We start from the raw sequence: 288,358 nt of genomic DNA, 5'->3' as shown, positions 1-288,358 counted from the left end.
TATGGTTTTCTCCGGGTATATGCCCAGTAGTGGGATTGCTGGGTCATATGGTAGTTCTATTTTTAGTTTTTATGGAACCTCCATACTGTTCTCCATAGTGGCTGTATCAGTTTACATTCCCCCAACAGTGCAGGAGGGTTCCCTTTTCTCCACACCCTCTCCAGCCTTTATACATTGTTGTATTAATTTCTGCTGGGCAGCAAAGTGATTCAGTTTTATATATATATATATTCTTTTCCATATGGTTTATCACAGGATATTGAATATAGTTCCCTCTGCTATTCAGTAGGTCTTTGTGGTTTGTCCATCCTATGTAGAATAGTTTGATTCTGCTATTCTAAAACTCCCTATCTTTCCTTCACTCTCTCCTTGGCAACCACAACTCTGTTCTCTATATCTGTGTGTTTGTGTCTGTTTCGCTGACATGTTCATTTGTGTCCTGTTTTCGATTCCACATATAAGTGATATTATATGGTATTTGTCTTTCTCTTTCTGACTTACTTCACTTAGTATCATCATCTCTAGGTCCATCCATGTTGCTGCAAATGGCATTATTCTTTTTTATGTCTGAGTAATATCTATTGTATAACACACCTTCTTTATACATTCATTTTTCAATGAACATTTAGGTTGTTTCCATGTCTTGGCTATTATAAATAGTGCTGCTATGAACATAGGGTTGCATGTATCTTTTTGAATTATAGTTTTTTCTAGAAATATGTCCACAAGTGGGATTGCTAGATCATATGGCAACTCCCTTTATAGTTTTTTTGAAGAACCTCCATACTGTTTTCCATAGTGGCTGCACCAACTTACATGGCCACCAACAGTGTAGAAGGGTTCCCTTTTCTCCATACCCCCTCCAGCATTTGTTAATTGTAGATTTTTTAAATGATGGCCATTCTGATCAGTGTGAAGTGGTACCTCATTGTAATTTGGATTTTGCATTTCTCTAATAATTAGTGATGATGAGCATCTTTTCATGTGCCTATTGGCTATCTGTATGTCTTCTTTGGAGAAGTGTTTATTTAGGTCTTCTACCCATATTTCCATTGAGTTATTTGTTATTTTGTTATTGAGTTGTATGAGCTGTTTGTAAAGTTTGGAAATTAAGCCCTTGTCAGTCTCATCATTTGCTAATATTTTCTCCCAGTCCATAGGTTGTATTTTCATTTTGATTATGGTTTCCTTTGCTGTGCAAAAGCTTATAAGTTTGATTAGTTCCTGTTTCTTTTTTGCTTTTACAGTAAGTCCCCTACATATGAACAAGTTCTGTTCCAAGAGTGCGTTTGTAAGTCCAATTTGTTTGTAAGTCCAACAAAGTTAGCCTAGGTACCCAACTTACACAGTCGGCTATATGGTATTGTACCGTAATAGGTTTATAATGCTTTTCACACAAACAGTACATAAAATACAAAAACAAATAAAACATTTTTACTCTTACAGTACAGTAACTTGAAAAGTACAGTAGTGCAGTACAACAGCTGAGATACTCAGGCTGGCATCGAGTGAACAGGCAAGAAGAGTTACTGATTGGAGGAGGGAGAGGAGGTGGGAGATGGTAGAGGTGAAGGATTATCAGCAGTAGGAGACAGAGGGCAAGCTGCAATTTCACTCATACCTGACATTGATGGCACAGGTTCTGGTTCCTTGCTGGATTTAATTCTATCTACCCTCTTGAAAAAATGATCTATTGATGTCTGGGTAGTAGCTCTTTTCTTCTCATCATAGATGACAAGGTAGCCCTGGATTGCATTCTGTATGGCTGCTGCTGCCACCTTTGGGTACTCTTCTAGGTTTGGGTCCTGTGCCTCAAAATCTAACAGTGCTTCCTCAAATAAAGGAGATCCCCTTGCCATTTTCTGTGTGATGAATCTCTTCAGTTCTTCAGTTACTTCTTCCTCCTGCCCCTCTTCATCCTTTCTCTGGGCCTCCAATTCCATCAGGTCTTCGTTAGTAAGCTCCTCATGTTGCACAGCAAGGAGTTCAGTGAAATCGTCCTCTTGCAGACCTAGCTCCAGCTTCTCGCTGAGGGTCACTACATTGCTGAAGACCTCTTTGCACTTCTGATCTACCTTCTCAAATCCACAAAAGTCATGAACAAACTGTGGGCAAATGTTCTTCCAAACCCCATTCATGGTGACCACCATACACTCACACCATGAAAAGTCAATGTTTTTTAAGGTCTTGTAGATGTTATAGTCCTTCCAAAATTGTCCCTAGGTTGTTCCTGATTTGTCACTTACCTTTACTGCCTGACAAAAAGTGTGACATACATAATATTTCTTGAAAGTCGCTATAACTCCCTGGTCTATAGGTTGGATGAGCAATGTAGTATTTGGTGACAGATGCACTACTTTGACGTTGGGATGAAAGTCATCCATGAATGGGGGGTGGCCCAGAACATCGTCGAGCAGCAAAAGAATGTTTTGCTGGGACGTCATTCTCCAAGCAATATTTCTCTACATCTGGGATAAAGTGGTGGCAAAACCAGCCCTAGAAAGTGGCCTGTGTAATCCAGGCTTTGGGGTTACGCTTGTTTACATTCCCTTTCTGATACTTCATTGTTAGTGTAAAGAAATGCAACCAGGGACTTCCCTGGTGGCTTCATGGTTGAGAATTCGCCTGCCAATACAGGGGACATGGGTTTGAGCCCTGGTGCAGGAAGATCTCACATGCCATGGAGCAACTAAACCTGTGCTCCACAACTACTTAGCCTGTACTCTAGAGCCCGTCAGCCAGAACTACTGAGCCCGTGTGCCACAACTATTTAAGCCCGCATGCCTAGAGCCTGTGCTCCGCAACAAGAGAAGCCACTGCAATGAGAACCCTGCGCACCACAACGAAGGCTAACCCCCACTGGCCACAACTAGAGAAAGCCCGGGCACAGCAATGAAGACCTAATGCAGCCAAAATAAATTAAAAAAAGAAAAACAAAGAAATACAACCAATTTATGAATGTTAATCTTGTATCCTGCTACTTTGTTGAATGTATCAGTTATAGTAGTTTTTCTGTGGAATTTTTAGGGTTTCCTTTATATATATTATCATGTTATCTGCATATAATGACAACTTTACCTCTTTTCAATTTGGTTAGATTTTATTTCTTTTTCTTGTCTGATTGTTGTGGCTAGGACTTCCAATACTATGTTGAAGAGAAAAGGTGAGAGTGGGCATCCTTGTCTTGTTCCAGATTTTAGCGGGAAGGCTTTCAGCTTGTGAACATTGAGTATTATATTGGCTGTGGGTTTTTCATAAATAGCTTTTATTATGTTGAGATATGTTTCCTCTATACCCGCTTTGGTAAGTGTTTTTATCATGAATGGATGTTGAAGTTTTTCAAATGCTTTTTCAGCATCTATTGAGATGATCATTTGTTTTGTGTTTTTCCTTTGTTGATGGGGTGTATCATGTTGATTGATTTGCATATGTTGAAACAACTTTGTGACACTGGGGTGAATCAAATTTCATCATGGTGTATGATCCTCTTATGTGTTGTCAGATTCGGTTTTCTAATATTCAGTTGAGAATTTTTGCATCTATATTTAGATATTGCAAAGATATTGGCCTGCAATTTTCCTTTTTGGTAGTGTCTTTCTCCGTGTGTGTGTGTTTTTTAAGTCTTTATTGAATTTGTTACAATATTGCTTCTGTTTTATGTTTTGGTTTCTTGTTTGTGAGGCATGTGGGATCTTAGCTCCACGACCAGGGATCGAACCCACACCCTCTGCCCTGGAAGGCGAAATCTTAACTACAGGACCACCAGAAAAGTCCCCTTCTGTTTTTTTTTTTTTGTTTGTTTTTGTTTTTTTTTTTTTTTAGTAAATTTATTTCCTTCTTTATTTTTGGATGCATTGGGTCTTCGTTGCTGTGCACGGGCTCTTTCTTGTTGTGGTGAGTGGGGGTTACTCTTCGTTGTGGTGTGCAGGCTGTTCATTGCGGTGGCTTCTATTGTTGCAGAGCATGGGCTCTAGGTGCCCAGGCTTCAGTAGTTGTGGTTCGTGGGCTGTAGAGCGCAGGCTCAGTAGTTGTGGCACACAGGCTTAGTTGCTCCGTGGCATGTGGGATCTTCCCGAACGAGGGCTCGAACCTATGTCCCCTGAATTGGCAGATGGATTCTTAACCACTGTGCCACCAGGGAAGTCCCCCCCACAGCATCTGGTTTTGATATCAGGGTGATGGTGGCTTCATAGAATGTCTTTGGAAGTATTCCTTACTCTTCAGTCTTTTCGAAGAGTTTGAGAAGAATCAGTGTAAGTTTTGCTTTGTATATTTGGAAGAATTTGCCTGTGAAACCATTTGATATTGGACTTTTGTTGGTAGGCAGTTTTTTTTAATTACAGATTCTATTTTGCTTTTAGTGATCAGTATGTTCAAGTTATCTGTTTCTTCTTGATTCAGTTTTTGTTGGCTGTAAGAAAACAACATACATTTTTAGATTATGTTAGCACCTAAATACTTGCCATGTATTAGACCACAAGAAAGCAAAGAAAAAAGTATTAAAATATTTTTTCAAATAGAAAAAGTATTGAAATACTTTTAAGAAATTGGGATAATAATACTAATTACAATAATGACAGATTGTTCTGAACTTAAAGACTACTTTATCTAAGATGCATATTATATGGATATTGTTTTATTGTTTTTCAATACATGGAATGTTTTCTCCTTTCTAATGTAATTCTTTTATGTGTATATTGTGAAAAAAATTTAGTTGCACATAATATAAAAAATTACACTTTAATGGGAGATATTAATTCATTTACATTTACTATAGTACTGAAAATACTTAGGTTTAGAGTTACCATGTTATTGAGTGCTCTTTTTTATTTATTTTTAAAAAAGATTTAATTTGGGGGGGGGCATAAATTATTTATTTATTTATTTATTTTTAACATCTTTATTGGACTATAATTGCTTTACAATGGTGTGTTAGTTTCTGCTTTATAACAAAGTGAATCAGCTATACATATACATATATCCCCATATCTCCTCCCTCTTGTGTCTCCCTGCCACCCCTCTAAGTGATCACAAAGCACTGAGCTGATCTCCCTGTGCTATGCAGCTGTTTCCTACTAGCTAACTATTTTACATTTGGTAGTATATATAAGTCCATGCCACTCTCTCACTTCATCCCAGCTTACCCTTCCCCCTCCGCATGTCCTCAAGTCCATTCTCTCTGTCTGCGTCTTTATTCCTGTCCTGCCCCTAGGTTCTTCCCAACCATTTTTTTTCTTTTTTTTAGATTCCATGTATATGTGTTATCATACAGTATTTGTTTTTCTCTCTCTGACTTACTTCACTCTGTATGACAGACTCTAGGTCCATCCACCTCACTACAAATAACTCAATTTCATTTCTTTTTATGGCTGAGTAATATTCCATTGTATACTGAAGATGTGCAACTTCCTCTTTATCCATTCATCTGTTGATTGACACTTAGGTTGCTTCCATGTCCTGGCTATTGCAAATAGAGCTGCAATGAACATTGTGGAATATGACTCTTTTTGAATTATGGTTTTCTCCAGGTATATGCCCAGTAGTGGGATTGCCGTGTCTTATGGTAGTTCTATTTTTAGTTTTTTAAGGAACCTCCATACTGTTCTCCATAGTGGCCGTATCAATGTATATTCCCACCAACCGTTCCAGAGGGTTCCCTTTTCTCCACAGCTCTGCAGAATTTATTGTTTGTAGATTTTTTGGATGATGGCCATTCTTACCTGTGTGTGGTGATACCTCATTGTAATTTTGATTTGCATTTCTCTAATGATCAGTGATGTTGAGAATTCTTTCATGTGTTTGTTGGCAATCTGTATGTCTTCTTTGGAGAAATGTCTATTTAGGTCTTCTGTCCATTTATGGATTGGGTTGTTTGTGTTTTTTTGATATTGAGCTGCTTGGGCTGCTTGTAAAGTTTGGAGATTAATCCTTTGTAAGTTGCTTCATTGGCAAATATGTCTTCCATTCTGGGGGTTGTCTTTTTGTCTTGTTTACATTTTCCTTTGCTGTGCCAAAGCTTTTAAGTCACATTAGGTCCCATTTGTTTATTTTTCTTTTTATTTCCATTTTCTAGGAGGTGGGTCCAAAAGGATCTTGCTGTGATTGATGTCATAGAGTGTTCTGCCTATGTTTTCCTCTAAGAGTTTTATAGTGTCTGGCCTTACATTTAGGTCTTTAATCCATTTTGAGTTTATTTTTGTGTATGGTGTTAGGAAGTCTTCTAATTTCATTCTTTTACCTGTACCTGTCCAGTTTTCCCAGCACCACTTATTGAAGAGGCTGTCTTTTCTCCATTGTATATTCTTGCCTCCCTTATTAAAAAATAAGGTGACCATATGTGTATGGGTTTATCTCTGGGCTTTCTGTCCTGTTACATTGATCTATATTTCTGTTTTTTTGTGCCGGTACCATACTGTTTTGATTACTGTAGCTTTGTAGTATAGTCTGAAGTCAGGGAGCCTGATTCCTCCAGCTCTGTTTTTCTTCTCAAGATTGCTTTGGCTGTTTGGGGTTTTTTGTTTCCATACAAATTGTGAAATTTTTTTGTTCTAGTTCTCTGAAAAATGCCATTGGTAGTTTGATAGGGATTGCATTGAATCTGTAGATTGCTTGGGGTAGTATAGTCATTTTCACAATGTTGATCCTTCCAACCCAAGAACATGGTATATCTCTCTATCTGTTTGTGTCATCTTTGATTTCTTTCATCAGTGTCTTATAATTTTTTGAGTAAACGTCTTTTGTCTCCGTAGGTAGGTTTATTCCTAGGTATTTTATTCTTTTTGTTGCAGTGGTAAATGGGAGTGTTTCCCTAATTTCTGTTTCAGATTTTTCATCTTTAGTATATAGGAATGAAAGAGATACCTGTACATTAATTTTGTATCCTGCAACCTTACCAACTTCATTGATTAACTCTGGTAGGTTTTTGGTAGCATCTTTAGGATTCTCTATGTATTGTATCATGTCATCTGCAAACAGTGACAGCTTAACTTCTTCTTTTCCGATTTGGATTCCTTTTATTTCTTTTTCTTCTCTGATTGCTGTAGCTAAAACTTCCAAAAGTGTGTTGAATAATAGTGGTGAGAGTGGACAACCTTGTATTGTTCCTGATCTTGGTGGAAATGTTTTCACTTTTTCACCATTGAGAGCAATGTTGGCTCTGGGTTTGTCATATATGGCCTTTATTATGTTGAGGAAAGTTCCCTCTGTGCCTACTTCCTGGAGGGTTTTTGTCATAAATGGGTGTTTAATATTGTTGAAAGAATTTTCTGCATCTATTGAGATGATCATATGGTTTTTATCCTTCAGTTTTTTAATATGGTGTATCACATTGATTTGCATGTATTGAAGAATCCTTGCATCCCTGAGATAAACCCCACTTGATCATGGTGTATGATCCTTTTAATGTGCTGTTGGATTCTGTTTGCTAGTATTTTGTTGAAGATTTTTGCATCTATGTTCATCAGTGATATTGGCCTGTAGTTTTCTTTCTTTGTGACATCTTTGTCTGGTTTTGGTATCAAGGAGATGGTGGTCTCATAGAGTAAGTTTGGGAGAGTTCTTCCCTCTGCTATATTTTGGAAGAGTTTGAGAAGGATAGGTGTTAGCTCTTCTCTAAATGTTTGATAGAATTTGCCTGTGAAACCATCTGGTCCTGGGCTTTTGTTTATTGGAAGATTTAAAATCACAGTCTCAATTTCAGTGCTTGTGATTGGTCTGTTTATAGTTTCTATTCCTTCCTGGTTCAGTCTTGGAAGGTTGTGCTTTTCTAAGAATTTGTCCATTTCTTCCAGGTTGTCCATTTTATTGGCATAGAGTTGCTTGCAGTAATCTCTCATGATCCTTTGTTTTTCTGCGTGTCAGTTGTTACTGCTCCTTTTTCATTTCTAATTCTATTGATTTGAGTCTTCTGCCTTTTTTTCTTGATGAGTTTGGCTAATGGTTTATCTATTTTGTTTCTCTTCTTAAAGAACCAGCTTTTTGTTTTTTTGATCTTTGCTGTTGTTTCCTTCATTTCTTTTTCATTTATTTCTGATCTGATCTTTACGATTTCTTTCCTCTGCTGACTTTGGTTTTTTTTTTTCTTTCTCTAATTGCTTTAGGTGTAAGTTCAGGTTGTTTATTTGAGATGTTTCTTGTATCTTGAGGTAGGATTGTATTTCTATAAACTTCGCTCTTAGAACTGCTTTTGCTGCGTCCCATAGGTATTGGTTCGTCATGTTTTCATTGTCAGTTGTTTCTAGGTATTTTTTAATTTTTTCTTTGATTTCTTCATTGATCTCTTGGTTATTAAGTAGTGTATTGTTTAGCATCCATGTGTTTGTATTTTTTTATAGATTTTTTCCTGTAATTGATATCTAGTCTGATAGCATTGTGGTTGGAAAAGATACTTGATATGATTTCAATTTTCTTAAATTTACAAAGGCTTGATTTGTGACCCAAGATATGATGTATCCTGGAGAATGTTCCACGAGCACTTGAGAAAAAGTGTATTGTGTTGTTTTTGGATGGAATGTCCTATAAATATCAATTAAGTCCATCTTGTTTAATGTATCATTTAAAGCTTGTGTTTCCTTATTTATTTTCATTTTGGATGATCTGTTAATTGGTGAAAGAGAGGTGCTAAAGTCCCCTACTATGATTCTGTTACTGTTGATTTCCCCTTTTATGGCTGTAAGCATTTGCCTTATGTATTGAGGTGCTTCTATGTTGGGTGCATATCTTCTTCTTGGGTTGATCCCTTGATCATTATGTAGTGACCTTCTTTGTCTTCTGCAGTAGTCTTTATTTTAAAATCTTTTTTGTCTGATATGAGAATGCTAATCTAGCTTTCTTTTGATTTCCATTTGCATGGAGTATCTTATTCCATCCCCTCACTTTCAGTCCGTATGTGTCCCTAGGTCTGAAGTGGGTCTCTTGTAGACCCCATATATACCAGTTGTGTTTTTGGATCTATCCAGCCAGTCTATGTCTTTTGGTTGGAGCATTTAATCCATTTACATTTAAGCTAATTATTGATATGTATGTTCTTATTACCATTTTCTTAATTGTTTTGGGTTTGTTATTGTAGGTCTTTTCCTTCTCTTGTGTTTCCTGCCTAGAGAAGTTCCTTTAGCATTTGTTGTAAAGCTGGTTTGGTGGTGCTGAATTCTCTTAGCTTTTGCTTGTCTGAAAAGGTTTTAACTTTTCTGTCGAATCTAAATGAGATCCTTGCTGGGTCGATTAATCTTGGTTGTAGCTTTTTCCCTTTCATCACTTTAAATATGTCCTGCTAGTCCCTTCTGCCTTGCAGAGTTTCTGCTGAAAGGTCAGCTGCAACCTCATGGCAATTCCCTTGTGTGTTATTTGTCCCTTGCTGCTTTTAATATTTTTTCTTTGTATTTAATTTTTGATAGTTTGATTAATATATGTTTTGGCGTGTTTCTCCTTGGGTTTATCTGGTATGGGATTCTGTGCTTCCTGGACTTGATTAACGATTTCATTTCCCATATTAGGGAAGTTTTCAATTATAATCTCTTCAAATATCTTCTCAGTCTCTTTCTTTTTCTCTTCTACTTCTGGGACCCCTGTATTCGAATGTTGGTGTGGTTAATGTTGTCCCAGAGGTGTCTCAGATTGTCCTCAATTCTATTCATTCCTTTTCTTTTTATTCTGCTCTGCAGTAGTTATTTCCACTATTTTGTCTTCCAGGTCATTCATCCATTCTTCTGCCTCAGTTATTCTGCTATTGTTTCCTTCTAGAGAATTTTTAATTCCATTTATTGTGTTACTCATCATTGTTTGTTTGCGCTTTAGTTCTTCTAGGTCCTTGTTAAATGTTTCTTGTATATTCTCCATTCCAGTTCCAGGATTTGGGATCATCTTTGCTATCATTACTCTGAATTCTTTTTCAGGTAGACTGCCTATTTCCTCTACATTTGTTTGTTCTGGTGGGATCTTACCTTGCTCCTTCATCTGTTGTGTGTTTCTCTGTCTTATTTGGCTTTCGGGACTGTGTTTGGGGTCTCCTTTTCACAGGCTGCAGATTCGTAGTTCCCATTGTTTTTGCTGTCTGCCCCCAATGGCTAAGGTTGGTTCAGTGGGTTGTGTAGGCTTTCTGGTGGAGGGCACTGGTGCCTGTGTTCTGGTGGGTGTGTCTGGATCTTGTCTTTCTGTTGGGCAGGTCCGCATCCGGTGGTGTGTTTTGGGATGTGTGTGACCTTATTATGATTTTATGCAGCCTCTCTGCTAATGGGTGGGCCTGCATTCCTGTCTTGCTAGTTGTTTGGCATGCGATGTCCAGCACTGGATCTTGCTTGTCTTTGAGTGGAGCTTGGTCTTAGTGTTGAGACAAATATCTATGGGATAGCTTTTGCCGTTTGATATTACAAGGTTCCGGAGGTCTCTGGTAGACCAATGTCCTGAACTCAGCTCTCCCACCTCAGTGGCACAGGCTTGACACCCGGCCGGAGCACCAAGACCCTGTCAGCCACATGGCTGGGGGTGAGAGCAAGAGGTAGCTTTGCTACATCTCAGAGACCACCAATGGGATTCACTGACCATTTTGTCTCCAGAAGTGAAGAAAACAAAAGTCGGTCTTTGGCAAGTCAGCCAGTTTGGTAGCCAGCCTCCAAGATGGCCCTAATCCTCCCCTAATTATCTCCCAATCTTCATGCACCTATGTGGCTCCTCACACTTGAAAAGGGCTGACTGTTTAACTAATAAGACATTGCAGAAATGACAAAGTGCAGCTTCCAAAGGTATAAAAGTCATTGCAGCTTCTGCTTTGGTTTTTGCTAGATCACTCATCCTGGGGTAAGCCAGCTGCCATATCATGAGGACACTCAAGCAGCCCTAAGGAGAGATCCATGTGGCAAGGAACTGAGACCTCTTACCTACAGCCACGTGAGTGAGTCATCTCAGAAGTCAAAAGATTTAATTTTATTTGTTTTTGGTTGTGTTGGGTCTTTGTTGCTGCACAGGTTTTCTCTAGTTGTGTCAAGCAGGGGTTACTCATCGTTGTGGTGCATGGGCTTCTCCTTGCCGTCATTTCTCTTGTTGTGGAGTATGGGCTCTAGGTGCATGGCCTTCAGTAGTTGTGTCATGCAGGCTCAATAGTTGTTGCTTGCAGGCTGTAGAGCGCAGGCTCAGTAGTTGTGGTACACGTGCTTAGTTGCTCTGTGGAATGTGGGCTCTTTCCAGACCAGGGATTGAACCCCTGTCCCCTGCATTGGCAGGCAAATTCTTACCCACTGTGCCACCAGGGAAGTCCAGTGTGCTCTTTTTTAAATCTAGTCTGTTTTCATTATTTTCTATCTTAACGATTCTGTATTAAATAAAAAAAAATTCTCCTTTCTACCCCTCCTCTTTGAGGATTATATATGAAGAAGTATGTCTTATTTATTAATCTCAAATTTTCACCTTTTAAGAACTAATCACAATGTCAAGTATTTAATACCTTTCACTTCCACCTTGAAAAGCATGGATATTAAAGTGCTACTATAATTACCTTCCTAGTCTATCTTTTTTACTTTTTGTCATGTATAAAAAACTAAAAACATGCATGGTTTGTAAGGAAATGACAAATTTCAGAAAATTCAGAATCTGAATACACTCCATACAGAGCTTATAGATAAAGACACAGAAAATTGCCAGATACTCAGAAGCCCCCTGGTCCCATTCTAGTGACTCCCCTTAAGGTTTAATATTGTTCTGGTAAATAACAAAAAGATCACTTTACCTGTATTTTATATTTTGTATAAATGTAATGGCATAGTAAAATCACTTTTGGATTGGGCTTTTTTATTTTATGTTGTTTGTGAATATGCCTATATGGTTGCCTGTTGTTGTGATCATGCATTGCCACTGTTGCATAGGATTCCATAGTGTAAATGTTTAACTATTAATTAATTTATTCCAATGTGTATTACAATATGAGTGATTTTCAGTTTGTGTCTATTGAGAATAGCACTGGTATATCAGTTCTAGAACTTGAGCTTTGGTGGGGTGTGTATAAATCATTGTTCAGTATACATGTAGTAGTAAAATTTTTGAGTCATAGCTTTCATGTGTTTATCTTTTTAGATATTTCTAACTATTTTCAAAACATTTGTATGATTTTTCATCCTCAGCAGCAGTGAATGAGATTCAAGGATTATACACATTCTTGTCAAACTTGATAATACCTGTCATTTTCATTTGAACTTTCTGGTTGGTGAGTGATAAAGGTATCACTTTTTTGCATTTAATTGACTACTAAGAAGCTAAACATCTTTTGATATGTTTACTTAACATTCTGTACTCTCTTTTTTGAAATATCTTCTGGTATATTTTCCCTATTTTTGCTATTACATTATCTTCTTATTGGAGACTTCTTTTTTTTAACATCTGAAGACTTCTTATTTATGAGTTTTTTATATATGCTTGATATGAGTTCTTCTCTCTTTCTGTCTCTCCTTCTCTTTCTTTAGATGAGTGTCAGTTTTTAATGTTAATAACATCTAATTTGTTATTTTCCTCTTTATTTAGTCTTATTTCTATTTACTTATGTAGTCTTCTTATCTGTAGCAGAACACATTATTTATTATAAACCACAAAAATGTTTTTGTTTCTTCAATAAATCTAATTATTAAGCTTTAAAGTTAAGTTAACTTTCTAAACTAAATATGTTGTATCATAGTGAGTATTAATTTTTCTATGACAGCTGAAAGGTTACATTCATTCAGAAGATGTTGTATTCAGCTTTCTTTTCATTTGCTCCTACTTCTCATTGATTCAGAGAGGTAAATATCACTTCATCCATGGATCTGACTTTTCTCTGATTTCTCATGGTCATTCCCACTAATTCTTCTTGCCTCCTGAAATCTTTAACAATCCCATTATTCCACAAAAGCAAAAACCTTCCTTGGGCCTTTTTCCTCAGAAGATTGATTATTCCCACATTTTAAATGGGAGATTGAAATAAGTTAGGAGAAAATACCACAAGGGTCTCTCTCTTTTTTTTTTTCCACATCCTGTATCAGCCTCTGCTTGCACTCTGTGTTCAAAGATTTTTGTACAACACATTGATGGAAGATGCCAGTTTCTCTCATTGGGGCAAAAGACAGATTAATTATCTGACAAATAAAGACAGTGTCTTGCTCTGTTCAAATGTTGGACAGGATTGTTTGCATCCTAATTTAAAAGTTTCAGGTGACTGAAGCCTAAGATTCCTAAATTTAATCCATACTTACACATGCACAGCACCCAACAGGACTGCTTTACATAACCCTATGAGACTTTTGTGTGCAAGTGGAACAGATAATATAAAACTACTGCTGTCCTTTTGTGTCATAAAAATGACTTTTTGTCTCATTTAAAATATTTTTTTCTAAAATCCAAAAACGTGTCATGCTAAAATACTGGAATTTCAAATATGGTAAAATCCAAGACCCTTCAAATTTCTTTCCAGTTTTGGTGATGATGGGATGCCATCAGAGATATGACTTCATTAAACACAGTAGCTAAGATTCATTCTCAGGCCTGATTGGGGAATATGAAAATAATCCCTGGAAAAATCTGGACATTCTCTAGTTCTCCAGTATTTGTTAAGATGGTAGTAAGGGCCCTTCATTGTCCTCTATGTGAATGCAGATCAATTGTGAGAGGTGGGGATAAAACAAGCAGCCTAAATATCCTTTATGTTTGTTTGTCGTACTACTAGTAGAAAGAGGAAGGCTCAACATGTCACCATGGTTGATATAGCAAATAAGCTGCTTGAAACTACACAGAAACGTACCTGCTTGTATTTTCTGTGCAGTTACCCTCTCTTTTGGTGTGCCCTGATACCTCCCTCAAGTTATGTACCAACACCAGCAGCATTAAGCAGAAATCCAAATAAATCTATTCTTTGGAAATATGAGGAAGGGAAGACTCGAAAATTTTATAGCATGCTTTATACAAGTATACACACCACCATCCTTATCTATGTGATGCCATGCATGGAGGGTCAGTAGGTTCAGGGGATTCTGGAAGCACCAAGGTCTGTGGCGTTAATCACAGCTGCATTCATGGGCGGTAAAGGAGAAGGGCCTTATCTTGGTCACTTTCTCAATGCTAGTAGCTACAGAAAGAAGAGGACAGGACATCTTAGGGAGAAGAGCCAACATTAAATGAAATGTCCTAATTACTCTAGGCAACGTCTCATGATAGCCTCCCATAGCTCCTCAAATCCCTACATCCTTGCACAACGGGGATAGTGTAATATTACTGGAGCATGTGACTCCAGATTAACATTATTGTTGTTGAAAAAATAAAAACAGGTTCAAGTGATAGGGTTTGAAAAGTGTTCCCAGTGCAAAGGAAACTACTGTAACAATGTGGACAGAACCCTTTGGATGGATTCATCATGTTTTTGTGGGTTTTTTTTTTTTTCTGCTGCTTCAGAATCTGTAGTAGAGATTGGTGTGTTCCATGATGCATTCCCGCTTCTTATAAGTTTTAGATGGAATACCCCATTAGGAAGAAGTGTACGTAAGGAAGATTAGTGAGTCAAACTCCTCTGCCCTCTGTCAGCAGTGGGTGCAAAGGGATTTAGACCAAGTGCTTTCATCCTTTGACATGCAAAGTTTTCACTATATAAATGATGTTTTGTTTGTTTGCAGGTCAGGAGCCTTGGTCTCAATATCCCTGTTTAAAAAGTGTTATCACATGTCTGCCAGAAAGAATTGCTGATGATACTGGAAAAAATTGAGAGTTATCCTGAACAATTAATGGGTTTTGTAGCAACATGGATGGACCTAGAGATTGTTGTACTGAGTGAAGCACGTCAGACACAGAAAGACAGATATCATTTGATATTGCTTATATGAGGAATCTAAAAAAACAAAAAGGTACAAATGAACTTATTTACACAACAGAAATAGAGTCATGGATATAGAAAACAAGCTTATGGTTACCAGGGGATAAGTGGGGAAGGGATAAATTGGGATAGTGGGACTGACATATACACACTACTATATATATAAAATAGATAAGTATTGATAAGGACCTGCTTTATAGCACAGGGAACTCTACTCAGTGGTCTGTACTGGCCTATACGGGAAAAGAATCTTAAAAAAAAACACAAGTGTTTGGGGATTATATAATAAATATAAATGTGCAAACCTTTAACATGAAAGGAAAAATCAATTAACTCTGTGGTCCCTGTCATGGTGTAAACATTTTGTACCTCTAATTTTAAAATTTTGAAATCCAGCTCCCATGTTGATGGTATTAGGAGGTGGGGCTTTTGGGAGGTGATTAGGGCATGAGGCCAGAGACCTCAAACATGGGATTAGTGACCTAATAAATGTACCACACAGAAGATCTTATGCCCATTACATGACTTCATTGCCGCGCCAGAAGACCCACATTATGAACCAGAAATTTGTCCCTCACCAGACACTAAGTCAGCTGGCAACTTGTTCTTTTTTTAAAATTAATTAACTTTTTGGCTGCGTTGGGTTTTTGTTGCAGTGCGCAGGCTTCTCATTGGGTGGCTTCTCTTGTTGCGGAGCATGGGCTCTAGGCATGTGGGTTTCAGTAGTTGTGGCACATGGGCTCAGTAGTTGTGGACTGTGGGCTCTAGAGCACAGGCTCAGTATTTGTGGTGCACGGGCTTAGTTGTTCCATGGCATGAGGGATCTTCCCGGACCAGGGCTCGAACCCGTGTCCCCTGCATTGGTAGGCGGAATCTTAACCACTGCGCCACCAGGGAAGCCCCTGGTAACTTGTTCTTGAACTTTTCAGCCTCAGCAATTATGAGAAAACAAAAATATTCTGTTGTTTGTAAAATACCAAGTCTCTCGTATTTTGTTTTAGCAGTCAAAGAGCTGGCTGAGGAGAAATATCTGTGAGCTTGAAGACATATCAAGAGAATCCTTTAAATCTCAAAAGAAAAGAGAAAATGGGCAGGAAAGAAATCAACATAACAGAGTAATCAATAATTGTGGAACAATGAAAAATGCTGTGACCTATATGTAATGGGTATAGCAGGAGGAGAATAAAGATAACAAAGAACAGAATGTTTTTTTTTTTTTTTTGCAGTACACGGGCCTCTCACTGTTGTGGCCTCTCCTGTTGTGGAGCACAGGCTCCGGACACGCAGGCTCAGCGGCCATGGCTCACGGGCCCAGCCGCTCCGCGGCATGTGGGATCTTCCCAGACCGGGGCACAAACCCGTGTCCCCTGCATCGGCAGGCAGACTCTCAACCACTGCGCCACCAGGGAAGCCCAGAAAATATTTTTTAAAAATGACTGAGAATTTCCCCAAATGAATGTCTGACACTAAAACCACACATCCAAACTTAGAGGAACATATGAATAGTAAAGAAAACTGACCAGTATCTCTCAGGAACATCAATGCAAAAATCCTCAACAAAATATTAACTAATTGAATCCAACAATATTTTGAGAGAATTTTATATCATGAATGAGAGGGAATAATCCCAGGTATGCAAGGCTGGTTCAACATTCTAAAATCAAATAATTATATCCATCATATCAACACCCTAAAGACAATCATTAGCATATCAATAGATTCAGAAGACCCTTGAAAAAAATCTAACACCCATTCTTCATAAAAACTCTCAGTTAAAGAAATAGACTGGAGCATTCTCAAGTTGATAACAAAGATCTACAGGAAACGTTTATCTTACATCATGATTAATGGTCAAAAACATGAAGCTTTTCCACTAAGTTCAGGTAAAAGCAAGGTTGTCCCCTTTCATGACTCCTTTTCCATATTTTACTCCAAGTCCTTGCTAATGCAACAAGGCACGAAAATAAATAAAACAAATACAGATTGGGTAGAAAAAAATGAAAGCAGCCTAAATAAAATGTGGACCAATATACTTTATGGATACCTCACCAAAGAAAATAGACAGTATGCATATAAGTATACAGAAGAATAATCCAGATTACATGCTGCCATGAAAAAGCAAATTAAAAATACAATTACATACCACTATGTAACACTTAGAATGGCTAAAATGTGAACAATGACAAGAACAAATTCTGTAGGGGATGTGGAACAATAGGAAATGTCATTTGTTATTGGTGGAAATGAAAAATAATATAGCTACTTTGGTTGTCTGATTGACACTTGCTATAATATTGAACATTCCCTTACTGTACAATCCAGCAAGTGTTCTCATGGATATTTACTGAAAGTGGTTTAAAACATACGTCCAGATGAAAACCTGCATATGGATATTTATAGCACCTAATTCAATATTGCCAAAATGTGAATGAAACTAAGGTGTCCTCCAATAGGTGAATGAAATTGTATAGTGTTAATATATTCTGGGAATGGGATAATATTGAGCACTACAAAAGTAAGCTATCAAGCCATAAAAATTTGTGGGAATTCCTTCTTTCTTTTGAAATATAGGTGATTTTATTTTGTAATTTAAAGTTTCTTGGAGTATAGTTGATTTACAATGTTGTGTTCATTTCAGCTCCACAGAAAGTGATTCAGTTACACATATGCATATATTCATTCTTTTTCAGATTCTTTTTTGATAAAGGTATTCCCAGAATATTGAGTAGAGTTCCCTGTGCTATACAGTAGGTCCTTGTTGCTTATCTATGTTATGTAGAGTAGTATTCATATGTTTACCCCAAGTTCCTGATTTATCCCTACCCCCCACCTTTCCCCTTTGGTAACCATAAGTTTGTTTTCCAAATCTGTGAGTCAGCCTCTGTTTTGTAAATTAGTTCATTTGTATCAATTTTTAGGTTCCACCTAGAAGTGATATCATACAATATTTGTCTTACTGTGTCTGACTTACTTCACTTAGTACAATCATCTCTAGGTCCATCCATGTTACTGCAATTGGCATTATTTTCTTCTATTTTATGGCTGAGTCATATTCCATTATATATATATACCACATATTCTTTACCTATATTCATATGTTGATGGACATTTTGGTTGCTTCCATGTCTTCGCTATTGTAAATAGTGTTGCAGTGAACATTGGGGAAGATGTGTCTTTTCGATCTATGCTTTCCTCCCGATATGCGCACAGGAGTGAACTTGCTGGATCATCTGGTAGCTCTATTTTATTTTATTTCATTTCATTTCAATTTTTATGGAGTATAGTTGATTTATGATGTTGTGTTACTTTCTGCTGTACAGCAGAGTGAAGCAGTTATACATATATCCAATCCTTTTTGGATTCCTTTCCCATACAGGTCATTACAGAGTACTGAGTAGAGTTCCCTGTGCTATACCGTAGGCCCTTATTTGTTATCTCTTTTATATATAGTGGTGTGTATATGTCAATCCCAATTTCCAGTTTATCCCTCCCGCCTCCCCTTACTCTGGTAACCTCCATTCTGTGCTCCATAGTGGCTGTTACCAATTGGCATTGCCACCAATAGCATAGTATTGGTGGCACAGTGGTTAAGAATCCGCCTGCCAGTGCAGGGGACACAGGTTCGAGCCCTGGCCCGGGAAGATCCCACACGCCACAGAGCAACTAAGCCCATGTGCCACAACTACTGAGTTTGCGCTCTAGAGCCCACGAGCCACAACTACTGAAGCCTGTGTACCTAGAGCCTGTGCTCCATAATAAGAGAAGCCACCGCAAAGAGAAGGCTGCGTACCACAACGATGAGTAGCCCCCGCTTGCTACAACTATAGAAAAGCCGCACGCAGCAACGAAGACCCAATGCAGATTTAAAAAAATAATAAGAAGTAGTAGGTTTCTCTTTTTTCCACACCATCTGAAGTATTTCGTGCTGTAGACATTGTGATGATGGCTATTCTGAGTGGTTCCAGGTGATACTTCTTTGTACATCTGATTTGCATTTGTCTAACATAAAGCAATGGTGAGCATCTTCATATGTACTTTTTTTTTTTGAACAGTGTGAGTAAAATTTACCCCTTGAAAAAGGGTTATTGAAAGTTTGCCTTGTTTTAAAGTCTATTTCGATTACCTACCCCAAGACATTTTTTGAGGGCTGTTGTCATTTATAGCTCCCCAGGCATTGTGAATATGAAGTGCCTATAAGGTCCAGTTTTAGAGTTGTTGTTATGGGAAACAGAAGGTGGCAGGATTTCTACTGTCCCTCTCTGGTTACTGACACAACCTTAGATGTAGGGAAAGTCTTGTTCCTGGGTTTTAAATTAGAGTGGAACGTGCCTGACCAAACATGTAAGGGCTTCTGTCCCGTTCCTTCTTCCCCTTACCCTTCATCCCCCGAACAAGTATAAACCCCTGCAAAATCACCTGTTGAGGGTGCTGTCTTGCAGAGTGGGATGACCCTAATGAAGGAGTCTGGAGGTCAGAACCCAAACACCAGGATATGTTGAGACCAGGTGATTTTCCAAATGTCATCCAGCCCAGAGAGTCCACCCTCCTTTGGGTGTCAGAGGATTGAATTAGTAGTATAAGGGCACACTTAGATCTGGAGATTGTGATCCCATGCAGAGGGGACCAGGTACTACATGTTCAGGGGGGGCGAAGTAGCTGGCATATCCTCCCAGGGTCCTCAGTCTCACAACAATCCAGCCTTGGGACCAAATGGGATATGTGTCCAGGGATGTGACACCAGCACGTTCACCATGACTAAACGAATTTAGTGATCATTTTTCTTTTCTATAATTTAATTTTAAATTTATAATGGAATATAGTTGATTCACCATGTTGTGTTCATTTTTGCTATACACCAACATGATTCATTTATACAGAGATAACTATATATTCTTTTTAGAATTATTTTCCCATTGAGGTTACTACAGGGTGTTGAGTAGAGTTCCAAGTGCTCTACAGCGGGTCCATGTTGATTACAGGTTTTCCCTCTGTAAATATGTGTATACCAACTCCAACCTCATGATTTATGCCTCCAACACACCTTTCCAGTTTGGTAACCATAAGTTTGTGTTCTAAGTCTGGAACTCTATGTCTGTGTTGTAAGATAGTACCTTTTTTTTTTTGCGGTACGCGGGCCTCTCACTGTTGTAGCCTCTCCCGTTGCGGAGCACAGGCTCCGGACGCACAGGCCCAGTGGCCATGGCTCACGGGCCCAGCCTCTCTGCAGCATGTGGGATCTTCCCGGCCTGGGGCACGAACCCGCATCCCCTGCATTGGCAGGCAGACTCTCAACCACTGCGCCACCAGGGAAGCCCAGATAGTACCTTTGTATCAATTTTTAGATTCCACCCGATAAGTAATACTGTATGATATTTATCATTGTCTGATTTATGACACTTAGTATGAATGTATCTAGGTCCTTCCGAGGGGCTGCAAATGGCCTTATTTCATTCATTTCATGGCTGAGTAATATTCCATTGTACATATGCACCATAATTTCTTTATCCATTCTTCCTTCCAAGGACTTTTAGGTAGCTTCCAAGTAGAGGCTCTTGTAAACAGGGCTGCATAAAGGTTGGAGTGCCTGGGTCCTGTCAATTTATGTTTTTTCCAAGATACAGGCCCAGGAGTGGAAGCGCCATATGCTCTGAAGCTCTGTTTTTTAGATTTTTAAGGAATCACCATCACTTCTCCAGAGTGGCTGTTAGCAATTTATATTCCCACCATCAGCTTGTCAGGTTCCCTTTTCTCCACGCCCTGTCCTGCATTTCAGGTCTTACACTTGGTGAGGTTGGCCATTCTGACTGGTGAAAAGTGATACCTCCTTGTAGTATTGATATGCATTGCCCGCCTGTGTTGTTGGCCAAAAAGGCAGTAAGGGTTTTTCCTGAATATATTAAGGAATAACGCATATGGCCTTTTTGGCAAACTGCAGCATTGGCGATGTTCAGCACCTTGCATGTGCTTTAATGGCGAGTGCAAACTACCTCTTGAAATCCCTTTCCTGCAATTCTGCCTTGCTTACAAGGCCTTTAGGAATACTTGGCTCAAGAAATGACTCCATTAGAGGTGTCAGTCACAACCCTGCATGTCTGTGAATTGCAGTGCCCCTGAGCACCAGTTTTCAACTTGTTGTTTAGAGAAGCAGCCACAAAGGGGCAGGATTTCTACAGACCCATTCCGGTTACTGGGGCACCTGAAGGATCGGGAAATTCTTCTTCCAGATTAGGAAGCTAGAGTGGCATATGCCTGTCCAAACATCTAGGGCTCGTGTCTCATTCCATCCCCCCATTCCCCTTCTTCACACGGAAAATTCCAAGCTGTGCAAAACCGGCTGCTGAGTGTGCTGCCTTCCCAAAGTGGGGAGACTCTAAGCAAAGGAGCTGGGGAACCCGAATACCAGGAGTAGTGGAGATGAGGTGACTTTCCCAAACTCTTCCCAAACACACGGTGTACCATCCTCTGGATGTCCCATGCATATTTTAGCTGTAGGAAGGGTCCCCTGCACCGGGAGATATGGGGCCCATGGAATGGGTACCACGCAGTATTACTCTAAAAGGGCTACATTTGCTGTCCCATCCTCACCAAGCCTCTCAGACCCACGAGTGTAGAGCCTTAGGTCCCATCCAGCTGTGTGTCTACATGTGGTCAGTCCAGGTTGCATCACAGCCCCTGAACAAATTTTGTAAGAATTTCTCTCTCTCACACTGTTTTTTTTTGTTCTTGTTATTTAATTTTATAATGGGGTATAGCTGATTTTCAATACTGTGTTTCTTGCTGCTCTACATCTATCCACTTGACTCACTTAAAGAGACATCAATAAATTCTTTTACAGATTCTTACCAGTCTTATATATTCTTTTCCGGTGACAACAGTGTACTGAGTCCAGTTCTTTGAGCTATACAGTAGGTCCTGTCAATTACCTATTTTGCATATGGAACCGTATCTATGCTAATTTCAACCTCCTGGTTTATGCATCACCCCACCCCACCTTTCTCCTTTGGCAGCCATAAGTGTGTTTTCTAAATGTGTGACTCTGTTTCTGTTTTGTAATTGAGTTCATGTGTAGCCATTTTTAGATACCATCTATAAGTGATACCTTATGATAAGTCTCTTTTTATGTCTGACTTATGTCACTTAGAATGATCATACCTAAGTCTCCATGAGTTGCTGCAACGGGCCTTATTTCATTGATTTAATGGCTGAGTAATATTCCATTGTACATAAGTACCACATCTTCTTAATCCATTTTTTCCTTCCAGGGACATGTAAGTTGTACCCAAGTTGAGGCATTTCTAAACAGAGCAATGCTAAACGTAGGGGTGCCTGTGTCCTGTCGATTTTTGGTTTTCCCAAGATATAAGCCCATGAGTGGAAGTACCCTATGCTCTGTAGCTCTGTTTTTTAGTTGTTTTAGGAAACACAAAACACTTCTCCAGAGTAGCCGTTTGTAATTTACATTCCCCCCAACAGCATAACAGAGCTCACTTTTCTCCATGCACTCTCCTGCATGTGGTTTTTACACTTTTTGAGGATGGCCCTTCTGACACATGTGAATGGATAACTCTGAGGTGTTGGTTAGAAGTGTCTGCTTCTTTGGCTGGGAAAAAAGGGCGTATGCTTTTTTCCTGAATATATTCAGGAAAAATGCATATGCCCTTTTTGGCCAAATTCATCATTGGCGAAGTTCAGCTGCTTTTCATGTGATTTAATGCCGAGTCCAATCTACTTCTTGAAATCCCTTTCCTGCAATTCTGCCTTGCTTTTAAGTCCTTTTCGATGATTTACCTCAAGACATTTTTTGACGATAGGTATTATTAACAACCCTGCCACTTTGTGAATTGCCGTGCCCCTGAGCTCCATTATTCAACTTGCTTTCTTGAGAGCTGGCCACAAAACAGCAGGATTTCTTCAAGCCCTATTCCGATTCCGGGGTGAAGATGAGGTTTTGGTCAATTCGTCTTCCTGATTAGAAATTAGAGTGATATGTGCCTGTCCAAACACCTAGGGCTTATCTCTCATTGGTTCTACCCGTTCCTCTTCATCCTCTGGACAATTTCCACACTGTCCGAAAAAGGATGTTGAAGGTGATGATTCCCCAAGTGGGGAGATTTTTAGGAAAGAGGCTGATGGAGGGAACCTGAGCACCAGGAGATGAGGAGATGAGGTGCCTTCTCCAAACTCTTCCCGATCACATTCTGTACCATCCTCTGGGTGTCCCATGCATGTTTTAGCTGTAGGAAGGTTCCTCTGCACATGGAGATTCTAGTCCCATGGAATGGAGACCAGGGAGTATTACTCTATGGGGGCTGCATATGCTGACCCATCCTCACTAATCCTCTCAGCCCCACGAGTGACCAGCCTTAGGTGTCATCCATCCTGGGTCTAGATGTGGTGAATCCAGGTTGCATCAGAGCCCCTGAAGGAATTTTGTAAGAATTGCACTATCTTGGTTTTTTTTTTTTGTAATTTATTTTTATAATGCGGTTTAGCTGATATTCAATGCTGTGTTTATGCCGCTTTACACCCACTTGACTCACTTACAGAGAGATATCAATAAATACTTTTTATGATTCTTACTAGTCAGATATATTGTTCTGCGATGAATAGGGTGCGTTGACTCCAGTTCATTGAGGAATAAGTAGGTCTTGTCTATTACATATTTGGTTTATGGAACGGTATGTGTGCTAATGTCAGACTTGTTTTATGCATCATCCCACCTCACCTTTCCCCTTAAGCAGCCATGTGTGATCTTCCCGGACCAGGGCACGAACCCGTGTCACCTGCATCGGCAAGCGGACTCTTAACCACTGCGCCACCAGGGAAGCCCTCTGTTCTGTTTTATAATTCAGTTCATGTGTAGCGATTTTTACATTCCCCCTATAAGTGATATCTTATGACAAGTTTCTCTTTCTGTCTGACGTATTTCACTTAGAATCATCGTACCTAAATCCACTCATTATGCTGCTACTAGCCTTATGACATTGATTTCATGGCTGAGTGTTATCCCATTGTACATAAGTACCACAACTTCTTTATCCATTTTTCTCTTTCCCGGGATATTTAAGGTATACCGAAGTCGAGGTTCCTGTAAACAGAGAAACCTTAAACGTTGGGGTGCCCATGTCATTTCGATTTTTGGTTTTCCCAATGTAACCGCCCATGAGTGGAAGTGCCCTATGCTCTGTAGCCCTGTTTTTTAGATGTTTTAGGAAACAACATACACTTCTCCCGAGTGGCCTTTGGCCATTTACATCCCGCCCATCAGCGTAACAAGGCTCCCTTTTCTCCATGGCCTGTCCTGCATTTCTGGATTTTACACTTTTTCAGGATGGCCCTTTTGACCGATGCGAAGTGAGACTTCTTTGTAGTGCTGATTTGCATTGCCTGCTTGTTTGGTTGGCCAAAAAGGGCGTATGGGTTTTTTCATGAATATACTCAGGAATAAACACCTAGGCCCTTTTTGGCCAACTGCATCATTGTTGAAGTTCTGCCACTTTTCCTGTGCTTTAAAGGCAACTCCAATCTACCTCTTGAAAAGTGTTTCCTGCAATTCTGCCTTGCTTTGAAATCCTCTTCGTTGCCTAACCTCAGTATATTTTTGGACGATAGTTATCATTTATAACCGTGCAGGTTTGTGAATTGCAGTGCCCCTGAGCTCCATTTTTCATGTCGCTTTTTTGTGAGCTGGCCGCAAAACCGCAGGATTGCTGCAGGCCCTATTCTGGTTGCGGGGGTCGGGCTGAGCCTTATGTTAATTCTTCTTCCTGATTGGAAATTAGAGTGACACGTGCTTGTCCAAACACCTAGAGCTAGTCTCTCATTGATTCCCCCTCTTCCCGTTCACGCTCAGGACAAATTGCAAACTGTACGAAACAGGAGGTTAAAGGTGCTGATTCTCCAAGTGGGCAGATTGTTAGCGAAGCAGCTGGAATGGCGAACCCGAGCACCAGGAGATGAAAAATGAGGCGCGTTTTAGAAACCTTTCCCGGTCACAGGAATACCATCCTCTGGTTTCCCATGCATGTTTTAACTGTAGGAGGATTCCCTTGAATCTGGAGATTCGGGACCCATGGAATGGGTACCACGCAGTATTACTTTAAAGGGTCTGCATTTTCTCACCCACCCTCACCTATCCTCTCAGCCCCAAGTGTCCAGCCTTATGTCTCATCCAGCTGTGGGTGTAGATGTGGTCAATCCATGTTGCATCTAAGCCCCTGAACGAATTCTGTAAGAATTTCTCCCTTTTCACAGTCTTTGTTTTGTTTTGTTTTGTAATTTATTTTTATAATGGGGTTTAGCTGATTTTCACTGCTGTGTTTATGCCGCATTACACCCACTTGATTCACTTATGGAGAGATATGAGTAAACAGTTTTTAATATTCTTACTAGTCAGATGAAGTCTTCTGCGGTGAATAGGGTGTTTTGAGTCCAGTTCACTGAGCAATGAGTAGGTCTTGTCTATTACATATTTGGTTTATGGAACGGTATCTGTGCTAATTTCAAACTCTTTTTTGATGCATCACCCCAACTCACCTTTCCCCTTAACTAGCCATAAGTGTTTTTTCTAAATGTGTGTCTCTGTTCTCTTTTGTAATTCAGTTCATGTGTAGCAATTTTTACATTCCCTCTGTAAGTGATATCTTATGATGTTTCTTTTTCTGTGTGACTTATTTCACTTAGAATTATCGTACCTAAATCCGCTCATTATGCTTCTAGGAGCCTTATGACATTGACTTGTGGCTGAGTGATATTCCATTGTACACAAGTACCACAACTTCTTCATCCATTTTTCCCTTTCCTGGGATATTTAATGTGTACTGAAGTTGAGGTTCTTGTAAACAGAGAGCCCTAAACTTTGGGTGCCTGTTTCCTGTCAATTTTTGGTGTTCCCGAGATATATGCCCATGAGTGGAAGTGCCCTATGGTCTACAGCTCTGTTTTTTAGATGTTTGAGGAAATACCATACACTTCTGCAGAGTGGCGGTTGGCCATTTACATCCCGCCCATCAGCGTAACAAGGCTCCCTTTTCTCCATGGCCTGTCCTGCATTTCACACGTTTCCAGGATGGCCCTTTTGACCGATGCGAAGTGAGACTTCTTTGTAGTGCTGATTTGCATTGCCTGCTGGTTTGGTTGGCCAGAAAGGGCGTAGGCGTTTTTTCCTGAATATAATCGGGAAAGAACGCCTACGCCCTTTCTGGCCAACTGCATCATTGTCGAAGTTCTGCCGCTTTTCATGTGCTTTAAAGGTGACTCCAATCTACCTCTAGAAAACTGTTTCCTGCAATTCAGCCTTGCTTTCAAATCCTCTTCGGTGCCTTACCTCAATATACTTTTTGACGATAGTTACCATTTATAACCCTGCAGCTTTGTGAATTGCAGTGCCCCTGAGCTCCATTTTTCAGCTCGCCTTTTTGGGAGCTGGCCGCAAAACCGCAGGATTACTTCAGGCCCTGTTTCTGGTTCCGGGGCGCAGGCTGAGCCTTTGGTTAATTCTTCTCCCTGATTGGAAATTAGAGTGACACGTGCCTGACCAAACACGGAAATCTGGTCTCTCATTGGTCCCCCCTCTTCCCGTTCACCCTCCGGACGAATCGCACACTATACGAAAGAGGAGGTTAAAGGTGTTGATTCTCCAATTGGGGAGATTGTTAGCGAAGCAGCTGGAATGGCGAGCCCGAGCACCAGGAGATGAAAAATGAGGTGCGTTTTAGAAACCTTTCCCGATCACACGGTGTACCATCCTCTGGGTTTCCCATGCATGTTTTAGCTGTAAGAAGATTCCCTGTAACCTGGAGATTGGGGACCCATGGAATGGGTAGCACGCAGTAGTACTTTAAAGGGTCTGCATTTGTTCACCCAACCTCACCAATCCTCTCGGCCCCAAAAGTGTCCAGCCTTATTTCTCTTCCAGCTGTGGGTCTAAATGTGGTCAATCCAGGTTGCATCACAGCCCCTGAACGAATTTTGTAAGAATTTCTCTCTTTTTCACTATCTGGTTTTTTTTTTTGTAATTTATTTTTATAATGGAGTTTAGCTGATTGTCAATGCTGTGTTTATGCCGCTTTACACCCACTTGATTCACTTACAGAGAGATCTCATAAATATTTTTTAAGATTCTTCCTACTCGGATATATTCTTCTGTGGTGAGCAAGGAGTGTTGAGCCCAGGTCATTGAGCAATGAGTAGGTCTTGTGTATTACATATTTGGGTTATGGAATGTTACCTGTGCTAATTTCAAACTCTTGCTTTTTGCATCACCCCACCTCACCTTTCCCCTTAAACAGCCATAAGTGTATTTTCTAAATGTGTGCCTCTGTTCTGTTCTGTAATTTAGTTCATGTGTAGCGATTTTTACATTCCCTCTATAAGTGATACCTTATGATAAGTTTCTTTTTCTGTGTGACTTATTTCACTTAGAATCATCGTACCTGAATCCACTCATTATGCTGCTAATAGGCTATGACATTGATTTCATGGCTGAGTGATATTCTGTTGTACATAAGTTCCACAACTTCTTTATCCATTTTTCTCTTTCCTGGGATATATAAGGTGTACTGAAGTCAAGGTTCCTGTAAACAGAGCAGCCCTTAACATTGGGGTGCCTATGTCATTTCGATTTTTGGTTTTCCCAATGTAACCACCCATGAGTGGAAGTGCCCTATGCTCTGTAGCCCTGTTTTTTAGATGTTTTAGGAAACAACATACACTTCTCCCGAGCGGCCTTTGGCCATTTACATCCCGCCCATCAGCGTAACAAGGCTCCCTTTTCTCCATGGCCTGTCCTGCATTTCTGGATTTTACACTTTTTCAGGATGGCCCTTTTGACCGATGCGAAGTGAGACTTCTTTGTAGTGCGGATTTGCATTGCCCGCTTGTTTGGTTGGCCAAAAAGGGCATATGGGTTTTTTCATGAATATATTCAGGAAAAATATTTGGCCAACTGCATCATTGTTGAAGTTCTGCCGCTTTTCTTGTGCTTTAAAGGCAACTCCAATCTACCTCTTGAAAAGTGTTTCCTGCAATTCTGCCTTGCTTTAAAATCCTCTTCGTTGCCTAACCTCAATATATTTTTGGACGATGGTTATCATTTATAACCCTACAGCTCTGTGAATTGCAGTGCCCCTGATCTCCATTTTTCATGTCGCTTTTTTGTGAGCTGGCCACAAAACCGCAGGATTGCTTCAGGCCCTATTCTGGTTCCGGGGAGCAGGCTGAGCCATTGGTTAATTGCTCTTCCTGAGAAGAAATTAGAGTAACATCTGCCTGTCCAGACACTTAGAATTAGTCTCTCTTTGTTTTTATTTATTTTTTATTATTATTATTTTTTTGCAGTACGCGGTCCTCTCACTGTTGTTGCCTCTCACGTTGCAGAGCATGGGCTCCGGACGCGCAGGCTCAGCGGCCATGGGTCAAAGGCTCAGCCGTTCTGCGGCATGTGGGATCCTCCTGCACCAGGGCACGAACCCGTGTCCCCTGCATCGGCAGGCGGACTCTCAACCACTGAGCCACAAGGGAAGCCCGATTCTATTGACTTTTAAGGGTCCAGGAAAGAGATGCCCAGAGACGCTAGGGTGGCCGCTTTTACCCCGGCCCCACATTTGTTCGGCTACCTTAGGCTGACGGTTTCTGCCAGCCAAGACGCTCTGACTAGTAGTCTGCACTTTCTTCAATTAGGCCACTGAATTAACTTAAAAACAGCACCAGGTGTCAGAGCCGTGCCTGGTCAACTCCCAGAGAGTCCAGGGCCAGTGGTGATCCAGGACCATGACAGCCACTGACTCAACGGACATTTGAAGTAGCCAGGAGTCCAGTCCAGATGGCGGTCTCATTGGCCGCCATCACCACCGTGCGTGTTGGGTTTTCTATGGTGACAGCGTTATATACACTTCCCCCGCCAAGCTTATTAGCTCCCCTCTGGGTGCAGTAATTCCTGCAAGCAGTAGTGTGCTCTTTTGGGGCACACTTGTTGTTTTCTGAGAGAAGCTCCAGGTTAAGTGATGGTCACACGAGTCGTCATGGGGGCCCGTTGCCCCAGGTTGTCTCACTGGAGGTTGGAGCTTGAGGGCCTCCTCACTCGAGGTCAGTGTGTCCACGGAGTGATCCCTGCAACTTCTGGGCAAGGTGGGTGGTTAGGATCACCAAGTGAGGTCCTTTTCCCTTAGGAGGCAGCTGGCCTTGCAGGCTGCTGATTTATAGGTTTTTAGATACCCCAGTATCCTGGCAGTATGGGGCGACGGGCCCACCCCTTGGTTACCGTAATTTCTCCTACCTGGAGGGCATTCTTGAGTTGCTCCATTTCAAGTAGTCCCAGTTTTTGCACTAATACTCCAAGGGCGATTCACCTTCTACTGGGAAGGTAAGGGTCAAAGGGTTTAGCTAAATTTGGGAGGTCCAGGGCAAGGGCCTGAATTAACTGCTCTTTCAATCCTTGAAAGGCCGCTTCCGGATTCTATTCAAAAGAATCATCTTTTCCTTTCAATGTTTCATATAGAGGCCCAGCTATTAGACTGTAGTTAGGGATCCAGTTGCATCAAACCCCGGCCTCCCTCAGGAACCCTTACGTTGTCTTCTTGTTTTAGGAAGGGTAAGGCTGCAAACGGCTTCTTCCCTTTCCTGGGATGCGCTTCTCCGACCTTCTGTGAGAATGAAGGCCAGGCAGGTCACCTTAGTCTGTGATATTTGAGCCTTTTTCTTGGACACTTTCTATCCTTTATTGCCTGGGTAGTTCAGAGACCTCCTTAGTAGGGCTGGTGATCAGAATGTCGTCTGCATATTGAAGGACGGTTCACTTCTCCAGAGGTAGATCTTTTAGGTGTTTAGCTAATGTTTCCCCAAAGACGGTGGGGGAATTTTTGAACCCTTGTGGTAGGACGGCCCAGCAGTATTCTTTTTGTTGTATGTTGAGTCCTGCCAGTGAAAAGCTAAACTTTCTTGTGCCTCTGGGACTAATGGAATACAGAAGAAGGCATCTTTTAAGTCTAATACAGAATACCAGGTGCGGGTGGAGAGTAGAATGACGAGCAGTGTGTAGGAATTAGGAAGTACTGGATGTATATCCTCGGTGGCTTCACTGACAGACCTGACGTCCTTTACCAGGTACCCAGCAGCCCACGGGGCTCTCGTGGTCAGACCCCCCCCAGATATAGAGCTCACCTGTACAAGTACCCAGCAGCCCACGGGGCTCTCGTGGTCAGGCCCCTCCCAGGATATGGAGCTCACCTGGGCTGGCACCCAGCAGCCCACGGGGCTCTTATGGGCAGGGCCCTCCCAGTATACGGAGCTCCCATGGGCAGGTACCCCGGCAGCCTGGGCCCACAGGAACCGTGCATGTAGCCCTCATCGCAGAGCACCCCCAGCTCACCTGTTGGTCAGAGCTGACCCAGAGCACCTCAGAGCAGGACTTGAGCTAAGAAACAGCAGCTCCGACAGGTCTGTGACCCTGGGCTTCACTCTGTGCGGCCTCCCTCCGCCTGGTCTTCCAGAGGCTTCCACTGCAGCCGGGGCACCAGGCCTCTGTCTCCACCCACCACCCCTCCTCTCCCTGACTCCTGGGTTCCTCTCATTAGGAGAGGGTCTTCTTGAAGTTGTCTCCCACTCACGGACCAGATAAAATGATTAGAAAACAAGCCAGAGCTGCAGCCCCTTGTCTGTCCTGACCCTCAGGACGCCACACCTGTTCCTTGGACCTGGCCCGTGCAGCCGGCCCCATTTTCTGCAACTCTGCGCCCCTGATGGGCAAGGATTGGCTGACCTGCGCAGTCTGACTCAGCTGGCCAGCCCTCCCCAGGTGTACCCCTCCAGGCAGCAAGAGTGCCTGCAGCTGTGCCTGACGCCTTATTCTCTGCCCCGTTAGCAGACTCGGGGCTGGGCTGGTGGGAGGGAGTGAGGGTCCACGGCTTTGTGGGTGGCCTGGTGTGAGTGGGGCTCTGCTGGCCTTTCTGCAGGTGTTGCCAGCCTGCCACCTGCTAAAGAAGAGGATGTGTCACCAATACCTGCCATTGGACTTTCTCCCCGGGAAGAGGTGAGGAAGGAAAAAAGCAGTGGAGACCAGGACAGGAGCGGTAACTCAGGTAGGGAAATGGAAAGCTTCCAGAAGAGGGCCCGGGGCTACGACCATCCTGGTTGGCCTGTAGGCACCAAGTCGGCCTGCATGCTGTCGCTGGTGTGGCTCCACGGCCCTTCCTCTAGGCTTTCAAGTCCTTGCACATATTCGGGTGTTTTACCTGGGGAGGGTGGAAAAAGTTCAGCAGCAGCTGTCCTGGGGTTCAGCTCACGTTTACTCAGAGACGCCTCGGCACCGTCCACCAGCTTTGCGATGAGGACGCTCCATGCGGGGGCGCTGCTGGCTGCATGGGAGAGGTTCTCCACCTCTGACCAACGAGAATTGTTTACCACTGGAGCAAGTGTCCTGAGAGGGTTTTCATCTTTATAACTGCTGGGTTCTGGTTTTTTTCTCCTTTGTTTTTTTTTTTTTTGGTTCAAGGTAGTTTTATTCCTTTATTTTGTATGTATAGATGTAAGCATAGAAATAATTCATTCATATAAATACGTATATGGAAAGGGAAGAACTTTTTCTTTCTGTTTTATTGTTTTTTAACTTTTGAATTTTATTTTATTTTTTTATACAGCAGTTTCTTATTAGTTATCTTTTATACATATTAGTGTATATATGTCAATCCCAGTCTCCCAGTTCATCCCACACCCCAAGCCACTTTCACCCCTTGGTGTCCATATTTTTGTTCTCTTCATATGTGTCTCTATTTCTGCCCTGCAAACTGGTTCATCTATACCATTTTTTCTCGGTTCCACGTATATGCGTTAATATATGATATTTGTTTTTCTCTTCCTGAATTACTTCACTCTGTATGACAGTCTCTAGATACATACACATCTCTAGAAAAGACCCAGTTTTGCTCCTTTGGATGGCTGAGTAATATTCCATTTGTATATATGTACCACAAGTTCTTTATCCAGTTTTCTCTTTCCTGAGATATTTATGGTGTACTGAAGTCGAGGTTCTTGTAAACAGAGCAGCCCTAAACTTTGGTGTTCCTGTTCCCTGTCGATCTTTGGTTTTCCCAAGATATACGCCCATGTGTGGAGGTGCCCTATTCTCTGTAGCTCTGTTTTCCAGATGTTTCGGGAAACACCATACACTTCTGAAGAGTGGCCGTTGGCTATTTACATCCCACCCGTCAGCGTAACAAGGCTCCCTTTTCTCCATGGCCTGTGCTGCATTTCTTGTTTTTACACATTTTCAGGATGGCCCCTTTGACCGATGCGAAGTGAGACTTCTTCGTAGTGCGGATTTGCATTGCCCGCTTGTTTTGTTGGCCAGAAAGGGCGTAGGGGTTTTTTCCTGAGTAGATTCAAGAAGAAACGCCTATGCCGTTTTTGGCCAACTGCATCATTGTCGAAATTCTGTCGCTTTTCATGTGCTTTCAAGGTGTCTCCAATCTACCTCTTGAAAACTGTTTCCCGAAATTTTGTGTTGCTTTCAAATCCTCTTCGGTGCCTTACCTCAATATATTTTTGGACGATAGTTACCATTTATAACCCTGCAGCTTTGTGAATTGCAGTGCCCCTGAGCTCCATTTTTCAGCTCGCCTCTTCGGGAGTTTGCCGCAAAACCGCAGGATTGCTTCAGGCCCTGTTCTGGTTTCAGGGGGCAGGCTGAGCCTTTGGTTAATTCTTCTTCCTGATTGGAAATTAGAGTGACATATGCATGTCCAAATCCTGAAATCTGGTCTCTCATTGGTCCCGCCTCTTCCCGTTCACCCTCGGGACAAATTGCAAACTGTAGGAAACAAGAGGTTAAAGGTGCTGATTCTCCAAGTGGGGAGATTGTTAGTTAAGTGGCTGGAATGGCGAACCCGAGCACCAGGAAATGAAAAATGAGGTGCGTTTTAGAAACCTTTCCCGATCACACGGTGTACCATCCTCTGGGTTTCTCATGCATGTTTTAGCTGTAAGAAGATTCCCTGTAACCTGGAGATGTGGGACGCATGGAATGGGTAAAACGCAGTAGTACTTTAAAGGGTCTGCATTTGCTCACCCAAGCTCACCAATCCTCTCGGCCCCAAGAGCGTCCAGCCTTATGTCTCTTCCAGCTGTGGGTCTAGATGCAGTCAATCCAGGTTGCATCACAGCCCCTGAATGAATTTTGTAAGAATTTCTCTCTCTTTACCTATCTTTTTTTGTGTGTAATTTATATTTATACTGGGGTTTAGCTGATTTTCAATGCTCTGTTTATGCCACTTTACACCCACTAGATTCACTTACAGAGAGATATCAATAAATATCTACTTAAGATTTTTACTACACAGATATATTCTTTTGGCTTGAATAGGGTGTGTTGATTCCAGTTCATTGAGCAACGAGTAGGTCTTGTCTATCACATATATGGTTGCTGGAATGGTATCTGTGCTAATTTCAAACTCTTGTCTTATGGATCACCCCACCTCACCTTTCCTCTCGAGCAGCCATAAGGGTGTTTTCTAAACGTGTGATTCTGTTTTGTTTTGTAATTCAGTTCATGTGTAGTGATTCTTACATTCCTTGTATAAGTGATATCTTATGATAAGTTTCTTTATCTGTGTGACTTATTTCTTTTAGAATCACAGTACCTAAATCACTCATTATGCTGCTCTGGCCTTATGACGTTGCTTTCATGGCTGAGAGAATTCCATTGTACATAAGTACCACAACTTGTTTACCCATTTATCTCTTTCGTGGCATATTTAAGGTGTACCCGAGTCGAGGTTCTTGTAAACAGAGGAGCCCTAGACTTTGGGGTGCCTGTGTCCTGTCGATTTTTGTTTTTTCCAAGATATACGCCCATGATTGTAAGTGCCCTGTGCTCTGTAGCTCTGTATTTTATATTTTTTAGGAAATACCATACACTTCTGCAGAGTGGCCGTTGGCCATTGACATCCCGCCCATCAGCGTTAACAAGGCTCCGTTTTCTCCATGGCCTGTCCTGCATTTCTGGATTTTACACTTTTCCAGGATGGCCCTCTTGACTGATGCGAAGTGAGACTTCTCTGTAGTGCTGATTTGCATTGCCTGCTTGTTTGGTTGGCCAAAAAGGGCGTAGGCGTTTTTTCCTGAATATATTCAGGAAAAAACGCCTACGCCCTTTTTGGCCAACTGCATCATTGTCAAAGTTCTGCCGCTTTTCATGTGCTTTAAAGGTGACTCCCATCTACCTGCTGAAAAGTGTTTCCTGCAATCTGCCTTGCTTTCAAATTCTCTTCGTGGCCTTACCTCAATATATTTTTGGATGATGGTTATCATTAATAACCCTGCAGCTTTGTGAATTGCAGTGCCCCTGAGCTCCATTTTTCAACTCGCTTTTTTGGGAGCTGGCCACAAAACCACAGGATTGCTTCAGGCCCTGTTTCTGGTTCCGGGAGTCAGGCTGATCCATTGGTTAATTCTTCTTCCTGATTAGAAATTAGAGTAACATCTGCCTGTTCAAACACCTAGAGCTAGTCTCTCTTTGGTTCCCCCTCTTCCCGTTTGTCCTCCGGACAAATTTGCCAACTGTATGAAATAGGTTAAAGGTGGTGATCTCCAAGTCGTGTACCTGTGAGTATAGTGGCTGGAAGGCTGAACCCGAGCACCGGGAGATGTAGAGTTGACGTTTCTTTTCCTAACTCTTCTCGTTGAAACTGTGTACCGTTTTCTGGGTGTCACAGGCATGTTTGAGCTGTAGGAAGAGTCCCCTGCATATAAGGGAACACCAGGGATTTGTCTAAATCAGTGTCTCTCTGAACCCTAAACTGGAAAAGTTTTAAGCTACGTGTACATGTTCGTTCGTTAAGGGCCTTGGGCAGTAGGCAGAGTCCGAGCAGTAGATGATTGAATTCTTCAGGGTCAGAAGCACTCACCATCGCTCTCCTTTAGGTTACATTTTATCTGTTGTTGATTGATGAGGTAGATATAGATATGTATTCTTTTTCAGACTATTTCCCCTTATATGTTATGACAAAATATTGAGTGTAGTTCCCTGTGCTATACAGTAGTTCTCTGTTGATGATCTGTTTTATACATAGCAGTGCGTATGTGTTAACCCCAAACTTTTAATTTATCCCTCCTCTCGTGTTTCCCCTTTGGTAATAATAAGTTATAAGATTTTATACTTCTCAGAATTGGGGGAGCTGAAAGAGAGGTATCATTTTCAGTGGAAAAGCATTCAAAACAAGATTGACGCTTCAGGCAAGATTATTAGATGTACATCCTTGGAAAGAAATCCCTTCATTTCTCTAATGTTGACCTGAAAAATAAGACAGACCCCTCCACTGAACTGCTTATAATAAAATGATGGAAATATCCAATGGAAGTGTTAGACACATCTTATTTTACAAAAGCCTTATACACTGCTCTATGTTAATAACAGTTTGGCTCACACACCTGTTCATTGAAGTTACAATGTTCTCAAATTCTGTTACTGATCCTCCAGACTGGGCCCCAACAAGGGTCCCCCTGCCCAGTGTCACTGGAGCCAAGAGAACGAGACTAAGTTTGGTTGAGAAGCAAAGGAATACTTTATAATTTGATCAGAGAATGGAGAGGTGAAAGCCTGCGCTCCCCCGCGGGCTGTGGGCCGGGCGCTGTGTAGGGATCCCGTCAGCTTCAGCGGGAGGGAGTGGGCGGAGCTCTCCAGGGGCCGATTGGCTGGAGCTCTGGCTGTTTGTCAGGGAGTCTGCACTGGGCCCCGCGAGCTGAGGTGTCGGCCCAGCCATTTTGCACTAGGAAATCAGGTCTGAAGTGCCGGGTGTGAGGCCTCTGCCTGCGGAACCCTTCGAGCAAGTGAAATTACACAAAGCAGGAAGGAAAAAAAGGTTAAACTTTATTTTTTTGCCCAGATTCTGTTTATCTCCCAGGAATTTTTAATGGGCTTTACGGGTGACAAAGCTCTCCTGTGTCTTTTTATCGTTACTCATTCTTGGGGGGCTGAGGGTGCAGACCCCTCTTCTGTAACTGCTTCGTGCTGAGTTGGGAGTCCTCGTACCCGGGGGAGGGGCAGAACTTCTCCCCAGCAGCCTCCAGGTGAGTTTCATTGTCCCCAGGGCTCCTCCCTCACTGCTCGTGTGCTTGAGCACCAACATTTGAAGTTCTATAGATTCTGTTGACTTTTAAGGGTCCAGGAAAGAGATGCCCAGAGACGCTAGGGTGGCCGCTTTTACCCCGGCCCCACATTTGTTCGGCTACCTTAGGCTGACGGTTTCTGCCAGCCAAGACGCTCTGACTAGTAGTCTGCGCTTTCTTCAATTAGGCCACTGAATTAACTTAAAAACAGCACCAGGTGTCAGAGCCGTGCCTCGTCAACTCCCAGAGAGTCCAGGGCCAGTGGTGATCCAGGAACATGACGGCCACTGAGTCAACGGCCTTTTGAAGTAGCCAGGAGTCCAGCTGGTCTCACTGGCCGCCGTCACCGCCGTGCGTTTTGGGTTTTCTATGGTGAGAGCGTTATATACACTTCCCCCGCCAAGCTTATTAGCTCCCCTCTGGGTGCAGTAATTCCTGCAAGCAGTAGTGTGCTCTTTTGGGGCACACTTGTTTTCTGAGAGAAGCTCCAGGTTAAGTGATGGTCACACGAGTCGTCATGGGGGCCCGTTGCCCCAGGTTGTCTCACTGGAGGTTGGAGCTTGAGGGCCTCCTCACTCGAGGTCAGTGTGTCCACGGAGTGATCCCTGCAACTTCTGGGCAAGGTGGGTGGTTAGGATCACCAAGTGAGGTCCTTTTCCCTTAGGAGGCAGCTGGCCTTGCAGGCTGCTGATTTATTGGTTTTTAGATACCCCAGTATCCTGGCAGTATGGGGCGACGGGCCCACCCCTTGGTTACCGTAATTTCTCCTACCTGGAGGGCATTCTTGAGTTGCTCCATTTCAAGTGGTCCCAGTTTTTGCACCAATACTCCAAGGGCGATTCACCTTCTACTGGGAAGGTAAGGGTCAAAGGGTTTAGCTAAATTAGGGAGGTCCAGGGCAAAGGCCTGAATTAACTGCTCTTTCAATCCTTGAAAGGCCGCTTCCGGATTCTATTCAAAAGAATCATCTTTTCCTTTCAATGTTTCATATAGAGGCCCAGCTATTAGACTGTAGTTAGGGATCAAGTTGCATCAAACCCTGGCCTCCCTCAGGAACCCTTACGTTGTCTTCTTGTTTTAGGAAGGGTATGGCTGCAAACGGCTTCTTCCCTTTCCTGGGATGTGCTTCTCCAACCTTCTGTGAGAATGAAGGTCACCTTAGTCTGTGATATTTGAGCCTTTTTCTTGGACACTTTCTATCCTTTATTGCCTGGGTAGTTCAGAGACCTCCTTAGTAGGGCTGGTGATCAGAATGTCGTCTGCATATTGAAGGACGGTTCACTTCTCCAGAGGTAGATCTTTTAGGTGTTTAGCTAATGTTTCCCCAAAGATGGTGGGGGAATTTTTGAACCCTTGTGGTAGGACGGCCCAGCAGTATTCTTTTTGTTGTATGTTGAGTCCTGCCAGTGAAAAGCTAAACTTTCTTGTGCCTCTGGGACTAATGGAATACAGAAGAAGGCATCTTTTAAGTCTAATACAGAATACCAGGTGCTGCTGGAGAGTAGAATGACGAGCAGTGTGTAGGAATTAGGAAGTACTGGATGTATATCCTCGGTGGCTTCACTGACTGACCTGACGTCCTTTACCAGGTACCCAGCAGCCCACGGGGCTCTCGTGGTCAGACCCCCCCCCCACCAGATATAGAGCTAACCTGTACAAGTACCCAGCAGCCCACGGGGCTCTCGTGGTCAGGCCCCTCCCAGGATATGGAGCTCACCTGGGCTGGCACCCAGCAGCCCACGGGGCTCTTATGGGCAGGGCCCTCCCAGTATACGGAGCTCCCATGGGCAGGTACCCCGGCAGCCTGGGTCCACCGGAACTGTGCATGTAGCCCTCATCGCAGAGCACCCCCAGATCACCTGTTGGTCAGAGCTGACCCAGAGCACCTCAGAGCAGGACTTGAGCTAAGAAACAGCAGCTCCGACAGGTCTGTGACCCTGGGCTTCACTCTGTGTGGCCTCCCTCCACCTGGTCTTCCAGAGGCTTCCAGTGCAGCCGGGGCACCAGGCCTCTGTCTCCACCCACCACCCCTCCTCTCCCTGACTCCTGGGTTCCTCTCATTAGGAGAGGGTCTTCTTGAAGTTGTCTCCCACTCACGGACCAGAAAAAATGATTAGAAAAAAAGCCAGAGCTGCAGCCCCTTGTCTATCCTGACCCTGGGGACGCCACACCTGTTCCTTGGACCTGGCCCGTGCGGCAGGCCCCATTTTCTGCAACTCTGCGCCCCTGATGGGCAAGGATTGGCTGACCTGCGCAGCCTGGCTCAGCCGGCCAGCCCTCCCCAGGTGTACCCCTTCAGGCAGCAAGAGTGCCTGCAGCTGTGCCTGATGCCATATTCTCTGCCCCGTCAGCAGACTCGGGGCAGGGCTGGTGGGAGGGAGTGAGGGGCCACGGCTTTGTGGGTGGCCTGGTGTGAGTGGGGCTCTGCTGGCCTTTCTGTTGGTGTTGCCAGCCTGCCACCTGCTAAAGAAGAGGATGTGTCACCAATACCTGCCATTGGACTTTCTCCCCGGGAAGAGGTGAGGAAGGAAAAAAGCAGTGGAGACCAGGACAGGAGCAGTAACTCAGGTAGGGAAATGGAGATATTCCAGAAGAGCACCCGGGGTTACGACCATCCTGGTTGGCCTGTAGGCACCAACTCGGGCCTGTGTGCTGTCGCTGGTGTGGCTCCAGGCCCCTTCCTCTATGCGTTAAAGTCTTTGCACATATTCAGGTGTTTTCCCTCGGGAGGGTGGAAAAAGTTCAGCAGCAGCTGTCCTGGGGTTCAACTCACGTTTACTCAGAGACGCCTGAGCACTGTCCATCAGCTTTGCAATGAGGACGCTCCATGCGGGGGCCCTGCTGGCTGAATGGGAGACGATTCCCCACCTCTGACCAACTTCAGAATTGTTTACCACTGGAGCAAGTGTCCTGAGAGGGTTTTCATCTTTATAACTGCTGGGTTCTGGTTTTTTTCCCCTTTTTTTTTCTTTTTTTGGTTCAAGGTAGTTTTATTCCTTTATTTTGTATGTATAGATATAAGCATAGAAATAATTCATTCATATAAATACGTCTATGGGAAGGGAAAAACTTTTTCTTTCTGTTTTATTGTTCTTTAACTTTTTAACTTTATTTTTTTATACAGCAGGTTCTTATTATCTATTTTATACACTGTCAATCCCAGTCTCCCAATTCATCCCACACCCCTAGCCATTTTCCCCCCTTGGTGTCCATACGTTTATTCTCTACATATGTGTCTCTATTTCTGCCCTGCAAACTGGTTCATCTATACCATTTTTTTCTCGGTTCTACATATATGCGTTAATATACGATATTTGTTTTTCTCTTCCTGAATTACTTCACTCTGTATGACAGTCTCTAGATACATACACGTCTCTAGAAATGACCCAATTTTGTTCCTTTGGATGGCTGAGTAATATTCCATTTGTATATATGTACCACATCTTTATGTACAATATCTTTATTCATCTGTCGATGGGCATTTAGGTTGCTTCCATGACCTGGCTGTTGTGAATAGCGCTGCAGTAAATACTGTGGTCCGTGTGTCTTTCTGAATTATGGTGTTCTTTGGTTATATGTGGGATTGCTGGGTCATATCGTAACTCTATTTTTAGTTTTTTAAGGACCCTCCATACTGTTCTCCATAGTTACTGTATCAATTTACATTCCCACCAACAGTGCAAGAGGGTTCCCTTTTCCCCACACCCTCTCCAGCATTTGTTGTTTGTAGATTTTCTGATGATGCGTATTCTAACTGGTGTGAGGGGACACCTCATTGTAGTTTTGATTTGCGTTTTCTAATAATTAGTGATGTTGAGCAGCTTTTCATGTGCTTCTTTGCCATCTGTGTGTCTTCTTTGGACAAATGTCTATTAAGGTCTTCTGCCCATTTTTGGATGGGGTTTTTCATTTTTTAATATTGAGCTGCATGAGCTGTTTATATATTTTGGAGATTAATCCTTTGTCCATTGATTCATTTGCAAATATTTTCTCCCGTTCTGAGGGTTGCCTTTTCGTCTTTTTAAACTTTTCCTTTGCTGTGCGAAAGCTTTGACATTTCATTAGGTCCCATTTGTTTATTTTTGTTTTTATTTCCATTACTCTAGGAGGTGGATCAAAAAAGATCTTGCTGTGATTTATGTCAAAGAGTGTTCTTCGTATGTTTTCCTCTAACAGTTTTATAGTCTCCAGTGTTACATTTAGGTTTCTAATCCATTTTGAGTTTATTTTTGTGTATGGTATTAGGGAGTGTTCTAATTTCATCCTTTAACATGTAGCTGTCCAGTTTTACCAGCACCACTTATTGGAGAGACTGTCATTTCTCCATTGTATATCCTTGCCTCTTTTGTCATAGATTAGCTGACCATAGGTGCATGGGTTTATATCTGGGCTTTCTATCTTGTTCCATTGATCTTCTGTTTTTCTGCCAGTACCATATTGTCTTGATTACTATAGCTTTGTAGTATACTCTGAAGTCAGGGAGTCTGATTCCTCCAGCTCAGCTTTTTTCCCCCAAGACTGCTTTGGCTATTCAGGGTCTTTTGTGTCTCCATACAAATTTTAAGATTTTTTGTTCTAGTTCTGTAAAAAATGCCATTGTTAATTTGATACGGATTACACTGAATCTGTAGATTGCTTTGGGTAATACAGTCATTTTCACAATATTTATTCTTCCAATCCAAGAACATGGTATATCTCTCCACCTGTTGGTATCATTTTTAATTTCTTTCATCAGTGTCTTATAGTTTTCTGCATACAGGTCTTTTGTCTCCCTAGGTAGGTTTATTCCTAGGTATTTTATTCTTTTTGTTGCAATGGTAAATGGGAGTGTTTCCTTATTTTCTCTTTCAGATTTTTCATCCTTAGTATATAGGAATGCAATATATTTCTGTACATTAATTTTGTATCCTTCAACTTTCCCAGATTCATTGATTACCTCTAGTAGTTTTCTGGTAGCATCTTTAGGATTCTCTATGTATAGCATCAGTTATCCGCAAACAGTGATAGTTTTACTTCTTCTTTTCCAGTTTGTATTCCTTTTATTTCTTTTTATTCTCTGATTGCTTCGGCTAGAACTTCCAAAACTATCTTGAATATAGAGGTAAGAGTGGACATCCTTGTCTTGTTCCTGATCTTAGAGGAAATGCTTTCAGTTTCTCACCACTGAGAATGTTGTTTGCTGTGGATTTGTAGTATATGGCCTTTATGATGTTGAGGTAGGTTCCCTCTGTGCTCACTTTCTGGAGAGTTTTTATCATAAATGGGTGTTGAATTTTGTCAAAAGCTTTTTCTGCATCTATTGATATGATCATATGGTTTTTCTTCTTCAATTTGTTAATATGGTGTATCACATTGTTTGATTTGCATATATTGAGGAATCCTTGCATCCCTGGGATAAATCCCACTTGATCATGGTGTATGATCCTTTTAATGTGTTGTTGGATTCTGTTTGCTAGTATTTTGTTGAGAATTTTTGCATCTATATTCATCAGTGATATTGGTCTGTAATTTTCTTTTTATGTTTTTCTGGTTTTCGTATCAGGGTGATTGTGGCCTCTTAGAATGAGTTTGGGAGTGTTCCTTCCTCTGCAATTTTTTGGAAGAGTTTGAGAAGGATGGGTGTTAGCTCTTCTCTAAATGTTTGATAGAATTCACCTGTGAAGCTGTCTGGTCGTGGACTCTTGTTTGTTGGAAAATTTTTAATCACAGTTTCCATTTCATTACTTGTGATTGGTCTGTTCATATTTTCTATTTCTTTCTGGTTCACTCTTGGAAGGTTATACCTTTCTAGGAATTTGTCCATTTCTTCCAGGTTGTCCATTTCATTGGCATAGAGTTGCTTTTAGTAGTCTCTTAGGATGCTTTGTATTTTTGCAGTGCCTGTTTTAACCTCTCCTTTTTCATTTTTAACTTTATTGATTTGTATCCTCTCTCTCTTTTCCTTGATGAGTCTGAGTAATGGTTTATCAATATTGTTTATCTTCTCAAAGAAGCAGCTTTTAGTTTTATTGACCTTTGCTATTGTTTTCTTTGTTTCTATTTCATTTATTTTTGCTCTGATTTTCATGATTTCTTTCCTTTTGCTAACTCTGGGGGTTTTCTGGTTCTTTTTTCTCTAGTTCCTTTAGGTGTTAGGTTAGATTGTTTATTTGAGAGTTTAATTTTTCCTTGAGGTAGGCTTCTAGAGCTATAAACTTCCCTCTTTAGAACTGCTTTTGCTGCACCCCATAGGTTTTGGATCATCGTGTTTTCATTGTCATTTGTCTCTAGTTATTTTTTGATTTCGTCTTTGATTTCTTCAGTGACCTCTTGGTTATTTAGCAGCGTATTGTTTAGCCTCCATGTGTTTGTGTTTTTTACATTTTTTTCCCTGTAATTAATTTCTAATCTCTTAGCGTTGTGGTCAGAAAAGATGCTTGATATGATGTCAACTTTCTTAAATTTACTGAGGCTTGATTTTTGAGCCAAGATGTGGTCTATACTGTAGAATGTTCCATGCGCACTTGAGAAGAAATGTAATCTGCTGGTTTTGCATAGAATGTCCTATAAATACCAATTAACTCTATCTGGTCTATTGTGTCTTTTAAAGCTTCTATTTCCTTATTTATTTTTCATTTTGAATGATCCATCCATTGGTGTAAGTGAGGTGTTAAATTCCCCCTCTTATTGTGTTACTGTCGATTTCTTCATTTATTGATGTTAGCAGTTGCCTTATGTATTGAGGGGCTCCTATGTTGGGTGCATATATATTTATAATTGTTATATCTTCTTCTTGGATTGATCCCTTGATCATTATTTAGTGTCCTTCCTTGTCTATTGTAACATTCTTTATTTTAAAGTCTATTTAAATCTATTAAAATCTATTTAAATCTAAGTCTATTTTTTAAAAATAATTTATTTATTTTTGGCTACGTTGGGTCTTCACTGGTGCACGCAGGCCTTCCCTAGTTGTGGAGAGTGTGGGCTACTCTTCGTTGCAGTGTGCATGCTTATTGCGGTGGCTTCTCTTGTTGCGGAGCACGGGCTCTAGGCTCACGGGCTTCAGCAGTTGTGGCATGTGGGCTCAGAAGTTGTGGCACACGGGCTTAGTTGCTCCGCGTCATGTGGGATCTTCTTGGACCAGGGCTCGAACCTGTGTCTCCTGTATTGGCAGGCAGATTCTTAACCACTGCATCACCAGGGGTTAAGATCTGATGAATATTGCTACACCAGCTTTCTTTTGATTTCCATTTGCATAGAATATCTTTTCCCATCCCCTCACTTTCCGTCTGTATGTGTCCCTTCGTCTGAAGTGGGTCTCTTATAGATAGCATATACATGGGTCTTGTTTTTGTATCCATTCAGCAAGCCTGTGTCTTTTGGTTGGAGCATGTAATCCATTCACGTTTAAGGTAATATCAATATGTATGTTCCTATTACCATTTTCTTAATTGTTATGGGTTTGTTTTTTTATGTCCTTTTCCTCTCTTGTGCTTCCCACTTGGAGAAGTTCTTTTAGCATTTGTTGTAGAGCTGGTTTGGTGGTGCTGAACTCTCTTAGCTTTTGCTTGTCTGTAAAGCTTTTGATTTCTCCATCGAATCTGAATCAGATCCTTGCCAGGTAGAGTACTCTTGGTGTAGTTACTTGCCTTTCGTCACTTTAAATATATCGTGCCAGTCCCTTCTGGCCTGTAGAGTTTTTGCTGAGAAACCAGCTGTTCCCTTGTCTTTTACTTGTCATTTTTCCCTTGTTGCTTTCAATAATTTTTCATTGTCTTTATTTTTTGTCAATTTGATTACTATGTGTCTTGGCGTGTTTCTCCTTGGGTTTATCCTGTATGGGACTCGCTGCACTTCCTGGACTTGGGTGGCTATTTCCTTTCCCATTTAGAGAACTTTTCGACTGTAATCTCTTCAAATGTTTTCTCTGGTCCTTTCTCTCTCTCTTCTCCTGGGACCCCTATAATGCAAATGTTATTGTGTTTAACGTTGTCCCAGAGGTCTCTTAGGCTGTCTTCATTTCTTTTAATTCTGTTTTCTTTTTTCTGTTCCGTGGGAGTGAATTCCACCATTCTGTCTCCAGGTCACTTATCCGTTCTTCTGCCTCAGTTATTCTGCTATTGATTCCATCTAGTGTATATTTCATTTCAGTTATTGTATTTTTCATCACTGTTTGTTTGTTGTTTAAATCTTCTAGGTGTTTCTTTTTTAATTCTTCGAGGTGTTTGTTAAGCATTTCTTGTATCTTCTCGATCTTTGCCCTCATTCTTTTTCCAGGGCCCTGGATCATTGTCAGTATCGTTGTTCTGAATTCTGAAAGGTTTCCCTCTTTTGAATTTTTTGGTTGACTTTCGACCTCTGGATTTTTTTTGAGGCAGGTGTCATTTAGGGGTCTGCAATTATTGTTAATATTAAGTGACCATTAGAACTGGGTTTAAAGCTGCTGTTGTGGGAAACGGCCACAAGGTGGCAGCGTTTCTCCATTCCCAAATCTGGTTACTACAGCAGTAGATCTTTCCTGGAAGTCGTGTTTTAGGTTGTAAATTAGAATGGAATGTGTCAGGAAAAACCCCCATAAGCTTATGTCTCAGTACTTCTTGTTCGTTGTTTTAATGTATTTTTTCTAATCAGGGTAATAATTAGAATATTACTTGTTCTAAGTGTACACAGTCTGGTTTATTTGTACATTATATATATCTTCATGTAAAAATCCTCTTCTAATGTAAATTAATACAGAGTGTTCCATAGACCTCCCTTGGTATACGGTCGGTCTCTTTGACATATGTATTTAATATGTATTGGTATAGGCATGGTAACCCTAATCTTAATTTATCCATTCCTCCCACCTTTCCTTTTAGATAACTGGAGTTTCATTTCTAAGTCTGTGAGTGTCTTCTCTGTGGAAATAAGTTCATTTGTGTCAGTTGTTAGATAAGACCTATAAGTGATATGATAAGATATGTGTCTTTTGCTTTCTGACTTACCTCATGTTCTGGGCATATCTCTAGGCCCATGTATGGTGCTGCAAAGAGCAGTGTTTCACTGTTTTCAGTGGTTAATATTGAATTGTGTACATGGATCACTTCTTGTGCATTCATCTGTTGTGGGACATTTTGGTTGCTTCCATTCCTTGGCTATTGTGAATATGGCTGCAGTGCAGCTTTGCTAGCCTGTGTCTTGTCAATTCTGGTGTTCTCAGATTATAGGCCCAGCAATGGGCCTGATGGATCGAATGGTAGTTCAATTTTTACTTTGAAACGCAGCTCCTTTTTATTCTCATTTTGGCTCTTACCACTTTACATCTCACCAGCAGCTAGAAGGTACATGGTTCTCTAAAACCTCTTCAGCATATTTTTTATAGACTTTTTGCTGATGTTCATTCGACTGGTGTGTGTTGAAACCTTTTTCTAGATAAGATTTTCATGAGTCTAATAATTCCTGATATTGAGCTTTTAGCCATTTTCCTTTTTTTTTTTGCTTTTTTTTTTGCGGTACGCGGGCCTCTCACCACTGTGGCCTCTCTTGTTGCAGAGCACAGGCTCCGGACGTGCAGGCTCAGTGGCCATGGCTCATGGGCCCAGCCGCTCTGTGGCATGTGGGATCCTCCCAGACCGGGGCACTAACCCATGTCCCCTGCGTCGGCACGAAGACTCTCAACCACAGTGCCACCAGGGAAGCCCCGTTTTCCATTTTTTTAATTTAAAAATAGTAAAACTTAATTTTTCATATGATTTTCTTGAAAATTTTGCACTGTTTTCAGTTTTTTTGGCCATTCCCTCCCTCAGGACATTTTTTGAAGGCAAGTGTCCTTTACAGCCCTGTGTCCTTGTGAATATTAAGTAACCCTTAGCTGTGGGTTTAAAGCCGCTCTTGCGGGAAACGGCCACAACGTGGCAGCATTTCTACATTTACGACTCTGGGCACATGGGTAACAGAGCCTTCCTGGAAATCGTGTTAGTAGGCTGCAAATTAGAATGGAATGTGCCGAGTCAAACCCCAACAGCTTATATCTCCTTGCTTCTTGTTTGTTTCTTTAATTTAATTTTTATTTTTTATCAGAGCAAATTTGATAAAATGTTGTGTTATTTCTGGGTGTACAGAATCTGCTTCGTTATATCTATGTATCTATTCATCTTTGGATCCTTTCCCATGTAGGTTATTATAGAGTGTTGAGTAGACCTCTCTTGCTATTCCATAGGTCTTTGGTGATTATATGTTTCATATGTATTAGTATACGTCTGTCAACCACCATATCCTAATTTATCCATTCCTCACACCTTTCTATTTGGTTAAACTTAATTTTGTTTTCTTAATCTACGAGTATCCTTCTCTAGGACATAAGTTCATGGGTATCAATTTTTAGGTAACACCTATAAGTGATATCATAGGATATCTTTCTTTCAGTTTCTTTCTTACATCAAGTTGTGTGATTATTTCTAGGTCCTTCTATGGTGGTGCAAACAGCACTGTGTCATGCTTTAAGTTAACATGGCTAATATTCCATTGTGCGCATGGACCAGTTCTTCTCGGTGCATTCATTTCTTGATGCACATTTTGGTTGTTTCCAAGTCTTGGCTATGGTAAATATTACTGCAATGTAAGATTGTCGGCCTGTGTCTTTTTGATTCAGGTCTTCTCAGGTGATAGGCCCAGAGGTGGGCCTACCAGGTAATATGGCAGCTCAATTTTTAGCTGGAAACGCACGGTCATTCTGTTCTCACTACTGGCTGTTACCAGTTTACATCTCACCAGAAGCTAGAGGGTCCAAGTTCTCTAAAACCCCTTCAGCACGTATTGTTTGAGGACTGTTTTGCTGATGATCATTCTGAGAGTTGTGAGGTGAACATTTCTATAGATTGGATTTGCATGTTTTTATTCATTTCTGATGTTGAGAATTTTTCCATGCCCTTTTTTTGGTTAAAAATAAGAGAAACAAAAGAAAAAATGTGTGGAAAATACGCCTCTTGAAATTGGCTTCTTGAAAGTTTGTCCTTTTTTAAATTTTTTGGTCGCTTTTCAACGCCAGAATTATTTTTGAGTGCAGATGTCAGTTCCAGGGCTGCAATTGAGGTGAATTTTAACTGACCATTACCACTGGGATTAAAACTGTTGTTGAAGGAAGGTCAAAATGCTACAGGATTTCTCCATTCTCTAATCTGGTTACTAGGTCAACAAAGCCTTTCAGGAAGCCTTGTAAATTAGAATGGAATGAGCCAGGAAGAACTCCCATAATTTTATGCCTCATTACTTCTTGTTCGTTTCTTTAATTTAATTTTTATTTTTGATCACAATAAATTTGTTTACAATGTTTTTTTTGTTCTAGCTGTGCAAGATGTGTTTGTTTTACACCTATACATATATATATTCATCTTGGGATCCAATTGCCAGGTAGGTTATGACAGAGTGTTGAGTAGTCTTCTCTTGTAATTCCGTAGGCCTTTGGTGATTATATATTTCACATGTGGTTGTATATCTCTGTTAACCCCAATATCTTCATATATCCAATCTTCACAACTTTCCAGTTGGTTAACCATAAGTCTGTTTAATCTGTGATTGCCTTTCTCTGTTGAAATACCTTCATTGGTATCAATTTTTACATAACACGTATAATTGATATCATAAGATATGTGTCCTTTGCTTTCTGACTTACTTCAAGTTGTGTGATTACCTCCAGAGTCATCTATGGTTCTGCAAACTGCATTGTTGCATTTTTTTTTCCATGGCTAGTATTCCATCTCTACACGTACCAGTTCTTCTTTGTCCATTCGTCTCTTGATCGACTTGTTGGTTGTTTCCATGTCTTGGCTATTGTAATACTGATGCAGTGCAGTTTTGCCTCCTTGTGTGTTTCCATTTCTGTCTTCCTAGGTTACAGGCCAAGGAGTGGGCCTGCGGGATCATATGGTATCTCAATGTTTACCTTTAAAAGGCAGCTCCATTCTGTTTTCATTAGTGACACTAGTTTAGGAGCCACTTAAAGTTGAGGGTATGCATTTCTTCACAACCTCTTCAGCATTTATTGTTTGTATTTTTTTGCTGATGGTCAATCTGACCGGTGTGAGCTGATACCTTTTTGTGGTTGGATTTGAATATGTCTTATAATTCCTTATATTGAGCTTATAGCCATGTTCTTTTTTTTTTGTTTTTTAAAGAGTGAGTACAGCTTACCTATTAAAATGGTTTCTTGGAGTATGTGCTATATTTTGAATTTTCTTGACCATTACGTCCCTCAACACATTTTGTTGGCAGGCGTCATAAATAGCCCTGAAGTCCTTGTGAATAAGAAGTGTCCTTTAGCACAGATTTTAAAACTGCTGTTGTGGCAATCAGTCATAGGGATGTAGCATTTCTACTTTCCCCACTCTGGTTACTAGGGAAACAGTACCTACCTGGAAGTAGTGTTCTTTGATTGTAAATTAGAGGGGATTGTGCGTGGATACACCCCCAAAGCTTATGTCTCCTTACTTATGTTTGTTTTTTATATTTATTTTTTTTATCGAAGTAATATCCCTTTGTGTACATGGACCACTTGCTCTCTTAGGATTAATCTGTTGATGGACAATTTGGTTGTTTCAAATATTGCCTATGGGAAATAGTGCTGCAGAGCAGGAATGTCAGCCTGTGTCTTTTTGATTCTGGGCTTCTCAGGTGATAGGGGCAATATTGGTCCTACCAGATCATACGGTAGCTCAATTTTTACCTTTAAACACACCTCCTTTCTGTTCTCACTACTGGCTGTTACCATTTGACATCAGACCAGCAGCTAGAGGGTACAGAGTTCTGTAAAACCGGTTGAGCATTTATTGTTTAGAGATTTTTTGCTTATGATCATTCTGACTGTTGTCAGGTAACGGTTTTTGTAGATTGCATTTGCGAGTCTTTATTCCTGATGTTGAGCTTTTTCCATGACCGTTTTTATTAAACAAAAAGAAAGGAAGAAAAAAAAAAGTAAGCTAGATACGCCTCTTGAAATTGTCTTCTTTAAAGATTGCCCACATTTGATTTTTTTCTTTGGCATTCGAACCCCGGATTTTTCTTGAGGGCAGGTGTCATTTATGGAGTGGGAATTCTTGTAAATATTAAGTGAGCCTTAGCACTGTGTTTAGAGCTGCTATTGCAGTAAATGGTCACAAGTCTGCGGCATTTCTCCATTCCCACATCTGGTTACTCGGGTAAAAGAGCCTTCCTGGGTGTAATGTTCCAACTTGTAAATTAGAATGGTATGTGGCAGGAAAAGCCCCCATAAGATTATGTCTCATTACTTCATGGTTTTCTTAATTTAATTTTTATTTGTTATCACAGCAAATTTGATTACAAAGTTTTGTTCTCGGTGTGTAAGATATGGTTCTTTTACACATATACATATGTCTATTCATCTTTGGATCCATTTCCCATGTAGGTTGTGACACAATGTTGAGTAGTCTTCTCTTTAGGTCTTTGGTGCTTATATATTTCACATGTGTTGGTATATCTCTGTTTACCCCAATATCCTAATTTATCCAATCCTCACGCCATTGCGTTTGGTTAACCGTACGGTTGTTGATTGAACCTTTGCCTTCCTCTGTGGAAAAATGTTCATTGGTATCCATTTTTAGGTAACACCAATAAGTGATATCATAGGATATGTGTCCTTTGCTCTCTGTCTTACTTCAAATTGTGATTACCTCTAGACTAATGTATGGTTCTGCAAATGGCATGGTTCCATTTTTTTCCTCAGCTAATATTCCACCTGAACATGTACCAGTTCTTCTTTTCCATTCATCTGTTGATGGACTTTTTGGTAGCTTCCCTGTCTTGGCTGTTGTAAAGGTGCTGCAGTGCAGTTTTGCCTGCCTGTGTCTTTCTAATTCTGTCCTCTTAGGTCATAGTCCCAGGAGCGGGCCTGCTGAATCGCATGGTAGCTCAATGTGTCCCTTTTAAAAGAACCTCCATTCTGTATTCATGAGTGGCTCTTAGCAGTTTAGTCCCACTCAGAGCTGAGGGTAGGCGTTTCTCCACAGCCCCTTCAGCATTTATTCTTTGAAGAAGTTTTGCTGATGATCAGTCTCACGGGTGAGAGCTGATACATTTTTGTAGATTGGATTTGCATGTCTTTAATAATTCCTGATGATGAGCATTTTTCCACGCCTTTTTGTTGTTGTTTAAAAAAACAAGTGCGAGTAAAATATACCTGTTGAAATTGTCTTCTTAAAACCTTGCCCTCTTTTGAATTGTTTGGTCGATTTTCGACCCCAGGACTTTTTTTGAGGGCGCCTGTCCCTTACAGGCTTGCGATTCTTGTTAATATCTTGTTAAGAATTAGCACTGGGTTGAAAGCTGCTGTTGTGGGAAACGGCCACACGGCGGCAGCGTTTCTCCATTCCCAAGTCTGGTTACTAGGGCAGCAGAGCCTTCCTGGAAGTCGTGTTCCTGGGCTGTCAATTAGAATGGAGTGTGCCAGGAAAACCCCCATCAGTTTATATCTCAGTACATCTTCTTCGTTGTTTGAATTTAATTATTTTAATCAGGGTAATGATTAGAATACTATTCGTTCTAGGTGTACACAATCTGGTTCATTTGTACATTATATATGTGTATTCATGTACAGATCCTCTTCCCATGTAAATTAATACAGAGTGTTCCGTAGACCTCCCTTGGTATACGGTCGGTCTCTTTGATATACGTATTTAATATGTATTGGTATACGTACGGTAAGCCTAATCTTTAATTATCCATTTCTCCCACCTTTCCTTTTAGATAACCATAGTTTGTTTTCTACGTCTGTGGGTGTCTTTCTCTGTGGAAATAAGTTGATTTGAGTCGGTTGTTAGGTAACACACCTATAAGTGATATTGTAAGACATCTGTCTTTTGCTTTCCGACTAACCTTATGTTCTCTGATAATCTCTAGGATCACCTATGCTGCTGCAAAGGGCAGTGTTTCATTGTTCTCCATGGCTAATATTCCACTGTGTACATGGACCACCTCTTCATTGTCCATTCATCTGTTGATGGACATCTTGGTTGCTTCCATGTCTTGGCTTTTGTGAATATTGCTGCAGTGCCCCTTTGCCAGCCTGTGTCTTCTCGACCCTGGCCTTCTCAGGTGAAAGGCCCAGCCGTGGGCCTGACGGATTGAATGGTACCTCAGTTTTTACTTTGAAACGCAGTTCTTTTCTGCCCGCATTATTGGCTCTTACCGCTTGACATCTCACCAGCACCTAGAGGGTACACAGTTCTCTAAAACCTCTTCAGCATTTATTGTTTGTAGACTTTTTGCTGATGGTCATGCGACTGGTGTGTGTTGAAACCTTTTTGTAGATTAGATTTCCATGAGTCTAATAATTCCTCATGTTGACCTGTTATCCATTTTCCCTGTTTTTTAAAAGAGTGTGTAAAACTTACCTCTCATATGATCTTCTTGAAAAATGTGCTCTCATTTGAGGTTTTTTGGCCACTCCATACCTCAGAACATTTTTTGAGGGCAGGTGTCCGTTGCAGCCGTGAGTCCTTGTGAATATTAAGTGACCGTTAGCCGTGGTTTAAAGCCGCTCTTGCGGGAAACGGCTACAAGGCGGCAACATTTCTACATTTACAACGCAGGGTACTTGGGCAACAGAGCCTTCCTGGAAATCGTGTTAGTAGGCTGTAAGTTAGAGTGGCATGTGCCAGGGCAAACCCCCAACGGCTTATATCTCCTTACTTCTTCTTTGTTTTTCAATTGAATTTTTATTTTTTATCAGAGCAAATTTGGTTAAAATGTTGTGTATCTTCTAGTTGTACAGAATCTGGCTCATTCTATCTACGTATCTATTTATTCATCTTTGGATCCTTTCCCATGTACGTTATTACAGAGTGTTGAATAGACCTCTCTTGGTATTCCATAGGTCTTTGGTGATTATATGCTTCATACGTACTAGTATAGGTCTGTCACCCCCATATCCTAATTTATCCATTCCTCACACCTTTCCATTTGGTTAAACGTAATTTTGGTTTCGTAATCCATGAGTGGCCTTTTCTTGGAAATAAGTCCATGGGTATCATTTTTCAGGTAACACCTATAAGTGATATCATAGGATATATTTCTTTCGGTTTCTTTGTTACTTCAAGTTGTGTGATTATATGTGGATCCTTCTGTGGTGGTGCAAAGAGCACTGTGTCATGCATTTCCGTGGCTAATACTCCATTGTGTAGATGGACCAGTTCTTCTTGGTGCATTCCTCGGGTGATGGACCCTTTGGTTGCTTCCAGGTGTTGGTTGTGGTAAATATTACTGCAGTGTAGGAGTGCCAGCCTGTGTCTTGTTCATTCTGGTCTTCTCAGGTGATAGGGCCAGTAGTGGGCCCACCAGATCATACGGTAGCTCAATTTTTACCTTGAAACGCACTTCCTCTCTGTTCTCACTACTGGCTGTTACCAGTTGACATCCCACCAGCAGCTAGAGGGTCCACAGTTCTCTAAAACCCCTTCAGCTTGTATAGTCTGTGGACTGTTTTGCTGATGATCATTCTGACTGTTTTGAGGTGAACCATTATTATAGATTGGATTTGCATGTCTTTATTAATTTGTGATGAGCATTTATCCATGGACTTTTTAAAAAAAAGAAAGAAAAGAGAAAGTGTGTATAAAATATGCCTCTTGAAATTGTCTTCTTGAAAGATTGCCCTCTTTTTAATTTTTTGGTCACTTTTCGACCCCCAAAATTTTTTTGAGTGTAGGTGTCATTTACAAGCCCGCAATGGAGGTGAATTTTAACTGACCATTAGCCCTGGGTTTAAAATTGCTCTTGCAGGAGGGCCAAAATGCTACAGGATATCTCCATTGTCAAATGTGGCTACTAGCTCAACTGAGCCTTCCTAGAAGCTGTGTTCCAAGCTTGTAAGTTAGAATGGAATGAGCCAGAAAGAACCCCCATAATTTTATGCCTCATTAATTCTTGTTCGTTTTTTGAATATAATTTTAATTTTTTATGACAACAAATTTGATTATAATGTTTTGCTTGTTCTAGGTGTGCAAGATGCGTTTCTTTTACACCTATACATGTATGTATTCATCTTTGGATCCATTTGCCATGTAGGTCATGGCACAGTGTTGAATAGTCTTTTCTTGGAATTCCATAGGTCTTTGGTGGTTACATATTTCACCTGTGTTTCTATATCTGTGTTTAACCGCAATATCCTAATGTATCCAATCTTCACAACTTTCCAATTGGCTAACCATCAGTTTGTTTATTAAATCTGTGACTGCCTCTCTCTGTGGAAATATCTTCATTGGTTTCAATTTGTAGGTAACCCCTGTAATTGATACCATCGGATACGTGTCTTTCGCTTTCTGACTTCATGTTGCGTGATTACCTCCAGAGTCATCTATGGTTCTGCAAAGTGCATTGTTTCATTTTTTTTTCCGTGGCTAGTATTCCATCTGGATACGTACCAGTTATTCTTTGTCCATTCGTCTCTCGATGGACTTTTCGGCTGCTTCCTTGTCTTGGGTATTGTACTACTGCTGCAGTGCAGTTTTGCCTGCCTGTGTGTTTCCATTTCTGTCTTCCTAGGTTACAGGCCAAGGAGTGGGCCTGCGGGATCGTATGGTATCTCAATGTTTACCTTTTAAAGGGAGCTCCATTGTGTTTTTCTTAGTGGCACTTACCAGTTTGGGGGCCACTTAAAGTTGAGGGTGTCCATTTCTTCACAACATCTTCAGCATTTATTGTGTCTATTTTTTTGCTGATGGGCATTGTGACCGCTGTGATCAGATACCTTTTTGTGGTTGGATTTGCATATGTCTCATAATTCTTTATATTGAGCTTATAGCCATGTACTTTTTTTTTGTTAAGAGTACAGCTTGCATATTAAAATGGTTTTTTGGAGTATGTGCCATAGTTTGAATGTTGTTCACCATTACCTCCCTCAACATATTTTGTTGGCAGGTGTCATTTATAGCCCTTCAGTCCTTGTGAATATGAAGTGAGGACCTTAGCACAGGTTTTAAAGCTGCTGTTTCGGCAAACGGCCACATGGCGGCAGCATTTCTACATTCCCCACTCAGGTTACAAGGGAAACCTTACCTTCCTGGAAGTAGTGTTCCTTGCTTGTAAATTAGAGGGGATTGTGCAGGGATACACCCCCGAAGTATATGTCTCCTTAGTTTTGTGTGTTTTTCATATTTAATTTATTTTTTATCGGAGTAATATTCCTTTGTGTCCATGGACAACTTCTTTTCGAATTCATCCGTTGATGGACATTTTGGTGGTTGATGGACATTTTGGTGGTTCCAGGTCTTGGCTTGGGTAAATGTTGCTGCAGTGTAGGACTGTCGGCCTGTTTCTTTTTGATTCTGATCTTCTCAGGTGATAGGTCCCGTAGTGGGCCCACCAGATCATACGGTAGCTCAATTTTTACCTTTAAACGCACTTCATCTCTGTTCTCACTACTGGCTCTTACTAGTTGACATCCCACCAGCCGCTAGAGGGTCCACAGTTCTCTAAAACCCCTTCAGCATGTATTGTTTGTGGACTGTTTTGCTGAGGATCATTCTGACTGTTGTGAGGTGAACATTGTTATACTTTGGATTTGCATCTGTTTATTAATTTCTGATGTAGAGCAATTTTCCATGCCCTTTTTTTGGTTAAAGAAAAAAGAGAACAGGAGAAACGTGAGTGAAATATGCCTTTTGAAATTGTCTTCTTGAAAGGTTGCCCTCGTTTAAATTTTTTGGTCATTTGTCGAGCCCAGAAGTTTTTTTCAGGGCAGATGTCATATACAGGCTTGCAGTTAAGGTGAATTTAAACTGACCATTATCACTAGGTTTAAAAATGTTGTGGCAGGAAGCCTAAAATGCTGCAGTATTTCTCCTTCTCCAACCCGGTTACTAGGTCAGCAGAGCCTTCCTGGAATAAGTTCAAATGGAATGATCCAGGAAGAACCCCCAATTTTTATACCTCATTACTTCTTGTTCGTTTCTTTAATTTTTTATCACTGCAAATTTGATTATAATGGTTTTTTCATTTTAGGTGTGCAAGATGTGTTTGTTTTACACCTGTACATATATCTATTCATCTTGGGATCCATTTGCCATGTAGGTTATGACTGACTGTTGTCAGGTAAAAGTTTTTGTAGATTGGATTTGCATGTCTTTATTAATTCCTGATGTTGAGCTTTTTCCATGCCCTTTGTTGTTAAACCAAAGAAAGAAAGAAAGAAAGAAAGAAAATGTAAGTTAAACAGGCCTCTTCACATTGTCTTCTTGCAAGGTTGCTCTCTTTAGAATTTTTTCATTGATATCTGAACCCAGGGGTGTTCAGACGTCACTTACTCTGCTGCAGTTCTTGTGAATATTAAGTGAGCCTTAGCAGTGTGCTTAAAGCTGCTTTTGCAGGAAACAGTCACAAGGCTGTGGCATTTCTCCATTCCCACATCTGGCTATTAGGGCAAAAGAGGCTTCCTGGGCATAATGTTCCAACTTGTAAATTAGAATGGAATATGCCAGGAAAACCTCCCATATGTTTATGTCTCATTACTTCTTGTTGGTTTTATTAATTTAATTTTTATTTGTTATCACAGCAAATTTGATTGCAATGTTTTGTTTGTTCTAGGTGTGCAAGACACATATACATATATCTTTTACACATATACATATGTCTATTCATCTTTGGATCCATTTCCCATGTAGGTTGTGACACAATGTTGAGTAGTCTTCTCTTGGTATTCTTTAGGTCTTTGGTGCTTATATATTTCACATGTGTTGGTATATCTCTGTTTACCCCAATATCCTAATTTATCCAGTCCTCACGCCATTGCGTTTGGCTAACCGTACGGTTGTTGATTGAACCTTTGCCTTTCTCTGTGGAAAAATGTTCATTGGTATCCATTTTTAGGTAACACCAATAAGTGATATCATAGGATATGTGTCCTTTGCTTTCTGTCTTACTTCAAGTGGTGATTACCTCTAGACTCATCTATGGTTCTGCAAACGGCATGGTTCCATTTTTTTCCTCAGCTAATATTCCACCTGAACATGTACCAGTTCTTCTTTTCCATTCATCTGTTGATGGACTTTTTGGTAGCTTCCCTGTCTTGGCTATTGTAAAGGTGCTGCAGTGCAGTTTTGCCTGCCTGTGTCTTTCTAATTCTGTCCTCTTAGGTCATAGTCCCAGGAGTGGGCCTACTGAATCGCATGGTAGCTCAATGTGTCCCTTTTAAAAGAACCTCCATTCTGTATTCATGAGTGACTCTTACCAGTACAGTCCCACTCAGAGCTGAGGGTAGGCGTTTCTCCACAGCCCCTTCAGCATTTATTCTTTGAAGAAGTTTTGCTGATGATCATTCTCACGGGTGAGAGCTGATACATTTTTGTAGATTGGATTTGCATGTCTTTAATAATTCCTGATGATGAGCATTTTTCCACGCCTTTTTGTTGTTGTTTAAAAAAACAAGTGCGAGTAAAATATACCTGTTGAAATTGTCTTCTTAAAGCCTTGCCCTCTTTTGAATTGTTTGGTCGATTTTCGACCCCAGGACTTCTTTTGAGGGCGCCTGTCCCTTACAGGCTTGCGATTCTTGTTAATATCTTGTTAAGAATTAGCACTGGGTTGGAAGCTGCTGTTGTGGGAAACGGCCACACGGCGGCAGCGTTTCTCCATTCCCAAGTCTGGTTACTAGGGCAGCAGAGCCTTCCTGGAAGTCGTGTTCCTGGGCTGTCAATTAGAATGGAGTGTGCCAGGAAAACCCCCATCAGTTTATATCTCAGTCCATCTTCTTCGTTGTTTGAATTTAATTATTTTAATCAGGGTAATGATTAGAATACTATTCGTTCTAGGTGTACACAATCTGGTTCATTTGTACATTATATATATGTATTCATGTACAGATCCTCTTCCCATGTAAATTAATAGAGTGTTCCGTAGACCTCCCTTGGTATACGGTCGGTCTCTTTAATATATGTATTTAATATGTATTGGTATACGTATGGTAAGCCTAATCTTAAATTATCCATTTCTCCCACCTTTCCTTTTAGATAACCATAGTTTGTTTTCTACGTCTGTGGGTGTCTTTCTCTGTGGAAATAAGTTGATTTGAGTCAGTTGTTAGGTAACACACCTATAAGTGATATCGTAAGACATCGGTCATTTGCTTTCCGACTAACCTTATGTTCTCTGATAATCTCTAGGATCACCTATGCTGCTGCAAAGGGCAGCGTTTCATTGTTCTCCACGGCTAATATTCCACTGTGTACATGGACCACCTCTTCATTGTCCATTCATCTGTTGATGGACATCTTGGTTGCTTCCATGTCTTGGCTTTTGTGAATATTGCTGCAGTGCCCCTTTGCCAGCCTGTGTCTTCTCGACCCTGGCCTTCTCAGGTGAAAGGCCCAGCCGTGGGCCTGACGGATTGAATGGTACCTCAGTTTTTACTTTGAAACTCAGTTCCTTTCTGCCCGCATTATTGGCTCTTACCGATTGACATCTCACCAGCAGCTAGAGGGTACACAGTTCTCTAAAACCTCTTCAGCATTTATTGTTTGTAGACTGCTTGCTGATGGTCATGCGACTGGTGTGTGTTGAAACCTTTTTGTAGATTAGATTTCCATGAGTCTAATAATTCCTCATTTTGACCTGTTATCCATTTTCCCTGTTTTTTAAAAGAGTGTGTAAAACTTACCTCTCATATGATCTTCTTGAAAAATGTGCTCTCATTTGAGGTTTTTTGGCCACTCCATACCTCAGAACATTTTTTTGAGGGCAGGTGTCCGTTGCAGCCGTGAGTCCTTGTGAATATTAAGTGACCGTTAGCCGTGGTTTAAAGCCGCTCTTGCGGGAAACGGCTACAAGGCGGCAACATTTCTACATTTACAACGCAGGGTACGTGGGCAACAGAGCCTTCCTGGAAATCGTGTTAGTAGGCTGTAAGTTAGAGTGGCATGTGCCAGGGCAAACCCCCAACAGTTTATATCTCCTTACTTCTTCTTTGTTTTTCAATTGAATTTTTATTTTTTATCAGAGCAAATTTGGTTAAAATGTTGTGTATCTTCTAGTTGTACAGAATCTGGCTCATTCTATCTACGTATCTATTTATTCATCTTTGGATCCTTTCCCATGTACGTTATTACAGAGTGTTGAATAGACCTCTCTTGGTATTCCATAGGTCTTTGGTGATTATATGCTTCATTCGTACTAGTATAGGTCTGTCACCCCCATATCCTAATTTATCCATTCCTCACACCTTTCCATTTGGTTAAACGTAATTTTGGTTTCGTAATCCATGAGTGGCCTTTTCTTGGAAATAAGTCCATGGGTATCATTTTTCAGGTAACACCTATAAGTGATATCATAGGATATATTTCTGTCGGTTTCTTTGTTACTTCAAGTTGTGTGATTATATGTGGATCCTTCTGTGGTGGTGCAAAGAGCACTGTGTCATGCATTTCCGTGGCTAATACTCCATTGTGTAGATGGACCAGTTCTTCTTGGTGCATTCCCCGGGTGATGGACTTTTGGTTGCTTCCAGGTGTTGGCTGTGGTAGATATTACTGCAGTGCAGGAGTGCCAGCCTGTGTCTTTTGATTCTGGTCTTCTCAGGTGATAGGCCCAGAGGTGGGCCTACCAGATCTTTTGGAAGCTCAAGTTTTACCTTTAAACGCACTTCCTCTCTGTTCTCACTACTGGCTGTTACCAGTTGACATCCCACCAGCAGCTAGAGGGTCCACAGTTCTCTAAAACCCCTTCAGCTTGTATAGTCTGTGGACTCTTTTGCTGATGATCATTCTGACTGTTGTGAGGTGAACCATTATTATAGATTGGATTTGCATGTCTTTATTAATTTGTGATGTTGAGCATTTATCCATGAACTTTTTAGCTTAAAGAAAAAGACAAAAAGAAAGAAAAGAGAAAGTGTGTATAAAATATGCCTCTTGAAATTGTCGTCTTGAAAGATTCCCCTCTTTTTAATTTTTTGGTCACTTTTCGACCCCCAAAATGTTTTTGAGGGTAGGTGTCATTTACAAGCCCGCAATGGAGGTGAATTTTAACTGACCATTAGCCCTGGGTTTAAAATTGCTGTTGCAGGAAGGCCAAAATGCTACAGGATTTCTCCATTCTCAAATGTGGTTACTAGCTCAACTGAGCCTTCCTAGAAGCTGTGTTCCAAGCTTGTAAGTTAGAATGGAATGAGCCAGGAAGAACCCCCATAATTTTATGCCTCATTACTTCCTGTTTAATTTTTAATTTTAATTTTTTATGACAACAAATTTGATTATAACGTTTTGGTTGTTCTAGGTGTGCAAGATGTGTTTCTTTTACACCTATACATGTATGTATTCATCTTTGGATCCATTTGCCATGTAGGTTATGGCACAGTGTTGAGTAGTCTTCTCTTGGAATTCCATAGGTCTTTGGTGGTTACATATTTCACCTGTGTTTATGTATCTGTGTTTAACCGCAATATCCTAATGTATCCAGTCTTCACAACTTTCCGATTGGCTAACCATCAGTTTGTTTAATAAATCTGTGACTGCCTCTCTCTGTGGAAATATCTTCATTGGTTTCAATTTGTAGGTAACCCCTGTAATTGATACCATAGGATACGAGTCTTTCGCTTTCTTACTTACTTCATGTTGCGTGATTACCTCCAGAGTCATCTATGGTTCTGCAAAGTGCATTGTTTCATTTCTTTTTCCATATCTAGTATTCCGTCTGGACATGTCCCAGTTATTCTTTGTCCATTTGTCTCTCGATGGCCTTTTTAGCTGCTTCCTTGTCTTGGGTATTGTACTACTGCTGCAGTGCAGTTTTGCCTGCCTGTGTGTTTCCATTTCTGTCTTCCTAGGTTACAGGCCAAGGAGTGGGCCTGCGGGATTGTATGGTATCTCAATGTTTACCTTTTAAAGGGAGCTCCATTGTGTTTTTATTAGTGGCACTTACCAGTTTAGGAGCCACTTAAAGTTGAGGGTGTCCATTTCTTCACAACATCTTCAGCATTTATTGTTTCTATTTTTTTGCTGATGGTCATTGTGACCACTGTGAGCTGATACCTTTTTGTGGTTGGATTTGCATGTGTCTCATAATTCCTTATACTGAGCTTATAGCCATGTAATTTCTTTGTTATTTTACGAGTACAGCTTACCTGTTAAAATGGTTTCTTGGAGTATGTCCCATATTTTGAATGTTTTTCACCGTTACCTCCCTCAACACATTTTGTTGGCAGGTGTCCTTTATAGCCCTTCAGTCCTTGTGAATATGAAGTGAGGACCTTAGCACAGGTTTTAAAGCTGCTGTTTCGGCAAATGGCCCCAGGGCGGCAGCATTTCTACATTCCCCACTCAGGTTACAAGGGAAACATTACCTACCTGGAAGTAGTGTTCCTTGGTTGTAAACTAGAGGGGATTGTGCACGGATACACCCCCAAAGTATATATCTCCTTACATTTGTCTGTTTTTCATATTTAATTTATATTTTTCATCGGAGTACTATTCCTTTGTGTGCATGGACAAGTTCTTGTTTTCGGACTCATCCGTTGATGGACATTTTGGTGGTTCCAGGTCTTGGCTAGGGTAAATGTTGCTGCGGTGTAGGACTGTCAGCCTGTGTCTTGTTCATTCTGGTCTTCTCAGGTGATAGGGCCAGTAGTGGGCCCACCAGATCATACGGTACCTCAATTTTTACCTTTAAACGCACTTCATCTCTGTTCTCACTACTGGCTCTTACCAGTTGACATCCCACCAGCAGCTAGAGGGTCCACCGATCTCTAAAACCCCTTCAGCATGTATTGTTTGTGGACTGTTTTGCTGAGGATCATTCTGACTGTTGTGAGGTGAACCATTATTATAGATTGGATTTGCATGTCTTTATTAATTTGTGATGTTGAGCATTTTCCATCACCTGTTTAAAGAAAAAGACAAAAAGAAAGAAAAGAGAAAGTGTGTATAAAATATGCCTCTTGAAATTGTATTCTTGAAAGATTCCCCTCTTTTTAATTTTTTGGTCACTTTTCGACTCCGAGAATATTTTTGAGGGTAGCTGTCATTCACAAGCCTGCAATGGAGGTGAATTTTAACTGACCATTAGCCCTGGGTTTAAAATTGCTCTTGCAGGAAGGCCAAAATGCTACAGGATTTCTCCATTCTCAAATGTGGTTACTAGCTCAACTGAGCCTTCCTAGAAGCTGTGTTCCAAGCTTGTAAGTTAGAATGGAATGAGCCAGGAAGAACCCCCATAATTTTATGCCTCATTACTTCCTGTTTAATTTTTAATTTTAATTTTTTATGACAACAAATTTGATTATAACGTTTTGCTTGTTCTAGGTGTGCAAGATGTGTTTCTTTTACACCTATACATATATGTATTCATCTTTGGATCCATTTGCCATGTAGGTTATGGCACAGTGTTGAGTACTCTTCTCTTGGAATTCCATAGGTCTTTGTTGGTTACATATTTCACCTGTGTTTATGTATCTGTGTTTAACCGCAATATCCTAATGTATCCAATCTTCACAACTTTCCGATTGGCTAACCATCAGTTTGTTTAATAAATCTGTGACTGCCTCTCTCTGTGGAAATAACTTCATTGGTTTCAATTTGTAGGTAACCCCTGTAATTGATACCATAGGATACGAGTCTTTCGCTTTCTTACTTACTTCATGTTGCGTGATTACCTCCAGAGTCATCTATGGTTCTGCAAAGTGCATTGTTTCATTTCTTTTTCCATATCTAGTATTCCGTCTGGACATGTCCCAGTTCTTCTTTGTCCATTCGTCTCTTGATGGCCTTTTTAGCTGCTTCCTTGTCTTGGGTATTGTACTACTGCTGCAGTGCAGTTTTGCCTGCCTGTGTGTTTCCATTTCTGTCTTCCTAGGTTACAGGCCAAGGACTGGGCCTGCGGGATCGTATGGTATCTCAATGTTTACCTTTTAAAGGGAGCTCCATTGTGTTTTTCTTAGTGGTACTAACCAGTTTAGGAGCCACTTAAAGTTGAGGGTGTCCATTTCTAAACAACATCTTCAGCATTTGTTGTTTCTATATTTTTGCTGATGGGCATTGTGACCGCTGTGAGCGGATACCTTTTTGTCGTTGGATTTGCATGTGTCTCATAATTCTTTATATTGAGCTTATAGCCATGTACTTTTTTTTTGTTGAGAGTACAGCTTGCATATTAAAATGGTTTTTTGGAGTATGTGCCATAGTTTGAATGTTTTTCACCATTACCTCCCTCAACACATTTTGTTGGCAGGTGTCCTTTATAGCCCTTCAGTCCTTGTGAATATGAAGTGAGGACCTTAGCACAGGTTTTAAAGCTGCTGTTTCGGCAAACGGCCACATGGCGGCAGCATTTCTACATTCCCCACTCAGGTTACGAGGGAAACCTTACCTTCCTGGAAGTAGTGTTCCTTGCTTGTAAATTAGAGGGGATTGTGCGCGGATACACCCCCGAAGTATATGTCTCCTTAGTTTTGTGTGTTTTTCATATTTATTTTTTTATCAGAGTAATATTCCTTTGTGTCCATGGACAACTTCTTGTTTTCGGACTCATCCGTTGATGGACATTTTGGTGGTTCCAGGTCTTGGCTAGGGTAAATGTGGCTGCAGTGTAGGACTGTCAGCCTGTGTCTTTTTGATTCTGATCTTCTCAGGTGATAGGGCCCGTAGTGGGCCCACCAGATCATACGGTAGCTCAATTTTTACCTTTAAACGCACTTCATCTCTGCTGTCACTACTGACTCTTACCAGTTGACATCCCACCAGCAGCTAGAGGGTCCACAGTTCTCTAAAACCCCTTCAGCATGTATTGTTTGTGGACTGTTTTGTTGAGGATCTTTCTGACTGTTGTGAGGTGAACATTTTTATACTTTGGATTTGCATGTCTTTATTAATTTCTGATGTAGAGCAATTTTCCATGCCCTTTTTTTGGTTAAAGAAAAAAGAGAACAGGAGAAACGTGAGTGAAATATGCCTTTTGAAATTGTCTTCTTGAAAGGTTGCCCTCGTTTAAATTTTTTGGTCATTTGTTGAGCCCAGAATTTTTTTTCAGGGCAGGTGTCATATACAGGCTTGCAGTTAAGGTGAATTTAAACTGACCATTATCACTAGGTTTAAAAATGTTGTGGCAGGAAGCCTAAAATGCTGCAGTATTTCTCCTTCTCCAACCCGGTTACTAGGTCAGCAGAGTCTTCCTGGAATAAGTTCAAATGAATGAGCCAGGAAGAACCCGCATATTTTTATACCTCATTACTTCTTGTTCGTTTCTCCAATTTTTATTTTTTATCACTGCAAATTTGATTATAATGGTTTTTTCGTTTTAGGTGTGCAAGATGTGTTTGTTTTACACCTGGACATATATCTATTCATCTTGGGATCCATTTGCCATGTAGGTTATGACTGACTGTTGTCAGGTAAAAGTTTTTGTAGATTGGATTTGCATGTCTTTATTAATTCCTGATGTTGAGCTTTTTCCATGCCCTTTATTGTTAAACCAAAGAAAGAAAGAAAATGTAAGTTAAACAGGCCTCTTCACATTGTCTTCTTGCAAGGTTGCTCTCTTTAGAATTTTTTCATTGATATCTGAACCCAGGGGAGTTCAGACGTCACTTACTGTGCTGCAGTTCTTGTGAATATTAAGTGAGCCTTAGCAGTGTGCTTAAAGCTGCTTTTGCAGGAAACAGGCACAAGGCTGTGGCATTTCTCCATTCCCACATCTGGCTATTAGGGCAAAAGAGGCTTCCTGGGCATAATGTTCCAACTTGTAAATTAGAATGGAATATGCCAGGAAAACCTCCCATATGTTTATGTCTCATTACTTCTTGTTGGTTTTATTAATTTAATTTTTATTTGTTATCACAGCAAATTTGATTGCAATGTTTTGTTTGTTCTAGGTGTGCAAGACACATATACATATATCTTTTACACATATACATATGTCTATTCATCTTTGGATCCATTTCCCATGTAGGTTGTGACACAATGTTGAGTAGTCTTCTCTTGGTATTCTTTAGGTCTTTGGTGCTTATATGTTTCACATGTGTTGGTATATCTCTGTTTACCCCAATATCCTAATTTATCCAATCCTCACGCCATTGCGTTTGGTTAACCGTACGGTTGTTGATTGAACCTTTGCCTTCCTCTGTGGAAAAATGTTCATTGGTATCCATTTTTAGGTAACACCAATAAGTGATATCATAGGATATGTGTCCTTTGCTTTCTGTCTTACTTCAAGTTGTGATTACCTCTAGACTCATGTATGGTTCTGCAAACGGCATGGTTCCATTTTTTTCCTCAGCTAATATTCCACCTGAACATGTACCAGTTCTTCTTTTCCATTCATCTGTTGATGGACTTTTTGGTAGCTTCCCTGTCTTGGCTGTTGTAAAGGTGCTGCAGTGCAGTTTTGCCTGCCTGTGTCTTTCTAATTCTGTCCTCTTAGGTCATAGTCCCAGGAGCGGGCCTGCTGAATCGCATGGTAGCTCAATGTGTCCCTTTTAAAAGCACCTCCATTCTGTATTCATGAGTGGCTCTTAGCAGTTTAGTCCCACTCAGAGCTGAGGGTAGGCGTTTCTCCACAGCCCCTTCAGCATTTATTCTTTGAAGAAGTTTTGCTGATGATCATTCTCACGGGTGAGAGCTGATACATTTTTGTAGGTTGGATTTGCATGTCTTTAATAATTCCTGATGATGAGCATTTTTCCACGCCTTTTTGTTGTTGTTTAAAAAAACAAGTGCGAGTAAATTAGACCTGTTGAAATTGTCTTCTTAAAACCTTGCCCTCTTTTGAATTGTTTGGTCGATTTTCGACCCCAGGACTTTTTTTTGAGGGCGCCTGTCCCTTACAGGCTTGCGATTCTTGTTAATATCTTGCTAAGAATTAGCACTGGGTTGAAAGCTGCTGTTGTGGGAAACGGCCACACGGCGGCAGCGTTTCTCCATTCCCAAGTCTGGTTACTAGGGCAGCAGAGCCTTCCTGGAAGTCATGTTCCTGGGCTGTCAATTAGAATGGAGTGTGCCAGGAAAACCCCCATCAGTTTATATCTCAGTACATCTTCTTCGTTGTTTGAATTTAATTATTTTAATCAGGGTAATGATTAGAATACTATTCGTTCTAGGTGTACACAATCTGGTTCATTTGTACATTATATATATGTATTCATGTACAGATCCTCTTCCCATGTAAATTAATACAGAGTGTTCCGTAGACCTCCCTTGGTATACGGTCGGTCTCTTTGATATACGTATTTAATATGTATTGGTATACGTACGGTAAGCCTAGTCTTAAATGATCCATTTCTCCCACCTTTCCTTTTAGATAACCATAGTTTGTTTTCTACGTCTGTGGGTGTCTTTCTCTGTGGAAATAAGTTGATTTGAGTCAGTTGTTAGGTAACACACCTATAAGTGATATCGTAAGACATCTGTCTTTTGCTTTCCGACTAACCTTATGTTCCCTGATAATCTCTAGGATCACCTATGGTGCTGCAAAGGGCCGTGTTTCATTGTTCTCCACGGCTAATATTCCACTGTGTACATGGACCACCTCTTCATTGTCCATTCATCTGTTGATGGACATCTTGGTTGCTTCCATGTCTTGGATTTTGTGAATATTGCTGCAGTGCCCCTTTGCCAGCCCGTGTCTTCTCGACCCTGGTCTTCTCAGGTGAAAGTCCCAGCCGTGGGCCTGACGGATTGAATGGTACCTCAGTTTTTACTTTGAAACGCAGTTCCTTTCTGCCCGCATTATTGGCTCTTACCGCTTGACATCTCACCAGCAGCTAGAGGGTACACAGTTCTCTAAAACCTCTTCAGCATTTATTGTTTGTAGACTTTTTGCTGATGGTCATGCGACTGGTGTGTGTTGAAACCTTTTCGTAGATTAGATTTCCATGAGTCTAATAATTCCTCATGTTGACCTGTTATCCATTTTTCCCTGTTTTTTAAAAGAGTGTATAAAACTTACCTCTCATATGATCTTCTTGAAAAATGTGCTCTCATTTGAGGTTTTTTGGCCACTCCATACCTCAGAACATTTTTTTGAGGGCAGGTGTCCGTTGCAGCCGTGCGTCCTTGTGAATATTAAGTGACCGTTAGCCGTGGTTTAAAGCGGCTCTTGCGGGAAACGGCTACAAGGCGGCAACATTTCTACATTTACAACGCAGGGCACTTGGGCAACAGAGCCTTCCTGGAAATCGTGTTAGTAGGCTGTAAGTTAGAGTGGCATGTGCCAGGGCAAACCCCCAACAGCTTATATCTCCTTACTTCTTCTTTGTTTTTCAATTGAATTTTTATGTTTTATCAGAGCAAATTTGGTTAAAATGTTGTGTATCTTCTAGTTGTACAGAATCTGGCTCATTCTATCTACGTACCTATTTATTCATCTTTGGATCCTTTCCCATGTACGTTATTACAGAGTGTTGAATAGACCTCTCTTGGTATTCCATAGGTCTTTGGTGATTATATGCTTCATACGTACTAGTATAGGTCTGTCACCCCCATATCCTAATTTATCCATTCCTCGCACCTTTCCATTTGGTTAAACGTAATTTTGGTTTCGTAATCCATGAGTGGCCTTTTCTTGGAAATAAGTCCATGGGTATCATTTTTCAGGTAACACCTATAAGTGATATCATAGGATATATTTCTTTCGGTTTCTTTGTTACTTCGAGTTGTGTGATTATATGTGGATCCTTCTGTGGTGGTGCAAAGAGCACTGTGTCATGCATTTCCGTGGCTAATACTCCATTGTGTAGATGGACCAGTTCTTCTTGGTGCATTCCCCGGGTGATGGACCTTTTGGTTGCTTCCAGGTGTTGGCTGTGGTAGATATTACTGCAGTGCAGGAGTGCCAGCCTGTGTCTTTTGATTCTGGTCTTCTCAGGTGATAGGCCCAGAGGTGGGCCTACCAGATCATATGGAAGCTCAAGTTTTACCTTTAAACGCACTTCCTCTCTGTTGTCACTACTGGCTGTTACCAGTTGACATCCCACCAGCAGCTAGAGGGTCCACAGTTCTCTAAAACCCCTTCAGCATGTATAGTCTGTGGACTGTTTTGCTGATGATCATTCTGACTGTTGTGAGGTGAACCATTATTATGGATTGGATTTGCATGTCTTTATTAATTTGTGATGTTGAGCATTTATCCATGAACTTTTTAGCTTAAAGAAAAAGACAAAAAGAAAGAAAAGAGAAAGTATGTATAGAATATGCCTCTTGAAATTGTCTTCCTGAAAGATTGCCCTCTTTTTAATTTTTGGGTCACTTTTCGACCCCCAAAATGTTTTTGAGGGTTGGTGTCATTTACAAGCCCGCAATGGAGTTGAATTTTAACTGACCATTCGCACTGGGTTTAAAATTGCTGTTGCAGGAAGGCCAAAATGCTACAGGATTTCTCCATTCTCAAATGCGGTTACTAGCTCAACTGAGCCTTCGTGGAAGCTGTGTTCCAAGCTTGTAAGTTAGAATGGAATGAGCCATCAAGACCCCCCATAATTTTATGCCTCATTAATTCTTGTTCATTTTTTTAATATAATTTTAATATTTTATGACAACAAATTTGATTATAACGTTTTGCTTGTTCTAGGTGTGCAAGATGTGTTTCTTTTACACCTATACTTATATGTATTCATCTTTGGATCCATTTGCCATGTAGGTTATGGCACAGTGTTGAGTAGTCTTCTCTTGGAATTCCATAGGTCTTTGGTGGTTACATATTTCACCTGTGTTTCTGTATCTGTGTTTAACCGCAATATCCTAATGTATCCAATCTTCACAACTTTCGAATTGGCTAACCATCAGTTTGTTTAATAAATCTGTGACTGCCTCTCTCTGTGGAAATAACTTCATTGGTTTCAATTTGTAGGTAACCCCTGTAATTGATACCATAGGATACGAGTCTTTCGCTTTCTTACTTACTTCATGTTGCGTGATTACCTCCAGAGTCATCTATGGTTCTGCAAAGTGCATTGTTTCATTTCTTTTTCCATATCTAGTATTCCGTCTGGACATGTCCCAGTTATTCTTTGTCCATTTGTCTCTCGATGGCCTTTTTAGCTGCTTCCTTGTCTTGGGTATTGCACTACTGCTGCAGTGCAGTTTTGCCTGCCTGTGTGTTTCCATTTCTGTCTTCCTAGGTTACAGGCCAAGGAGTGGGCCTGCGGGATCGTATGGTATCTCAATGTTTACCTTTTAAAGGGAGCTGCATTGTGTTTTTATTAGTGGCACTTACCAGTTTAGGAGCCACTTAAAGTTGAGGGTGTCCATTTCTTCACAACATCTTCAGCATTTATTTTTTGTATTTTTTTGCTGATGGTCATTGTGACCCCTGTGAGCTGATACCTTTTTGTGGTTGGATTTGCATGTGTCTCATAATTCCTTATACTGAGCTTATAGCCATGTAATTTTTTTGTTATTTTACGAGTACAGCTTACCTGTTAAAATGGTTTCTTGGAGTATGTCCCATATTTTGAATGTTTTTCACCATTACCTCCCTCAACACATTTTGTTGGCGGGTGTCCTTTATAGCCCTTCAGTCCTTGTGAATATGAAGTGACGACCTTAGCACAGGTTTTAAAGCTGCTGTTTCGGCAAACGGCCACATGGCGGCAGCATTTCTACATTCCCCACTCAGGTTACAAGGGAAACATTACCTACCTGGAAGTAGTGTTCCTTGGTTGTAAATTAGAGGGGATTGTTCGCGGATACACCCCCAAAGTATATGTCTCCTGAATTTTGTGTGTTTTTCATATTTAATTTATTTTTTTATCGGAGTAATATTTCTTTGTGTACATGGACAACTCCTTTTCGGACTCATCCGTTGATGGACATTTTGGTGGTTGATGGACATTTTGGTGGTTCCAGGTCTTCGCTAGGGTAAATGTTGCTGCAGTGTAGGACTGTCAGCCAGTGTCTTTTTGATTCTGGTCTTCTCAGGTGATAGGGCCCGTAGTGGGCCCACCAGATCATACGGTAGCTCAATTTTTACCTTTAAACGCACTTCATCTCTGCTGTCACTACTGACTCTTACCAGTTGACATCCCACCAGCAGCTAGAGGGTCCACAGTTCTCTAAAACCCCTTCAGCATGTATTGTTTGTGGACTGTTTTGCTGAGGATCATTCTGACTGTTGTGAGGTGAACATTTTTATACTTTGGATTTGCATGTCTTTATTAATTTCTGATGTAGAGCAATTTTCCATGCCCTTTTTTTGGTTAAAGAAAAAAGAGAACAGGAGAAACGTGAGTTAAATATGCCTTTTGAAATTGTCTTCTTGAAAGGTTGCCCTCGTTTAAATTTTTTGGTCATTTGTCGAGCCCAGAATTTTTTTTCAGGGCAGGTGTCATATACAGGCTTGCAGTTAAGGTGAATTTAAACTGACCATTATCACTAGGTTTAAAAATGTTGTGGCAAGAAGCCTGAAATGCTGCAGTATTTCTCCTTCTCCAACCCGGTTACTAGGTCAGCAGAGCCTTCCTGGAATAAGTTCGAATGGAATGAGCCAGGAAGAACCCCCGTATTTTTATACCTCATTACTTCTTGTTCGTTTCTTTAATTTTTATTTTTTATCACTGCAAACTTGATTATAATGGTTTTTTCGTTTTAGGTGTGCAAGATGTGTTTGTTTTACACCTGGACATATATCTATTCATCTTGGGATCTATTTGCCATGTAGGTTATGACTGACTGTTGTCAGGTAAAAGTTTTTGTAGATTGGATTTGCATGTCTTTATTAATTCCTGATGTTGAGCTTTTTCCATGCCCTTTATTGTTAAACCAAAGAAAGAAAGAAAGAAAGAAAATGTAAGTTAAACAGGCCTCTTCACATTGTCTTCTTGCAAGGTTGCTCTCTTTAGAATTTTTTCATTGATATCTGAACCCAGGGGTGTTCAGACGTCACTTACTGTGCTGCAGTTCTTGTGAATATTAAGTGAGCCTTAGCAGTGTGCTTAAAGCTGCTTTTGCAGGAAACAGTCACAAGGCTGTGGCATTTCTCCATTCCCACATCTGGCTATTAGGGCAAAAGAGGCTTCCTGGGCATAATGTTCCAACTTGTAAATTAGAATGGAATATGCCAGGAAAACCTCCCATATGTTTACGTCTCATTACTTCTTGTTGGTTTTATTAATTTAATTTTTATTTGTCATCACAGCAAATTTGATTGCAATGTTTTGTTTGTTCTAGGTGTGCAAGATGTGGTTCTTTTACACATATACATGTATCTATTCATCTTTGGATCCATTTCCCATGTAGGTTGTGACACAATGTTGAGTAGTCTTCTCCTGGTATTCTTTAGGTCTTTGGTGCTTATATATTTCACATGTGTTGGTATTTCTCTGTTTACCCCAATATCCTAATTTATCCAATCCTCACGCCATTGCGTTTGGTTAACCGTACGGTTGTTGATTGAACCTTTGCCTTTCTCTGTGGAAAAATGTTCATTGGTATCCATTTTTAGGTAACACCAATAAGTGATATCATAGCATATGTGTCCTTTGCTTTCTGTCTTACTTCAAGTTGTGATTACCTCTAGACTCACGTATGGTTCTGCAAACGGCATGGTTCCATTTTTTTCCTCGGCTAATATTCCACCTGAACATGTACCAGTTCTTCTTTTCCATTCATCTGTTGATGGACTTTTTGGTAGCTTCCCTGTCTTGGCTATTGTAAGGGTGCTGCAGTGCAGTTTTGCCTGCCTGTGTGTCTTTCTAATTCTGTCCTCTTAGGTCATAGTCCAGGAGCGGGCCTGCTGAATCGCATGGTAGCTCAATGTGTCCCTTTTAAAAGCACCTCCATTCTGTATTCATGAGTGGCTCTTAGCAGTTTAGTCCCACTCAGAGCTGAGGGTAGGCGTTTCTCCACAGCCCCTTCAGCATTTATTCTTTGAAGAAGTTTTGCTGATGATCATTCTCACGGGTGAGAGCTGATACATTTTTGTAGCTTGGATTTGCATGTCTCTAATAATTCCTGATGATGAGCATTTTTCCACGCCTTTTTGTTGTTGTTTAAAAAAACAAGTGCGAGTAAAATATGCCTGTTGAAATTGTCTTCTTAAAACCTTGCCCTCTTTTGAATTGTTTGGTCGATTTTCGACCCCAGGACATTTTCTTGAGGGCGCCTGTCCCTTACAGGCTTGCAATTCTTGTTAATATCTTGTTAAGAATTAGCACTGGGTTGGAAGCTGCTGTTGTGGGAAACGGCCACACGGCGGCAGCGTTTCTCCATTCCCAAGTCTGGTTACTAGGGCAGCAGAGCCTTCCTGGAAGTCGTGTTCCTATAGGTTGTCAATTAGAATGGAGTGTGCCAGGAAAAAACCCCGTAAGTTTATGTCTGAGTCCATGTTCTTCGTTGTTTGAATTTAATTTTCTTAATCAGGTTAATGATTAGAATACTATTCGTTCTAGGTGTACACAATCTGGTTCATTTGTACATTATATATATGTATTCATGTACAGATCCTCTTCCCATGTAAATTAATACAGTGTTCAGTAGACCTCCCTTGGTATATGGTAGGTCTTTTTCTTTTTTTTTCGGTACGCGGGCCTCTCACTGCTGTGGCCTCTCCCACCGCGAAGCACAGGCTCAGCGGCCATGGCTCATGGGCCTAGCCGCTCCGCGGCATGTGGGATCCTCCTGGACCAGGGAACAAACCCGCGTTCCCTGCATCAGCAGGCGGACTCTCAACCACCCCACCACCAGGGAAGCCCTAGTGTTTTTGATATATGTATTTAATATGCATTGGTATACGTATGGCAACCCTAATCTTAATTTGTCTATTGTTCCCACCTTTCGTTTTAGATAACCGTAGTTGTTTTCTGAGTCTGGGAGTGTCTTTCTCTGTGGAAATAAATTCATTTGTGTCAGTTGTTAGATAACACCTAGAAGTGATATAAGATATCTGTCTTTTGCTTTCGGACTTACCTTATGTTCTGTGATTATCTCTAGGATCATCGATGGTGCTGCAAAGGGCAGTGTTTCATTGTTTTCCATGGCTAATATTCCATTGTGTACATGGACCATTTCTTCTTTGTCCATTCGTCTCTTGATGGACTTTTTGGCTGCTTCCTTGTCTTGGGTATTGTAATACTGCTGCAATGCACATTTGCCTGCCTGTGTCTTTCCATTTCTGTCTTCCTAGGTTATAGGCCAAGGAGTGGGCCTGCAGGATCATATGGTATCTCAGTGTTTTCCTTTTAAAGGCAGGTCCATTCTGTCTTCCTTCATGGCACTTACCAGTTTAGGAGCCACTTAAAGTTGAGGGTATCCATTTCTTCACAACCTCTTCAGCATTTATTGTTTGTATTTTTTTGCTGATGGTCATTCTGACCGGTGTGAGCTGATACCTTTTTGTGGTTGGATTTGCATATGTCTTATAGTTCCTTATATTGAGCTTATAGCCATGTACTTCTTTTTTGTTTTTTAAAGAGTGCTGGTCATTCTCCATTTCCAGAAAGTTTTGATTGGAATTAGCATATTTGGCAAATTTTGTAAGTCCATTACTGGGGTCATGGCCCTTCCCAGAATGAAATCTAATTCCACAGGCTAAGTGGAAGCTTCTAAAACTGCCTCTGCCAACGATCATTGCAGTAAATCAAAAGCTAATATCACATCTTGGGGAGAGGGATAGTGGATATTAGTATTACCTTTAAAGATTTCAAGTATGCAAGGATGGTGGTTCCCATTTATCCTATCTGGTCCTACGAAAACCAGAGAGAATTTGGGGTGACTATAGATATCCAAAACCTCAACGAAGTAATAGCTCCAGTCAAAGCCATTTACCCTAAATGACTCATTGGGAGCCCTTAGTTTATGCTTCTGTTTTCTGAAACTCCTGGCAAATCACAGCATGGAAGGGTCCTGGGGCCCAAAGCACTAACACTTTCACAGAAGACATACCAAGCATCCCATCAAATTGTAAATTGGCTCATGGACACTTGGGCCTCTCCCTGTATCCAGGGACTAGCAAGAAAGAAGAGAGTCACAATCATGACAGAGAAAACTGACCTTGATCATCATCAGGAGGTAGGACTACTTTTACACAATGCGACCCTCTTGGGCACTAAGGATTCTGTTACCCAACTTTGACAATGAATGGACAGATACTACAACCCTAGCCTGAGAAGAGTATGGTAACCATGGGCTCAGACAATTCAGAGGTAAATCTATGAATAATTTAATACTTAATAATAGCCATGTCAGACTTAAATCAATGTCTGTGATATTGATATGATTACTATATATTCTATAACCTAGACCATAATATTGTATTGAGTTCGTTTTGCTAAATTTTAATTTTATTTCCCATGAAGTTAGTTGTAAAAGTATAAACACGAATTTATTTGTAAATTTTTATGACTTTTCACATCACAGCACCTCAGTTAAAGGTAGCCCAGAGGGTTTTATTGTTCAGAAATATTGTCTCTCTTAAGTAGGAGGTACGACAAAAATGAGCTTGTGTTCTCACCTATTTTGTCTCTTCTCTTTGAAGGTCACTATAGATACAATCGGAAACTCATACTGTGACATCTGTATAAACACTGACCGGCTGTTTATCTTCTCTCTAGGGTCAGAAGATGGGGGAGGACACAGAATGAGGGAGAAGGGGCATTAGATACACATCATACTTTCAGCTGAGGTCCCCTAGTGGCTGGGGAAATGTTAGCCAAGTTCTTTTTTATTATTATTTATTTATTTAGGCTTCGTTGCTGAGCACGGGCTTTCTTTAGTTGCGGCGAGCAGGAGCTATTCTTCGTTGTGGTGCGCGGGCTTCTCATTGCTGTGGCTTCTCTTGTTGCAGAGCACAGGCTCTAGGCATGCGGGCTTCAGCAGTTGTGGCTCACGGGCTCTAGAGTTCAGGCTCAGGAGTTGTGGCACACCGGCTTAGTTGCTCCGTGGCACATGGGATCTTCCCAGACCAGGGCTTGAACCCGTGTACCCTGCATTGGCAGGTGGATTCTCAACCACTACACCACCAGGGAAGCCCTTGCCAAGATCTTCTACAGCCCAATTTCTCCAAATTTTATTAGAAGTTTGGTGGAGATGCAGCTGTCTCCACTTCATATTTCATTTCATGGATCCTCTCACCATTTGCTTTCATTGCAGTACAAATCTTCTGCACATTCTTGGGGCATCTTGAAACTTCCATCTCAGACCTACTGATTATTTACAGACTAGGGTCATCTCCCCTCCTTACCAGAAATACACAAGTAGTGCTCTCTCTAGGGTTATTTTCCCTGGCCCTTTCTATAGGTTTAATAGTTAAGAATATACACATTTACTGTTACTTCAAAGTCATCTCCTGACCAAGCTTTCATTTCCTTGAAAATGGATTTTCAACTTCTTTTCCTTGGCTTCTATCTATCTTTGGTGTACTGCTTTTGACTTTAATAGCTTTCTGTTTCAAACAAGAATTCAGCACAACCCATGGTTCGTGTTGAATGGAGTTTGCTTGCACAATACTGCAAAACTATTGATTGCTGTACCTTCAAATGATAACATATTCAAACAATGAGCACTTCTTGTGCAAATGACCTATCTTCAAAACTTCACCAACTTCTGCTTAAGAGAAAACTTCAAGGGAGAAAGTAATTTCCAAGATACTGATCCTTAAGAACTTCCTGTATTCTAATCAAACCAAAGATATAGTCTAAAACATCAAAGATGCACATCCTTTGAATACCAGCATGATTAAAGACTCATTCATTGTTACTGATTTCTGTACCTTGCCGTGACAGAAAGAGCTTTAGAAGGGACATGTGGCAAGCAGTAATCAGCAGTAAGGATACCCTGACAGTGTTACCATGGCAACCTGGGGACCAGATAAGATGGAAATGGAAGAGATTCAACACTGATAAGAGGTCAGCTATTACTCCTACAATTCCTGCTTGATCAATAAACCAGTAACCTCACATCTTTACCAAATTTTCAGCTTACTGGCTAGTACGGGTGAATGTTAGTTATGATCCTTCTAAGTAGCTTTTAACCAGCTAAGAGCAATACTACAACAGTTCAAAGTTAGATGTTTGTGAGAATGAAGGAATAAAATTTCAACGTGGTGTTACTTAGTTAGAACAGGTTCAGCTGTGCAGATACTGTAGGTTCACTGAGAATTCATATTTTTCTCTTACTGTAAAGAACCACCTGACAAGTTTTTAATGCCCTTTCCCCACCATTCAAAGCTGGATCCTTATTGTTGTATCTGTGTAAGTGGTTAATAGCAGAAAAAGAGAACTCATTTATTATATTCATAATTCGTTAATGAGTCAGAATCATTCTGAGCATCAGCAGATGCTCCTTCCTGCGCTGTAGGTATTTATCCAGTCAACATTCAAATGTTGTAAACTCTCAGTACCTATCACAGTTCGGCTCAAACCTTCCCAACCCACCATAGCCCCTGGGGACTCATGCCTCCCCTAAACTATCAGTTAAATTGCCAGGACAGAGTGGCTGGTACAGCTGAGGTTCCTTGTGAATCCTAGCATCTGGCCAACAAAAAGCATCAAATGTTTGAGCGAAGTTTAGCACTTGATGATGTCTTTCCACTCACAGAATCATGTAATGTTAAACTTGAGTGGACCTGAGTTCATCTAATCTACTTACCCTCTTTGCATAAAAGCTTATTTACACATAAAGTGAATGACTTCCCTTAGGTCAAAAGATCATTGCATAGCAAACATATACTAAAAACATAGACTCAGTCCTGAGACAGGTGGCAAGTACTTTGTCATTTCTGAATCAGATCTTCTGAAATCCTCCAAGAAGTAGTCCTCTATTACCTGATGATGATTTTTGTAATCCATGACTGTATCAACATGCTACAGACCTGCAAAACAAATTTGCTTTGACTCTATACACTATTTGTGGCACAAAAACTATTCACCTGCTTCTTCCAGCCCAGGCTGTAGTGCCAGATTTATGGCGCTTTTAGCTTCTGCCTGCTCATCCCTTGCTACTCTGCTTTTCCAAATCAAATTTAGTTAGACTTATCTTTCCCTGTCTGAATGTGTCCCTTGATTGAGTGATGTTAGTTCAAGAAAAAACACTCAAATCAATTTAATGCAAATTCCCATTCACAGCCTGGTTGACCCATCAGGATACTGACAATAATAGATTGGAGTACTTAATTCCTAAGGCATGTGACTCATCGAAGGCTTAGTAATCCATTTCTATTGCAGTGGCTGCATAATTCATCTTCGGCGCTCTTAAGCTCTGGAATACCAAGTGCTTGTTCATTTCTTTTAAGGCTTACACATTCTTTTCCAAAGAGCGAAGCCCTTTCCATGTCTCTGCAATCATTCCCTTATCTAAATTTCCATATGCTGCCCTGGCAAAGTGTCCCACCTATGAAGGCTTTAGATCAATAAAAAATAATTGGCATGTTTTGCTTTCAGTTGCACATGCCTGGAATAGATTACAAGCTACTCTGGCAGACAATGGAAAGGTGAAATGGAGGCTGGCCTCTATCCACGTAGCCATTAACTGTATATAGGACAGCCAGTAGGGGTTCTTATAGCCTGAACCCCATTTCCCAAAGGTCCCCAATCTGTTTTGTAAAGGGAAGCACGTACAAATAGGCAACTAGCAGATGTCCTTTCCATTTTAAGAAAAGCATGCTATGTTTCATCCAGACTGCATTTGTCACTTTTTGTGTCTATCTCTCTGACAAAAACAATATGTTGAGAGCTGATTATACCCTGAGAGTTCTCTCTGGCAACCAAGTAAGTTTTTGCCTCAATTCTTGAATCTACAAGTAAGAAAATCCATAAGAAATTAGGTCAAATAAATCTGTAGAAGAGAAGGAATTTTTGTACTGACTTTTTTTCTATAGGAGCCAAGTTCTTACCCATAACTTTGTTTTTGCTGAAGTAGGAGAGAAAAGCAGGCATATTTCCTCTACGCCCTGGTGTTCTCCAAGTCCAGAAAACAATATGCACTGTCAAGTCATCCATGGGATCCGCAATGGATATTGCACTCAGGGTATTTCTGTCCTTTTCTAAATAACCAATGCAAATAACCTCTGAGAACATGTTTCTCTCACACCCTTGGCCCTATCTCTTCTGATATGAATCTATATCCTCTCATTTTATCAGTGAGGAAATTTTGCCTAGAAGAAGAATTAGAGTAAGACAAGGATGTTAGTGAATCTTTAAGATTCTTCTCTACTGAGTCAGTAGGGAAAACATGAGAAGTTTGAAGAAAGCACTTGTGGACGTATAAGGAATAAACATGCTTCTCAAACTTCAGAGGATTCCATTAATGGGAAACATTCTTGTAGTCACCCACAGTTAACTTAAATTTATGTATTGAAATATGTACATATACACATTTTATATGCTAAATGTATGCATCATATATATAACATCCTAAGAATTTAGCTAAGAATAAATCCCTTCCTCATAAAACTTACTGTCTTAGTTCAGGCTGCTATAAGAGAACACCATAGACTGACTAGCTTACTAACAAAACAGTTATTTGTTTCTCAACGTTTTGGAGGCTGGAAAGTCCAAGATCAAGGAAGTGGCAGATTCAGAGTCTGGTAAGGACTCACGTCCTGGCATAAATGACTGTCTTCTTGCTATGTCCTCACATGCAGAAGGGGTCAGACACTTCTGTGGGGTCTTTTTATTGGGGGCACTAATTCCATTTATGACCTAATCACCTCCCAAAGTCCCCACCTCCAAATACTCTCTCATTTGGGGATTGGGCTTCAATATATGAATTTTGGGAGGATACATTCAGTCTATAGCACTTACAATATAGTGAATATAAGCTTAAAGAGATTTCTGTGCTATATATTTGGTATTTAGTGATACCAAAGCAGTGTCCTACACATTATAGAAATTTAGCAAATATTGGAATCAAGACTTCTTATGTAATTGTAAAACTAAAGCAGATTTACAAATTGATTTTAAAACCTACTAAATAATAACATGCTAATTAACAATATTAATGTAATGTGATTTGGGCTTAAAAGTTGTTCTGTCATTAACCACATTGAAGATTTTTCACTTGCCAAGTTGAATCTTTGGAATTTGAGCATAATGGACCATTATTTTTCATTGTTAGGGAAAATTAACTAATAGTAAATTTATTTTAATTCTTAGGTATGGGGTACATTATAAACTCAATGCTTTTGAACATCTCAAGTTTGTACATGCTTGTTGAGATATGAGTGTGGTATTGACTGTATACACAGATTCATTCTTTAGTTTTTATACATCAAAATTGATATGCCATCCTTGAAGATGCTAGTTCTAATATCAGCAAGAGAAAAAAATGAGCATAGTCAGCTACCCTAAAAGCACACAAAATACAGAAGATCTACACAAAGTTACATCACTAAACAACACAGATGTTTAGTTACAATCACTAAACACCACAGAGAGTAAGATCCTAAAATTTTCCAGAGGGGAGAATAAGTTACAAAAAAGGAATGAGAATCATAGTGTCTTCAGAACTTTCAACAGCAACACTAGATGCCTGAAGGCAATAGAACAATGCCCTTAAAATTCTGAGGAAAAATCAATGATTGTTCTACCCTCACACTTGATGGGTGGTTTGTATAGGCAGAGAAATACAGGTTGAAAAAGACATTTTCAGATCTAAAACTAAAATATACCTTTCCTCTACCTTTTCTCAGATGCTACTGGAGGATGGATTCCATCAATCAAGGTTATAAACAATGATGGCAACAACAACAAAAACGGTAAGATATATGATTTAGGAAATGGGAGCTCAAACACTGGAGAGCAGGAAAGGAAAGTCGCAGATGAGTCACAAGTCATGCTCAGAGAATAATCAATCCCGGTTGGTGCCAGAGCACGCAGGCTGCAAGAGGAAGTTATCTAGGAAATAAAGGGAACGGATGGATTTGTATTTTGGCACTTAAAAAACTCTGTCGGTATTTGACAGCTCACTTGAACTCTTTAAAAAACAGATACATAGAAAACTAAACATTTTATGGGAAGAGAGTATGGTACACTACCTGGCTCAGCAGAGAACAATATTTTTATAGTTATATTGTAAATGCTGTCTTGATCTGACTGATAATTTTGTTGAGAAAATCATGGGAATGGGCAGACTGAGGCCAGGGGTAGGAGGTTGAACTAAATAACCAACATCCATAATAAGATACAATATCCCAACTGATAAAGAAATAGAAGGAAATCATCAATGCATAGGTAAATTCCAGATAAAACAGCTAAGAGTTAACAGTGGTTCCCTCTAGAGAACACTAGTGGAATAGGAGGTATGGGGTAGAGAAAGGGATCATTGTTTTTAAGTCTTTTAGCACTATCTGACTTTTTTTAATTCCATAAATGCATTACTTCAAATAATGCTTTATAAATTAAAGACATTCTGATTGAAAGGATCCCCCACGTACTGAGTAGGATGAACAAAATATGACTCATACCTAAACACCACACAGAACTTCATCATCCTTGGAATTTCTAAATTATACCAGCTTTCAGAAAGAAATGCCTTTGTAAGTAACAGTTCTACAGATATTTTAGTGACAATAATGTTGTTCTGTTTTGCATCAAAGTTCTGAGTGAAAATTTTGGATTTACACCTTCACACATGAGTAATAGATTGACTGTGACTAGACTTAAAAGGATCCTAATAAGAAGAAGCTGACCCACCCAATCAGGGTAGAATACACCCAACTCTATTAAGAGTTCCTCAGAGTATGGACAGGGTACAGAGAGACCAAAAAAAAAAAGATATGCAATATTTCCTGGGTCTAGCAACAGAAGGAGACATTCCAACACTAGGTCTGAGGGAGAGAATAGTTGTAAGAACCCAGAAAAGTTAGATAAAAGGAAATTAATGGATCTATTAGACCTTAACACATGGAAAAGTCTCCTAAAAACAGCAATGTTCAATAATCTAGGACTGTCTACTTCAGAAAGAATCCATTCATAATAATTTGTTTTAAAAGAACATTTACATAATACGGTAAATGCCATTCATTATCTATGGGTGGAATCTATAAACCAGAGCATGGAACACTTAGTTATAATTTATTTTTAAATCAAGCTTTGACATTTACAATCTTTTATGTGACTATAATTAACAGATTTGGTAGAAGAGACAAGAGGTTGGGTAAATTTAGTAAGTTCATCTTTCCCAGCAGAGACAATAAGTCCTGTCTAACCAGGAAGGAACCCAGTGGACAATGTAGGAGGCCAGGAAGAAAAGATGGGTGACTGACCTTCATAAGGAAGCAACATAGTACCGTGATGCACTGAATGAGAAAAAACCTGATAAACATGACCAGGTTCCCTCTTATCATATAAGCCCCAACAAGCCTGTGAAGCCAGCACAGGGAATAGCCTCATCATTTAAATGATGTATATGTAAGTCTTCACATATACCTCATGAATACAAGGTCCTTTGAGAGCTGAGTAGTAAAAATAGTGTAGATGCCTACCGCTGTGGATTGAAGTGTGCCCCCCTCCAAACACATGTGTTGAAGCCCTAACCTCCAATGTGATGGTATTTGGAGATGAGACCTTTGGGAGATAATTATGTTTAGATGAGGTCATAGCAGTGGGGTCCTCATGGAGGGATTAGTGCCCTTAAGAAAAAGAAGTGCTACCAAAGCTCTCTCTGTGACGTATGAGGCGCAAGAAGGTGGCCATCTGTAAGCCAGGAAGAGCACACGACCACACTGACACACTGATTTCAGACTTCCAGCCTTCAGAAACGTGAGAAAATAAATCTCTGTTGTTTAAGCCACACAGTCTATGATAATTTACAACGGCAGCCTGAGCTGACTAATATGACGATTTAGACAAAGTTTGACTGCTGTCTAATGATACCCAGCCACGGTGGAAAACACTAGTTCTAAAAAAAATACTGTTCTGGCCACGGAGAATAAGATGTGGCCTGAGAATGCTAATGCCTGTCAGCTACTGTATTACCTAGGAATGTTCCCTGCTACAAGAAAACCCAGCTTAGAGGTACTTTAAAAAGGTTTATTCTTCTCACATAGTAAGAATTGTAAACTCAATATTGATGTCATGGGCCCAGACTCTTTATTCCTCCATCTTTAAAATGTTGGATTTTTGTCCACAAGCTTTTCAATTTGTGATAGTAAGATAACCTCCATGCATCTCATTTGACTTCTAGGCAGAAATGATGAGGAAGGAGCAAAAGCCTGTCCCTCCCAAGGCTTTGTTGAGCCTTTCTGAATAAAAATGGAAATGTTCCCCTTAGTTCATTTGCTAAAACTGAGTCATGTTCCCTGCCCTTCCTCATACTTATATCAGTCTGAGAAAATAGATATCCATGAGTGGTTTAGACAAATCATGATCTGTCAGTGGGGATAAGAGCCTAACCTCCATGAGATCATAGATAGAACCCTAGCTGCTCCCTGAAAATTAGGTGTTCTTTAGGAGGCAAAAAGACATGGGTAGGAAAGCAATATATCTTGCAAACCCACCTTCTCTGCCTGATGTACTTGGAATAACTTGAGAGAGGAACAAATAGCTCATATACTATCAAAGTATTTAGCTTAAATTTCTATGTAGGATTTTCCCCCATTCAGTTGCCTTACAAGTAGGGCTCCCACATCAATTTCTAGATAACTTATATTAAGTTATCTATTAAAACAGAGTGACATTTGAGAAGGGCAGTAGTGTAGATGACAGCTCACTGGGGGTGCTGTAGGCTCCCAGGCTGAGCTGGGAGGGTTGTTAGTAGTACGGGAAGTAAGTAGAGTCAACATAGGTGAATGCTAGTGAAACTTCTTCACTTCGTCCTGAAAAGGAGTAGGCAGCTATTAAACCCAATCAATATTGACTTATAACCTCTACAGGAAGGAGGGGTAACAGTTACACCTACTGTGCAAAGTACTTGGAACTAATATTGCTTCAGCAAAGTTATACAAGATTTTTTTTTAAAAAAAGCAAAATATGGCTATTGATATAACTGCCCAGTATATCGAGATCTAGACCAGTAGCATTTGCTGACAGTGAATCTCTTTCAAACTCTAATAGCCACCTGCTGTAACTTTATATGCGAAGTCAGTGAGCTTCAGGATTTGAGTTGTGAGCTTTCAGAAACCCCGTATGTAATATTTTCCATTAGACAGAGCTGCATGCAGAGAGATACAGAGATTTTTATAGTGCTGGGTAAGTTCAGTCTTGCTTTTTGATGGAGTTTCAGCAATAGAACTACTTAATTACACCCTCGAGCCACATCCCTATCTGATATGGTACAGTAATGAGATTCTTAATACTTATTAACCTCCTGAATTTTGCAAACTGATAAAATTGAAAGAAGGAACATCTATTGCATCACTGAGACTTTATTCAGTGACTCTGTGTCTAATATGTTAAGAATATTACCGTTGCCTCCTTTCTAAAGCTTAAAGGATAATTTTGATATATTCCTCTTTTTTTTTTTTAAACACAAATCCTTCTGACCATAAAGTATCATCCTTTGTATCCAACTTGGATACAAGTCTTAAAACAAAGCCTGATTTAAGTTCAAGCTAGAAATATACCTCCCTTTTTCCATTACTAATAAATTCTTGTTGTGAACATCAAAATAATGTTTTTAAAAGTATTTTGTATAAAATATTAATTTGATCTCCTTCCCAATATCCCAATAAAACCTTTTTTACAATTAAGGATGCAAAACTTAGATTAAATGATACCCAACATTACGTACTTATGTGCCAAACACAGTGCTAGGTGATTTATTAAACCAATGCTCACTGCATCCCTAAGGACCCTAAGGCAGGTATTTTTAACTCCTAAGCCTCAGTTTCAGTATCTGTAAAATGGAGATATGACATCAGATAATAAGTGAAAGAGCCATGGATTTGTACCTTATCTAAAGGTTCAGCTTTCCCAAACTCACAAGACACTTTGCACTCATGCTATAGAGACAAGACCCTTCACTCCATCTGCTTATTCCTGCAGATTTAGAAATGGACTCTGCTTCTTAGGTTTCAGATTTACAGACAGAAAACCAAAAAAAAAAAAAATGAACTGTGTAAGCAACAGAAACAGACATTGATTAACTTGTGCTGGGAGAACCAAGAAAAGATTCACAGAGTGTGCCATACAACAAGCCTTAAAAATGAATAAATGAGTAAAAGTTGGTGAAATATTGAAAAATTCTCCACACTGTATACTGTTGTAAGCCTGGCTATGAGAACTGTCTATACTTTTTGTTCTGGCAAGTCTGAATTATATAGATCAGTGCTATTCTATAGAGTTTTCTAATAATGATGGATAACGGAAATCCTCTCTATCTGTGCTGTCAAATACGGTAGCCACTAGCCACAGCTGGATACTGAACACTGGAAATATGGCTACTGTGACTGAGGCAGTTTTAACTTAATTTTAATTAATTTAAATGTAAATAGCCATTTTTGACTAGTGGTTCCCATGTTGGGTGGCACATATCTAGAGACTTTTAAAATACAGCCTGTTTGCATGCCTTGGATCTTTAGATGAAAGTTGAAATAGATAGAGGAACAGCTGGGTGGAAAGTAAGGGGCTTGGAGGAAAAGGCCTAAACACGAAGATTTTCTACCCTTGCTAACAAATCAGAATTTTTACCCTGAAGGTACTAATAGATAATAAAGAGTATTTAACATTATTTCTTTTGACATTCTTTTAGAAATCTTCTGATATACATATGTGTGTGTCCGATATATATAAGTATATATACATATATTACACACACACACACCACAGAGAGAGAATTTGGTTTAAGCAAGATGTGGAACAGATGTTTCATTTATTCAACTGCTTTTTATTAGAAAAGGGCACCTCTTTATTCCTGTCAAGCGTTAAAGGCAAAAATTATTCTGATACTTAAAATGGTAAGGAAGACTTTATTCAGGACTCTTGCAACAGGTGTCAGGACTGTTGCCATGGGAGAGAGAGATGGGACACAATTCAGAATACTGTAAAGATAACTGGGGATTTATGGCCATGGGGGCTGGGGTGCAGGGTACAATGGATGGAAACTTACCAAGAGGAGAAATCAAGGGTAGGGGATTCTTGCTAAACTGACCTAACAGGATTCTTGCTGAAGGCAGGCCAGGTGATCAGATATCACCTGGGGGATGGTAGGGGATGAGGAATTTGATCAGGTATGAGGGTGACCAGATATCGAGGGTGACAGGATTCTCTCTCAACTGACTTAGTGGAATTCTTGCTACAATCAGGCTGGGAAGGCAAAGAGCTAGTCAAAAAGATTGCTCAGAGGAACCTGACTAAATTTTGATCAAGGGGAGAGTCTTTGTCATAAGAAACCACAAAAGAAGATTAGTGCTAAGACCTTCGCTGGAATAGTAGATGACAGGTGAATGAGTAGCTCTCAGAGACCCTTATTTTCCCTAAATAATGTGAATCTGTTGTAATCTGAAATTCCTTTCCTCTAGTCACTCTTCTTATCCCTCCCCAGAAGAAGCAGTAGGCTTAACATTTACTTAAGAAGAGACAGTCCTGAGAAAAAGGTAATCAGGAAAAACCTAAAAGGGTGGTATATATGTTCTGTTGTGAAGGGATGTCCACCATTACTTAATCCTGAGGACCAGAATTCCTGTCTGCTGCCAGGGTGCTTGCCCTCCCCACTACTTTCTTTACCACAATGCTTTGATTCTTTTCTGGTTACAATAGATTCGTTTGCCTCTGACTTGCAAATTTGGGGTATGACTTCTTTTCAAAAGAAAGAAAAAGGAATTGAGGGTTCTCACAGTGAGCAGGAAAGGAGTTGACAAGACCATGATGAACCCGGCCCAGGAGTCAGGTAGAAAATGTACTTTCATGATTCCTCCTCCAAGAACTCAACCAAATGAGCACTACAGCTGTTGTGGCTGCCTTGACATTCCAATCTCTTAGTCCTGCCGTTTTTCCTGGGGCCTTGTCTTCCTGAAGCATCCTACTTCTCCCTCAAGGACTTGTAGCACGCTCACTACGGTATCATTAGCGCACTTATCACGTCGTGCTAACGAAAGCTATGAGTAGTGAAAAACTTATTGACAGAAAAAGTTGAAAGAAAGGAGCCATGATTCTCCACTCCATGCAGCTTTGGTATACCTGCCTCTTAGGGTTGCCTTGTGCATAAAAAGCGCTTAAGACGACTAACAGAGACCTGCCTTCTCTTTCCCCAGCCTCTGAGAAAACCTGTCATTCCCAATGCCTCCCCCATCACTAGCTCAGCAGCTTTTAGCTGCAAAAGTGACTACTCTTCCCACCTGCTTTGCCACCTGTAATACTAAGCTCCTAAGAGCTTCCTGAGGACTAGTACTGGTTCATTTTAAAGAAGGAGACAGGCTACTTTTGTTTTACCTTCCCTTGCAGAATGAGCCTGACTGCACAAGGTTAGAGATTAAGGGATGGTACATTCATTTCCTGTAGCAGATATTAGATAGGCAGTTTACACTGAAGCCAAGCTGGTGAAAATAAATAAAATATTTGAGGCTGCATTGAAACCTAAAATCTTTAGAGGGTGATACATAAACTTACAGTGGATAAAATATTTTAGTTTAATTGTTAATAATGACTTGGTAGCATTGTAATTTGGGATAAGGGTGAAAGAGGTTGTAGTTTAGAACCAGACCGCAAATGAAATATATTCGTACGCTTGTTCTGTTCAAACATGAAAGCAGGCGGTCAGAAAAAAACGCAGAAGCCCTGAGCAGATAATGGGATTTCTCTTAATTTGCTGTGGAGAATGCTGGCCTATTTATTAATACACCCATGTGGAGCTGTTGTTTATACTTTGGTTTCTAATTAGCATAGTCATTCTGAAGCCTCTAGCTGACTTCCCCTTCCATATAAATCTAATAAAGGGAAATGTCTGCCAAACAGCAGGCAGGCTCAGTGCATCTGGGGCAGGCGTCGAGGCTGGCAACTGGGCTGGTGTGCGGAGCTGCAGAAGGGACAACAAATCAACCACCAGCCTCCCTCCAACCCTCCCCAGGCCCACCCCGCCCCGGCCTGAGTTGCCTGGCCAAGGCAACTGCATGAAAAAGAAAAAAAAAAAAAGATGATATTGAGGGGATGTGAAAGTATAGAGAAAAGATTTAAAATTGATTTTGAAAGTTTCTCAACTAGGCCCTAGAATGGATGGTCTCTATTGAAGTAAATGCTTAGTCTCCCTCCTAAAACTCCTTGTAAAGAGTGACATTTCAACTTTCCCCGGCTTTGGGGAGCTTGATTTTTTTTTTTTTTAAACAGCTCTGTACCTCAGTCTTTGAGGAGCACCTTCTAGCAGTGATGATAAATTATACTGAGTGGGAATATGGACAACATTGATAAAGGAGCACTAATCCTTATTCTGTGTGAAAAATAGTCTGAAGGCAGATTCTATCCCAAAGGGGAAGAAAGAAGAATGCTAAACATGACTAGCAGTGACCTGTTTTTTCACCAGGTGATTGGAGCTCAAGTACGTTTTGACTAAAATGTTTTTCGTGGGGAAGAGCAAGGGACGTAAACTCTTTGTAAAGGGAATTCTGTGGTAACTCTAAAGAAGAGAGATAACAAGGTTCTTTTGAGGAGATTTAGGGACTCTACTAACGTAGATCTGGTGGGTCCCTTATAGGGTTTACATTCATGGTTAGCAGTTTGTCTTGACGAGGTCCTATGTCCCTTATAAAGTTGGTAGAAGCAGCTTTCAATGGCTCAGCGAGCCTTATTCTTAAGGGTCTGTGGGAGCTCTGATGAGCATAACTTATTGCAAAACTTGCTCCTAACGGTGAGGAGAAGAATGCTAATGATCTGAATCTATTCTTTATCCAGAACAGTGAGAATTACAGCTCCCCTTAGAACATACTGAAACGTCTGTAGGATTAAACTTCTAAAAGTGCACTTTTGTCACATTCTGCATATTCTATTTAAATGCATGTCCATCAACCATTTATTGTACATTGACAGTGTTAAGAGTTGCAGGCACACAAATATACATCCCTATCTAAGAAAAGGAGACATCAGAGACAGAGACGGAGGGAGGGAGGGAGAATGAATTTAAAAATTAAAAGAGCCTAATAACTCATAGTAATTTTTTAATGTCACAAGGATAGGGAGGGGAGGTTTCTGAAAAAGATAAACGGAAGTACCTTTTCTAGATACTTCTAAATGGAGGTGGACATAGATTTCACATGGAAGAAGCTAGGGACATATCCAAGACCCTTTGTCCAAGGAGGTAGTGGTAATAAGATCTAAGCACTCTGCTAAAAGTTCAAAAACCTCTTATTTTGGCTTATTTACTTTCTACCCTACCCCAATCCAGAAAGACTGCTTAATCTCACTGCCCAACTACCCATGAGGTCAGGCAAGTTGCCTCCCTGCTCTTGGCATCTGTTTCTTCATCTGTCAAAACCTGACCAGAGTGAATCTCCAAGGAGAGGAGAGTCATCTTCTGGGGATTTTTCTTTTCCACCTGATTTCTGTTACAAGTTGGAATGTCTCAGGGGTCAGTCCCAGGCTCTCATGTGTTTACTTCTCACCTTCTCCTTAGAAGATCTTTTCCACAAGTTCAAACACCATGTCCAGGCTACAGGCTAAGCTTTGAGCTGCCTATAAATAGGTGAGTAGAAATGTTAACGAAGTGATTACATAAATGGGTCTGGCTGTGAGAAGAATTCTGGTATAAAGACAATGTATCTATCAATAAAATAGAATTCATGGTCTGCTCTCCCAGCCCCTAGTGTCAATGCCCATAAACCTACTCTGTCTCAAGATCCCAGGCTCAGCAAGAGCCAGCCTATCACCCTTGTTCCCTTAGAGGAAGTCTTGATAGTTTTCCCAAATGTCTCCTACCTTGTCCACCGTCCCTCTGCCTCTATACCCCCACGCCCACATTATGATCTAAGACACATCACCTTCCATCCAGATCACTGTAATGGGCTGCTGCAAACTTGTCATTTCCCAAACACTCTCAACATACCATCAACAATGGTCTTTGTAGTATGGACATGTATCATCAGTCCCCCATTTAAAACTTTCAGTGGCTACCTGTTTCTCTTAGGATTTGGGCCCTCATCCTAATCTGCCCTCTGTAGCCCACCTGATTTGGTCCTGACTGCCCCTCCTTTTCCTTTGCCATTTGCCCTTGGCTCAGTGCTCTCCCTTCACAGCGGCCTTTCAACTCCTTCAGCAAGTGAAGTTCCTTTCCACATTGTACGACTGCCTGTACAGTATCATCCCAGTCACCCCTATCCTACCACTCCCTTTCATCATGCAACAAAGTGAAAGTTTATCAGATGGTGCCCAATTCTATCGAAGAAAATAAGACAAGGTAAGAGGGGCAGGGAATGACTGAGGGAAAGGAGGAAGTTGTCATTTTTTACTGAATGACCAAGGGAAGACCTTCTAAAAAGGTCACAAATGACAGAGACATGAAATGCATGAGTGAGCCAATCAGCTGTCTTGGTAACAGCGTTCCAGGCAAAAAAAAAAAAAAAGCCCAACAAAATCAAACCTCTCAGTGGCTATTGAGCTACAGCAAGGAGGCCAGTGTGGCTGAAGCAGAGTGAGGGGGGGCAGAGGGCAGTAGGCGACAGGGTCAGAAAGGTGGCTTATTGACCATCAGCCACCATAAAGCATTCTGGATTTTACTCCAGCTGGGAAATCATAGGAGTTGTTGGAGAGATGACTGACATGATCTGAATCATAGTTTTAAAGAATATTCTTACCACAACAGCCAGAGTTAGAGTGTAAGGGGACAAGGATGGAAGAGACAGGAGCACATTAAAATAGTCCAGGTGCTGAGGTGGTGGTATTGGAACGGCCATCACAGTATTAGCAATACAGGCAATGAAATAACTGGATTAAAGCTATTGTTTGAAGGAGAGCTCACAGGATTTACTGATGGATGGGATGAGGGCTGTGAGCTTCCTACTCATTCTTCAGAAACAGAGTTTGTGTCAATTCCTCAGATGCCTTTCTGACTGTCTTTCTCCCCCAGCCAACTCAGGTTATATGTAACCCCCCACCCCAACTTGTGCTTCTCCTCATAGCATTCATCACCATTGTAATTAAACAGAAATTATTCTAATGATGAACCTACTTCCCAGGTTAAGTCATATGCTTACAGGGAAGGCAATGTCTGTGCTATTCCCCATTCTACTGTGAACACAGAAGCACAGGAGACACTCATTAGATAAGCTGGGTTAAACTGCAGTTGGCTTCACTACGTTGGAGTCCACCTGGCCAGTCATACAAAGGTACACACACCTTTTATAATCATTTTCTTATATTGCTATTAAAATAGAAGTGGAGACTTAACTCCGACAAGAGTCATGATAATTATAGAAGAGTACATCCTCGTTGGCAGCTCTTAGAATGTGAACAATAGTGAAATGCATGGCTATTAGGCAATCTGGAGTAATCAGACCTTTTCAGACATTGAGCCATATATGTATACCCACCAAGCTGTGTCTACATTTTATTGTAATCCAATAGAATTCATTATATAAGCACTTAAAAGTATGTATTAATATTATTAAGAGGCTAAAAATTTCTAACATGAAGATTTCAGAGGCACAGTTTATGAAAGCACCAGACCTTCTGGTTCAACCAATTAAACCCAACACTAATTCCAAATTACCTGCTGTCAATAGTGCTGAAATCTGGCTACAAGCACTGGCATAAACATGGCACATTCATACAAGGCCACAAAATTAATTTTTACATGTTGTATTAGTTTTCTAGGGCTACTGTAACAAAGTGCCACACACTTAAAACAAGAGAAATTAACTCTTGCCATTCTGGAGGCTAGAAATCTGGTATCAAGGTGTTGGCAGGGCCACGCTCCTTCTAAAACTTCTTTCCTGGTCCAGCTACTGGGAGCCTCAGGTGTTCCTTGGCTTGCAGCAGCATAACTCTAATCTCTGCCTCTGTCTTCATATGGCTATCTTCCCTCTGTGTTTATGTCTAACTTTCCTTCTTCTTATAAGGATACCGGTCATGTGGTTAAGGATCCACCCTGTATTAGTATGATCTCATCTTAAGTAATCACATCTTCAATGACTCTATTCCCAAATAAGGTCACATGCATAGGTACAGGGAGTTAGGAATTCAAATTTTGAGGGGACACAATTCATCACATAACAGATGTGGTGAAAAGTGGAGCTGGGAGCAATTTTATCCAGTGTAGAGAAATGGGCTAGAAATCAGGAAAACCCTGATCTAAGGTTCAGTTCATTAAAGGCAAAAATAGGTTGCTTTAACAAGTTAACCTCATTTCTTCTTTCCCACTCTTTAAAATGAGGGTGTTAGAAGAGATGACCTCAGGTCGCTCAGGTAATTCAGATCAGATCAAGATGAAACTAAGTTAAGCATTGAGCCTGCTCAGATCATATAGAATCAACCATATGGTGAACATTGCTGGTCCTTCCATTGTTTCCTTAAAGGTTTAATAAACCATTTTTATTCCTTAAATGCCACAGGAAGTGGTAAGACATTACATCTGACATCACTTCTAGTTGAGTCATATCAGTGTCATAGGCTCAGACTTGTAACTGGTTACTAGTTGTATCTCCTGTACTCAATAAATCCTGTAGCCATAGCACAGAGGGTATTTCAAAACACTTTTGCAGAATTGAAATCACAATCTAAGTACTCAATTCCCTCAAAAATTGCCTTTGTTGATAGACCCTTTACTGCACAAAACTTCAGTATTCTCTTGTATGGATGGGTAGTTTATTCTTCCATTATGCTTTGTCAGACTGATGCTAACTTGAGACTGTAAATATCGATGTCTTTCAGTTATCTCTCTATGTTTCATTAAGAAACAATTAAATTGCTGTATCACAGTTTAAAGAGGAGATGGTTTATCTCTGGGGATAGAAAGCCCAGAGATAAACCCACGCACATATGGTCACCTTATCTTTGATAAAGGAGGCAGGAATGTACAGTGGAGAAAGGACAGCCTCTTTGGTAAGTGGTGCTGGGAAAACTGGACAGGTACATGTAAAAATATGAGATTAGATCACTCCCTAACACCATACACAAACTCAAAATGGATTAAAGACCTAAATGTAAGGCCAGAAACTTATCAAACTCTTAAGAGGAAAACATAGGCAGAACACTCTATGACATAAATCACAGCAAGATCCTTTTTGACCCACCTCCTAGAGAAATGGAAATAAAAACAAAAACAAACAAATGGGACCTAATGAAACTTCAAAGCTTTTGCACAGCAAAGGAAACCATAAACAAGACCAAAAGACAACCCTCAGAATGGGAGAAAATATTTGCAAATGAAGCAACTGACAAAGGATTAATCTCCAAAATTTACAAGCAGCTCATGCAGCTCAATAACAAAAAAACAAACAACCCAATCCAAAAATGGGCAGAAGACCTAAATAGACATTTCTCCAAAGAAGATATACAGATTGCCAACAAACACATGAAAGAATGCTCAACATCATTAATCATTAGAGAAATGCAAATCAAAACTACAATGAGATATCATCTCACACCAGTCAGAATGGCCATCATCAAAAAATCTAGAAACAATAAATGCTGGAGAGGATGTGGAGAAAAGGGGACACTCTTGCACTGCTGGTGGGAATGTGAATTGGTACAGCCACTATGGAGAACAGTATGGAGGTTCCTTAAAAAACTACAAACAGAACTACCATATGACCCAGCAATCCCACTACTGGGCATATACCCTGAGAAAACCATAATTCAAAAAGAGTCATGTATCAAATGTTCATTGAAGCTCTATTTACAATAGCCCGGGGATGGAAACAACCTAAGTGCCCACCATCAGATGAATGGATAAAGAAGATGTGGCACATATATACAATGGAATATTACTCGGCCATAAAAAGAAATGAAATTGAGCTATTTGTAATGAGGTGGATAGACCTAGAGTCTGTCATACAGAGTGAAGGAAGTCAGAAAGAGAAAGACAAATACAGTATGCTAACACATATATATGGAATTTAAGGAAAAAAATGTTATGAAGAACCTAGGGGTAAGACAGGAATAAAGACACAGACCTACTAGAGAATGGACTTGAGGATATGGGGAGGGGAAAGGGTGAGCTGTGACAAAGCGAGAGAGAGTCATGGACATATATACACTACCAAACGTAAGGTAGATACCTAGTGGGAAGCAGCCGCATAGCACAGGGATATCAGCTCGGTGCTTTGTGACCACCTGGAGGGGTGGGATAGGGAGGGTGGGAGACGCAAGAGGGGAGAGATATGGGAACATATGTATATGTATAACTGATTCACTTTGTTATAAAGCAGAAACTAACACACCATTGTAAAGCAATTATACCCCAATAAAGATGTTAAAAAAATACAAACTTCTAGTTTAAAATAAACACACCCTGGGGGTGTAATGTACAGCATGGGGATTCTAGTTAACAATACTGTACTGTAATTTGAAAGTTGCTAAGAGAGTAGATCTTCAAAGCCCTCATCACAAGGAAAATAATTTGTAACTATGTGTAAACTTATTCTGGTAATCATTTCACAATATATACATATATCAAAGCACTAAATTGTAAACTATTATAATGCTATATGTTAATTATATCTCAGTGAAAAATAAATATAAAATCAACATACAGAAATCAGTTGTGTTTCTATAAACTAATAGCAAACCATCCAAAAAATATAAAGAAAAGAGTCCCATTTATAATAGCATCAAAAAGAAAAAAACTTAGGGATATACTGAATGAAGGTAGTAAAAGATCTTTATACTTAAAACTGTATAACATTGGTAAAATAAAGTGAAGACAAACAAATGGAAAGATATTCCAAGTTCATGGATTGGAAGAATTAATATTGTTAAAATGTCCATATTGCCCAAAGTGATCTGCAGATTAATTGCAATCCCTATCAAAATTCCAGTGACGTTTCTCATAGAAGTAGGGAAAAAAAATCAAATTAATATGGAACCACAAGAGACTACCAATAGCCCAACCAACTTAAGCAAATTTTTTAAAAGTTGGATGCATTACATTACCTGCTTTCAAAATATACTACAAAGCTATTGTTATCAAAATAACATGGTACTGGCATAAAAACAGACATATAGACCAAAGAAAGAGAGAAGAGAACCAAGAAATAAATCCACACATTTATGGACAATTGATCTTTGACAAAAGTGCCAAGAACACACAATGGGGAAAGGACAGTCTCTTAATGGTTTGGGGAAAACTGGTTTTCCACATACAGAACACTGAAACTGGACTTTTATATCACTCCATATACAAAAACCACCTCAAAGAGAAATGGATTAAAGACTAAATATAGGACTTAAAACCATTAGAAGAAAACATAGTGAAAATTTTTCTTGACATTGGTCTTGGCAATGATTTTTTGGATATGGTACCAAAAGCAAAAATAGACAAATGGGATTGCATCAAACTAGAAAGCTTCTGCACAGCATAGGAAACAATAAACAGAGTGAAGAGAAATATACAAAATGGGAAGAAATATTTGCAAACCATACTTCTCATAAGAGGTTAATATCCAAAATATATAGAAAACTCAACTCAATAACAAGAAAACAAATAACCTGATTTTTAAAATGAGCAGAGGACCTGAATAGATAATTTTCCAAAGAAGACATACCGATGGCCAACAAGTACATAAAAAGGTGCTCAATATCACTAATCATCAGGGAAATGAAAATCAAAACCATGATGAGATATCACCTCACACCTCTCAGAATGTCTATTATCAAGAAGTCAAGAAACAACAGCACTGGCAAGGATATGGAGAAAAGGGAATCCTCTTTAACTATTGGTGAGGATGTAACTCTGTGCAACCACTATGGAAAATAGTATGGAGTTTCCTTAAAAAACTAAAAATGGAACTACCATACAATCCAGCAATTCCATTTCTGGGTATTTACATGAAGAAAAGGAAAACATTCATTCAAAAAGATATATGCACTCCTATGTTCATCACAGCACTATTTACAGTAGCCAAGATATGGAAGCAACCTAAGTGTCCATCCATAGATGAATGGATAAATAAGATGTAGTGTATATATATGTATATATATATATATACACACACACACACACATACACATACACACAATGGAATCTTATCCATAAAAAGAATAAAATCTTGTCATTTACAGCAACATGGATGTACCTTGAGGGTATTATGCTAAGTGAAATAAGTCAGACAAAGACAAATACTGTATGATTTCACTCATATATAGAATCTAAAAAACAAAACAAAACAAACTCACAGAGAACCAACTGGTAGCTGCCAGAGGGGAGGAGGGTAAGGGAGATGGATAAAAAAAATGAAGGAGATTAAGAGGTACAAACTTCCAGCTATTAGATAATTAAGTCACAGGATGTAATGTACACATAGAGAACATAGTCAATAATATTGTAACAACTGTGTATGATGATGGATGTAACTGCTCTTATTGTGATGATCATTTCATAATGTGTAAAAATATCGAATCACTATGTTGTACACCTGAAACTTACATATTTTAAGTACAACTCAAATAAAACCTGCAGTGTTCTCCACAATAAATAAATATAATTAAAAGAAAAAAATTTAAAGTAGAACTCATAGAAGCAGAGAGTAGAACAGTTACCAGGGGCCATGGGTAGGAGGTGGGAAAGATGGGAAGATGTTGGTCAAAGGGTAAAATTTGCAGTTTTGTAGGATGAGTAAGTCTAGAGATCTAAGGTACAAGCATGTTGACTGTACTTAATACTACTGTATTGAACACTGAAAATATGCTGAGGATAGATTTCAGATGCACCCATCACACACCCAAAAAATAACTATTTTGAGGAGGTGTGTTAATTAGCTTGATGTTGGTAATCATTTCACTATGTATATCACATCATGTTGCACACCTTAAATATATACAATTTTTATTAAAGAATGAAATTATATTAGAAAGCTTTCTAGGATCCTTTGCAGTATTTCATGAGCAGAGTTAGTCAAGGAAATCATTTTTTCTTATTTTCAGCATATAATAAAACCTTTCTAAATCTAAAAAGAGAGGAAGGAGATTATAGTTGACCCTTGAGCAACACAGGTTTAAACTGTGTAGGTCTACTTATACATGGAATTTTTTTTTCAATAAATAGGTTCTGCAGTACTACACGATCTGTGGTTGGTTAAACCTGTGGATCTGGAGCCATGAATTCAGAAAGCCAACCGTAAAGTTGTACGCAGATTTTCAACTGCATGGGAGTCAGTGCTCCTAACACCCCCATGTTTGGGTCAACTGTATTTCATATTTTAACAATAGAATTAACTCATTATTAAGTTGCATTAAAGCCCTACAAAAGGATAATGAAAAGTGAGGGCAACGAAATGTAAGGTTGAAGGCCAGAGGGAACGCCTTTAGATTTCAAAGAGGCCTTATCCCACACTGTAGGAGAGCAGAAGGAAAACCAAACTCAGAATTTAATTGTACAAGTCACAGAGCTTTAAGATAGAATGTTTGGCCAAGAAGCGGGTCTGTTGGGAAAGCCTGGGACACATGGGACAAGGACAGTTAAATGCCTATACCTGAAAGCTTTGGCTCACCATACTTCTCTGTACCCTCAGAACTTACAGAGCTGCCCCTTCTTATCAAGAGCTAGTAATCCCTTCATGTGTAAAGACACGTCAGAGACCTGTTACTAAGCAGGCAACAGATGGACCTCTCAGAGTCTACTGTCACTTCCTGTCCTAGCTACCAGATCAATAACACAGGGTAAGTTAATACCGCTGGAGATATGCAGGACCTGATAAGGAAGGAAAGGAATGATATCTTCAAAGAACTAACCAAATTATACTGACAGGGGCCAAGAAAGTAAAAGTCAGCTTGTATTTTAAGAAAGCTTGATCAAAGGGGCTGGAACATAAGCCTGGGATAAGAAAGAGTATTGACTCAGGAAGCACTCTCTCAGGATATGAGATTTACACCTTGACAAGAACCCCAAGGGATGGTATAAATCACTGTTAGAATGTCACCTAGAAGTCTGGAGAAAATGATGATTCGTACTGGGTCAAGCTGCTACCGCTGAGCTTCCATGCAGATTGTGGAGAAAAGTAAAAGGATCAAATCCACTATACAATAGTATGCCTATAGTTAACAATACTGTATTGTGCACTTAAGAATTTATTAAGAAGGCAGGTCTAATGTTAAGTGTCCTCACCACGATAAAAAAATAAACATTAAAGGAAGAAGTATAAGGCTCAGGAACGTGGACATTGCTGAAATGAATATATGAGACCAAAAGCCCCAACAGAAAATGATGTTGCATGAGAAGACCAAGAGGGCATACTATTCACCAAGACCATCAGCAATGGGCTAGTAAGGAGACACCAGCATCACATAGCAGTTTGGCCAGGGTTGACAGTAAAAGTTGTCCCAGAGCTTGGCTCAGGGATAGCGATGTGGAAGAGAGGGTCCCAAAGCAATACAGGCTAGTCAGCCACATGCTTAACCTCCAGAAGGCAGGGGATTTCAATTATCACAACAATAAGCAACCTCATAGTGACAGCCAAGGGGGCTTGACCCATAGAAGGCTATGGAAATGGCTAATACGATATAGTTCCATAGAGGAAAAATGGATGGGTGGCCAATGGAGGTACTGCTTGAAAAATATATAATCAAAAGAAAGGAAGAATGGATGATTAGAAAGCTAAGAATGATCACCCCAATAAACGTTTAGAACTCCTTGCCAAATTTCCAGACTTAAGCCAGATTTCAGACCCAAATAATGACTAAAGTAGGGGCCAGATCACCAGGACAAAGGACCCTGAAACATCACAAGTATATACAGAAATAATTCCCCTAGTCTTTTCCTAAAGAGACCAATGTTACTTACTCAGGTAACTACACACTGTGGAAAAGAGAACACTCTGATAACTCAGGCTCTGTGGCCTATGAATGTCAAAATGTCTTTGATACCCAAAGACCTGAAGCACTGTCGTGGTTCCCAGATAAAATGGGGGTATAAAGGAGATAAGCAGTAAGTAAGTAGAGTCCTGGCCAAAGTTCAGTTTACGATAAATTTACTGGATCCATGGACCCACTTGGTAGTCATTTCCCTAGTTACCTGTGATATCATTGAAATTGATATACTTGGCAGTTGAAGTTACTATCTCATTGGTCTTTGGTCTGTCCCACTGTTACAGCTGTTCCCCACAAGCCAAATGTAAGCTTCTGAAACTCCTCCCAACTTCCTGGCCAATATCAAGAACAATATCACATTTCATGGCAGTAGGGAAGGTAAAGATTAGTGTCAGAATTTAAAAGGTAAAGTATGCAAGGGTTGTCATTCTTTTCATATCCCTATTTTATTCCCTTATATGTCTCCTGAAGACACGGATGGACACAGATGGGCCCTAGATAATGACTATAGACTCCTGAAAGTTCGATGAATATTTCCACGCTGGTTGTGGAATCACTGCTAGAGCAGTTACATGACATTCAACTACTGATTTGAAAATGGGTTCTTTTCTATCCCAATTAAGAAAGAAGGCCAGACACAGTTTGCATTTACATGGAATGGGCAACCACATACATTCGCAACAGAGGCTCTGAGGGTTTTACAGCAAGGATAAGCCATTTGTAGCAGAGAATTGCCCATCTTTTGACAAACACCTCTTGGCATATCCCTCAGATTTTATATAAATGAGTGCTTGACTATGGGATACCAAGTGCCCATGCATCCAGAAGTGTCCTGGATCCTATCAGGACTCTCCAAGTTATAAAACCTAATAGCCTTAGTAGTGATATATAGCAATGCAGAAATTACACATTTTGGACCTAGCACACACAGAACCAGGGCACAAACAAGCTCATGAGCAGATAGCCCAGATCTCCATGTCAGCCACCACTGCTATACCAGCACTCCTCCAGCTGCTCTCAAACTGATGGCATCAAGTTAAAGAAGGAGGGAAAGAAAAACAAATATCGTACATTAACACATATATGTGGAACCTAGAAAAATGGTACAGATGAACCAGTTTGCAGGGCAGAAATGGAGACACAGATGTAGAGAACAAACTTGTGGACACCAAGGGGGGAAAGTGACGGGGGGGTGGTGGTGGTGGGACGAACTGGGAGATTGGGATTGACATATATACACTAATATGTATAAAATAGATAACTAATAAGAACCTGCTGTATAAAATAAATAAAATTTAAAAAATCAAAAAAAAGGAAGATTCTGAACTTGACTCATGGACGGGTTTGCTCAGTCTATGGATACAAGCCAAAAAAAGATAGGTATCTCACTCAGGGATGGCCTACACAGTGGAAGTAGAAAATCCTCCCAAAGGGCAAAGCTTTGGAGAGTACATCTGGCATCTATTTTGTGTGAAAGGTGAAGTGGCCCAAGGTGATAAAATATGTAGGAAAAAGACTAAGATCAAAGAAAAAGAAGTCTAGAACAGTTGCATGTAGATAGACATATAGGAATGGGCACAAAATTTAAATTTTTCATATAACATATTTATGACCACCATAAAGCATTCACTTTAGAAGAGACACTAAACAATCAGATAGATAAAATAACTCAGCCAGTTTCTATTAGTTAGCTTTTTTCAGCAGCTACCCAATGCTGGTATGATGGGAATGTAAATGACATGACCATGGTGGCAGAGAAAGAATTTATACTTGGACCCATTAGCATAGGTTTCCACTTATCAAGGGTCATATAACCTCAGTAGTTCTGATGTTCAACTTGCCAGTAAAATAAAGCTGAGCCCCTAATTTGGCACTATTCCCTAAGGAGACCAATTGGACACTTGTTAACAAGTTAACCAAAGTGGGCACTGCCATCCTAGAAAAGGTTATTGATTTCTTCTCATAAGAATAGATATTTATCCCAGGTGAATTGGCCCTTCCATCCCACAGAGCCTCAGCCATCACCATGGATATACAAAGTACCTGATCCACAGTCATGGAATCTCACACAACAAAGCATCTGGCCAATAGGCATACTTCACAGCAGAAGAAGTAACAGAGTGGGTCCATGTTCATAGGATCCATTGATCATATCACATCCTGTACCACCCCAAATCTGCTGGCCTGTGAAAATATTGGAATGGTCTGCTGAATGTGAACTGAAGCACCAGCTCAGAGGCAATACTCAGATAGGATGCCATGCCTCTTTTTGGCACTGTATCCCCAATAGGAAGATTACATAGGCCCTGGACCTAAAGGGTGAAAGCAGGAATGGCTCTGCTTAGAATGGTTCCAGTGACCCACTAGAGGACTTTGTGCTTTTCATCCTCATAATTCCCAGCTTTGTGGGACTAGAGTTTCTGTTCAACAAAGACAATGCACTCTTGCCAGGGAGCTCAGCAAGAATACCATTGCGCTACAAGATACAGCTAATACCTGAGCACTTTGGACTTTTTATGCTCATGGATGAGCAGGCAAGAAGAGGTGTCTCCTTGGTAGGATTAATTGATCATGATCAACAGAATGAAATAATGTGTTGCTTTTATCTACAGACAATAAATGCTAGAGAGGGTGTGGAGAAAAGGGAACCCTCCTACGCTGTTGGTACGAATGTAAATTGGTACAGCCACGATGTAGAACAGTATGGGGGTTCCTTAAAAAACTAAAAATAGAGCTACCATATGATCCAGCAATCCCACTCCTGGGCATTTATCCAGAGAAAAACATGGTTTGAAAGGATACATGCACCCCAGTGTTCATTGCAGCACTGTTTACAATAGCCAAGACATGGAAACAACCTAAATGTCCATTGACAGATGAATGGATAAAGAAGATGTGTGTGTGTGTGTGTATACATATATAATGGAATGTTACTCAGCCATTTAAAAAGAATGAAATAATGCCATTTGCAGCAACATGGATGGACCTGGGGATTATCATACTCAGTGAAGTAAGTCAGACAGAGAAAAACAAATATGATATTGCTTATATACAGAATCTAAAAAAAAATTATACAAATGAACTTATTTCCAAAACAGAAAAAGACTCACAGACTTATAGAATGAATTTATGGTTACCAGGCGAAAGGGTAGTGGGGAGGGATAGATTGGGAGTTTAGGACTGATATGTACACACTGCTATATTTAAAATAACCAACAAGGACCTACTATAAAAAAATAAATTTTTTTAAATTTAAAAAAGTTTTTAAAAATGTTACTTTTACTCAATACAGGCAGGGAGGAATATGTACACTTGGGTACCTCTTGGTATTCCCCTGCTGTCTTAGTTTGTGTTGCTATAACAAAATACCATCAACTGGGTGGCTTAAACAATAGACATTTATTTCTTACAGTTCTGGAGCCTCGGAAGTTGAGTTCAGCACTGGCTGATGGGTTCCCGGTGAGATTCCCTCTTCCTGGCTTGTAGACAGCCTCCTTCTTGCTATGTCCTCACATGGTGGAAAGGGAACAAGCTCTCTGATGCTTCTTCTTATAAGGGCACTAATCCCATTATAAGGGCCCCACACCCATGACCTCATTACCTTCCAAAGACCCCGCTTCTAAATACCATCACACTGGGGGTTAGGGCTTCAACATGAATTTGGGGAGGACACATTCAGTTCATAATACCTAATTGTGACACTAAATGGATGAATGCAGCAATGCTAGCCTGAGAAGAGTATGGTTACCAAGGGCATAAGCTCCTCAGGAATGAAAGTTTGATCACACCAGGAGATAAACTAGATACCCCAGCAGAAGTAATAGCTAAAGGTAAAGAGAATTTAAGACAGTTGTTGGAGAAGGGAGACAGTAAGGACCATTTGCAGCCCTGAGACCAAATGCACCAACAGGAACTGTATTAGTCCCACCATCTTCCTTCTAAGTTTCCCCTCAGAGTAAGTGGTTCACTGAAATCCTGGATCAGCTGTGAGGAATGTGGCTACCTGACAGCCCCCTTCATAACTGTCTCACACTTTGAGCTGAGATCATGCTCTTAAAGAGGGGTGGTTCCAGCCAGTGACTACACAAGGCTGTGGTAAAAGAGCCTTACCAATTATACCCAACAGAGGACTTTCTAACGGGCAACCTTTGCTCAGGAGCTCACGATTTGGCTAGTAGAGACTTTGTTAGAGATGCGTGGTCCAATGGCTTCCTCCGCCCAATCCTGTCACCTCCCTTTTCTTTTCATGGGTGTTACAGGCCAACACGTCTTTTTCATTCCCAATCTCACCTCTGCCTCTGCTGTCTACAGGACCCAGCTGACACATTTGTAAAGTGGCTTAAGTAATAGACAATTCTGATTTATCTTTCAATTCCATTCATTACCCAGGCCCTCTGCCCTTGGTTTGTCATCCCTTCTGCTGCCCACCTATCTTCATCAAAGTAACCTTGTGGCCACCAAGCCTGATGTGCCCTTGAGAGGACCAGAGACAACTGGTATCCCTAGACTCTTAGTCTCCTAACCTTCACCAAGTGGCTTTTAACCCTCTGAATCCTAAAGAGCTTTCCCTTTACTACAACAGAATTTACACTGTTTTATCTCTCCCACAACATCATCTTTACTACCCACCCCGCACTAGTTTTTCAGAAACCTGCACTTAGGCTTTTCTGCCAGTCTTTCCTGAATTCCTGTGTGATATTGAGGCTTATATGGTATTGAGTCAAATCCTCATCTGCCCTGATCACCAAAGCACTATTGAGTGTCTTGGAAATTTCAGTTTTCTCAATTGCTTTCTCATTATCTCTATTCTGAGCAGCAGCATCCCACTTTCTTGCTTCGGTTTGGTTAATTAGGAAATAACTAGGGTCTCTCCTTAATTTGGTTAACAGGAGCTTCAGCTAAAACCTTATTATATGTAGCTCCATCTACCATTTGCTCAAAATGAATCAATTTATGCCCCTTCTATTGCCCATTTGTATATCTCCTTATTTATGTTAGAGGTTATTTCATAAAGTGAGATCTTTTCAGCCCTTTGATATATAAATGAAAAACTTAGGACTACATTTAGATATTTTTAAATGTTCGTAAGAGTAATTAATGCTTTAAATTAATTAAAACAAAATTCTGAAATGTTGTTCTTCCATTTTGTGATACTGAGGTGCTGAATAAGTGCTTATAAACTGAAGTGGGAAAGTAGAGTTGATAGTGATGGGCACTAAATATTCATTATTTGAAGTCAGCACCCTCCCTTGGCCAGAGGTAAAGGATTACTTCCTTGAGCTTAGTAAAACTCCGAGAATAGTCTGCTTTTTTGGATACCTCATGATTTTTCCAACACATGGAACATCCCTCCCTACTGGTTGACCCAATATTTGGGCCCATATCTCTGAAGACATGCTCAGGTTTGGAACTGTAGAGGTGCTTTCCTAGCCAAGGTTTGTGACCCTCTTCCTGAGATTGAAAGTTGTAGCCGGTCTCTCTTCAACCATCTTATTATAAAAACTTTAAGGTAAGGGACTGAGAGATCACGTTCCAGATTGCCACCATTCCCTAAATTAATCTTGTGTTTGCAGAATAATCAGTTTCCTCTGAAACCACTAGCAAGTCTGCACTGATGTTCTCAGCACAGCTTATCAAGGACTCTATGCAGTTTAGAGCATGTATTCAATTTCATCATTTTCACAGTTCATCAGTATGTCTCCAAACCAGCAGTGTCCTTGGTGTCCACAACCATTCCTTCGTAGCATAATTATGAACTGCCTTTGACCCCAAGCTTAATTTGTTCTAACTCCAGGGACAGTAATTTTCCTATAATCAAGATGTATACTGTTCTGAGGATCAAATAACTCTAAAACTGCCAGGACTAGATTGCACATTCCCTAGCCCAACTCTACCTCTGTTGGGCTCCCAACATTTCCTCTCTTAACTTGTCTCATCCTTCCAGTGATTCTCTAAAAGTCCCAACTGAGGAGAAGGGCACCTCATAGTGCTGCTGCAGAAACAAACCAGGAAAGCAACCTCCTTTTCTGGTGGTTCTGTTTCTATTAACAACATTGTTGCCTCAATTTCCCAAACTTGTAGACAATCGCCTTTGAAAATGGCAAATAAACAGGTGAGACAGAGAAGGATAGCATTGTTTTCGTCTACCTTATCTTTCCAATACATTCTTCACCTCTCCTCATTACGCTGAATTTAGTTTAAGCTGTAATAATTTAGACTATATCAACAGTCTTCAGACTAATCTATCGGCATCTACTCTCTAGTCTTTCCAGCCTCCACATTGCTACCAGAGTAATTTCTCCACACTTAATTCATTCATATTTTGCTTGGTAAAACAACTTTCTATTCCTGCTACAAGTAAATAAGGACTATCTCTGTGAAGTGTTTGGGAATTGATTCTGAGAGGTTGATTCAGATAAACTATTATCCCCAACCTACCAAGTCCTGGAATGTTTTACAAAGTCGTGAGTAATACTTGAGGTATTTGATAAGAGAATGTTACTTAATTTTGAGAGTTAACTATATGTCATTTGGTGTCTCCCGCTAAGTACTTGAGGATACTCGATCTTATATTCAATAAGTTTCTTATGTACCTGTTCTTCTTGCTGACAGTTGTACATACAGAGGCAAATTAATCTGTATCATAGCTGTAAATCCATAACGGCATTGGACATTTGCATAGACACCCAGACTTATTGAATCTCACTTTCTGATCCCTTCTAGGATCTACAGGATCAGACAGTTTTACACTTGCTGAAAAATATTTGGGTAATGTGTTTTATCAACCTACAACAGAGAGACTAATTTCTGTATAATTCTGGAGGGGCAAAACATTTAAGGAGAAAGAAGACACTTTGGTCATAGAATGCAAGACTTTGGGTTATGTGGTTACAATCACAAGTGAAGACTCTAGAACTTCCCAACGTGCAAACTGGACCCAAAGACCAAAAGTAACGAATAGCATTTATGAACCCCTATAGGGTATAAGACACTGCTTACTAGGTATTATACAGACATACTAAAGATTCAGTCTCTGTTCAGAACATTAACTGATGGCATAAATACCATAAAAGAAATGCAAAGGACCATGAAGGCCCCAACATCCAGCTGTGTGAATCTCAGATAATAGGTTATAGTAAAGATGGTATCTCAAGTGGATATTGAAGGATGGACAAGAATTTATCATATAAAGAAAGAAGAAGGCATTCTGCATGGATCAAATGGTATGAATACTGTAAAACAAAACAAACCTGACACTTTCAAACTAGACCAGAACATAAGTTCCAACGTAAAAGTACCAACACTATGAAAAAATTCCCTTAACCTACACTTCCACTGTTACACAAGTCATTGAAAAAAAGGATAAGAAATTATCCATTGCCTACAGAAATATAATCACTAGAGACTTTGAAAAGTGATGATCAGAATTGCACTGTAGAGAGATTAATTTGAGCAACAATGGAAAAGATCCATAGGGGGAGTGAGAAGAACAAAGAACAAGCAGGCTTTTAGAGCAGGTATAAGGGACTTGTGATTTCTGACAGTCTCTGGGTTAGTTCTTCTCAACTTATCAATAAAAAAATATGTAAAGGCACAAACTCTACTTACAGAGGGAATCCATGAGCATGGAAGGAGATATATGTTTCAGCCCTCCCCCACAGTCTTCCCCTAGATTATAGATAAAAGTTTTATATAATGAAATTGTTTAGTAGCCAACTTTGCCTCAAAAATCATTACCTACAAGTAGAGTTCTGTGTCTCCCTTGTCTCCCATCAGTAGTACATCATTCTATAAATAGTCACAATCTTTAAGGCCAAGAAAATAATAGAAGACAAAATGGAAGTGTTGGAACCAATCATAAAACTATAATCCTAGCATTTGCCACCAACTGGGTTTGTTAACCTCCCTTGCCCACAGTGTTCACATAGAGATGGTATTCCTCTAGAATATATTAAATATAAAATATCCTATAACCATGCAGTTATTATAGAATAAGACTACTATAACTAATGAACTGAGGTAAAGAAAAATCCTGAAACACTAGTAATTGTTGGGGAGTCAAGCAAGATGGCTCCATTCCAGCTGTAGCTCTGAAAAGGGGATTGGAATGGGACTGAGTGCAATTTACACAACACATTTAAGCTCATCTTTAGTCAAAAAAGGTCTCATATTGGTTTTCTTCTAACGAGTTAAAAGTGTATTAAAAATAAAAAAGACATATCATTATAAACTCAAAAGGAACAAACTTCCTAAAAATTACTTTCTATAAAACTTAGAAAACTTAGGAAACCATAAACAAGACGAAAAGACAACCCTCAGAATGGGAGAAAACATTTGCAAACGAAGCAACTGACAAAGGATCAATCTCCAAAATATACAAGCAGCTCATGCAGCTCAATATCAAAAAAACAAACAACCCAATCCAAAAATGAGCAGAAGACCTAAATAGACATTTCTCCAAAGAAGATATACAGATTGCCAACAAACACATGAAAGGATGCTCAACATCACTAATCATTAGAGATATGCAAATCAAAACTACAGTGAGGTATCACCTCACACCAGTTAGAATGGCCATCATTAAAAAGTCTACAAACAATAAATGCTGAGGGTGTGGAGAAAAGGGAACCCTCTTGCACTGTTGCTGAGAGTGTAAATTGATACAGCCACTATGGAGAACAGTATGGAGGTTCCTAAAAAACTAAAAACAGAACTACCATATGACCCAGCAATCCCACTACTAGGCATATAACCCTGAGAAAACCATAATTCAAAGAGTCACGTACCACAAAATTCATTGCAGCTCTATTTACAATAGCCAGGACATGGAAGCAACCTAAGTGTCCATCAACAGATGAATGGATAAAGAAGATGTGGCACATATATACAATGGAATATTACTCAGCCATAAAAAGAAACGAAATTGAGTTGTTTGTAGTGAGGTGGATGGACCTAGAGTTGTCATACACAGTGAAGTAATTCAGAAAAACAAATACTATATGCTAATACATATATATGGAATCTTAAAAAAAAAAGTGGTTCTGATGAACCCGGGGGCAGAGACAGGAATAAAGATGCAGATGTAGAGAATGGACTTGAGGACATGGGGAGGGGGAAGGGTAAGCTGGGATGAAGTGAGAGAGTAGTGCTGATATATATACACTACCAAATGTAAAATAGATAGCTGGGGGAAGCAGCTGCATCACATGGGAAGATCAGCTCAGTGCTTTGTGACCACCTAGAGGGGTTGGATAGGGAGGGTGGGAGGGAGATGCAAGAGGGAGGGGATTTGGGGATATATGTATACATATAGCTGAAACTTTGTTATACTTAGTTGAACAGCAGAAACTAACACAACATTGTAAAGCAATTATATTCCAATAAAGATCTTTAAAAAAAATCTTAGAAAATTATTTTAAACAAAATTTCATCCTCACTAAAATGCATGAAAATGTGGCTCCTAAGGAATGTAAACAAAAAGTTTATAAGAAATTCTGTAGGTGACAGGGGAAAAAATAATTGAAAGAAAAAAACCCTAAAAATGTAGTAGAATAATTTGAAGCCATACTGGAAGGAAAACCAAACAGCATTCAAACTGCAGATAACAGAATCAGTGACAAAGAAGACACACTTGGTGAATTCTCTTTGAATAAAGAGGAAATGGATCAAAGTAAATGTCAACTTGAGGTGAAAGTGTCACCACCGATTTTTCCCCATTTCTATAATTATAGATCTTCAGGACTAATGGAACAGGAGCAGCAGGAAACTAACATACCTGAATAAAAGTTTCCGGAGATGAAAATCTTCATATGGGATTAAAAGCATTCTCCAGTAGGAGCTTCAAGATGGTGGAAGAGTAACACGCAGAGATCACCTTCCTCCCCAAAGATACATCAGAAATACATCTACACATGGAACTGCTCCTATATAACACCTATTGAATGCTGGCAGAAGACCTCAGATCTCCCAAAAGGCAAAAACCACCCCCCTCCATGTACCTGGGTAGGGCAAAAAAAAAAAGAATAAACAGAGACAAAAGAATAGGGACGGGACCCGCACCAGTGGGAGGGAGCTGTGAAGGAGGAAAGGTTTCCACACACTAGGAAGCCCCTTTGTGGGCGGAGACTGCGGGTGGCAGAGTGGGAAGCTTTGGAGCCACAGAGGAGAGCACAGCAACGGGTGCGGAGGGCAAAGTGGAGAGATTCCCGCACAGAGGATTGGTGCCGACCAGCACTCACTAGCCTGAGAAGCTTGTCTGCTCACCCCCCGGGGCGGGCGGGGCCTGGGAGCTGAGGCTCAGGCTTCAGTCCGATAGCAGGGAGAGGACTGGGGTTGGTGGCGTGAACACAGCCTGCGAGAGGCTGGGGCACCACAGGTAGCTGGGAGGGAGTCCAGGAAAAAGTCTGGAGCTGCCGAAGAGGCAAGAGACTTTTTCTCGCCTCTTTGTTTCCTGGTGCGCCAGAAGAGGGGATTAAGAGCACCACTTAAAGGAGCTCCAGAGATGAGTGTGAGCCTCGGCTATCAGCGTGGACCACAGAGATGTGCATGAGATGCTAAGGCTGCTGCTGCTACCACCAACAAGCCTGTGTGCGAGCACAGGTCACTATCCACACTTCCCCTCCTGGGATCCTGTGCAGCCTGCCACTGCCAGGGTCCTGTGATCCAGGGACAACTTCCGCGGGAGAACACACGCACGCTTCAGGCTGGTGCAATGTCACGCCAGCCTCTGCCAATGCAGGTTCACCCCGCATCCGTTACCCTACCTCACCCCGGCCTGAGTGAGCCAGAGCCCCCGAATCAGCTGCTCCTTTAATCCTGTCCTGTCTGAGCGAAGAACAGACGCCCTCAGGCGACCTACACACAGAGGTGGGTCCAAATTCAAAGCTGAACACGGGAGCTGTGCAAACAAAGAAGAGAAACAGAAATCTCTCCCAGCAGCCTCAGGAGCAGTGGATTAAACCTCCACAATCAACTTGATGTACCCTGCATCTGTGGAATACCTGAATAGACAACAAATCATCCCAAATTGAGGAGGTGGACTTTGGGAACAAAGATAAATTATTTTTTCCCTTTTTGTGAGTGTGTGTATGCTTCTGTGTGTGATTCTGTCTGTATAGCTTTGCTTTTACCATTTGTCCTAGGGTTCTGTCGATCCATTTTCTTGTTTTGTTTTGGTTTCTTTACTTTTAAAAAGATTTTTTCTTAATTATTTATTTTAATAACTTTATTTTATCCTCTTTCTTTCCTACTCGCTATTTTTTCTCCCTTTTATTCTGAGCCCTGTGGATGAAAGGCTCTTGGTGTGCCAGCCAGGAGTCAGTGCTGTGCCTCTGACGTGGGGGAGCCAACTTCAGGACACTGGTACACAAGAGACCTCCCAGCTCCACATAATATCAAATGGTGAAAATCTCCCAGAGATCTCCATCTCAACACCAGCACCCAGCTTCACTGAACGACCAGCAAGCTACAGTGCTGGACACCCTATGCCAAACAACTAGCAAGACAGGAACACAGCCCCATCCATTAGAAGAGAGGCTGCCTAAAATCATAATAAGGCCACAGACACCCCAAAACACACAACCAGACGTGGACCTGCCGACCAGGAAGACAAGATCTAGCCTCATTCACTAGAACACAGGCACTAGTCCCCTCCACCAAGAAGCCTACACAACCCACTGAACCAACCTTAGCCACTGGGGATAGACACCAAAAACAATGGGAACTACGAACCTGCAGCCTGCGAAGAGGAGACCCGAAATACAGTAAGTTAAGCAAAATGAGAAGACAGAAAAACACACAGCAGATGAAGGAGCAAGGTAAAAACCCACCAGACCTAATAAAGGAAGAGGAAATAGGCAGTCTACCTGAAAAAGAATTCAGAATAATGATTGTAAAGATGACCCAAAATCTTGGAAATAGAATAGAGAAAATGCAAGAAACATTTAACAAGAAACTAAAAGAACTAAAGAGGAAACAAACAATGATGAACAGCACAATAAATGAAATTTAAAATTCTCTAGAAGGGATCAATAGCAGAATAACTGAGGCAGAAGACCGTATAAGTGACCTGGAAGATAAAATAGTGGAAATAACTACTGCAGAGCAGAATAAAGAAAAAAGAATGAAAAGAACTGAGGACAGTCACAGAGACCTCTGGGATAGTATCAAATGCACCAACATTCCAATTATAGGAGTCCCAGAAGAAGAAGAGAAAAAGAAAGGGACTGAGAAAATATTTGAAGAGATTATAGTTGAAAACTTCCCTAATATGGGAAAGGAAATAGTTAATAAAGTCCAGGAAGCACAGAGAGTCCCATACAGGATAAATCCAAGGAGAACACGCCAAGACACATATTAATCAAACTGTCAAAAATTAATTACAAAGAAAACATATTAAAAGCAGCAAGGGAAAAACAATAAATAACACAAAAGGGAATCCCCATAAGGTTAACAGCCGATCTTTCAGCAGAAACTCTGCAAGCCAGAAGGGAGTGGCAGGACATATTTAAAGTGATAAAGGAGAAAAACCTATAAGCAAGATTACCCAGCAAGGATCTCACTCAGATTTGATGGACGAATTAAAACCTTTACAGACAAGCAAAAGCTGAGAGTTCAGCACCACCAAACCAGCTTTACAACAAATGCTAAAGGATCTTCTCTAGGCAGGAAACACGAGAAGAAAAAGACCTACAATAAAAACCCCAGGGCTTCCCTGGTGGCGCAGTGGTTGAGAGTCCACCTGCCGATGCAGGGGACACGGGTTCATGCCCTGGACTGGGAAGATCCCACATGTCGCGGGGAGGCTGGGCCCATGAGCCATGGCTGCTGAGCCTGTGTGTCCAGAGCCTGTGCTCCACAACGGGAGAGGCCACAACAGTGAGAGGCCCGCGTACCGCAAAAAAAAAAAAAAAAAAAGCCTCAAACAATTAAGAAAATGTGAATAAGAACATACATATTGATAATTACCTAACATGTAAATGGAGTAAATTTTCCAACTAAAAGACACAGACTGGCTGAATGGATACTTAAACAAGACCCGTATATATGCTGTCTACAAGAGACCCACTTCAGACCTAAGGACACATACAGACTGAAAGTGAAGAGATGGAAAAAGATATTCCATGCAAATGGAAATCAAAAGAAAGCTGGAGCAGCAATTCTCACAGACAAAATAGACTTTAAAATAAAGACTATTAGAAGAAACAAAGAAGGACACTACATAATGATCAAGGGGTCGATCCAAAAAGATATGACAATTGTAAATATTTATGCACCCAACATAGGAGCACCTCAATACATAAGGAAAATGCTAACAGCCATAAAAGGGGAAATCGACAGTAACACATTCATAGTAGGGGACTTTAACACCCCACTTTCACCAATGGACAAATCATCCAAAATGAAAATAAATAAGAAAACACAAGCTTTAAATGATACATTAAACAAGATGGACTTAATTGACATTTATAGGACATTCCATCCAAAAACAACAGAATACACATTTTTCTCAAGTGCTCATGGAACATTCTCCAGGATACATCATATCTTGGGGCACAAATCAAGCCTTAGTAAATTTAAGGAAATTGTAGTCGTATCAAGTATCTCCTCTGACCACAACACTATGAGACTCGATATCAATTACAGGAAAATATCTGTAAAAAATACAAACACATGGAGGCTAAACAATACACTACTTAATAACGAAGTGACCACTGAAGAAATCAAAGAGGAAACCAAAAAATACCTAGAAACAAATGACAATGGAGACACGATGACCCAAAACCTATGGGATGCAGCAAAAGCAGTTCTAAGAGGGAAGTTTATAGCAATACAATCCTACCTTAAGAAACAGGAAACACTGCAAATAAACAACTTAACCTTACACCTAAAGCAATTAGAGAAAGAAGAACAAAAAACCCCCAAAGTTAGCAGAAGGAAATAAATCATAAAGATCAGATCAGAAATAAATGAAAAAGAAATGAAGGAAATGATAGCAAAGATCAATAAAACTAAAAGCTAGTTCTTTGAGAAGATAAATAAAATTGATAAACCATTAGCCAGATACATCAAGAAGAAAAGGAAGAAGACTCAAATCAATAGAATTAGAAATGAAAAAGGAGCAGGAACAACTGACACTGCAGAAATACAAAGGAACATGAGAGATTACTACAAGCAACTCTAGGCCAATAAAATGGACAACTGGAAGAAATGGACAAATTCTTAGAAATGCACAACCTGCCGAGACTGAGCCAGGAAGAAATAGAAAATATGAAGAGATCAATCACAAGCACTGAAATTGAAACTGTGATTAAAAATCTCCCAACAAACAAAAGCCCAGGACCACATTGCTTCAAGGTGAATTATACCAAACATTTACAGAAGAGCTAACACCTATCCTTCTGAAACTCTTCCAAAATATAGCAGAGGGAGGAACACTCCCAAACTCATTCTACGAGGCCACCGTCACTCTGATACCAAAACCAGACAATGGTTTCTTTCTTTCACAAAGAAAGAAAACTACAGGCCAATATCACTGATGAACATAGATGCAAAACTCCTCAACAAAATACTAGCAAACAGAATCCAACAGCACATTAAAAGGATCATACACCATGGTCAAGTGGGGTTTATCCCAGGAATGCAAGGATTCTTCAATATATGCAAATCAATCAATGTGATACACCATATTAACAAATTGAAGAATAAAAACTGTATGATCATCTCAATAGATGCAGAAAAAGCTTTTGACAAAATTCAACACCATTTATGATAAAAACCCTGCAGAAAGCAGGCATACAGGGAACTTGCCTCAACATAATAAAGGCCATATATGACAAACCCACAGCCAACATCGTCCTCAATGGTGAAAAGCTGAAACCATTTCCACTAAGATCAGGAACAAGACAAAGTTGCCCACTCTCACCACTCTTATTCAACATACTTTTGGAACTTTTAGCCACAGCAATCAGAGAAGAAAAAGAAATAAAAGGAATCCAAATCAGAAAAGAAGAAGTAAAGTTGTCACTGTTTGCAGATGACATGATACTATACATAGAGAATCCTAAAGATGCTACCAGAAAACTTCTAGAGCTAATCAATGAATTTGGTAAAGTAGCAGGATACAAAATTAATGCACAGAAATCTCTGGCATTCCTATACTTATGGAAAATGTGAAAGTGAAATTAAGAAAATACTCCCATTTACCATTGCAACAAAAAGAATAAAATATCTAGGAATAAACCTACCTAAGGAGACAAAAGACCTGTATGCAGAAAATTATAAAACACTGATGAAAGAAATTAAAGATGATATAAATAGATGAAGAGATATACCATGTTCTTGGATTGGAAGAATCAACATTGTGAAAATGACTCTACTACCCAGAGCAATCTACAGATTCAATGCAATCCCTATCAAACTAACACTGGCATTTTTCACAGAACTAGAACACAAAAGTTCACAATTTGTATGGAAACAGAAAAGACCCCGAATAGCCAAAGCATTCTTGAGAATGAAAAACGGAGCTGGAGGAATCAGGCTCCCTGACTTCAGACTATACTACAAAGCTACAGTAATCAAGACAGTATGGTACTGGCACAAAATCAGAAATATAGATCAATGGAACACGATAGAAAGCCCAGAGGTAAACCCACACACTTATGGTCACCTTATATTTGATAAAGGAGGCAAGAATATACAGTGGAGAAAAGACAGCCTGTTCAATAAGTGGTGCTGGGAAAACTGGACAGGTACATGTAAAAGTATGAAATTAGAAGACTCCCTAACACCATACACAAAAATAGACTCAAAATGGATTAGAGACCGAAATGTTAAGACTGAACAGTATAAAAGTCTTAGAGGAAAACATAGGAAGAATACTCTTTGACATTAATCCCAGCAAGATCCTTTTTGACCTACCTCCTAGAGAAATGGAAATGAAAACAAAAATAAACAAATGGAACCTAATGAAACTTCAAAGCTTTTGCACAGCAAAGGAAACCATAAACAAGACCAAAAGATAACCCTCAGAATGGGAGAAAATATTTGCAAATGAAGCAACTGACAAAGGATTAAGCTCCAAAATTTACAAGTAGCTCATGCACCTCAATAACTATAAAACAACTCAATCCAAAAATGGGCAGAAGACCTAAATAGACATTTCTCCAAAGAAGATATACAGACTGCCAACAAACACATGAAAGAATGCTCAACATCATTAATCATTAGAGAAATGCAAATCAAAACTACAATGAGATATCATCTCACACCAGTCAGAATGGCCATCATCAAAAAATCTAGAAACAATAAATGCTGGAGAAGGTGTGGAGAAAAGGGAACCCTCTTGCACTGTTGGTGGGAATGTAAATTGATAGAGCTACTATGGAGAACAGTATGGAGGTTCCTTAAAAAACTACAAATAGAACTACCATACGACCCAGCAATCCCATTACTGGGCATACACCCTGAGAAAACCATAATTCAAAAAGAGTCATGTACCAAAATGTTCATTGCAGCTCTATTTACAATAGCCAGGACATGGAAGCAACCTAAGTGTCCATCAACAGATGAATGGATAAAGAAGATGTGGCACATATATACAATGGAATATTACTCAGCCATAAAAAGAAACGAAATTGAGTTATCTGTAGTGAGGTGGATGGACCTAGAGTCTGTCATACAGAGTGAAGTAAGTCAGAAAGAGAAAAACAAATACTGTATGCTAACACATATATATTGAATTTAAGGGAAAAAAATGTCATGAAGAACCTAGGGGTAAGACAGGAATAAAGACACAGACCTACTAGAGAATGGACTTGAGGATATGGGGAGGGGGAAGGGTAAGCCTTGACAAAGTGAGAGAGTGGCATGGACATACATACACTACCAAACGTAAAATAGTTAGTGGGAAGTAGCCACATAGCACAGGGAGATCAGCTCAGTGGTTTGTGATCACCTAGAGGGATGGGATAGGGAGGGTGGGAGGGAGGGAGACACAAGAGGGAAGAGATATGGGAACATGTGTATATATATATATATATATATATATATAACTGATTCACTTTGTTATAAAGCAGGAACTAACACATCATTGTAAAGCAACTATACTCCAATAAAGATGTTTAAAAAATAAAAAAAAAATAAAAGCGTTCTCCAAATTCTGAGTAAAATTAAAACATCAATGCTTAGACATATTTCAGCAGGGTTTTAAAATTACAATGACAAGAAAATATTATTTAAAAACCGATCACATCTACTTCTTACTGGTATCATTCAACTTAAATTGGGGGATTTCTGTGACAGGTAATGAGTTTTTTTATTATTACTTTGTAATTTTGTCTGAGAAATGCCCTTGACAGGTCTCTCTGAATCTATCTCAAAGTGACACATATGAGATAAATTCCTGATATAAGAGAGTTCAACAAAGAATTAATCTTGAGAAATGCACCCAGAGAGCAGCTGAGAAATAATACAGAAAGTATGTGTCTGAGGGACTTCCCTGGTGGCGCAGTGGTTAAGAATCTGCCTGCCAGTACAGAGGACATGGGTTCAAGCCCTGATCCAGAAGATCCCATGTGCCGCGGAGCAACTAAGCCTGTGTGCCACAACTACTGAGCCTGTGCTCTAGAGCCCGCTTGCCTAGAGCCTGTGCTCTGCAACGAGAAGCCACCACAATGAGAAGCCCACATGCCACAATGAAGAGTAGCCCCTGCTCACTGCAACTAGAGAAACCTATGCACAGTAATGAAGACCCAATGCAGCCAGAAATAAATAAAATAAATTTATTAAAAAAAAAGAAAAGAAAACGTGTGACAGAGAACTGGGAACATAAAAGAAGCCCCAACATGTGTCTAACAGAAGTTTCAGGAGAGAAGAATTGAAGTAATAGTCAAAAATAATCACATGCACTTTGAATACATGTGTTTTTCTTCCTCTCTAGAAAAGTTTGAACCAAAATCTAATTAAAACTAATAGAAATATATCCACATCTAGAAAAACTATAGGCTTCATTATAGTTTGTAATTATCTTACTCTATTTGCTATCCTTTTATGCATATCCTGTCTCATGTATCTCATAGATAAACAGAAGTAATCTTACCAACATAAGTAAATTACAGGTGAAAATAGACTAAAATTCCCAAAATTCTTGGGGAAAATATAAAATGCGGAGATTTTTAAACCTACCAGATTACTACTCAAGAGTAAGGGAACTAGGTGTTTTCAGATGGAAAAGGACTAAGCTCTTTCTTTCAGCAGGGATCTGTGGATGGTAAACATTGTTAAATAATTGCCACAGCAAGAAGACAGGAAGGAATGGAATGCAAAACAAATGGTGAGCAGAAAACTACGTAAAATACTGGTAGATAAAACTAATAACTGAAATCTTATTTCAAAGGTAGAACTAAGTTTATAAACATTAATAGAAAAAACAGAAAGGGTGACCTTGGTATCTTCGGTCTCATCCCAAGGAGAAAACAGCAGCACACTCATGACACACTGTATAATTACAGACTTTATTATAAAATATAAATTTTAAATGTCTTTTTAAAATTTAAATCAGTGAGGGCGAAGAAAGAATTTTATCAAGCCAAGAGAAGGCAAGGAAGGAAAAATAATAATAAAGACAATACAAAATAAGTTGTTAGAAATGTCTGAATATACCAGTAATTATCATAAAAAGGGACAGATTAAACTCACCCCTTAAGACTATCAGATGAAAAGCAGGCAAGGAAACAAACAAAACAAATAGTTATGCTTCAAATAAGATATGTGTCAAATGAATCAAAATACTTCATCTGTTAAGGTCCTTTTATTTCCCACCTAAATATATCCCCTCCACAAAAAAAGCAAGTTTAAGGATACTACCTTTTTAAATTGCATTTCAAAAAATTTCCCAGTATCTACACCTAATGCATGGAAAACATAAGATGAGGCATGAGTGTTGAACCTGTAGGATTATTCCTCTAGATAAGAGAAGTTTCAGAAAAGATAAGCGAAAAAGGATAAAGTTATCAAAAACTCTAGAAAAGATTTTTCCACAACTGAAGACTTTGATAGGAAAGTTATCCGCATTGAAACATCATTGTTTAAGGTTAGATACAAAATTCTACAAGCTGCTAGAAAAGAAGAGAAAAGGCCATCAACAGGGTGAACTTTAGATCTAGTTTAAGAGTTTGTTAGCATAACTCCAAGAAGTACTAGGACACTACTATTTCAATTTTGCAGCACTGAGTTCAGGAATGTTTTTGAATTAGGTGCTACTGTCCCAGAGAATCTGAGGATGATAAATGAATCTTAAGTGAACTGTGGTAACGGCAGTCACATTATACATTAAATTACTTAGCCTAACGTGGATATATGCTGAGACCACCTCACCCAGGCTTGGAGCCCTTCACTCTAAGTAAAATATTCGTAAATATAATTAACTATACTTCAAATTTATGTGTGCAAGTCTGAACATAGAGGGGGGCAATTGTGGCTTCCAAATTTCTGATATGGCCTTCCCATCAAAGATACCTCTGCCTAAAATTAAGCCCCTGATAGCATGGGGGTCAGGAAGTATTTCTTTGTTGGAGGAAATTACTGATATTATACTTTTGAGGTATTATCTACATTGACATCTAGAAGGAGGGGAAGTCAATACAAGGATGCATTATGAAGTGGATTTACTGATGTAGGTGGTGGATGTTAAATGTTGTGGGAACCTTCTTAATAGTATGTGGAGCACATCTCAGAACAGCTTCCCAAGGGGTGAAAGGCATTTATTGACTTCCATCCCCCATTTGGCTGAGCTTGGCTCCTTAAAGCTTTATCTCCCCCCACTTCTTAGTTGAATATGGGAATGCCCACTGGGATCTCAAGTCCCACATGAGTGATATCAGAAGATTCAGGCAGGAAGCAAGAGACTCAGTGCAAGCCTGGGAAGAGGTGATGTTGGTACAAAGCAGATCAGAATCAGTGTGAAATTCCTGGCCATGGACATTGCTAGAATCAGGTGGGGCAGAGATGATGTAAGACTTCACACAAGAGGACTCTGATACAGGAACCCTAGCACATTCCTTGCTCTGTGTCCATGATATTTATATTAAATGAACTCGGTTAGACATACACAAAGGAGTGAAAACTTTGTAATGAGTTGGCTCTTACTGAGCCCTGGATTGCTCCAGTAGCCCTTCTGGTTCTCTACCACATATTTGCAAATAGTTCCTTTGTAAATAAACCTTCCTTGAATTATCTTATTTTGTGTGTGCCATATGATCTTTGTTGGGACCCTGGCTCAAAAATGCAGAGAATTATTCTAATGAAGCAAGCAGAGAATACCCTTCACACATCATATTGACCCACAACTATTTCCTATGAATAAAGTAGTGTGTGGATCTGATTTAAGTGCAATTTCATTCACGTAGCAATGCTCTTTGTTGTACTCACAAGCAGTGTTCTGACAATACGGATCCCAGTGCATCTTTTTTCTGTTATTATTGAAAAGATTCCTCCTTGATAATACAGCTCACAAAATGAGTTCTAGTGACAAATGAGACAAAAAACAGTGCCTGGCATTTCTTCATGTGCTACACATCTGCTGGAATTGGTTTTGTCCAACAATAAAAGCAAATTACCTGCCAGCACATAAGTGACAGTAATTGCTTTTCCATGCTGTATGCCATTGATATAAGGCAATGCCCAAAATGACTTTTTAGTAAAGAAATTGTGCCTATAGTTTGTCCTTTCTGTATGAGCTTTATTTGTCCACTTTATGGGTGGTTTTACAAGATTCTTAGCTAGAGCAGGGATTGGATTTCTATAAGTATTATAACTTTACACAATGCTTCTAATGTTTTGGTCTCTTTTCTATCTTGGTGACAATCAATTTTGTAATATAAGTATTATTTTATCCTTCTCCTGAAAAAATTTTTTTGTTTTGCCCTAGAGGTCACTGTGCTTTGCTGGAAAGCCACGTAAGCACTTTAAGGGTTTCGTGACAATTTCATAAGACTGTATTGTGGTTCCATCTAATAAAATCAATATTCAGATTCTTCCTCATCTTTCTTTGGTTATATATGGAAAAATCATCACACTAGCCACATCACTATTTTCAGTAGTCATTTTTTTATATTCACTGTAGTACTATACCATATTTACATATTAAACATTATTTTGGGTTGCAGTAATTACACCTAGTTTATCACTACTTCATTTGCTTCCATTTCTTAATGAACGACTTTTACACTATTGTGGAATTGAAAACATATCTAACAGTAAAGATAAATTACTATTTATTTCCACAGATATATCATGTTCTTCACAATTGTGTTTATTTTTATTGAAATACAGTTGATTTACAATACTGTGTTATTTTCAGGTATACAGCAAGGTGATTCAGTTATACGTATATATGCATGTATATATAAACACATGCATACATATATATGTATATATATATTCTTTTTCAGATTCTTTTCCATTACAGGTTATTACAAGATATTGAATATAGTTCCCTGTGCTATGCAGTAGGTCCTTGTTGGTTATCTGTTTTATAAGTAGTAGTGTATATATTTTAATCCCAAACTCCTAATTTATTGCTCCCTCTCCCCTTTCTCCTTTGGTAACCATAAGTTTGTTTTCTATGTCTGTTCGTCTATTTCTGTTTTGTAAATAAGTTCATTTGTATCTTTTTTTAGATTCCACATGTAAGCCATATCATATAATATTTGTCTTTCTTGTCTGTCTGACTTACTTCACTTAGTATGATAATCTCCAGGTCCATCCATATTGCTGCAAATGGAATTATTTCATTCTTTTTAATGGCTAATATTCCACTGCATATATGTACCACATCTTCTTTATCTATTCCTCTGTTGATGGACATTTCAGTTGCTTCCATGTCTTGGCTATTGTAGTTAGTGCCACAATGAACATTGGGGTGCATGTATCTTTTCAAATATAGTTTCCTCTGGATACATGCCCAGGAGTGGGATTGCTGGATCAAGCTTTTGCACAGCAAAAGGAAACCATAAACAAAGTGAAAAGACAACCCACAGAATGAAAGAAAATATTTGCAAATGATGTGACTGACAAGGGATTAATTTCTAGAATATACGAACAGCTCATACAGCTCAATATCAAAAAAAACCCAAACAACCCAATCAAAAAATGAGCAGAAGACTTAAACAGACATTTTTCCAAAGAAGACATACAGATGGCCAATAGGCACATGAAAAGATGCTCCACATTGCTGATAGAGAAATGCAAATTGAAACTACAATGAGGTATTACCTCACATCAGTCAGAATGGCCATTATCAAAAAGTCTACAAATAAATGTTGGAGAGGGTGTGGAGGAAAAGAAACCCTTCATAATTGTGTTTTTAAATGCAGTCCATCTTAGCACATATGCAATTTATTAGTTAATATCAGCTATACCTGTTAACGAGATCCATTTTGTATAATTTATGTAACTAATACAATTAATAATCTCAAATGTAAAATTTGTAAAGTACATGAGGGAAATCATTAAAAATACAAAACTCACATGTGAACTACTTGAAAGACCACCAGGGATCATCAACAATCTATATCCACACCAAGAAACACTGATGTAGGTATTAGAAATAGGGTTCTGAAGTTTGAATCCTGGCTTTTTGACTCACTAGCAGGGTGATCTTCAACAGGTTGTTACACGTGAACTTTAGACACAATTACAATTCCCATTTTATGGTTGAGAAGCTCATTTAATTCACTTCATTAGCTACTATAGTAAGTCCCCTACATACGAACGAGTTCCATTCCGAGAGCTTGTTCTCAAGTCCAGTTTGTTTATAAGTCGAACAAAGTTAGCCTGGGTACCCAACTAACACAATCGGCTATGTGGTACTGTACTCTAATAGGTTTATAATATTTTTCACACAAATAATACATAAAAAACAAAAAATAAACATTTTTAACCTTACAGTACAGTACCTTGAAAAGTACAGTAGTACAATACAACAGCTGGCATACAGGGGCTGGCATTGAGTGAACACCCAAGAAGAGTTACTGACTGATGGAGGGAGAGGAGGTGGGAGGTGGTAGAGCTGAAGGATTGTCAGCAATAGGAGATGGAGGGCAAGCTGCAACTTCACTCACGCCTGACGTTGATGGCACAGGTTCTGGTTGCTGGCTGGATTCAATTCTATCTACCCTCTTGAAAAAATGATCCAGTGATATCTGGGTAGTATCTCTTATTTCTCGTCATAGATGACACGGTAGCACTGGATTGCATTCTGAACGGCTGCTACAACCTTCGTGTACCATTCTATGTTCAGGTCCTGTGCCTCAAAAACTAACAGTGCCTCCTCAAATAAAGAAGATCCCCTTGCCATTTCCTGCGTCTCAAAATCTCTTTGGTTCTTCAGTTACTTCTTCTTCTTCTTGCCTCTCTTTGTCCTTTCTCTGGGCACGTTAGCATCTTTGAAAGTTAGGGACTTGAAGGTTCGTATGTAGGGGATTTACTTACATGATTGTTGTTTTTAATTGTTTTGTTTTTATCCTTAGAGCAATGCTTGGTACACAGTGTTACGTGGGTGTATGTGCACATGTATGTGTTGTGACACTGTTATAACCTAGCCCATCCTGACTTGTAAACCACAGCAAACAACTGAAAAATCTCAATAGTTTAACATGACAAAGTTTATTTCTTGATAATGCTACACATTCAATGCAGACCAAAAGGTAGGATCTGCTGATCATTGTCACTCTGAGATCCAGGTTGATGAAAAAATATATTCTCAATATTTTACAGTTCCTATAGCAAGCGGGTAGAAATATGGAAAATCATGCCTTGGCCCATAAAACTTGTGCCCAATCCTTTTCACTTCCACCCACCTGTCATTGGTTATAGTAAATCTTATGTCCACACCTAATTTCAAAGATCATAGAGAAATGCAATCCAACCAAGTCCCAGAAAGCAAGCCAGAGTATTTATAAACCTTAGGGCAAATTATTCAACAGAGAAATATTTATGCCAAGAGGCTTGTCCCAATATGTTTAAGTTGACATTTTTCTATTTTTCTAAAAATCCAACTGTTTCTATAAAGATTGCACAAACAATAGCATAGTCATAGTCATAAAAATTAAAGTTATGCTACCATTAAATGAGGCTGTGTTTGCCTCAAGACTTGATTTGGGTTGCCATGAAAGCAGAGCCTGAGTACAGGACATTAATTAGGAAATACAATCCCAGGGAGCAGGATTTTAGGACAGAAGAATGAAACAAGGAAGTGAGGAAAGGCAATATGAGGATATGTTATCTACATAACAGACAACTGCCTGTCTGAAAATTCATGCGACTTTCAGAACCACCCACTCAGTGAACAAAAGGGGTAGCATTTATCCATCACATCCCTTCCTCCATTGCTCAAGACAGGACTATAGACATTAACTCTCTTGTACTTCTAAGTTGTGCTTACAGGTGTGCACTTCAGTGTCAAACAAGTGCCCATGGGCATCCCATATAATGGCATCAGGAATCCCAGGATAAGAAACAAGAGGTGAAGTTGTACCTGCACAAAGCTGACCTGTGTGAAACTAGTCATTTCAGTAGTGGCTGAAATAAAAGAAGAAGCCACGAGGTCATTAAATTATGCATAAGAGGTAATCAGTAGGAGCACGTGTGTGCTTGCAGACAGACAGACACACATACACACACACACCCCTAGTGGCATGGGAATAAACTTACCTTCATGCTTATATTTTTACTTTTCTGGTTCACATAAATAATCCCTGTTATTTTGTTGCTGTTCTTAAATGTATATTATATATAAAATGTTTAAGATTTGAAAAATACTCTGAAAGACTGTCTCTCTACAACATTTGAAGCTGACTTTTACAGATTAGCAACCTTTCCAAACTTCACATATTTTAACCCAAAGAGCTTGTGATGCATCTTAGGGTATGTTGCAGCCTGGCCAAAGCTTTCTCAGAGCTGCAGTTCAGTCTGAGGCTCTACCTCCCGAAGTCTCTTTCCTTCCCTCTCTCCTTTCATAGATGTCAGACCTGGATCATAGTCTGAAGGCTTCCCTCTCTCACTCTGCTTCCTCTCCTCCTTATTCTTCACAAGTTTTCCCTAATAGATTTCTTCTACATACAAGGACCCAAACTGACACAAACCTCAACATATAGGTGCATTCTCTTGGATTTCTTTCCTCCTAATGTATGAATTATTTGATGTAGTATATTCTTTCCCGATTGCAATTTAATGCATTGAAATAACAGTTCTTATTTCAACACTTTGATTTAATAATCAGTTTCAAAAATTCTAATGACGTTATAGTGGTCACTAGTAGTATACGTTATAACCTGAGCCGTTTTGTATGGTAAAGATCAGTATCCTGTCACCCACTGACTTGTCATTTGCAACAGAGAATGTACACTCTTTATATTAAACAATCCATTTTGAGAAACACTGTTGTAAAAATTGGATGTTTACTTGATCTGGTAGTGTTCTAAAATTTTTTAAGTTTATCTTTAGCATATCGAATTAACAGTGCTTACACTTAAAAAGTAGGATTATGGGTAAGGGTGAAAATTTTCATGATTGAAAGCCTCGAAAGAAAGAATAATACAACAGTTTTCACTTTCACACAAAATATTAAAATATACAAATAGAAAGAGTTTTCTTAGATCTAGAAAGGACCCTAGAAATGGAACTTCCTGTAGAATAATGGATACTTTATTAGGAGCAGTCCTTTCAAACCCAGCAGAACTACACCTATAGAGATGCTGGTAAATAATCTCATGTTCTTTAGCATTGATATTCTGTCTATGAATAAAGTGTGGCTAACTCTAATAATTAATAGAATACAATTGTACAGTGTTATTTTGTCCTAAGTCACCCCTATATTTTTGGATATATAGGCCCTCTCATTTCTTCCCCCTACAAAAAAACAAACAAAACAAACAAAGGAGTGCTAGCCTTCTCCAGAGTTCAGGAATGGCTGTAAAAAAATTTCATCAACCAAATCACATCACAGATAAGTAAGCATGTTTGATTAATGCAAATTTGGTTAGATTTTACTACACATTAAATCCAATTTTAGGGAAAAAAACACCTGAGAATACTGATCTCAATTTCAGGAAATTCATGTCTTAACTATCACTTACTGAGTATCTATCAGGTCAGCTACTTTAAATAAATATATACCCTAATTCTCAATGTAGACTGAAGATATGGCATTTCATCAAATTTAATGCCATTACGTTTGTCACACTACACACATCACACCTCTAATATATGTCTGTGTGTGTATGTATGTATGTGTGTGTGTGTGTGTGTGTGTGTGTGTGTGTGTATGAGGATACTGGTGTATATCCATCAATCCCCACATGCATCTGTAAAAAGCACCAGTTCTGAACCAGAATTTCAATGTGCCTCCTTGAGGCTGGTGGACTCCACAACTGCTATTGGATGCTGATTTCTCCAAAGTGTCTTAGAAAGCTACAAGTGATCCCCCAGCAAAGGAAGCCTAATGTCTTTGCTTCTGGCCAGTCTGCAATGCTGTCGCTCGTATCTGCTGCCCTCATACTACTGGGTACAAACACCATAATTTATGTCCAGGACTCCAGTTCTCATTACTCTCACGTGATAGCTGGAGCAGAAACTCACACCCAACAGTAGCATAAAAAATGAAGAGAAAATGAAGTAGTTCCTTCTCTTGCTTCATAAATGCCAATCAATTCACCACGACCTCCAGAAGTGTTCTATCCGTACAATTTCATCCATTCTGGTGATTGACCTCTCCTTCTACTTTCTCTCCAACCCATATCTCTCCTTCCCCCAATATGACTGGCAACTGGAAAATCTTTTTTTCCCTGAGGGCCCCAACATAACCCTCACAACAATGTAAACTATGGAGAAGACCTTGGTAAGCACACCAGCATTCATTCTGGGGTAGATACTGGATATATAGCACTGAAGTGTGAGCATTGACTTAAGGAAGCTGAAGATTCAATGTAGAAGTAACATAGCCCAAGGCTATAGAAGTTCTCAGATTCAGGATTTAATTCCATGACAATAAAACTTTGCACATTCTACAAAATAATACTGCCTCCCATGTTTCAGACTGCTCTCCCACCAGTGTCCTGAAATGTCAGAGCAGGAAAGCCCCCACACCATTTTGTCACCTTGTTCTGCTTTCCAAACATCTAACACATCAGAGTTCACTTACCTTCTCCCACCATCTCTCCCCACTGTGTGTGTTTAGCAGAGCTTCTCCTGGAGGAATCCTACCTTCAAGTAGATCTGGTCTTTGAAGAGTGTGTGTTCCTGCATGACTACGTGCTCCAAGGTAGGCATTTCATCCCATTCCTAAGCACCTATTTAAGTGCTGACTAGACCTCTTAGCCCTAGTGACTTAGGAGAATCTCAATCTAGAAAAATGGTCTAGGTGTCAAAGATGTAAAGTAAAACAAGAGAAGTTTAACTTTCTTGAAGAAGAGTTACAACCTATCAACTAATGGCAAGCCTATGAGCCTTCTTTGAATGTATGTAAATTACATCTAGCAACATCTTAATTACAATCTTATGCATTATTAAGTGAAATTTTGTTAGCTGTGTGGTTGACAATATCTTGTGAATAGAAGTCTAGGGCCTTCATGAGGACAGAGAGGCACTATGGCAGACTCACACTGAGGTGGGTAGGAGGGGAGCCTCAGAGACTTAAGACACCTGGCAGAGCTTCTTATGGACTGGAGGAATGCCCAGCATTAAACAGTGCTTTGTCCTTCTATCCTCTAATCCAGAAGGAGTAGACTATGTACTCAAAGAGGAGGAGTACAGTAGATCCTCAAAAAGGAGACCCATACACTGAAAACTACAAAACATTGTTGTAAGATATTAAGGAAGCGCTAATTAAACATAAAGATATCCCAAGTTTATGGACTGGAAACTTATTGTTATGATGGCAGTATTCCTCAATTTGATCTACAGGTTCAACACAATCCTTATCAAAATCCCAGCTGGACTTTTTTGGTAGAAATTGGCAAGTTGATCCTAAAACTCATATGCAGATGCAAGGGACCCAGATAAGCAAATAATGTTGAAAAAAGAACAAAGTTTGAGGGCTCCTACTTCCCAGTTTCAAAACTTACTGCAAATATGCAGTCACGTAAGTGTGGTACTGGCATAAGAACAGACATCTAAATCAATGAAACAAATTGAAAGGCCAAAATAAACTCTTACATTTATGGTCAATTGATTTTCTACAAGGGTGGCAAGACAATTCAATGAAGGAAAGGATAGTCTTTTCAACAAATGGTGCTGGAACAAGTAGATATCCACATGCAAAAGAATAAAGTTTACCCCTATATCATACACAAAAATTAACTCAAAATGCTTCAACAACCTGAATGTAAGAGCTAAAACTAGAAGACTCCTAGGAGAAAACATACTGGTAAATCTATGTGACCTGGGATTAAACAATGTTAGATATGATACCAGGAAATTAGATATGATACTATAAGCACAAACAACAAAATTAAAGATATATAAACTGTACTTTATCAGAAAGAAAAACTTTTGTGCAAACAATACCATCAAGAAAGTGAAAAGACAACCCATACAATAGGAGAAGACAAATGAAAATCATATATGATAAGAGGCTGGTATCTAGAATTCATATTTTTAAAAACTCTTATAACTCAATAATAAAAAAAGAAATAAGCCAATTAAGAAATGAACAAAGGATCTGAGAAGACATTTCTCCAAAGAAGATACACAAGTGAGAGATGTGCACATGAAAAGATGCTCAATATCATTAGTTATTAGGGAAATGCAAGTTAAAACCACAATGATATGCAACTGTTACACACTAAAATCAGAAAGACAGACAATAACAAGTGTTAATGAGGATGTGGAGAAATTGAACCCTCATTCGTTGCTGGTGGTGATTTAAAATGGTGCAGCAATTTGGAAATAATCTGGCAGTTTTTAAAAATAAGTAGAGAGTTACCACATAACCAGCAATTTCACTCCTAGGTACATACCAAAGAGAAATGAAAACATATGTCCACATAAAAACTTGTGCACGAATGCTCATAGCAACATTCATTATAGCCAAAAAGTGAAAACAACTCAAATATTCATCAAATGAATAATGGATTTTAAAATCTGGTACAGAGCTTATTTTAAGGATGATGAAAATGTTCTAAACTTCGATTATGGTGATATTTCTGTAACTGTGAATATAGTTCAATCCCTGAATTGTACACTTTAATCGGATTAGTTTTATGGCATGTAAAATATATCCAAATAAAGTTTTTGTTTAAGGATGCAATACATTCAAGCAGTTTTCAATTGCCACAAACTACATGAAGCAAAAAGTATATTATTAATCATTTTTTCTCTAAAATGGTTTCTGAGGAATGTCTCCTGAGAGGGTAATCAGAGGACCATCTGCCTAAAAAAATTTGCCTTCACTAATTACATATTTCAATATTGATGTTTCTTAGGTGAATCACACCCTTTAACAATGCCCCAAGATCAGTTGGATTGAACATAAATGCTTCTAAGTTTGTAGGGATTCTATCATTTTAGGCTCTAAAAAAAGCTACAGTTCGAAAAAATACCTACCAACTCCCTGACTCGCAAGCACCTCTAATACTGTGAGCTGACATGCAAGATTTTTTGCTTTAAGGAAAACATTATTCCCCCACAAAAAGAGATTAGACGTAACTGTACTCAAGGACCTAGTAGCCTGGCCCTCAGGAAATTGCCCTTCTGGTGGAGGCACACTTCCCTGGAAAAGCACCTACATACATATGTAGGTTTAGGTACTTTCTCACAGATACAGTACTAGAGTCACAAAAACTACTCTTCCAGCTCTTCTGTAGTGTTTTGTAGTGAAAAGAGCATGGGTTTTGGAGTCACACCTGATTTTGAATCCTTGCTTTACCACTTACTAGTTATGTGGCCTTGGTCTACATAACTTCTCAGAGTCTCTGTCCATCATGTCTACTGTTTCATACAGGGGAATTGCCAGCAGGGGGTGGTGGAAGAGGTATTTAATGTAAAGATATATGTGAGGCAGGAGGCACAGAGCTGCTCACATCCCCCCTCTTATTTCAAAAAGTAAACTTCGTATGTGTGTGTGTGTGTGTGTGTGTGTGTGTGTATAACCTATGCACATCCTCCCGTATACTTTATTTATTTAACATCTTTATTAGAGTATAATTGCTTTACCATGGTGTGTTCGTTTCTGCTTTATAAAAAGTAAATCAGCTATACATATACATATATCCCCGTATCTCTGCCCTCTTGCATCTCCCTCCCTCCCACCCCTCTAGGTGGTCATAAAGCACTGAGCTGATCTCCCTAAGACAGTAAACTTCTGAGCAGAGATAAAGTGGTGCTCTTTCCTTCCCTGCTCCCTCCCACCCAACACACACCCCAGATGCACCTGGTGCTCCGTAAATATTGTTGACTGAATTTAAATTCATTAGCATTCAGTGGAAAGCCAGACCCTAAGGGACAATATCAAAGAAATATTTGCAGTATTATCACCTCCTACTGTGTGCATCTCTAGATGAACTTCACAGTCCCTGGTCTTACCGCCAAGTGGATGCCTTCTCTGAACCCACAGATAGAACTCTAAGTAGAACCACTGCCTAAGTGTTTGCCTCTTCCTTAAATTCTAACATGAGTAGGGCAACCCTGTGCACATTTAAACCTTCCTTTTACCTTGCCCCTGAAGCAAAAGATTTGGGCATGAGACCAACTCTTGTCCCTTTACTGAGTTTCTCTATGGCTTATCTTATAGTCACAGAAAGCTGATTTTGCCAGGCACAGAAGAAAGAGCAAACACAGTGCAATCTTTTACATCCGTTTAAATCCTGATTAAAGTAGAATAATGTTTTCTTCCTTAACAGGTTTTGAACGTTGGAGTCTGAAAATATCTTTTGCATCACTAATTCAGATTCGCATTCTGACGCCAGTCACATAAAATCTAAAGTTCTGAGTCAGAGAGCTCTGGGCTACTGATGATCCGTCTCTATCCACAGAACACTGAGACTCCAACATGATTTGTTTATAGTTGTATGAAGACATAGTTAAATCAGGATTCTTGGCGAATGCCTGTTACTTTTTTTTTTTACATCTTTATTGGAGTATAATTGCTTTACAATGGTGTGATACTTTCTGCTTTATAACAAAGTGAATCAGTTATACATATACATATGTTCCCATATCTCTTCCCTCTTGCGTCTCCCTCCTTCCCACCCTCCCTATCCCACCCCTCTAGGTGGTCACAAACCACCTAGCTGATCTCCCTGTGCTATGCGGCTGCTTCCCACTAGCTATCTACCTTACGTTTGGTAGTGTATATATGTCCATGCCTCTCTCTCACTTTGTCACAGCTTACCCTTCCCCCTCCCCATATCCTCAAGTCCATTCTCTAGTAGGTCTGTGTCTTTATTCCCGTCTTACCCCTAGGTTCTTCATGACATTTTTTTTCTTAAATTCCATATATATGTGTTAGCATACGGTATTTGTTTTTCTCTTTCTGACTTACTTCACTCTGTATGACAGACTCTAGGTCTATCCACCTCACTACAAATAGCTCAATTTCGTTTCTTTTTATGGCTGAGTAATATTCCATTGTATATATGTGCCACATCTTCTTTATCCATTCATCCGATGATGGACACTTAGGTTGTTTCCATCTCCGGGCTATTGTAAATAGAGCTGCAATGAACATTTTGGTACATGACTCTTTTTGAATTATGGTTTTCTCAGGGTATATACCCAGTAGTGGGATTGCTGGGTCGTATGGTGGTTCTATTTGTAGTTTTTTAAGGAACCTCCATACTGTTCTCCATAGTGGCTGTACCAATTCACATTCTCACCAGCAGTGCAAGAGTGTTCCCTTTTCTCCACACCCTCTCCAGCATTTATTGTTTGTAGATTTTTTGATGATGGCTATTCTGACTGGTGTGAGATGATATCTCATTGTAGTTTTGATTTGCATTTCTCTAATGATTAATGATCTTGAGCATAACATGAGAATAAGCCCCATTGCCTGGCAGAGAACTGTGTAGTATTAAGAACTCAGCCAACTGTGTGTGGGGGTTATGAACCTAAGTGCTCCTTAATAGATCACGTTTGCCAAACATGTACATCTCAACTTGATATTTTATTTATGAATTTTAATTAGCATAACAATAAAAGAATGCTTGAAAGCCTTTCTGAATAAATTTGATTTTTGAATGTTATTACTACCCTCTCTCTAGGCACATGAAAATCTTTTATTCAGGAATGAAAATACTTAGTATTAAATGATTTTATGCTTGGACTTTTTCATCTTGTTTTCGTATCACGTATACTTTAAAGAAAACCCTTAAAAAGTAAGTGGAAGTGTTATCTTATTAACTTGTTTCTCACTTTGTGTTAGCTAGTTCACTATCTATGATAATTAAGAATTTGGGCCATGTACTCATTAGACCTTTGTCAAGGATGGAAATTCTTGTTGAATTACCAAAAGTGGTTTCAATGAAATAAATTATTGATCATGGTGTTAGTAGATTATTGGTCTGTAAAAACCACCCCAAAACATAGTAGCTGAAAAACATATTTTGTATTGTTCATATGTTTATAGGTTGGATGGGGATTTTTTCTGGTTTCTGGAGGCTCACAGATGTGCATTGAGTCACCTGTGACGTGAACAGGCAGATCTGTCAATCCTGGCTTGGCTTTCCCATTTGTTTTGGGGTCAACTGGCTGTCAGCTTGTCCAAGATAGTCTCAGTTCTCCTCTACATGGTCTCTATCACTCTCTCCCCTCCCCCACCCCTTCTGCTATGCTGCATAAACAAACGCAGGCTAATCTGATAGAAAGTGAGAGCAGAAGCATATAAAGGCGTCTTGAAGCCTAGATTTGGAATGAACATACTGTTACTTTTGTTTTGGCTAAGGACTGCTGCAGGCCACTGGTCAGGCCAATTTTGAGGGGTAGGGAAATTGCAATTCCTCCCATCAATAAGGAAAGTCTATAAGTAAAAGTACAAAGGGTATAGATACAGGGAAGAGAGAGAATCTACTTCAAGCATTGATTATACACAGGGCATTCAGTCATAGAAGTACCAAGATAAATAAGTTACTATACTTTGGAGTCCTTGAAGTCATAGATTAGGAAATTAGGAATAGAACTCTACTGATATGGGTCACATGACAATAAGTACTAAGAAAGAAGTATGATGCAGGGCGGGGAGGAAAATCATTAAAGACCTCTAGGCCCAGTTCTGATGGCCCTTCCTTGATCTGTCACATTTGAGTATTCATTTGGTTAACAAATATTTATTGAGCTCCCACCATGTATCAGGCAGTAGGTACTAAGAATATGGTTGTAAACAATACAGATGTGTTCCCGACCCTCCTGGAACTTGCGGTCCAGTGAGGGAGATGTTGTAATAGCTAAAAAGAAAAACTCTAAGACGTTCTGGAAAAGAGATTATGGGGTCAGAAAGTCATCCCTAGGGAAATGGTGTTTAAGTTTGTGACTGTGGGCTAGCTATTCAATTTAAGATCACTGCCTCATGTGTAAAGTGGAGACCCTTAGAGTGGGCACAGGATTAAATAACAGTTCAGCAAAAGGCTTTGAGAAGAGACTCATAGTTTTGAAGTTTATTTACCATCTATTCAAATGTCACCTCCCTTCTCTTTCAAGTCTACTTACCTAGCTCCAATACCTCTCCTGCGTTTCTCACATCACACTGTGTGGTAGGTGTTCAATACGTGTTCATTTAGTAGTACCACATTGCCTTGTTTTCAAATCTAATAAATTTAGCTTTGGGTTTCATTTCCATTTGGACCCTAGTGGCCAAGTTAAAGGCACAAATAAGAATGCCTGTTTTACTGTGGGCTCTAAAATTTCAATCTTCATTATGAAGAAATGCTCAGCTGTGGAAAACTAATGAGATTTTAATCCAAATCCCATTAAAATAGGGTGTAGGTGGGAAAACTTATCGAAGTACTATTGAGAAGCCCACATTTTTGTATGCCTAGGATAGAGGTTACTTTATTTCTTGGCTCAGTGAAGCTCTGCTTTGAACTATCAGATTTATCTTACATTTAGCCTGAACCAGGTCAGCTTAGCAGCTTGAGGTCTCACCTTCTATCTGAGTGAGAGTTGACTGTGGATTATTTAGGAGGGCCATGATTTTGACTTGCTAGGTGAATGAGTCAGCAAAGATCCTGCTAGAAGTCATGAAGGGCCTTGGATGGCATACTAAGGACTTTGGGCTTTACCTTTAGCAGCCTCAATTTTTAAATAAGACAATGAAATCATAACATGTGTGTTTTATCCAGATAACTCTTTCTGCACTTAAACCCCTATCTTGGGGTCTGCTTCTGGGGCAACCCAGCCTAAGGTGAGATCCTTCTCACAGCCAGTTCCTATGGGAGGTGATACCAGGAAACACTGATACAGGAGTAAAGAAGTAAGATAGGGGAGGGGAGGGTGTCATTGAAGTTTACACTATCGATAAGGTTACAACGATGGCCAGCTAAAGTTCAGGTCCACAGGTGCCCTCTGGGAGAACATACAGAACATGCCTCAGAGTTTCCCATCAGAATATCTATCCACCAACTCCTATCCGCCAATGGTTAGGGCTGCTTCTGGGAGTGTAACTCCCCAGCATTTCCTGTGCCCATGGCACAATCTCAGTAGTCTCCAAAGGCCAGAAAAAGCCCTCAGGCAAAGAGGTGCAGGTGGCTGCTGCACCAAGCCTTCAGCAAGTCTGGAAACAGTGAGTGTCAAGGGATGTACAGAGCACTGACAGCATCTGCTACAGTTCTGTACGTTATAAGGCTGCTGTCCTAGGCAGGCAAGAAATAATAGAGGCTTGAGCCATAGCAGTAGGGATGAAGAGAAAAGGGAGCATTTGGAAATGAATTTGAGAGACTTAGCAGGACTGGCAACCAAAGAAATAATAGTGATGAAGAATGAAGAGTCCAGAGAAACTCCCAGATCTCTAGCTTGGCTGTTAGAGTGGATGATGGTGCTATTAACTGGTTTAGGAAATAGAGAAAAGCCCCAATCCTCTTCCCCAAATCCATGTTAAGTTTTAAGCATGCATCTGTATTTGAGATATCGGTCAGTATTGCAAGTTGGGTCCTGGAAAGAAGACTCTGGAGATTAGCATACAGGAGGTTTATTCGAGCACCATCAGAATCAATCATGATGAAGGAAAGGGAAGGAAACAGGATTGGGAAAAGAGAAAAGTTGGGCAGCAATACAGCCTCAACAGAAGCCCCAGGGAGCCCTAGGAGGAGTTTTGAAGATGAAATAAACCTCAGAGTTGTCCCCAGCTGAGTGGGAAGGTCAGGCATTTATACTCCTACATTGATCAGTCATTGGAAGGAAGCTACCCCAGGGAAGGGATAGGAGATTGAGGGAGCTGCCTCTCTTTAGTCAGCCCTCCCTGAATAAGGCTGACAACTGTAAATATTCCATAGCTGGAATAAGAGGTATTTTAAACAGGGATCTGGACAATGCATTGCAGTGTCCACAACAGACAGTATTACAATCACAAGTGTCCAGTTGGTAACTGATGCAAGGGTCTAGTGCACAGAAGCAAAATCTGAGATGGTAACATATTTGGAGAATTATCAGTTCAAAAGAGGGTTAAGTAGATTTGGCAAATGGTATAGAACAAAGATTTCTTTCTGAATACTTCAAATATGATTATGGTAAATAATGGTAACTCTCACTGCTCATCAAGATGCAAATAAAGTCATTATAACACTGTACATCGGGTTATAGATTATCTGTTGACAATAAAATGTAGAAAAATGTAATTTAATTGCTTTGTTCCAAAGGTGGGTAAGTAAAATAGTAGAAACGTTTTGAAGACCATAAACATATATAGGAGGGATAAATGTTTCTCTTGGTGTATATGAGAATCATAGCAAAAGAAATTACCCAATTTTTCTGTAAATTTCATTTGATACTACAAAACATCAGTAAATATGTGATTAAAATATGGTTTTTAATACTCATAACAAGTATATCAACTTGAAACAAAAATGTGAAATGTTTGCCTATTAAATGCTATATTCTACATGATGAAAAAAGGAAAGTAAAACAACAACACAAAAACACTGATAAATATGAACATTGTTTCTCAAGGACACGCTACCCTGGGGTATTAAAAAAAGAACTGAGATCACTCTAAGTAGTAAAGTATTAGGTTGGCCAAAAAGTTTATTCGTTTTCCCATGGGCTCTTATGAACTTTTTGGCCAACCCAATAGTTTTCCCTGCTTCTTGCCCTCCTCCTACCTACCAGGGTCGTCCACACTCCCAAGAATCTCTGCAGAGGAAATATAGTGTATTGATCAACAGTGCTGACTTAGGAGTTAGATTCCCTCTTTCTCCACTTGCTAGACCTGATCAAGATACATGCAAGCCTCTCAACTTTGTCTCCATTTTCTCAACTGTAAAATGAAGTTAATGAAAAGATCTACCCCCTAATGATATTGCACCATGTTTACTGGCACACAGTAAGTTTTCAAAAGCTATTACTAAAGGAGGGGGGGAGTGGAGGAATGAATTGGCAGAGACCAGAGTATTTATCGGGCAGTGAAAATAGTGTGATACTATAATGATAAATACATGTCATTAAATATTTGTGCAAACTCACAGAAAGTAAAAGACCAAGAGTGAACTCTAAGGTAAACTATGGACTCTGAGTGATTATATAATGTGTAAATGCAGGTTCATTAGTTTTAACAAATGTACCACTCTGGTGGGGGATGTTGATAACTGGGGAGGCTATGCACGTGTGGGAGCAGGTGGTAGATGGGAAATCTCTGTACCTTCCCCTCAATTTTGCTGTGAATCTAAAACAGTTCTTGAAACTATAAAGTCTTTTTTAAAGCTATTATTATTATAAATCATTACTATTATTTACCTGGAAAGGGCTATGCAAAGCCACATGGATGCCTCACCTCTGCCTTCAGAGCTTGTCAGACCTCCCACCTGGGAGACAAATGAGTGATAAAGTCCTCAAGATGCCAAACCTACCTCTGTTATGCCTTAAGCTGGTTACATCTTATTTTTGTTGTGCCAAGTAGTATGGATTCCACATCACAGAGTGATGATGACCAGAGCAAAGACAACCTAATAAGTCTCCAATTTTCCTTTTCCATCCAATGTGGATACCATAAATCTGTGCAAACTCTGACTAGGAGGCTCCCCTTCTAGAATCTCCATCCCCCTAGGATCACAGTGTTTTATATAGTCATCCACACCCAACACCAACTGGCTTACAGCTGCAAAGCAGCAGTATGAATGTGAGACATGTCTTACTAGATCAGAAAACAGTGTACAAAATTATAGATATTTTATTCTAAGAAGAAATCATATAAATCACTGATGATTTAGATGCTTTCACTTAAGGGAATGCTGCCTGACATCAGGATCTGCTAGTTCTTAAACTAAACTCCATGCCAGAAAGTCCATACCTGCATCGGGAGGAGGGGAGGACAGAAATGGTCCCCTGATGTTCCTAAGCAGGACATCCTTGCCTCCTATGTTTGGACTACCCAGAAATCCCATTGCCTACAGCAATCTGTCTTTTCCATCCTGACGAACACTGTTCCACCCTCTTATATTCACAGGGAGACTTCCTTTCCCCCAAATTTGTTTCATTCTCTCAAATCTGAGTCACAAGCACCCTCCACCTGCCCCATAACCGAAGCACAGTTGTTTAATCCTTCCTCCAGTGAATCTTCCTCAGGAGGCTTCCTCATTTTCTCTGACAAATATAATCTTGGGAGGCCTGTACTCACACAGATGACCAAATATTCCAGAGGTGCCTGAACCATAAGGTAAGTCCAATGTAAGTACATGATGTTTTCTTGCTTCATAAGAAAATCAGAAAACTGTTATAAGGAGGAAAACATGAGATTATAAAATAAATAGGTGATTAAGTAAAAATGAATTTGGCAAGACATCAATGGTGTTGTAAGGAGCTCTGCAGACCTTCTCTAAGAAGAACAACCACAACTGGTGAAAATTATATATATATTTTAAAAGAAACACTTAAAATTTCTAGAAATTGTTCCAAGAGAATACAGGAATACAGAAAACATAGAAATATCTATTCAAGAATATCTATTAAATATCTACAAAAAGGTGAGAGTTTGTGGCATTTGAGCCATGAAATTCCACGTTACCCCTGCCCTATCCCCAACTCTGTGTTATGGAAGCTCTACTGTGGGTACATGCAGCCAAGATGAAAGGGATCCCGCTCTTTCAGCTCCCAGTATAGGGCTATGTTTTCTCTCTAAGATAGACACACTGCCAGTGTTTCTCATTTCACATAGGCCTGTGTTACAGAGGCTCTTTCCCAGAAAATGCAGCTGAGTGGTCTGCAACTCCTTTCTTCCACCCAGCCCTCACTCATAGGGTAGAAGCTCTACGCCAGGTATGGGAGGAAGAGAATCCTGAGCTCTGATTCAGGCTTGCACCAGGTGACTCATGGGGTGGACATTCCATGCAGAAGGAGGCAAGCCAAGAGACCACCCACTGACCTCCTCATAGAGCAGTGTTAACTCAAAGAGAAACAGGATGCAGTCAGTCCCTACCCCCAGGAGTTGCAGGACAGAATTTCTGGCATGGGAAGAGGCAGGCAATAATAGAGACCCAAAGCTTTCCCTAAGAGAACTGACTTTATTTGGAACAAATCTGGAAGTTCAAGCCAAGGGTGATGTCAAAAACAATGAAGAGTTTGGTAGTGAGCAATTCACCAGCTGGTGGTAGCTCCATGACAGCAACAAGCAAAATGGTAGGCCAGCTAGTTTAATGGAGAGACTTAGGGAAAGAGACAGCTAAGAAAAGCCCTCCTGGGGTTGGCCTAAGCCTCAAAGATTGTCCCTGCAAAATGGATTGAACTTAACTGGATTGGATCTTGGAACAATTTATGTCCCAGGATGGAAAACAAGAGAGAAATCTGCAATTACTGGAGGGCTAGCAGCTGTGTGTGATACCAACAGATAAACCAGGTAAAACCAGGTAACAAGGAGATTGAGAGACATTTAAAGAGACTAGTAAAACCATTGTCATATCTGGGATGGAAGATGAGGGAGTCAGAGTGACTGTGCACTTGCCCAAGCTTGTACCTTCTAAGATGCAACACTGGAGACTGCATACTGAGGGGGGAATAAACTTCATGAAATTATTCAGCCAAGTCACTAAACAAATTAAACAAGTGAAAAAGCAATCAACAAGCCCCAGAAAGGTGGTAGTGGGAAAATAAGTATCCAAATTTGCTTTATTATCCAAAGTATTCAGTTGCCAGCTAGAAATTATGAGATATACAAACAACAAAGTAAGACCCACATACGGGGAAAAGGAACAACAGAAATGGCCTTTGAGAGGTCCCAGATGTCAAATTTAGCAGACAAAAATTTGAAAGCATCTATTATAAATATGCTCAAAAAAAGTAAATATAGTAATGTCTAAAGAAGGAAATATAATATTTCATCACAGATAATGTCAATAAAGAGCCAGATATTATATTTTAAAAGAATCATATGGAAATTCTTTAGTTGAAACATACAAAAACTGGAATGAAAATTTTGCTACCAGGATCAACTGTAGATTTGAGCTGGCAGAATAAAGAATAAGTGAAGTTTAAGATAAACCAATTAAGATAATATAATGTGAAAAAAACAGAAAGAAAAATGAACAGAGCCTCAGATAAATGTAGGGCATCATTAAATGTAACAACATTATAAGCAATGTGAATGCCAGAGGGAGGAAAGAGAAAAATAAACAGAAAAAAAATCTAAGAAATAATAGCTATAAACTTTCTGAACTTGATTTATTGTATTAGTCTACATATGCTAGAAGCTCAGTGAAATCCAAGTAGGACAAATGCAAAGAGATACAAAGACAGACACATCAGGGTAAAAAATGATGTAAGGCAAAGATAATATTTTAAGAGGAGCAAGAGAACCACAATAAGATTAATAGCTGACTTATCAGAAAAAAGAAAATGGAGACCAGAGGCAGTGGAATGATATATTCAAAGTGTTGAAAGAAAAATGCAAACCAAGAATTCTATATCCATCAAAAGTATGCTTCAGAAATGCTGGTGCCCCCTCTCACCACTCTTGTTCAACAGTTTCCTGGAATTCCTAGCTAATACAATAAGAAAATAAAACAAAAGTTATACACCCCATGAAGAAAGAAATAAAACATCGTTGCTGGTTACATGAATGTCTATGTAGAAAATCCTAAAGAAGTGACAAAAAAAAAAAAAAAAAACCCTCCTGAAACTAATATGTGAGTATAGAAAGCTTGAAAGATACAAGGTTAATATAAAAAAGCCAATTGATTTCCTATATACCAGCAATGAAATAGTGGGATTTCAAATTAAGAGAACATTACCATTTATATAAGCTCCCCCCAAAAAATGGACACTTAGTGTAAATCTAATAAAATATGTATAAGATCCTCATAAGGAAAACCACAAAACTCTGATGATAGAAATCAAATATATAAAAATGCAAAGATATTCTATTGCTCATGAATAGTAAGACTCAATATTCCTAAGATATCAGTTCTTCCCAACTTGATCTATAGTTTCAACACAAACCCAATCAATATCCCACCAAGTTACTTTGTGGATATCAACAAATTGATTTTAAAGTTTACATGGAAAAGGGCAGACAGCAGAAGCAAGAAGAATTACAATCCTTCAGCCTGCAGAACAAAAACCACAATCACAGAAAGTTACATGAAATGAAATGGCAGAGGAATATGTCTCAGATGAAGGAACAAGATAAAACCCCAGAAAAACAACTAGGTAAAGTGGAGATAAGCAACCTTCTGAAAAAAGAATTCAGAATAAAGATAGCAAAGATGATCCAGGATCTCAGAAAAAGAATGGAAGCAAGGATTGAGAAGATACAAGAAATGTTTAACAAAGAACTAGAAGAACTAAAGAACAAACAGAGAGGAACAATACAAACACTGAAGTGAAAAATACACTAGAAGGAATCAATAGGAGAATAACTAAGGCAGAAGAATGGCTAAGTGATCTGGAAGACAGAATGATTGAAATCAGTGTCATGGAACAGAATAAAGAAAAAAAGTTAAAAGAAATGAAGACGGTCTAAGAGACTCCTAGGACAACATTAAATGCACAAACATTAGCATTATACAGGTCCCAGCAGGAGAACAGAGAGAGAAATGACCTAAGCAATTATCTGAAGAGTTAATAGCTGAAAACACCCCTAACATGGGAAAGGAAAGAGTCACCCAAGTCCAGGAAGCACAGTGAGTCCCAGGCAGGATAAACCCAAGAAGGAACATGCCAAGATATAGTAATCAAATTGACAAAAATTAAAGACAAGAAAAAATATTAAAAGCAACAATGGAAAAATGGCAAATAACATACAAGGGAACTCCCATAAGGTTATCAGCTGATTATTCAGCAGAAAGTCTGCAGACCAGAAGGGAGTGGCACAATATATTTAAAGTGATGAAAGGGAAGAACCTACAACCAAGAATACTCTACACAGCAAGGCTGTCATTCAGATTTGACAGAGAAATCAAAAGCTTTACAGACAAGCAAACGCTAAGAGAATTCAGCACCACCAGACCAGCTTTGCAACAAATGCTAAAGGAACTCCCGTAGGTGGGAAAGAGACCAGCAACTTAAAACAAACTCGTACATATATAGACTGCTATATCAAAACCTCATGGGAACAGCAAACCCAAAAACTACAATAGATACACACACAAAAAAGAAAGAGCAGCCCAAACAACACTAAAAAGGGTCATCAAACCACAAGAGAAGAGAACAAGAGAGGAAGGGAAGAAAAAACACCTGCAAAACCAAACCCAAAACAATTAAGAAAATGGCAAGAAGAACATACATATCTATAATTACCTTAAATGTAAATGGATTAAATGCTCCAACCAAAAGACATAGACTGGCAGAACAGATACAAAAAGAAGACCCTATATATACTGTCTACAAGAGACCCACTTCAAAGGAAGGAAAACTCCCAAACTCATTCTAGGAGGCCACCATTACCCCAATACCAAAACCAGACAAAGATACCACAAAAAAGAAAACTACAGGCCAACATCACTGATGAACATACATGCAAAATTTCTCAACAAAATACTAGCAATCTGAATCCAACAACACATTAAAAGGATCATACACCATGATCAAGTGGGATTTATCCCAGGGATGTGGGATTTTTCTTTTCCTTTGTTTATAAAATTTTTTTCCATAAGAGAGGCACACATTTTTATCAGGAAGTTATTATGCAGAAGTTTTATCTTATTCTGACTTGGGAAGAGGGTAGAAACATGCTGGAAAAAGTGAAATCAGTGCCCAGTCTTCAAGATGAGGAGAGGACTACTAAGGTGGGGACGGGGCATTCCAACAAACGGGACAGCGTGAAGGCAAACTCCATGGTAAGACACAGCCTGGCACATGGGGCTGGGGAGGAGACCAGCATTCAGCATTGCTGGAGCTGAGAGCCACAGGTCGGGACGGGTGGGGGGAGATGGTTAGAATGATGAGGCTGGGGACATGGTGGTGGGGGTCTATTTACAGCCTGTTAAATAATGTAAATAAATATAAATGTATTTTTATTTATTTATTTTTGGCTGCATTGGGTCTTTGTTGCTGCATGTGGGCTTTCTCTAGTTGCAGAGAGTGGGGGTTACTCTTTGTTGTGGTGTGTGGGTTTCTCATTGCAGTGGCTTCTCTTCTTGTGGAGCATGGGCTCTAGGCACACGGGCTTCAGTAGTTGTGGCTCGTGGGCTCTAGAGCACAGGCTCAGTAGTTGTGGCACACAGGCTTTGTTGCTCCAAGGCATGTGGGATCTTCCCAGACCAGGGATCGAACCCATGTCCTCTGCATTGGCAGGCGAATTCTTAACAACTATGGCACCAGGGAAGTTCCAGGGATTTTTCAGTATCTGCAAATGAATCAGTGTGATACACCACATCAACAAACTGAAGAATAAAAACCATACGATTGCCTCAATAGATGCAGAAAAAGCTTTTGTCGTAATTCAACACCAATTTATGATAAAAACTCTCCAGAAAGTGGGCATAGAGGGAATATACCTCAACATATAAAGGCCATATGATAAACCTACAGCTAACATCATACTGAACAGTGAAAAGCTGAAATCATTTCCTCTAAGATCAGGAACAAAATAAGAATGTCCACACTCACCAATTTTATTCAACATAGTTTTGGAAGTCCTAGGTACAGCAATCAGAGAACAAAGAGAAATAAAAGGAATCCAAATTGGAAAAGAAGATAAACTGTCACTGTTTGCAGATGACATGATACTATACATAGAAAATCCTAAAGATGCTATCAGAAAACCACTAGAGCTCAACAATGAATTTGGTAAAGTTGCAGGTTACAAAATTAACACACAGAACCGCTGCATTTCTATACACTAACAATGAAATATCAGAAAGAGAAATTTAAGAAACAATCCCATTTACTATTGCATCAAAAAGAATAAAATACCCAGGAATAAATCTACCTAAGGAGACAAAGACCTGTACTCCAAAAACTATAAGATGCTGATGAAAGAAATCGAAGAAGGCACAAACAGATGGAAAGATATATCATGTTCTTGGATTGGAAAAATCAGTATTGTCAAAATGACTATACTACCCAAGGCACAGATTCAATGCAATCCCTATCAAATTACCAATGGCATTTTTCACAGAACTAGAACAAAACTTTTTAATTTGTATGGAGACACAAAAGACCCCAAATAGCCAAAGCAATCTTAAGAAAAACAGAGCTGGAGGAATCAGGCTCCCAGACTTCAGACTATACTACAAAGCTATAGTCATCAAAACAGCATGGTACTGGAACAAAAACAGAAATATGGAACAGGATAGAAAGCCCAGAAATAAACTCACACACCGATGGTCAATTAATCTATGACAAAGGAGGAAAGACTATACAATGGGGGGAAAACAGTCTCTTCAATAAATGGTGCTGGGAAAACTGGACAGCTACATGTAAAAAAAAAAATGAAAAAGAATGTTCTAATAACACCATACAGAAAAACAAGCTCAAAATGGATTAAAGACCTAAATTTGAGACAGGACACTATAAAACTCTTAGAGGAAAACATAGGCAGAACACTCTGATATAAATCACAGCAATATCTTTTTTGATCCATCTCCCAGAATAATGGAAATAAAAACAAAAATAAACAACTGGGACCTAATTAAACTCAAAAGCTTTTGCACAGCAAAGGAAACCATAAACAAGAAGACAACCCACAGATTGGGAGAAAATATTTGCAAATGATATGACCAACAAGGGATTAGTCTCCAAAATTTACAAACAGCTCACACGGCTTAATATCATCAAAACAAACAACCCAATCAAAAAGTGGGCAGAAGATCTAGATAGACATTTCTACAAAGAAGACAGATAGCCAAGAGGCCCATGAAAAGATGTTCAACATTGCTAATTATTAGAGAAATGCAAATCAAAACTACAATGAGGTATCATCTCACACCAGTCAAAATGGCTCTCATCAAAAAAATCCACAAACAACAAATGCTGGAGAAGGTGTGGTGAGAAGGTAATCCTATTACACTGTTGGTGAGAATGTAAATTGGTACAACCACTATGGAGAACAGTACAGAAGTTCCTTAAAAATCTAAAAATAAAGCTACTATGTGATCCTGCTATCCCACTCCTGGGCATATATCTGGAGAAAAACATGGTCCGAAAGGCTACAGGTACCCCAGTGTTCATTGCAGCACTGTTTACAACAGCCAAGACACAGAAGCAATTTAAGTGTCTATCAACAGAGGAATGGATAAAGAAGATGTGGTACATGTATACAATGAAATATTACTCAGCCATTAAACAGAATGAAATAATGCCATTTGCAGTAACATGGATGGACCTAGTGATTGTCATACTAAGTAAGACAAAGAGAAATATAATATGATATCACTTATATGTGGAATCTAAAAAGAAATAATACAAATGAACTTATTTACAAAACAGAAACAGACTCACAGACTTAGAGAATTAACTTATGCTTACCAGGGGGGAACCGTAGGGGAAGGGATAGTTAGGGAGTTTGGGACTGACAGGTACACACTGCTATATTTAAAATGGATAACAACAAGGACCTACTGTATAGCACAGGGAACTCTGCTCAATGTTATGTAACAACCTAAATGGGAAAAGATACATGTATATGAATAACTGAATCACTGTGCTGTGAGAGTATCACAACATTGGAAATCAACTATACTTCAATATAAAATAAAGTTAAAAAATAAAAATATTCTCCTAAAAAAAGGTTTACATGGAAATTAACTTACATACAGTGAACATGATAATAAAAAAGAATAAAGTCAGAGGACTAATATTACCCAACTTCAATGGGTACTGTACTATGAATGAAAGGATAGACAAAAAGACCAATGAAACATAATAGAGGTCCTAGAAATAGACCTATACAAATACAGTAAACTAATATTTGACAAAGAAGCAAAGGCAATCCAAAGGAGAAAGGAGCACTGGAACAACTGGACATCCACACGCAAAACAATTGAATCTAGACATGGACCTTACACATTTGACAAATATTAACTCAATATGGATGGTAGATCTAAATATAAAACAAAACTATAGAGCTTCTGGAAGATAAATTAAGGGAAAATCTAGGGGTCCTTCAGTTTAGCAATGAGTTTCAAGATATAATACCAGAAGCACAATCCATGAAAGAAAAGTTTTTAAGTTGCACATCATTAAAATTAACAACTTTTGCTCTGTGTAAGACATCATTAATAAAAAGAGAAGACAAGCCACAGACTGGGAGAAAATGCTTGCAAAACACTTACCTGATAAAGGACTTGAATCCAATATATATGAAGAACTCTTTAAATTCCACAATAAAAACAACCCAATTAAGAAGTGTGTAAAAGAACTTAACAAATACCTCACCAAAGAAGATGTACAGATAGCAAATAAGCATATGGAAAAATGTTCAACATTATATGTAATTACAGAATTGGGAATTAAAATAACACTGAGATACCACTACATACCTATTAGAATGGCTAAAATCCAAAACACTGACAACACCAAATGCTGGTAAGGATATGGAGCAACAAGAACTCTCATTCATTGCCAGGGGGAGTGCAAATTGGTCCAGCCACTTTGGAAAACAGTTTGGCAGTTTCTTACAATGCTAAGCATAGTCACACATTCCAGCAATCTTGCTTCTAGGTACTTATCCAAAGAAACTGAAAACTTTGTCCACACAAAAACCTGCACATGGATGTTTATAGCAACTTTATCCATAAGTACCAAAACTTGGAAGCAACCAAGAAGTCCTTCAACAGGTCAATGAATAAACTGTGGCCCATCCATGCAATGGAATATTATTAAATAATAGAAAGAAATGAAACTTTCAAGCCATGAAAAGATAGCAGTATGCATTTAAGTTTCCTCTAAGTGGAAGAAGTCAGTTTGAAAAAGCTATGCATTAAATGATTCCAACTATATGACATTCTGGAAAAGGCAAAACTATAGAGATAGCATTTAAAAAGACAGTGGCTGCCAAGGAAGGTTAAAGGAAAGAGGATGAAGGTTAAGGGAGGAGGATTTTTAATGAGGTGAAATTAATTTTTATGTTATTGTAATGGTGGATATATGACATTATGCATTTGGCAAAACTCATAGAACTGTACACTACAAAGGATGACACCTAGTGTAAACTATGGACTTTAGTTAATAATGATATATCAATATTGATTCATCAACTCTAAAACACGTACCACACCAATGCAAGATGTTAGCTGTGCAGGAAACTGTGGGTGGACAAAGGGGAAATGTACAGAACTTTTTGTAATTTCTGTTCAATCTTTCTATAAACCTAAAACTGCTCTAAAATAAAGTCTATTAATTTTAAACATGAAGGTACAATAAAGACATTTCCAAATAAACAAAGAATAAGAATTTGTTGCCAACACACCCTGTCTTATAAGTACAAGAGAAAGTCTTTCATTTTGAAAGAAAATAGTATCAAACAGAAATTCAAATCCACACAAAGAAATAAGGAGAAGAGGTTTATGCATAGGTACATATACAGACTGTATAAATCTTTCTCTTCCCTTCTTTCAATTTATTTAAAATACATAAGGTTATAAGAAAATAATTATAAAACTGTATTGTTTATAAACTTCTACAGTGCTATATGTCAATTTTATCTTAACAGAACTGTAAAGAAAAAAAGTCAGTGTATTTCCTCTGTACCAGCAATGAGTAATCAGAATTGAAAATGTTTTCTGACTAATGAATGTTTTAATTAAAATATAGTTGACACACAGTATTATGTTAGTTTCAGATGTTCAGAACTGAAATTTTTTAAAATACTCTTTACAATAGCACCAAAAAATGGAATAATTAATTGTAAATCTAGCAAAGTATGTACAAATCTATGTCCAGGAAACTGAGATGTTGTGGAAAGAACTCAAATAAAATCTAAATAAATGGAGAGAGATTCTTAAAAATAGTAAACCATACTGAACTTATAACATAGACAGATGCCATATATATGACAATAATAGCAAAAAGGAATAAGACTAAAGTTTCTATATTTAGTCAGAATTTAGTATGAATGTGAATAAAAATATAATATTCCAAAACATAAGGGCATGAGCTAAAGCAGTGCTTAGAGGGGAAATTTATGCTACAAACATCTATATTACCAAAAAGAGAAAGGTGTCAAATCAATAGCCTAACTTTCTACACTAAGACTCTGGAAAAAGAGCAAACTAAATGTATATCAAACAGCAGGAAGAAAAAAAAATAAAGATTACAGATTTAATTATTGAAATAGAGAATAGGAAAAAAACAGAAAAAAATCAGAAAGACCAAAAGTTAGTTCTTTGAAGAGAGCAATAAATTGACAATATTTTGCTAGACTTACCAAGAGAAAAAAGAAAAAAGACTCAAATCAACAAAATCATGAATGAAAAGGGGAGATGACTATAAAAGTTACAGAAATAAGAAGAATTATAGGGGAATAGTATGGACAACTCTATGCCAACAAATTACTTAAGGAAATTGTCTATTTCATCTAAAAGAATCAAGCTATCAAAACTGACTTGAGAAGAAATAGAAAATCTGAATAGATCTGTAACAGGCAAAGAAAGGAACTTTCTCAGCCTGACAAAAAGAATGTTAGTTTCCTAACTCTGCTGTAACAAAATACCACATACTGGGTGTGTCTTAAAACAAAAATTTACTCTCACACAGTTAATGAGACTAGAAGTCTGAAACCAAGGTGCTGGCAGAGCCATGCTCCCTCTGCAGCGTCTAGAGAAGTTTTCCTTGCCTCTTCCAGCTTCTTGTATTGATAGTTCCAGGCATTCCTTTGCTTTTGGCAACATAGCTCCAACCTCTGCCTCTGTCATACATGACCATCTTCCCTGTGTGTATGTCTCTGTCTCTTTTTTCTCCTTATAAGAACACAGTCATATTGGATTATGTCCCACCCTAATTACCTTATCTTAACTTGATTACATTTGCAAGACTATTTTAAAATGAGGTCCACATTCACAATTACCAGAGGCTAGGACTTCAACATATCTTTTTGGAAGACAATTCAGTCCATGACAAAAGACATCTCTTGATATTTTTAAAAAACACAGCTAGGGCTTCCCTGGTGGCGCAGTGGTTGAGAGGCTGCCTGCTGATGCAGGGGACATGGGTTCGTGCCCCGGTCCGGGAAGATCCCACATGCTGCGGAGCGGCTAGGCCTGTGAGCCATGGCCGCTGAGCCTGCGCATCCGGAGCCTGTGCTCCACAACGGGAGAGGCCACAACAGTGAGAGGCCTGCATACCGCGCAACAAAAAAAAAAAAAAAAAAAAGAAACCCACAGTTAACATCATACTTAGTAGTGAAAGAGTGAATGCTTACCCTCTAAGATCTACAAGATACGAAAATCTTCTCTGGTCACTTTTATTCAGATTTGCACTGGAGGTTCTAGGCAGGGTGAGAAGAAAAGGAAAAAATACTAAAGTAAAAGACACTCAGATTTAAAAGGAAGAAGTTAACTATATGTGCTGATGACATGATTGTGTATCTAAAGAAACCTTAGGAATCCACCAAAGCACTATTACGATGAATAAACAAGTTCAGAAAGTCTGTAGGATACAAAGTCAAAGTAAAATATCAATTGTATTTCTATACACTAGCATTGAATAATCTAAAAATGAAATTAAGAAATCAATTCCATTTACAAATATCAAAAAGAATAAATTATCTAGAAAAAAATTAACAAAACAGTGTAATACTTAGACACTGAAAACTATAAAAAGTTCATTGAAAGAAATTAAAAATATAAGTATTTAGAAAGACACTCATGTTCATTGATTGGAAGGCTTAATATTGTTGAGATAGGGAATACTGCTAAGTCAATCATCAGATTGAACACATTCCTCATCAAAATTATAGCTGCCTTTTTAAAAAAAAAACAGAAATTCACAGGCTTATCCTGAAATTCATATACAAATACATGGAACATAGAATAAGAAAATCATGAAAAAGAAGGACAAAGTTGGAGGACTCATGTGTCCCAATTTTAAAAACATACTACAAAACTATAGTAATCAAGACAGTGTGGTACCAGCATAAGGTTAGACATTTAGAAACATGGAACTGAAGTGAGAGAACAGAATTAAATCCTTATGTTTATAGTCAAATGATTTTCTACACGTGTTCTTAGACAATTTGATGGGGAAAGTATAGTCTTCCCAACAAGTGATACCGAGACCACAAGAAGCCTCATGGTTCTGGGACACGTTCCTTACACCATACACAAATGTAAGTCAAAATGGATCACAGATCTAAATATAAGAGCTAAAGCTATAAATTCTCAGAAGGAAACATAAGAATAAATCTCAGTGACCTTGGATTAGACAATCGTTTCTTAGATATAACACCAAAAGAACAATCAACAAATGAAAAGATAAAATGGACTTCATCAAAATTTAAAAAATTTTATGCTTCAAAAGACACCATTAAGAAAGTGAAAAAGAGCATCATGGCAGCATAAGACATTCCTGCTTTTTGTTCCTTTTTCAACAAAGCATTAGACGTCCATTCAGAGACAAAAGTGCCTTTGTGGGAGCTATGGGGGCCTAGCACCATACACCAAGGGATCTGGGTGGAGTCTTATCCATGTGTATATCTGGTAATAGCCAGACAGACCTTAGTATGGACTGCGGAACCAGCAGAGCAGAAAACCTTCCCCAACCACTCTCATCACTCAGGAAAAAAAACTGGAGATAGCTGTCCTGGACAGAGAGCACAGAAGAGAGAGAAACTGTAGAAGTCCAGCCTCCCCAAGGAGAGATTCCAATATACCATTGGGAAAAAAATTGGGCATAGCACAGAAAGAAAGAAGAAAGAAGAACCAGAAACAACTACCACCACCATTCACCTCAACAAGGCAACACTGCATGGGGCTGGACTACCAGGCAGCAGCAAACTCTGCTTCAGGAGAAATAGAGAGTGATGAGTGAGTACCCAGCCACACCAGTGTCTAGGATGCTGCTGGAGAAACCTGTTTCTCTCTAGCTGTGCCCAGAGTACTGAAGCAGCAGGTCCATGACTGGGAGGAGGTAGGAGATCAGTAAAAAGGTACATAAGAATATCAAAGGGAATTTTAGGAACATGATTCCTGTGGACTGAGCTCAACAGAAAGTCCACTCATCCAGGGCGGGGGGGAAGATAACTTACAAAGGAACCCCCATTAGACTATCATTGGATTTCTCAGCAAAAACCCTACAGTCCAGGACAGAATAAAATGACAGGATTGAAAGAAAAGATTGCCAGCCCAAGAGTACTCTATCCACAGCAAATTTCTTCTTCTAATATGAAGGAGAAATAAAGACTTTCCTAGGGAGAAAAAAAAAAAAAAAAAAAGCTAAGGGACTTCGTCACCATTAGGCCACCCATGCAAGAAATTCTGAAAGGAGTTCTTCAAGCTAAAATGAAAAGACACTATCAGCAACATGAAAACATACAAAAATATACAACACATTGGTAAATGTATGTACACAGATAGATTAGAAAACTAATTCTGTAATCAGATGATGTATTCACCACTTCACTATAGTATAAAGGTCAAAGGAAAGGAGTATTAAAATAATTACAGCTACTATAATTTGTTAATGAATATACAATAAAAAAGAGGCAAACAATGACATCAAAAATATAAAAGGGGAGAGAAGAAGAGCGAAGCTTTTGTAGGCAAGTGAAGTTAAGTTGCTATCAGCTTAATATGGACTGTTTTACGTATGAGATATCTTATGTAAGTCTCATGGTAATTACAAAGCAAAAACCTAGAATAAATGTACCAAAGATAAAGAAAGGAGAAAGAGAACATACCACCATGGGGAAAAAAAAAATCAAATTTGCAAATGTAGGCAGAAAGGAGGAGGGAAAATGGAATTAGAACACAATAGAAGACCATTTAAAAGGTGACATTAGTAAGTACATACATATCAATAATAAATCTGGAGACTTCCCTGGTGGTCCAATGGTTAAGACTCCATGCTCCCAACACAGGGGGCAGGGGTTCGATCTCTGGTCAGGGAACTAGGATCCCACATGCCACACGGTGTGGCCATAAATAAATAAATAAATGTGCAAATGAATTAAATTTCACTAATCAAAAGGCAGAGTAGCTGTATAAAAAAACAAGAACTAACTAACTATATACTGGACTTCTACAGTTTCTCTCTCTTCTGTGCTATCTGTCCAGGACAGCTATCTCCAGTTTTTTTCTTGACTGATAAGAGGGGTTGGGGAAGGTTTTCTGCTCTGATGGTTCCACAGTCCATACTAAGGTCTGTCTGGCTATTACCAGATATACACATGGACTCACTTCAGCTTTAAGGATATGCACAAAGTGAAGGGATGAAAAAAGATATTCCCTGCAAGAAGAAATGAAAAGAAAGTGGTTGTGGCTATACTTACAGACCTTCTGTTAACAGACAAAATAGACCTTAAGTCAAAAATGGAAGCAATACACAAGGAAGGTCAATATATAATGATTAAGTGATCAATTCAACAGAAGATATAACAATCATAAATATATACATACCCAACATTGGAGCACCTAAATATATTAAGCAAATACTAACAGATCTGAAGGGAAAATAGACAACAATACATAATAGTATGGGACTTCAATAGCCCCATTGTCAACAATGGATAGTTCAACAAGATAGACAGAAAAATCAATGAGGAAATGTTGGTCATGAATCACACATTAGACCAAATGGACCTAAAAGACATTTATAGAACATTCCATCCAACGGAAGGACAATACGTATTCTTCTCAAGTGCACACAGAGCATCCTCCAGGACAGCCCATATGATGGGACATAAAACATACATTGTAAGATTTGAACCTTCTTAAACTTGCTAAGTATTCTTTCCAAATACAAGAGTATGAAACTAGAAATCAACAACAATATGAAAGGAGGAAAATCTACAAATATGTAGAAACTAGACAACATACTCTGAACAACCAATGGTTCAAAGAAAAAATCAAAAGGAAAATCAAAAAATCTCTCAAAAACAAATGAAAACAGGAAAAAATACCAAAACCTATGGGATGCTGCAAAATAATTCTGAGAGGAAAGTTATAGTGATAAATGCATATATTAAGACAATAGATCAACAACAACCAAACTTTACTCTTCAATAAACTAGAAAAAGAAGCTAAGCCCAAAGCTAGCAGAAGGAAGGAAATAACAAAGAGCAGAGCAGAAATAAATATAGACCAGAAAAAAATGAAGAAAAAAAATCAAAACTGGGCTTCCCTGGTGGCACAGTGGTTGAGAGTCCACCTGCCAATGCAGGGGACACGGGTTCTTGCCCCAGTCCAGGAGGATCCCACATGCCGCAAAGTGGCTGGGCCCGTGAGCCATGGCCGCTGGGCCTGCACGTCTGGAGCCTGTGCTCCGCAGCGCAAGAGGCCGCAACAGTGAGAGGCCCGTGTACCAAAAACAAAAAAAATCAAAACTAAGAGCTGGGTTTTTTTAAAGTTATCAAAATTAATAAACATATAGCTAGGGCCAGCTAAGAAAAAAAAAAAGAGAGGACTCAAATAAATATCAGAAATTAAAGAGGGACATTACAATTGATACTAAGAAATACAAAGGATAGTAAGAGACTACTGTGAACAATTATATCCAACAAATTGAATAAACTAGGAGAAATAGACACATTCCCCAGAAACATACAACCTACCAAGACATTCAGAGAAAAATAGAAAGTCTGAATAATGAGTAAGGAGATTTAATCAGAAATCAAAAACCTTTAATAAAGAAAACCCCAGGACTAGATGGCTTCACTGGTGAATACTACCAAATATTTAAAGAAGAATTAACACCATTCCTTGTAAAGTTCTTCCAAAAAGTTGAAGAGGGAACACTTCCAGAGTCATTTTACAAGGCCAACATTACCCTGATACCAAAAGCCAGACCAGGGCACTACAGAAAAGGAAACTATAGACCAATGTTTGTAATGAATACAGATGTAAAAATTCTCAACAAAATATTAGCAAACAGAATTCAACAACACATTAAAAGGATTGTGCATGATTAAATGAGATTTATCTGAGATGCAAGGATGGTTCAGCATATGCAAATTAATGTGTTATACACCACATTAATAGAATAAAATATAAAACTCGTATGTGAAAAATATTTGACAAAATTTGCAATATTTTTTTCATGATAAAATCCTCAACAGACTGGGTATAGAAGAAACATATTTCAACATAAAAGGCCATTTATGACAAAACCACAGCTAACATAGTTGACCATGAAAAGTTAAAAGTTTTTCTTCTTAGATCAGGAACGGGACAAGGATGACCACACACACCACTCTTGTTCAACATAGTACTAGAAGTTCTAGCTAGAACAATTGGGCAAGAAAAAGAAAAGCAATTAAAATTATAAAGGAAGAAATCAAATTGCCATTATTTGTGGATGACATGATCTTATATATAGAAAACCATAAAGACTGTTGAACAAATCAACAAATTCAGTAAAGCTGCAGGGTATCAACATATAGACATCAGTTGCATTTCTATACACTAAAAACAAAACATCTGAAAGAGAAGTAAAGTATCCCGTTCACAATAGCATCAAAAAGCAACACTTAGGAATAAATTTAACCAAGGAAGTGAAAGGTCAGTACAATGAAAACTACAAGACTTTGATGAAAGAAACTGAAGACAAGACAAACAAATGGAAGGGTAGCCTGTGTTCATGGATCAGAAGAATATTGTTAAAATGTCCATCCTACCCAAAGCCGTCTATTGATTCAAGGCAATCCCTATCAAAATCCCAATGGCTTTTTTACACAGACATAGAAAACACAATCCTAAAATCTTCGTGGCACTACCAGAAACCTTGAATATCCAAAGCAATCATAAGAAAGAACAGAGCTGGAGGCATCACATTCCTGAATTCTAACTATACTATGGAGTTATAGTAATTAAAACGGTGTGGTACTGGCATAGAAACAGACACATAGACAAATGGAAGAGAATAGAGAGCCCAGAAATAAACCTGTGTATTTATGGGCAACAAATATTTGACAAGGGAGCCAAGAACAATAAATTGGGAAAGAAGAGACTCTGCAACAAATGGTGTTGGTAAAACTCAACAACCACATTCAGAAGAATGAAATTAGACCACTATTATACACCACTCACAAAATTTAACAAAGTACATCAAAGACTTAAACCTAAGACCTGATATCAGAAAACTCCTCGAAGGAAACATAGGAGAAAAGCTCCTGACATCAGTCTTGGCAATTATTTTTTAGACATGACACCAAAAGTATAAGCAGCAAAATCAACAAGCAGGACTAAAAACTAAAAAGAAACAATAAAAATGAAAAGGCAACCTGTGGAATGGGAGAAAATATTATTAATCCATATACTCAACAGGGGGTTAATATCCAAAATATGTAAATAAGTCACAAGTCATAGAAGTCGATAACAAACTATTTGATTTTTAAAATGTGCAGAGGAACTAAATAGACATTTACCCAAAGAAGACATACAGATGGTCAACAAACACATGAAAAGATGCTCAACATCAATAATCATCAGGGAAATGCAAATCAAAACTACCATGATGTATTATCTCACACCCTAAGAATGGCTATCATCAAGAAGACAAGAGATAAATGTTGGTGAGGATATGGAGAAAAGGGAACACTTCTACACTGTTGATGGGAATGCAAATTTGTTCAGCAACTATTGAAAACAGTATGAAGCTTTCTCAAAAAGATAAAAATACAACTACCCTATGACCCAGAAATTCTACTTTTAGGTATATATCCAAAGGGAATGAAAACAGAATATTGAAGAGATAAATGCATTCCAATATTTTCAGCATTATTCACAATAGCCAAGATATGGAAATAATCTAAGTGTCCATCCATAGATGAATGAATAAAGATGAGGTATATATACATAAAATGTAACATCATTCAGTCATAAGAAAGAAAGATATCTTGCCATTTGTGAGAACATGGGTGGACCTTGAGAGCATTATGCTAAGTGAGATAAGTCAAAGACAGACAGATAGTATATGATACCATAATTTGGAATCTAAAAAACTCAAACTCATAAAAAGCAGGGAGCAGAATGGTGATTACCAGGGCTAAGGAATGGGGGAATTGGGGAAATGTTGTTTAAGAGTACAAACTTGCAACCAGTAGATAAATAAGTCCTGGATATCTAAGACACAGCCTAGTCATTATAGACAACAATACTGTATTATAAACTTCAAAGTTGCTAAGAGGCTAGATCTTAACTGTTCCCACCACAAAAATAAATATTAATTATGTGGCATGACAGAGGTGTTAGCTAGTGCTACAGTGTTAATGATGCTGTGATATATAAATGTATCAAATCAACATTTTGTACATCTTAAACTTATATAATGTTACATGTCAATTACATCTCAATAAAAATAAATTTTAAAAAAGGAAAGTGAGGAGAAAATATTTGCAAATGAATTGACTGACAAGGGATTAATCTCTAAAATATGCAAACAGCTCATGCAGCTCAATATCAAAGCAATAAACAACCCATTTAAAAAATGGGTGGAAGATCTAAACAGACATTTCTCTGAAGAAGACATACAGATGCCCAAAAAGCACTTGAAAAGGTGCTCAACATCACTAATTATTAGAGAAATACAAATAAAAACTACAATTCACACCAGTCAGAATTGCCATTATCAAAAAAATCTACAAACAATAAATGCTGGAGAGGGTGTGGAGAAAAGGGAACCCTCCTACACTATTGGTGGGAACGTAAATTGGTAGAGCCACTATGGAGAACAGTACGGAGGTTCCTTAAAAAACTAAAAATAGAGCTACCATATGTTCCAGCAATCCCACTCCTGGGCATAGATCCAGAGAAAACCATAATTTGAAAAGATACATGCACCTCAAAGTTTATTGCAGGACTATTTACAATAGCCAGGACATGGAACAACCTAAATGCCCATTGACAGATGAATGGATAAAGAAGATGTGGTACATATACACAATGGAATATTACTCGGCCATAAAAAAGAACAAAATGATGCCATTTGCAGCAACGTGGATGGGCATAGAGATTGTCATACTGAGTGAAGTAAGTCAGACAGAGAAAGACAAATATCATATGATATTGCTTACATGTGGAATCTAAAAAATGGTACAAATGAACTTATTTACAAAACAGAAATAGAGTCAAAGATGTGAAAAACAAACTTATGGTTACCGGGGGAAAAGTGGGGAGAGGGATAAGTTGGGAGATTGGGATTGACATATACACAATACTATATATAAAATAAACAACTAATAAGGACCTATTGTATAGTACAGCAAACTCTACTCAATGCCCTGTAATGACCTGTATAGGAAAGAATCTAAAAAAGAGTGGATATATATATGTATAACTGATTCACTTTGCTTTACAGCAGAAACTAACATTGTAAATCAACTATACTCCAATAAAAATTTAAAAATTAAAATTAAAAAGGAAAATGAAAAAATAACTCATAGAATGGAAGTATTTGCAAACAAATCTGATAAGACTTATATGCAGCATATATAAAGAAGACTTGTAACAACAATAAAATGACCAATACTTCAATTTTAAAATGGGCAAGGGATGTGAATAACATTTCTCTAAAGTATATATACAAATGGTCAGTAACACATGAAAACCTTTAATATCATTAGTCATTAGGAAAATGCAAGTCAAAACCACAATGAGATACCACTTCATACATAATAGGATGGCTACAATCAAAAAGGTAGATAATAGCATGTATTGGCAAGTATGTGAAGAAATTATAGCGCTCACACATTGCTGGTAGCTAATGTAAAATGATGCAATCACTTTGGAAAACATTTTGGCAGTTCCTTAAAATGTTTAGCATAGAGTTACCATATGACCCAGCTATTTCACTCTTAGGTATATAGCCAAAAGAAATGAAAACATATGTCTACACAAAAACTTGTACATAGGGACTTCCCTGGTAGCACAGTGGCTAAGACTCCGCGCTCCCAATGCACGGGGCCCGGGTTTGATCCATGGTCAGGGAACTAGATCCCACATGCATGCCACAACTAAGAGTTCGCATGCCACAACTAAGGAGCCCTGGAGCCACAACTAAGGAGCCTGCCTGCCACAATGAAGGAGCCAGTGCAACCAAATAAGTAAATAAATAAAATTTTTAAGAGATTAAGCACTTTTCATCAAAGACACCTTGAAGAAAGTGAACAAACACAAACTAGTAACATGTATAAGTAATAAAGAACTCATATTTAGAAAAAAATACTTGTACATAAATGTTCATAGCAGCATTATTCATAATACCCAAAATGTGAAAACCCAAATGCCCATCAATGGGTGAATAGATAAATAAAACATACTGTATCCATGTAATGGAATTCTAAGCAATAAAAAAGAATAAAATACTGATATGTGCTGCAATATTGATGAACCTTGAAAACATTATGCTAAGTGAAAGATGGCATTCACAGAGGATCACATATTTTATAATTCCATTTCTATGACATATCCAGAATAGGCAAATCTATACAGACAGAAAGTAGATTAGGGCTGCCTTGAGGTGGGAGGCGGGTAGGGTAGAAAGGAATGGGGAGTGACTGCTTGTGTGTATAGGATTTCTTTTTAGGGTGATAAAAATGTTCTAAAATTGGTTGTAGTGATGGTTGCACAGCTGTGTATATTTTTTTAATTGAGTTGTACACTTTAAGTTGGTGAACTGCATGACATGAATTATATCTTCATAAAACAATTTTAAAAAGTAACTTGTTGGAAATAAAGAGCCAGGGGACTTCCCTGGCAGTCCAGTGTTTAAGACTTCACCTTCCAATGCAGGGGATGCAGGTTTTGATCCCTGGTTGGGGAGCTAAGATCCCACATGGCTGGTGGCCAAAAAACCAAAACACAAAACAGAAGCAATATTGTAACAAATTCAATAAAGACTTTTTAAAAAAAGAAATAAGGAGCCAAAATGCTTAAGTTTTAGTTTGGTTCTCCCAAAAGCAGGTCATAAAAGAAGGATTTGAGTACAACTGCTTTATTTAGAAGGTGATTCCAAGAAGTAGCACTAGGAGAATAGGGAAGTAGGAAAGAAAATAGAAGGAAGCCTAATATGGGGTACAATAATGAAGAGCTTACCACTGATAGCCACTTGTGCTCCATCCCACTGGGCACCTTTGAGAGGCTGAGTAAGAACCTTGTATAGTTTTCTACTGCTGTGTAACAAATTACTGCAAATAAGCAGCTTAAAACAACATACATTTATCATCTCACAGTTTCCATGGGCCCTAAGTCTGGGCACAGCTTACCTGGATTTTCTATTCAGGGTTTCATAAAACTTCAAACAAGACGTCAGCCAGGCTGCATTTCTTTCTGGCACTTAGTGTCTTCTCTAGCTTCACATAACTGATAGCAGAATTCAGCTCCATGTGGCTCTAGGACTGGGCCCTCAGCTCCTGCAGAGGGCCTGCAGCTCCTTGCCATGCAGCCCTCTCTAGGCCCACTCACAACATGGCGGCTGACTTCTCCAGGCCAGCAGGAGAATCTCTCACTCCAGTCTGCTAAGATGGTGTCTTACATAATATCATCACAGGAGTGAAGAGCCCATCACATTTGTCATATTTATTGAGTAGAAGCAAGTCTCAGGTTCTGCCTGCAGCAAAGTGAAGGATATTATCCAAGGCTATGATTCAAAACCACAATGAATGTTTTACCCTTAGAGGTAAAAACATAACCGAGTTGTCCCACTTGCAGAGCAGAAATATGGGGAGATTCATCTACCAATCCCCAGCTGTCATTACTCTCTATCATTTCTTGCCTACTCCACATTGGACAAACAAATGTGCTCCTGCACCCAGAGGAAGCCCTGCCGCAGTGAGGCTCAGCTGCTTGCCTAAGAAGCCTTCAGCATGTCTGAGAATTGCAAGGGCCAAGAGGAAGCCAGCTAAGCACTAGAGCACCCACAATACCTCAATAAATTTAAAATAAGGGGGGAGGAGGAACAACAAATTATGTTTTAAACACCTATTTTTTAAATTATGACTTATGATATGCTTAAAATATTAGATACAAATGAAAAGGGCTAAGGCTGTAGAACACGGAGATAGTATTTGTAAAAAATGTATGAAATACATTACATATTGTTAATCAGGGTATTTATAATACTTCAAGTTTTAAGTTTTTTTTAAATCAAAGAAAGTCACCATGAAAATACTAATAAGAAAACTTTAAAACATAGTCTTTGGCACAAGCCATCTCTCAGAGGTGCTAAGGAAAAGTCATGGTAAAAATGCCACAGGGTATCATAGGAGAAAAAGCAGGGGCTGTTGAAAGCTTCAGACTTCCCTGGCCCTTGAAGGAAGGAATGGAGGTTCAGTTCTGTATCGGCCACCTCTCAGGCTGTCCCATTGTACAGGGCACCCTATTGCTCCTTGGTGTTCTTCTTTCACCTGGATTAGCATCTGGGTATCCACAGGAGAATAATGAACACTAGCCCATGCCCTTTGGAGTTGAATCCTCCCACAGTCATACCCTCCCTGAGATTACTGTTTACAGAAGTACGTATGGCCAAGGCTGTAGCTATTATCACATCCTCACTGCCCTCTTCCTGCTGTGCATTACCTGGATCTAGCAGTGCATGTGATGGATAAAGATGTGAAAGTTTATGTCATGGCTCTCTCAATTATAAACTGTGTGATCTTAAGCAAGTCCCCTACCGGCTTTGACAAATAGTTTTTTAACTGGAAATAAAGATATTGAACCAGATAACCTCTTAGTTCTCTTCTAAGTCTAAATGCTCTGAGCTCTGTGACAGTATTTGTCAAGTCTCTCTAGAACAGCCCTGCCCGACAGAAATTTCTCTGATGATGGAAATGTTCTGTAGCTGTGCTATGCAATATGGTAACGACTAGCCGCTCATGGCTATAGAGCAGTTAGAATGGGGTAGTGTGGTTGAGGAACTAAATTTTTTACTTTAACTTTATTAAAAAATAGCCACATGTGGGCTTCCCTGGTGGCGCAGTGGTTGAGAGTCGGCCTGCCAATGCAGGGGACGTGGGTTCGTGCCCCGGTCCAGGAGGATCCCACATGCCGCAGAGCGGCTGGGCCCGTGAGCCATGGCCGCTGGGCCTGCGCTCCGTAACGGGAGAGGCCACAACAGTGAGAGGCCCGCGTGCCGCAAAAAAAAAAAAAAAAAATAGCCACATGTGGCCAGTGGCTACTGCACTGGACAGCACAGCTCTAGAGATAAGCATGGGCAGAGAATAATTATTTCCTTACTAAGTGTAATCAAGCAGTTACTCCATTTTGTTATCCAGAGTCATTACAAGGTTTAAATAAGAATACATGTAGAGTACTTCAAACGTTACGTAGTCCATAGTAAACACAAAATAAATGTTAGCTTTTCTATTAACACTCATTTTATGTAGCTGATTTTTGTTAAATTTTAATTAGTAGCCAGCTTTTTGTAGTTTGATAAGATAAACAATAGATTTATGAAACTAAGCAATTATCTCCTTTGGTTCAATATTTATGTAAATGGGAAAAGGAAAAATACAGCTTGAGAGTGTGGTAGAAGAGGTTAATCGACTCTGGGAATTTAATATATATGGAAGCATAATCTCAAAAATCAGACCTGAATTCTCTCCCTTTTTACAGAATAGTTTCCATTTGCAATAGTTTTTTTTTTTTTTTTTTAGTTTCAGCTCCATTTCCTCTGAGCCCTTAAAGGGTCTCAACCTCCATTTCTGTGGCTCAGTAGTTTAACAACCACTGAAAATAGCTCATTTTACCTCGTTAGGTGCCCTTCCAAGCAAGATAAAATGGCTAATTACATATGCCATTAACCGAATGCAATTCCAACTAACTGACAAAAAGTATTATACAGCAGCAATTTTTGAAGAACAAAGTTGTATGAAATACAAGGTGGTAAGTCAGAAGTTTGTCCCCAGGAACAAAAAATTCTAAGAATTCACAGCAAGACAGTAAATGTTAAGATCTGTGCCTTTCACGTGGTATCCCATAACTATGGGAGTTTCATCTTTTAACCAAAATTCACTGAGTGTGGGGTATGTATGAGCTCTGCTAGGCACCATGAAGTAAACAAATGTGTCCAAGATATAGTCCCTGACCCTCAGGAAGCGTGCATCGTCCCTTCTACTTATAGTGCTCCAGTGACCCTCCTTTGCCCCTACGATAATATCTGTAGTGTATAGTTCATAATGCTCCCCTACTAGCCGCAACTTTCCTACTCAGCCTGATCTCTCCAGCGCTCTCCCATATGTCCTGTCCCTCAGCCTCACAAGAGTACAACTGTCCTCTCACCAGTGCATCCCCGCAGCACAAGCAAGAAACACCCCCCCAAGCTGTCCAATATCCATGACCCTCCAGCCTCATTTTCCCTAAAACGTACACATTCATTCGCCTCTCATTTTTAAACTCTAGCATGATTTCCCCTGTGAGAACTGCTTTAAAGCCTCTCTTTTCTTTCTGCTCACATTACAGCTTGAGCATAACAATATGACTGTGATGGAGATATTGTTCTGTGAATCCCTCTCTCCTGAATCATAAGTTCCTAGAAGATAATGACCAAGTCTTCTCATTTATGTAACTCTACATCCTAGACATAGGTGTTCAAAGTTTACTGAATAAAGTAAAAATGAGATGTTTAAAATATGCATTTAACTAGATTGCAGTGCAAAACAGCATGGGATGCATTCAGCTTTTCAAGTAAAATGCAACGGCAAATTTGATGGGGGATCTCTCACACAACAAGATCTCTCAGGAAAATTTTATCATTTTTAGTTAAGGTGACAACTGGACCAGTCCCTGAAAGTAGAAATGAGAAGGAAATGATAGCAGATGTGGCAGACAGGATCTAAAGGTTAACCACTATGACAAATATTTATTTATTCATCCATGACCATCTAGTTGCTGAGTGCTTTGAGAAATCCAGTGAAGATAATGCATGGTTCCTATCCTCAGGGATTTTAGGATTTAACAGTAGATATGAGTATTGTATATTCTTCACTGAGTGATCCACCAGAGCTAAGGTAGGGGAAAGTAGTTAACAGTCTTAATCAAGCAGACACTGTCAAGACACTGGGGTGTTTGTGGGTTTTTTTTTTTTTTTTGAACCAGAGTGATGTGAAAGGTGTATACAAATCCATCCAGGAGTCATTGAGGGAAGAATACCAAATTGCAGGTAATTCTATCCAACCTATGGACACAGAAGCTTCCTTCTTTTCTCTCTTATCTTACGCATGCTGAGTTGCCTATCTACTTCTGGATTTAGATGAAGTACCGTAATGCAGGACATGGATCTGACTCCCTGAAGAGCTTTTTCTTTCTTTTTTTTTCTTTTTATTGCAGTATGCGGGTCTCTCACTGCTGTGGCCTCTCCTGTTGCAGAGCACAGGTTCCAGACGCGCAGGCTCAGCGGCCATGGCTCACGGGCCCAGCCGCTCCGCGGCATGTGGGAATCTTCCCGGACCGGGGCACGAACCTGTGTCCCTTGCATCGGCAGGCGGACTCTCAACCACTGCGCCACCAGGGAAGCCCCCTGAAGAGCTATTGATGGACTAGAGATACAGGAGATTTAGTTCCCCTGAGGACCAACAGGAAACAGAAGACAGGAGAAAGGAGACAGATAAAAGGTCTCTCCTTTCTCTCCCCCGTGAAATTTTGAGGTGTGGCTCTTTCCTGGTGAAGCCCTGTGTGGTGAGTGAATACAACCGCTGAGGTGTGTGCTATGTCCTCAATAGCCTATTGTGTAGCCACAGGGTAACACTTGATTTGCTTCATATCGTTCTTTGACTCTCTTCCCCTCTTCCCTCACACTCACTGCCCTAGGCTTGTACCTCTTAAAGTTGTAGCACCCTAATCCTTAACTTAGGCTCTGATTTCTAGAGGCCCCAGACTAAGACATTATCCTATTCTTTGTTTCTCAAGTATAGTAATTTTTAAATATTTACTGATTCAGTAAGAACTTTATTTTAGAAATAGAATATAATCCAAGCCAGTTTTAATTTATGAGTTTACCTGAACTGTATCATGAGCCCTGGAGCAAGGATCATTTCTAAAAGAAAAAAAGCTGATAGCAAATACTTAAACAGTTCTTACTATGTGCAATATTCTAAGCACAATTACATAGATAAATAAATTTATATTAAAAATATGTTAATTTATTTTTGGCTGCGTTGGGTCTTTGTTGCTACATGCGGGCCTTCTCTAGTTGCGGTGAGCGGGGGCTACTCCTTGTTGCGTTGCATGGGCTTCTCATTGCAGTGGCTTCTCTTGTGGCTATAACTATAAAACTCTTAGAGGAAAACATAGGAAGAACATTTTTTGACATAAATCACAGCAAGATCTTTTTTGACCCACCTCCTAAAGTAATGGAAATAAAAACAAAAATAAACAAATGGGACCTAATGAAAATTCAAAGCTTTTTCACAGCAAAGGAAGCCATAAACAAGACGAAAAGACAACCCTCAAAATGGGAGAAAATATTTGCTAACAAATCAACAAAGGATTTATCTCCAAAATATATAAACAGCTCATGAAGCTCAATATTAAAAAAATAAACAACCCAATCCAAAAATGGGCAGAAGACCTAAATAGACATTTCTCCAAAGAAGACATACAGATGGCCAAGAAGCACATGAAAAGCTGCTCAACATCACTAATTATCAGAGAAATGCAAGTCAAAACTACAATGAGGTATCACCTCACACCAGTTAGAATGGGCTTCATCAGAAAATATACAAACAACAAATGCTGGAGAGGGTGTGGAGAAAAGGGAACACTCTTGCACTGTTGGTGGGAATGTAAATTGATACAGCCACTATGGAGAACAGTATGGAGGTTCCTTAAAAAACTAAAAATAGAATTACCATGACCGAGCAATCCCACTAGTGGGCATATACCCAGAGAAAAGCATAATTCAAAAAGACACATGCATCCCAAAGTTTATTGCAGCACTATTTACAATAGCCAGGTCATGGAAGCAACCTAAATGCCCATTGACAGATGAATGGATAAAGAAGATGTGGCACATATATACAATGGAATATTACTCAGCCATGAAAAGAAACAAAATTGAGTTATTTGTAGTGAGGTGGATGGAACTAGAGTCTGTCATACAGAGTGAAGTAAGTCAGAAAGAGAAAAACAAATACCGTATGCTACCACATATATATGGAATCTAAAAAGAAACAAAAAATCGTTCTGAAGAACCTAGGGGCAGGAGAGGAATAAAGACGCAGATGTAGAAATGGACTTGAGGACATAGGGTGGGGGAAGTGTAAGCTGGAACAAAATGAGAGAGTGGCATCGACATATATACACTACCAAATGTAAAATAGCTAGTGGGAAGCAGCTCTGTGCTTTGTGTCCACCTAGAGGGGTGGGAGACGGAGGGTGGGAGGGAGATGCAAGAGGGAAGAGATAGGGGGATATATGTATACATATAGCTGGTTCACTTTGTGATACAGCAGAAACACACCATTGTAAAGCAATTACACTGCAATAAGGATGTTAAAGAAAAAAAAATTAAACATTCTTTAAGAGCCAGAAATTTTTCCTTCTAAAAGATCAACTCTACTTTGAATAACAAGACAATCTGAAACCCCTATTTCATGTCCTCCTGAGTGGTTATTAGCATAGAAATTGTGTGCTGCCTCTAGTATGCATGTATTTTTCACTTTTAAATTTAATTTCTTTAAAATGAAATCAGGTATCCTGAAATTAACTCAAGCTCTGTAGTCAGACTTGCACTCAAATTCTGGATCTGCCACTTAATTATTATGTGATTGACTCAGTCCAGTTCCTTCAGAAAGCACAACTGGGGAAAAGAATAAAGTTCTAACTTCTTATATGGGGTGTGCAGATGAAGAGGAAAGAAATGAAAAACCTGTGATGTGATACATTACCAAGCTGGCTGCTACACGCGACAAGTTGTGAAAAGAAAAAGTGTGTTAAGCAGGAAGTGTATTCCCTTGGCACGTAGGGCTTCTCTTGAAGAGTTACAAAGGAAACAAAAATTAGAGTAGTCCGCTGAGAGTGAGGGGAAAGGGTGGGGATTCAGGCTCATCTTCCTCCCTTCCCTCATCCCCATTCGTCAGTCCTTATCCCATGTGGACTTAATCACCCTGCATTTCCACGTTAGGTCATCTGACTCCAGCAGACACTCGGGAGGCCAGATCCTACGCCCCAAAGTGTGTGTTTCATCTTACATTCGTTTTCTATTGCTGCATATCACATTACCACAGCTTAGCTTCTTAAAACACAATTAGGTTTATCTTACAGTTTCTGTGGTTTGTCTGCCCAGGGTGTATATAAGGCTGAAATTAAGGTGTCAGACCGCTGCATCTATATCTCAAGGACAGACGAGGGAAAGATCTACTTCCATGCTCCACTGGCTTGTTGGCAGAGTTCATTTCTTTGTGGCCATGTAATTGAGGTCTCTTTTCTTGCTAGCTGTTAGTGGGGGACCAATTCAGTTCCTGGAGGCCTCTCCTGGAATTTTGCCGAGTTGCCCTCCTCACAGCTTGGCAGTCTGTTCCCTCAAGCCTGCAGCAGGATCTCTGATGCCCTATCTTCTCTTAAACATCAAGCCCACACAGAGAAATTTCCCTTTTGATTAATTCAAAAAAACATCAGTAGGGCTTCCCTGGTGGCGCAGTGGTTGAGAGTCCGCCTGCCGATGCAGGGGACGTGGGTTCGTGTCCCGGTCCGGGAGGATCCCACAGGCTGCGGAGCGGCTGGCCCCGTGAGCCATGGCCGCTGGGCCTGCGCGTCCGGAGCCTGTGCTCCGCAGCGGAAGGGGCCACAGCAGTGAGAGGCCCGCGTACCGCAAAAAAAAAAAAAAAAAAAAAAACATCAGTAGATGAATAACCTAATCATGGGAATCATACCCCATCATAATCACAGGTTCTGCCCACACTCAGAGGAGGGTACTACACAGGGCATGTAAATAAGGGACAGGATCTTAGAATTCTGCCCACCACAACCCAATTCCAAAAGTGAGAGGATAACCAGGTGTTGCCAGGGCATGAAACGAGAGAAAAGAGGAAGTCAGGGGACATGAAAACATAAAAATTTTGTCTCAATACATTGACCCTGGTCAATTTACTCTTGTATTTTCTCCGTGTGAAAAATTGGGAAAATGAAGCTAAAAACTTATATCATTTGGTGGAAGTATTATGTTAGAGTGCCTATTAGTTATCATTTTTTCCTGTTTCCTCAGTGTCAGACACTCAGCTATGCACTCCACACGCATTCATATTTAACTACTTCCTATTCTGACAAACCAGTGAGTTTGGTCTTCAAAGCCTCATTTTGTGGAAGAAGCTATCCACCTTGTTGTTACTGCCTATACATCATGTAACATACTTGGTGTAGTGTCTCACGTAAAAGCCTCTTTTAAATGGTGGCTATTATTTTGGGAGTTGTATAAGTATTTTTGGTGAAATCATAATTTTATATTTGTATAAAATTTAAGCCATATGGCTAACAGGAATCCTCTTGCCTCCCCGCAAAGTAGAAGAAATAAATTAGGTAAAGACACATAAAAACTTCTTTAATTAAAACTATCTTTTGGCTATTTGTGTTACTATTTTAAGTACTGAACATCAGTGAAGGAATAAAAGCTTAACTTTACTGAGTATATATGTGCATAAGTGAGTGTGTTTGTATAAGTGTGTGAGAATCCAGCAAATGCGTACTATCTTTAAGAGTAGAGGTAGGTGCAAGAAAACCTTGTATTTTTTCCCCGTGATCCCACCAGAACTGCACAACAGGCTACTTACAGCATTACTGTCAAAAGGATTAACAACGTGTATCATCAAAAAATGCAAATAAAAATTAGAAATTTTTCTTCTAATTATAGAACTGCTGTTATTTTCACCCATTATCTCCCTGCCCTCCACCGGCCAGGATTTTTTCTTTTTTTTTTTAAACCAGCTTATCTTCCCTATGTCCCTGTCTGTCTTCCTTTCTTCTCCTTGCCTTAGGTATTGTCCTGAAAATGAAGGGAAAACAAAATACTAAAAGGGCCAGAGTACAGGAATGAAATACAAAGGCAAATTTTACTTTAGCAATATTCCTGCCAGAGAGAATTATTAGTCTAGTGCCTCTTAGTCATTTTCAAGTACATGTATCAAGTCCCCAAACAGAACGTATACAAAAATGAAACCTATGAAATTCAACTCTACCAATCAGTTTTAGCTAAATTACACTGTGATAACAAGCAACCCTCAAAAATCTTGGTATCCTACAACAGCAGAGGTTTCTCACTCAGTTTGTATTTTCAACATGAGTCAGCTGTGGCTCTGTTCCATGAATCTTTAAGTCAAGGTCCAGACTGATAGAGGAAACCCCTAACTAGAATATTTCTCATCTTGTGGGGAGAGGAAAAGGCGGCCAAATCACAGACCATGCAATGATTCTTAAAGTTTGTATTCAGAATTTAATTTCTTATTAAGAAGTGAAACGTAATTTTCACTTATTCAGAAGTGAAACGTAATTTTCACTCATTAACCATTTCACTTCATTGCAGTGCACATAGCCAAGCCTGATATCAAAGGAGCAGGTAGTGATATATATAGTCCTTCCTTACGGGGACAGCAGCAAATATTTTGAACAATAGAATCTACCACAGTAATTTACATTAATGCCACAAAGGTAAATTATTCCACCATCCTCAAAGTAGAAGTAACATCACATTTCTTTGTATATCACCAATGAAATGATTCCCCAAATGCATGGTTTTGGACTCTCCACCAATCTGGGTACATAGGCTCCTTGAGCTTGGTCTATTTCTATTTATGTAAAATCTGCAATGATAATAGAAGACAAAGCCCAGCTGTAAAAGGTGCAACTCCCAGGAGCAACGGCTATAACAACTGTGGGATGCAACCTCTCTGTCTAGCACTATTTATTAGTCTAGTGTCTTACACACCCAGCTGGTCATTTTGTGTCTAGCATGGTCCATTCAAAGTCAGACAATTCTGCTATCAGCTTCACTCTTTATGCAAGCTTATACATAGGGGATATTAAAACTATGTCACAAAACACTTAATATCCAGCTTACAGATACACAGGTAGCCAAACACTCTTGTGACACAGCCACCTCTAAGGTGCTGGTTCCAAGCAGGCTTAAGTCTACTAGTTTACCTATATAATGTGGTACTGTAGTGTGATTTTTTTCCCCCCAATCTGAGGAACTCAATATCACAGCAAGAGTAGGGATGCACTCCTTGCAGCACTATTCCTTTCTGTTTCTGGAAATAATACCTCTTAATTTTCAATGAGGCTTGTAGTAGATACTGTGCTTGTACCACCTTCAGGACCAAGGCACTCATTCCCACAGCAACAAGGTGTGTTGGCTACTGAAGGCTCACAGCTGTGCCCCATCCAGGTTGCCCTTGACTGAAGAAAGCTACAAATATCGCTCCTCCCTAAGGGCAATCCACATCCAATAATTTGTTGATGTGCTGATACAAAAGACTGTCCCCTTCACCACCTAAATTGGGAAGCCACTGAAGGGCCTAGTTTTAGAGTTCCCCACAATATTGGCCGAAGCTGCTGTTGCAACTGCATCGCAGTTCAAATTCCCCCTCAGCCCAATTCTACATTCATTGTTCCCTCAGATATTGATCCAGAGATCATACACAAACGTATGAAAATACCGATGTCTCAGAGTCTGTTTCCCAGGGAACCTGATCTGCAGTGGTTGGTCTGGAAATGATCCTACAAATCAGACTCTCAAATGGACTTTGGAGTTGAATCACTAGGAAAGAGGAGGCCATTATTGGTAGGAGGAGTATAGACAGCCCCTGGCTTGCTGTAATGACGCAATTGTTCAAGAACGCTTATGGGTGATAAACTGGAATGGACTTTCAGTAGAAGGGAATGCACTGTCGGGTGCAACACACAAGGCAGCTGAGAAGTACAGGGAAAGTAGTTATTACCAAGAGTACGGAATTGGCTGGCTGTTGCCGAGTGTACCCAATGCACTAAAGAAAGCAGTGAGACGCTAAGTATCATTAATCACCAATTTAAGGCAAAACTGGAAAGCCAGAGGCCCTTGTTGGCAACATATAAAGAGACTCTTACCACCTGAAGGCAGAGAGCAGAAAAAACTAAGGATTGGGCCCAGGTCTCAATTATAATAAGAGTAGAAGAGCTCCAAAGGGGGTTGAATTCTCAGCCTCAGCAACTCTTCTATTGCTAAGAGAGTAGATCTTAAAAGCTCTCAACACATGAAAAAAAGCTGTTATCATGTGAGGTGATGGATATTAAGTAAACTTCCTGCGGTGATCATTTCACAATATATACATACATCAAATCATTATGTTGTACACCTAGAACGAATATTACACATCAATTACATCTCAATTAAAAAAAAGAAATGTCTTCTACTTCAAGAACAGGCTCTTGAGAAATAGTCAATCCTGCAGCAGCAAGAAACACCAACCCAAGTTCAATCCTCAAAGAATGGTCATATTACATTAAATTTATCAAGTTATCTTGCTGTATTATATTTCATTTCAGCACAACACGGACAGAGAAATATATCCATGGAGATAAATTAATTAGGAAAATCCAAAAGAGAAACCTGAGCTTTGAAACAAAAATAAATATACCAGCAGTAGTTAAAGTCTGTAGGTTAGTTGAGGACTCAAACACCACTCTATAAGCTAAATGAAATTGCCCTAACTCTCGGTTTATTTTTTGAACAATTGACTAGAGTTAGTAGTGTAACCGTAGGACAAAAACACACGTAACCTTTAAATGCATATGCCTCAGGTTACAAAATGTAATGGATTAGAGTATGAACATGTAACTCTAATCAGTCCTAAGTGTATTGGGGAAGGAGGGAGAGCAGGGAAAGGAGAAGGGAGAGGGACATAAATAGATTTAGTATTTCTCAGTTACTTCCCCAAAGATATAAGACACCCCTCATCCCATCTCCTTGGGAGATGTGCCTTGGTATCTCAACAGGACTGTCCAATGCTTTTCTATGTTTCTTGCTCTCTCTCTGTCCAAGTTTTTCTCGTTCTTCAAACCTCAGGAGTAGCTGGCTAGGAAGAAGGTTATCTTTTCTCCTAATGGAAAAGATTAGCATCTCAATGATAAGTTTTTCCCATCCCTTTCCCTTCTATTTCCAAACTAGGGAACTCCTTTACAGAGTCAACTTGTTTTTCAGCCCAGACCACAATTGTTTTGTCTCTTATATCTTCCTTCTAGAAATTAGAATATTTTTTCAGGAAGAATGGTAATTATTATCTTTTCCTTATACATTTTACTTTCCTTTTGTTGTAAGCTACGTTCTCCGAGAAGCAGACTCTGAGTGAGTCTAGTACTCAGGATGTTTATTAGGGCAGGGGTCCCCAACCCCCGGGCCATGGACCAGTAGCAATCTGAGGCCTGTTAGGAGCCAGGCCACGCAGCAGGAGGTGAGCGGCGGGCCAGCAAGCGAAGCTTCATCTGCCTCTCCCCATCGCTCCCATTACCGCCTGAACCATCGCCGCCCACCCCTGTCCCGTGGAAAAATTGTCCTCCACGAAACCGGTCCCTGGCGCCAAAAAGGTTGGGGACCACTGTATTAGGGAATGCCCTTAGGATCAACACAGGTAGAAGGAAGGAGAAGAGAGCTAAAGTGAGCAGAAGTCAAGCTATAACACCAACCCAACAGCCTCAGGCAGCTAGAGTTCTGGAGGGAACTCAGGGGCAGGGCAAACCCGTCAGAGTTTTCTCATGTTGGGTTAAAGCGGCTGGACCTTTATATTCCCACCTTGATTTGTCATCGAACATAGTCCAACTATATAGTTAGGATTCTATACAGAAAGAGAGAAAGATTAACTTGAAAAAATTGGCTTACGCAGTTGTAGAGGCCTGGTAAGTCCGAGATCTGCAGGGCAGGCAGCAAGATGGAGACGCAGGGAAGCGTTGCAGTTGGAGTCCAAAGGCAGTCTGCTGCAGGCCGCTCTCCTCTTCCAGGGCCATCAGCCTTTTTCTATTAAGGCCTTCAGCTGATTGGATTAAACCCGCCCACATTATGGAGGACATGCTCTCCACAAAGTCTACTGATTTAAATGCTAATCTCTCTCAAAAGATACGTTCACAGAAATATCTAGAATAAAGTTTGACCAAATATCTGGGTCTTGTGGTCTAGCCAAGTTGACACATACTTTTAACCATCACACCACCCAGAAAGGCATGATCTTGAGAAAGATGTCTCTACAGCTGAGGCAACCTATGAAGGGGCTGACAGCTGAAAGCAGTCTGCTGATAGCATGCCTCGCAGCTGGGGCAATGAATCCTTTCTTGAAATGGAATCTGAGCCACACCCTTCTGTGTTCAGGTTCATTAAATGTATTGAACAATTAAAGTTGCAGTTTAGAAGCTTATTCAATACGTTTCAAAGCAAAGGTTAATAAATATATTAAGATACAGTCATGGAGGATACATACGCCTTTTTTGTTCAAAAGAAATGAATAAGTAAGGGTGTTTTAAATATCTGAAATCATTATTTACATATGCAGTAAACCACATGTAGGGTCTACACTGTCTAAGCTACACAGATTAGTTACCATCACTCATCCAGGTAGCCTCCCTCAGAGTTAGTTTATATCCCTTATCCCTTTCAGAGCCTGACGTGGTGCTCTATTTAAGGTGACTGTAGTGGAGGAGGGGCAAACAGACAACTTACAGAAACTTATCCTGTGACTTAAGCAATTATTTGATAACATTTCCTGGAACAACTAATAAGTATTATTCAAGGATAACTTGTCAGGACTCAGAACAGAAGCACAAATACACAGAGATCTCAGTTTCTATCTCCCTCGTTTTTTGCTTCTCTCCAGGTTCTAGTAGGCTTTACACCAGATGTGAGAGACCATCAAACCAGGAGTTGGGTGGATAGATAAAGACTGATTGAAGTGGAAGAATGATCACTTGAGATGTGCCTCCCCCATCTCCCCCACCTGCTGGAACTGATTCCATTGGAGGAGTTACCTGTCCTGCAAACTCAGCTAATGAAATTTGCATGGAAGCGATTCCTCTCTCGCCTTGGCCACACTGACTAGCTCAGGAATGGGCATGTGATGCAGAATGAGCCAGTGAAATATTTACGGAAGTTTCTGGGGAAAAGGGAGGGAGAAACTGTGTGGTGAGAGGTGAGATTGTTGCAGCCACCCTGAATGTGAGGTGGGATGACAGAGAAGAGCCTTTTTGTCAAGGACTAAGCCTCCGGATTAATATACACTTAAAGTTAGCTCTACCTCTGAGTTTTTCAGTTATGTAAATCTGTGAATTTTCTTTTTTGTACTTTCTGTGAGGTATATCACACACACACAAAAGAAAGCATAAAATTCATGTGAGGTTTAAAGACAATAATAAAGCAAACAGCAAGGTAACCGCCAATCAAGGCAAGAAATTGAATATTGCCAGCATCTCAGAAGGCACCTGTATACTCTCACCCCGCCCCCTGCCCCCAGAGGTAACTGCCTGCCTGGATGTTGTGATAATCGTTTCTCCCCCGTACCACATAGTTTCTGTTTATCCTCCAGATGTACTATCCAGCCTTCACCTTGCTCTATACCCCAAGAGAAATAAATTTGTGTATTACATTAACAGATCTTCTTGTCCTCTGGTTTTCAGTTGAATGTGACCGAGGGGAGGTAGTGAAGGAAAATTAGAACATGGGAGGAGAAACCAGGGAGTTTCTTTGTTACCCGCTATAGGACAGTGTCTGGCAGCAGCTACGTCTCTTCTTGGAAGTTCCTGCCAGGCATAGCCCTTCCCTTCGTGGTCCCCATGACATCATGGTTCTAGCCTCTACCAGAGGACTCCAGCGACTAGGGTCTCATAATACTACCCCCTCCCCACAACTCTCCAGCCCAAGGAGTTCCTGTTGTTTCTAATCTCTGGTAAAATCCACCATCCCCTCTTTGGTTTCTCAACTCCTCTTCACCTGTGCAATTATTTCCCTGTATTGAAATACTTAGAATTTATTTTTCCTGTCTAGTCTACGAGATTAAGAGCAATAAAACGTTAGCCACACTATCAGCCAAAGGGAAAGCTTTGAACATTTCACCAACTGTGGTTGTTGATAAGGGTAAGAAAGGTTCTTCATAGGTTTTTTAAAAGTCTTTATCATGCTGAAATCTATGATAGTATTTTTCTATACCTACTGAGATTATCTCATGATTTTTTGCTCCTTTAATCTGTTAATGTGGTCAAGTTACATTAATATTCTGTTTTCTCAATCTGATCCTCCCCAAAAGCAGACTCTGCTACAATGAGAAGCAAAATCGGGACGCGGTTCTTCATTTTCTTCTGTGCTTAGTTGCCCACACACACACCCTTTTTTTTTTCTGTGAGCTTGTCATTTAACTTGAAAATTTTCTTGTAGGAATTTTTTCAGCACCTAGGATAAAGGGACATTCATCCAGGGATTTGGATTTTCTTCTGCCAATCCTGGACTACTTGTTGGATCACCAAAGTGATGCAAATTTAAGCTAAAAATTCACTTGATGGCCAACCTATTGTTCAAACTTCTCAGGGCCTTTTACCTCCCTGCTTTGCTCACTCATCACAGAGGTAAATTTTCCTACAAGGCCCTAGGGGTAGAGATCTAGAGCATATTTAATTCTGGATCACCCTTACTCTGAAGAATGGCCTTTGGAGTCCCAGCATGGAGGGAGGGTCTCCCACGAGGTGCCCCATCTTGGGGAAATGCTGTGCTTTGTCTTCTGAGGTCCCTAACAAAGCTGAAAAACAAACAAGCACAACACAACACAACACAGGTTTGGTAAATGTTCTTTGAACAAAACAAGATTTAACACTCAATTTACCTTTCTAGGTTCCTACTCTCTTTGATGTTGGCCTTAGAATTCTGTTAGGGGAACCACTGACTGAAACAGCCCACCCTGGCCAGGCACCACAGTAACCACTTTCATGAGTTATCTTATGACAGGAGGTCCTGGTAAGGAATGCGGAACTAACAAGCCACCACCAACTGGAAGAATTTGGGAAAGGTCAAAAGGAGAGGAGATGCCAGTCCGTATGTCCACCAACCTCCCAGAATCCTCCTCGCTGGAATCCATCTTGGCTGAGTGATGCACACGCCACCAAGAAGGACCCTGAAACAGAATGACTGGCCAGAGACAACGGGGAAACTAAACCCATCACCATTAAACCTGAGACTTCAAGCCACATGGCAGAGCAGTCCTCCTGGGTTCCTTTACCCTGCTACTCTCCACCCGGGTGCCCCGTCCCAATAAAGTCTCTTGCTTTGTCAGCACGTGTGTCTCCTAGGACAATTCATTTCTAAGTGCTAGACAAGAGCCCACTCTTGGGCCCTGGAAGGGGTCCCCTTCCTGCAACAATTCCTCACCATCTTAGTATCTCTTCAATACTTTTAAGAATAGTTTTTATTTAACATAGCATTTTTGTTTTAAGAGGAAAGATCAGTTCTAAATATCCATATTATCAGAAATGGAATTCTGCTCCCTTTTGTTAAAAGCCAACTTGAATTAGGTTTTCTGTCACTTGCACATGAGAAAGTCCTAATAATTAAGAGGGAGATGTGGCTTTCCATGCATCAAAATGATGTACTAAATGACCGGTTAAGTGTAGAGGAGATAGTGTCACTGCATCGTCCTTTGTCACTTTGCTCCTTGAAATAAACCTTCTCAGAACTTGTGGTACATTATTTCTCTAGTGTATTCTATGCACATGTTTATATCACCCTATGGGTATTACTGGGTGACATTAAATCATGGTTTCTATCTATCCATGTATGCTATAAAGGCCCTCAGGACATGGACCAGACTCATCCATTTATGATTCAGTCCACAAATAACCATTGTGTCTTGTACAGACACTAAAAATACAGTGGCAAACAAAGCAGCCAAGATTCCTGTCTTCATGTGCCTCACATGAAAGTGGGTAAGAGAGATACCAATAAAATAATCAAATAACAAAATGTATGAAAAGACATGGTGCTATGAGAGTATATAATGAGGGAAAGGGTCCTAGCAAGTAAGTCAAGAAAGGCTTTTGAGGAAACAATAATTGAAGCTGTTAGCTTCTGTGGAAAACATTACTGACTTTTCAAGGCATTAAGAATTATTAGGGAGAATTTTTTTTCTGTTAATTCTAAATTGTTCATTTAAAAATAACTGTGAACATGATGGCTTGTAGGCTGATTAATTTGAAATTCAATCAAGTAAATTGTTTTAGACCTTGTCCATTCCAGTGAACTCTGTATGGGATGCTTTTTAACCACAGGGTCCTGTCCTAAATCTAAGAATTCATCTCACACAAAATGTCAAGTGCATTTCCCTAGTACTAATTCTTTCAAATTCTAACACCTTTCCCCCAGAACTATCACTATTGTAAAGCAAACTAAGGCCATCACCATCAAATACTTAAACTGTATATTAAAGATGTCATCCCATTTATCCGTGTTATCCTAGTGTCTGTTATTTCAGACGAGGTACAAATGGCCACAGATTATTTGCCAGCTAAGCTTAACAAAATGGCTCAGTTGAATAACTCAAGGCATCTTTGCTTCCTCAAACATGAGACACTAATATGAGGTAAGCATTATTTTCTGGACATGTTTTTTTCAGTGAAGTGTTTAAGATTTATGGGGGGCTGAAAAAAAAAAAAGATTTATGGGGTCATTTTTTGTGATTATTTCTGATGTTTCCTGACTACATTTACCATTTTCAGAACTCAAAGCAGCAGCTCCAAGTCACTAAATCATGCCTGGCCCTCTCATAATTCATTCTAGCAGGATACTAACTGAACCAGAACCGTTCTGTGTTGCCATCTGCAAAGCAAGGTCTGGGAAGTGGAAAACTTTTAGCATTTGATCCAAAGTAGGGCAACTCAATTTTTTATAAAAGTCACCTTGAATTTTCAATCCCCCAATACATCTATTTCTCTTCACTTCACCCAACTCTTCGTAATCTGCAGAAATTCATTTTTAAGGGATGCATTTTAAAATAAAGGAACATTCTAACTAAACATTGTAGTAATCATTTCACAATATATGTAAGTCAAATCATGATGCGGTATACCTTAAACTTATACAGTGCTGTATCTCAATTATATGTCAATAAAAACGGGGGGAAAAAGGGCTTCCCTGGTGGTGCAGTGGTTGGGAGTCTGCCTGCCGATGCGGGGGACACGGGTTCGTGCCCCGGTCTGGGAAGATCCCACATGCTGCAGAGCGACTGGGCCCGTGAGCCATGGTCGCTGGGCCTGTGCGTCCGGAGCCTGTGCTCCGCAACGGGAGAAGCCACAAAACAGTGAGAGGCCCACATACCACCAAAAAAAAAAAAAAAAAAAAAAAAAAAAAAATGGGGGAAGAAAGATGAGAGCTAGTAAAGTAAGCTAGGTAAAGAGAGAGGCAATAAGTATCATAGGCAGAGGAAACGCTGTGTGCAAAGATCAGGATTTGATAAAGAATGCAGCATCCCTTCTAGACACTATTTATTGCCTCATCAACATCCATTTAGCCTTTTCTTACTCTGCATATGATTTCAATTTTGTTCAGATATCCGAATCCATCTCTGGATACTCAGGAGAATTTGATTAGTTTAAGCTAATTAGTGTGTGGCATTTCCTTGGCGACTATTATTTGTTCAGCCCAATAAAATTTAAAGGGAAAGACCTAGTCCATGCCTCAAGGAGAGATTTTCCTCTCTCTTTCCTGCTGGATGTGATCAAAAAAAGCTTGTAACCCTTATTTCCATTGACAATCCTCTGGCTACAGCAGCCTTAACATGAAGCCAAACCGTGGAGAGCTTAGCACAAAACAGAAATAAATTCAAGTATTTCATAATAAAAATAGAGGAACATTCAAAATATCACAAGTTTGTATTTTGTTCATATTAAGCCAATAGGCTTAAAAATGTAATTTGACTACATCGAGATTTAATTCCCAATGTGAATATATTAAGAACATGTTCATATTATGTTAGACACATAGCATACAGTACAGTTACAAATAAACAATTCTGCAATATTGCCAGCTGTCTAAAATTTAAACAAGCAAGTCAGGGAAACAATCTGTTCACACATCGTATTGTATTTAATCACATTAATTTAAAATGACTCTTGATGACTTTGATAAAGCTGATGGTGATGTTTATTTTTTCCATTTCTTCATTAATGCCATATTTGTATAGTATTAGACAATAATTTGTCAAGGTGCTGGAATACATTTTATTGAAAATAGTGTAAATATCTTTGTCAATATAAAAAAACATTTGTATTATAAAACTGTCACATAATTCCGAGAAAGTTTTCAAAGCTATTGTTCAGTAATTTCTTTCTTTTTTTTTTTTTTTTTGCGGTACGCGGGCCTCTCACTGTTGTGGCCTCTCCCATTGCAGAGCACAGGCTCCGGACGCACAGGCTCAGTGGCCATGGCTCACGGGCCCAGCCGCTCCGCGGCATGTGGGATCTTCCCGGACCGGGGCTCAAACCCGTGTCCCCTGCATCAGCAGGCAGACTCCCAACCACTGCGCCATCAGGGAAGCTCTGTGCACACCTTTTGACCTGAGTATCATTTCATAAAGTGGGGTAGCAGGGAAAGGCCATAAGTGTGCTCACCAAGGAGCATAGTAGGGCTGACACTGGAGACTAAATCTGACTTAAATGAACTTGGATGAGGGCAACAGAGTGGCAGCAAGGGCAAAGCAAGTACAGCAGAGAGCTGGGCAATCGTTGGTCCCAGAGGTCCTTGCCAACACAGAGAACAGCAGGAAACACAAGCATCAGACCATACATGCCATCAGCAACGCAGGGGCTGTTTTGAGAAAGCCACCCAAGCACAGGGCTTAGAGCAATGGGAGCGAGGCAAAGGATGGAGATGGTGTGAACCGGCTGCAGGGAGCAGAGAGGGGCTGAGGGAGGGGGTGGTGGAAGGTAGGCAAGTTCAAGGAACTCGGCCATCCACTGGCCTCACAACAAGGCCTGGGTCTTAAGCAGGATTTTCAGGCAGAAATCATAAGTGGGAAGCAGACAGAGCCCGGGAGAATATATGCCTTGCTGCCCCCCTAACTTCAACATTTCTTGAGTCTTTTTCTCCTGGCTTCCCAGAACTGGGAGTTGAACACAAGGTTTCTGGGTGGTTGGATATATTTGGCTACGTAAATGTACTCAGCTTGTTTATAACTGACAGGCTTGCCACATTTTTGTTTAGCATCAAATCATTCTTAAAAGATTTGCTTTCACAGGTCTCTCAGCCAGCACAATTAGCTGAACACCTGTTGTGTATACTGAGCTGTGACCTAGGTGTTACAGTGTGAAACAGAGGATATAAAGATACAAACAAATGTGTCCTGTACCCCACTCAGACCCTCCTCATCAACCATAAACACATATGAAAGTGACAAGAAAATACAGCCAAGGAAACAGGAAGGGAAATGCAAACTCTTCACTATATAGCATTTTCTTTTCTTTTCTTTTCTTTTCTTTTTGCAGTACGCGGGCCTCTCACTGTTGTGGCCTCTCCCGTTGCGGATCACAGGCTCCAGAGGCGCAGGCTCAGCGGCCATGGCTCACGGGCCCAGCCGCTCCGCGGCATGTGGGATCTTCCCGGACCGGGGCACAAACCCGTGTCCCCTGCATCAACAGGCGGACTCTCAACCACTGCGCCACCAGGGAAGCCCCAATATAGCATTTTCTTTATGATGCTAGGGGCCCTGGGCTACTGCCAAGTTCATCCAGAGATTAGCACCACCATGGGTCTGAGGATCCTCAGCTGACTCTCATGCTGCTGAAAAGCAGAAAACACTTGACTGTGTTCCCTGGAGTTCTGGATGCCCTAAAACCAAAGCCATTTTCCTCACAGAAGAGCAAGGATGCATTCTCTCTCCCAACTGAGTTGTACTTTTCCTTGCAGGAGCCAAAGCAGTGTTATTTATGCCCCAAGATCTCTGAGCTGTTGATGTGAAGCAACATTCCATTTTTACGACAACCCACATTTTCTTTCACAGAACTCCTGGTCAAGAGGCAAATGAATGGTTGCCAGGACAGAATCCCACTGGTGACTCAAGATTGGTTACTGGGTCAACCTTGTCTAATTCTCTCTTCCTTTGAGATGAGGGTTTCTTCCCAGGAGGCTCCCATGTCACTCATGTAATAAATTCACGTAGGCGTGCTTCCCCAGTTATGCTCAGATGTCTGGACACAATTTATGCACAAGCTGTACCTACCACTCCCCACTCAACACCACAATAAGAAAGAAGTGGAGATGTCTGTCACTTAGTTTCCCCGTCAAGTTCATCAACAAGATGTATAAACCTTGTTAACTGCAAATAACCTAGAGAAAGTTGAAGGCAGAGAATATATGAGAGTGACTAAATGAGTTAACTTCATATTTATACAAGGGCCTAGTGGCTAGTCACTTTCTGATTCTTTAAGAAGACGTCTATATCTCCTCACCTCCCTTGAATTTTCTCATTCCTCCTAAATCCAGCAGGAGAGCCATTGGCTTTGTTGCTCTCGTTCTCAAAAGACTTCTTTCTTGCCTTTGACATAGTTACTCATTTCCTAATCAGTTTTTGAACGGATTTTCCACATCAGCAGTGAGATACTGTATCCCTTGAAAAGACATGCCCTCTTTTAAATCACTCTCTCCAGTGCTTCTCAAACTCTAGCATCCATTAGAGTCACCTGGGGGACTTAGGAAAACACAGATTGTTGGGCCCCATCCCCAGTTTCTGATTGAGTGGGTCTGGGGTGGGGCCTGAGAATTTGTATTTCTAACACATTTCCAAGTGATGCTGAGGCTGCTGGTCCAGGCACCACACCTTGAGAATGGCTGCTCTAAACCAACATCCAGCCCCTTTGTATTCATGAGCTAAGTGGAATGTTACAATGAGCTTCGCAAACAGCATCAAGGAGCCACCAAAAGGCAGATGCTAGAGTGGTGTGTTTTTGTTCCCCTCAGAAAGTGTCTCACCTTGAGCCGGTACTTCCTAAAGCACCATCTCCACTTTCCTACCACATTTTTTATATCCCGGCTTTCATGATGAGAATTAGAATAGGATGTTTCTGTAGACTTTTCAGATACTCACCCAGTTATCATGTCTCTTCATCTGCTGAACCCAGTGGCTTGAGAAATCTCTAAAACAAAACTTTAGTGCTGTTTCCAACTAGCTGTACAAAACATAAAATAGGAGATTGCAGGAGCAGTCAGACTAGTAGCCTTAGTGCATCTGCAAGGCCAAGATGCCTAATTGCACTACCATAGTTACAGTCACCCTTGAGTTCTCCTCACACATAAGCAGTTGCACAGAGAGAGTTATTAAAAGACTGCTTGTAAAAACATTATGGGCTCAGACTTGGCCTCCATCAACTCATCCTAGCAGTTATGACTTTGAACATAAATTTTAAAAATCCATTTAGTCTCTGGGCAATTGTAAGCATCAGTTGAAATAAACATTCTAAAAATACAAAAATGTTTATTTTCCAAGCAGCAGACATTTATGTTTTGCGCTAGTCCAATTAAACCAAAACGTTAACGACATAAATGTAATCATTCAGTGAGCTGGGGCTAAAATTCAATGGAGGAACAATTACAAACTGCTCTATTGTTGAAAGCCCTTGTTCCAACTAACCTGGAGAATAGACTTAGTGCTCGAACTACACAAATCTAGACTTTCTTCACTTCTTCATCAGGAGAAGGTAATAACTCCGAGTTGAGAAACCCTAGCATGATAAGAAGTCAGGTATTTATAAAGCTTCATGTAGGTTGGAAATAAAAAAAGAGGCCAGGAATGTGAAAGAACAGCATGCAATCCCTTTACCTGCCCAGCCCTCTTTACTGGGACAGGATTTACAGATGCTGTAGAGGCTTTTGCAGATGCTAGTTTGAGGTTTTCCAAAAGATCCTGTTTCTTTCAGCATCCTCTCTAAAACTGTAGCTGAGTCAAAGACTAACAAATTGTTCGGTATTCAACAATATTTATCTAGCACCTGCTATGTGCCAAGTACTTAAAAATACACATTAACACTTAATTCAAATGTGCCTTTAAAATTTCCTCTGTTCTCCTAAGATTTTAGCACCAGAAGAGGCTTTCTGGGCAAATCTAGAACAAGAGCTAGACTCCACACATGCTGTTACCTGGGACAAATCAACCAGCCTCTGGTCTCAAGTTTCCTCAACTGAAGAAAGACCAGCTGTATCATGCCAGTGGTTCTCAAACTTTAGCAGTCATCAGAATCACCTGGAGGACTTGTCAAACCACAGATTGCTGAGCTCCACCCCCAAGTTTCTGCTTCTGGAAGTCTGGGGTGGGGCTCAGAAATTTGTTTCTTTTCCTTCATAGCAAATATGATCAAATAATCACAAAATCACTTTTAGTTATTTATTTTTGCACCATTATATCACTAGCACCTGCCGCAACGCCTGGTGCATGAGATAAGTACAATAAATCTCTCTTGAATATTTGAGCAGGAGAGACTTACCCCAAAATATCACATCTTAGTCGTTAAGTGTTGCAAAAAAATAAGTTGTTTCACTTCAATCAATAGTGCCCAGCATTGAGTGCTTTTTCAAACACATTGAAGGAGATAGAAGATTTTCATATTTCATTTCATGTGTTAAAGAACTAGCAAAGTGTTCAAATACTCAACATAGCAGAGTTTTGCCATTCAGAAGGGCTCTGTCTGGGGACTTTGGCTAATCCCTCAATACATGAAAAATTCCATAGCATTTTATTTACTCCATGAAAGTGTGGTTCAACAATGACAAATAAGCCTTTACCTTCTAATGCTTCAATGAAATGACTGCTGAGCCTCCTGACTTTAAGTCACATTAGCAAAGAGACTCAGTCATGAGTTTCCTAAGCATATCCTCGACCCCTGAGGTAACTGCTCATTCAGCATTCACTGAAGTTGTCTCTTATTTGATGAGCCTAACCAAAGAACACATTGAAATCTTACAAATCACTTTTATTGTTCCATAGAGTGCCTATTGCAAACTTGCTCTGGTCATGGACGGAATAATAGCTAGAAATAATTTGGGATAAATTAAACATAGAGTGTTGAATTCAACTAAGAACCATCACTTTCTTTGACCTTGTCTAGAGTCACAAATACCATAAGATGAAGAGGTGTCCACCAAGGGCCTCACAGGAGCAGAATCTTGACAAACTGCAAACCTCAGATTAAATCATAATTAAAATGTGAACAAGATCCCAGTTCATTTACTTAAGTATAGTTTGAACAAACCATACAACATTAGTTAGAATATATTTGCAACTACTTTTAAAAGAAAACATGTTTTGAGGCATCGCATTTATAGATTTGAGCTAAAGATTGTCAGACATTCATAGAACGTCCACCACCGAAAATATATATATAACATAAAACACATGAAACATGACTCTACTGTGAGAGTGGTTATTCAAAGCTACACCTCAGTGAGCAAACCTGGCTTAACCTACAGAAAATTCAACCAATGAGAATTCTGTAATGCCTAATCACAAACACACCCAGAGGAGTTTGTATGTGCCAACAACCTGAATTTAGTAACTAAGCTGTAGTAGTTGCTGTAGTGTTTTGAAAACAAAAGTTAATTGAAGAGTGTGAGCTATCAAAACACAGCTACCAATAAGGAAAAGAAAATGGTAAGGCCAGAAAATCTGAATTGAGTTATGCAAAAAAAAAAAAAAAGGATAAAAGGTAATTTGAGAAAAATTACTTTGGACTAAGGCAAGTATGGTTAACAAGTATTTTAAGTGCCTACTCTGATGTATTGGTAGGGACTGCCCAGAGAGTTAAGCTTAAAATAATTGTGAGGCAGGGGCTAAACTTAGCAGGAAAAAATGAATGGTCAACTTGCAATATCTGCTATGGGCTTGAGAGAAAGGGATAATGGGACAAATTCCATTTTTGTTGACCCTAACCCAGGGTCTCTGTACTTTTAGAGCTACTTCTAACTTCTTGTCTTCACCAGTACAAGCAGTTGGCTTCACTGGGAGTGTTATTTTTCACAAAGAACTAAGGTATTTTACCCAAGGGCTAGTGTGCGTAGGACAGCCAAATCCCACCAGGGTGTCGTAAGGTCTACCAGCTGGCTCAGGGGCTTGCTGCTACCCACTAGCCTGACAGTATGCTCAATTCCAGTTCTCGCCTCAGTATTTTCAAAATTACTACATGGGCATTTAGCGTCAGTCACTATTAGTTAAAAATGCGGTGGTTAAATGTGTAAATGAGATTCAGTATTTGGTTTATGCATGTTATTAATTGTTTGCTTTTAGACATAGTTCTTGATACAAGTTGGCGATTTTATATGGGAAAGTATAGATATAGTAGTAGATGAATACCCACATAAGTAATGCTAACTTTGCAGATGTGAAGAAAAAAGCCCTTTAGAACTAAGCCTTGAAGGATTAATAGACTTTTGAAAGCAGATGATTAGTAAAAAAGCAAGCATTTCAGGCTGAGCAACGTTGGAGAAAATGTTTTTAACTTTAGTTCCTGCTGCTTCCTCCAAAGATCCCATGGCTACTTTACCGATACTGCTAAAAGTCTCGTTTATGTTAACTCTCCACTCTTCTGCCTCTTGGTTGTATTAGTGGGTGTTATCCTAGGACATACCAGTTGAGAGAAACAAGAAACTTCACAGAGTTAGGGAACCACTGCTGTGGTCTATGAGTCCCTTTCTAATTTTTCTGGACTTCCACAAGCAGAAGAATAGGATGTATAATGTATTATATATCCCAAGATTCTCAGGATGATGAAAAGGAATAGAAGAAATTCAATAGATTGAGAACAGGACAGACATCTCTTTGCTGCTATAGAACCCAAGCCATATTTCCTTTTTTTTGATTTGGTTAGGACACAAATGGCTTCATGGGTTTCATGCTGCAGAGAAAGTTTTTTTTTAACTTTTTATTTTATATTAGAGTATAGTTGATTAACAATGTTGTGATAGTTTCAGGTGTACAGCAAAGTGATTCAGTTATACATATACATGCATCTCTTCTTTTTCAAATTCTTTTCCCATTTAGGTTGTTACATAATATTGAGCAGATTTCCCTGTGCTATACAGTAGGTCCTTGTTGGTAATCTACTTTAAATAGAGCAGTGTGTTCATGTCAATCCCATACTCCCTAACTATCCATTCCCTCCATCCTTTCCCCCTGGTAACCATAAATTCGTTCCACAGAGAAAGTTTTGAATGATCTGAATGTAGCAGCTAGTTAGAAAGGCCCCCTGCCTAATCACAGACACTTGTCCAGAGCAGCTTCTTCACAGATGACAAAGACCTCAAACCTTGTATCTACCATATGCACAAGCAAATCCAGTGCTTGTGACTTAAGAAGAATATGATGTGGCAGACTGCTTTAGTCTGCTTCTCAGACCATAATTTGTAATTTAATTTTATTGCTGACAATTTTAACGATCATATTTTTCTACAGAAAATATAAAAGTCCCTGTGGTCTTTGGTGCTTTGCGTTTATTTCTATTAAAAACTTGGCTAAGCACACTTTCTGACATTAAAATAGTACTGCCTCAGTCAAGTTCCATAGAAGCGGGGTCTGAGAGAGGAATTCTGGTTCAAGGGATTTACTGGGGGAGTACTTTGAGGAGTAGGACTGTGAGGGAAGCAGGGCAGGGCAGGGCAACAACAGGAAGAGGGAATGTGCTCTCAGCTGGAAAGCAGCTTCAGTCTGATCCCTGGGGAAGCCCTAGGGGCTGAACTGCAGCACAGAATTGCACCTTGAGGGAAGAGGGCTGGCCTTTGTATATACTTGCTGCAGACATTAGTCAAGGTCATCTCTCAGAAGGGAACATCTGCGATGGTTATCATCTGTGGATGAAAGATATCAGTAAACAAAAGGATGTTGTAGTCAAGCCATCACATTACAGCCACCCCTACAGTACACCCTGAGGGAACTCAGGATGAGAAAACACAGGATACTGTCCCCAGAGAGCCGAGGTGCACATCAAAGGAATGAGTTCAGTGAGCCCAGACTCTTGCATCTCCCCATACATAGAAAAGCACTCAATTCCTTAACTTGAGATGTCCGGTTTTCTTCAATTAACATAATCTTTTGATGCTCCAACAACCTGGTCTTTGGTGCAGAAAGTCTTGTCTATCCTGGCTCCTCACTTGCCTCCGCAGAGCAGTCTATCAGAGTCATCTGAGATGTTGTGTCCCAGGCTTGATGTCCTCAGTTTTGCCCACTGAATAAAACATAACTCGCAACTTTTAGGTTGTGCGTTTTTTTTTTTTCAGTTGACACAACGTTCACAGAAGCTGGAGGACCTGGGCAGGACAACGACAACATTCACTAAAGCCATCCTCATTGGCAACTGGTCACCTATGACTCTTTCATTAACCAATTGATTTCTCCTACTTTACCCTCCTTCCCTCTAGTCCGGGGGTCAGCAATCTTTATGTGAAAATAGGTATTTTAGGCTTTGCAGGTCACATAGCATCTCTGTCACAACTACTCAACTCTGCTGTTCCGGTATGAAAGCAGTCATAGACAATATGTAAACGGATGAGCCTGACTGCGTGCCTATGAAATTATTTACAAAAATGGGGGCAGCAAGTCAGATGTGACCCACAGGCCACTGACTCCTGCTCTATCTAGTTCTCTCTCCTCAACTTCCTGACTTATTTCCTTAACTGCTCATCTCTCTCTCTCGCATGTAATCTCACATATAATCACATGTAATTGTATCTATTACTTCCCCATTGCTCTCCTTCCTACTTCTCCCTTTTCTGAAACGCCTCCCTGTCATCTTCCTTTCCCTTCTATTCCTCTACTTATACTCTCATTTGACCTTTGAAATCCAACATAATTTGAAGTACCTCGCACAGTGGCTTAATAAAATCCCCACTGTTCTTTTTTTTAATGATCTCATCTTGTTTTACCATCCCACCTCTCTTCTAGTTTGTTGACTGAAAAGAAGTGTACAACCTAAAAGTTGAGAATTATGTTTCATTTGATGGACAAAACTGAGGACTTAAGCCTGGGACACAGCCTCTCAGCTAGCTCTGAGGGACTGCTCCCAAGAGGTAAGGGAGGAACCAGGATATGTAGGGGCTTTTGTACCAAAGCCCAGGCAGTCGGAACATCAAAATATTACCATTAATTAAAGAAACCCAGACATCTCAATTTACTGAATTTAGCGCTTTTCCATGTATGGGAAGAAGCAAGGGTCTGGGCTCACTGAGGTCATTCCTCAGCTATCTGGGGCCAGTATCCTGTTCTTTCCCATCCTGCGTCCCCTCAGTGTGCATTGATGGGGGTGGCTGCAGTGGCTGAGGGTTTGGCAATGGGCAGTCCCTTTGTCTCCATCCTGAGCTCCTTCAGGGCTCAGGGTCGGGGCGCCTGTAGTGGCTTGATGGCTGCAACCTCCTTTGTTCATGGATATGGCTGGCAACATTTTTCATTCACAAGTTCTTCACTCATTTCTGATTCATCAGTATATCCATGTATCCTAAAATTCAATCCTCTCAGGCTGGTCTCCTAGAACAGCGGTCCCCAACCTTTTTGGCACCAGGGACCGGTTTCATGGAGGACAATTTTTCCACAGACGGGGGAGGGGATGGTTCAGGCGGTAATGCAAGTGATGGGGAGCGGCAGATGAAGCTTCGCTTGCTGGCCCGTCACTCACCTCCTGCTGTGCGGCCCAGTTCCTAACAGGCCCAGGACGGGTACCAGTCTGCGGCCCGGGGGTTGGGGACCCCTGTTCTAGAACAGAGCGAAAATATTGTACCCACTAACCAGTAACAAATTCTTTACTTATTCCTGACTCATACAAAAGTCCAGGTTTTCTGTTTGTGTTTCTTTAGTTTAGACATTTCTTCGATACTCTGAACACTGGTTCAAGTTTTATCTGTTTTATTTGGAACAAGAAAAAATATTGATTTTCAACAAGTCTGGTACCCCAATCTAACCTCACACCCTCCTCAAGGAGCATCTAAGGACACTATGTGATCAATAATCAGAAAAGCAATCAGAGGTAGAATTTTCCTTGGAGAAGAGATAAATTTGTTTTCCATGTAGAGAGCTCTTTTAGCCTCCCTTTTTAAGATTGTTTTATCCTCTTATAACTCACTTCTTCATGTGCTTTTTCTGAAAATAATGTTCTAAAATCTCTTTCCACTTGGCAGGAGGCATTCTTCTAGGGTGGTGATCTCAGAGGTAAGAAGGCACAGAGCTACAGCAGAAGCCTGTAGATTAGTTAGGAAGCTACGACCAATTCACCAAAGTAACATATCACTTAAGAGTTTGGGTGTAAGCTACTAATAAGGTATTTCTTTTCACTGGAAAGGACCCAAGGTACATATCTCTGGGGACTAACTGGAGTGGCAGCAGTCACAATAGGCAGCTGAGCAATGATCTGGGCATTCAGGATCCCAGTTAAATCTTGTCCCAGAATCACACCTGCTGAAGTTGGGTATATGCAGAAAAGCACAGAATATGGGAGACGGGCTCACTCAGAACATAAAGAGCAGCTTTATTTCTCATGGGAAAAGCCCCAGGTGGAGGGAAAAAAGTCTCTGGCATTGGGAGATGTTCTCCATCATGGTTCTAGAAGCCATCTCAGTGGGGATAAAGATTTATCTTAAGGGCTAAGACAGGTTCATTCTTGAAGTACATATGATAACAGCAATATTGTAACTGATCCCACTTGGAGCAATAGCACTTGGTCTTAGTTGGGGATAGGAATTCATTTCTAGGTTGAGACAGGCCCAGCTCAGATAAGGAAGTGTATTTGGGGCCTGACAGTATGAAGACAGAGTAGGGGGCAGTGTACTCCCTATCTTACGTTTGTTTTCCTTCTTTCTCCTATATTCAGTGAGAATTGAAGACTAGCATTGATGGGAATGCAAAGCTGTGAATTTTACTTCTAGAGTCTCCTGTCATCTGTGGGGAATTGCTTGCTTGCCAGAAAGTAGGACTAACTACATTTGGATTCCTTCAGAAATAAGGAATTGAGTACAAGTAGTTTATTTGGGAGGTAATCCAAGAAACAGCTGCAGGGAAGTGGGAAATGAGACAGCTACCACTGTGGCAACTGGAGCGTCATCCTGCTGGGAAACTTCAGGAATCAATGGAGAACAGGCAATTCAAAGATATCCCACCCAAGCTCTTGATTATGAGGCTTTCTAACCTATCCTGGGCACAAGAAGCATGTTCCAGCTGCCTTAGCAAGGCTCCCAGCAAAGAGGTACACACACTGGCAGTTGGAAGTAAGACAGGGAGTGTACCACAAAGTTAAGGCCCAAGAGAATGTGGCTGGAGCACCAATAATATCTCTTACAAGGTATACTCCTGAACTCATTTAAGTGTGGACTCTGGAGGGAAGAAGCAAGAATGCAGAGTCAAAAGGGATAGAAAACATCTTGTTTTCCCTTTCTGGGGAATTCAAAATATATAATCTGGACACTAAATGGAAGAAAAGGGTCTCACAAAGACATGGAGAAACAGATGTTACCATCTCAAAGTTAGACATTTTATGAGAAGAAAGGAATGTTTCAGAGTTGTGCATATTTTCCCTCCCCTTCCCTCTTCCCACCAAGCATGACAATTACAGTGTAAGAATCCTTTGTCAGAAGAGCTATTACATTTGAGTTTGAAATTCAAGGGTAGTAGACTAGACAATCGGTATCAATTAGCCAGGCCCTATGGAGACACTGAAAGCCTTTCTCTATTGCCCTCTCTCTCTTTTCCTAATCCGTTTTCTCTGTTTATATGATCTCCTAAATATGCTGCATCTCTTTGGTAGTCTCTGGCTGATAACAAATCAGGGTTAGAGTCTAGGATATGTATTTAGTACTGGAAATACTGGGTTGCTTGGGAAATACGTGTGCATAAGACAATTTGTACTTAGACCAGAAATATTTAGTTCAGTAGATCTGTGTTCTGACAATTCCTTGGAACTTTGGAAATATGGGAGACTTGAGATTTAGGTAATTTCTGAAGGTGCCAAAGGAGCAGTGCCACTTCCTATGCAAAACAGTCCAGCTGTTTGGAGAAGAGATCCAGATATTAATCAGACACCAGAAAGATACCACACAGCTGAGACTCAGCCAAACAAGAACACAATGAGGGGGAAAGCACTTTGTATGCATTTTGTTAGGTCTTTAATCCCCCTAAGAACAAGAGACTGACTCTGAAAAGCAAGACAATTTTTAAAATTAAATCAAATAACAGTGTCAAGTGGAGTTATAGGAATTGGATTTACCCTCATAACTTAAACAACTGAAAACCTGAACAAAATACATGAAACCAGTTTTCATGTAATGAATGACAAAATAGCAGTACAGAGATCCCTGAGAGAAGGGACACAAATAAAATGAGCTCTACAACTATACCAGGTTACTGTTCAGCAGTAGTTTCTAGGTCTCACTGCAGAGGGATAGTCCAAACAGCCCAGCACTTCTCCTTGAGTTCAGAAGACAGTGACTGGAATTTGCAAGGGCCAAGATAGCTAAAATTTGTGGGGCAAAAAACAAAAAAGGAGAGATATGCAAGAGACAGAGCTCCAGATTTCTGTAGAGTCCTCTGCTAAGTAGAAAAAGACATGTGTAACAGGGAAAGAATCAACAGAAAAGAGTAGGAAGAACAATTACAGAAGCCTACTCAGAATAGGAATAATCTGTGTTCCTACCAGTCAGAGTATAAAGATATCGTAAGACCAGGTGCATTATGTAGAAGAATATCACCACCATAATAGAGCTAAGTGGATGCTCAACTAAAGGATGGTCTGGATCCATCCTAACAAAGCTTGCAAGCAAAGTTCAAAAAGATTCAACTGATTCCAAGTAACTAACTGCACATTAGGATAAAATTCAGCACTATTTAACTGAAAACAGCAAAACCCACCAGCTAAAAATATAAACAATGTAAAGTCACAATGTCAAACATGCAATCAAAAATTATAAGGCATGCAAAACAGCAGAAAATTTTGATCTATTACCAGCCAAAAGAAAAAAATAAAATAAATATAAGTAGATCAAGAAATGACTGAGGACCAGTCCCTCGCATCAAGAAACTTGCATAAGCCTCTCAGATAGCCTCATCCACCAGAGGGCAGACAGCAGAAGCAAGAAGAACTACAATCCTGCAGCCTGTGGCACAAAAACCACATTCACAGAAAGACAAGATGAAAAGCCAGAAGGCTATGTATCAGATGAAGGAACAAGATAAAACCCCAGAAAAACAACTAAATGAAGTGTAGATAGGCAACCTTCCAGAAAAAGAATTCAGAATAATGATAGTGAAGCTGACCAGGACCTCGGAAAAAGAATGGAGGCAAAGATCAAGAAGATCTTTGAAATGTTTAACAGAGACCTAGAAGAATTAAATAAAAAACAAACAGAGATGAACAATACAATAACTAAAATGAAAACTACACTAGAAGGAATCAATTGCAGAAAAACTGAGGCACAGGAACGGATAAGTGACCTGCTGTGGAACAGAATAAAGAAAAAAGAATGAAAAGAAATGAAGACGGCTTAAGAGACCTCTGGGACATTAAACCCAACAACATTCGCATTATAGGGGTCCAGAAGGAGAAGAGAGAGAGAAAGGACCAGATAAAGTATTTGAAGAGATTATAGTTGAAAACTTCCCTAACATGGGAAAGGAAATAGCCACCCAGGTCCAGGAAGTGCAGAGAGTCCCATACAGGATAAACCCAAGGAGAAACACACCGAGACACATAGTAATCAAATTGGCAAAAATCAAAGACAAAGAAAAATTATTAAAAGCAGCAAGGGAAAAATGACAAATAATATACAAGGGAACTCCCATAAGGTTAACAGCTGATTTCTCATGAGGAAATCTACAAGCCAGAAGGGAGTGGCATGACATATTTAAAGTGATGAAAGGGAAGAAACTACAACCAAGATTACTCTACCCAGCAAGGATCAAATTCAGATTTGATGGAGAAATCAAAAGCTTTACAGACAAGCAAAAGCTAAGAGAATTCAGCACCCCCAAACCAGCTCTACAACAAATGCTAAACGAACTTCTCTAAGTGGGAAACACTAGAGAAAAGGACCTACAAAACAATTAAGAAAATGGTCATAGGAACGTACATATTGATAATTGCCTTAAATGTGAATGGGTTAAATGCTCCAACTAAAAGACACAGGCTCACTGAATGGATACAAAAACAAGACCCATATATATGCTGTCTACAAGAGACTAACTTCAGACCTGGGCACACATTCAGACTGAAAGTGAGGGGATGGAAAAAGATATTCCATGCAAATGGAAATCAAAAGAAAAATGGAGTAGCAATACTCATAAGACATAAAAAGACTTTAAAATAAAGAATGTTACAAGAGACAAGGAAGGACACTACATAATGATCAGGGGATCAATCCAAGAAGAAGATATAACAATTATAAATAAATATGCACCCAACATAGGAGCACCTCAATACATAAGGCAACTGCTAACAGCTATAAAGGAGGAAATTGATAGTAACACAATAATAGTAGGGGACTTTAACACCTCACTTACACCAATGGACAGATCATCCAAAATAAAAATACATAAGGAAACAGAAGCTTTAAATGACACAATAGACCAGATAGATTTAATTGATATTTATAGGACATTCCATCCAAAAACAGATTACACTTTCTTCTCAAGTGTGCACGGAATATTCTCCAGGATAGATCACATCTTGGGTCACAAATCAAGCCTCAGTAAATTTAAGAAAATTGAAATTATATCAAGCATCTTTCCTGACCACAATGCTATGAGATTAGAAAGGAATTACAGTGAAAAAAATGTAAAAAACACAAACACATGGAGGCTAAACAATACATTACTAAATAACCAAGAGATCACTGAAGAAATCAAAGAGGAAATCAAAAATTACCTAGAGACAAATGACAATGAAAACACGACAATCCAAAACCTATGGGATGCAGCAAAAGCAGTTCTAAGAGGGACGTTTATAGCTATACAAGCCTACCTCAAGAATCAAGAAAAACCTCAAGTAAACAGTCTAGCCTTACACCTAAAGGAACTAGAGAAAGAAGAACAAACAAAACCCAAATTCAGCAGAAGGAAAGAAATCATAAAGATCAGAGCAGAAATAAATGCAATAGAAACAAAGAAAACAATAGCAAAGATCAATAAAACTAAAAGCTGGTTCTTTGAGAAGATAAACAAAATTGATAAACCATTAGCCAGACTCATCAAGAAAAAGAGGGAGAGGACTCAAATCAATAAAATTAGAAATGAAACAGGAGAAGTTACAACAGACACCACAGAAATACAAAGCATCCTAAGAGACTACTACAAGCAACTCTATGCCAATAAAATGGACAACCTGGAAGAAATGGACAAATTCTTAGAAAGGTATAACCTTCCAAGACTGAACCAGGAAGAAATAGAAAATACGAACAGACCAATCACAAGTAATGAAATTGAATCTGTGATTAAAAATCTTCCAACAAACAAAAGTGCAGAACCAGATGGCTCCACAGGTGAATTCTACCAAACATTTAGAGAAGAGCCAACAGCCATCCTTCTCAAACTTTTCCAAAAAATTCCAGAGGAAAGAACACTCCCAAACTCATTCTATGAGTCCACCATCACCCTGGTACCAAAAGCAGACAAAGATACTACAAAAAAAGAAAATTACAGACCAATATCACTGAGGAATATAGATGCAAAAATCCTCAACAAAATACTAGCAAACAGAATCCAACAACACATTAAAAGGATCATACACCATGATCAAGTGGGATTTATCCCAGGGATGCAAGGATTCTTCAATATACACAAATCAGTCAATGTGATATACCATATTAACAAACTGAAGAATAAAAACCATATGATCATCTCAATAGATGCAGAAAAAGCTTTTGACAAAATTCAACACCCATTTATGATAAAAACTCTCCAGAATGTGGGCATAGAGGGAATCTACCTCAACAAAATAAAGGCCATATATGACAAACCAACAGCAAATATCATTCTCAATGGTGAAAAGCTGAAAGCATTTCCTCTAAGATCAGGAACAAGACAAGGATGTCCACTCTCAACACTATTATTCAACATAGTTTTGGAAGTCCTAGCCATGGCAATCAGAGAAGGAAACGAAATAAAAGGAAAACAAATTGGAAAAGGAGAAGTAAAACTGTCACTGTTTGCAGATGACATGATACTATACATGGAGAATCCTAAAAATGCCACCAGAAAACTAGTATAGCTAATCAATGAATTTGGTAAAGATGCAGGATACAAAATTAATGCACAGAAATCTCTTGCATTCCTATACACTAATGATGAAAAATCTGAAAGAGAAATTATGGAAACACTCCCATTTACCATTGCAACAAAAAGAATAAAATACCTAGGAATAAACCTACCTAGGGAGACAAAAGACCTGTATGCAGAAAACTATAAGACACTGATGAAAGAAATTAAAGATGATACCAACAGGTGAAGAGATATAACATGTTCTTGGATTGGAAGAATCAATATCGTGAAAATGACTATACTACCCAATGCAATCTACAGATTCAATGCAATCCCTATCAAATTACCATGGCATTTTTTACAGAACTAGAACAAATCATCATGGTGGTGTGCTGAATTGGGTGATTGGGATTTACATGTATACACTGATGTGTATAAAATTATGACTAATAAGAACCTGCGGTATAAAAACAAACAAAGAAAAAGAAACAACTAATACTAAACTTTCTTTGGGTTATTTGTATGGAAATATGTTAATATAAATGTTTCAGACATTACATGAAATTTCTAAAAATCTTATGTGTTCTGGTATAATGTTATAAGTCATAATTCTAGGTATTACTTTAAAATGTATTTCTCAGAAATAACTAAATTTCCTTGTCAACTGCATTATTATGAACTCTCATCAAATCTTTAACCGTGGTCATTTTTAAGTCTTTTGTCATTTACAGACAGTTCTGGGTGCACTCTGATGCTTTTGCAAAAATATTCCTATAAAAGGGTTTCATCTTCAAGGAATTCGTGGAAAAGACTCTGACAAGTACAAGTTTCTGGTAACTGACTATACTGCTAAACTGAATAAATAAGCATTTTCAGAACTCTAACGGAAAACTGATGAATTCATAAAAGTGCTAACAAAAGATCAAGATAAAAAAAATTAGGGCTTCCCTGGTGACGCAGTGGTTGAGAGTCCGCCTGCTGATGCAGGGGACATGGGTTCGTGCCCCGGTCCAGGAAGATCCCACATGCCGTGGAGTGGCTAGGCCCGTGAGCTATGGCCGCTGAGCCTGCGTGTCCGGAGCCTGTGCTCCGCAACGGGAGAGACCACAACACTGAGAGGCCTGCATACCACAAAAAAAATAGAAAAAAAAAAAAGAAAAAAGAAGTAATTACATGGGACTGAGTGAACTGATAAGGATGATTATAATTTTTGTGACTTTCTGTTTGAATAAAAAAAAAATTCCACAACGCCTGAGAGGCAAAAAACATACAAATCAATTTTCACTGCAAAGTAAAGAAGCTGTTACAGTGGAGGATTACTGGACTGAATGTCAATATTATGACATAGTATGAGTGTATTTTGTGTTTAGTAATTGCAATCATTGTTGCTTTTTTTGTGGTCATCCATTTACAATGCTTGGTGTCAGTTTATTTATCTCTTGTAAAAATAAAATACAGTGTGTGTGTGTGTGTGTATGTGAAAAAGAAATACTGATGGTAACCTGCTGTATAAAAAAATAAATAAATAAAATTAAATTTAAAAAAAATTTTTTAATTTAAAAAATAAAAAGAAAAGATAATTGATTACTGCTTTGTTTTAAGGACACATCTCAGGTGCCAGAAAAGCTTTATAAAAGTCACTGCTGAATCAGGCTTAGAGGAAGAGGTGTAGCTACCCAGCCCATCTGGTGCCTCGGAAGGGGGCCTTTTGGTAGGGGGTGGGGAGAAACACTCCCATTTCTTCTCCTACTGGTATTCTTAGAGATTTGCTTATTTTACTTATGTATGAAAAAAAATCAACCATTCGACCATAGGGCTCAGGGGAACCACAAAGGGAACAAGCATTCTGCCCTCCCCTTGGGAGTCTACCACCAGCCAGAGCACCACAACTGCAGGCAGCAAGGGCATGCTGACACAGACCCGAGTGAGCAGGAATTGGGAGTTGGAGCAAAGGCAGAGGGAGAATTTCTCCAGTTCCTTGATCTATTTTTGTTTTAAAATATTCAGTAGCAAGACTCACAGCAGACTGTCCCTTGCCAGCAGAGTGTTCCTTGCGAAGCTACAACTCTCTATGACATGGTCTTCCAGGAATTGATTCTAATCTGCTCCGTGCTGCTTACTCACATAAGGAAAATAAAGCTAATGTAGACCCCGTGGAAACTTCAGGGAACAAACTCTGTGCATTTATATACCAACACTACAGGTGCACAGTGGCAAAGCAGGAAGCTCTGAGACACCAAGCAAGATTTCAGAACACCTTTTTTTAAATGTAAAAATAAATAGGCCTCTAACTCCACACACAAAAGGTGTTTGTGGAGTAGCATTTACACCTGTGGAGAGAGTAGAAGGTGGCAGCTGAGAGGATCAGAGTTTCTCTAACTTGTTTTCCATGATTTTTGCAGTGCCCTCATGCAGGCTAGAGACCCCAGAGTGTTTTATTCAGGGTGTGTGAATAACCCAAGGAAATGGGCAACTTTAAAGAGATTAGTTAAAATAGGTAAATGCCAGCTGTTGCCTGTCTTGAGCTCTACCATTTCAGAGGAAACTGACATGGCAAAAGCACTGGCCTTGGGCCTGAAGCCCTGAGCTCTGCTGGATAGCCTTGGACACGTCACCTAAGCTCTCTGAGCACTTCTCCCCTTCCGTGAGATGAAGGTGGCACCACTTCAACAGATACTGTTGTAAGGATCAAATGGGAAGGATGGAGGAGCATTTTAAAGGGTTTGGGATTAGGAGTCTTACAGAGGTTTACAGTGTTCCTTGTTTAGGTGGTACAGTGTTGGTAGAATGTGGACAGTGGTTTTCAGATGCTCCTTCAATGTTTAATCCCCAAAACTTGTATCTTGAGGATAGATGTAGCTATGCCAATATGCTTGCTTTTCCTCTTTACTTCTTTCCCACTCTTTTAATCCATCCCCTTCTACTCTGGAAAGCCTACCCATTTCTACTGCCCTGTGTTTCCTTCCTGGCTCTACCTGCTCCTATTAGTTAAGACTGTGGCATTTGGGCCAATTACATGATGTTCTGATCATGATGATGCAGTGGCTCACCCTGAGCTGGTTTAAGAAGGTGTTCCCTGTTGGACTGCACAGGAAGTAGACTCCTTGATGGGGATTAGTGGGCAGGAGGGTTATTAGTAAGTGTACTTGGGGAAGAAAAGGGAAGAAAGCTAGATTGGAGTGGAATAAGATGTTTGGCTGCAACACAGATTCAAAAAAGGTCTCTGCCAACTCTGTAGAGAGGTCTGAACCTGCAGGGGCAAAAGGTCCAGGCTTTCATATCCCCCATAAAGATCAGTCATTGAATGCAGGCAGCCTGGGAAGGGGCATCAGTTTCAGCCAAGACAACAGGAAGCTGATAGCTGAGGTCTTTCTTCCATCAGCACTCTCAGTAGCTGGAGGGATTAATCCTTCATTTCTGATAGGGTATCTGTGTAGCACATCTCAGCTCTCTTCTCCAGAAGCCATTAAGCGACCATGATTAGTTCCACCATTTACTGGGTTGACCTGACCCTTTGTGCTTCTGTGTAAGAAGACTCACACTGTGGCAAAAGACACAAGCATTCAAAACAACAGGCTCAAGCCAAGGGCCCAGGAAAGACCAGGCAGAGATAACTCGAGGAGATTCTAATTATCTGGAGCAAGTAGCAAGTTTGGGAACCAGGAGAAAAACAAAGTCAGGAGGATTAACTATACCTCAGGAATCAAGATTGGCAAGAATGCAAGTCTAGGTGTAAGTGCAGTAAGAAGACCCAGAACCAGCACTAGTAAATTCATGTACAGGACAGAGGCAATTTCTATTCTCACTGTTGGTAATCACCCAAATGCCAGGCTCCTCAGCTCCTCTCCTTCAAACAGGAGAACAATCTACCTTCGTGCTATTGAAATCATATAAGGGACATGTAGTAATATAATGAACAATGGATATTCATTGAACAAATCCTTTTTATGAATTCTTAGAGCCAGGAAAATGGTTGATGGCCATTGGATGATATGCTTCCCTTCATCAAGCTATTAAAAGAGAATCAGCCTTTGTGATTTTCCTCCCCAGAGCTGGATTCCAGGAAGCTTAGAGTTAATTTCCATGTTGATCTTCAACAACCACCTTGTCACAGAAATATGACAGAGTTCTCCTTTCTTTGCTCTGTCCCTTTTCACACTTATTTCTCATCCTTCCATTTCAAAGCCTATTTTTCATTTGTAGTGTAACATTTTCATTTTAACTATCTCAAATCCATTAGTAAGAGAGCCTGACATGTTCTTTTAATTTTTTATTGAAGTACAGTTGATGTACAATATTTTATAAGTTACAGGTATATAATATAGTGATTCATAATTTTAAGGGTTATACTCCATTTATAGTTATTATAAAATATTGTCTATATTCCCTGTGTTGTAAGCTTGACATGTTTTATAACTAGTGGCCTATTTCCTGATCTTAGTCACAACTCTGGACAGGGAATATGCCTGTATCTATTTGGGGAGGTGCAAAACTATGAGCTTAGAATTTCTAGTCAAGAATGAGAGATAAGGGTACGTTTACTCTTCTTCCTTCCCAGAAAGCCACAGATATAAAAAGAATAAAAACTAAAGAAGAAAATTCCATCTAAAATGAAAATAGGAAATGGCTACAACCCTCAATCACAGGCAGTGAAGGACACTGTCAAAATATAGCAAAATTTAGACCTAAACTAGAGGTAGCAAAAAACAATGCATACCTCCTTAGGTCTTGATAAGAATAGAGATTACTCTGTAAATCAAAACCATAATGAGATACAACTTCACTCCTGTCAGAATGTCTGTCATCAAAAAGTCCACAAATAACAAATGTTGGTAAGGATATGAAGAAAAGGGAACACTTGTACACTGCTAGTGGGAATGTAAATTGGTGCAGACACCATGGAAAACAGTATGGAGGTTCCTCAGAAAAACTAAAAATAGAACTACCACATGATCCAGCAATTCCACTCCTGGGCAAATATCCAAAGAAAACAAAAACACTAATTCAAAAAGATGCATGCACCCCAAAGTTCATAGCAGCAATTGCTCGTATTTACAATTGCCAAGATATGGAAACAACCTAAGTGTCCATCAATAGATGAATGGATAAAGAAGGTGTGACATATATAGGCAGTGGAATATTAGCCACAGAAAAGAAATTCTGCCATTTGCAACAACATAGATGACTTGGAGGGTATTATGCTTAATGAAATAAATCAGACAGAGAAAGACAAATACTGTGTGTTGTCATTTATATGTAGAATTTACAAGATAAAACAAACTAGTGAATATAACAAAACAGAAACAGAGTCACAGATATAGAAAACAAACTAGTGGTTACCAGTGGGGAGAAGGAAGCAGGGAGGGACAAGATAGGAGTAGGGGATTAAGAGATACAATCTACTATCTATTAAAGAGATAAGCAACAAAGATATATTGTGCAGCCCAGGGAATATAGCCATTGTTTTGTAATAACATTAAATGGAGTATAATCTATAAAAACATTGAATCACTGTGTTGTACACCTGCAACTATATTTCAATTTAAAAAAAAAGGAAAAGAAGGAATAGAGATTTCTCTGAAATTAGGTAGGAGTGACTTGAAGGACCTAGCTTTACCTGGAAGGATGAGTATGAGAACATGCATAGGCCAGGTAGAGACCACCCTGGGTTCTTGTTACATGCTGAGAAACAGAAGAACAAGAGCTGAAGAAGAACTGTTTCAATCTTCACTTTCTCTAGTTAGGACTCCTGTGCTGAAAACAACTAGAGATCAGGCAAGGTTGAAGACAGATCAGAAATAGCAAGCAGATATGCACCTGCTTACTACACCAAACTAAGTGAGATATTAACTACAAGATCACCAAACAAAAGACCCATGAGCCATGGAGGATTCTGTGAATTCACATGGATCTTCCAGCTGATGATCTGCTTACCAGGAGATGAGAAGCAGGGGCAGATTATTCCAAAATCTGAGGGATGATGGTTGCATAGATGTTGTAAGTATCAAAAGGAGGAAAGGAATAAAAGAGGCAAAAGAAAGACAAAGAATGCACATATTAGGAAAAAGTAAGGTGGTAAAGTCAGAAAGAGGACATAATAAACCACTATAAAAATGAAAAAGATTAAAAGCAGCAAAAACATAGACATATCTGAAATGCAATGACATGGACTTTTTAATAAAACTAGGCAATAAAATAGAAAAAGAGAGGCTAAGAGATCAGAGATGTGGAAGATGGAAGTGGATACCTGATAAGCACATAGTTGATATGTTTCAACATGGGAATGAAACAAATGAACACAAGAAATTTTTCAAAAGTATAATAAAAGTTGGCAGAGAAAAAAAGAAAGTCCTAAATCTGCAGTAGCAAAGATCACACTGTGTCCCAAGAAAAATTGCAGAAAAAAACACTATCCACACCAAAAAAAATTAAGTCATTTACAAGAGGATGTGGGGCATCAGGTTAGCACATATATACTTAACAGGGATGATATCACTCCCAAGGGGACAAGAATTGGTTCTTGAGAGGGGAGGGGTGAAAAAAATCTTAGATATTATAGGTTTCTGGCCCTCCAGAAGGTTATAGTATAAAAATAAATATAAAATATATCTGTGGTATTAAAGGCTCTTTGGGAGAGGGAGCAATAATGAAAACAGAATGTGTTATATATGTAATACATATGTTATATATGTATATGTAAATAAATTAATAATAAAAATAAAAATGCTGGGTTAGCATAACCCATCCACAAAACATTCATTGCCAGAGCAATGTTTAGAGAGTCCTGGGGAGAAATAACCATGCCACCAATAATTTCAAGCCAACGTTATCAATCATGAATACAATCATTACACATGCATTTGCAACATGCAATAAGTCAGGATACAACAGCTATAGGCTTTTATGGGAACAAATAATAGAGAAGGAAACCCAGCCAGCTAAAAGATGGACCATAATAAGTAACCAGAAATGGGGAAGCTGTGGTATTTAAGAATTGGTATTGAACCCTGAAGCCATACAAAGTTTATAAAATTTAATATGTGTTGTGAACATAAACTAAACTTTAACATTGTGAAAATAAAAAAAATAGGGATGGACCAGGGCAGGAATTTCCCAATGTTTCATAGCAAGGAATCAACAGATCTAGCTTTAACAAAGCATTTATAGTCATACACGTAGCCACCAGAGGAATTAAAAACCAGATCATAAATCTCTCAAATTATCAATAGTAGGAGAACAACAGAACTAAAATAAAGAAAAGATATAACCAAATATAAAAGATAGAAAACAGAGAGGACCTTCAAGACAGCAGAGAAGTAAGATGTGGAGTTCAGCTTTCTCCCCACAAATAAACCAAAAATGCATCTACATGTGGAACAACTCCTACAGAACACCTACTGAACACTGGCAGAAGACCTCAGACTTCCCAAAAGCCGTGTGATTGACAGGGTCTTGGTGCCCCAGCTGGCTGTCAGGCCTGAGCCTCTGAGGAGGGAGAGCCAAGTTCAGGACATTGGACCACCAGAGACCTCTCAGCCCCACATAATATCAATCAGTGAGAGCTCTCCCAGAGACCTGTCTCAACACTAAGATTCAGCTCCACTCAATGACCAACAAGCTCCAGCACTGGAAACTCCATGCCAAACAACTAGCAAGACAGGAACACAACCCCACCCATTAGCAGAGAGACTGCCTAAAATCATAATAAGTTCAAAGACACCCCAAAACACACCACTAGAAGTGGTCCTGCCCACCAGAAAGACAAGATCCAGCCTCATCCAGCAGAACACAGGCACAAGTCTCCTGCACCAGGAAGCCTACACTACCCACTGAACCAACCTTACCCACATGGGGGCAGACACCAAAAACAACAGGAAATATGAAGTGGCAGCTTGAGAAAAGGAGATCCCAAACACAGTAAGTTAAGCAAAATGAGAAGACAGAGAAATACACAGCAGATGAAGCAGCAACGTAAAAACCCATCAGACCTAACAAATGAAGAGGAAATAGGCAGTCTACCTGAAAAATAATTCAGAGTAATGACAGTAAAGATGGTCCAAAATCTTAGAAATAGAATGGAGAAAATACAAGAAACGTGTAATAAGGACTTAGAAGAACTAAAGAGCAAACAAACGATGATGAGGACACAAAAAATGAAATTAAAAATTGTCTAGAAGGAGTCAATAGCAAAATAACTGAGGCAGAAGAATGGATAAGTGACCAGGAAGATAAAATAATGGAAATAACTACCACAGAGCAGAATAAACAAAAAGAAAGAAAAGAACTGAGGACAGTCTCAGAGACCTCTGGGACAACATTAAATGCACTAACATTCGAATTATAGCGGTCCCAGAAGAAGAAGAGAAAAAGAAAGGGACTGAGAAAATATTTGAGAGATTATAGTTGAAAACTTCCCTAATAGGGGAAAGGTAATAGTCAATCAAGTCCAGGAAGCACAGAGAGTCCCATACAGGATATATCCAATGAGAAACATGCCAGACATATTAATGAAAGTATAAAAAATTAAATACAAAGAAAAAATATTGAAAGCAGCAAGGGAACAGCAACAAATAAAGGGAATCACCATAAGGTAAACAGCAGATCTTTCAGCAAAAATTCTGACAGCCAGAAGGGAGTGGCAGGACATATTTAAAGTGATGAAATGGAAAAACCTACAACCAAGATTACTCTACCCAGCCAGGATCTCCTTCAGATTTGATGGAGAAATTAAAACCTTTACAAACAAGCAAAAGTTAAGAGAATTCAGCACCACCAAACCACCTTCACAACAAATGCTAGAGGAACTTCTCTAGGCAAGAAACACAAAAGAAGGGAAAAACCTACAAAAACAAACCCAAAACAATTTAAAAAATGATAATAGGAACATACATATCGATAATTACCTTAAATGTAAATGGATTCTTTTTATGGCTGAGTAATATTCCATTGTATATATGTGCCGCATCTTCTTCATCCAATCATCTGTCAATGGACACTTAGGTTGCTTCCATGTCCTGGCTATTGTAAATAGAGCTGCAATGAACATATTGGTACATGACTCTTTTTGAATTATGGTTTGCTCAGGGTATATGCCCAGTAGTGGGATTGCTGGGTTGTATGGTAGCTCTACTTGTAGTTTTTTAAGGAACCTTCATACTGTTCTCCATAGTGGCTGTATCAATTTACATTCCCACCAACAGGGCAAGAGGTTTCCCTTTTCTCCACACCCTCTCCAGCATTTATTGTTTGTAGACTTTTTAATGGCCATTCTGACCCGTGTGAGGTGATACCTCATTGTAGTTTTGATTTGCATTTCTCTAATGATTAGTGATATTGAGCATCCTTTCATGTATTTGTTGGCAATCGGTATATCTTCTTTGGAGAAATGTCTATTTAGGTCTTCTGCCCATTTTTGGATTGGGTTGTTTGTTTTTTTGTTATTGAGCTGCATGAGCTGCTTGAGTTATTTGTAGTGAGGTGATGGACCTAGAGGCTGTCATACAGAGTGAAGTAAGTCAGAAAGAGAATAACAAATACCGTATGCTAAAACATATATATGGAATCTAAGAGGAAAAAAAAGGTCATGAGGAACCTAGGGGTAAGACAAGAATAAAGACACAGACCTACTAGAGAATGGACTTGAGGATATGGGGAGGGGGAAGGGTAAGCTGTGACAGAGTGGCATGGACATATATACACTACCAAACAAAATAGATAGCTAGTGGGAAGCAGCCGCATAGCACAGGGAGGTCAGCTCGGTGGTTTGTGACCACCTAGAGGGGTGGGATAGGGAGGGTGGGAGGGAGGGAGATGCAAGAGGGAAGAGATATGGGAACATATGTATATGTATAACTAATTCACTTTGCTATAAAGCAGAAACTAACACACCATTGTAAAGCAATTATACTCCAATAAAGATGTTAAAAAATAATGTAAATGGATTAAATGCTCCACACAAAAGACATAGACTGGCTGCATGGATACCAAAGCAAGACCCATATATATGCTGTCTACAAGAGAACCATTTCAGACTTAAGGACACATACAGACTGAAAGTCAGAGGATAGAAAAAGATATTCCATGTAAATGGAAATCAAAAGAAAGCTGGAGTAGCAATTCTCATATCAGACAAAACAGACTTTAAAATAAAGATTATTACATGAGACAAAGAAGGACACTACAAAATGATCAAGAGATCAATCCAAGAAGAAGATATAACAACTGTATATATTTATGCACCCAGCATAGGAGCACCTCAATACATAAGGAAAATGCTAACAGCCATAAAAGGGGAAATCGACAGTAACACATTCATAGTAGGGGACTTTAACCTCCCACTTTCACCAATGGACAGATCATTGAAAATGAAAATAAATACGGAAACACAAGCTTTAAATGAAACAAGATGGAGTTAATTGATATTTATAGGACATTCCATCTAAAAACAACAGAATACACTTTCTTCTCAAGTGCTCATGGAACATTCTCCAGGATAGATCGTATCTTGGGTCACAAATCAAGCCTTGGTAAATTTAAGACAATTGAAATCATATCAAGTATCTTTTCCAACCACAATGCTATAAGACCAGATATCAATTACAGGGAAATAAATGGAAAAAAATACAAACACATGGAGGCTAAACTGTACACTACTAAATAGCCAAGAGATCACTGAAGAAATCAAAGAGGAAATCAAAAATACCTAGAAACAAATGACAATGAAAACATGACGACCCAAAACCTATGGGATGCAGCAAAAGCAGTTCAAAGAGGGAATTTTATAGCAATACAATCCTACCTCAAGAAACAAGAAACATCTCAACTAAACAACCTACCCAATACCTAAAGCAAATAGAGAAAGAAGAACAAAAAAACCCCAAAGTTAGCAGAAGGAAAGAAATCATAAAGATCCGATTAGAAATAAATGAAAAAGAAAAGAAGGAAACGATAGGAAAGATCAATAAAACTTAAAGCTGGTTCTTTGAGAAGATAAACAAAATAGATAAACCATTAGCCAGGCGCAACAAGAAAAAAAGGGAGAAGACTCAAATCAATCGAATTAGAAACGAAAAAGGAGAAGTAACAACTGACACGGCAGAAATACAAAGGATCATGAGAGATTACTATAAGCAACTATATGCCAATAAAATGGACAACCTGGAAGAAATGGACAAATTCTTAGAAAAGTATAACCTTCCAAGACTGAACCAGGAAGAAGTAGAAAATATAAACTGACCAATCACAAGCACCGAAATTGACAGTGTGATTAAAAATCTTGCAACAAACAAAAACCCAGGACCTGATGGCTTCACAGGCGAATTCTATCAAACATTTAGAGAAGAGCTAACTTCTATCCTTCTCAAACTCTTCCAAAATATAGCAGAGGGAGGAACACTCCCAAACTCATTCTATGAGGCCACCATCACCCTGACACTAAGAGCAGACAAAGATGTCACAAAAAAAGAAAACTACAGGCCAATATCACTGATGAACATAGATGCAAAAATCCTCAACAGGGCCCCTGGTGGTGCAGTGGTTGAGAATCTGCCTGCCGATGCAGGGAACACGGGTTCGTGCCCTGGTCTGGGAAGATCTCACATGCCGCGGAGCGGCTGGGCCCGTGAGCCATGGCCGCTGAGCCTGCGCATCCGGAGACTGGGCTTCGCAACGGGAGAGGCCAAAACAGTGAGAGGCCCGCGTTCCAAAAAAAAAAAAAAATCCTCAACAAAATAGTAGCAAACAGAATCCAGCAGCACGTTAAAAGGATCATACACCATGATCAAGTGGGGTTTATCGCAGGAATGCAAGGATTCTTCAATATACACAAATCAATGTGATACACCATATTAACAAATTGAAGAATAAAAAATGTATGATCATCTCAATAGATGCAGAAAAACCATTTGACAAAATTCAACACCCATTTATGATAAAAACCCTCCAGAAAGCAGTCATAGAGAGAACTTACCTCAACATAATAAAGGCCATATATGACAAACTCACAGCCAACATCATTCTCAATGGTGAGAAACTGAAACCATTTCCACTAAGATCAGGAAGAAGACAAGGTTGCCCACACTCACCACTATTATTCAACATAATTTTGGAAGTTTTAGCCACAGCAATCAGAGAAGAAAGAGAAATAAAAGGGATCCAAATCAGAAAAGAAGAAGTAAAGCTGTCACTCTCTACAGATGACATGATACTATAGAGAATCCTAAAGATGCTACCAGAAAACTACTAGAGATAATCAATGAATTTGGTAAAGTAGCAGGATACAAAACTAATGCACAGAAATCTCTTGCATTCTTATACACTAATGATGAAATATCTGAAAGAGAAATTAAGGAAATACCCACATTTACCATTGCAACAAAAAGAATGAAATACCTAGGAATAAACCTATCTAAGGAAACAAAAGACCTGTATGCAGAAAACTATAAGAAAATGATGAAAGAAATTAAAGATTAAATTAAATTAATTAAAGAAATTAATTTAATTAAATTAATTAAAGAAAGAAATTAAACAGATGGAGAGATATACAATGTCCTTGGATTAGAAGAATCAACAGGGCTTCCTTGGTGGCGCAGTGGTTGAGAGTCCGCCTGCCAACGCAGGGGACACGGGTTCATGCCCCGGTCTGGGAAGATCTCACATGCTGTGGAGCGGCTGGGCCCATGAGCCATGGCCACTGGACCTGTGCTTCCGGAGCCTGTGCTCCGCAACGGGAGAGGCCACGACAGTGAGAGGTCCGCGTACCGCAAAAAAAAAAAAAAAAAGAAGAATCAACATTGTGAAAATAATTATACTACCTAAAGCAATCTACAGATTCAGTGCAATCCCTATCAAATTACCAATGGCATTTTTCACAGAACTAGAACAAAAAATTTCACAATTTGTATGGAAACACAAAACACCCCAAATAGTCAAAGCAATCTTGAGAAAGAAATACGGAGCTGGAGGAATCAGGATTCCTGACTTCAGACTATACTACAAAGCTACAGTAATCAAGACAGTATGGTAGTGGCACAAAAACAGAAATATAGATCAATGGAACAGGATAGAAAGCCCAGAGATAAACCCATGCACATATGGTCACTTTATCTTTGATAAAGGAGGCAAGAGCATAAAATGGAGAAAAGACAGCCTCTTCAATAAGTGGTGCTGGGAAAACTGGACAACTACATGTAAAAGAATGAAATTAGAACACTCCCTAACACCATACACAAAAATAAACTCAAAATGAAATAAACCTAAATGTAAGGCCAGACACTATAAAGCTCTTAGAGGAAAACATAGGCAGAACACTCTATGACATAAATCACACCAAGATCCTTTTTGACCCACCTCCTAGAGAAATGGAAATAAAAACAAAAATAAACAAATGGGACCTAATGAAACTTCAAAGCTTTTGCACAGCAAAGGAAACCATAAACAAGATGAAAAGACAACCCTCAGAATGCGAGAAAATATTTGCAAACAAAGCAACTGATAAAGGTTTAATCTCCAAAATATACAAGCCGCTCATGCAACTGAATATTAAAAAAAACGAACAACCCCAACCAAAAATGGGCAGAAGACCTAAACAGACATTTCTCCAAAGAAGATATACAGGTTGCCAACAAACACAAGAAAGGATGCTCAATATCACTAATCATTAGAGAAATGCAAATCAAAACTACAATGAGGTATCACCTCACACGGGTCAGAATGGCCATCATTAAAAAGTCTACAAACAATAAATGCTGGAGAGGGTGTAGAGAAAAGGGAAACCTCTTGCCCTGTTGGTGGGAATGTAAATTGATACAGCCACTATGGAGAACAGTATGGAGGTTCCTTAAAAACCTAAAAGTAGAACTACCATATGACCCAGCAATCCCACTACTGGGCATATATCCTGAGAAAACCATAATTCAAAAAGAGTCATGTACCACAAAATTCATTGCAGCTCTATTTACAATAGCCAGGACATGGAAGCAACCTAAGTGTCCATTGACAGATGAATGGATGAAGAAGATGTGGCACATATATACAATGGAATATTACTCAGCCATAAAAAGAAACAAAATTGAGTTATTTGTAGTGAGGTGGATGGACCTAGAGTCTGTCATACAGAGTGAAGTAAGTCAGAAAGAGAAAGACAAATACTGTATGCTAACACATATATATGGAATCTTTAAAAAAAAGAAGGTTCTGAAGAACCTAGGGGCAGATCAGGAATAAAGATGCAATCATAGAGAATGGACTTAAGGATACAGGGAAGGGGGAAGGGTAAGTTGGGACAAAGTGATAAAGTGGCATGGACATATAAACACTACCAAATGTCAAATAGATAGCTAGTGGGAAGCAGCCACATAGCACAGGGAGATCAGCTCGGTGGTTTGTGACCACCCAGAGGGGTGGGATAGGGAGGGTGGGAGGGAGACCCAAGAGGGAGGGGATATGCGGATATATGTAGACGTATAGCTGATTCACTTTGTGATACAGCGGAAACTAACACAACAATGTAAAGCAATTATACTCCAATAAAGATGTTTAAAAAAAAAAAAAGATGGGGCTTCCCTAGTGGTGCAGTGGTTGAGAGTCCGCCTGCCGATGCAGGAGACATGGGTTCGTGCCCCGGTCCGGGAAGATCCCATATGCCGCGGAGCCTGCGCGTCCAGAGCCTGTGCTCCGCAACGGGAGAGGCCACAACAGTGAGAGGCCCGCGTACCGCAAAAAAAAAAAAAAAAAAAAAAGATGGAAAACAACGTACGCATTAGACAGAGAAAAACATAAGACAACAGCATTGAAACATGTTATATATGTATGCGAAATATAATAAACTCTTCAAAGATTCTCCAATTGGATTTAATAAATAAAAACTAATGATATGCCTTACTCAGTCATTCAGAAATATTAAAAATAAAATGACATTACAAGTAATTCTGATTTTTTCTTTTTTTGTATTTGTCATGTCTTTACCAGATTTCCAGGCAATAAGCATTAAACAAGACAAAAGAGTCTTTTATCATTATAATAACATTCAATCTACAATGAAGAAATAACTAGTGTTCTATTTTACATTCCAATTATTGTAACATCAGAGTACGTAAAGCTTTAAAAGCAGGAAATTTAAGGAGATTCCTCCAAACACAGGAGGATTTTAATTTATTTGTCTCAGCCCCACTCAATCAACTACTCAAAACGAGTGAGGATATAAAGAATCTGGAATCTAATTCATTAGATTAACATTTTTATATCTTCAGCCCTGAACACAAAATAGACCCATTCTCAAATACTTGCTAAAATGTTTACAAAATGTAACCATTTATTAGGCACCAGAAAAAAATCAAAAAACAAATAGTAATTGTAGTTAATGACCATGATCTCCGGTTATAATGCAATTAAAGTAGAAATTATTAACTAATAAAACCAATTACCTGAAATGTTATAACTCCTTGACAATTATGATCATAATTTATTTATTGACTCCACAAAGTTGCAGAATATCTAGCAAATAATAGTACTGAAAATACTATTTTCATTGTAAAACCCATTGTAAACAGTTAAAGCTATGCACAGGTGAAAACATACAAGTCTATACACCTGCATTGCTAGACAAGAATTCAATTTAATAATTTTAAAAGGATAAAATGTAAGGAAAGGGGCTTCCCTGGTGGCACAGTGGTTGAGAGTCTGCCTGCCAATGCAGGGGACACGGGTTCGTGCCCCAGTCTGGGAAGATCCCACATGCCGCAGAGCGGCTAGGCCCGTGGGCCATGGCCGCTGAGCCTGCGCGTCCGGAGCCTGTGCTCTGCAACGGGAGAGGCCACAACAGTGAGAGGCCCGTGTACCGCAAAAAAACCCCGAAAAAAACCAAAAAAAAAAAAGTAAGGAAAGCAAAAGAAACAAACTATTTCAGATAAAAAGCAGAAATTGACAGATTCTAAAACAGAAGAAAGTAGAATTAATCAGTAAAACCAAAAGGTGGATCTTAGGGGGAAAAGTAATTAAAGATAAACCAGCTGTTAGTCTAAACAAAAAATAAAAAGGAGAAAGCACAAACACAAACAATCAACAATGATACTGCGGGGGAAGATATCAACAATGAAAGAAAGACTCATATGCCTAAGATATTAAAAAGGATTATGAGTACTTTTGTGAAAACTCTGTAAAAATAACATTGAATTTCAAGATGAAATGGATAGTTTCTAAGAAGTTATAAATTATCAAAATTGAGAGCATTCTTCTTTTTTTTTTGGCCACACCACACGGCATGTGGGATCTTAGTTCCCCACCAGGGATCCAACCCATGCTGCCTGCAGTGGAAGCATGGAGTCCTAACCACTGGACCACCAGGTAATTCCGAGAGCATTCTTAATTTCTTTCATGACCATAGATTTGTTAATCTTCTTCTGAGATCACAGCTCCGCACATCCCCACGCCCAAGAAAACTAGGCCGAAAAAGATTGGCAAATGCATTGGATTTGAATCTTCAAGGAACAAAAAATGTGATATTATTTTTATTCTTTCAAAGCATAGAAAATAAGAAACCTTGCTAATTAACATCCATGCAAAGATCTCTAATGTAATATTAGCAAATAGAATCCAGTGGAACATTAAAAATATATATATATATCATGACCAAGTACAGTTTATTGAGAAAGGAAAGGATGATTCAAGAATAATTAAAAGCCATGGCCTTCCATCTGCTATTGACCAGTTTTTCCCTGGACCCATCTCCTCACTGATCCCCTACCGTCTAAGTTCATTTCTTCTCACTTTCTCCCTATCATCCCTCCATAGTCAATCACCTATACTGTTGACAGAGTGAGCCTCCTAATACTCCTAATGAATCTATATTTTGTTGTTTCCCTATTTATACTCCATCAGAGATTCTCCACAGCCTTCAAAATAAAGTTCAACCCCTGACCATGGCATGTGAGGGAGGCTCTGCCCACCTCTCTAGCTTTGTTTCCAGCCTACACACACATGGTTGGTTCTCTAGCCACCACAAAGTATTTGGAGATCCTCAACTCTTATTACTGTTTCTGGCCTCAGTGCTTCCCCATATACTGTGTCCTCTACATGAAACACTCTTCTTCCTCCTCTTAGCCTCCTTCTCGGCTTATTCTGGCATCATCTCCTCCATGAAGGCTTCCTCCACTAGGCTGACTTGGTCTACTTGTCCAACTCCCCCACAGCACCCTGTTCAGACCTCAGAGGAACTCAACACAGTGCACTGGAAGTGCTGGTTTGCGTGGCAATCTCCCATGCTGCACCTTAACCTCCCTGAAGACGAAGAGTTTCCTTTTATCTCTTGCACTGAGCACATGCCTGGCATGTGGCAGACACTAAATAAATGTTGAAGAGATGAGTACTTCCCAGTCAGGTAGAAAATCATCTCCAGATCAAGAAAGTCACTACAAGTGGTTAATGAAATCACTGAGAAACAGGATTACTTTGGGGGCTTTGCTTAGAACTACTCCACGCTGGCTTTTGAACATAAAGTTTTTTAAAGATTGTCACCACTTGAGGGATAGATGATTATCTCAGAGGACGGTGCTTTCACGAGGTGTCTTCCTATACTTGGGAGGATCAGAAACTCAGAATTTCATAGCTTGAAGGTGACAGAATGCTGAAGAGTAAATGACTCATCTAAAAATTCAGCTTGGAATAAGCACAGATAGATTTTGCCATTACTGCCCAGGGAGCACACCTGTACACAAAGCTCCCTGATTTGCCATTCTAGAAGAGGAGCTTCCCACTCCCACACATCACATTGTTTTACACTGCAGTAAGTTCATGGTCCTTACTTCCCTCACTCACTGGAAGCTGTCACAGTGTTTCTCAGCAAGGTTGCATCTGCGTTTCTGAGTCCTAGATTCTTGGACATTCCGGCTTCAACTGCAATTCCAGCTGCATACATTTTATATAGTTTCTTTTCCCCTGCAATTTTATTTAAAGACTACTTTCAAACTTTTTGGCAGGAAAACACTCTGATTTAGGCAACTCTTATTTTACAGATGAAAAACATGAGGCCAGATAGATTAGCTGAGTTTGCCCACACCATTAGTTATTAGAATCCAGAACCGTAATACAGATACCAAAATCCTAGACACAATGTTCTTTGTTTGGGGAGAATAATACTTGTACTTATTTCTATTTTGCTGTAATGGTCTAATATAGCACAAAAGTCAATGTGCTCATTGTCTGAGTCTCTTTTTTTTTGTTTGTTTTTTTTAACATCTTTATTGGAATACAATTGCTTTACAATGGTGTGTTATTTTCTGCTTTATAACAAAGTGAATCAGTTATACATATACATATGTTCCCATATCTCTTCCCTCTTGCGTCTCCCTCCCTCCCACCCTCCCTATCCCACCCCTCTATATGGTCACAAACCACCGAGCTGATCTCCTTGTGCTATGTGGCTGCTTCCCACTAGCTATCTATTTTACGTTTGGTAGTGTATATATGTCCATGCCACTCTGTCACTTTGTCACAGCTTACCCTTCCCCCTCCCCATATCCTCAAGTCCTTTCTCTAGTAGGTCTGTGCCTTTATTCCTGTCTTACCCCTAGGTTCTTCATGACATTTTTTTTTTCTTAGATTCCATATACGTGTGTTAGCATACGGTATTTGTTTTTCTCTTTCTGACTTACTTCACTCTGTATGACAGACTCTAGGTCTATCCACCTCACTACAAATAACTCAATTTCATTTCTTTTTATGGCTGAGTAATATTCCATTGTATATATGTGCCACATCTTCTTTATCCATTCATCTGATGATGGGCACTTAGGTTGTTTCCATCTCCTGGCTATTGTAAATAGAGCTGCAATGAACATTTTGGTACGTGACTCTTTTTGAATTATGGTTTTCGCAGGGTATATGCCCAGCAGTGGGATTTCTGGGTCATACAGCATCAGCTGCTATTTTATTCAATTATCTGACATGGGAAAGTTTCATATTTTCTAAAGTATTACTCAAAGACAAGATTTTAATCCCTAAAACTAACCAGATAACACGCACGCTCATATGAAGTTACCAGACCCATAGTTCACGTAAGCTGGAAACTACCTAGCAGAGTTCTACACTAATGAACTCCATTGTCAGTAAGTCACAAAACATTAAAATGCAACAGAAAATGAGGAAAGTTAACTTCAGGGTCCACCAGTGTGTTCATTCCAGAACCATCTGTGCATCTGCTGCATGAGGCGACTCTGTGTTGGGCAACATTTAAATTACTGGGCAGCCCTACCATAAAGACCATATGCTTACAAGTGAATAAGAGCTGTCAATACAAGAGTCATTAACTGCTTGGCAGAAGAATCTACTCTGAGAAAAAACTTCTGTAAAAAGTTTTTGTTTTCCCATAGACTGTCATAAGATTGTAGGTTTTGATCAGTTGCTTTCTTGGTGGTTTCTGAGATGTTTGTAGAGGGTGGGGGAGAGGCAAGCTGAAAATGTTAGAAAGGAAGTTCTTTCTAAAGACCTTATAAGAAAGAACTACATTGGGGCTAAAGCACAGTGATCACAGGTAACCACAAACCAAGTCGCCTTCCCATGTGGCTTGCTAGAGACCTTCAGTTATGCTCTCAGACCCCGTCGAACCACCCTACAGTTTCACAAAGCTATGGACGAAGTGGAAGATGGCACTAGAGGAAGTATATTATAGTGAGTCTCCTATACTCTATTTCAGTTTTTACCACACACATGCTACTAGATATGCCTTTTGTGTGCTAAAAAACACAGTATAAATTTTTCTACTTTACTCAGTTCAAAAACTCATTACAATGTCATTTCCTGCCAAGTTATACCTTATGAAAGAGGCAGTTTTTTCCACCTCTTTTATATGGAAATTATTATACTCTTTAAAATCATTTTGTGTTTGTGTTCCCCCATCAGACAGGGAGCAATTTTGTATATTCACTGTCTAGCACAGCACCTGGCACATAATAGGCACTCACTAACTACTGAAAGGAGAGGAGAGGGGAGGAGAGGAGAAAAGAAGAAATAGCAACTGAGTCATCAGGATGAGAGCAATGTAAGAAACAGGAAAAGGTATAGACCAGATGAGTTGTGACTTTATTGCCATCAGACAGGGGCTGTGGAACCTCAGTCCTGATGAGAGAAAATTGAAGACTGACATCAAGATGCACAGTACACTTTCAAATTTTGTTCTGTAAGTGTATACATATAGTAAACTTTACACCATTTTCATTTCAGAATGTAAACTCAAAAGAATTTGTTGAAATAATAAAGGCTGGAGAGGGTGTGGAGAAAAGGGAACCCTCCTACACTGTTGGTGGGAGTGTAAACTGGTGAAGCCACTATGGAGAACAGTATGGAGGTTCCTTAAAAAATTACAAATAGAATTACCATATGACCCAGCAATCCCACTACTGGGCATATACCCAGAGAAAACCATAATTCAAAAAGAGTCATGTGGGCTTCCCTGGTGGCGCAGTGGTTGAGAGTCTGCCTGCCAATGCAGGGAACACGGGTTCGTGCCCTGGTCCGGGAAGACCCACATGCCGTGGAGCGGCTGGGCCCGTGAGCCATGGCCGCTGAGCCTGTGCGTCCGGAGCCTGTGCTCTGCAACGGGAGAGGCCACAACAGCGAGAGGCCTGCATACCGCAAAAAAAAAAAAAAAAAAAAAGAGTCATGTACCACAATGTTCATTGCAGCACTATTTACAATAGCCAGGACATGGAAGCAACCTAAGTGTCCATTGACAGATGAATGGATAAAGAAGATGTGGCACATATATACAATGGAATATTACTCAGCCATAAAAAGAAACGAAATTGAGTTATTTGTAGTGAGGTGGTTGGACCTAAAGTCTGTCATACAGAGTGAAGTAAGTCAGAAAGAGAAAAACAAATACCATATGCTAACACATATATACAGAATCTAAAAAAAAAAAAAAAGGTTCTGAAGAACCTAGGGGCAGGATAGGAATAAAGACGCAGACATAGAGAATGGACTTGAGGACATGGGGGGGGGGAAGGGTAAGCTGGGACGAAGTAAGAGAGTGGCATGGACATGTAAACACTACCAAATGTCAAATAGATAGCTAGTGGGAAGCAGCCGCATAGCACAGGGAGATCAGCTCAGTGCTTTGTGACCACCTAGAGGGGTGGGATAGGGAGGGTAGGAGGGAGATGCAAGAGGGAGAGGATATGGGGTTATATGTATACATATAGCTGATTCATTTTGTGATACAGCCGAAACTAACACACCATTGTAAAGCAATTATACTCCAATAAAGATGTTAAAATTAATTAATTACTTAATTTAAAAAGCTAAAAACAGAGTCATCATATGATCCAGCAATCCCACTCCTGGGCATATATCTGGAAAAGACAAAAACTCTAATCTGAAAAGATACAGGCACGCCAATGTTCATAGCAGCACTACTTAATAATAGTCAGGACATGGAAGCCACTTAAGTGTCCATCAACAGATGAATGGACAAAGAAGATGTGGTGTATATATACAATGGAATATTACTCAGCCATAAAAAGAATGAAATAATGCCATTTGCTGCAACATGGATGGACTTAGAGATTATTGTGCTAAGTGAAGTAAGTCAGAGAAAGACAAATATCATATGATATCGCTTATATGTGGAATCTAAAAAAAAAAGTGATACAAATGAACTTATACACAAAACAGAAATAAGCCCACAGACATAGAAAACAGACATCATTACGAAAGGGGAAAGGGGAGGGGAGGGATAAATTAGGAATTTGGGATTAACATATACACATTATTATATATCAAATAGATAACCAACAAGGACCTACTGTATAGCACAGGGAACTATACTCAATATTTTGTAATAACCTATAAGGGAAAAGAATGTGAAAAAGAATATATATATAACTAAATCACTTTGCTGTACACCCAAAACTAACACAACATTGTAAATCAACTATACTTTAATTTTTAAAAAAAACAAAATATACGGCCTGAAAAATAAAAAGAAAATGATACTCCAAAAAAAAAATGATATGGCATATATATACACAATGGAATATTACTCAGCCATAAAAAAGAATGAAATAATGCCATTTGCAGCAACACGGATGGACCTAGAGATTATCATGCTAAGTAAAGTCAGAAAGAAAAATATATGATATCACTTACTTGTGGGATCTGAAAAAATAATACAAATAAACTTATTTACAAAACAGAAACAGACTCACAGACATGGAAAACAAACTTACAGTTACCAAAAAGGAAAGAGGCGGGGGAGGGATAAATTAGGAGTTTGCGATTAACAGATACAAACTACTATATATAAAATAAACAAAAAGGGCCTACTATATAGCACAGGGAACTATATTCAGTATCTTGTAATAACCCTTAATGGAAAAGAATCTGAAAAAGAATATATATATATAACTGAATCACTTTGCAGCACACTTGAAACTAACACATTGTAAATCAACTATACTTCAATTTTTTAAGAAAAGGATTTCTTGAAAGACGAAAAGTCTCTATAAAGCCCAAGTTATTAAACCTCTTTGGATATTGGTATACACATGGATAGATATTGCAGAACTATTAGACTGAAGATTCTAGGGCTCAAAGTGAGCAAAACTCCTGGCCCTCTGCCTGCATCTCCACCATTCCCTGTTAGATAACTTTTTCCTGAACATGTTACCCACCATTCGTCAATATTTCCCCCATCAAACTTCCAAAATGATACAGCAGCTGAGGTGAGAGAGATATTGGCATAAGTTATTGTACCTATGTGCAGGCAATTTCTGTTCCTGGTTGGCAGAGCTTCTTCTTCAGTTTTTTTTGGTGGCACACATAGCAGACCCCACTGAATCCAGCTTTTGAGGCTTATGTAAATCAGTGTTGCACATTAGAATACAGATGCCTGCACACCACCGGCAAACTAATTAAATTAGACTTCTTGGGGCTAGAACCCAGGCATAGGTATTTTTTTTGAAGCTTCCTAGGGGATTCTAACATACAGCCAGGGTTGAGAATCACTAGTGTACTAAGCATGCTGATCGCCTGCACTTCTCAGTTAATATCCTCGAGTTGTCTCGTTATGGCCCAAGATTTTGAATTCGGTTTATTTGCAATCTTCCCAGGTGACTTAAAGGATAATCCATCTAAATAAAACATCATCTTTGGTATGATAACTACAATTTGAGGTAAGGACGCTGTGTCAGCTTCCTTTTAGAGAATGCTGCCCAATCAGTGGATGAATGTCTGAACCAAAACATCATACAGGCATGTGGGATTTTGTCTTGCTTCCTATTTCTGGGTGTAGTGTATAACATGCATTGGCAACATTTCATTTTTATATTGCAATGGGATCTCCATAGACTTATACTGAAATTGGTTTTCTGCTGTAATCTTGCATTCTAGAAGCTGCTATAGACCCGCTCAGAAACTGACTCAAATTGTTGTGAAGAATATTTGGCATCATAATTTATTTTTAAAAATTATACAAATGCCTCCTCACCCTCCCCAGTCCAACCACAGGAGATACTGAAGTATCATTACAACTGCGGTGGGAAGTAAATACTTGACGTGTCCCATAATTATTTTACAAAAACTAGAAAATTGTTTTTCCTCCCAACTGCAGTCTTCAGTCAGCCTCAGATTTTGAATAGGATTTTGACACCCATTTCAAAACGATGGGGCAAGTGATTTTATCACTTGTTTTCTCTGAGTAAATATTAGATTGAAATGAATATTATTAGCATTGGACCTATTCAAAGCCCCAGAGCATTGGGTTGGTGGCCCTCCTTAGTCAGACTTGTCACATCAGTCTGCCCTCCACATCAGCCAGGCCACTCTTTTTCTCAAATGCACCCCCCTGCAACCACCTTCAAAGTAACTGGAGGACTAAACCCACCTCCTTTGCGGTGAAACAAGCATTACCAGTTGCATTATCAGCCATAATATGCGTAAGGGAGGTGGCCACCTGCTCCTTCCGGGCACCATTTCTGTGCAATCTCTCTGGGCAGTTGGACTCACCCTCCTTGATCACTCCTCTCTGAGGCTCTGCAGAGGCTCAAAGTGCGTACCACTTACGAGTTCAAGGTTATTTAAACAACTTCACCACTAGAAATCTCCATTTCTTAATCAGTAAAATGCAAATGTTACCTCTTAGCATCCTTGGGAGGATTTCACGAGATATCGCATGGATTGTGTTCATTTAGCACAGCGCATAGCGTAGGGTGAGGTCTCAGATTTTAGCTGCTGTTAACACACCATTACTGCTTCTGATTGCTGTCACCACAATGGTGGCCATCCTGTGGGCGACATCTTCCGTAGTTCTATAGTTTTCTTACATCTAATTTCTCTTTTCTAGTCCCATTGCTGCCACCCTTCAGGTCCTTACCATAACATTCCTATACTAAGTATCACAACAGTGTCCAGCTGTGTCCCCCTTTCCTGCCTCTAGCTGTTGCCTCTCCTCTCCAGCAAGGGGAATAAAACTAAATTCATCTTCCAGTCCACTTTATCATGTGACTCAAATCTCCACAATATAACCACTCTCACCTCTCTAAGTTCTACTCACTTTTTCAAAAATTGTTTTCCTGACTCTTTGACAGAATCTTTCAAAGCCCCATTCATGCCCCATCTTCCGCAAGAACTTCACTAAGATCCTCAAGCTGAAGTGAAAGAACACAGATGCAAACTAACGCGAAACAATCATCTCCCAGATCCAACCCCTTTTTCTTAGTTCTACTCTTATCTCGCCTGAGAACTGGAGCTCTGCAGAATGCACGTTGGGAAATGTTGTTTAAGGGAAATGATATGAATAAATCACAGGAACCTAATATGCTCCTTCTCGATGTCCCCATGCCCTAAAGAACAAAAAGCCAGCAGCTTAAGAGAGGGAGCATGACCAAGCCTAAATTAGACCTCCTTCATGAGCCAAGTTTCTAGGAGTGCACACTTCTGTCAGTGATCCCTGAGGAGGCTTGGGAGAGAGGATGACTCCCAGCGTGAGGTCAAGTCATGCATGGCAAGGACCTGCGGCATCTGATGCTGCTGCTCAGCCCCTTCGATAACACAGGAAGTGCACAGCCTTTCCCCAGAGTCTCTCTCCAAAATCCCCTCTTCCCATTGCCTTCTCAGCATCAACCTTGCTTGTTGCTTGGGTTTGAGATGATTCATCCAGTTGCTGCTCCAAGATACACCAAACACTATTCTATTCCATTTAAGCAAACGTAATACCCCAGGGCTCTGAAAAGAAGGCTTTGCTACTTGGTGCAGAGATTGGTCCAAAAGTTGATAAAAGCGTCCTCCTCTGCCACTTCTCTCTCCATTAAAACACACAGTTCTGTAAACAGGAGGGAGTTTGTGCTCACAAAGGTGACCTTTTCCACTTCTAATTAGCAGTCTGAGTCTTGTACCTGTGATAACAAAAGGTCCATTGAGGGCTTCCCTGGTGGCGCAGTGGTTGGGAGTCCACCTGCCAGTGCAGGGGACACGGGTTCATGCCCCGGTCTGGGAGGATCCCACATGCCGCGGAGTGGCTGGGCCCGTGAGCCATGGCCGCTGAGCCTGTGCGTCTGGAGCCTGTGCTCCGCAACAGGAGAGGCCACAACAGTGAGAGGCCCATGTACCGCAAAACAAAAATAAAAAGAAGTGTCCATTGAGTGCTGAGCACCTGTTCTCCCCATCTCAGTTCCCAGTCTAAGGGTACAGTGGTCAGTGTAACTGCAGCCACTGCTTCATGGTACAGTATGAGTAGCGGGACATCATCCAGACCAGAACACTTCTGACAGTGAAAAAGGGAACTATTAACAACTATACTAGAACAACAGGCACAAAACAGAACAGTCTTAGGAATTATATCACCACACTTATGAGTGCTGTGGTTCTTAGAAAATGGCACTGGAGCACAATTCCCTGTCCTGTGTCCCCAGAGGGGAAGATGGCCTGAGTCCTCTGCTACCACCAACTGGCCAAGAAGGAGCCCCCATTCCTCTTACCTACCATGATGCAGGCCTTTTCTGCTCATCTGGCATCTGAGATGACAGTGACCACCACTCTCACCCTTCAGTACTATTCCTCAAAAGGAAGGGGAACTGAGTTCTCTGGTTTGGTTCCATCTTTGTTCATCTTACTTACTCAAAGGTAAAAAATAGTTTCCTTTGAAATTAAATCATAAAATCAACTGACTCTTCAAATTAATAATTCTGAAAATATAGTTTGATTTGTGATAAACAGACAAAAAGAAAAATCTAACTTCACAGTACTCTAAAAAATATGGGGAAAATACCAATAAAAATAATGGCTAAAAAATTAGAGAAAAAATTTTAAGTGTGCAAGGCATATGAAACTGTGCTAATATATATAAATGACTTCAATGGCAACTTTTGGCACAATTATTAACAGATGGTTAACTTTTATAAAGATTACAGGTCTTTCCAACATAATTTATAGATTTAATAAAATGTCTCTCAAAATTGCAACAAAATTAGGAGATTGCCATAGTGGTTCTAAAGTTTATTTGTAAATATATTCTTTTTCTCAACTTTGTTTCTGTTGTTTCACAAATGGGGACGATCCAATCCTTACAAATATTAGAACATATTATAAAACCATAATACATAAATACTGTTTTTTTAAGAGCCAGATATATGGAAGTGGTTTCATTAATTGAATTGGGAGGGGATTATTTCAATACTAGTTGGAAAAATCATTTCTGGAAAAAAAAAATTCTAGATCCTTAGATCATACCATATAAACAAATGACCCAAATTTATGTAAAAATTAGATTAAAATTGAAACCACAAAATAAAAGAAAATATTATATATATACATGTTTGATTTCTCAGTGAAGAAGGATTTTCTACATGTTAAAACAATGGAAGAAGTCACAAAGGGAAAAAACAGATTTGGTTTTATAAACCTCTTAAGTTTCTACAAGGCAAAACATCATAAACAAAATTAAAGGGCAAGATCTGGGATGTTATTTGTAACTTAATGGATGAAAGAGGATAATAGTTGTATTAGTTATCTATTATCATAACAAGTCTGCCTAACAAACAACCAAAGCCTCAGAGGAACACAACAGTAATCATTTATTGCTCAGTCTGGGGTCAACTAGGAGTCAGCCAGGTGGCTTTCCTGATCTCGACTGTATTCACTCCCACGTCTGGGGGTCAGCTAATGTCAGCAGATTGACAATGGCCTCTGCATCTTTCTACATGTCTCTCATCTCCAGCAAGTCAGCCCCAGCATGTACTTAGGCAGGGGTAAAGGGGGGAAATCAGAAATTTGCAAAGCTGTTGGGGGCCTAGGCTCAAAAGTGACTCACAATCACCTCTGCATCATTCTACTGATGAAAGAAGTTCCTTGGGATGGGAAATAGACTCTGCTTTTATAGGAGGAATTCCAAAGTCATAGGACAAAGGGTATAATGGATACAGGGAAAAGTGAAAATTTGAGACCATTAATGTAACCAGTCTCTCACAATATCATTCATCTATCAAGAAAATCATCTCATCCCAAACTGATAAATGGGCAAAAGGCTCAGGTAATTACAAAATGATGTACAAAGGGAAAATTAAAATATGAAATCTTAATCACTTAGAATAAAGAAATATAATTTTTAAGAAATAATATGTAAAAATAATGTTTTAGAATCTATTCTAATTTGATAAGACCCCCAAATATAATTTTTAAAACAAGAAAACATACTGTTATTTCTTAATCTATTTTCTGGCTTGGTGCTATCCAAGGAATGGAAATTGGACATTCAAGTGGAACTGGTACAAACAAATATTAGTAACACTTTTCTAGAGGAACGTGGGGCAATATGTATCAAAAGTGTTTTCTCCATTACCTCAAACTTAGAGGAGATAAATACATCTGAAGAGGTTAGTAAAACCTAGAACACACAAAAACAGATCATTACGAAGCCATCATAGCAATACCAGTGTATCCTGTAGGCGTTTATTAAAGTTTGAGAGTGAGAAAAGAGGAACAGAGATAGGAAGGCGGACTCCTAACATAAGAATCTGGATGAATGGGGCCCCAGATACAGCCTTTCTCTAGGTAAAGAAGAGTGCTCTTCTTCTTTGGTAGAAGACAGTTTGGTTTTTTATCCAGTTCCATCTCTCCTCTTTATTCTTTCTGGCAGAATCCCAATGTTGTCCAGGCAACCACCCCGTTTCCTGAAATCCTGATCAATGAAACCCAAGCTGCACAGCATTTTCCTGACAATGATTACTGGTCCTGATATGGGCATGTGACCTAGGATGGGCCAATTGTAGCAAAGGGAAGACTGTATATTCTGTGCTTGAAGGAGACTTTTCTCATCCTTTCTCCTGCTGTTTGTGAATAAGGAAGCATGTACCCTGATTGCCATTGGTGATCATTTTGCAACCATAAGGGAAATAGCCCTAGAAAGTAGCAGAGCAGAGAAACGGAAAGAACCAGGGTCTTTGATGCCATCACTGAACCTCTGATCACCATGCCTGGAACCTGCTTTGCCTCTGGGCTCCCAGACCTATGTGAGAATTGTCTCATTATTTAAGTCTTCAGGAGTCTAGACTTTGTTACTTTTGGCCAGAGGCAACCTAACCAATACACCTTACACACACACACAAACACACCCTTCCTCCTAGAAGTATCTCTTTCCAAAATATGTGAAGCCTTTGGAACCTAAATTTTTTTTTACAGAGTTCAGAACATGATACAGAAAAACATGAATCAGTACAACTGGCCAATTCTACCTCCTGAGGCAGCTACACAAAACATCAGACACAGCTGCCCTGGCTCCCCTCCAGCCAGGTGCTATAACAGCATTCCACACACCCTTGAGAGTGTGAGGTAAATGGAGGGGACTGCCCTCTGTAGACCTATCTGTGGCTATAGGCACAAGTCAGAATCTCAGATGAAGCCTGTTATATGTGACCTAAAGGGCCTGGCTTTATGCAATATCTCCAAACATATTCTTGATGTAAGACAAGTCTGTTTTGTGCTTGGTTTTTCTAATCTACAGGAATACTATTTACCTGCCTATGAAAATCATTACAGTCCCAATATCTTCTTAACTGAGAATGAAAACACTAAAGACGTGCTACAATAAATGTCTTTTATAAAGATATGAGTTGCGATTTTGTTCTCCAAATCACCATTTTTAAGCTCTATTATAGTGATTATGACCTTTCATTTGAAATGTTCTTGAGATATTTTTCAAAGCCACATCCATATGATTAGATATAAAAAGAATATTTTCAACACACTTTTAATACACTTTAATAAAGGGCCCAATAAACAATGTTCTGTGGATATGAGAAAGTTTAAATTATTGGTACCTTTTTCAAAAATTTTATTAAGATGATATTGAGTTTTAGTGTTGAGTTGGAAGCTATTCCTATGGTACAAATACAAAACCTCATCAATTTTGACTGCATGAGAATGAAAATTTTACCCTTCTAAGTACTGTAATGAATAATTAAGATCATGTCCATTGATCTGGCTTCAAACACCAACCAACTGGCCAAAATAAATTGGATTTGTACTGAAGAAATAGTTCTCCATGCTCACCACAAATATTACTGTTTCTTTTAGGAAAAGCTATAATAGTATGAAATGAAGCCCTATTGGAACACCTGGCTGCTAGCTGCATAAATAATCATTCCTTTTTCAAACTATTCAGTCAAAACACAAGCTGACCTTAAAAATTAAAGGCCTGTTTCTAAAAGACTGCTCAGTAACAACAGAAATTATCCAGTAAATCGATTTGTATAGACCAGGTACACACCTCCTTCTCCTCTTCTTTTGAAACCATGTTTCCAATGCTTTGGATGCAAGGGAAGCCCTTCATAGCAACGTGGTAGTAAAAAAAAACCCTGCCCAGTGCACTTCCCAATTACACTGTAACTTCTATTGGTGGAAAGAAAACTGTGGGAATGCTAAAATATGTGATGTAGCCTATGAGTTAAGAAGAGTGAATGATCACCAGGTTTCACTGCAGAAGAAAGTCTGAAGAGCATAAAATATCAAAATCAGAAGAAAGCACAAAGGTTATTTCATTGAATCATCCATTTTTGGATGGATTTTTGAATCCTCTCTACAAAAGAAAAATCAAGTAGACATTTTTGTCAGAGCGTACTTGGGAGATGCAAAAGACCCCAGGACCTATCTTCTTTTGGGAATGGAGTGGTACTAGATGATAATCATAATGAAACCATTGAATAAGCAAAGCAATTTGGAAGTGGGAGAGCAGGGTCTGGATTTATATACTTAGAGATATGCCAATAGAGGTAAGGATAACTCATATTTGAGCTAAATACATGGTTTTAAACTTTAGTTAATGGAAAATCATGGGTACAAAATGCTTTTTTTTAAAAAAAAAAAAAGTCTTTTTTGAATTTGTTACAATACTGCTGCTGTTTTTTATGTTTTGGTCTTTTGGCCATGAGGCATGTGGGATCTTAGTTCCCTGACCAAAACGCTTTTGAAGCAAACAGATCCTACTATAGTGTTAATGCACCAATTCACACAACTAACTAAGTAGATAATAACAATAAACTACTAATTTTAATTCAAAAAACTTTGCTATAAATGCATCATGTTTTTTTTTTTATCACAGTTTAAACGAATGAATCACGAAGCAATGTGTCTGGGACTTTCCTGAAGAGTTCCTCATTTTTATCTAAAAGTGAGCACAATAGTGGTGCCACGCTGTCCATTACTGGACAACATTTGTTAAATTACTACTCCTCAGGAAGCTGGTAAGAGCACATATTTTAGTTTATGAGTACCAAATTTAATAAGACTGAATTCAGACACCTTCTGTGGCAAACAAAAATAAAATCCAATGGAATGGTGCCCTCTGGGTGGATGCCATGTAAAGGAGGGATTTGAATTTTGGATCTGTTTTGGAGCCATTAGGAAGATGATGAACTGAACAAAACTACTCTAAACCCCTTCCACATGGAAGCCTTTTAATTAAAGATGGTTGGTTTTGTCCTTCTGAGTCGTCTCTCCTCCAGGCTTAACATTCCCTGGTTTGGGGGCATGGCTTAAAATCCCATCACATCCTGGTCACTCCCTGCCGAATGCAAGTCTTGCGCTGAGTTTGAATAGAAGAGTGGGGGGAGAGTACTTGGCAGAGGAAATGGCAAAATCAAAGATTCCCAAAGAGGAGAAGTATTAGGTAAGTTCAGAGCAGAGGAGAGTGGGGTTAGACAGGCAGTGAGCAGGCCAGCCTGCCGAGAGTAGAAGGTCACTGGGAGCAATAGAGGAGGTGCAGGCAAGCTAGGCTGCAGCCAGACAGCATACTGCCTGGCTGAAGAGTGTAGACTTTATTCTGTGTTTGGGAAGAAGCCAAGAAGGCTTTCAAACACAGGAAGAAAATGTTTGAAGCAGTATTTTTTTTTAACATCTTTATTGGAGTACAATTGCTCTACAATGGTGTGTTAGTTCCTGCTTTATAACAAAGTGAATCAGCTACACATATACATATATCCCCATATCTCCTCCCTCTTGCATCTCCCTCCCACACTCCCTATCCCACCCCTCCAGGTGGTCACAAAGCACCGAGCTGATCTCCCTGTGCTATGCGGCTGCTTCCCACTAGCTAACTATTTTACGTTTGGTAGTGTATATATGTCCATGCCACTCTCTCACTTTGTCACAGCTTAAGAACATTAAATCTAACAGCAGTATCAGGCTAGCCAGAGGCAAGACAACAAAGCATTAGTGCTTACAGTCTTCGGCTCTGGAGCCCAACTGCCTGATATGGAATTCCTGCTCTGGCACTAACTGTGTGAATGTAGGCAAGTTACTGAACCGCCCCAAACCCATTTCCACACGTGTAAAGTGGGCATAGAAATATTACCTACTTCAGAAATTGGTTGTGAGGATTAAATGAGTTCACGAATGCAAAGCACTTCATATGTGACACATAGTAAACACGATAAACGTTAGCTTGTATTATTATCATCTTCATTACCATATTATTATTTTTATCACTAGGCAACACTACATATAACATAAGATCCTGAACCGGAGTTGTGGTAAAGGGAGTAGAAAGGAAGGGAATATTTGAGATTTCTCACCCTCCTCCCTAGCTTTTGTTTGTCTTCCCTCTCATTTCTGGTCAAAGACATGCATTTGGGTCCAAGTACATGTGAGAGTATAAAACCGTGAAAAAAACTTGTTTGGTAGACAGTGTGAACTCTACTTCTGTCAATGAGTCTAAATTAAGTCATTAATTTTAGATACTTTAGAAAAAGAATTATCTATACAGACAATATCCCTAAACTCTTGACTCACATAGACACTCCAAGATTAACTGAAGTCCCCTATTCATCTCTGCCACTGTTCCCAGATTCTAGTCTTCCCTGAACCAGGGGAAAAAGACTGAACTTGTAGACCCGAATACTGATATACCTCCTGGTGCTCTTTTGTATAAAATGTAAAGGAGTTCTAGGTTCTGAACTCACTGGGTTTGGAATTCTAGAACTTCACCGCCATTCTCCATTCGTTATATACTTTAATTTTCAATGTAACCTATAGGAATTAGCGTTTAAATTATTTAAACTAACTTATTAACATACTACCTATAATTCCTCACAAAACAGAAATATTACCCATAAAAACTTCCACAACCGGCTTGTCTCTCCTTATCACCCACATACCTGCTTCTTTTACTGTTAGAAAGAATTAAGTTTACGTGACCTAAAATTTATAAGAAGAGATCCTGAGGAATTAATTAGCTCCAATCCTGTAACATCAAACGTTCTCTACCCTTTATACCCACGAACTGAAATGAAACTAGGGAAGATATAGTAACGTTAGCATTTATTAGTTGCATATTATGTAGCTGGAGAAATTCCAGGAGAAAAGAAACCACTGGACTTACCATTTAGAAATACCACTTAGAAACAGTTCCAGGGGAAAGGAGAAGAAGCTGTGTGGTGACTTAGGAAAAATATCTACTAAGAATACCAGTCCTCTTACTATGTAGGGGGATTTAAAATGTTTATACACATTTGTTGTATTTGAGTATTATGTGTTATCAGTATACTGCAGATGTTTTATGTTAGTGACTGACATCTGTTTTTTAAAAAATAAACATTCTGAACTAGTCTGACTTAAAAATGCTGAGAAAGAGTTGTTCCTACCAAATTAGCCCTATGCACTCTTCCATTTCCCTACATTTAAATTCTATTTTAGATTCATACACTAGGTCTCCATACACCACTCCCCCAACCCTACACGCTGTTAAGACACTTTTTATGTTCACTTATGTGCCAACCCACCTGCTTGCCCATGATACACCATGGACTTTATAGAGAGTCAGCACAAAGTAGGCACAAAGTAACGTTGAACACATGGTTTTTATCAGTGAAAAAAGGCTATGCAAGACTTGGAACTACTCCATCTTCTCTTGCTGGGCTGCAGGTCCTGCCTTTATCCACGACTAACAACAATAGGGCTTCTACAAATGAGGATGTGGAAGCCTGCAACAGGTCAACGATGTCAAAATTTGTCTTAAAACGGGGACTAGGGTTTCCCTGGTGGCACAGTGGTTAAGAATCCGCCTGCCAATGCAGGGGACATGGGTTCGAGCCCTGGTCTGGGAAGATCCCACATGCCGTGGAGCAACTAAGCCCATGCGCCAAAACTACTGAGCCTGCACTCTAGAGCCCGTGAGCCACAACTACTGAAGCCACATGCCTAGAGCCCATGCTCCGCAACAAGAGAGGCCACCACAATGAGAAGTCCATGCACTACAACGAAGAGTAGCCCCCGCTCTCCGCAACTAGAGAAAGCCCGCGTGCAGCAGCAACGAAGACCTAATGCAGCCAAAAATAAAATAAATTTTTAAAAAACAGATTAAAAATAAATAAAAAATTTTTAAAAACCCCAAGGACTAGATAAGTGATCTCTAGAGATGACTTCAATTGCTAAGACCTAGATTCTCTGACTCTGTTCATATTTTTTCAGACCATTTCTGAGGTTTGTAACACCTGGTAGTATTATAGAAAAGGCCATATTGTCTAGGTGCAGGTTGGAAGCTCTACTCAGTACTTGGCCAACTTCGCCCTGCTATGATGGTGGAGCCTGGAGCTAAGCCCAGGCTCATCAGTAAAATAAGGATCGTAATAGAATATAATTCATAAGAATACTTTCAGCACTAAATGAGATAATCCATATAAAGTTCGTAGCACAGTGCCTGGCCTATAGGAAGCACTCCATACATGTTGGCCATTATTGTATTAACAAGAGATGGTTGAGTTTCTCCCCAGCTTGATCTCAATGACTATTCACTGCAACAAAGCAGCTGCCACATCAAATTATTCCACTAGAGCAACAGCAGCCCTTCCCTTTAGGTGGCAGGGACAGGAAATGCACCTTAGTAACTAACTGCAAGTCCCACCTGCGTGAAGTTAATTGAGTCTTCTCAGTTAAAAACCGTATGGATTTATACTGTCTTATACACGTTTGAAGGTCTGAAAGCAGATAGTGAGAATAAGCGTTAAAGACCTCCTGCCATAGACCTCCAAATTGGCAAGAAGAAGGGCTCCTCTTACGTGCCAGGTCCCTCTAGGACAAGGGCTGGTGATTACGGCAGATTTTAATCAATGGGTAGACATCACTGTCAAGCTGCTACTTGGTTGTTTTTTTTTTGGCCGCATCACGTGGCCTGTGGGATTTTTAAAATAAATTCCATTAGAGAATTCCCCATGTTCTGGAAAAGAGAAAATGTCAGGACCAACTTAGAAAGGAGAAAAGAAGGATGATCTTGAAAATGACAGATGAGTCAGCTGAATGTCACAAACTCTGGGTGATACTAGAACAGATCATCAAATGATCGACCTATAATCACTCAAAAAATGCAGAGCCAACAAGTGCAATCAAGTAGCTTTGGGAGCTACCAATCATAGCACATTAATTTAACAGAAGGGCAGGTTATCTAAACAAGGGCAGGAGGGATGGGAGAGGCAGAGATAAGTCTTTCCTGAACTCGGGGCAAATTCTGAGTCTCAACCTAAGGAGACTTTCAGAGGCGAATTAGAACTTGGTCTAGAGCACAGAACTTGCAGGGCATTTGCTTGTCCTTAACTCAGGGTGACTTACTTGGGTGACTGTTTCCAGAAAAAGACATACAGCCTATTTCCATCCTTTACAGATATAGTTGAACACAGGAATAAGAGTCACAGAGTAACCAATATGTTCTAGGAATTACACACACATTACCTAAAATCTTTCTCCTTTCCTACTTCTTCAACAGCACTGCAAAGTAGTTATTTTCTTGGCTTGCAAATGGGAGAACATAAATCTGAGTTGTCCAAAGCCATACATCTGGTAAGTGTTAGAGCTAAGCCTCCCACTGAAATCTGTGTCTCCAGAATCTGGGCCAATGTGAATTGTCAAAACCACGAGTTACTTCTTCTTTTCCGATTTGGATTCCTTTTATTTCCTTTTCTTCTCTGATTGCTGGGGCTAAAACTTCCAAAACTATGTTGAATAAGAGTGGTGAGAGTGGGCAGCCTTGTCTTGTTCCTGATCTTAGTGGAAATGCTTTCAGCTTTTCACCATTGAGGATGATGTCGGCTGTGGGTTTGTCATATATGGCCTTTATTATGTTGAGGAAAGTTCCCTCTATGCCTACTTTCTGGAGGGTTTTATCATAAATGGGTTTGAATTTTGTCAAAAGCTTTCTCTGCATCTATTGAGATGATCATATGGTTTTTCTCCTTCAGTTTGTTAATATGGTTTATCACATTGATTGATTTGCGTATATTGAAGAATCCTTGCATTCCTGGAATAAACCCCACTTGATCATGGTGTATGATCCTTTTAATGTGCTGTTGGATTCTGTTTGCTAGTATTTTGTTGAGGATTTTTGCATCTATGTTCATCAGTGATATTGGCCTGTAGTTTTCTTTCTTTGTGACATCCTTGTCTGGTTTTGGTATCAAGGTGATGGTGGAGAGGGTGTGGAGAAAAGGGAACACTCTTGCACTGCTGGTGGGAATGTGAATTGGTACAGCCACTATGGAGAACAGTATGGAGGTTCCTTAAAAAACTACAAATAGAACTACCATATGACCCAGCAATCCCACTACTGGGCATATACCCTGCGAAAACCATAATTCAGAAAGAGTCATGTACCAAAATGTTCATTGCAGCTCTATTTACAATAGCCAGGACATGGAAGCAACCTAAGTGTCCATCATCGGATGAATGGATAAAGAAGATGTGGCACATATATACAATGGAATATTACTCAGCCATAAAAAGAAACAAAATTGAGCTATTTGTAATGAGGTGGATAGACCTAGAGTCTGTCATACAGAGTGAAGTAAGTCAGAAAGAGAAAGACAAATACCGTATGCTAACACATATATATGGAATTTAAGAAAAAAAACTGTCATGAAGAACCTAGGGGTAAGACAGGAATAAAGACACAGACCTACTGGAGAACGGACTTGAGGATATGGGGAGGGGGAAGGGTGAGCCGTGACAAAGAGAGAGAGAGGCATGGACATATATACACTACCAAACATAAGGTAGATAGCTAGTGGGAAGCAGCCGCATAGCACAGGGAGATCAGCTCGGTGCTTTGTGACCGCCTGGAGGGGTGGGATAGGGAGGGTGGGAGGGAGGGAGACGCAAGAGGGAAGAGATATGGGAACATATGTATATGTATAACTGATTCACTTTGTTATAAAGCAGAAACTAACACACCATTGTAAAGCAATTATACCCCAATAAAGATGTTAAAAAAAAAACCCCACCAGTTATAACAAGTAATCATAAGCTCCTTCCTGGAAAGGTGAATCAAAATAATCCACTTACTTTTCTCATACCTCAGGCTATAGAAATTTGGTTATGATGATAGTCACAGATAATCTTAAAACAGAAAGATATTTAAAGAAGAAACATGCAATCTATGTGGAAGGAAGGACATCATCAAGCACTCAGCTCTAACTTCTGGTGATGGTGTACCAGGGCAACAATTAATTTAAAGAAAGACAAGCATAAAATGTAAAACAGAATATGCTCCTGGAATACTGACGTGAGAAGGTGCTTTATAGGTCTAGTCCTACCTTTCCATTTCACAGCTGGATAGTCTAAGATCCAAGAAGGTTAGGTCACCACTTGCCCAAGATCACAGAGTAAGCTGATTTTAGTCAGCACAAGAACCTAGTATTCCTGATCTGGTATCTCAGAGCTCTTTCACCACAGTTAAGGGACAAGAAAGTGACTTTAGAGTGAATGAATGAATGAATACATGGTTCAAAATCTCCTCCCTCCCTCTATCTCTATCTCTCATACACATACACACACAAACACCCCCATAAATAAAAATGATTAGTTACTACTAATGAACAGTTACTAATAAGACTAGCATATATTAACCAACTACAGCAAGAGATTTTTAATATCTGTCGGCCATACCACAGTGCTGTGAATGAAAACAATAAGGTAACAGATTCCAGGGCATACCAAAAGTAGTATGATGACCAAGAGCCCAGATGTGATTTTTCCTTTACACAATGAAACCCCTCATAGACGATTGTGCCGTTTGTTCTGCAAACTTTACAAAAGCAATGGTTAAGCTGGAGAGAATCCGAATAGAGGAACAAAGACAATTAACAATTAACTACTTGCCTTCCTAAAAGGATCATGGCTAGAAAGTGATGGCTTGAGTACCTGATGGAGTTTGGTGCCAAAAGTGAACTGAATGAGAGGGACGAGATTGGAGATGTCAAAAAGAGATTTAGGTTATTTATGAATAACAAAGAAGGTGTCTGGACTGCCCAGATAACAATGATCTGGAAAGGCCTGTGGAGGAGCCCTGGAATAGTCTTCACCTGGAAATGCTTATACCTGCTTAAAATAGAAGACGGCTGTGCTGGGTGAGGAGAGGAGCAGAGAGGTGCCGGGCCACTCAGTGTCCTGGGTCCCTGACGAGGCAGGTGCCTGAAGAGTAACACTGAGAGTCAGAGCGGCACCCTGGCAGGAGCCCAGTGACTGATGGCGAAACCCACGCCTTGGGAGGCCCCTGGGCAGTCGGCACTGACGATGGCTGGGAAAGCTTTGAGGAACTGGGCCGGATGACTTCATCTTGGGAAAGGAGAGACAGGAAAGGAAGAGCTGAGAAAAAACGTTTAATCGGCACACAGAGAGTTTTGGAGCTAGACTGAGCTGCAAGTGCTCTCTGGTCCCTCTAAGCCCCCATTCCTCCTCCTCAACAGAAAGGCCATGGGACTTAGGGACTCTCCGGGTAACATCCAAAGCATACCCAGAGCAGGCACCCTCTAGGTCCTGCTAAAAACGTACAGGAAGGAGGGGAATAACATGTCAGGGTTCCTGTGATAGACCAAAGCATAGTGCTCCACTACTTGGTCTCTCATTCAGCCTCCCAGCAACCAGGGCGATGTGGTCTGCATCTTTACCTTTTTATATGTGAAGCTCAAAAAATGTGCCCCTTGACCAAAGTCAAAAAGCTAGGAAATGACAGAGCTGAAATTTGAACCCATATCTGTCTGACTGTGGATTTTTTATTCACTGATATAATAAACCAGGTACATTTTTAAGGCTCTGATTCACTAGGCTACTGTGTACTATCAAAATGCATATTTCTGCCTGTTTTTGTTGTTGTTCTTTCTTTTCCGTCTGAGATCCAAAACTCATGTAGCAAAGAAGACTATCTTGGAAGATAAGGTACGAGGCTTTTTGATACAAGTGGAACTTCTTGGAAGTACTCAAGATTTTGAAGTTAGCTCTCTGGGGTGTTCTTTTTAATATGCATGTCACAGTTGATAAGGTGTCAGCAGGAAGGAATCATACAATACTTATGGCAGACACCTGAAGAACATAATTGCCCCAGCTGACATGTGTGACTGCTCTTTCATTATCACGTCAAGAGGACAGTTCTCCTTATAAATTGTTTGCAGTGAGAATAAAATAGGAAGCACTTGCTTAAAGCTTATTATAGCCTTTTAGAGTAACATAATTATGATTATAGAGTGTTCTTCCTTGGTGTGAACATTTTATTTGTTCTCCAGAGGACCTCTTTAAGATAAGAAAAGAAAATGCTATTTTGGTAGAAGACGTTAAGCATTAAAAGTTCCATTCATGGAAACTTACTTGAATATTCAATCATGTTCTCTGGAGGATTTAAGTATACAAGGCCTGCTGTGCACTCTTACACAGATTAAGCACATCCTAGCATTGCTGCAATCCCCCTGCGACATCAAGGCCCCAAACTAATCTTCAGGACCAGCATTGATCTGCAGTAGAATTTGAAGTGAAAAAGAAATGGGATTTATTAGTCAGGACGGAGACCGCTCTAATTCCCCAGCAAAACAAGCCAAGCCAGGAAGTAGCTTTCACATCTGCTAAAACAAAGACCCCTGAAATGGATAACCCCCCAGATCAGTCATTGGCTCCTTACTGTGAATCAATTTCAGATTATATTTCATATTCATACAACTTTAGGGACAAGAAGAGGCTGAGAGATCACCTTATCCAATGCTTCATCTTATAGATGAAGTAACTAGATGGTCAAGATTACATGCTTCACCTGAGCTGATAGATGATGGAACCAGGAAGCAGACCCAGGACTCCTAACTCCGGCTCCAATCCTCTTTCATCTAAATAGTATGAATTACTAGATACCTGAGAGAAGACAAAGGGGAAACCAGGAATCAGGCAAAATGTGTCTTTGGTGCCTCATATCCTTCTGTTCTGCTCCCTGTGATGAGTGAAATGAGAAGATGGAAAATTATGTGGGAGATTTCTATGGAACGATCATCCCACTTTCAAGTTGTGTACATTACACTGCCTGCATTCTACTGGTCAGAACTCAGTCACGTGGCCTCAGATAACTGCCAGAGAAGTCATTTAGTTATGTTTCCCGGAAGTGAAGGACATTGGTTTAGGTAAATATATAGTAGTCCCCTTGAAATTTTCTAGTTCCTTGGTTTCCACGACATTTTAATTTTCTTGTTCTTCTTTTGTTCTTAGATTCAGAAACCACTGATTAAAGAGGACTACAGATCCTACTGAGAAACATGTAACTCACCACAGGTTTATACGATGAATACTTCCCCAGTTCTTCCCCCAAAAAGATGTGAAGGCATTTTCCAGGCTAACTGTACACCAGGAAAAGGAATGTCCAGAATATCCAAAAATTTTGAGGACTTTGAGATACAGGATCTGAGCTGCCACTAATAGTAGGAAACCCAAAATTCCATAATAATTCTCTGGTTATGGTGAATGCCTGTGGAGGTCAGGTGATAAATGGAGTAGTATACCATTCTAGAGTGAGTCCAATACAGCTGCAGACCTGCTCATTTCTTAGTTCCCAAGTGTATAACTGGAGAGATATATTTAACTCCTAGAAGCAGCCTCACATTTGTTGTCTAACTTATAGAATAAGAGCCATTATGGTAGGAAAGTTCAAGTGGAAGCCTCTGAAACTGCCTCAGTGTTGGCTGAAATAGCAAGTCACAAGCAATGCTGTATCCCAAGAGGAATTTCAGAGATTAGCACAACCCTCCAAGGCTTCAAGAAAACAAGGGTGGTACTCTCCATCACATCCCCCTTCAGCACTTTGACACCTGAGAAAACCAGATGAAGTGTGGCAGAGGACAGTAGACTACCATAAGCTTAAAGGTGGGCGCCTCAAGGGCAGATGCTGTTCCCAGATGTGGCATCTCTTTTGGAGCAAAACGAAATGGCTTCAGGCGCTTGTTCTGCAGCTATTTATCTAGGGAATGTATTCTTCTCTATCTCCATTGAGAGAGGATAAAGAGATCTAATGGGAGACAGGGACAGAATTATACTTTAACAATCCTGCCAAGGGCCAAGCTAATTCACTCATTCTCTGTCAAAATATAATCCACAGGAACCTTGACCACCTTGACATTACAAAGAACATATGAGTGTTCCTGCATATTGATGACATCATACTATTGACACTAATGTGGCAAATACTATGGATGCTCTGGAAAGACACATTATGCTAGAAGATGCAAGAAAAATCCTATGAAGATACAGGAGACTGCCACATCTGTGAGATTTTAAGGAATGCAGTGGCCTGGGGCATGTCATTACACCCCCTCTAAAGTAAAAGACACATTGTTTCATTACTAATCTCCTATACTATTTGATTACTTCTTTGGATTTTGGAGGTAGCATATGTTACACTTAAAAATATTAGTATACGTCACACCTAACCCATGTACCAGGTGACTTAGGAGACTGACAGTTTTGCCGTGGCGCAAGTTTCCTTACCACTCAGGTTGTATGGCCCAGAAGCTCCACTGTTGCTGATGGTACGCACAGCAGTTATCACAGATGTGTAAAATCCTTAGCAAGCCCAAATAGGAGGGGTACAATACACAGCGCTAGTAGTCTGGAGCACAGACAAGACTACTGCATCAGAGAACTACTCACCATTTGAAAAGTAGCTTCTGGTGTGTAACCATACCTTAGTAGAGATAGAGCAGGTCCAGAAGCCATGATTAAACTATTTGAACAGAGCCTAGACTCCATGTCCTTGACCTCTACTGCACTGACGCCTCTCCTTCAGCTCATGAAAAACTCCATCTCTAGGACAAACTAAGGGAGGAAAAAATCAGGCTTGGTTCACAGATGGACTGGGAAATATGTTGGTGCTAACAAAAAGTGCCTGGCTCTCATAAGACAGTCCCCCTCAAGAGTGGCCCTATTTACAATAGCCAGGACATGGAAGCAACCTAAGTGTCCATCAACAGATGAATGGATAAAGAAGATGTGGCACATATATACAATGGAATATTACTCAGCCATAAAAAGAAACAAAATTGAGTTATTTGTAGTGAGGTGGATGGACCTAGAGTCTGTCATACAGAGTGAAGTAAGTCAGAAAGAGAAAAACAAATACCATATGCTAACACATATATATGGAATCTAAGAAGAAAAAAAAAGGTCATGAAGAGCCTAGGGGTAAGATGGGAATAAAGACACAGACCTACTAGAGAATGGACTTGAGGATATGGGGAGAGGGAAGGGTAAGCTGTGACAAAGTGAGAGAGTGGCATGGACATATATACACTACCAAATGTAAAATAGCTAGTGGGAAGCAGCCGTATAGCACAGGGAGATCAGCTCAGTGGTTTGTGACCACCTAGAGGGGTGGGATAGGGAGTGTGGGAGGGAGGGAGACGCAAGAGGGAAGAGATATGGGAACATATGTATATGTATAACTGATTCACTTTGTTATAAAGCAGAAACTAACACACCATTGTAAAGCAATTACACTCCAATAAGGATGTTAAAAATAAAAAGAATACAAAAACAAACAGAAAAAAGAAAACAAACTTATGGTTACCAATGGGGAAAGGGTACAGGGGGAGGGGGAGGGATAAATTAGGAATTTGGGATTAACAGACAACACACTACTATATATAAAATAAACAACAAGGACCTACGGTATAGCACAGGGAATTATATTCAATATCTTGTAATAATCTGTAATGGAAAGAATAGATAGATAGATAGATGATAAATATGCATAACTGAATCACTTTGCTGAAACTAACATAATATTGTAAATCAACTATATTTTCTAAAAAAAAAAAATGCTCCAGGGCTTCCCTGGTGGTGCAGTGGTTGAGAATCTGCCTGCTAATGCAGGGGACACGGGTTTGAGCCCTTGTCTGGGAGGATCCCACATGCCACGGAACAACTGGGCCCGTGAGCCACAACTACTGAGCCTGCGCGTCTGGAGCCTGTGCTCCGCAACAAGAGAGGCCGTGATAGTGAGAGGTCCGTGCACCACGATGAAGAGTGGCCCCCACTTGCCACAACTAGAGAAAGCCCTTGCACAGAAATGAAGACCCAACACAGCAAAAATAAATACATAAATTAAAATCCCTGCTGATAAAAATATTTTTTAAAAAAAGCTCCAATAAAAATTCTGGACATCAAAAAAAAAAAACAAAAAACAACAACAAAAAACCAGAGTGGCCCTAAAGGAGAGAGGAAAAAGCAAATCCTCCTAGTGAGCAGATCCGTAATCAGTATACTTGATGGTCCAATTTGTGTGGAGAGAAAAGCGGCTAGAAGAAAAAGATAGTCACAGACTCCCGGGTGGCAGAAAATGGCTTGGCTGGTTAAGGTCCCAGAAGTAACAAGAGTGGAAGACTGCAGAAGGAATTCTGGGGAAGAGATGTATGTTTCTGGCAGTGGACACTTTGCTTCTTCTGCTAATGCCCATCAGTGTTTGCACATAATTGGAGTAGTCATGATGACAAGAGTGGAGACTATGCAAGGGCTCAATAGTATGGCCTCCCTCTCACCAAGGCTTACCTACCCTCTGCCAGTACTACAGATCTAAATCTCTAGCCTTTGATATGGAACAGTTCCTCCAGGAGAAGAACCAACCATTTTGTGGAAGACCGATTACCTCAGACACCTTACATCCTGGAAGAAGCAACAGATCATCCTTACTGGAATAGACACACTCTCCAGATATGAGATGACCTTCCTTATCCTCAGTATCCCCTCCAGCCCCATCATCTAAGTGCTTACTGAATGTCTAATCTATTGACCTGGGACCCCAAACGACTGTGTCTCAAACTGAGAGACTGACCCTACAGCCAAGGAGGTGTAATGATAGGCATATGACAGTGATCTTACCATCTACCCCTAGAAGAGGCCAATCTAATAGACTAGTGACATGTCCTTGAAAAGGCTCAGTGAGGTGGATGCCATGATACTCTACCAAAGTTCCTCTTCAGGAAAGGACATATTCCCCCAGGTGCTGGGACTGCTGACAACAGATAGGTCTCAGCTGTCAGCCCTTTTTAGGAACTGTACCCACTAAAGGGATCCACTCACCCAAGGGCATGAATCTTCCCCAGGGCAGCCAGGACTGACTGGCACAGAGGTATAAAGGCTCGGCCTTCTCACCCCAATTCAGAACGGAATCACAGCCCAACAGCTCTCTCTGCTCAATCCTGGTTCCTTTACATTCCTTCCCTTCTAAAGACAGTGAGCCCAAAGCACTGCCTAATAAACCTCCTACACACTAACCTCTGTCCCAGAGTCAGCTACCCAGGGAACCCAACATGCAACATTCAGATAAGACACCAGTTGAAGAATAACACCTTGTGAAATGATACACAACTTCATTTTTTCTAGCTGTTAGGGATACATGAGAAAACAGAGGGATATACATGAGAAAATACACATATATTTATGGTGTTTTGCCCCTAATAGCTAGAATACATGAGTCTGAGAATCAAGGGGTGGAGATCAGAATGGTCCCTCTGATTACCCCTCCCCAGGAACCCACTGAGGAATTGTGCTTCCTATCCCATGATCTTAGCCATGACTGGCTTAGAAACCCACCAACTATAACAATATAAAGGGGAAACTGTAGCAACCACAGTCAAATGAGGGCAAAGAAACTAAGGGCTTAGAACTCTAGGGGATGAAGGTCCACACCATCCCACAGGCCACCAACCCAGGCCAGGTAAAGGGCTGACTGAGGCTGAGGGAGACTGGTGATAGAAAAGGTAGATTTTAAATATCAACTAAGGCTTCAATACAGTTACTATCATGGAAACTGTACCTGTTTCACTAACTCTCTTGCCTTAGGTCACTCAGAGATTGCAGCTAGCCACCACCATGAAAAACTTTGTGGCTGGTTAGATAAAATTTCTCTCACAAGAAAGAATGGATGGAATAGTGTTCTCACCAAAAAAGAAAAAGTAAAGAAAAATTGTTCCCTTTATCTCTTTAGTAAACTGGGAGCTGTATATCATGGAGGATATAATCTGCATGACACAAGTGGGAGACAATATCAGACACTGCTTATGTATCAACGCAGTTCCTTCTACCTTCTGTGTCTTCCAGCTCTCATGCTTTCTTATCCAATTTAAGCAGTAGCATCTTGAGAGTGCCTCACTTCCTACCCGTGCCTTTCTTCTTCCCTTTCTTCTCACTCAAGTGCTGCCCTGCTGAAGCTACTGCAGGATCATAATTGGTACCCACAGGCTCAAATATACAGTGAGGAAAGGCAGGGAAGTTAACACCCTGGACAATGGGAGGCAAGGGTCAGTATATAAATTGTTCCCCTAGCCTTTCTTTCCCACCCAGGGATAGTTCTGAGACAGAATTTATGTAACTTCTCAGATAGGCAGTCCCATGGTTTGAGCAATTAGTTATACTGGTGGCCAGATGGCTAGCATCTCTATATGGCCTCTCCCTCCTTGCCTGCATTACTCACCCTGATCTTTCACCTATGACACCTGAGATTGCATTGCCTAATAAAATAATAGCATAGAGGGGACTTCCCTGGTGGTCCAGTGGTTAAGACTCTGCACTTCCACTGCAGGGGGGCATGGGTTCGATCCCTGGTCGGGGAACTAAGATCCCACATGTCGTGTGGTGGTGTGGCCAAAAAAAAAAAAAAAAAAAAAAATTAGCATAGAAGGCTTCTGCTTAAGCTTCAGTTTTCTTGGGAACTATGAACAGCTAAGATAGTCATTACTGTTGATTTTATTGTTGTTCTTATCACATCATGATTTGTTTAAAAGATTATAATTATTAAGGCATTTAAAGTGCTTAGAAGCACTGCCTAAACATTAGCTATCATCATCAACCTTACCATTACCGTTACTGTTACCTTCCCAGCCACACGCACCACCACAGCCTCTGTTTCCCTCAAACTTTATATTCTATAAAATTGAACTTGTCCATATGTTCCAAGGTGCTCATTCTTGCACTGAGGTGGAGGGACGGGTAGAGACAGAATGCAAAAGTGGCAAGAGAAGGGAGCTGGGGCTCATGCTGAGGTAATCCCCCAAACCTTCAGACTATTCTAAACCTTGCTAATATCTTCCCCTTCACAACTCAAGCATCACTAATTGTCTAAACCAAGCAAGGTTACTTCTGATTTTATGGTGTTCTACAATATTTAATTTATTTCTACACACATATGTGTACACATATGCACATATACAAATATGTTTTGTCTCCCTATCTAGACTGAAGGATCTACTTGAATACCCCTCCTGGGGTCTTAATTCAGGCTGACCTGATTCTGCTGTTTGAGGAAAAGTTTGCTTCACAGCTAGGCAGGCTGAACTAGGTTTCTTCTTGCTGTTCTTGGTACTTTCAGTTGTTCACCTCACCTGTCTAGGTACACACCAAAGCAAGAGCTACTTGTCTCTAGCATTTCTTTTCCACAATTCCATGGCTGCTTCTCCTCTAATTAAATAAGACTTTTCCTAGGCAGAGAAATCTACCATTTTGTGGAAAAAGTACAAAAAGACTCCCAGGAGCTCGGAAGTCTTCATGGAATACTCTACTCCACCCTACAGCCATCCTGGTGACTTTAGCTAGCCTGAGTACCCTACCCTCACGATTAGAGCCCCGCCTCGAACACCTTGGGAGGAATTTGTGTGGCGGTGTAGGATCAGGGAAGAGAATCTTTCACAGTTGAGAAAGATGACAAATATTCCCCCGTGTATATCCAATCCCAGACTTCCTATGGTCCACACCTTGTGCCTGGGCTGACTGTAGAGATTTGACAATAAATGATGTGGGGTAGTAGGAGAGTTCCTTCCACATCACCCTCACCTTTTCCTGTAATCATTTTTCCTTATCTATTTCATCAGTGCTTGGGTCACAACTGTCTGCCTCCGGGACTGGCTCTTGCTATTTTAATTTTCTCTTACCATTTTCAAAATTAAAGTGGCTCTATTCTTATTCCAGACCTGCCTTCCTCCCCCTCTCAGCAGATTGCTTGGAATATAATCTGTCAAGAGAGAAAAAAGCCTGCTTTCTCCACGCTCAGGATCGCTAAGCTTTTCATCTTCGTCAACCAGAGGGGAGAGCAGTTGTTAATGGGGCTTCCTTTGTATTACATATATCAAACCCAGGCAAAATGAGACCCACAGGGCTCAGCAGTGCTGCAGCGTTTCTTGTTAACTTTGTTAACTTTGCGGCTTCCTTACACTTAGATGAAGGATTCCCCACCTATGGAAGGTTTTATCCTCATTGACCTATAAAAAAATAATCACTCTCATGGATTTCTTTAAACCTCAGTTATTTTTAATCTGTAGTAAAAAATTTTAAGACCTTCACCTCTACTGCTTTTAAAAAATGGTAATTTTCATAAATACTGTTTTGATACTTTAATAATAGATACAATTAGAGCTGTACTATTAAGGGCTAAAGGCACAATGTACAGTAACATTCCATACCTAATGGAAGAAAGTTCTGACTTTGGGCTCAAACCTAACAAGCCTACCTTTTTTGTACATGAGAACAATCAGTGCATTGTCATTGGTGAATGAATGGCAGTAAACTCTGGATTCACTGGACCTCAAAATGCACCAGAACTTTTGGAGCCCATAAACTTTTTCTGAAGAAAGAAGAAAATCACAGAGAAACACCTAGACTCTCCACACAAATCAAACACCTCTTTCTCTACCTATAGCCTTCACTTTCCCTCCAATCTCCTATAGCACTGTTCTAGTTAAGTTTATCTGGTTGCAAGAAATTGAAACTCATTCAAATTACTTCAAGTGACACTGGACTCACTGAAAGGAGGTGCGAGCACAGGAGTCCCAGGAAAAACAAAATCCAGACCTCCCTGCAGGTGATTATGGGTCCAAGGTAACTCAAGGGAGAATTTCACGGATCTTCATTAAGGCATGTAAAGTGACCTGCCATCAACATCAACTTTCCATGTGTCCATGTCTCTCTACCAACAGGCCTCCTCCATCCTCTGCTCCCCATCTATCTCTACCCAATGTTAAAGCCTTTGCTGACTTAGAATTTCTTCACTCATTTGTTCCTGTCTCCCCAGGGGAGAAGGAAGGAAAGAACATGAGACTCAGCTCTCAGTTCGCAATGTTCAGTCTCGCACTAGTTCTTGGTGCAAGCTTCCAGAAGAATCAGACCCAGCTCCTTTGACTTGCTGTTGTTTTGTTGTTTGCATCAGGCCATATTATAGGTAGCTGGCTGGCCTACAGACTGGCTGCCTTGGGGCCATGTGACCACCTCTAATCCAATCAACAGTCACACCACACAAAGCCCGAGCATTGAACCTAGGAGGGAATCTGAGTGTAGCAGCCACGATGGCTGACTTGGGTACCCCAAGCCCTTACCTTCTCTTAAATAGAATGTAGCACTTAATCATGTAAAATGTTAGGTTGTTCACTAATGTTTTCGTGTATTCATATGTTTTACTCTGAGCTAGTACAATATATAAGCTACTTGCAGGCAGAGGCCATTTTTTAGAGTTCTGTGTTCTCCACAGCCCCTGACACAGGGGAAGACTTACACAGTAGCACTCAATAAATATTAACTCATTGATTGCCTCAAGAACCTAGTTATGACAACAACAAAAAAAAAACGGGTTGTTCTTGAGGCAATGTACACTTGACCAAATCTCCCTATGCCTTCTATGCCCTTTAATTCTGTATTATAATTTTACTACTTACTGTATCTACTTATATAGCAACTTGTCCCACCAAGATTTGAGATTGTGGATGATCACTTATTTCCCAAGGAACATGCTTAGGCACTAGAAGATTCTGAAAAGAAAAACTCAAAGGTTAACCTTTTATTACATGAGAAAAGAAGATTCCATATAAGTTTAAATAGGAGTTTACATGTAACCCTGAGTCAATCAAACTACTCTGATATCTTTATGCCTTCTTGTTCTTCATAGTTCTGCTAACATTTAGCCTTCCCATGTGTACCAGTTACCTGTTTCCCAAAGGCCTAAAAGGAGCCCCAGAAGTGATGTATTCACTTCACCAAAGTCTTCATTTTCCATCTAATTCAGGGATTTCCATCTAAGTCTTCATTTTCCATCTGATTCACAGGAATATAGTTTTTGTCTCAGTAAAAGTTCACTTCTACAACAGACTTCGAGAAATAAATGTTATTTCTTTCAAAGATTATACTTTAAGCCCTTTTCCATTACTTTTGGTACATTAAACATTCTTATAAGTAAATTCAGAATGTAAATAATCCGGGGACATAAAGCATACATGTAAACGTAGCACTCTAGGTAATAAAGTATCAGGGAAATGTCCTCCGTTGTCATTAAATAAACATTTCCTTTTTAACCATTAATTTGCTTAATAAGCCTGCCTCTTTTAAATAAATCATTATCAAAATGCATTTCAATCCATCTTCTTAAATTGCTTCCTGGACGCATGTATTCCGTCTCTCTTTGGGGGACGTAGTCCCACAGAGAGGGCTCTGTTAATGTGTGTGTACAGTATCCTGAAGGATGGCCCCATGTCGTCAGAGTGTTCCAGCTGCACCTTCAGCAGACTGTTCCAACGCTCTACTGGGCCACTGTTTCTGGGTGGTGCAATATGTTAAATGCCCTAAGTATGCGGGGAGGAAAGGGCTGCTGGTGCAACTCCGGTGAATACCATGGGGCTCTGGGCTACTCACTCATATAACCTGCTTGTTCTAGAGCCCAGATGTACTGCTGCCAATTTACAATGGACTGCTGCTGGGCACACCTGCTTTTATGACTCGGAGGTTCAGCAAGACTTTGCAAATGATAGGAAGTTCTGAACTCATGGTTACGTGTGCCCTCATCAACAAGTAGTTTGTCTTGACAAGGTACTGTTAGGGTGCCAAGAGCTGCTTTTCAAAAGGTAATATGGCCTTACTCCAGAATTTCAGGGGTCTGCACTTTTATCCTCACACTGATAGGGTTTGTCAGATCAACTAGCCCAAGCAACAGATCTGCTTGTATTGCACCCTGGACGTGCTATGATGCCTTTCTTGTTTTGGAGCCCATTCAGAGATGGTGGTCTCTTATGTCACCAAGTATATGGGCCCAAGCGCCACTCTTAAATTTGGAATATGGTACCTTCAAAACCCCATTGCTATCAACTAGTTAAGTTCTGTGATAACTTCTCCTACTATCAGGCATGCTCTGCAAAGGAGAGCCAACACTGACATGCCTAATGATGCTGGGGCACCTTTTACAAGTGCACCCTCTTGGTGGCCTTAGTAAGTTTGTGTCCTTTGCCCATAGAACATAATGCTCTGGTGGATCTTCTGGGCTCACATATCTCCACTCCAGCATGCCCACTTCCCTGAGATTTTTGTTTCCCTCCTCTGGTATCTGCAATGATAATGCTGGCATTTCTACTTCACTCAGCATGGGCTATCATTTCCTCTTGCTTCTAGAAGCCACTCAAGCAGTGAGTTTGTGCTATGCCCTGGAGTCTTTGCCAAGATAGTAAATCTGTGTCCTAAGAAAGTACCTCCAAGCCAGTAACCTCTTCTTTACCCAATCTTATGTCCTGGCCCCTCAAGAACCCTCAAAATCCAGTACCATGGGCATTCCACTAGCTCCTGTCAGTACCTGCTGGCTAGGTCTTATAACTTCCTGAGAGTATAATACCATTCCTCCCTTATCAGACCCAGGACATCCCTAACTGGGACATGCTATGACTTAATCCCAGTTATAGGAATAACAGCCAAGAGAAGAGGTAGGGCCTTATCTTGATGGGGGCAGGGTGAAGCCTGTTACCTTGCAGGAGAACGGTCTTCTCCCATGAAAGAGGTATACAGTGGCTTCTCCCATGAAGGAGGTATATATTAGCTCTTACTAGGGAAAGGGACCACCTCTGCAAGTTCTGAGAATTCAGAGGAGTTTGAAGAGTCAACATATGGGAGACAAGCAACAAAGTGTCCCCATCCCATGCGTCAGGATAGGGACAGTTTTCTCAACCAGGGGCCTGACTTTCGCATAACAGACCTGCCTCGGCTGTATAATCAATTGTCTTTGAAGCTCAGGAATCTATTTAATCTTGATTTTGGTCTTTTTCTTCTCTCCCAATTCTGAAGATACAGACCTCTTTTTAAGCTACCTAAAGGGCTTCTGGCCTCCTTAGCTATCAATTTTTAACTGCCTTCAGCTTTTCATTATCCCTCTAATAAGCATCAATGCAACTTAGTAACAACCAGGCAGTTTCATTTCCCTTGTATGGATGTTTTTCCCCTGTACTTTTCAAATGCCTAAACCAGTACATTGGAACACCTCTCAATTCACCAGGGAAAGTTTTTGCAATTGGGCCAACATCTTGTGTCAGAGACTATCTGTGCCCCCACACAGCACCTGGGATAGGGTTCTCCTTGCCAACCTGGCAGTGAGTGATCTAGGCCCCAAACCTCATCTTACCACCTGTTTTCTTCAAACACTTCTGGAACCACTGTGTCCGTTGGGTCCTCTGGGAAGCAGATAGATGCTGGGTGGGACAGATTTAAGAATGCAGATTGAAGAGTAATAACTGTGAAAAGAAAAGGAAGGAGGCAGGATTGGGCAGGGAGAGAGGGCAGACCATCATGCATATTGGACAACAAACATCTCTGCCCGCCCAGTGAGACCCTTTGAAGCAAAGTCATCCGTTAGGGGAGTCTGGCTCAAAGGCCGAGGTGGATCTGAAGACGTAAATAGCAGGAGACTGCCAGTGAACCACATTCCTTACAACTTAGTAACAAGTCCTTCTTTGAAGGGGGGTCTGAACAGAACAATGCATCTTTGGGTCTGCCACTAAGATAGTTAAAATTAAAAAGTCTTTACCCTATATGTGGGCCTGAATAAATATTAACCTAATTAAGGCCAGACTGCCCCCTGTGGACATTTGGACAAATTCTACTTGGCTTAATGAGGCCCTCAACCCTCTCTCATCTCCAAAGCCTCAAAGTTCCTCTGAGTTTTTTTCCTAGTGTGTACCCAGATGTCTTCTTAACATCTCCATGTCAGAGGAGATTGGGAAAACCTTAGAGAGAGAGGCAAGTTTAAACAGCACTCACACCTTTAAAACTCCATCCTATTTTCTAACTAGCTTGCTCTGAAGAGGAAGTCAAATGGCTTACAGTTGGGTCAACCAAAAAACTAAGTCATGGCATAAATTCTCCAATCAGGCTCTGAATGTCAAATAGCTCCCAAGCTGCCATTTTGCAGGTTAAATTACATTTGTCATAGTACTTTGTAAAAAATGCTGAAGATAAAATAACAGCCTAAGCCCTGACTTTATGATGCTTTCAGTGTTTCCGAGCATGTATAAGAATTCTACAACGCTAAGACCAGAGTGAGGAAGACATTCACACTATAAGTTTCTGCTTGAGAGCTATTGCTCAAAGGAGCAGCTCCTCGGGAGCTAAAAACAATATCATTTTCAAGAGCCAGCCTGTTGGTTGACATTTTAGGGAAGCTTTGGACATTCTCAAAAAGAGTGAATCTCTAGGCCACAAAAACAGAAGTCTCTTCTCCCAAGGAGAATTGTTATGTTTGTTTGTTTGTTTTTTTGCGGTACGCGGGCCTCTCGCTGTTGTAGCCTCTCTCGTTGAGGAGCACAGGCTCCGGACGCGCAGGCTCAGCGGCCATGGCTCACGGGCCCAGCCGCTCCGCGGCATGTGGGATCTTCCCGGACCGGGGCACGAACCCGTGTCCCCTGCATCGGCAGGCGGACTCTCAACCACTGCGCCACCAGGGAAGCCCGAGAATTGTTATGGATTACAGAATGTGTCCAACCTGGATAAAAGCAATACTTAATTGTAATTAAGTTCAATGCTAATGTTATCAATGAATAATCGATTCAGAAGCTTGGAAAAGTGCTTCCCAGAAAGTGAAGAAAGGTGTGGTAGTCCCTGGAGGAAAAGATAATAATAATAACAGGTTTTGGATGCTCTGTGGTCCAAGAAAGAAACAGAGGAAGGAAGAAATGAGGAGAATCAGGATTTGGCTAAATGAAGTGCCACCTGAGCTCAGAGAGGACCACAGGGGACCAAGAGACATTGATGATGGAATTCACTAAGTAAGACTTCAGAGTTCTGTGGTCACCAGTTGGGCTGATGGTTCAAAGGACCAGGAGAAATTGGTTTTTTCCTGAGGTGAAGTGAAGCAAATAGCTATGTCCCACATTCCCAAAGACCACAGAAATTGAGCTCGCTAGGGCTCTGGGGATAGAAAGAAAGCTGACTATCAAGAAAGGCCAGTGACCTCAAGGTTAGGGCAAAAGAAGCAGCTCAGTAATGGCCACATAATTTGTGAGGGCCAGTGAAAATTTTTAAGTGTGAGGTCCCTTGTTCAAAAATTATTAAGAACTTCAACATGGGACAACTGAGCATTAAGTCAAGTGCAAAACCCTTCTGAGCAAGGGGACCCTGGAACTGCACAGGTTGAACACCCATGAATCCACCCATGAAGAAGCCAGGTATGTTAGCCATTCATTGCTGGGGGAGGAGAATTAGGCCCTACGTTTGAAGACAGGAGCATCAAAGAATTTGTGGACACATTTTAAAACTTTCACAGCTGGCCTCTGGTCAGAAATTACTTACAATCCTCCTACATGCAGAATGGATTCACCTCCCAAGATCCCTCAGATGTCTCATCCCTTTATGTCATCAACTCAAAATCCAGGACATTGGCATCTAAATCAAGTCCAAATGAACATGACCAGATTCTGTTTACCTATTGCTGTATAACAAATAGCCCCCAAGTGTAGTAGATTTCAAAAATAAATATTTCCGATTACAGTTTCTGTGGTCAGGAGTTCAGGAGCAGCTTAACTGGGTCTGGCTCAAGAACTCTCCTGAGGCTGCAGCCAAGATGTCAGTGAGGGCTGCAGTCATCTGAAGCCTTGACTGTGGCTGGACAGTCCACTTCCGATGACTCACTCACGTGACTATCAGCAGGAGGCCTCAGTTCCTAGCCACACGGGTCTTTCCATTAGGCTTCTTGAATGGGGAAACAGGCTCTCCCCAAAGTGGATAATCCAAGAAAGAGAACAAGAGGAAGTCACTATGCCTTTTATGTCCCAACTTTAGACATCAGACACCATCACTTCTGCCATATTCTAGCATTAGAAGTAAGTTGCTAAGTCCAACCCTAACTCAAGGGAAGGGTAACTAAGCTCCGCATCTGGAATTGAGGGAAAGATATCAAAGAATTTTAGGACCTATTTTTAAACCACCACGCTGACAAATTCAGTACTTATACCGAGCATTCTTTCACTCAGGAATACTTTCTTACAAATAAATTATTCTTAGTTGCATAAAAGGCAATAGTAGAAAAAGCAATGGCCCTAAGAAGGATCCCAAAGCCTTCCAGGAGCTCCCCGATGTTCTGTGTGTGCAAAGGCCATTCTCCCCTTCACTACTGACACCATTCTGTCTTTGCTTAAACCCTCCTGGGTCTGTCTTGTGTTGGGGTGTCTAAGACTCTGAAACAGAGGGAAGATGGTTATATGGGTATTATACCTGCATTCTGACTTCATCAATACCACATATCTAGCAGAACAGGCCAGCGAGCCAAGTAAGAACAGGGAGTGACTGCTTCTTAGAGTCACACCAAGCCTGCCTTCTGCAAAGAAGAACATGACTATTGTAGGGGGACTTTTGCTTGTCAACTTTCCTACTCCCCTTTCTGTACCTTCTCTCTTTCGTGCTATGAAAAACCTAGATCCTTTTCCCTGAATATGATCCTCTGTTGCAAGGAAACACAAAGCAGCCCAAAGCACCCAAACTCAAAGCAGCCCAAGAATAACCTGAAGACCTCAGGCATCTACATACCCGGGTTTGTAGTCAGTAAGAACCAGTAACATAGACACAAATAGGAGATAGAACCTCCAGGAAATGACCAAGGATTGGTAAGAGATAGATGAGGAGCAGTATAATGGATCAAAAAATATGCAGAGAAATCTAGAAGCCAAAGGAGGAAAATGCTAAGGAAGTACTTAGATAAGGTTTAAAAAAATGATGAGATACAAAAGTGGTACAATGTTGAGGCAAAATCAGGCAACATATTTGGATATTATTTTCCTAATAGAGACTATAAAAGTCATAAGGAGTCATTATAGTACAGCGGAAAGAACACAAAACTTAAAATCAGGTATATTGAGTTATAATTTTGACTTTGCAATTTCTACTTATGTGACATCAGACAAAGCATTTTGCCACTTTTAATCTCGTGTAAGTGCGTGAGTGTGTGACTGAGAGGAAGAGAGAGAAACTGAGATTGTATCTGTCCTAATTTTCTCACAGGATGTTCTAAGGAGCAAGTAGTATGTAGCAAGAGCTTAAGCTGTATATCTACAATGAATCAGAGAGATCTAGAAATGTTTTTCTAGGCATATTAAAAAAAAAACTATATCTCAGAGGTTTCCATGAACTGAATGTTTGTGTCCCTCTCCAAATTCCCATGTTGAAACCCTCATTCCAATGTGATGGTATTTGGAGGTGGAATATTTGGGAGGTAATTAGGTCATGAGGGTGGCACCTTCATGAATGGGATTAATGCCCTTATAATAAGAGGCCAGAGAGGAAGCTAGCCCTCTCTCTTCCATATGAGGATACCATGGGAAGTCAGCAGTCTGCAACCTAGAAGAACTGTGAGAAATAAATGTCTGTTTTTTATAAGCTTCTCAGTCTGTGGTAATCAGTTTTAACAGCCCAAACTTACCAAGACAAAGGTTAAGACTTCCCAAGTAACTAGGAAATAAAATGCCTTTCAATTAACCCCTCAACAGTATATTGAATGAGGGAAGGCAACACTTTCAATCAATCCCACAGCTTCACTACTATAAAGGGATTCAAGCTCCTTTGTCAATTTCATCTTTAAAAGTCCAGAATCTTGAGTCTTGAATTTTATAGCCAGACCTGGACCTCGTAACTGTGACCAGGTAAGCATAGTGCTATAATTTAAAAGTAGCCACCCTAGATTGTTTGGGGACCAGGAACCTATGATATGTAAGAACATGGTAGCCCCCACACATATAGATTAGAACCATAGGAATGACAAAATAGGCATTTACAGAAGAAGAGGATTATATATCTGAGAAGAAGAGAGAAGGAATTCTGAGCAAACGAAACAATAGTTGTACTTTTCAGGAAAAAAAAAAGGAAAAAGCTAAGGTCATTGAAGGGAATTGAAAAATAAGGTCAATCCATCCCATGCCCTAATTTCAAAAAACTGAGAGAGGTGGACCAATGCAATGTCATACACTCTGAATTTAACCACAAATGGAGCAAAGTTACTGCTTTCCCAATAAGGGTAATGTCAAGTTAGAAGCATTTAGGGTAGGGAAGAATATGGCAGTAGGCCATGGGAAGGGAGCCACAGGTAGCAGGAATGCCATGATCTAGCCAGGAGAGACAGGCACTTAGGGACTCTCTGGGTGACTCTCTAAAAGAGACTGGAGACATTTGGGAACAAAGACAGTAGAGACTCTGCTAGTACTGCTGTGAGTCAGAACAAAACTGTACTGTTGATTTATGCCTTAATTATATTGCCTAGGCTGTTGTTGCTTGGGAAACCATTGACTACTGAAATAACAAAGCCAAAGAGCTCAACATATTAAAGGTATCAATTTTAGAAGTGGTAGGAAACATCTACTAAAATGAAGCAGAAGGGAACCAGCATTCATAGAGCAACTACGCTCTGAACTAGGAAACTTACATTAGGTCTCATTTAACCTTCATAAGCCGCTTACGCGAATACAGAATACAAGTTCCCTGAGGGCTGAGTTTTTGTCTGTTTGGTCATTGCTGTATTACCAGAACCTAAAGCAATTCCTGCAACTTAGAAAGCACCTAATAAATACCGGCTGCTGCAAAAATGAATAAATACAATTGTCTCCATTTCTCAGAGGGCAAACTGAGATTCAGAAAGGGTAATTAAATTGCTGAAAGTGACACAGCTAACCAAGATTTTAAACCAAATCCGTCTGACATTATCAAAGCCTACCTCCTTGGAAGTCATTTTCTACCAAGAGCAGAACTTCCAAAAATTTCTGACTCCACTTATTATTTAAACTCTTCAAAAAGAGTTGGAAGGACTTAGTATATGACTTTCCTGCTATTTTTGTCTTTCAAAAAGTTAAGAAAACAGGTATTCCATAATTTGACCAATAAGAAAGTAGTAGTCCATGAAACAGTTGTGATAGAAATCTTAAGGAACAATTGTTTATACCATAAAAAATGATAAGAATCTCGGTATAACTGGGCATGTATCCTAGACACTTTCTTAATATAAGTGGAAACCCAGGGTTAGACTCTCTGAAAGCGAAGATACTTTTCCAGCATTAGAGCTTCTCAAAAGGAAAATTCTACCATTATAAATTTCTGCAGAGAGTTTTTAAAGGGAAAGATACTTAAAAACAAAAAGCAAACCAACAAACCAAAAAAACCCCTAAACCCTGACCCTATCATAAGCCTACCAATGAGAAACAAGTAACAGCAGTTTGCCCTGAGAAGGGGCAAGAGTATGGAGAGAGACCCCTCACTGGCACAGGCATGCAAGACCAAATGGAAGCTGAGAGTGGACTGGAATTCTGAGAAAAATCCTGCTGCAGCCTCAGGGCCCACACGGAACACAATGTACCAGCAGCCTAATGCTGAAGGAATTTGAGGTCTCGGGTAGACTAAAGGTAACTATAAAAATGACCCCCCAAAAGTTTAACTATTGACTAGATTAACTCAACCACCTCCCACTAAAAGCCCGACATAAAAAGAGGACTGCTCATTTCCTGACATAAATTCTATTTTACTCATTCTCACTATTCTATACACAGCATCTAGGATCAAATTTTAGAAATTATGAGACACACAAAAAAGAAACACATTCACACATCTTCAAGGCATAAAGTAATCAACAGAACCAAGCCAGATTGTGGCCTTTTCTTTACATCCTTAGTTGTAGAAAGTCTGTTCTGCTAGTCTTCAGTTGTTCTCAGAGATGTTGTTCTATATGTAGTAGGAGTTTTGGTGTGTCTGTTGGAGCAGGTGAGCTCAGGATCTTCCTAGTCCATCATTCTGACCTGAGAGCCTAAAGTTTCTTTTTTCTCTGGCTGTCTTCAAGATCTTTTCCTTATCTTTGGCTTTCATCAAGTTGATTATCATGTACATATTGAAAGGAAGAAGTAAAACTGTCACTATTTGCAGATGACATGATACTATATATTAAAAAACCCTAGAGTCCACCAAAAAACTATTTGAACCAGTAAATGAACTTAGTAAAGTTACAGGATGCAAAATTAATATGCAGAAATCTGTTGTGTTTCCATACACTAGTAACAAGCTAACAGAAAGAGAAATTAAGAAAAGAATCCCATTTACAATTGCATCAAAAAAATAAAATACCTAGGAATAAATTTAACCAAGTGGGTGAAGACCGGTACTCTGAAAAGTACAATATACTGATGGAAGAAACTGAAGACAACACAAACAAATGGAAAGATATACTGTGCTCATAGGTTAGAAGAATTACTGTTGTTGAAGTGTCTATATTACCCAAAGCAATCTTCAGATTCAATGCAATCTCTATCAAAATGCCGAAGGCATTTTTCACAGAACTGGAACAAATAATCCTAAAATTTATAAAGAAACACAAAAGACCTCAATTCACCAAATCAATCTTTAGAAAGAAGAATAAAACTGGAGCGGAAATCCCACTCCCTGAGTCTGAACTATACTATAAAGTTATAGTAATCAAAAATGGATGGTGCAGGCACAAAAACAGACATGTACATCAATGGATCCGAACAGAAAGCCCAGAGCAAACCTACATTTATATGGTCAATTAATTTTCAACAAATGAGACAAAACTACACAGTGGGGAAAAGACAGTCTCTTCGATAAAAGATCCTGGGAGAACCAGATTGCTCAAGGGATCAATCCAAGAAGATATAATAATTATAAATATTTATGCACCCAACAGAGGAGCACCTCAATACATAAGGCAAATGTTAACAACCATGAAAGGGGATATCAACAGTAACACAATAATAGTAGGGAACTTTAACACCCCATTTACACCAATGGACAGATCATCCATACAGAAAATAAATAAGGAAACGCAAGCTTTAAATGACACAGTAGACCAGACAGATTTAATTGATATCTATAGAACAGTCCACTCAAAAGTGGCAGAATACACTTTCTTCTAAAGTGCACATGGAACATTCTCCAGGATAGATCACGTCTTGGGTCACAGATCAAGCCTTGGAAAATTTAAGAAAATTGAAATCATATCAAGCATCTTTTCTGACCACAACACTATAAGATTAGAAATCAAATACAAGAAAAAAAACTGTAAAAACCACAAATACATGGAGGATAAACAGTGCTCTACTAAATAACCAAGAGATCACTGAAGAAATCAAAGAAGAAATTAAAGAATACATAGAAACAAATGAAAGTGAAAACACAATGACCCAAAACCTATAGGACGCAGCAAAAGAAGTTCTAAGAAGGAAGTTTATAGCAATTCAATCTCACCTCAAGAAACAAGAAAAACCTCAAATAAACAACCTAATACTACACCTAAAGCAACTAGAGAAAGAAGAACAAAGAAAACCCAAAGTCAGTAGAAGGAAAAAACTCATAAAGATCAGAGCAGAAATAAATGAAATAGAAATGAAGAAAACAATAGCAAAGATCAAAAAACTAAAAGCTGATTCTTTGAGAAGATAAAAAAAATTAATAAACCCTTAGACAGACTCATCAATTAAAAAAAAGGGAGAGGACACAAATCAATAAAATTAGAAATGAAAACAGAGAAATCACAACTGACACTGCAGAAATACAAAGGATTATAAGAGACTACTACAAACAACTATATGCCAATAAAATGGACAACCATGAAGAAATGGACAAATTCTTGGAAACGTACAATTTTCCAAGACTGAACTGGGAAGAATTAGAAAATATAAACAGACCTACCACAAGTAATGAAATTGAAACTGTAATTAAAAATCTTCCAACAAACAAAAGTCCAGGACCATATGGCTTCATAGGCAAATTCTATCAAACATTTAGAGAAGAGCTAACACCAATCCTTCTCAAATGCTTCCAAAACACTGCAGAGGAAGGAACACACCCAAATTCATTCTACAAAGCCACCATCACTCTGACACCAAAACCAGAAGATATCACAAAAAAGAAAGTTATAGACCAATATCACTGATGAACATAGATGCAAAAATCCTCAACAAAATACTAGCAAATAGAATCCAGCAACATATTAAAAGGATCGTACACCATGATCAAGTGGGATTTATCCCAGGGATGCAAGGATTCTTCAGTATATGCAAATCAATCAATGTGATACACATATTAACAAATTGAAGGAGAAAAACCATATGATCATCTCAATATATGCAGAAAAAGTTTTTGACAAAATTCAACACCCATTTATGATAAAAACTCTCCAGAAAATGGGCACAGAGGGAACCTACCTCAACATAATAAAGGCCATGCATGACAAACCCACAGCAAACATACTCAATGGTGAAAACCTGAAAGCATTTCCACTAATATCAGGAACAAGACAGGGATGTGCACTCTTGCCACTCTTATTCAACACAGTTTTGGAAGTCCTAGCCACAGCAATCAGAGAAGAAAAATAAATAAAAGGAATACAAATTGGAAAAGAAGTAAAGCTGTCACTATTTGCAGATGATGATATTATACATAGAAAATCCTAAAGATGCCATCAAAAAACTACTAGAACTAATCAATTAACTTGGTAAGGTTGCAGAGTACAAAATTAATGCACAGAAATCTCTGGCATTCCTATATACTAACAACAAAAAATCAGAAAGAGCAATTAAGGAAACACTCCCATTTACCACTGCAACAAAAAGAATAAAATACCTAGGAATAAACCTACTGAAGGAGGCAAAAGACTTGTACTCAGTAAACTATAAAACACTGATGAAAGAAATCAAAGCTGACATAAACAGATGGAGAAATATACCATGTTCTTGGACTGGAAGAATCAACATTGTGAAAATGACTCTGATACCCAGAGCAATCTACAGATTCAATGCAATCCCTATCAAACTACCAATGGCATTCTTCACAGAATTAGAACAAAAATTTTTACAATTCGTATGGAAACACAAAAGATCCTGAACAGCCAAAGCAATCTTGAGAAAGAAAAATGGAGCTGGAGTAATCAGGCTCCCCGACTTCAAACTATACTACAAAGCTACAGTAATCAAGACAGTATGGTACTGGCACAAATACAGAAATATAGATCGATGGTACAGGATAGAAAGCCCAGAGATAAACCCATGCACATATGGTCATCTAATTTATGACAAAGGAGGCAAGAACATACAATGGAGAAAAGACAGCCTCTTCAATAAGTGGTGCTGAGAAAACTGGACAGCTACATGTAAAAGAATGAAATTAGAACACTCCCTAACACCATACACAAAAATAAACTCAAAATGGATTAAAGACCTAAATGTAAGGCCAGACACTATAAAATTCTTAGAGGAAAACATAGGCAGAACACTCTATGACATAAATCACAGCAAGATCCTTTTTGACCCACATCCTAGAGTAATGGAAATAAAAAAAAATAAACAAATGGGATCTAATTAAACTTCAAAGCTTTTGCACATCAAAGGAAATCATAAACAAGATGAAAAGGCAAGTCTCAGAATGGGAGAAAATATTTACAAATGAAAAATGGACAAAGGATTAATCTCCAAAATATATAAACAGCTCATGAAGCTCAATATCAAAGAAACCAATTCAATTAAAAAATGGGCAGAAGGCCTAAATAGACATTTCACTAAAGAAGACATACAGATGGCCAAGAGGCACATGAAAAGATGCTATCACTAATTATTAGAGAAATGCAAATCAAAACTACAGTGAGGTATCATCTCACACGGGACAGAATGGCCATTATCAAAAAATCTACAAACAATAGGGCTTCCCTGGTGGCGCAATGGTTGAGAGTCTGCCTGCCGATGCAGGGGACACGGGTTCGCGCCCCGGTCTGGGAAGATCCCACATGCCTTGGAGTGGCTGGGCCTGTGAGCCATGGCTGCTGAGCCTGCGTGTCCATTGCCTGTGCTCCGCAACGGGAGAGGCCACAAGAGTGAGAGGCCCATGTACCGCAAAAAAAAAAAAAAAATCTACAAACAATAAATGCTGGAAAGCATGCAGTGAAAAAGGAACCCTTGTGCACTGTTGGTGGGAATGTAAATTGATGCAACCATTATGGAGAACAGTACGGAGGCTCCTTAAAAACTAAAAATAGAACTACCATATAACCCAGCAATCCCACTACTGGGCATATACCACAAAGTTCAATGCAGCACTATTTACAATAGCCAGGACATGGAAGCAACCTAAATGTCCATTGACAGATGAATGGATAAAGAAGATGTGGCACATATATACAATGGAATATTACTCAGCCATAGAAAGAAACGAAAATGAGTTATTTGTAGCGAGGTGGATGGACCTAGAGTCTGTCATACAGAGTGAAGTACATCAGAAAGAGAAAAACAAGTACTGTATGCTAACACATATATATGGAATCTAAAAAAGAAAAAAATAAAGTGGTACTGATGAACCTATTGGCAGGGCAGGAATAAAGATGTAGACATAGAGGATGCACTTGAGGACACAGCGGGGGAGGGGGAAGCTAGGGCAAAGTGAGAGTGAGTAGCATCAACATATACACACTACCAAATGTACAAGAGATAGCTAGTGGGAAGCAGCAGCATAGCACAGAGAGATCAGTTTGGTGCTTTGCGATGACCTAGAGACGTGGGATAGGGAGAGTGGGAGGGAGTTTCAAGAGGGAGGGGACATAGGGATATATGTATGCATATGGCTGATTCACTTTGTTGTACAACAGAAACTAACACAGTATTGTGAAGCAATTATACTCCAATAAAGGTCTATTAAAAAAAACCAAACTGGATGGTACTGGCACAAAAACAGACACATAGATCAATGGATCAGAACAGAGAGCCCAGAAGCAAACCCACGCTTATATGGTTAATTAATTTACAGCAAAGGAGACAAAACTACGCAGTGGGGGAAAGACAGTCTCTTCAATAAATGATATTGGGAAAACCAAAGAACTCCATGAAAAAAGAATCAAACCAGCCCTCTATCTTATACCATACACAAAAATAAATTCAAAATGGATTAAAGACTTAAACATAAGACCTGAAACCATAAAACTCCCGGGAGAAAACATAAGGAGTACACTTTTTTATATCAGTCTTAGCAATAATTTTGGGGATCTATCTCCTCAAGCAAGGGAAACAAAAGCAAAAGTAAACAAATGGAACTATATCAAAGTAAAAAAGCTTTTACACAGCAAAGGAAACTATCAACAAAACCAAAAGACAACCTACTAGACGTGAGAAGATATTTGCAAATGATATATCTAATAAGGGGTTAATATCCAAAATACATAAAGAACTCATAAAACTCAATATCAAAAAAACAAACAGTATGATTAAAAAGTGGGCAGAGAACCTGAGTAGACATCTTTCCAAAGATGACATACAGACGGCCAGCAGATACATGAGAACATGTTCAACATCACTAATCATCAAGAAATGCAGGGCTTCCCTGGTGGCGCAGTGGTTGAGAGTCTGCCTGCCGATGCAGGGGACATGGGTTCGTGCCCCAGTCCAGGAAGATCCTACATGCCGCGGAGCGGCTAGGCCCGTGAGCCATGGCCACTGAGCGTCCGGAGCCTGTGCTCTGCAACGGGAGAGGCCACAACAGTGAGAGGCCTGTGTACCGCCAAAAAAAAAAAATAGAAAAGAAATGCAAACCAAAACCACAATGAAAGAGACATCACCTCATACCTCTCAGAACTGCTATCATCAAAAAGACAACAAATAAGGAGTGGTGGTGAAGATGTGGAAAAATGGAACATTTATGAACTGTTGGTAGGAATGTAAATTGGTGCAGCCACTATGGAAAACATGATGGAGTTTCCTCAAAAAATTAAAAATAGAACTATCATCTGATCCAGCAATTCTACTCCTGGGTATATCTGCAGAAAACAAATACACTAATTAGAAAATATATATGCACCCCTATGTTCATTGCAGCATTACTTATAATGGACACAATACGGAAGCAACCTAAGGGTCCATTGACCAATGAATGAATAAAGAAGATGTAGCATACACACACACACACACACACACACACACACAGACACACACAAAATGGGATACCATATGATTTCACTTATATGTGGAATCTAAAAAACAAAACAAAACAGAAACATACTCAGTGATACAGAGAACAAATTGGTGGTCACCATAGGAGAGGGGGTCAGAGGGGTTGGGTGTAACTGGTGAAGGGGATTAAGAGGTACAAACTTCCAGTTATCAATAAGTAAGTCAAGGGAATGTAATGTACAGCATATGGAATATAGTCAATAATATTACAATAACTTTTTGGCTACTAGACTTGTGATCAACTCATAATGCATATAAATGCCAAATCATTATATTGTACATCTGAAATTAATACTGTATGTCAACTATACTTCAAAGAAGAATAAAATTAAAAAGGAAACATTACACATAAAAGAAAGATAAAAATGATAACAGACGTTTCATCAGAAATTATGCAAGCCATAAGCCAAAGGAAAACCTTTAAAGAAAAAATGAAAATAAAAATTGGTCACTCCAGAATTCTATAACCAGTGAAACTGGCTATCAAAAATGAAGGGGAAGTTAAAAAAAATGAAGAGGAGGAAAAAATTTTCAAACAAACAAAAGATAAGAAAACCCAGTGTCAGCAAATCAGTACTATAAGAAATGTTAAAGGAAGTTCTTCAGGCAGAAGGAGTACAATACCAGATGAAAATCTGGATTTACATAAGAAATAAAATAGCATTGGATATTACTTTTAAAATGAGAGTAAATATAATTTTTATTTTTAATTTCCTTAAAAGATAATCAGCTGTCTAAAGTTAAAAACCATCAAAATATATTGTGAGACTTACATAGAAGTAAAATGTATGACAATGATAGCACAAAGGATGGAAGGGAAGACATGAGAGTGGCCCTTACATAATAATATTATTGAAGGTAGACTGTAAGTTAAATATGTTTTTTAAACCCTAGAGCAACTGAAACTAAAACTAAGAAGTGTAACTATATCTATGTGTATGTAGATATATACATGTATATATGTACACGTCTATATCCTATATGTCTATAGTAAAACTATATCTCCACATACAGATAAAATGCAATCCTAGGAAAAAATGCTCAGTTAAACCAAAAGCAGGTAGGAAAAGAGGATGGAAAGGAGTAAAAGACAAATGGAACACATGGAAATCAACTAATGAGAGTGCATTTAAACCCAAGCAGATAAATAATTACATTAAATGTAAATAGTCTAAACACCTCGATCTTTAAAAAAAGGAAAAGACTGTAATGTTTAATTACAAGAAAGCAAGAACCAACTGTATGCTGTCTACAAGAAACTTACTTTAAATGTAAAGATATAGATGTTAGAAGTAAACTGATGGACAAAGACATACCATACAAACAATAAGTATAAGGAAGCTGGAGTGGTTATATTAATATCAGACAAAAAAGACTTCAGAACAGGGTTATAAAAGGGGTGAACAAGGACATTACATAATTACATCCTTTTTGCTTTGTTGGCATACATTGTACTTCTATGCATGTTGTAAATCTCACAGTACATTTTTGCATTTATCTAGCCTTTCTTATATGAGCTATACCACTGGGTAACAAAATAGTACATGAGGGCAAACACCTTTTTATAAAAGCATTATAATTAATAAGTGAAGAATAAAGAAAATTTCACTATCTTGCTACTCCCAATCAATTAATGGATTTGGATACTGAGTATCGACTGCTGCTAGTATCACAAAAAGATGAACAACATACATTTTATTTGTTTCCTGATGAAAGACTACACAACCATCCACCATCTTCCAAAGGGCTCATAAGTCTGATAAGTACTTTGCATTATCTGCCAACTTGAAGGAAATTCAAAGGACAGAGGAGCTAGGTCGACTGTACCAAAAATATGCAATCAACAAAATCCAGACTAAGGATAATGCTACAGTAATGGGTAGTAGTGGTGGTAATGCTTGTCAGATGCCTCAGGTTCTTCAACAGATAAATTACAAGGAAAATAAAGGGATGGAAGGACACTGTAGGTTAAAAGAGAATTAAAAGCAAAAAAAAAAAAAGGTGGGCAAGACTAAAGTACACTGTTTAGGGATACAAGATGAGATTACTATAAAAATCCCAGTGAGTATTTACTTCAGAGGGTGAGAAGACAGAAATTGTGGCAGGACACACAGAGGAGCTTCTGGACTGGGTTGGCAAAGTTCTGTTTCCTAGTCTGAGTGATAGTTATAAGAATACTTGCCTTGGGAATTCCCAGGTGGTCCAACAGTTAGGACTCTGCTTTCACTGCCATGGCCCGGATGGGGAACTAAGATCCCACAAGCAGCGCAGCACGGCCCAAAAAAAAAAAAGAATACTTGCCTCATAATAGCTCTGTAAGCCATACATTTCCTTTATGTGGCTTTTATTATCTGTGTTTTAGTTTACAATAAAAAGGTTAAGAAAAAATAGCAGTGTGTCTCAGGGCTCAAAACTGAAAAGATTTTACATAAAAGTTGAAAAATGGGGGCTTGACAAAAGATAGATCCTAAAGAAGGACTAAAATCACTCAGGAGAGTGCAGAATAGATTCAAAGTAAAAATATAAACAAGGAAAGTAGACTCACTACTCATGGCAAAAGGATTAATGTTAACATATTCCTATGAGAACAGAAATGAGAGGCCAGAATTTCCATCTTCAGTTAGGGAGTAGGATCTTTGGTCCTTCCTAACCAGAACTGTTCTTGTCTTTTGGTTCAAAGTACAAGACTGGTGAGGGCTTCCCTGGTGGCGCAGTGGTTGAGAGTCCGCCTGCTGATGCAGGGGACACGGGTTCGTGCCCCGGTCCGGGAAGATCCCACATGCCGCGGAGCGGCTGGGCCCGTGAGCCATGGCCGCTGAGCCTGCGTGTCCGTTGCCTGTACTCCGCAACGGGAGAGGCCACAACAGTGAGAGGCCCGCGTACCGCAAAATAAATAAATAAATAAATAAATACAAGACTGGTGAAAAGAAAAAAAAATTATCCAGAGATTCTAGTTACTCCCAAAGAATTCAGATTTCCAGATTAAAATAAATCACATCCCAGGGTACAAGTGTGATATGATCAAAGGAATGCTATCAGCTAGCTCTGAGGGATCATGGAAAGAAGCACTGTCTGTTTAGAGTGACTTGTTTAGATGCCACATAATAGGGTAAATTGGAAATTATGAAGGTCTTTTGACAACTACTTAAGCTATCTACGCCACCAAACTTCCTATTAATATGTGTTTATATATGCACAGTAACTACACATAAAGATTACTCGTCAGAATGCCAAAGCATCACAGGCATTTCCCCTAAAACATGACAGTCAGACATTGTTATCTTTTTAATTATTGTAGCCACAGCATTTGATTCAATATATGCTACACAGTGACATGAATATATAAATTATGATTCTTCAAATATTGAACATGCATTGCCTTTAGCTTCCATTTTCTCTATTTTACTTAAGTACCTTGATTTTCATGGAGTCTGCTAACACCAGTATTTCTAGCTGTAATTATGATAAAATAACTGTTATTTGTATTCTCACAGGGCAGGGTACTAGACTGGAAGTCAGAAAATCTCATTTTAGTCTAAATTCTGTCATTAACTAGTTCTGTGACCCTGGTCGAAGCACCCTCTAGGAAAGAATTTCATTTTCCCATCTGTAGACCATAGATGTTGGATTATAGCTGAGTGTAGTGGAATAACTGAGGACATGGAAAGGAGACGTGACCCATGAGCCCCCCTCGGCAAACCGAGGGCTGGCAAATAAGCCAGGACTGCAGGCAGTCCTGGATACTTTGGGCACTGATCCATGAAATGACCTCAGTATAATCAGAACACAAGGAAACGTCCTTGTGCTACTTTAGTATAATCAGAATGATGGGAACACAAGAAGATGTCCTTGTGCTGCTTGTGAGCTCAAGGACGAAGCACGGCATGTCTTCAAGAAAGCCCTTTGTTGCTTGTATAATCGATAAAAGGATATGTTGCTGCTTTGGCATTTCTGAAATGTTAAAATTTTAAGTCTTGAGACGTAAACATAGATAATGCTTAAATAAAAGCCACCACAGCAGGACAGACGGCGCTGTTTTGCCTGAGCGAGCGGCAGCCCTCTACTGCCGTGCTTCGGCACAATTCATCTCCTGTGATGAGCTTACTTTCGGCCCTGTCCTAAGAAAAACTACAACAACTGAGGGTCAAAGAGAGTATTTTCACTATTTTAATAGAGGCCTGTAGGTTTTGAAAATTTCTCATATTTCAAAGGGAACAAGTCTCTAACAGTGTCATTTCAGACACCTTTTCAGGGTTGGTGATTGACATTTTGCACAGGAGGTCCTATAGAATTTGCTTCTCTGCTTCTGACTTCAGAGTTCCAAACCCAGATAAGCCAAATCCCAGGCTCTTAACAGAGGGTGGTCTCACTATAGATTCAACAACAGAAAGCCTCAGAAATCATGGATATTAGAACACCCTTTTTAAACTGACATTTAAAGCCTGTATGTTCATTTTTCACTCATAAAATTGGCAAAATTGAAAAGAATGACAATACCCAGGGGTTGCTATAGCAGTGGATGAAAGTGCACTGTCATGTACTATTCATGGAAGAACAAATTGGTAGAAATTATTTTGGATATCATTTCGGCAGTATCTATCAAAAGTTTACATCTCATGCCTTTTGCCTCAACAGTTACAATGATAGAAATTTACCCACTTCAAAAAGTTATACATGTACATACAGATATGCCTGCGAGAGTGGAGTTTATGGCCTTATTTATAATAATGAAAAACTAGAAAGAACACAAAAGCTAATCAATTGAGATTAGTTGAATAAAATTAAGCACAGCCAAACAATGAAACTCTATTCAGTCATTAAAAAGAATGCAAAAATGGGGCTGGCTATGGAGCAGGGCTACGAGAATTTCAAAAAGGAGAAAAGGAAGAATTATCCCTACTTTCTTGAGCTCACAGGTGGCTTTTTTCCTGGACTTCTGGCCAGAAGGAGGGATTACAAGAGATATTGATGATGGTGTCCATCATACAGTTTAATATGTCTCATAGCGGGGAGATAAAGAAGAAACAAAAATGAGAAACACAAAAAGACCATATTAGTTGTTCTTCACTTTTAACGCCTTTCCCAATTTTCTTGTTCTATTTACTTTTCATATTCCTCAAGCAGTTGCTTTTTTGTATTTTGTCATCTTAAGTAGCAATCAACTGCCCTGTGCTTACTCCAAGTAGAAGTTTTACCCTCCTCCCTCTTAAATTCTGAGGCAACACATACACACACACAGGCTTTAAAAACAGAAGTTCTACAAAAAAGGATTCCTCCTGTATACTTCTAAAGAGTAAATGTTCTAATTTACTTAGTCACTAAAGGTACCGTTTTTGTTGTTGTTAGCATTAGATAGGGTTGGGCTTTTGGGAACAGAGCTCATGTTTATGAGCACTTACTGAGGGGTGGGATAGGGAGGGTGGGAGGGAGGGAGACGCAAGAGAGAAGAGATATGGGAACATATGTATATGTATAACTGATTCACTTTGTTATAAAGCAGAAACTAACACACCATTGTAAAGCAATTATACTCCAATAAATGTAAAAAAAAAAGAGTGATAAATTGAAATTGCTATTTCTAAAAAAAAAAAGAATGCAAAAGATATATATGTACTGACATGATATGCATAAGAAATTATTATTTAATAAAAATGCAAGTTGTAAAACAAAATGTAAAATATGGCCCCATTCATGAAACCATAAATGTTTATGTAGATATGGATGCATATTCATGCAGATATATATGTGGGTAATAGATGAGATTACAAAGGCATACAAAAAAGCCTGAAAAACTAGGCACCATAGAGGCTTTGACAATGTACCTCTTAGATCTTCTATTGCAGGGAGTACAATTGACCAATGGCCCCTAACTGCTGTGCTCTGAAATCCATCACTGCGCTAGCACCAAAGCCACCTTCCCCTGAAATGGATCCCAGCCAATGACTAAAAGCAGCAGAGATACAAAGGCAGGCCCATTTCTGGGAGAGGCATGACTGCTGACAGGAGACTGTGTCAAAGATCCCCCATTTGCCTGTTCCAAACTTCCTTAGAACTAAGACCTTGCTTCCTTCCTTCCCTCTCTCCTTCATAGCTCAGAGCTGCACTGCAGTCCAATGGCTCTCCTCATCTCCTCCGACTCACTCCCCACTGTATCCAGACTAACACCAAGTTGGCAGGGGTTTCTGCAGGAAAGTGAAAGTACATGTAAATATTTTGCTGCAAGCCATAAGACTTTTGCAAACTACTTTTCTTAAAGATTCAAAATAACAGTAATAGCAACAACACCCATGTGCTTAAGGTGAACGTCTTTTCTGCATGAGCAGAGGAGCACGTGCAGACTCTCATACGGATGGTCTGGTCCCTCCATCAACAGAGCAGGTAATCTAATGACTCCTATTAAGGTCTGAACAGCACTTTATAGTTTTCACTCCCATTTTCACTCCACCATGGCCCTGGCAAATAGGTAGACTTTGCATTATGTACCTCTTTTTACAGCAAGAGAACTTCAGCTCTCTGATCCTCAAACCTCTTGATTCAATCCACTGTTCCTTCCCTGGATTGTCCCCTGCATTGAAGAGCCTGGAGAACCTGAGCGAGGAGTGACTGCCCTGATGAACTAGCCTACTGTGCTCATGACCACCCGAAAAGTAGATATTATCATTATCCTCATTTTACAGATGAAAAACTTGAGACCAGAGAGGTTAAGTGCTTTGTCCAAAGTCACACAGCAGTAGTAAGTAGTAGAGCTGAAATTTGGACCAAGGTAGTGTGATTGCAAATTGTTGCATGAAACTACTTATTAAGAAAAGCCAACTCTCCAAAAGTGGTAAAAATAGGCCAATTTGCCTTCTCTTATCTGTATTTCTTTATTGCTCTTCCTCATCTTCCCACTCCAACAGAGGCATCTTTTCACCTTTTTCTCTCATTATCTCTTTCCCAAGTGGTTGTTTAAGGAAATCCTGCCTTCACATCATGCTTGAGTAAAGGTACAATCTATAATCGGGACCCTGAAAAAGGGAGAGAGGTATTAACTTGGCATTGAGGGCAGACCTGAGATTCAGATAAGACTGAAGGAGAGGCCTTATGACTTAGGAGGAACCAGAAAGGATCCCACAATGGCAATGTGAGCCTGGAACAAGCGGAACCAAGTTCTGACAGGGTCTTATGAGTCCATGAATTTTAAACCATTCTGAGACCTATGTGCTATTACCTCTAGGAGTGACCTATGAAAATGGACAGAAGAAGTTGGAGAGCAGAATGTGGGGATATGGAAGACCAAGGCATCATAAATGAGAAGTGGGAGCTAATTTCAGTAATGTGGGAGACTAGATTTTTCTTTGATAGAGGGTGGAAGATTTTTTAGAAATTTGAGGCATCATAAGTAAAATTGAGCTGGCACCACTGAATCGTACACCTTTGCAGAAGGCTGTGTTAGTTTTTCACTCTTTCCTTGAAAAGGACCAAATATGTGGTGTCTTTTGCCCAGAAGAAATAGAAGAATAGTCTCTGTATCAACACCTATCAACTCCAAGGTAAGTTCTTTAAGTCAAAATCTCAGGGAATCAGGGGGAGGGATAAATTAGGAGTTTGGGATTAGCAGATACAAACTATTACATATAAAACAGATAAACAACAAGGTGCTACTGTATAGCACAGGGACCTATATTCAATATCCTGTTATAAATCATAATGGAAAAGAATATGAAAAAGAAGAAAAAAATCCCCAGGAGTCAATAATCGTAAAAGGGTGAGGTTAGTTCACCATTTTACTCAGATCTAGATCCATCTGAGAGAAAAGGGTACCAATTCCCTGATCAGGATGGCAAGAGGCCAAGCAGAAGCCAATGAGAGTTCTCCAAGAACTCCGAGGCCAAAGGCTGGCCACAGCCAGCTGAACCCTGGGTGTGCTTCCGCTCCCTAAGCACTCACTCACACAGCATCAGCTATGTACATGGCCCCGGATTGGTTGGGACAAACGTAAGCAGTTGGGGCAAATAGTGCCAACTGCTGGCTCAAGCACCGGTGGGAAAAGGGCAAACGGAATGCCAGGTAACAGTGCACCCAGACTATGATGGTCTATGAAAGCCACAAACCTGGAAGGAGGTTTGTGATGACTCTCAGAGGGTATTCTCAATATTTGGTGCATAGGGTCCTTTTGGGCTCTGCTCTGCACTAAAATGGCACCCCTGGGTGACCGGGAAAGTGGAGGGTGTAGGAGGGGAATTGAGCACCAGCCTAGTGGAGCCCAGGGAAGGGGTGAGTAGTTCGAATTTTTTTCAGTTTCTCAGTGACCCAATGAATGTTGGACTAATGATAAAACAATTGTATCAAAGACCTCTCCTGCCCCTCCAGCTCTGGTTTGGTTTGGTTTTCTCAGATGTCGGTGACAGTATATCTTTCCCTTGGTTAACCATGGTAAAATCATTTGTGTTCTTTTAAAGGCCAGGGTCCATCTGGAGAAGACACCTGCCTTCACAGCCTGAGTAGTGGAAATTTTGCCCACACAGGGACAGAAGCCAGCCTATGAGGATTCACTTTAGGAGCTACATTGGGAAGTGTCTCAACATAAGCATTTCCTGCTCAAGCCTGATCTTCCCCAGCACTGTCACATCACAACTCCTTCCTTCTGTCTCACATCTCTCCCTCAGCATGAGCACTTCTTTAATGCTATGGACCCAGCTAATCCAGCATACTTTGTTAACCAAGGATTTCCCAGGACAGTCTTCACTTCAAACGTTTGGGTGTTCCCACAAATCAAAAAATTATACCAGAAATTCCACTATTTCCACATCTGAATTATGCCCTCTTGAACCCAGAGGTGGCATAAAAATCCTGTTGCCATACTTTGTATCCCAATTTTTATTTTTAAAAACTAGGCTATTCATCCATTGTCAAAGGACCTGGGCCTTTGCATAACCAAAAATCACCCTGAATGCCACAGCTTCCTCCCTCTAAACGCCTGGCAGAAATTGTTACTGGAACACAAAATTCCATGCCATTAAAGAATCATTCTACCTCAGAATCCTCAAAGCAATAGAATCAAGGCTAAGAGTCATTGTCAATCAATTATACATTTGTTCTAGGCTTTGTAAACTTATTTATACTGATTTCACTGTCCAACATGTTAATGTAGTACAATCTAGACAGTGTCAAGTGTAATCTAGACAGCTGTATCCCAAGATACAGATCTGTATTTTAACTCTCATTCTGCACAGTAAATCCAGTTTAAAAGAAGATACCTGTATGGATAATTCTTTATCCAAGAAATGTGTTCCTAACTGTAGAATTTTAGGAGTTCAAGGAGATGGGTAAAACAGAGCTGAGGGCCTTCCTGCAGCTTCAAATGTAATCACGTGGGAGACCCCAATTCCATCTGTGCCCAAGACAAGCCTAGTGTATAAGTAAAAACATTTTTAGAACATTTTTAATTTCAAGATTAGAACCTTGAAATGCTTAGAGAAATAAAGTTACTAAGTCGTGAATCCACCTCTTATCTATAATAAAATACTGAAGATACAAGGCACTCTACCTTCACCAGGACTACCTGAGTCCTTTCTGGTGAACAGGAAGGCTCCAGGAAGAGTGGGAAAGGATTGTTCCTACTCCCTACATCTTATCACACCATCAGAATTTGTGCACACATGAGTCATGCCCATAAAAGGATGATTTGCAGATTATTTATTATAACAAAACTATTTCAGAAAATGTTTGGTGTCTAGGGGATTATTTTAAGGATGATAGTTAGCATTTATTCATCACCTCCAGAAGTAGTTCTGCATTAGCAATGCTGTTTAATTTCTGGATTTATAATGTCACATTTTACGAGTTCAAATAAAGATGGAGACAAGACCCAATGTTGGCTGAACTATCTGAAGACAGTTTACAGGGATAATAATAGTAACCTGAAACTTTTAGAGCAATTGCTGTAATTTTCCACTTCAGCCCCAGTTTCAAATGTTGAACTACAGGCCACAGAAGGTAGCCTGGTTCCTTAGTAAATTTATAGAGTGGATGATTTGGGAAGTTTGAATAAAAAATGTAGTGGAATATTTTCTTTTGAATGTAGGGGGAAAAGGCAGGTTGCTTGCCAATTCTAGATCTTGTTCAATGACCACAAACCATCAGGACAGTATATGAACTTTTTCCTTTTCAAGCGAAAAACCATCACTATGAGATTACAAAAAATGTAAAGCAAAGCCTTTTTTAATGCTTTGATTCTCAACTTGGAGGTACTTACAGAATCGGGATTTACAAAGACCTTAGGATTTGGCCCTCACATATTTTAAGGATATGCTATAATAAATCTTAGAAACAACCTGAATATCCACTAATTAGATAATGCTAGAAGAAATCCGGCATATCTGCACAAAGGAATAACATGAAGCCATTAACGTTGTCTTTAAAGACTGTGTAATTCAATAGGAAGCTATATGGACGCACACACAATCATTTTGACAGTGTTTACCCTGAGAAGGAAGCCTGAAAGTGGACAGTGGGAAAGAACTTACTTCTCATTATCATACTATCTGAATTTCTTATTGTAAGTATTTTTCACTTAAAAGTAACTGTACATGCAATATAACTGCACAAAGAAATGACCTTACCTCTGTATTTTCTTCTCCATACTTTTCTGTATTTTTCCAAATATTCTTCAAAAAATGTGTTACCTTTTTATTGAAATATAGCTGACTTACTCTATCATATTAGTTTCAGGTATGCAACATAGTAATTTGATATTTTTATAGATTGCATACAAAATTATTAAAAATACTGACTATATTTCCTGTGCTGTATATTACATCTCTATGACTTTTTTTTTATGACTAGTAGTTTTCACCTCCTCATCTCCTTTACCTATTTCACCTCACCCCCACACCCCAGTAACCACTAGTTTGTTCTCTGTATCTGTGAGAGAAGATATTTGCAAATGATATGTTCAATAGGGGGTTGATATCCGAAATATATAAAGAACTCATATAACTCTTTATCAAAAAAACAAACAACCTGGGCTTCCCTGGTGCCGCAGTGGTTGAGAGTCCGCCTGCTGATGCAGGGGATGCGGGTTCGTGCCCCGGTCTGGGAGGATCCCACATGCCGCGGAGTGGCTGGGCCCGTGAGCCATGGCCGCTGAGCCTGCACATCCGGAGCCTGTGATCCGCAACGGGAGAGGCCACAACAGTGAGAGGCCCGTGTACCACAAAAAAATAATAATAAAATAAAACAAAATAAAAATAAAAAAACAAACAACCTGATTGAAAAATGGGCAGAAGTGGGTAGGGGGATAAGAGAAATAGGTAAGGAAGATTAAGAGGTACAAACTTCCAGTTACAAAATAAATGAGTCACAGGTATGAAATGTACAGCATGGGAAATATAGTCAATAATAATGTAATATCTTTGTATTACATTACAGATAGTAACTAGACTTATTATAGTGATCATTTTGAAATGTATAGAAATACTGAACCACTGAATCACTACGTTGTGCATCAGGAACTAATATAAGTGCTGTAGGACAATTATACTTCAAAAGCAAACAAACAAACAAACTCAGAGAAAAAGAGATCAGATTTGTGGTTACCAGAGGCAGGGGTGGGAGGAGGGGGAATTGGATAAAGGCAGTAAAAAAGGTACAAACTTCCAGTTATAAGATAAGTAAGTACAAGGGATATTAGGTACAACATGATAAATATAATTAACACTGCTGTACATTATATATTAAAGTTGTTAAGAAAGTAAATCCTAAGAGTTCTCATCACAATAAAGGAATATTTTTTCTTTTTCTTTTATTTTGTATCCTATGAGATGATGGATTCTCACTAAACATATTATAATCACTTCATGATGTATGTAAGTCAAATCATTATGCTGTACACCTTAAACTTATACAGTGCTGTATGTCAATTATATCTCAATAAAACTGGAGGGAAATAATGGGCAGAGAAACAACAGGCATTTTTCCAAAGAAGACATGCAGATGGCCAAGAGACACATGAAAAAATGCCCAACATCATTAATCATCAGGGAAATGCAAATCGAAACCACAATGAGATATCACCTCACACCTTTTAGAATGGCTAATATCAAAAAGACAATAAATAACAAGTGCTGGTGAGGATATAGAGAAAAGGGAGCCCTTGTACACTGTTGGTAGGAATGTAAAGTGGTGCAGTCACTATGGAAAACAGTATGGAGGTTCCTCAAAAAATTAAAAATAGAACTACCATACTATCCAGCAATCCCATCCCTGGGTATTTATCCGAAGAAAACAAAAACACTAGTTTGAAAAGATATATGCTACCCCAACGTTCATATTGTTCATATATGCTACCCCCATGTTCATAACAACTATTTACAATAGCCAAGATATGGAAGCAACCTAAGTGCCCACTGATGGATAAATGGGTAAAGAAGTTGTGATACACACACACACAGGAATATTTCTCAGCTATAAAAAAGAATTAAACCTTGCCATTTGTGACAATATGGGTGGGCCTGGAGGGTATCATGCTAAGTGAAATAAGTTAGACAGAGAAAGACAAATACTGTATGTGTTGACTTATATGTGTAATCTAAAAAAGCAAAACAAATGAACAAATATAACAAAACAGAAATAGACTCAGAGATACAGAGAACAAACTAAAACATATGTTACTTTTTGAAAAGGGAAAATACAAAATTTTTAAAATATCACTCAAAAATTCATTTTGATAAAGTGAAAACACTGGGTATGGCCTGTGGGATTCCTCACTCTGTAAAACATGGGACTCCTGGCTCTCCAGAATCTCGGAGGACAGACACAATCCATAAACTTTAAATATCAGGAAGAGGTTTACATAACATTGTCACGAAAGTAACATCCTGCATCAAGAATCTGTGGTATACACAAACCCCAATTTACATGGGATCTTACTCCTTCCTGTTATTGATTGTCCAGAAATTACATAGCTGGAAAAAAATGAGAAATATCTATTATGAAAAAATAGAAGATATGAGACTGGGATAGGTTTACCTTTTCCTTTAAAAAGATAGAGACAAATACCAAAATATCAATAATAAAGGTTTTATATTACTGAAGTATCTATAAACTAGTTTAAAAATTAATTGATGACTAAGTTACATTAGATTGTTCAGATCTTCCTTTCTGGAGACGACAAGAAGGTAACACACACAGTAACAGACAGACATTCAAGAACATTGCAGAGAAGATAAAGCAAATTATACAAACCCTATGCATAGTATGATTCCACTGAATGTGTGAGTGGGTGGATGGTTGGGTAGATGGATGGATGGATAGATGGACAAATGGATAAAAGGAAGAGAGGGAGAGAGGGAACAAAGAAATGAAAAGATATTCACCAGCTTCTAAGAGTGGTTTCTCTCAGTGGTGATCTCTGATAACCTTTTAGTTCCCTCTTTTCGTTCCTTGACATTTCTGATTTTTCTACAATAAACTGATGATTTTTTTTAAGTTTTTAAGTTAAATGGATACTGATGAAGGAGTTGGACCTCCAGAGAAATTCAATGATTTACTAAAGCCCACGCAGCCCAGCTGGAGGAGAACTTGGACTCCAACCCACATTTGTGACTCTTAAAAGAGATTTGCTCTGAAGTCTTGGGTGAGGGGTTTCAAACGTTTCTATTCCAGCAAGACAAGAAGGCATCCTTTCTATGTCCTAAGGAATCTTCACACATTAAGTCCGAGAACTACTGGCCTCCATAACTCAAGAATAAATTCATATGCTAGGTACAAAGATCAATTTCTGTTCTTCTTAAAGAAAGGGTGTTGGGGCTGGTTTTGTCTCATTGCTTCTTTTTATGCCGTCTGAAGAGCTAGGTTGAAGAACGCCTCCCCATGAACTAGGAGCTGGGGGGACCCTTGTTTAAAACATTGCTATAAAGGAAATGAAATTGGGGGTTTTACTGACTGCTCTAAACTTACGTTTCTCCAAAATAAATGTATGTTCGGTTTCCATAGAGCCCAGCTCACTGGTCTGCAGAACACTCTGCTACTTTCATCAGGAAGAGTGATTACTACAAAGCAGCTGCTGGAAGCAGTATCTACTGGGCTGACTATTCATCATCTAGCATTCCTTATAATCAGATCAGGGAAACACTGTTATCCCCAAGCAGCCCCCACAGGGTCCCTCACACTGTTATCTGCACACTTGTGTACAGGAGGGTTTAGCCTGTACTGTTTGAACACAAGGACGCAGGTTTTCCAAATTGCGGCAGCTGTTCCCGCTGAAAACGCCACCCTCATACCCATTTCCTTCTTCCATCAAACCCAACAATCCAAATGAATAATACTGAAGTGCAAGATCATAGGTCATGCAGTCAGGCTGATATAAATATGTTTGGTTAGATGAGCAAGCAATATGCCTGGCAACATAAAAAGTATCCTTCATCCCCCAAAAATAGTGGTAACAAAGAGGGTGGTTGGAGAAGGAAACAGTTATTAAGTTAACAGAAGTTACTGTTCAGAATGGCTCTGTGGATCTCAGCTGAAACAAGGATAAGCATTTCAGAACTTGGAACTTGAGAGAAAACGCTTCCAAGACTTCCTGGGGAGCCAGGAAGAACAAAGGCTAAGGATAGGCTGGGTCGGCACTCAGAACTAAGAGTCGGGTCCTAAATTCTACACTTAGATTCTGCTCCTGCTTGATGCACACTCTTCTCAGTGCATGGCTCATCTCCCACCACTTCACTATGGATGCCCACCGGTTCCAGTCATTACACCTCATGACCACAGTTGAGCAGATTGTTGCGCTCTAGAACCCTGACTTGAGACTTGGGAGCTCATAACAAAGAGCACTCTCACGTTAACCTTGCTCCTTGAGAACTCAGATTCTCTTCTCTGCATTTACCCTGAACCAAAGATTAATTCATTCTATCCTTCAGTGACCTGGGAAGTGGAAAAAATATGCATTTTCTGCCCAGTTACTCCAGATTCTATCCTTCCTGCAATATCAACTGCAATCCAAGCAGTTCCCTGAAATTTCAAATAGCAGCATTTCGCTGGTCTGCACTTGCTGACAAATTATCATCATGACTCTGTTAAGGACTTCTATCTCCTTTCTCCTGCCCCTCAGAACTCTGCATCCTTGCATTCAGTCTTTCTTCCATGCATTCCTTACTTCCAATACCTTTAAGCCTCAGCACACTCACTTCCTGAGTCCTTATGAGCTAAATCAACATACATAAACCTGGTTATGTGTAAAACATCCACGAGCAGAAACAGGGAGAGAAAGTAATAACTAGGATACAGAATATGACTTTTTCCATAAAACCGGTAAAGATCAGTCCAATAATTGGAAAATGTGCCTCTAAATGAAAAAGAAGTGGAGAAAAAAAAGGTTTAAATCCCTGTCTAGTCCTATCTATAAGATCAGATATGCTGATTCCAAAGGATACCCCCAGAAAAATATTAGAATAAATAAGTGTTCACCAGCAAGCAATCAAAATTCAATGAGATTATTTATTAAGGTTAAGTTCTTAAACTTTTTCTTGTATAACACTAACATAGAGGACCAAAGGTTGGCATGTCTTTTCTGTAAAAGGCCAAATAGTAAACATTTCGGCCTTTTCAGGGTACAAGGTTTCTTTTCCAACTACTCAGCTCTGTCATTGTAGCACAAAACAGCCATAGACAATACAGGAATGAATGAGTGGTTGTATTCTAATAAAACTTTATTTACAGACAATGGAATTTGAATGTTACATAGTTTTAACATCTCATGAAATATGATTATTCTTTTGATTTTTTTAACTGACTTAAAAATCTAAAAAACTATTCTTAGTAAGGGGACATACAAAACAGGCAGCAGACTGGATTTGGCCTGTTTGCCATAGTTTGCTGACCCCTGAAGTAGACTGTCATCCTTTGTTCACTTAAGTGATTCTCACAATGCCTCACTGAGACACACAGCCTAGTAACGTCCAACTCTTCTTGCCCTGTTCACCGAACAACAGTCTGCTGAGCTAGAATCTAATCGGGTTTGCATGCAGTCCTTCCTTCTGCTGAATTGGCTCAATCAGACAACCAAAGAATGGATTCTAGGAGCACAGTTCTCTCTCCTGGTGCATTAATAAGTTGTTTCAAGATTCTAAATAGAATTATGAGTTTTTCCTTTGTTCCCCCAAGTTTATATACCCATTCAAAGCTCCAGATCTCATATCTGAGGGAGCAAAGGATATAATATGGAGGGGTAACAGCAGCAAATAAATCCCCAGACAAAGCAGAATCACCCAACATCATTACTATAAATTCTAGTATGTTGTTGTCAACTCAAAGGAAGTCCAAATTAGAACAAGTTATGAGCTTAATCAGTTGCTAGTCTCATCAGTGATGGTTATAAAGGCATAAATTATAACCACAAAACTTTAGGATCTGCAGCATCCATAGAGCACAGAGTTAACATATGCGAAGGCTGTACCTATAGGATAAAGGGAAAATTCCACTTTGCCACAGTAGAGTGGAAAATAAACACCTAAGAAGCAAGTAGCTAATAATATAAATATAGAAGGATGAATCTCATAAAGTTAATGGAAGCATAGTTATCCCCAAAAGAATTGTATAATAAATAAGAATCTAGTTTAATCTGTGCTAAATTTGTCCTATTACATAGTAGATCACTCATGGAATAATGTGAAGCCAATGATTCCCCAGATCTCACCTACTGGATGATAAAAATGGGCTCCATTACTAATCTCCTCTCATTCTTGTCCTCCCACACTGTTGAGCCAAACTTATATAAGTTTCAGTTCTTAAATGCAATCCTTTTCATGAGGTTTGACTCAATAAAAATAAATTTCCTGTGTGGCTGTCCCACCAGCTCTTGACACAGTGGGAAAAAATAAATAAAATAAGCAAAATTCTGAAGTCAGTGGCAGAGGTGAGGTGCAAACCTAGGCTACTGAATCCAATCAGCTGCATAAATTTAGGATAAACTTTTACTTCTTTGTGCCATGAAGCAATGGAGAGACCTTGGAGCTTGTCCACTCTAGCAATTTTCAAGCTTTTCTTTAGCAAAGGAATCTTTGTTTAAAATGTGGTTTAACACATAATCTCCAACGTAAAACTGGAAGAGCATAGCTTCTCTGTTAAGAGGAGGTTAGGGCATCAGGAGCCCTGCCCATTCTGCCTCCCCAAGCCACCTATGGTGGCCCCAAAGCTCCCCCACAGGACCTTCTTGGGAGCACGGTTAGAAAGCCACTGATCTTTTTTTTTTTTTCCCAGACATGTAGAATTTTATTTTATTTATTTATTTTTTTAACATCTTTATGGGAGTATAATTGCTTTACAATGGTGTGTTAGTTTCTGCTTTATAACAAAGTGAATCAGTTATACATATACATATGTTCCCATATCTCTTCCCTCTTGCGTCTCCCTCCCTCCAACCCTCCCTATCCCACCCCTCTAGGTGGTCACAAAGCACCGAGCTGATCTCCCTGTGCTATGCGGCTGCTTCCCACTATCTGTTTTACATTTGGTAGTGTATATATGTCCATACCACCCTCTCTTTGTCACAGCTTACCCTTCCCCCTCCCCATATCCTCAAGCCCATGCTCTAGTAGGTCTGTGTCTTTATTCCTGTCTTACCCCTAGGTACTTCATGACCTTTTTTTCTTAGATTCCATATATATGTGTTAGCATACGGTATTTGTTTTTCTCTTTCTGACTTACTTCACTCTGTATGACAGACTCTAGGCCCATCCACCTCACTACAAATAACTCAATTTCGTTTCTCTTTATGGCTGAGTAATATTCCATTGTATATATGTGCCACATCTTCTTTATCCATTCATCTGTCGATGGACACTTAGGTTGCTTCCATCTCCTGGCTATTGTAAATAGAGCTGCAATGAACATTTTGGTACATGACTCTTTTTGAATTATGGTTTTCTCAGGGTATATACCCAGTAGTGGGATTGCTGGGTCGTATGGTAATTCTATTTGTAGTTTTTTAAGGAACCTCCATACTGTTCTCCATAGTGGCTGTATCAATTTACATTCCCACCAACAGTGCAAGGGTGTTCCCTTTTCTCCACTCCCTCTCCAGCATTTATTGTTTCTAGATTTTTTGATGATGGCCATTCTGACCGGTGTGAGATGATATCTCATTGTAGTTTTGATTTGCATTTCTCTAATGATTAATGATGTTGAGCATTCTTTCATGTGTTTGTTGGCAATCTGTATATCTTCTTTGGAGAAATGTCTATTTAGGTCTTCTGCCCATTTTTGGATTGGAAAACCACTGATCTTATGTTATCCTCTCATTTTACAAGTGAGGAAACTACTGAAAACATGAAAAATGACCCTGCCAGCAGCCAGCAGTGCTGTTAACAGCTGAACAAAAGCAACGAATATAAATGGTGCTCAAGGGACTTCCCTGATGGGGCAGTGGTTAAGAATCTGCCTACCAATGCAGGGGACACGGGTTCAAGCCCTGGTCCAGGAAGATCCCACATGCTGCGGAGCAACTAAGCCCGTGCATCACAACTACTAAGCCCGCGTGCCACAACTACTGAAGCCCGCGCACCTAGAGCTGGTGCTCCGCAACAAGAGAAGCCACCACAGTGAGAAGCCTGCGCACCACAGCCAAGAGTAGCCCCTGCTCACCATGACTAGAGAAAGCTTGCGTGCAGCAACACACACCAAACACAGCCAAAAATTAATTAGTTAATTAATTAAAATAAATAAATCGTGCTCAGACAAGGCCACACAGCTGCTATGTTTGGAACAAGATAGAGAAATGGCCACTCCATAACCTCAACAATGATGAGACATCCCTTCTTCTGACTAATAGAGTGCGGTTTCTCTTCTAATAACTACTCATAGCCCACCTTTAATCCACCAGCCTCCTTGATAAAATCTATTAAGATACCCAGTCGCCGAATTGCCCCTGCTTCTTGACATTATCCAATCCAGAATTGGCCCCTGCTCTCCTAATCCCTCCCTAGAATCATCCAACATAAACCTGAATCCTGAAAGAGGGCCTGCCCACAGTTCCTCTCCAGGGCATTCTCCTTTGCTCCAGCAAACTCAATAAACCTAACTTTTCATTTTTCTTCCAGGTGTATCCCTGGTGGTCTTTGGCATTAACACTAAATTATTAGCATTCTAAGTAACATCCTTCAGAAAAACAGGATTGTTTCGGAGAACAGATAGCTCAACTCCTAGAATGGTAAGTAAACATGTTAGAAACAAACGGAGGATAATTCAGATCTTTAAAAGATCAAATGCTATTAATCCTGGCATGTTCAGCAATGGCAGCGTGGGGGACATGAGCTACTTTTGATGAAAATCCAGGGGCCACTGCTTGACAGCCCCACGGAGGTGGAAAAGAGACCCACCACCAGCTCTGTCTGAAATGCTCTGTACCACTCACAGCATCTGGCAGAGCAGCCAGGGTGGATGGATCCCCTCCGAGGTCAGCCAGGCACCCAGAAAAGTCTGCCATTATTTAACCCACATTTGCTTTACAGAAATTCAAAGGTATGTTGGTCAGGGTTAACCTGGTGGCGCAGTGGTTGAGAGTCCGCCTGCCGATGCTGCCGATGCTGCCAATGCAGGGGACGCAGGTTTGCGCCCCAGTCCGGGAAGATCCCACATGCCGCAGAGCGGCTGGGCCCGTGAGCCATGGCCGCTGAGCCTGTGCATCCAGAGCAGCGGGAGAGGCCACAACAGTGAGAGGCCCGCGTACCACAAAAAAAAAAAGATATGTTGATCATAAGCTTCTACAAACAAAGCATATTGTGATAAGCATCCTTCTAGGTTGAACAGTGGTAGAAGACATGCTCAGAAAGACGCTCAGAATGACGGACATGAAGTCCTAGCAGCTTCCATGCTGGTCCTGAAAGGGAGGATCTGATTTTCTCTGGGATTTACCCATAGTATGGATTCAATAAACATATCTTAAATTGGATTTCACTGAGCAGAATCATCCTGACAGTAACCCAGTGAGGTGAAATCAACCTTGGATTCTGTGTGCAGTGTCCTTGGCTTAAGAGGGCAGGTTTTGCCCAGTCCTACTTTGCCAACAGTATTGCTGGTGCGTGAACATTAGGATTTATTTTCAATCTTTCCTCTCTTCATGCGTGAGTAATGACAAGGGTTGAAGATGTGGGAGACAGGCTAAAGCAGTGACTATACCGGGAATAAGGGCTTCAAATCCCAGCGCAGGCCCAAGACCTGATGGTGAGTTTGTAGCCTCCACACCTCGGGTCCTCAACTAGTTTCCTTACTGTTCACTGAGAGGCTGGCAGGCATGACCCCAGTGAGGTCTCTGCTAGTCCAACAGTCTAAGTTCAGGCCTCTGAATACTGAGTGTTTTTCCTAGGATTAAACTCTCTAAACAAAGCTACCTACCTGGGTCCTGTTTGGACATCACCAATTTTCAGCCCCTCTGTTATTGCCCTTCTTCTCACAGCTGCCATTTGCTGGGAGGCTCTACTCACCCTTCAAGGCCAGCACTAGTGCCACCTCCTCTCTGTGCTTTCAATGACTTCCTCCTCCCAAGACATAGCCCATGGAAGAATCAACTGCTCTCTCAGGTTTCCAGAATATGTTATGCATTCATTAGTCTAGACTTACTTTGTTTTTTAAGTCATCTCCATGACCAGGGCTGTTCATTTTGAGAGTGGACTGTCATATTCACCTTTGATCTCCAGACATACAAACAGGACTTTTGTCAACAATCTATGTGTTAGACCGAATTGCCTTCCAAATTTGTGCTTTGACATAACAATGAACCACGTCCTCCCCCTCAAGGAAACAGAGTGTGACTGCATATAAAGATACTCATATGCCGCTACTTCAACCCTCAGGTTTTGTGCTTTTTGTTCAAGGCAGAGAAGATGATCATGGGCTCCCCAGCCAGTTATCCCATCCCACTAAGAAGAACCTAGAAACAACCTCCAAACTCCCCAAAATACAGGTCTGGCTTCCCAAACCACTCACAGGCTTCAGTCTGAAATATTTAGAGTGACTCTCACCCACTAGGATTCTCCCCCAGATACCCACAAAGAGAAAAACACCTCTGATCAAAACTTGTTACAAACAGCCAAAGCTATTCAATGAGTCTGCACCTCCCCAGCCATCTTCATACCAATAATGCTCCCTAGAGCCTGGAGTCTACACCTCCCCAGCCATCTTCATACCAATACATGCTCCCTAGAGCCTGGAGTCTACACCTCCCCAGCCATCTTCATACCAATACATGCTCCCTAGAGCCTGGAGTCTACACCTCCCCAGCCATCTTCATACCAATACATGCTCCCTAGAGCCTGGAGTCTACACCTCCCCAGCCATCTTCATACCAATACATGCTCCCTAGAGCCTGGAGTCTACACACTCAACCACTAGTGAGATCCCAGGAAAGCCTATCTCCTCCAGCTTCACTTTGAGCAACGGAGGGTCTATTTCCCAAAAAGGCAGTTTACCTTGAAAGGCAGTGATGAAACAATGAAACCTTAGCCACCTGCTCTGATAACTACCCTCCCTCAATCTTACTCTGTAAAATATCTCTTTGTGAACTGTTCAAATAATGTTAAAGGAATGTATTCCCAGTCCCTCACTAGACAATAGCCATGTGGAGCCACCCTACTACCTTGTGATTCTATCCTGCATACCCCACAGGCTATGTTCATCCACAAACCAGAGCTGATTTTCCAAGCAGAAGCACAAGTAAGTCACACCATTAGTTCACCTAGGCATCTATTAGAAGCTCAATGCATGTTCTCTCTACAATATCTTCTTGAAACTTCTATTAGAGCACTTAAAATTTAGTAGTTAAAAAAATTTAGTAGTAGAGTTTATTTATCCATCTATCTCACCCACCAGACAGAGAACTCTAGAAGGTCAGATAATCAGTTCACACAATAAACGTGTATATTTGTATCCTTAGCGGTTGGTACAGTTCCCAGCATATCATAGGGGCTCGATAAGTGGCTGCATCTGTAGACCTGTCTTCGGCCAACCTGAGGGCAGTTCAAGAGACAGAGGGCTCCATCCTTGCAAACTTATTGAGGTGCAGACACTTCCTAGAGGCCGAGGTCCTACAGTTATTTATCTTTAGAGCCCTGGTGCCTTGCATAAACAAGGCATTCAAGAAATATTTGTTGAAATGAGAAATTATTTGCTTGAACACAAGCCATCAAGTATTAAGGGAGAATCTATCAATACATTTGACACACTTATGAAACTGCTCTAATAGCACTAATAATCTCATTGTCTTGAGAATGACCTGATTATCAAGTCCAGGAAATCTCGCCCACATCCTTCTTGATTTCTTTGTACCATCCCTTGGTGCTTTTTTGTCTTTGGCATCTGTGACACCCTCCCCTCTAGTTTTCTACTTACCTCTCTGGCTACTTCTGCAAGCGTCAACCTCTCTCTGCATCTGATCTTCAAATGATGGATACCCCACGCAAAGCTCTCTACTTTTCTGATTTTTTACCCTCTCCTTGGAAGGATTCCTATAAATTCAAATACATGTAATTGATTACTTTTTAATTTATTAATAATTCTCAAATCTACATTTCTAGGCCAGACCATTCTTCTGAACTTTGATATCCAACTACTTCCAGGACATCTATAGTAGTTCATTTCACAGGCAACTTAACCATGTAAAAGTCTTGTTCATCTTCTCCTCCTTCCCCTTTTTCTTTATTCCCACCCCAAGCCTGTTCTTTCTCCTATATTTTATACCTTATCTTGGTGAACAGTCCACCATCCCCCAGACCACACACCAGAAACCTTGGGATCATTCTAAACTCCTCCCTCACTATCTTCTTTCATAAACTAGTCACCAACTAAGTAATTTTCAATTTCTCTCTTCCTTTCCATCCTTCCTGACGCTCACATTCGTTTGTTTCTTCTTTGAAATTGTCCCCAGGGTGTTCCCTCTGCTTTCATTCTCCTCCACCTTCAAGGGATCTGCTGCATCAGCTGGAAGACAGAGCTTCCTAAAATGCGAATCTAATTACATCATTCTCCACTGAAAACACTTTTTTCAGCTATCACCCCGCCCCACCCCCACTGTCCCTGAGATGAAGTACGAACTCCCAAGCACGGCAGAGGTGGCCCCTGCCTCATCTTCCACAGCCCTCCCAGCCCCGGGCTCCCTCCACCGCCCCGCACCGCCTTGCAGTTCCCTCCCCTGGGGTCAGTGCGCCAGGAGAGCCCTTCAGCTCCTCTCTGCCTCGCTGACCCTACATGTTCGCCAGGCAGTTCAAATATTACCTCTAGAAGGCTTTCTCTGCACTTTTCCTCCCCCAGCTGAAGTAGAGGCCCATCTTCTGTCTCCCATTCTGGACAAAGACACACACCTCCACTCTGTGTGAGGCTAGAGATTCTCAACTCTAGCTGCACGCCAAAATTCACCTGAGCAGGGCTTCCCTGGTGGTGCAGTGGTTGAGCGTCCGACTGCCGATGCGGGGGACGCGGGTTCGTGCCCCAGTCCGGGAGGATCCCATGTGCCGCAGAGCGGCTGGGCCCGTGGGCCACAGCCGCTGGGCCTGCGCGTCCAGAGCCTGTGCTCCGCAGCGGGAGAGGCTGCAAAGATGAGAGGCCCGCGTACCGCAAAAAAAAAAAAAAAAAAAAAAATTCACCTGAGCAGTGAGTACCCAGAATTCAACCACAGTGATTCTGATTTAATTGCTGTAGTAAGCAATCAGATTCTCCTGTGTGTTGGGCTTTATGCTTCTCGAACTTTAATGTTAGTACCAATCACCTGGAGGTCTCTTAAAAATGAAGATTCTGGGAGTTCCCTGGTGACCTTTTGGTTCGTTCCCTGGTGGCCTTTTGGTTCGGATTCCAGGCTTTCATTGCCGTGGCCTGGGTTCTATCCCTGGCTGGGGAACAGAGATCCCACAAGCCACATGGCGCGGCCAAAAAAAACCAAAAGAAAAACAAAAGTGAAGATTCTAATTCAGCAGGTCTGGCTAGGGTCTGAGATTCCGCATTATAAATAAGCTCCCAGGTGATGTCAATGCTACTGGTCCATAGACCACACCTGGAGTAGCAAGGAGCTAAATAAACTCTGCATTGGCTGGTCCATCTGGAGGCAATAAAGCTGTAAGTAGCCAGAGCCACTACAAAAAGACTCCCCCTGTCAAGGAAAACAGAGGTTGCTACCGCAGCTGACACAGCCTGGTTCCAGAAAAATTTGAGTGTCCGTAAGAACTGCAAAACCATAGGTTGTAGAAGCTATTGTCATCTACAAGTGTAAAGCCCAGAGAGGGAAAGTAACTTGCCCAGGATAACACAGAAAGTAAATAGCAGAACTGAGGTCCAAACTCAGGACACTTGATTCCTCAGTCCTGTATCCTGTCCAGTATACTGAGCGCTTGGGAGAGATATTGAAGACTCCAGCACACTAGGAAAGTGGCCATCAAGCAGGACACAGTCAACATGAGCAGGACCCAGCCAAGTGCTTTGATGCAGAAGTGGCTGCGGCAGCTCCCCTTCAAAAGCGATCCCAGCCAAAAGTTGCTGACGAGAAGGACGATGCAAAACTGGTCACTTCAGTCCAAGGTTGATGAATGTGTGTTGGGTTCCTGAATGGACTTAACCTTGCCCCAAGAGGGAACATGTACACTGTAGAACCCTGGACTATTCTAATGTCTTTAATCACCCTGATTCTTAATACTCCCAGCACCCAGCATCGTGTTTGACACATCAGAATTCACTGGCTATCTCACTGGGTAGCTGTTAAATAAAGCCTAACGAGAGAAACTCTTGGCTTCCTTTACTTTACATAACAGTTTATCTATCTATGTTGTGGCCAACCTTCTTCTTATAGGGTGGTATGATACCAGCTTCTGCCTAGCCACCCACTGTAGAAAATTCCTCAAGTTTCTGGTGGGGGCTGGATCTGGTAGAAGTGTGATATAGTGCGTGATTCCCCAAGCCCTTCACACATGTGCATCTAAGATACGAGGGGTATAGGCATAAACACAGTAGTATTTATTCTTACTAGAGAACCAGGAAGAAGTCAACTGCTTAAGTTGTAGGCAGCTGAGGGACTGGAAAAGGTGACCTCCCTGGTTCTCCAGCCAGCAGAATTGTTTGCCAAAGAGAACGCTGAAGCATAAGTCATTATTACCTAAAGGTCAAGAGCACAGGCATTCATTTGCAGCAACATGGAGGGACCTAGAGATTATCATACTAAGTGAAGTAAGTCAGAAAAAGAAAGACAAATACCATATGATATCACTTATATGTGGAATCTAAAATATACCACAGATGAACCTATCTATGAAAAAGAAACAGAATCACAGACATAGAGAACAGACTTGTGGTTGCCAAGGGGGAAGGGGGTGGGAGAGGGGTGGACTGGGAGTTTGGGGTTAGTAGATGCAAACTATTACGTATAGAATGGATAAACAACAAGGTCCCACCATATAACACAGGGAACTATATTCAATATCCTGTGATAAACCGTAATGGAAAATAAAAATAAAAAAGAATTATATATACGTATAACTGAGTCACTTTGCTGTACAGCAGTAATTACACAACACTGTAAATCAACTATACTTCAATTTTAAAAAGAGAAAGATAAGAAAAAAAGAGCACAGGCTTTGGGCACAGAAAAATTTGCGTTTGAGTGTCATCTCTACCAGATACTCATCACTTTGGGCAAGTAACTTAATCTTACTAAGCTGAGGCTTTCTCAGCTGTAAAATGGAAAAAATAAGTAACTTCCTATGAGGATTGCTACAAGGAATAAGTGAAATAATTGTGTAAAGCACCTAACACAGTGTCTAGGACACTGCAGATGTTAAATTATAATAGTGCAGCAACAGCACCAATGGAGGAAGCCTTCCGTGCCAGCTGTGACTCCGTGACTAATTCTAGAAACAAGGATGTGGCCACCATCTATATTTCAGATTGTTTTTTTTTGCTAGAGAATGCATGAACTGAAAAAGTACCTTCTTATTTTTTTGTTTTCCTTTTTTTTTTAAGAAGATGTTGGGGGTAGGACTTTATTAATTAATTTATTTATTTTTGCTGTGTTGGGTCTTCGTTTCTGTGTGAGGGCTTTCTCTAGTTGTGGCAAGCGGGGGCCACTCTTCATCGCGGTGTGCGGGCCTCTCACTATCGCGGCCTCTCTTGTCGTGGAGCACAGGCTCCAGACGCGCAGGCTCAGTAGTTGTGGCTCACGGGCCCAGTTGTTCCGCGGCATGGGGGATCCTCCCAGACCAGGGCTCGAACCCGTGTTCCCTGCATTAGCAGGCAGACTCTCAACCACTGTGCCACCAGGGAAGCCCTGTTTACCATTTTTTAAAGACAAGATTTACTATTTCATTCTAATTGTCTCAATTATATTTTGTTTTTCCTCCACTACTATGTATGAAGTGGGGAAGTGATAGATTTACGGAATAGGCAAGGGATGGCAAATTTCTTCCATCTCAAGTCAATGCCAATTGATTGGGGGTGGCTGCCTGGACCACTGTATTAAGAAGGATGTTGATACTAAATCCAAGCTGAGTGAAAAAGAGAGCTATGACTGATTAGCAGTATTTTCAATGAGCATTTGTCACACTTCAGTTTAATCCATAGATGGAAGAATGGTGAATAATAACAGCTAGGTAAGATCACAGTGGAACCAGGGGGATGGACAACAATGGTAGATTGTAAGGGGAGAGATTAATGAACACTCTTACACTGACCCGGAGACATCTTTTGATATACTCCCTGTGTGTCTGTGCCAGTTTTCCCTCCCATCTTTTCTCCACCCTTCTCCACTCATCTCTCTGCCTGGAGAGATATAAACAGGGATGTGTGCCCTCTGGCTCCAGTTGGTTTGGCCAATGGAGAGCCCCAGTAGGAGATACAAGTGAGGAAAAGTGAGAGCAAGGTCATTATTTCCCTGGATCTCTCTCTGCAGAGTCGCTTGTCTGGCTATGACCCTCAGTTAGAAGTCATTGATCCTCTCAATGCCCATGACTCTATGTAATCCTCTCTTCTTCCAGGTCCCAAAAATCATCCCCTCTTCCCATCCCTTTGGGACAAAAGATGATAACAGCTCCAAAGCCACAAGCTCTTGGGTACTGCACTTGGTGGTTCTTCTCACCCACAATTTTATAGTCTTTTTATAAATGAACCTCATCAAACTATATTATTTTGAAAGGATCACTCATTCCCTCTTGCTACTCTTGGGTTTCCTCTATGTTGTAAGGGAAGTGAGCATCCAAGTCATGCATGTGATAGAACACGTTAGGCAGGGCATCTTTGTACAGCTAGGGAGAAGTGGTGTGTCTGGAAGCCAGAGACGAGGTGGACTGAGAAAGCAATACAGATACCTGCCATGCCCACTTCTCGTCTATCTTCAATTGCCCACCTATGATGTGGACTTTGCCCTGAAGAGTAGTGTCAACTGATTGAGCAGAGGTAGGTTCAACCATTAACACTTTCTCATTTGACCTGGTGGGACAAGATGTCCCGGACAATTTTGTTTCCCTTACTGGGAGATTAAAACTCAAAAATGCGTCATCTGGATGCCCATGAAATGGAGAGGTACAGACATGCAGATGGTGGCTGAGTCAGGTTATCAGCAGAGAATCTGACTGAGGACAATGCCCTGCCCTTCTAGTCACCTGCCTTTCCCACCAAGCCCTCCCTTCCTGGGGCCAAGTTGTATAATTCTTCTTAGGTCTCTACATTTGAAGAAATAAATGCATCTCTGGTCCTATTCAAAAAGAAAATACGAATACCTCGTTGTTTACCACTGACTGCCTCAGTGATATAAGAACCCACACTTCAATATAAGCAGTGCAGATAGAGGCAGGAGAGAAGTAAGCCGGTGAATGTGACCTCTCCACCCTCAAGGTAAGGGTACTTGTCCTTGAGTATCTCATCCAGCGATCTTGTGAATCAATCACACCTGAAAACCCCCATCTGGACTAAGGTGGTCCCACTTCTTGGTAGAAGAGAGACCCCTCAGAACCATTAAGCCTCCTCCCAGTGTCCAGCATCCAGAGATAAGGTCTCCATAGTGAGCACAGGCAAGGTAAAGAACTACAGCTCTGACTCTCTCCTACAGAAAAGATGACAATAAAGCATAAATAATAAAGAGAAAAGGTAAGGCAGTATACCTCTGAGAAAGCAGACTGTGAGAGAGCAATCAAAACCCTATTTAAGAGATTAAAAGCAAGAGGAATTAGGGCCAAGGAGGGCTGCAGGCCTCTGCCCCTTAAGCTGGGAGGACAGTAAAATTCACCCCAATTCTACTTAAGGAAGATTCTTTTCAAGCTTCTCCAGCTCTTCAATTCACTATCTTCAATAGCCTTTCCATCTCTCAAGGTCCAGATCAAATACCTTCTCTTCTCTGGAGGTCTCCCTGACCCTAACCCTTCCCACTTCCAGTCAAAATTAACTGTTTCTTTCTCTACACTTTTTTTTTTTTTTTTTGTGGTACACGGGCCTCTCACTGTGTGGCCTCTCCCGCTGCGGAGCACAGGCTCCGGACGCGCAGGCTCAGCGGCCATGGCTCACGGGCCCAGCCGCTCTGCGGCATGTGGGATCTTCCCGGCCCGGGGCACGAACCCGTGTCCCCTGCATCGGCAGGCGGACTCCCAACCACTGTGCCACCAGGGAAGCCCTCTCTACACTCTAATGCATGCTAACCCTCCCATTAGCACTCTCTACTCTGTAAGCTGTGAACACATTTGCCTCCCCAAATGATTTGTGAGCTTGCTAATGTCAGGGATCTGTCTTAGTGATTTCTAAATAAAAATGGCCCCTAGGTCATAGTGAAAGGGTATTAAATGTTCACTGAGTTTGACAATAACAGATTTTTGCTATCGATTAGAAACTGGACAATCCCTCTCCCCCACCAACTCTCACCTTTTTCCAGGGATGTCATTGGTAAGAAAGTAAGGGGATCTCCAATGCATGTAGAGCTCTTTCACCTTGTCTTAGACTCAGTTTCCCCAAAAAGTGGAGCCTGAGACAAGGACTTCTGGGAATGTGGATCGAGGGCTGGGAAGAGTCAAACAGGGAAGGAGGAAAAGCCAAAATAAAGTGTGTTATCAAGCTGGTCCCCTTTTGGGCAACTGGGGTCCTTTCTTACTGGGGACACTCTGAAGAGCCATGTAAGAAGTATTTCAGAATTGTCCCCACAAGGGAAAGAAGATGAGAGAAATTATCCATATGCTCCCATTACCCATTGGTCAAAGATTATCTATGGGGTCCTACCCTCCTCATACTTTCGAATTTGTGGCTTTGTCAGAAATACTGAGCAGATTTCTGCAGGTGTCCCAGGTGATGGTAGCAGAGATGCCCCAGGACAGAAAGCAATTGATAAATGATGCAGGTGAGGTGAGGTGCGATCAGGTTACACCTGCGCACAGCTGGTTGCCATAGCAACAACAGAGTAGAAAGGTGAGCCAAGAGGATGTGAGGCGGGGGCACACACCTTATCATAACTTTTATTGGCCCTTTGTGATTTCTACTCACCTAAGAGAATAAATCTCACTAATCCTAGCATTAGTCATTGATATATTGCTAGCAAAAAGAAAGTGTTGGGTAATATAACTAGAATTTTCCCAAGCTTCACCAGGCTGTGGGTACAGAGCCATGACAAATACCCAAATTTTAATGTCTCTAACCCTCTAGCTTCTAACCAGCTCTGGCTTCTAGCTCTAGTTCTCAAGCTTCTGCAGGCTTCTCCCAGCTCTATCTCTGAGCGTCCTGAGGGCACCTCACACAGACTTAGGAAACAATCTGTCGGCAGTGGTTGCCACGTGACACCAGCCATATTTTTCCTCTCTTGCTCCAGACCCCCTTTGTAGTTCCTTCCACAAGCAGCTCCCCACCACCTCTGCCGCCCGTACCCACCATGAGACCACACTGAGGGTGTAACCTTCCTTGCTTCCAAAGTCACCACACCCTCCTGATGACACATTTCTTCCCATTCTCCTTGTGCCAGAGCCATGTTGCAGCTCATACAGAAACGGGAAGATGCTCCTTTCCCTCCAGGTCACACTCAGAGCTGGGAGGGTATAAGAAGTGCTATCTCAGACCCAGTGGCTCTGTCACTGAGGACTGCTCCCTCTGCCTCAGCTCCAGTCAAAGTTGTGATCCCCCTCTCGTCCAGTCAAAGGTATGATCCCCCTCTCGTCCATTCAAAGGTATGATCCCCCTCTCGTCCTGTTTCCCCACCTTCACCACCACCACCAACACATCTCACACAAAATGGCCTCCTTCCTCCTTCAGCTAAAGTGATACTCCCTTACGCAAAAAAAAAAAAAAAAAAAAAAAAACCTCAAAAAAGCCAGCAGCTTGCAGCCCATCCTGGCAGTGCACAGGAATGCCCAGGCAGGCCTGAACTCCAGCTGTGCCCACAGCCTTGGCACGGGCCATATCCTCCCTATCGTGGCAGCAATTAGAGATCTTCTATATACCGGTGATTATGTGCACTGAGGCTTAGAGTCACCAGGATGTAAACAGTTTGGCACCAAATATTCCCAAGGGTTTCGTGGGGTATTTTTCCTATTGCTCTGAAATGAAATCTCAGCAGATATCCTAAATAGCTCTTTATCCTGGCATTTTCTCACATCACTTCACTTTAAAGAGAAATGGGTTTTTTTTGGTTGACAAAGGTACCCAACCTCCAAGTGACCTATCCTCCCTAAAAGTGAGCTTAACAGACATGCAACGTCAGTCCTTAATTTCGCCTATAGAAAGAAAATGAGTTCACAACATGCTGCAGCTTGGTCCAGGTATCTGGAGAACAATGGCTGATGAAAGCCAAGAGCAAAAGAAAATGGCAATAAAATAAGATGGCATGTTGACAGCTGAGGTCTAGTGTGACATCTGTAGGTGGTTCTGTGGCTCTGGGATTAGATCGTTCTCACTTCAAAAGAGCCATTCATGAACTCTGTCAATCAGCAACTCAGTCATACATACATAAAACTCTTTTCCTCATGCCCTGCTCAAAAAAAACCCCAAAAAACCTTAAAGGTGATGCTAAGACACAGGGGACTATATTCCATATGCTGTGATAAACCATAATGGAAAAGAATATTAGAAAGAATGTATATATGTGTATAACAGAATCACTTTGCTGTACAGCAGAAATTAACACAACATTGAAAATCAACTATACTTCAATTAAATTTTTTTTTTAAACATGGTGCTAAGAAAATAATGTATAGACCATACGCATTCCATTAGTGAAAGGCAGCATTTTTCTCCTTGACTAACTTACAAACTGAGCTGAATTTTTATCCAACCTTTGCCTTGTCTCACTTTTATAAAAGGAATTCAACTTGTTACTCTTTTTGGACTTCAAATAAAAAAGTAACATCAAAGTCGAACAGGAAATGAAAGCTCTGGTTCAGACATTATTTTGCTTTCTTCTCCCGGGTAAATATTTGCACTTGCTGGAGGAGCTTATGCTGATGCATCTGTAAATTGAATATATATTTTTATGAGAAGGTAAGTAGCCAGGAACAAAGGGACACAAACCAAAGTTCCCTGGTGCTCTCTTCCAAGTGACCTCCAGCTGACTGTGCAAATGACATGTTTTAAAGGAAGAGGCTTTGGTCTCCATGGAAGCTCAGTTTGTGGGCTCTCTTTGGCAGATTGACAGCTGTGCTAAATGATGTTGAAATTACATGTAATACATTTTAGATTATGACTATTGTCCAGGAAGGACTGAAGAGGCCCCATGCAGTAAGAGGGGGCTCAGTTTGGCTATCTTCTTAAGGTTCATTCCAGTGTAAAACGGCATGGGCTCTTATTATAAATTGAACTTTTTGTTTGCTGGGGGAGGTGGGAAGTACCAAAGTGGTTTCACTAATTAGAAGCCATAGGCCCAGAATAACCACTGCAGCTCTTTCCTAGAGTGAAACACACCATGCTTAATACATTTCTAGACACAACTCGACCTCAGTTTAAAGCTAGAAATAGGGACCTCCCTGGAGGTCCAGTGGTTAGGACTCTGCATTTCCATCACAGGGGGTCCGGGTTCGGTCCCCGGTCGGGGAACGAAGATCCCGCAAGTCACGCAGTGCGGCCAAAAATAAAATAAAATAAAGCTAGAAATAAAGGAAATGGTCTATTTTTCAATGTCATAATAGTAAATTAGAGTAAAATTAGCCCAAATTGGCATTTGGAATTAACTCTTTGTAGGACTAGTGGGCTGCTGACCTCCTCCAGATATTTATTTATTGATAAGCATGATTTTCTGTTTTATTTTGTTCGTGTAAGCGAGGTTTGTGTGAGGAAGCCCAGGAAGGAGATGCAGGTGTCAACCCCCGAGGAAATGAAACAGATGAACAGGAACAGACTTGAATCCGAGCACAGTTGAAATGGGCCCCAAAGACTTCCAGAAAAGATGTGGGCTGGAGGAGGGCTCTGAGGAGGGAGCTGAATGGCTGCATAAGAAGGTAGGAGTGTAGTAACTGGAAAATGTGGATGTTGAAAGCTACCATATCTATTCCCAAAGACTGGAAACAGGAGGACACAAATGACCCTAAGGACCTGGGTTTAAATGGCATTCCCTTTGTCATAGTACACCGTGACATGGGTCACACCCTACCTTTTTGCTTTTAGACCAAAGTTGATGTTAATAATTAACATCCCTGCTCAAATGACTTGAATCTCTTTGCAAGAAAAAAAAAAAAAAAGCAGTTTATGAAGCCACTGGACAGAGAAGTAGGAAGGGAACCAAAGCAGAAACTAAGTAAGCAAGATACTTTGTACCTCACCAAGATATGACAGAACATTTCATGTTTATCTCTTCCAGCCTACTATCACCACCACCCCCAAAATGAAGCACCAGCCATACAGAGACAAGCTCCTCCTCTGAACTAAGCCAACAAGTTTAGACAAGTATGTGTATTGGTTCTAAAAAGACATTTCAGGAACTGTGGTCTGAAGTTCATTGAGAGCCAAGGGAGACTACCTGTGATGCAGTCTAGTCACACCCACGTGTGGCCCGGGACCAGCAGCCTCAGCATCACCTGGGAGCTTATTCCAACTGCACAATCTTAGCCCCACCCAAGACCTACTACACTGGCCTTTTTACAAGATCTGTGAGGTGATTCATATATACATTATAATTCACAGCCAGCTCAGATGATGAGTCCTCACTCTTTAAATGTATTGGGAGAGGCAAAAAGAACTTAAAAAGAATTCTGAAAATAGTGAAAAATGGTATCTCACCCTTTCTTTCTCGCCTCTCCCACTAAGAAAGAAGCTTCCCAAAGTGCAAAAGAGCACATTTTGTATAACAAAGAAAGCGAAATAAGAAGCATACGTATATCTGTTGGTATTTACAAAAAGAAACACAGGACAGGTAAAGCCAAAAACAACAAATCTGGTTACCTACAAGGTGTGAGGGGAGAGAACAGGGTAGAAGGGATAAAAATGGGAGTGACCTCTCTCTAAGTACACCCTTTGGTATGTTTCTGACTTATGGGAGCATGTTAATATGCTCCATATTCAAAAAACGAAATGAAATCAACAATTATGAGAGGAGGAAAGAAAAACCTAAACCCAAACCAAAACAAATGAACTAATTGTATTTCAAGTGAATTCCATCTCCATAGTGAAGGAGATAAAAACAAAACAAAGAACTAATCCAAGTAATTTAAAAGCATAGTGTTTGACTGTACATCCGCCGCCTTGGGTGAGATTGAGTGATGACTAGAGCTGCAAATGAATCCTGAATGCTTTTAATATTGATACGTTTGTTTCTTGTACAGGTACTGGTGTTGTTGGGAACCAAGGGCCAGTGCCTGCTT

The sequence above is a fragment of the Phocoena phocoena genome, chromosome 2, assembly GCF_963924675.1.
Source record: "Phocoena phocoena chromosome 2, mPhoPho1.1, whole genome shotgun sequence".
In the NCBI taxonomy this organism is placed as follows: Eukaryota; Metazoa; Chordata; class Mammalia; order Artiodactyla; family Phocoenidae; genus Phocoena; species Phocoena phocoena.
The sequence above is the reverse complement of the archived record's forward strand: the minus strand, read 5'-3'. Positions refer to the sequence as shown.